At 40.9% G+C, this 219,541-nt stretch overlaps 6 protein-coding genes across 56 annotated transcripts in view; 3 read left to right on the top strand and 3 right to left on the bottom strand.

Moving 5' to 3' along the window:
- The first annotated feature begins 2,120 nt into the window (after positions 1-2,120).
- Positions 2,121-147,464, top strand: ptprdb (protein tyrosine phosphatase receptor type Db). Of its 34 annotated transcripts, none has more exons than XM_051385232.1 (46): positions 2,121-2,236; positions 2,416-2,530; positions 27,871-27,896; positions 45,520-45,595; positions 46,841-46,886; positions 83,696-83,845; positions 95,232-95,377; positions 97,779-97,920; positions 103,684-103,872; positions 105,191-105,199; positions 107,285-107,302; positions 108,968-109,078; positions 110,181-110,192; positions 110,716-110,985; positions 111,547-111,656; positions 112,114-112,311; positions 112,672-112,797; positions 112,950-113,097; positions 113,231-113,376; positions 113,629-113,770; positions 114,669-114,971; positions 116,156-116,349; positions 117,108-117,134; positions 117,768-117,885; positions 118,226-118,813; positions 119,232-119,326; positions 119,864-120,120; positions 121,366-121,459; positions 123,200-123,424; positions 123,511-123,671; positions 124,790-124,801; positions 125,370-125,482; positions 125,583-125,624; positions 126,189-126,286; positions 128,356-128,479; positions 130,422-130,597; positions 132,771-132,794; positions 134,501-134,620; positions 135,479-135,633; positions 137,313-137,598; positions 141,053-141,231; positions 141,389-141,515; positions 142,411-142,536; positions 142,635-142,789; positions 143,817-143,952; positions 144,069-147,464. In XM_051385232.1, exons 6-46 carry the CDS (start codon positions 83,761-83,763, stop codon positions 144,135-144,137), a joined length of 5,856 nt encoding a protein of 1,951 aa, XP_051241192.1. In that variant the 5' UTR covers positions 2,121-2,236; positions 2,416-2,530; positions 27,871-27,896; positions 45,520-45,595; positions 46,841-46,886; positions 83,696-83,760; the 3' UTR covers positions 144,138-147,464. The 34 variants fall into 34 exon arrangements, with proteins under 34 accessions (XP_051241192.1, XP_051241189.1, XP_051241193.1 ...); XM_051385229.1 differs by having other exon boundaries at positions 113,626-113,770; XM_051385230.1 differs by having other exon boundaries at positions 2,123-2,263; positions 113,626-113,770.
- Positions 147,465-150,792: 3,328 nt separating this feature from the next.
- Positions 150,793-180,199, bottom strand: kdm4c (lysine (K)-specific demethylase 4C). 9 transcript variants are annotated; one of them, XM_051384461.1, is made up of 22 exons: positions 180,000-180,190; positions 177,939-178,105; positions 177,349-177,524; positions 176,320-176,434; positions 174,393-174,586; positions 171,719-171,768; positions 170,542-170,645; positions 170,133-170,270; positions 169,475-169,668; positions 168,812-169,041; positions 166,578-168,658; positions 166,353-166,464; positions 164,965-165,146; positions 163,850-164,093; positions 161,962-162,038; positions 161,308-161,363; positions 161,055-161,163; positions 155,318-155,512; positions 154,399-154,566; positions 153,359-153,478; positions 152,047-152,139; positions 150,793-151,903 (listed from the first exon to the last, which is right to left on the bottom strand). In XM_051384461.1, exons 2-22 carry the CDS (start codon positions 178,080-178,082, stop codon positions 151,736-151,738), a joined length of 4,950 nt encoding a protein of 1,649 aa, XP_051240421.1. In that variant the 5' UTR covers positions 178,083-178,105; positions 180,000-180,190; the 3' UTR covers positions 150,793-151,735. The 9 variants fall into 9 exon arrangements, with proteins under 9 accessions (XP_051240421.1, XP_051240420.1, XP_051240424.1 ...); XM_051384460.1 differs by having other exon boundaries at positions 154,399-154,569; positions 180,000-180,189; XM_051384464.1 differs by having other exon boundaries at positions 152,062-152,139; positions 154,399-154,569; positions 180,000-180,189.
- Positions 180,200-181,673: 1,474 nt separating this feature from the next.
- Positions 181,674-198,777, top strand: ecpas (Ecm29 proteasome adaptor and scaffold). The gene is made up of 49 exons (XM_051384173.1): positions 181,674-181,760; positions 182,535-182,665; positions 183,364-183,480; positions 183,584-183,702; positions 183,897-184,046; positions 184,153-184,330; positions 184,535-184,674; positions 185,292-185,370; positions 185,464-185,583; positions 185,709-185,794; positions 185,910-185,985; positions 186,076-186,125; positions 186,227-186,293; positions 186,390-186,512; positions 186,632-186,735; positions 186,822-186,945; positions 187,061-187,141; positions 187,228-187,444; positions 187,770-187,861; positions 188,343-188,477; positions 188,585-188,756; positions 188,919-189,091; positions 189,260-189,361; positions 189,619-189,742; positions 189,887-190,032; positions 190,272-190,326; positions 190,431-190,545; positions 190,675-190,743; positions 190,879-190,996; positions 191,112-191,279; positions 191,371-191,450; positions 192,013-192,118; positions 192,614-192,661; positions 193,559-193,677; positions 193,823-193,973; positions 194,085-194,150; positions 194,324-194,413; positions 194,578-194,644; positions 194,731-194,822; positions 194,925-194,991; positions 195,087-195,284; positions 195,397-195,608; positions 195,690-195,733; positions 195,841-196,033; positions 196,167-196,314; positions 196,842-196,947; positions 197,061-197,149; positions 197,235-197,306; positions 197,653-198,777. The coding sequence occupies exons 1-49, from the start codon at positions 181,739-181,741 to the stop codon at positions 197,790-197,792; spliced, it is 5,541 nt and encodes a 1,846-aa protein (XP_051240133.1). The 5' UTR covers positions 181,674-181,738; the 3' UTR covers positions 197,793-198,777.
- Positions 198,778-199,469: 692 nt separating this feature from the next.
- On the bottom strand, positions 199,470-208,614 carry smc2 (structural maintenance of chromosomes 2). The gene is made up of 25 exons (XM_051384174.1): positions 208,293-208,614; positions 207,902-208,051; positions 207,676-207,798; positions 207,488-207,526; positions 207,275-207,385; positions 207,096-207,140; positions 206,720-206,953; positions 206,243-206,392; positions 205,917-206,150; positions 205,616-205,775; positions 205,368-205,485; positions 204,368-204,506; positions 204,115-204,234; positions 203,804-204,008; positions 203,300-203,435; positions 203,026-203,150; positions 202,619-202,812; positions 202,354-202,497; positions 202,115-202,189; positions 201,746-201,865; positions 201,431-201,631; positions 201,223-201,339; positions 200,550-200,710; positions 200,086-200,233; positions 199,470-199,910 (listed from the first exon to the last, which is right to left on the bottom strand). The coding sequence occupies exons 1-25, from the start codon at positions 208,458-208,460 to the stop codon at positions 199,725-199,727; spliced, it is 3,603 nt and encodes a 1,200-aa protein (XP_051240134.1). The 5' UTR covers positions 208,461-208,614; the 3' UTR covers positions 199,470-199,724.
- A 594-nt stretch (positions 208,615-209,208) lies between these two features.
- On the bottom strand, positions 209,209-217,565 carry exoc1l (exocyst complex component 1 like). 5 transcript variants are annotated; one of them, XM_051383971.1, is made up of 5 exons: positions 217,519-217,532; positions 215,784-215,898; positions 210,915-211,037; positions 210,421-210,590; positions 209,209-209,790 (listed from the first exon to the last, which is right to left on the bottom strand). In XM_051383971.1, exons 3-5 carry the CDS (start codon positions 211,033-211,035, stop codon positions 209,521-209,523), a joined length of 561 nt encoding a protein of 186 aa, XP_051239931.1. In that variant the 5' UTR covers positions 211,036-211,037; positions 215,784-215,898; positions 217,519-217,532; the 3' UTR covers positions 209,209-209,520. The 5 variants fall into 5 exon arrangements, with proteins under 5 accessions (XP_051239931.1, XP_051239929.1, XP_051239933.1 ...); XM_051383969.1 differs by lacking the exon at positions 217,519-217,532 and adding an exon at positions 217,236-217,324; XM_051383973.1 differs by lacking the exon at positions 215,784-215,898 and having other exon boundaries at positions 217,519-217,565.
- Positions 216,635-219,541, top strand: part of LOC127354208 (circadian locomoter output cycles protein kaput) — a 17,759-nt gene continuing 14,852 nt past the window's right edge. For 3 of the 6 annotated variants that reach the window (XM_051383968.1, XM_051383967.1, XM_051383963.1), the window contains exons 1-2: positions 216,654-216,806; positions 219,242-219,333. The gene's annotated coding sequence lies outside the window, so the exon portion shown is untranslated. Of the gene's footprint in view, positions 216,807-216,859; positions 217,384-217,516; positions 217,720-219,241; positions 219,334-219,541 lie in introns of those variants that run through there. The other 3 variants (XM_051383965.1, XM_051383964.1, XM_051383966.1) reach the window with 3 other exon arrangements.

The following is a 219,541-nucleotide window of genomic DNA, read 5'->3' as shown; positions in this document are numbered from 1 at the left end:
CCACATACATGTACATACGGATACACAGTTACACAAGTACAAAGCTGACGCACACACACACACACACACACACACACACACACACACACACACATTTCATCCCACATGCTCTGTAAATAGAGAGCAGGATGTTGCAGACATTTGGGTGCATGAACAAACAAGAGATGCTCCTAGAAAGAGAGAGAGAGAGAAGGGAAGGAGGGACGGATGAGAGAGAGGGGTAGAGAGACAGAGAGGATGAAGACAGAGTGAGGGAGAGGAAAGGAGAGCTAGGGGTAGGTGGACAGATGAAGTGGTGACTCAGGAATGAGATATGAAAAGAAAAGATTCAGCACTTGGAATTATTCTCTTCCTCCTCCTTCTTTCTCCTCTCTCATTCTCTCTGTGGACAGGAAACGTAGCATGAGACGGACACGGATCTCATTGTGAACTTTGCCCTTCCTCTACTCACTCCATCCATCTGTTCTTCTCTTTCTCTCTCTCTCTCTTTTTCTCTCTTTCTGTCCTTTCCTTCCTCTCTTTCCTCTCGCTCCTTTTCTTTGTGTCCTCCTTCAGGAGAGTGTCCAGAAGTCTGTCACTCTTACCTTGAGAGCAGCAGCAGCAGCAGCAGCAGCAGCAGCCACCAAGCTGTCAAGATTGTGGTTAATAAAAGAGAGGATATTCAGGAAATGGGACACAAAAAAAGTGAAATAATCCTAGTAAAATCAAACACTACAGTGGTTGGCACTGTTGCCACACACCTAAAAAAAAAAAATTTCTTTGAAAATGAAACATTACACCTACACAATCTTTTGTAGCTTTCATCTCCTGTTATCATTATTGTATTTCTGTAATGATGCTGTAATATCTGAGCAGAGTTCAAAGGTCTATTTGTGCCCAGTTAAGATGAAGTGAAGCCTGTGTGTCACCTGTGTGATTTAACCTTTTATGAAAATGTCAAGACATCCTACATATAAATGTAGACTGCAGTGCGAGTTCTGCCATAAAGGCTTCTCCTCACTGTATGAAAGCTTTGTTTGTGTAATTTGTTGAATTTATATACTGATATACTGTGTTTGACATATGGATGTAGTATCATGTTTGTTTGCTTGCTTTGCTTATTGTTTTCCCCAGTGGAAATTGTGTAGCCGAGGTGGTAAGCCTCCCAGATGTCGACTCATCTTGTCTCATAATCAATTTAGTCAGTAGATGATGGCCTAAACAATAGCCACGCATGGCACTGGCTGTGTGAAACACTGCCTCTGTTCTCTTTCTAAACAGGTTAAGGCTTTATTTCATAAATACTGACTAATTTTTAAGATGTTTGTAGGGGCTGTTTATTTTACAGTGTCTTTAAAATGGAACATTGTGATTCTGTATTCCTCTCTGTAAAAGGAGACAAAAAAAAATCAGCTGCTTTAAATTCAGCAAAACAGGGGAGGAATCTTGCATTTGTGGTTTTCACCAAATTAACGTGCGGGTTATAAATACTGCGAGTGCTGCAAATCTCTTGAGATGCCTCCACCACCTGAGGTAAGTCTGGCTGTGAGCCAAAAAGTCCCAGGTCATCTCTTGAAAGCATCTTTGAGGAGGCTACTGTACATTGAAGAGCATGAAAGCAGGGAGATGCAGTTTGAAGTTTATCATCCTGTCTCTCCCGCTCTCTCACATTTTTTTTCAAATTAAAATTATCTTTCGCTTGGTGACGTAATTAAGTAGCTAACAATATTATATTTATAAATAATATTTCTCTCTCTCTCTCTCTCTCTCTCTCTCTCTCTCTCTCTCTGTGTGTGTGTGTGGCAGGATCCACAGTCTTTCCTTGTGTCTTCTAGCCTCAGGGCAAGGCATGTTGACTGTACCACAATCATATTGTATTGTAACCCTAAACATGCACCTCAGGTGCCTTTGAGTGCCTGTAGAGTTGGGAAGGATTTATCAAGACTGATGCGTTCACGTGTTATATTGTCTTGTAATTATCCCTTGACCTAGTTGAATAACTTTTAAGTGGTGGTTTTGTTTAATTCAATTCTCTGAATCTGTCTCTCACCGCTGCACCTCTGATCTCTCTCTGTCTCTCTCTCTCTCTCTCTCTCTCTCTCTCTCTCCCTCTCCCTCTCTCTCTCTCCTCCGGAGCTTATCTCGGTGCGCATCGTCAGCATCAGTTTGAAGTCAAATCTGACAGCCGCTGCCTTGCCCGGTCCTTTTTTTTTCTGTCTCTCCCGCTCTCTGGTGGTCATCCCGTCTCGTTTAAGAGGTACAGACCCGGATTAGTCAGCTAAACGTGTGTAATTATTGATGTACTTTTTTGGGTGGGTGGGTGGGTGGCTGAGAAAGGGGGGTGGGGGGTTGACCTCGATTGCCGCCCGGGATGAGAGAGTCTGTAGCCTGGCGTGCTTTCCTTTCTATGTGGTCTTACCTTTTTCCTCTTTACAGTTCAGTCGGGACTGTGGGAGCGCGCGTCTGATCGCTGTCTTCAACTTGGGGTGAAGAAAGACAGAGGAAACTCCTCGGGATTCTCCGTACACCGAGCTCTGATCCGGATATTCTGGTGAGCACACTTTGGCCAAAATTGTTGCTTTATTTATTTATTTATTTAGTTTTACACCCTTTGCATTCTCCGGCAAACATTTGCAAGTGCTCTTTTCTGATTTGTTGTGCTGATTTAGGAACGGGCGCGTCTGAATATCCCTTGCACTTTTATCCTCTTTGAAATTATTGCCATGAAACACTGAAAGAAGCATTTCGATTGCTTGCTTTCAGGAGCTCGAAAAGACAGCGTGGCAGCATTAGCTTTCACATTTAAAAAAAAAAAATTTTACCCCATGGCAGCGAAGTTCTCGCTTATTATGCATGGGAATTAAACGTGGCCATTTGTGACAATTATCAGTCAGTATTCCTATCACGGAGGGAGAAGAGAGAGTAAAATACAGCCGGCGAGAGTGAAGGAGTGGGGGAGAGATTAGGTGAGAGGAGTGAGGAGTGCGAGAAGAAAGAAACATTTGAGGGATCCCTCAGGGAAGCGCTGCTTGCCTCCTTTTATGAGAGGGCTTTTATTAGTCTTTTATTTCTCTACAATGATGACATTGTCTGATATTGTTCTAAAGCCTCTACTTAATATGCTATTGTTGTCAGTGCCATTACTCCCCTTTATATATATGGATATAAATATATATATGTATAGTGACATCCTACAGTACTGCTGGCTGTGCTGTAGGCAGAAATCTATGGGGCCATTTGCTGCTTTTATTGTCCTGTTTATCAATTAAGCTTGTCTATAATGGAGATATCACACTTCCTCCAACATAAAACATTACTCTCCCACACACCATCCGTTAGCATCTCACCTCCCACATAGCCACACTTGCTGTCCACAGCCGATTATCTGGTTATGTGCCACCATTTGCACTAATAGAGAGTCCCACTTAATGTAATGACAACTCGATCTGTCAGCCCATGCACAACAGAGGGCCGCTTAAAGGCTCATAAGCGGTGTCATCAAGGGCAGATTGAGAAGCCGTAAGAGACACACAGGACATGACAAAGTGCCTGTGGAGGTTGTTTGAGTAGTTTGTGATGTGTTTTATTGTCCATGTACAGTAAAGGGCCGTTATTGTGAAGCATGTACCCAGGAATGTGTGTGTCTAAGTGACTGTGCGTGTGTGTGTCAGCTCTGCTCAGTCATGTGTATGCAAGGAAAGAATAAGTGAGCAAAAAGAAAAGAGGGACAGAGAGAGGGAGAGAGAGAGATTATGCTAACACAAAGTATTGGAGGAAGAGGAAAACCCATGTAAGCAGTTTTTCTTTTAGCTTATATATTTATATATTTAGCTGTCAGGGCCCTCACTGATACACAGTACAGTAGGTTCTTCTGGCTTTGACATGCTTGTCACAAGTGTGTGGTTTATATGAAAGAAGGCCACTGCTTATTTTAGCATAGCTGTACAACAGCAAGACAAACAAGAGGAGGCTAAGAAAATAGAGGATTGACCGAACAAGACCACCGACTTAAATGCAAGTGAAGGGGGCTTATAACGCAGATAACTTGAGAGGAGATTGCTGGACAGCAGTTGAGGGTTAACTGCCATGTCTCTCTGCTCAGTTATTTGCAGCTAAAAGCTAAGGTGAGAGTGCAGAAAGAAAGAAATGATCAAATTATGCGCTACCCCAGTGGGTGATGTTTAATAATCAGAATTTATTTTGTGTTTCTAGCTAAAGGTAAAAAGTAAAAACATATCATCCCTCCTCAATGTAGCTCCAGTACTCTCTTAAGATGAGTGTCAGTCTGGGATTCACACAAATGATTCAGTAGAGATTTTTAACCTCATCGTAGACACAGCCGGGCAATCATGCAATGAACCAATCATTTAAACCCTGGCGACCCCCATCAGTTTCTTGTCAGGTGAAAATGAGATGATGTATTCTCAGATGATGTGCTGACATGGCGTCGCTGATGGCAGTCAAGATGATGACAGTGTTCTGGTTTAATGATAGTTACAATGCCAATCTTTTGATTATCCCTGATAACTGATAATAAAGTAGGTAGTTAGGTGCATTACATCATGGTGTTCCAGTGCTGCAGTTACGCCAGAACAAGATCAAAAGGACTTGATTTCCCAGAATGCTCTTCACTCTAAGAGTTGTGTGACTTACATGGGAGCATAGGCAAACACCGGGTTAAAGGGCTTTTACAAGAAGCATGCAAGTCATCTTTGGACAGCATGAAAGAATGGATCTACTTGTATTTGTTGTTAAGATGGTGGGCTGGCAGCATCATCACAGTCTTAAGAACATGACAGTCCGTGCAAAATGGTAGCGGCACACAAAGCCAATCCTGATTTTTCCATGTGACAGATTGTGTTTGTGTTTTCTTTTTCTTTCCTCCGGTTGTTGTCTGTTCTATCAGATGCACACTTACTAAATCACATATAACAGGCACATACTAACTCAAATGTACTTATGCACATTATCTAATTTTTAACATGGACTAACATGACAAACAAAGCGTTCGGCACTTTTTCAAAAATAACCAAAACACATTGATGCGGGGCTGCAGTCTCACTTGCCTACACACTTAGGTAAAACCTTATTGTGTCTTGGACGTTTCCACCCATTCTTTCATACAGTACGTGGCCTTGGGCTTAAAAATATCTTGAGTACAAACACACAGGCGCGCACACAGTTTTAGCAGGGACAGCCCTGGTGTGTTGGCACAAAACCAGAGAGCTGGTGATAACGAGGTTGAAGTTAGTTAGGATTTTAGCTGCGCCTCAACCTCCTAACACCCTTTCTAAATCTGATTCATCCCAAAATGAGATGTTTTTCCAAGAGAGGGAGATGAAAACACTCTCTCTCCCTCTCTCTTTCTCTCTCCCTCCCTTCTTCCCTTGCCAAATACAGTTGAGCCCCCCCCCCTCTATTACTCCCATACTCTCACACACTATCTGTTTCACACCCCGTTCCTCCCTCCCGTTCTCTCACATCTCTCTCTTCTCTCCTCCCCTGGCACCTCGATGTGTTTCTCTTTAATTGAGATGCATTTCAATGTGGTGCAAATTAGCTTTCTACAGCTCCAGTCTAAACTTGCAACCTGTGTGTGAGTGTGTGTGCCCATGCATGTATGTGTGCATGTGTAATCTATATGTGCGTGTGTGTGTGTGTGAAAACAATTCCCACAGTTGAAAACGCTACCTTTTGTTTTCTCCAACGCGTCTTCTGGTGCCTCTTCTCTCCCACAAACTTACATTTTTAGTTCAGCATTAATATGTTCACTGGTTTGGACTCCTCTAGTTTGTGTCTCTCTTGGCTGGAGGAATTTACTTGGCCCTCTCTCTTTGGATTTGAATTCTGATCTGTGCCTCTGAGAGATGACAGTGCATGGCAGCTCATTAGGGAGAGGGCCGGAAATCAGGAGGGTCAGTGGGGTTTATAGAGAGATGTTTCAGTTATGCAATGCTTGTCTTCCTCAGCTGATCTGACCTGGTGCTGCTTTGCTAAAGGGAAATGCAGGCTGGTGATATTCTGTACACTGTGCAGGGTAAGGGCACAAGTGCAGGGGCACTACCAGAGGACTGGAAAGTACAGTTAAGTGCTTCTCTTAACGTGTTCTTTAGTTGACTGCTAAAGTATTAAAATCACGTTTACAAGAAAATCATTGCCAATTATCAAGTTTTCTCTTCTTTTGACAACCGAAGGGCTCTGAGGAAAAATCTAATAAACAAAACAAGACCATTTCTGTTCTATACAGAGGATCTTCAGTTCACTCTTTCTGACCTTTCTCTAATCTTTGCTCTTAACTTGTGAAATACCAGTTGTTTTAACTTTTCAGGCCCCTAAAAATTCTTCAAAGAAAACAATCTAAGATGATTATTACTAGGTTGAAGTTCCCACATGTGTAACCTGTGATACGGGGTTGCAAGTATATATAAATAGTGTATCTTTAGAGATGTTGACAAATACTGAATTAGAAGATGGAGTTACATTTGAAAGTGTGAAATTATTTCACATAGTGGCAGATACACTTCTCCAAACAAATATCTAGATGATAAATAAAGTCGAATATCTTTAAGCAGGTTTTTCCAAGTGGTCTCTGCTGTGCGCATGTCTCTGTGTGTATGCGTGTGCACGAGCAGTGTATGAGTGTGAACATGCCATGGTACACTTTGCACCCCACTGTGTGTGTGCGTGTGTATGCACACATGTATGTGAGAGAGCGAGAGGAGTCGTTAGGGAGAGTGATGCTGACAGTGGGGTGACCTTGGGGCTCCCAGTCTTCCTCCTGTCGATGAAGGGGATGACTTAGTGCCTCCCTCCCCACCCATGATGGCTCATTTATTATCATTAGGCACACAGTCAAAAGATGCTGCTCAGGCCCTCAAAACAGAGTCGTACATCTGTGGTTATGTGTGCTTGTCTGTGCATGTGTGTGAGTAGAGTGAGAGACAACAAGACAGAGACAGAAAAGAAAGTATTTTCTTTTACAATAAGTGCTGCACATCTGAGCATATGTGTCTGTCAGTCTGTGTTTGTCACAGGTGAACCTGCCTTTGTGTAAGCCTCTGAAGGTGTGTTTATCCATATCTTGACAGAAGACGCGCTGCCTGTCGGTCCACATCTGTCTGTGGGATGCGCCTCTCTGTCTGCTTACCATGCAGTATAAATAACGGTTCATGCCATAACCCTAACCTTACGTCACCTCAGCCAGCCAGTGAGCAACATCAGTGGTATATGGGTACATCAGGGCGCCCTCTGTGCTATCGTTTCTCAGCGTGATGGATGGAGACTTCTGCGAGCCAGTCAATACCCAATCTGAGCCCCACTGTCCTGATTTAAGATACAGCAGCACCCAGGTGACACACTCAGAAGCACGCCACTTTAATCACTCTGAGCATCAACTCTACACTGCCAAGATTGGTGTGTGGGTGGGTTATAGTGTGTGTGTGTGTGTGTGTGTGTGTGTGTGTGTGTGTGTGTGTGTGTGTGTGTGTGTGTGTGTGTGTGTGTGTTTTTGTGTTTTGTGTTTAGGTGTGTGTGTGTGTGTGTGTGTGTGTGTGTGTGTGTGTGTGTGTGTGTGTGTTTGTATTAGTATCTCACTCAGTCAAGCACTACTGTAATCACACAGCGATCGGCAAGTGCCTGCGCTTCTGACAGAGTTAACATTTCTTTAGAATGGAGAGGGAGTAACATAAATAACGTTTACAAGGGAGGATTTATGCTTTGTGTGGCCTGAGTGGTAACAGAAAACATACATGAAGAAGGAAGGTAGTAATATATAATATATATAATATAAATAATAAAATGTGTATGAAGCCTCATGTAAACTGAAAGTTCTCGTCTCTCCCACAAAACATGTTGGTTTTTTTTTAACTGCTTTGCCAAATGGAGGAAACGTAATTTCTGTGCCAAAGTTTTTCTAATCCGTGCAGTGTGACATTTTATATTAAATGACAGAAAGAAGGCCGGGGTGGATGATTGGGCATAGAAAGCACACTGGATTTTAAGACCAGAGAGTGGGATTTGTGTCCCATGTCCCACATGTTGTTATGTTTAGTCTGCTAGGCCATTTGATGATGGTTAGGGAATGATTGTGGTTAATTGTGGTATTTTTTAAATTTTTTTTTAATCAGTGCAATCCATCTTAAGTCAGCTTCAAGTCATCTTTTACTTTTTATACATTTAACAAAACCTTTAAAACAAATACTAACCTAAAACTTGTGTTTTACCTGCCAGGAACAGATGTACAGGGGGAATACATGAAATACATTTTACAGAAACATTCATTATGAACATTTTCCTTTAGCAGTTCTTTTGCTAAAAAACATAGTTCATGCAGCATTAGTTTTACAAACATATTTGCTAATGCAAATCAGTTGCATCTGAATGTAATTTTTTGTCAGACATGGTTGCATCTCCTGGGCAAACATGTCAAATAGGCAATAATTGTGCCTTATGCCCAGGGTGGAAAAGTGAGGATAATTAAAAAGGTGGGCAACCTATATTCAGAATCCTCAATGTGAACCATCTCCCTGCTGTTTCAGTTTATGAGTGTATCATGCTGGAGAAAACGCTTCAGTACTTGGGGTAATCAACAGAAGATTGTGTTTGTATGAGTGAGCGGTTGGATATCGCTACTTTATCAGAGAGTAATCTGTTTGCATTGGTTCAAATTGTTCCCTCCTGACATGTCATCATTCACATACATGCACGACACATACTTATTGTGTACACAAAAACACACTTGCACACGCACCCACATACTTCCACAGCCCCTCCCCTCCAGCCCCTCCGCTTTGGCTGTTAGTCTAATTTATGAGGTGCCGTTAATTTGGCCTAAACGCTCGTTGCGAGACCTCCCTCCTCTCTCATCCCTTCATCTCTGCATCCCTCCTTCTCATCCTCCCTCTCATCAGTCACTCAGCAGAGTAAATCAGAGGGGTGGTATTGCACAGCAGGCAATACATAGACTGGACACCTTGACTAATATACCGCTGTCCTTCTCCCTCCTTCCCCCTCTCCCTGTCTATCTAACTCTCTCTGCTCCCCCCTCTCCCCATCTCTCTTGCCCACCGTCTAAATCAAATTTGGCTCCTCTCCTCTGTTCCTCTTTTAGTTTTGCCTCTTCCTCATTTATATCTAGACTTCTTTTACCTCTGCTGTGCACTTTCTCTCCACCCCCAACCCCCCACTGTCTCCATACTTCTGTCCCACACCTCTCTTCCTCTGCTCTCCTTCTTCACTCCCTTACCTCAACTCGCCCCTCCTTGCCTCCTCCCCCCTTCTCCTGTTCTCATGTTAGGTATAAATTTAGAACAGAAAGCATGAGGGGATGCTTAATGTGTGTGTGTGTGTGTGTGTGTGTGTGTGTGTGTGTGTGTGTGTGTGTGTGTGTGTGTGTGTGTGTGAGTGAGAGAGAGAGTGAGAGAGAGAGAGAGAGAGAGAGAGAGAGAGAGAAAGAGAAACTACATGAAAGCTTCTCAGAGTCCCCATACAGCTCTCAGATGGGGCTGATTAAAAACCTAAAGCCTCAGTTTTCATCCACATTTAGGATTCACATAAAATCCGATATAGTACACACGCTCACACACACACTCAGTTATAAACACATACTCGTGCACACATGCATTAACACACACACACACACACACACACACACACACACACACACGTTTACCCCCTCATTATCTCATCTGTTATTTCTCTCTATTGCTCCCTACTTCTGTTCACTCTCTCTCTTAATCATAAACACACAATAGTGACTGTAAGGTGATTCTTTCCGATACACTGGAAGTGAACAGAAAACAGCATTGGGCATCCGAGATTCCCTCATCGCTTTACGCCACATTGTTCTCTCTAATTCCATATATGGCACACACTTGGGAGTAACCCTGCGCTGTACTCACCGTGCTGGACTGTCCAGCACACCTATACATCACTGTCCATCTCTCCAGCTCTCTCTGTGTCTCTTTTCCATCTCTCACCCCCCTCTCAATCGCTCTGGGTTTCATGTCTATTTATTTTCCTTCTTTTCCTTCTCATTTCTCATTTTTCACAGCTCTCTCATGCACACCCATCTCCCAGCCCCATCTTTGTCCTTTCTCCGCTCTCCTCTTCAAATTCCCACAGCACAAAGGGCTTAGCTACTTCTCAATAAATGTAACAACATCTAGCCTCCTGTCCTCATGCTATACCCATCTCTACCTCTTCCCTCCCTCCTCTTTCTGTCACTTGTGCCTCTCTCTTGTGCCAATGGGTTCCTTACTAGTGCACACTTACAGTCACAAGATAAAGCATGCTACCTCTGCCTTATCCCATGGAGTATTATATAAAGCCACTATGGTTATCATTAACCAAGAACACCTTAAAACACTCACTCTATATAAAGATGAGACCTTCTTTGGAGCAAAAAATTGACTTAATTAGAATAGAATAGAATATAACCAGCCACAAATGGGATTTTTAAGGATGATACCAATTTGAGAGTATATATATTGCTAATATCAATGTATTAGATAAATAAGTAACATGTTGACATAACCTACTTATTTTTTTACTGTTTACCTAACAATGACAATGTAATACACATTTATTGCAGTGGTGTGCAGGTTGACGCTATAAAAGATGTAACAGTAGCAGACAATTGTAGGGAATTAAAAGATTTGGCATCAAAACAAGACATCATTAAATACAGTAAAATGTAAAACAATTAAAGTGTTAAAGTACATTCAGGCTGCTCTCAATGAAAAAGAAGCACAGCATAGGTGGTGGTGTTGGAATAAGATTATGGTATAATTAACTAACTAACATTAACCATAATTCTAATTTTTTGTTATATTGCTTAGAAAAACACATTGCTGAATGAAATTGTAAATATAATACTGTAGCTTTGATTTAAAACACCAGGACAACTAAACCTGAATTATGTAAAAATTAGGGCTGCAAAAATTAACCAATTATTACTCTTCTACCATTTCAATGACTTTGTATTGCTGGTTGGACAAAACAAAACAGTTAAAGACATCATCTTGGATGCTGGGAAACTGTCATTGACATTTTATAGATTGGTTATTCATTAATTGAGAAAATAATTGGCAGATTAATTGATAGTTGCAGCCCTAAAAAAGCAAGGGTTACATATACACTAAAACATAACCAAGAAAAAATTCTAATGAACTGTGTTTTTGCATATCTGATATAGCCATGATGTGGCTTTATAGTAATAACATAGCAACAAAAATAAAATAAGACAGAATAGAATAGTAGTTTTGGAGGCTTTATACTGTATATAGATCTGAAAAAGTAACCTGTGACTTTCAGTGGGAGCTCTTTATTGTTAGATATATATATTGCATACTCACCCATACAACTGACTTGCGGAATTTAATTCACGAGTAAATACATTCAGGTCATGTTCTTTGGGATCAGCAGTATAAATCAGGAGTTATCAGCTTCTGGCAGTGCTGGAAGCCAGCTCACACACTCAGGTAAGTGCAGGATGATAAATTATTATTATATAAAAAAGATATTTAGCTCTTGATCGTAACTTGATTTTTGTGGATCACTGGACACATTGATTATTTCACAATTGAAAAGCATTCAACACATTATATACACCTTATAGACTTGTTAATATATGGATTTACGCTTTGTGAAAAGCACATCCTTTATTTAACAACTCCCCACCCACCCGGGTTCAACACTTTCAACTTAAATAATAATGAAATTCAATGACAGACATGGAACTCGCAAATCAAGTATGAATTGGGTGCATTTTCTTGTGTGAATCCATTATGTGGCTGTATCCCTGTGAGATCTCTGGGAGGCAGGCCAAGTGTCTCTGGCTGAGCCATCTCCATTCGCTGTGTGTCTGTTCAGTCAGCCACACAGAAGACAGATAGAACCACCAGTCTGCTCACCCCTCCAGTCGCACCAATGTAATCAGACCTCAGCAGCCATAAACCACCGGCTATGGACACTCTGCCCAGCCCGCTGTCACACACACACATACACAAACACACCCACACACTGAAACACAATCCCAAGTACACAGATACAGACAAATTAATGCAAGTGTAGACTCATGCACAAGCTACTGATTTACGTGCACGAGGGTAGACACAAGCTGCAAAAACACAAATATGAAAAATAGCGCTGTTGCTTTGGCTCACACATGCACAGATATCTGTACACGTTGACACATATATGCAGACACACGGAGCTTAAAGAGTTCTTAAGGGTGGTCCTCCATAAGTTAAGGCTTTCTTCCCAAGGAGCCTGGCCCAACATGTCCCACTCTGCTGGGGCAGAAAGGATGTCTTCTGGCCCAGAGGGAATCTTCATCATGTTACTCATGCTGCCACCATTATGTGTGAGTGTGTGTGTGTGTGTGTGTGTGTCTGTGTGTGTGTGAGTGTGTGTGTGTGTGTGTGTGTGTGTGTGTGCATAGATGGACTACGGTCTACTTTGTGTGTGTGTGTGTGTGTGAGTTATGTGAAAGCTTGTGTCTTTATCTCCCTCCCTCACTGTCTCTTCCCTTCCATCACTCTTTTAGCACCTCCATCAGTGTCTGTTTCACCCCTCACCACCGCCTGCGTCTCAGGCCATTTTGTGTCTGTTTGTCTTTTTGTTATCGTGTATCTTTTGTTCTCCTCCTCGACAAACTAACACTCAATGTTTCCCGTCTCCCTGTCTTTCTTCAGACTCTCTCTCTCCAGCTTTGTGATGTGAACGATGGTGGATGACTGTGCTTTAGGAGATTTACTGCTGGATCCCGTCTCTGTCAGGTGTGGAGACGAAAGGAAAGCGATGAAGGGGTGGGGGGGAAGCAGATGGAAGATAGAGCAGTACACAGGAAGATGACGAAGAGAGAGGGGGAGGAAATGGAATCAGAGGATGAGGGCAAAGAAAGGGATGAGGAAGAGAAGAGTATGCAGGGTAGCATAGAATGAGATAGAATAAGAAAAATGTGAACAGAGTATAGAAGAGAAAGATAGGCTTCACAATGTTTTTTAAAACGGTCTCTGAATATAGTTTGACAGAATGGCTCTATGCTCGGTTATTACACAGCCTTCCTTCTCTCTTACTTTCCCTCCTTTGCTCAGTTTCTCACCTAAACAACAACCAAACATACAAGGAAACACAAACTCACCGTTACAGACACAAACAAATGAATTAATGCCAGCCATTCACACAAACCAGAAATCAATTTAAAAAATCAGTTTAAAACCAGCTCTCTAGCTCTTTTAAGGGTTAAGCGCAGTAGGCCTTGTGAGAGGTTAGGGTTAAAGGGTCATTGTGAGTGTGTTTAACCCACTAATAGACCATTCACACAACTTAATGGCCCCCAAGTGGAGACACACATACATTTTCGAAGACCTGGCTGTCTGCCTTAGAACATAGCAGAACATATATTCACAGATGCACACAAACACACATTACTCTTACTATGCTTGTGAGGACCACACATTTATTGCTGTTTAAATTCTAACATTATAATACACCTTATACACTGATCAGCCATAACATTATGACCACCGACAGGTGGAGTGAATAACTGTAATTGACATTGATTATCTGGTTATCATGTCACCTGTCATTGGGTGGGATATATTAGGCAGCAAGTGAACATTTTTTCCTCAAGTTGATGTGTTAGAAGCATGAAAAATGGGCAGCGAGGATTTGAGTGACTTTGACAAGAGCCAAATTGTGATGGCATCTCCAAAACTGTATCTCTTGTGGGGTGTTCCTATCAAGTGGTCCAAGGAAGGAAAAGTGGTGAAGCAGCAACAGGGTCATGGGTGGCCAAGGCTCACTGATGTGGGGAGTAAAGGCTGGCCCATGTGTTCTGATCAAACAGACAAGCTACTGTAGCTCAAACTGCTGAAAAAGCTAATGCTAGTTCTGATAGAAAGGTGTCAGAACACACAGTGCATCGCAGTTTGCTGTGTATGGGGCTGCATAACATTATGACCACCAGGGTGCCCAGGTGGTCATAATGTTATGGCTGATCGGTTTATACTCAACAGTGAGAGGACTTTTGAGGGGTTTGGTCCATTTGATCTATTTACTCTAATGGAACCAAATTATTAAAAAACTGAATCATCCACATGTAATTTGTACTGTACATCACATTGAATTTCATGATTCACTTTCACTCTGGGATACACTACTGTATGTGAAGTCATTGTAGGTGTAGATAACTAGCCTTAACATTACTAGCACACATTATTAGAAGTCAGGCATGTATTTATTCATCCACTGTACAGTGGATGGTTACATGGTCAACTAAACTAACTAACTAAAAATTTACTTGATAGTATCTGGTAGTATCTCAAATACAAATTCCACAGTAAATGCTCCACAGTAATTCAATGAAACATCCTGTAATTATACTTTCAGTTGTTGTTTCAGGTACAGATTTAAGTGCATGAATGTCTATTAGCTGTGTTATCAAGGAACTGCTTAGAAAGCGCAAAACACTCCTTATCTTGCAAGGGCAAAAATAGCCCTTCATCAAAACAACACAGGGGGCTGCACTGGTGTGGGCGTGTGGCTACAGGTACTGGTGAGAAGATGAGATACAAACCAAGAAGTCCAGATTGGAGCCCTTCATATTACAAGACACTGCACAGCAGTTTATTCTCCTTTGAGGAAGGATTTCACAAATCTTATCACATCAGCAGTAATTGCTCCTTCATCTAGATGCTTCTGAGACAGTAGAATTAGCACATTGTTACATAGCAGAAGGCTGTAGATTTACCGACCATACAGAAAAACACTTACATTAACCACAGAACCGAATCATTGATCCATAAGAAACATAGAGATGACTTAAGTGCCTGCATCTGTGGTAGTACTTGTCTTTTGCAAAGTGAGTTTTAAAGTATTAAAATGTGATCACACCAGGTTGCATTTATTGTCAGGCTTGTGCACTCCATGACTGGTGGTCAGGTTCACACTATGTTAGTCTGTCAGTGACAGCAATGCTGGCAGCGATGTCGGCACAATCTGGACACCTCATGTCATCAAAACATGGCTCATCTTCAGAATGATGCTGCTTACAATTAACACTATTTTCCAATAAAGAGTATGAGAATGATAAATTTACCACACTTTAAAAATTAAATATTACTCACATTAAGTCCGACCCCAAGCCTGACATCTTCATCAGATAAAGCTGAATCCAGCACAGTTCTTAAGACAAGAACAAACTGTCTACCTCTATTGGCTTTTAAAAGTTAATTTGCATTTTGACATTGACAAGGTCTAATGTGTAGGATATAGTGGCATCTAGCGGTGTATTTGCAGTTCATAACTCTCACACTCCTACCTAGTGCCAGTGTTTGGTTTATCTCTTCTGGGCTACTGTAGAAACATGGTGGTTCAACATGGTGGACTCCATAGAAGCCGACCTGCAGAGTCTGTAGATATAAACCGCTCATTCTAAGGTACCAAATACACAACAGTTTTCATTTTAAGGTGATTTTACACTGATTAAAACATAGTTATGCATATTTTATTCCCTTTTTGCCAGTATATCTTACTGAATGTTACAAGCTGGACCTTTTAAACGATTTGATTTTATTTCATTGTACTGTGTCCCCACTGCAATAAACAGCATACATGTATTTCACAAGTAAATAAAAAATGGCATGGCTTCCAATGACTCACGTTTTAACACAGAGATGATCAACACACACACAACATGGTAAACGTGTGTGCATGCATGAATGACTGCATTATGTGCTTAGCAGAAAACTTGAAAAAAAACACAAAAAGGGAGATTCGTTGAGAGAGAGAGCAGAACCAGAAATGGTTTGAGGCACCCATCTGTCAGAAAAAGAGAAGAGACGGGCTCAGAGACAGACAGAGACGGGGGGGGGTGACAAACTGCAAACAGCATGTGGATGTACAGACACGGGCTGTGAGACAGACAAAAAAAGATGGGGGGGGGGCGACAGAGACAGGGAGGAAACAGAGACAGGAAGAGGGAGTGAAAGACAGGCAGCCTGAGAGAATGACAGAGTGCAGTCCTGTGAGGGAGAGTGTGTGGGTGAATGTGAGAGCAGCGCTAGCTAACTCGTCTGTCAATCTGAATCTCTGATTGACACCTTGGGGTCCAGTGCTCCTCTCTTAGCCCGCTGGTTCTTCCTGTCAGGATGTAGGGCATGGGGTCACACACACGCGCTCACATAACACACACCCAAACATACATGTGAGCTTTGTCACACACGCACACATCCTTAAATGATAGAAAATATGATGTAATTGTGCATGGTTTCTCTTTGTAGCTGTCTACTTAAACACACACACGCACACACTAACAGCAGACACACACATGCAGACGGGGTCTAGCAGAGGTGAGGTCTCCCGTGGGTTCCACTCTTGCTGACTGGACCTTAACCTTTGACATATGACCTTTGACCCTTACACTGTCAGCAATATATCTTTTCACTGGACCCATCTTTCTCATCAGATTGTTTGTGTGTGTCTGGATGTATGTGTATATTTATATTAGAGGTGGAATGGTTCACAAAATTTACGGTTGGGATCTTGCTTTTCATTTATTTGGCAAAAAAATAAAAAGTTAACAACTATTTGCGTTAAATAACCAGTGGGTAGGATTTAGTGCCTCTGTGGAAGAGGACCCGCTCACTCTTTAGCTAAAAATGGTTCATTCTAAGGTAAAAAAAACAGAACAATTTATATTTTGAGGTGATTATACACTAATTAAAACATACATCTGAATATTATATTCCATTTCTGCCAATAGATCCTCCAAAATGTTACACAGTGGACATTTAACAAAATTCTGGCTAATAACATAAAGAACATAAAGACTTCACACACACACACATCATTGTCATAACTTAATTAAAATAATAGATTTTTAAGTTAGTGCAAACAAAAAATGCTGCTTTGTTATTTTTATATTTCAAAAATTGGCATAATTTTGCCTGATGAAGGTCTAGGACTGAAACATTGTTAATAAATGTTTGTATTGCAAGTTGGACAGTGTGTGGGAATTTATCTTTTCTATTTTTGGATACTCAACGCACTCCTACGCACCTGCTTCATGAAGTAGATGTGCATAATGATTGTGTCTATATAAAAATGATTAATAATCATATGCTGAAATCCGCCATCCTTCACAATTGCCCCAGTAGTTTCAACTAGGAGATGAGCGGCGAGTTTGCTACGTGCTACGAGCTTTTGTCGCCTTAACGTACAAAATAAACTCACCGAATGTCAAGAAAGGAAAAGAAAAACATCTTTTTTCCTCATTAAAGAAAAAAATATATAACCGCAAAGTTTCTCTCTTATACGGAACTAAGACCTTGTTTAACAATCTTAAAACACAAGTTGCCAAACCACTGTTCCAGCAATCACCAACTCTGGTGCATAACCATCTCTACGCCCTGTCGCTGCCTTTCTGATGCCCAACCTCCGTTGCTCCTCTACCCGTTCACGACTCTCCTGTCCCAGCCCGAGTTTTTGTTTATAATCTCTGCGAATCACCTTGTGACTGTTTTACCTGTTGTTAAACTAGTTGAAATAAGCCCTTAATACACTGCAGTTAGAGTGAAAATACACTAGCTCTACAGCTGTTTTTCCTCTCACTCGTTCTTTGGCTCAGTGTGTGTATTGCGCCACTGAGCGACTGTGACTAAGTGGCTCTCATTCTTCAGAGGCAGACCATTAAATTAGCAAAATAAAATGAAAATAATCAGCCCAAAAAAAAAAAAAAACTATATTCATCCAGTCGCCCTACCCTACTGTAAATCCTCCCAGTTCTTTAGTTATGGATTGTGCCTTGTCTGAATCTGTTTGAACACTGCGGGGAGAAGGAGTTGCTCTTTCCTCTCACCTCTTGGTGCTGTGAATGGACACACCGGGGTGATGTGGACACAGTATTACCGCTGGTATAAGCCACACGTGATGCACAGTATTTGCTCACAGTCGCTATTTTATCTACCGCTTTTTTTCCATCATTGTTGTTGGTAACATCTGTAATGCTTCCATACAGTGTGCTCCCCCAGGCGATAGCCAAGGCATGATGTTTTCAGGTTGTCTGTCTGTCCATCCCATTCTTTTGAATGTGATATCTCAGGAACGCCTGGAAGATATTTCTTTAAACTTTTCACAAATGTCCCCTTGGACTCAAAGATGAACTTATTAGAATTTGGTGGTCAAAGGTCAAGCTCAGTGTGACATCACAAAACAGTTTTTTTTGCTAAAACTCAAGAACTGATTTCACAATTAGTTGGACAATGAATTGGTGACACTTTTGAAAGGTTGAGGGTCACTGTGAGTTCAAAATTACCTTGACAAATATTTGGCCATAACTCCAAAAATCCAAAAGGTCAAAGGTCCACTTCACTGTGATATCATAATGTTCTAGAAAAACACTTTTGCAGCTGTTATTCAACACCATAACTCAGGAACAGAAGGAGGGATTCTGACCATATTTCACAGTTGGTCGGACACTGAATTGGAAACACTTTTGACTTAAAAATCAACGGTCATTGCGACCGACTAGATTTTTAGCCGAACACACAATGAGTCAAAAAATAACTACACAGTCCTGACTTTCATCTTTCCATCTCATCCTTTCTGCCATTCACTTCCTACCACATTCTGAATTTTAAGTGTCTGATTCTCTGTATATTATACATGTATTTTTTTCTAAATATCTTTTTAACAGAAACAAACACACAGTCCATGGTGCAAAACCATACATCAGTGGGTCCCAACCTTTTTCCTTAAGGGACCTCTTTTCTATCATTGAGTAAATTGACGACCCCTGACCAAGTTAAATATTTAATTTCATATTATATTCAATACATAACAATAACAGTACATAACAACTGATAAACTGTACAATTAACCTAAATAGTGAACACAATAGCTGCAGGAAGTCTGTGTAAAATGAGCAATTTGGACCCCCGGGTTTGGAACCAGTTAATTCTGCAATTGCTGTATATTTGAAACTCATTCTTCATGTCCTTGCAGGAACACTGTAGGTGACTTTTTTTTGTATATGTCTTTGTCACAGTGTGAAAGTCAATTGAAAACTTTCTTTTATGCATGCATAAAAACATCTATTGAAAGACGTGATCAAACCAAAGGGCAAATTTGTGCATATAATGAGAGATGGAATTTTTTTGCATAATGTACTGCTATAAATTTCAAAAAGAATTTATATTCATGATTACTTTAACAATGTTAAATGTGAGTTTGAATAAGCTCTGAAGATGTTTTCTTTTAAAACCTGATCTTGGATACATTTTACCATTAATATTGACCTTCCCAAAATTCAACAACAAAAGATTGTCCCAAATTCAGCTTTGATGACAGTTGAAATTATACATATTACACTTTTTTTTCCAATGCAGCTTAACACCTGCAGCGGTGTGAACATGACTGATCTTGCCAAGCAGATTTCATTAACGGAAGGAGATGTTGTGTGTTCCTACATCACATGTTATATCGGTGTAGCTCTCATTTCTTTTAAAAATATCACATGTACATGCACACACACATTCACACTAATGAGAGGAAGTGTCCATCTGGCGGTCTGTATGTGTGTGTGTGTGTGTGTGTGTATTAAGTTTGTATGTGAGTGCATGTGTGTGCACCAGTAGGGGTTTGTGACTAATGGGGTCATTATTGATGCTGAGTCAGGATTACCGCTGATTGCAGTGGTTGGATACCGACCTAACGAGTGCAGAAATACACACACACACCGCATATGCATGCACATACATGTATATACACACGCTCTGTTTCTCTCTCTTTCTTTTTCTCTCTCCCTCACGCACACACACACACACACACACACACACACACACACACACACACACACACACACACATTTTCATTTCTTTCAGGCTCTCGTAGGTACACTTATGCACATAAACCTTCCACCTCAGCTAATAAACTTACTCACCCAGACATCTCTCTCTCAACCTCTCTAGACCAGCTCTTGCACACACACACACACACACACACACACACACACACACACACACACACACACACACACACTAGACTCTGTGCTCTATATAACCAGACAGGTGTCAGGTGTTGGGTTGAGTAACCAGCCACCTCCTTATTGTTGACAGTGCTACAAATTATCTTCACACAGATACACATGTACACACATAAGGAGTACACACACTAGTAGATACATTCACATTAACATACAGTATACAGTGCACATTCACAAGAGAGACGTATTAGTTTGCAAACAGCTGTGAAACAAATCTAAGACACTGGCTCAAACTATGATACACGTACCACAAGTGGTATGCAAGCTCCCTCTAGTGGTACGCGGAGGATTCTCTGCAATATTTTTAAACATCGAAGTAAATTAATTAAAAGACATAAAATACTATAAATATACTACAAAATTTGGAATGAAAACACGTACATTATAAGACCGTTATAATTTTAAATAAGTTATGTATTTCCTGTAATATTTTGTTCATTATCAGCCTGTTACGTAGTCACGTTGATGCACGTAGCGTGCACATACGTCCATTATTAGTTACGAGGTAAAATGTGATGGCAAGATACTGTAGTAAGGTAAAGGTAAAATTAATGGTTCAAAAACACTGCAATCATGGCTCCAAATGGGAACTATTAGAAAGAAAACCGTGGATCAGCTTGTACCGCTTTTCCACCAAATTAGCTCTAGTTCTTAAACTGGTTCCATTCAGGATTCAACAAGAGTTAATAAATAATAATCTTAATAGGAATAAACTCGCCCTCTGCGTGAATCGTCTGTAGCTGAATAGGGTCGGCCTACGCTAGTGTATTTTAACGTCGGTCGTAATGGTCGTACATGGAGAGCCTAATATTTTCTGAGGTTGTACGCGTTTGAGAAACACTTCTAAATGTCTAAGAAATACAGTAGGTGTAAAAGACATGACAAAGACGTGGGGTAGGAAAATGTGAACGAGAATAAAACAGGTAAACTGTGATTACTCTAGCATCATCAGGTTAAAGTCTGTGCATCAAAATATCTCAACATCTAGATCGACTAGCACATACCTCTACGGACATTCATGGTTACCAGATGATGTCTTCTAACGCCTAGTCCCCAGTGTCAGCAATAGGTTGACGTTTGTACTTCGCAGTAGGCCTGGGGCATTATGCTGCCAATTCAATACAATCCCGATACTTGGGGTTGTTGATATGTATTGTGATTCTCATTTAGCTTTCTTAACACTTTTTGACTGACTTTTGCTGTTCCTGCTCATCAAGCTAGTGCTATAAGCATAATAAATAGAACTGAAAACAGAAATTCATATACAGCATATATATATATATGCACTCTCAGAGTAGCAGATTGAGTTAGCCATGTGACGTTGGCAGCTATTAGTTTGTTTCCATAGAGAACAGGAATTAACTCCCTGTAGGTATGAGCACACAAGTTTTTTATGTTAAGTATGTAAAGTAAATTGGATCATTTGTTAAGATAATATTACAGCGGCCGTGATGCAAATTTCCCTGTTAATGGTAATTCACATTATGTGTTAGCATCAAGTTAACAGACTAAGTGCTAGATATGTATATATTAAAATCGATGCAGGAATCAAAAACTCATTTAGTTTAATAGATTTTTGTGGTCAATCTGTGGGGTCCGCAGTGTGTATTTGTGTGTAAAGTATGGGTTTGTGCCTGTCTGTCCTCTCAAACACAGACTAAATGATCACCCTGCCTCAGCATCATGAATAAACAAGCATTAACATCATGATCAGTCCCAACATTCAACGCTTCAATTAGACATTTGCCTCTGTGTTTGTGCACACATGTGGTTGCACCTGGTGTGTGTGTCACCTCATTAAGTCCCTCCAAGGGGGTTGCCCTCTCCAACACATCAGTATCTTCTTGATCCCTGAACAGATTAATTTAACTATTCGTAGTTCAATATGTTTTAGAGTAAAGCATGTGATGGAATAATGGTAAAGACTGGAGCAGCATGTGAGTGTTTGTAATTATAAAATGCTCAGCTCTGGCAGTGTTATAATATGACTTTTTGTTTATTCAGCTGTGCACCATCTTTTGTGTGTGTGTCTGTTAGTGCATTTCCTGTTGTTTGAATGTGCTTCCAGGAGTGATACTCTTTAGCGCATGAATTACACACTCAGAAATGTTTATCCTCAATGACAACTCAGCAGCGTAGCCCCAGGTTTTAATCAAAGCATGAGTGGTATGTCGCATGTGTGTATGCCTGTGTGTGTGTGTGTGTGTGTGTACGTGCGTGCGTGCGTGCGTGTTTCCAGCTTTATGTGTGATGTGACACTTTTCATTGTTCCTGAAAGCCACTGTAGTTTCTAAATCAAGTCTTTTATGAGGTTCTGCTGCTCTGGGCAGACCATTAACATTTCATGTCACCCTGGCTCAGTCTCTGTCTTACTCCTATGGGCATTAAGCAGAAATTCCCTCTTTGAATAATCCCTGCCACAGTCTGAGAAAGCAAACCACAGTGACCAGGCTTTGTTTATTGCAGTTTTTTTGAGGTTTTTTTTTTATTATTATTTAAAAAGTTTAAAAAGTTGACAAACAGCTGTTAACCTTGACCCTGAGCCCAACCCTGTGCACATAAACTTTGCATTATAATTTAAAACTTAATTTCTGACAAAGTGATTTTCATAATGCCTGTGGAGGAACAGGTTTTTTAAAATCAGAGTAGAGCCGTAAGGGGAAATTTCTCTCTTAAGTTTCATCATCACGCCAGACTTTATTGTCTCTTTCTCTCACTATGTCCTCACTCTCTTAACATTCACCACTCACTTGTCAGCTCTGAAATGCAGCTTGCCTTAAGTATCGGGATTCGGCGTGTAAGCTCATCTCATTATCCCCGTTTGTGTGTGGATGCGTGTGTGTGTGTGCGCGCTTCATGTATGAGTGCATAACTGACTGTGAGAGTGTGAGTGAGTGATGGGTGTGTAAGCCCCCCTCTCTTGCGCTCTGTTTGAAATAAAGCGACAGATAATCGCAGGGCTCTGGCGAAGCGAGCTCATCTGAGCGCCAATCGATAAGGGTGCCATAGCTTCAAAGCAACCCTTCAAAGAGGAGAGAAATAGCCATATGCTCTACGTGCTCTGTTGTGTGTGCGTGCGTGCGTGCGTGCGTGCGTGCGTGCGTGCGTGCAAGTGTGTATGAGAGACAGAGGGAGGCCGATAGAGCCAGAGCAAATATGTGTGTGGAGAGAGAGAGAGAGAGAGAGAGAGAGAGAGAGAGAGAGATATTGGGAGTGAGAGAACAAAAGGAGGAGAGAGACAGAGTCAGGGAGTCTCTTTCTGTGCAGATGAAAACTGTTTTCATTTGGTAGCAAACATTATCATATCACAGTTGACATGTGAAGTGCTTGTGATGCAACTGATGTCGCTATTTAAATTGGACAAAATCATTGTTTCGTTATCTGGTAATCTCCTGATATTATGGTTCTGTCATCTTTTATTCAGCAAACCGGCAGCAGCTGTGGCCTTTGTTGAGAAAATGGGCTGGGAGGAGAGACAAACACACACACTCTGCCTCACGCACACATGCACTGAGATACAGTTTAAAGACCGGGAGATGCGCGTGTGTGTGTGAGTGAAGCAGAGAATAAACTATACAGTGTACCGAGAGACTGTGGGAACTGGATGCATGCAGGAAGGAAGAGTGCAAGGACGAGAGAATGACAGAGTGAGAAAGGGAGAAGGAGGTGTGCAAAGATGTGTTTGTATGTGAGACTAAAAGGGGGAAAGAGGGAGAGAGATCCCCTAGCCATGCTGTCTTTAGCAGTGCCATCTCACCTTCCTCAAAGTGAAAATGAGAATATATTTTTGACTCGTCGGTGTTAAAAAAAAAAAAAATTGTCTGGAAGTTTGTGCGCAAGTCTGTTGGTGAGTGTGATGGAATATGTGTTTTTTCTCTCTGCACAGCAAACATGTGTAATTGTGCGTCTGCGTGTGCATGTTGAGAGAGGAGTGTGTATACTAGTGTGTTTGTGTGTCAGCATATCTAATTAGCTGAGACAAGCAGGTGTAAAACAGTAATTAATGACACAACTGACTGACTTCATTATCTCCACATGAGCTTCTTGTGCTGGCTGAACAAACACACACACATGCAAACATACTTTACATTCGGAAAACGTTACAACATGAGTCTGTATGTATCTGTGTGTGTGTGCGTGAGGATGAGATGGAGTGTGTTTTACATGCTTTACTACAAAATAGTAGAGCAGTGGCGTGTAGAGTAAGTGGACACAATCATCACACACGTCGCTGTTCGGCCACTCAAACACTCATTTAGTTTGCAAATGGACTCATTACTAATGAATCACAAGCTGCTTTAGAGCAGGCTGAGCACACAGTAATGGTTTGGCCATCCTCCAGAATACAGACACTACAACATTCACACACACACACACACACACACACACACACACACACACACACACACACACTCACATTGACAGAGATTGAGAGCGAGTGTCCAAAAGCCCCAATTACCTTCACATCCAATGTAAGAGAACAAGCTAGAAAGCTAATTACAAGTCCCACACATGTAGATGGGAAGCACACTCACACACACACACACACACACACACACACACACATAGCAGATGCTATGTCACCAAGAAATAGCTTTTTTTGTTTTTGCGATTGTTAGTGTTTACAACAAGCTCGTTATGGGAAATATGGCTGTGTCGTGGTATTATTACCATAAGTCATGATTACAACCTCTGAGCCCAACGATCCTTATTGAATCATCAATAAGACTGTGTAATTGAGTAATTCCAGTTTTAGCCAGATTGATTTACACTTCAGTACTCTGCTAGGCTTGAATGAGATCAAATGATATTAGATGCCTTCAAGTGTACCATGTTGTCATTCAGTAAGTAGAATAAATATGTTTTTTATTTATCGTTCAAGTACTATCAATCTTTTTCTCCTGGTGGTTTGCCAAGACATAAATACTGCTGATGCTCTCTCTCATTCTCTGGTGAGTGAGTGAGATGGTACTGATTGGACACAGTAATTGGACTTAATGAATATGTCAACAGCCTGCTTCTTTCTCTCTCCATTAAACACAACTGGATTAGATTTACTGTGCTTACTCCAACAACTTAAAGACTCCATCAGTAGGCTACTTTCCACACACACGCACCCACACACACACAAACACACATACACACAGAGATTGGCTTAGCTCAGTAGATCAATGGCCTCTTGGTCAATGTCTCCTTCGGGAGGGCCATCTATCTGCTCCTCACTAATGAAACAGTCTGATCACTGTGTGTGTGTGTGTGTGTGTGTGTGTGTGTGTGTGTGTGTGTGTGTGTGTGTGTGTGGGTGTGGGTTTGAATGTGGGTTTGAATGTGTTTGTGCATTCATGGGTGTCAGATTGTCTCTATAGTGTTTGTTTATGGTGTCATGTTGTTTGTTCTTAGGTTAATTACAGACTGTAGCATTTTGTGTAAGCAACGTCTACACCATAAGTGTATTTCTAATGTTCCCTTTGTAAAATCTTAAAGAATAATTACCTTGACAAGTCTCATTATATAATAACATGTCAATAATACTGAAAAAATACATGAATCTTCAACTTCTATTAAAAGATTCTCACATAAATACAAACACCTCCACAATAGTGGTGACACAGATAGTCTGTTGAATTTGGCTGCCACTTTTTAAAAACACTCTAATTCTAACACATTGTTTTCAGTCAGCACCTTTTTTCAGATACATTTCACCAAAGTGTCTTTATACTCAGACCAAATTGTCTTTGAAGGGTGAAAAAGTTGCTGCTGTTCTCTGTTTTATGTCTCTCTGGTGTCGAAAAATGTTTTCTTATCAAAGCCCCATGATAAAAATACCAATTCCAAATGAAGTGTGCACAGACAATGAGAGGGCAACAACCCAAAAATGGTCACGCAATGCGATAAATGAACTCCTATCTTCCCCTGCAATTGTTTTTTAAATTTAAGTTATAGAAGTCTTGTGTGTCCTGGTGGCCTGATGGTTGAGACGTACACGTAACCACAACGTCCCCAGTTCAGTGCAGGCCATGGACCATTATTGCATGCCTTATCCCACTCTTTGACTGGCCATGTTTCTTCTCTGTATCTCTACTGTCACAATTCAATAAAGGCACAATGCCAGATAAATAAATAAATTCTCTCTTCGGCTGCAAAATTGGCCAAAAAATATTCAAAGCCATAAACTTTTCCTTCTTTCCGTAGATAAGTCTCTCTACAGCGACCTTGTGGAACTACATTGCAGAACATGATGGTACTGCAATGTACCATCATGTGCTCCTAATGAGCTACAGTTTTGAGTCTTTAATACAACTTTTTATATGTTCAAGTTTTCTTTGAGTAAAATAACAAAATGGTACCCTCATTCTATTTTGGTGACCTTTTCAGAAACCAAGTAGAGAGAGCTGCAGCTAATTTGTGTCACAAGAACACATTGTTATTCAAGTGAGTTCAACCTTTACAATATGTCTGAAAACATTTAAGGTAACATCAACTTGTTATTTTTTTTAATTTTTTTTAATTAGGAAGCACTTGGATTCATTTGTAATGTGTAAAGGGTCGGGGGATGCATGATCAAAACTAGTTTGCAGGACGTTGTCTGACCACATCAGAAATCAAATGTGTTAATAGTTGAACCACCACACTGGAAGGCGGCATGAAAAGCCTGCCATTATGGACCTCCCCTGTCTAAAGTGATATAATTTAATGGGGACAACTGTACACATTTTCAGACCGTCTCTACTGAAAGACATTCATAGTGCTGCATTCATTTCTGTCAAAAAGTGACAGAAATAGTTGCATATAGAGAGCTCGAAAGAGAAGTTCAAAGCCTGGCTCTTTTCTAACCTCCACACAGCTGGCCAATTGTGGCTTAGAAAGGTAAAATGTGTGACAAAACAGCATTATAATGCTAAGTACTGTAGTGCTGCAGAGGTGTCCTGACCTACAAATCTTGTTCTCTAAATCGTGTTTGGTACAGACCCCAACAAATCTCTCCAGTTTATTTCTGTGAAAATGAAAATTGTATTGCAAAAATGATCATTCCTGCTAATTCTGAATCATATTGCAATCACGATATCTGTCAAAATAATTGCACTTTACCAAATCATAGTCTTCAGACAGAGTGTGTCTGTTGGCTTGTCAGACTTGGAAAGTTACAGAGATGGTCAGACAGTCCCTAGTCCCCCAGATCCAACGTTGGAAAGATGTGGGGGTTTCCAAAGCTAGTGAACCATCCGACAAGCAGTTCTGACGGAGTATACTGGCAGCTTAAAGTTGTTTGCATCGTCTCTTTCCAAGGCCACATGCATTGCAGCCAGGAGAGTGTAGCAGTGTGAAGTACAGTAGGTCAGTGGTTGGCAAGGGAAGACGGAGATGAACAACACCCAAGAAACCAGTATTAGCTCCCCACTTTTCTGCTCTGCTATACTAGGGTCTGGTGAAGTCCGGAGCTGCAGAGGAAAGGGAGAAGGTGAATAAATATTATACAAGTTTCAGAGATTCAGCAAATCCATGAGGGCTATTTCTAGATTTTTTTCTTTCTGTTTATTTAAAGTTTTCTCCTAAACAGCCCCCTCAAACGCCAATTTAAGGACAGCCTCTTTTATGATTTATTTTAATGATGCGACTGTCAAATGGTATTCAGTGCAGCAGAACCTGTCTCACTTTACACTGTAGATCGACTAAAGCACTTTAAAATCTGTCTAGTTCTACCTCACACAATCTCCTGTGAAGTGTCTTGGAAAGTTGCTCTGCAACTGCACCCTATGGTAATCTAATTTCAACCTTTCTTCTCTCTTTCCCTCTTGTTCCTCCCTCTCTCCCCTCTCCCCTTTTTTTGCTCCTTCTCTTTGCAGTTTGACGTGTTGAAGTGCTTCTTAAGGTAAGAGAGTCTCATTTTGTGTTTTTCTTCTCTTGTACTTTCTTCCTCTGATTTTCAACCCATAAAACACAGCATGCCATCAGCACTTGGCACAGTGTGTGTATCACGAAACAATCTGCGTCCTCAAAATTTATTTGGCTCAGGATCTTGCTCACTGAAACACAATAGCATTGTGTTAAGATAACAAAGAGACATACTGGGTAACACTCCCACTGCACTCCCCTGGTAAAGCCATGATCAGAAATGCACAGAACTGAATCAGTGGCCAGTAGGGCACTTTATATAGGCAATTGTAATACATTTACATCATTCCATTAGTTAGTAAATAGTTTAAATCAATAAGATATATCATAATGTGTAATAATTCTACCCAGTACACACAAAGAGTAATAATACCCGGTAAATTCTCTTCCACGGTGTCTTGCAACTGTATCTTCCTGTCACAAGCAGTTAGTCATAACCGGGTCTGTGTGCAAAAAAAAACAACCTACCTTATAGTTTTAAAAAGCAAGGCCACTGTTATTGTTTATTTATGGATTACTGGTTTCAGCTTTAGTATATCTCAAACTTATTACTTTCAGGCTGGGAAGCTCTGTAATAATATCAGCAGACTCACAATACTTTCAAAAGAAAATTAAATGTGCTCCAGTGCCATACAACTGGGCCTGACCTTGTGGTTAGGCACACAGGATGTGTGTGTGATATCTGCAACCCAGTGTACAGTGTGAGCATGGGTAAAGCATGTGGTGTGCAGGCTGTGTTTTTGTTTTTTCTATATCAGTTGAAAATCTTATATCTGCCCATGTCTTTTGATTATAAATGATTTCATGTTAGAGCTCAGTGCTGAATATACGGAGCCCCTAAAGGGACATGAAAAAAAAAAAAAAAGAAACGTTTCTAGTGCGCACTAGATAGTACTAGATAGTATCTAGTGCTCACAAGATAGTATCTAGTGCGCACTAGAAACGTTTCATTTATTATTATATTTTTCCCCATGTCCCTTTAGGGGCTCCGTATGAATATATCTATACCCCCTAATTTGTATAATTTTCTTTAAATATAGCTAAACTGTAATTCAAGATTACTGTTCATGTTCTCTTCATATGATTATAGTTTTACTAAATAAAGAAAAATGTAATATTGTAATACAGACTTTTGTTAATAGAATTTCTAATAAAAGAAATTATGTTACATTACCACATTTTTTATTTGAAAGCCTATACACATCCATTATACATGGAGCCCAAAAACTGATGAAATGTTTCAAAATAAGTTAAATAATTCAACTAAAAGGTCCAGGGTGTGGAATTTAGTGGTATCTAACTGCGTAGTTGCAGATTGCAACTCCCTTGCTTCATCCTCCCTTTCCAAGTGCAAAGGAGAAACTATGGTGGCTGCGAAATGCACAAAAAATGCGAACACCATCTGGAGCCAGTCTTTCATTTGTCCCTTCTGGGCTACTGTTGAAACATAGCTCTGTTTAGATATAAAAAGGCTTATTTTCAGTTAATATATAATATTCCATTTCTGCCAATACATCCTTAATGTTACACACTGGACCTTTAAATACAAAGTTTTTTCTTTAATCTCCAATTGGTAAAAAGGTTTATTTTGGAGGTGAAGGGAAAAAAAGTTTTGTAATCTTTTTTTATGACAAGAATAAACTTTATTTCCTCCTCCATTTTAATTATTTAACTCAGTGTTTTTTCATTGATGCACCTCTTTGAACATTTTTTTAAATTTCTGGTTGAAAAAATTTCTATAAAGAGAAAAAACACTATTAAGAAAAATACTAAATTGCTGCATTTCAAATGTTTAGAATCCATGACTACATTCATGTAAACAAATGCAACTTTCATCATGCAGTACAACTGAGACGGCATTGTAGTTGCATTGAACTGGGTCTTTTTAATAAGTTGTACTTACACTTTAGTGAGAAACATGGGCTTGTGCTTTGTGAGGATTTACTATAGTTGAAAGTGTATGGCAGTTAGCAATTGCATTGAAAATATGGAATATTAAATGTGGTTTATTGAATTTATACTATAATTATTTTAGGAATCATGCATTATTGATATTTTTTAAATTAACAAGTAAAAAAAATGTCATGTACCCCCACCAGTATATTCCAAAGTACACCTAGGTGTACACGTACCCCCATTTGAGAAATACTGATTTAACTGACAATATTTTGTATTAATGATTCAGTTATATTGTTGGGTTGTCTAAAAGCTTTTACTACATGTTGTCAGTTGGTGTCAGATGTTTTCACTTAATGTGCCTGATCAGACTGCTTCTGTGGACTGAGTGGACGTAGGAAAACACACTGTGCTTGATTGAAACTTCCGTCACACTGTTAGCTTTGCTGCAGCTGCAAGGGTGGGATAATTTACATGTTTCTTATTCTTATTAGTACATGTAGTTTTCACGACCTCACATAATCCCCAACATAGCTCTGCCCATCTTCAAACTCAGAGGAGGTCTGATCGGCCAGAATAAGTGAAAACACCTTCTCCACTATTTCTGACTTTGGAGATTCCCAGACCCAAAGACACTAAGAATGAAAGGCTGAAAGCAACTATATACTGCATCTATGTATTACAGATGAGTAGCGGCATGCCTTGAAAATAAATGAGAGTAACCGATGCAGTAGGAGGAGGTATCAAAAAACGTGCCTCAAGTCGAAAAGCTCAGCGTTGGCTTGACTTGGCGTAAAACGCCGGCAGTAGCATTAATGTTCTTCTTTGCTCATAAAGTGGATGTAATAGAAATCCCACTATTATTGTAGATGGATATGATTGGTCAATATTGGTATAGATTTGATTGGTATGATACCATTTCCTCATTGATTACGTCCCTTTACAGATCACTTACAAGAAACATCTGACACCATAAGGTTCTTTTCTAATAAGTTAAGAGCTATTTAAATACAGATATAGAAAACAAACAAGACAGAAGTGCATTGATACAATAAATAAATAAAAGCATAACAACAACAGCAAATGCCGAACAATATACTTATGCAAATAATTTGCTCCCGGGTGTCTGCCTTCCCTGCTTGAAATAAATATTGACCTGCTGTGTTGTTAGATGGAGGCGATTGTTCCTATTGGTGCCAAACAGAATTCTTTGCAGGTACTTTCTAGGTTATATGATGTCAACAACATAGATATATGTAATTATATGCTGCAGTTGCAGCCATTACAATTCCCAGACCAATTGTAATGATTGATTATAATGACTTTGTTGAATCTTACAGGCCAATATGGGAATTGCTAGAAATAACACCCCACTACAAATGAATGTGACTGTGTCTGTTTACTTTAAAACAAATCAATTCAGTGGGGTTGAATACCGCATGTAAAAGGCATAACCACTAACAATTTTGGTCAGTGGTTTTGACCAGTTTGGATTTATGGAGAATGCACAAATGTGTCATGTAATGTCAGAAATGTGCTCATGAAATGAATTTGTTACTGCTGAAGTTCATGCAGATAAATACTGGGAATACTGATGAAAAATTATAATTGAAGTGTCTTCATTTAATTCTGAGGGGTGGTGTAAAACTTTAAGCAGCCAGTTAGACAGTTTCATCAATAGCACGGGTTAAAAACTCCCAATGAGCACTCAGGTCGATCTATTGGCAAGTCGTTTCCCATCAAGCATTTCACTTCTTCAGCGGTGAAGAGAAACTGCACGTGTCTTTGTCTCGCGAGATTTCCAAGTCTCACACAGTCAAGCATTCAGAGCACTAACAGCAATTGAAATTGCACAGGTCTGCGTCAGACTAGCTCATCTCAAACAAGCCAATTACAGGGATGTCTCGTTTTTCTGCATTAGTAATAAAAGATGCTGTAATCAAATAAAATATGCTATGATCACATAAATAAAACATAAAAAGAAGCTGTAATCACATACAATTTCACACATATTTAAATCAACCAAACAAGAATTTTGCTATAGAACAAACAACAACATTTGGCTCAAAGAAGTTGTAAAACTTTTTACAGTGCATTTGAGTATGAAATAGTGCCACATATCAATATTGAGAAAATGCTGTGATGCTGTAATTATTGCTGGATTCTGTCCACCTTCCTCAGAACTGAGGAGGGATGCCAATCCTCCAAAGAAGTTAAGAGATGAAAAGCCCCATAATTGTAGCTACAAGGTTTTTACCAAACACAGATGCCATGTTAGTGTGCCCTTTAGTATTTGTTTGCTTTGGTGCCCAAGGTTGTGCGTCAGATTTTAAAATTTCTGTGTGCGTGCGCATGAGGGCATGTGCCTACATCTTAGAGTCTGTTTGTGTGTATCTGGTTCCCAGTGTTTGGAGTGGGCTCTGTTGGGACTGTGTGTAGAGCCTCATTAGTGGCTAAGGTTTGGCCAGACCGCTGCTACTGGAGACTCACTCAGGGGCACAAAGTCATATGTTACTCTACTGCTGCCCCATCTGCCACATTGGCCCTCACTTGAGAGTCTGAGTTTTGTTTCTTTTTCTGTGCAATTGCATCTTTGTAAGCAGTGGTGGAAGGTAACTAAATGAATGTATTCAAGCACTTGTACCTTGAACAGGCAGATACAGATATTCATATTATTTAAGATACCTTAACTGCCTCCATGAGCTGCGTGTGACAGCCACTGCTAACACCGGGGAGGCGTGCCTGACAGTTTGACAACCTGTCTTGTAGAATAAACGACCTGGTATATAAAGCAGTTACAATTAGCTCCACCTAACCAACTGGAACATTTAACAACTGCAGCAAAAATAATGATAAGGATTACATTCTGCTTTGCATTCTGACTTTTTTGCATTTTGTTGCTACTATTCCGTTCTTTTACTTAAATGACTAAAATAAGTTTTTAACTGGTTACGAAGCTGAAGATTTAATACTGATGCCTCTATGTGACCTACATAAATTAACATGGCCATCAGCGAGAACATTGGATTAACATTATCATTATGTCAGATTTGGTCTGATTTCCCATTGAAATCAATGAAACAAGGGGGTGGAAACAATACCACTTTTTTCCACAGGGGCCCCCAAAATCAACACAAGAAATGAAAGTGCCTTGTAGCTGCTTTAAGTAACATTGGAACGGATGATTTTTACTTATGATGGATTGATTAATTGTATATTGTTGCTATGTTTACTTGAAGTATTCCTCCACTCCATTTTGAACAACAATCATGCTTCTATGTGCATTCATGTGTGTTTATGGTGTGAAAATTTTGCCGCCAGTCAGTCAGTCTAGTTAGGTCAATTACATTGCTCCAGATGATAGGTAAAAATTAGCCGAGCGATGATTCTGGATGTCACCTGACTAAACTGTTTTTGTGGGCTAAATCAATTAATTAATCATTCATGGCTTGTCAGTTACATAGTTAAATATAGATAGACATGGATTAAACAGAATGACCCCTGCATGAACTGGTTCAGTGAACAATGTCACTGTGTGTGTACAACAGCTCTAAACAACTTAAGTTGTGTAACGTGTTCGTGACAAAAACCTGTTTAAAGCCTTAGCTTTAATAACTCCGCTCAGCAGGAGAAAGGTTAATTATCACATCCTGTTACAGACAGATAGGACACCTCCTCCTGTCAAGCACACACACACATACGCTCTGAACCACACAAACACGGAAACCATCAAACAAAACTGTGTGTGCTGGTATCTGTCATATAAAGGTGTAATCTAGCATCTGTTTGTCCTCATTTCCCTCATCACTCGATTGAGGCCTTCATTTGTTTTCCCTCTACTCACTTCCTCCTGCCTCCCTCCTCCTCTCACACCACCCATAATCACAATGTGACAGGACTGATGCCACAAAATTCATTCATGAAGTTGTTCATCATGAAGAAACGGATGAAGTCCCTCTTGGATCACGTTTCTTCACTTTGATACAATGTGTGAATTGGGCAGGTTTACCACATCTCTTGAAAATGGGGTGCAATTCAAAAATGAAATGACAGATGAGTGGACAGAGGTGTTCAGTGGGTGTGAAGCAGTGAACCACAGAAAATGATTGCTGTTGTGTTCTCTGGAAGATGCCAAACAACTGAGAGCAACAAATATTAAGCTGACAACTGAAAAGGGACCACAAAATGGTAGTGGAATTTCTTTTCTTCTAAAAATGGACAACTCCACTCGAGGTCATGAACCCTTTTACAATATTCTCTTCTTCTTAATCTCTCTCCTCGTCCCATCTTCTCCTTTTACTCCCAGTCTTCTTCTCTTTCTTTTTCTTCTCATCCCCCTATTTTTGCACACATTCACCCTCATCCTTCTCTTTCCTCTCTCCATCCTCATTTCATTGCCAGTCTAGACAGCTTCAGCAGGAGGTGTTGAGGCTGGGAGAGGTGGAAAAATAGGGTGAGCAGAAGGGAGGGAGCAAGGGAGGAAAGGAGCCAAGGGGATAAGGAAGACTGAGTGAGAAGAGAGAGGGATTAATAGATCAAGCGTAGAGGCATATGATGAAAGTTTAGAAGAGTATGGAGAGGAAAGGAAAGGAAATTAAAGGAAAGGAGGGGGGCGGGTCAGGTTAAGGTAGGATTGGAGAGGAGAGGACGGAGGGGGAAGATATGGGGAAAGCAGAGATCTGAGTAAATCAGGTAGGAGCTATGCGGAGGGAAGAGGTGCGGAAGAGGCTATTTTAATGCAGGGTAGAAATCAGGTGCAGGAAGTGCCAAAGAAAGAAGGAAGGGGAGGCGACGGGTGGTGTGGTGAGGTAAAGAGAAAAGAGAGTGAGTGTGAGTGTGTGTGTGTGTGTGTGTGGGGTGGGGGGCGCAGCTAAGAGGCTTGGGGGGAGGAGAAGGGGAAAAAGTCCCAAGAAATGGCGGGGGGTAAGTGAGAAAAAGGAGGGAGCACAAGGATAGATGGATGGATGGATGGATGGAGTATGTGTAGGGGAGAGGACAGGAACAGTGTTGTTGTGCTTTTTACGGGAGGACACCGGCTGCAAGGAAGTGAGGCGGGTAATAAGGCCATAGCTCATTCCTGTGGAGCAGCCTCTATCCTATTAGTGACTACCTCTCACTGGATGACTTATATGCACCTCGTTTTTCACCAACACTATGACAGCAGATGCTTGGGAAGAAACAAACACACGTGTGCGCACACACACATAAATGCACGTACATACAGCCGCAGGAGCGATGACAGGAGAAATCTGCTCTTCCTTCCTGATGTGAGGAGAGGATACCATCAGTGCAGAAAAACCAACAGCTTACAACAAAGTGTCAGATTGTATAATTATCTTGGAAACAAATGAAAAAAATGTTTTTCGAGCTATTCTGCTTTTTGAGAGCCTGCTCCATTCCCACTGCTAGCCTTACTGTTTTTTTGTTTTGTTTGACTGTTTTAAATGTGGCCAATATAAGATTCCAACAGGTCACGGTCCTGAACTAACCAGCATGTGCAAGAAAACAATAACAAAGACATCACACACACACACACACACACACACCATGTTGTTGCACAGAAGTAATCATGGAAGCCAGTGAAGTCAGCGTTTATAGTTGATGTGCACTGGGGGCCAGTGAATATGAGAGCCGATAACAAGGACGGAGATGAGGAGAATGAGAGCCAAAATCTTTTATTATGGACTTTTTTCTTCTGTACACAGGTGTGTGTGTGTGTGTGTGTGTGTGTGTGTGTGTGTGGATACAGCACAGATGGGTTAAGATACAACCCCTCAAGTTTTGCTTTGCTTTATCACTCCAAATACTTATGAGGTGTAAAGGCCCGGACACACCAACCCGATTATCGGCCATCGGACGTCGTCGGACAGTCTGGCGAGGTCGGTGACTCGAGTCAGTTCGGTGTGTCCCGTGCCGTCGTCAGTCGGCGTCGGCATTCATTCTGGCCAATTCGACATGTAGAATCGTCCAGTGGCTGTCGGCCTCAATGACCAATCTGATTGGTGGAGTGCTAGCCCTTGACTAGCGAATCACGAGACAACCGGAAGTGACAATGGTAAACATACTACGCCAACGGTACACATGCTTTGTTGCACCAGCTATATCTTAGCAGGGTGCAAGCATGGTACCTTTAAACATGGTACATTTTTATACCTTCTTTTCTGAACTTCTAAAAGAACATTTATGTAACCCTAGTGACAAGAATGTACCTTTATACCCTGATACAGAAATGTTTTATTCAGGGAAGGTTCACTGAGAGGATGGAACATCCTGATCACAATCACACTGTTACACATTCATACCTGGAAGCTGCCCAGTAAAAGCACAGTGGTTGGAGTAACGGGCCTTGCTCAAGGACACCCAAGTGTAGCTTCTTCACTTTCCCCAAACAGATTTATAAAGGAAGCACAAGGAACGATGCCAGGCAGAACTTCGGTTTCATTTGAATTTTCCGGCGGAGCTGTTACATTGGCTTCCAGCTTAAGAGAGAGGAAAACAAAACAGTGGAAATTAAGACAATACCACGAGCCAAGAGCCGCAAAGTTCCTCCACCCAAGTCAAACTCACAATATTGCTGTGTATATATATATATATATAAGCTCTTTTTAAACGTATTTTAGTCTGTGTGAACTAAACTTTGAGCTTGAAGACTCAACACTAGATGCAGCAACTGTCAAATCCGTGTAGCTGTACGATACGATGGTTTGTAAGTATGATATGATGGTTGTGCGCCTCCAAACCGCAAGTATACCCCTAGGAAAAGTGAAGGAAAAACAGAGAGCAGAAGTTGGGATTCAGGTATTTGCCAGATTTACAAAAGGGGACAAATAAGAAAGTCTGGTACATTCTCCCTGGGTGACAAATGAGTATACTTCTGTTACTGTAACTTTAGCTTGTGCCCCTGCTATATTTTTAGTGTGGTTATTACATCCAATAATACAAAATGTATTCTCGTATCATGTCCATTTAATAATTATGTGTGCTGCTTTTATATTGTATTGTTTGTGAGCCTATATGTGATTATTGGGCGTGTGCCTAGAGTATGTGGCAGAGACCTCTGATTTAAGGTCTGAGGTGAGTCCTAGGGCCTGGACATAAAAGTCACATGAATTTATTATGATTCTTCACACTGAGGTTGCAGTGTAAAAAACAACCTGTATCTTATTTAGGACCACATATATGAATGTGGTTCAAATCAGAATTGAGACGATCAGATTCCATTGTGCTGTCCTAACCATTATGAAGAAAACTGATCGGAGTCACATATGAGCAAAAAAAGACAGATTTAGGATACTTGCAGGGATGCCTGCAGTGTGAACCTCACTGCACATATTACAAACAAAAAAGTAATCACATTACTTTGCTTTATACTCAACCGCATAACTGTTTCGTTAAATTACTTTCATTACTCAGCCCAGATCCTTCAAAGGTGCCTTTAAACAATTCCAAAGCCATCAGAGTCTCTGCATTTAACTTGTAAGTGTTTGTAACTTTTGTATGCATTTACTGAGCATCAAGAGCTAGCTAAATGTTAGCCTCCAGCTCAGAGCAAAACCAGGTGATTCTTAAATGTAGGTTTACCACTGGTTATTGTCAGCAAGACAGAACACACAACATGAAACTAGTTGACTCTTGTAAGACCACGTTCAGACTACAGGCAAAAGTGGCCAAAATCTGATTTAGTGTGAACACTAAAATCTTGCCCAGATCGGATTTTTTCAAATCAGATTTAGACCACTTCCATATGTGGTCCTGAATCAGACCCAGGTCTGATTTTTTTCAATGCTGCCGCAGTGTAAACGACAAAGGCGATTTGATGCGACTTTACGTCAATCTACATCGACATTTGTCACAATTATGCGCCGGTGAGTTAATAATAAGTTAATAATAAGTAATTTGCAGCCATAACCCCACAAAAGGCCAAAATAGCCAATTTGGCTCTCTTTCTCTTCATTCTTCTCCTCCTCAGCACCTGCTCATTAATGTTACGGCTGCCATTACACAAACATTTTGAAATAAAAGCGAAAATGCTGACTTTCTCCATAACCTCCCTAACTTTAGTGCAACAGCGTGCTGCGTCTGATGTTATTGTTATTGTTCTTTTGCGCATGCGGGTCAGTTCGAAACCGCAAACAGTTCACACTGGAATCTCATATAAGCCACATTTTAAAAGGTAATGTGAACAGCCAAAAATTGGATCTGAGCAAAAAATCTGAATTGAGCATTAAGACTTGCAGTGTGAACGTGGTCTTTGATGCCATCTGCCCCCAAACAGTTCCAGCCCCTCCACCTTGAAATATTGGGAATAACGAATCGTTACTTTTTACTTTCGTTTCAGTGGTGAACTTTGATTGCCTGAGGGGCAGGGGCAAAAACATTTTTTGAAACAGTTCCTGCATCTTGCTTTGTTCAGTTAAGGGCACCCTACAGAGGGCCACTTCAACCTCTCATATTACTGCCAGTCATGAGTTGACTTAAGTCCAAGATTGCTTATATTCCGAAGCACCTCTGGAAACACTTCAAACATGGAAGCAGATCCCCTGTTCAGCTAACAATCTTGTACACTTATACTGGGTGTCTGAGTGCTGTATAATCAGTCGCCCCAGGGAATTTTGTAATTGCAAGATATTTAACAAAATCCCCTGCTATCTTGCAAGGGTTTGCAATTTGGACCAGTCCCCACACTCTTGCTTCATAAACCCTCCCAAATCCTTTTAATTTGAACTGAAACAGTGCCATTGTGTCATAACAATCAAATAAATTAAGTCTGGTGAGCGTTTTAAAACAATTTCAAACAGCACTTAAAGTGAAATGGGGAAAAGAGAGTTGAACTAATTGTTTTACAGTTTTGCAGAAAAGCCACCAGGAAATAATTTTAGTTAAAAACTCAGAGAGGATTGGTACAAAAAAAATCTAATTGTCTTGATACCACACACATAAATACACACACACACACACACATGCAGTTAAAACATCTTTTCAATCCCGTCTTGTCCTTTAAAGTGAAAGTTCATTTGTGTTATTGTAATTTACCATCTCCATGGTGACATTTTCTCCCGAGAATGAAGACTGACCCCGTCAGACTCCTCACCCGATGGAGTCCATGCAAACCCAAGGACTAATGGTTTGGAGAAAGGGGATATAAGAATCTATTCCAATAATTTTAGCCATTTTAATTAAATTTATGCATATTCTTCCCTGTGAAGAATTTGGGGCAGCTGTATCAGCAAGAGGAGGGAGAAAAAGAGAGAGAGAAAATGGGTCACTTTGGCAGAGGGACTGAGAGGCTTCATTAGGAAACCCGTTGCAGTCGCTCTGTGGCCATTCTAATTCTGCTCCAGCATTCCCATTCTGCACTCGTGGGATTCCAATATCGGCCTAACATTTGTGACCTCGTCAAAAGCAAGAAATAAGCAGGTGTCAGGTCGTGCTGGTCTCACCCACCGCCACCTCAGTGACATTCTGCCACCTTTTCCTATTTATTCTGCCTAAATTAACACTCCGTCTCGGAGAGAAAAATGTCAGGTGTTACTTATCCAGAACTTTGCAGGTTCTTAGTGAGAAAAGCTGCACGCATTGTCTTTGCCAGTGAAATAATTAGGATGATAGCGCTGAGACAATATGATGTTAACTGTGCAAGGGAATTAGATGTACTGTGTAATTTTGCCGTTCAAAGATGATAGCTGAGCAGATGGAACAGGGCAAAACTCTGTCAGAGTATCTCCACTTTAGAAGCATTTCCTGTCTTTTATATCTCATTTGCTATAATTCTCCTTATCTCCTTCTCTCTTCTTCACCCCATAACACTGGTTCATTTTTCTTGTTTCCCCTCTGTGTTGTAGACACTTTCTTTCACTTAATTCGCTCTCTCAGTCATTCATTCTCTTGGCCCCGAGCACAGTAGCGTCTAATATGTCTTTAAAAGTAGGACACCACTGAGTAATTTGTTGCACCTACCAAATGATAATTCAGAATTGTCACCATATATCCATAACTGCAGGGCCACCCCAAGCACACAATAGCATCTGCTGCTCCGGAGAATAGTCATTGTGATTTTCTCGTCATTGTGGTGTTAAATAGAATTATAAAATATAGGATTATTTCACAAAGACGTGACACCGTTTCACAGCGGGGATGTTTGTGCCCTTTGTGTAAGCTGCGTCATTACACTGCCATTACATGGAATTTGCTGTTGTAGATTGCTTACAGCCACTTTCTGATGTAGATTTTCTTCCTACCAGTGGGCATGAACAGAAGAGCTTTCTTAAATTTCAGCCCCTTTCTCTGTACTGTTGTGGAGAAGTACCAGCAGTTTCAAGGGGTTTAGCTTCTTAAGAAGTAGAAGGGAATGGAAAATTACGTGTATAATAATGTACAGTTATCAATGTGATTTACTTAAAGCCCTTAAAAGTCAAGGGGCATTCCAAGAATTTTACACACAAATCAGTTTATTACTAAATACTACTTAGCCTGAAACTGCAATGCAGGGTAAAAACTTTGTCACATCTGAGAAAATAATCGAAGCAATATCATCAGGGTTATCTCTTCTTGGACTGAGCAATTACAGATTTTAAACACCTGGGTAACAAACTGGGGGTGCAGAGTTGGACAAAGGAAGGTTATAGGCATCTGGAGGTTCTAACAAAAAGATGTCATCTAGTTGCATAATTGGCAGGGGTTAACTTGGGCAGGCACAAATAGGCCTAAGCTCTACTGTGTCATCTGGGGACGCTGAACTTCCCACATATTAAACAATGTATATATTCAATCTATATATTTTTACAATTCTCTCTTTCTTAGTAATTCAAACAAAAACTTAACGCAGTTGATATGGTGAACATGTTAGCAAACAGTTGCCCATTAACCCAGGGTTTGAGTCCCGAGTCGAATCAGTGTCTAAATTAAGCAACATTAGGGAGATAAATAAATAAATAATAGCCTGTTAAAATGGGTGAACTTTCCTTGAAAGAGAGAGAGAGAGAGAGCAACTTCATTGTTCATTACACGGTCCAACACACACAACTGCACAACTTGCAACAAGTAGAGTGCAACAACCTGCAAAAAGCCCTTTGATATTGCTATAAAGATTCATTAGCCTGAAAAATATCAACTGAGACCAATTACTCAAGGGGACGCAATTCTGCATGATAGAAATAATGGTTGTTGATAATGGATTCGCGACCCCCACAGATATATGATTTTACTGCTTTCGGGGAGCTCAGACCCCCTCTTATGTGAGCTCAGCTCCCACTGGCTCCCACGTAACTCGAACCCTGTTTTTAACCATCTAGCAGAGAGCTTAGCATTCATTCATTTGGAGTCATGTTCCTAGTCATGTTCGGTGTTGACTCTCCATTTAGCTGTGTTTTGGTCTCCACGCTGTGTTCACCAGCTGCTAACGTTGTGCCATGGGTTTATATAGTCTTTTCCTGAAAACAGCTGCTGTCGGAAACAAAGTTGATGAAGTCAAGAGTGTTTTTTGGCTGAACCAAATCAGTTAAGTTGCAGGTGTTAAAACCAAAACAATGAGCATAGCATACCATACCATGGTACGTAGAGCTGAGGGGAACAGCAGTTTGGTGTTTCTCTGTGGGTTTGTCACAAGCGACACCTTAAACTGTCACAGTTTTTACATTGTTAATATAATGTGTTGTGTAGTGCTGCTTTAAATTCTGTATTGTGAAATGTGCTATATTTTAATTCACAGTTTAAAAGCCTTATACTGTTAAAAGCCTTGTGCCAACAAGAAACTCTTAATTCCAACCTCTTAACCCTAATTTACCCTACAGTACAGTCAAGACGAAGTGAAAGGACGAATATAATATTGAATATTTTTCTGGATAGATGTCTGTTCAAGAATGGCATAAGATTTAAAACCAACTCTTTGGTTCAACTCCCAAGAAATTCTGTTGCATTTGGTATGTTAAATCAAGACATGAAGGCACACTGGAGCATTGTAATCTGACTCGACTTAAAATGCCAGATTTAGCTATACTTATCCTACTTTAGATTTTAAGAGGAGCTAATTTTTTATGTAGTTTAGGATTAAAGTGTGACTTGAATTTCTATCGTGTGTGTGCCTCTTCTCTGTATCCCTGCTATATTTCTGTCTTATGTACAGGTTGTTGGATGAGTACACAGAGACCATAACTGCTGTTCAATAATCCTCATTCCACTTTAGGACTTATTTTGTTTCGAGAGGTTCGAGAGCAGCAGGTCACTTTTGATACACAGGCATTGGTGCATCATGTATCATCTCAAAATGCCTAATCATGCTTGCAGGGGCAGATTAGATGCATATTCCTTTGTGAAAACTCTCAAACGCCAGACACACAAACATACACAAGTTGTAAACAAGTTCAAGTTGTTTACTCAAAACTGTGTCATGCCGCTCTGAGGGTCCCTGTTGCCAACTTGACCTGCAATAACCTCCTTAACATTCTGGGCAAACTTTGATCTGTGTTGCATACACACCTCGAAAGAGTAAACATGTTTACAAAGTTGAATTTGCTGCTGAAATATATTTTCTCTATAAAATTACACTTCTGATAAGCGTATGATCTTGAAACTAGGGTTGGGCCAACGGATGATGCCATTGTTCATTGACTATGGCTGACACTCATGAAAGTATCAAAGTAACCTGCAAACAGCAAGCCATTCAATTTAGCAACCATGGCCCGGGAATCTGGATGAAGCAATTCGTTTGGTTAGCAAGCCAGCTAAGGCTAGCCAACCAAAACCACAGTCCCATAATATTTCACATGCTTTGCAGAAATGTTAGGTTCGTCTTTGGACTTTCCGTTGTGGTGGGTGTCAGTCGTTTGCAGGCCCTCAGGAGCATGCATTAACATTGCGTTCAGAATCCTCTACATAGAAACCAGACTACAGGACTTTAAAGGCAACGAGAAAGGTTTCATTTTGTAAGTTATGTTACAACCCAACAAATTGGCAACAAAAAGCAATTCATACATTCAATAATAATACATAAAATACTTCAAATTTTTACAAATGGCACCTTTAAAGATCCCATGCTACCCTTATACCAGTGGGCTGCGTATGGGCTCAAATGTGCAAAAAAAAAAAAAAAAAAAGAGAGAAAATAATATCTAACATAAATACATATAAAAAGTATAAAAGAAGTAAGTAATTAAATTATATTTTCTTTATAGGAGTAGCCCATGAGACGACTCCTGTGTACACTGCCATGTGTCCCTACCCCAATTAAAACATCTCACACTTCCACTGTAAAAAGAGCAGCTTGAGGATGGTTGTGTCTAGAGATAACATTTGTAGGTAACCATGTCAGTGTTATGCATGGCCGAATTGTGGCACTACATACAAGTAGGGCTTAAGAGATGGCCATCTGATACGGGCTCTGATGCCCACTCTGCATACCCTGCTTACACACTTGCCTTGATGTTGAGTCCAGTTGACAGAAGCCTAAGACGAGTGTTTCACACATGCTGAGTGAAGCCAAACCAAAGTAAACCGAGTTCCACTGAGCTGCCCTGGTTAGGGTTAGACATCAAAAAATTATCTGGGCCATTGCTGTGCGGGTCAGTGCAGAAATAGTTTGGTTCATGGAGTGAAAAGGGTATGTGAAAGCACTTTAGTGACCTAAATAATATGCAGCTTTGCTCGTGAATCATTTCCGCCACCAGCAGAAACCTTTAAGGTGATGTCCAGGTGTAGAAACAAAAGTAGTATTCCCTTCAAATTACCGTACTATCAAAATTTCAACTCTCACTGAATAGTCACTTCAGCCATCAAAGGCTGCTCTGAAGGGTTCCCACGGGAGTCCTTACAGAGATGCAAAGCAACTAAAAGGGTTTGCAGAAAGACTTTCACCATGGGTGCCTCTTTATCAAAGAAAAATCTGGGAGAAAACTACAGTATTGTGGTGTCCACCGAAAACAAGATACACATAACTTGTCCTAGCTCATTGTGCAAGACCTGTAAACTGAAATTGCTTTCGCCAACATGAGCTTTCCAAATGATCTAGTTTCCAAACTCTTCCTCTCCCGCACAAGGCTCGCTGAGGCTTTAATTACTTCTGCTGGGCCAGCACAGGTGAAGCACATTCTCACTAACAAGGTGGTTTCCAACCAGGGAGCACTGAAACACCAACAGGAAAACAACACGATGGAGAGAAAAACTGGTGCCCACAATAGAGGGTAACTGATGCTTATAATAATCCTCCACCCAACTGATTTCACCAGCCATTGTCAGATCGTTACAGAAGAAACATGTTGCAAGAGTATTGGAAAACAGGGAGGAATGTGTCTTTTACTGAAAATAAAGTGTGAACTAGTTTTCACACCAATGGCACATACGTTTGTCACAGTGCACATATATGCAGGATTAAAATCTATCTTGTGTCAGAGACAGATAATCAGAGCACAGATCCTTCAAATGGTTTATGATTACATCATGTGAGATGTAACCATTATGACCTGAAAACACAAGTGTTTAGAGGTCACAAAACGCAACAATAATGACATATGTCCTAGTTTTCATTTGCAGTTACACCACTCTCGATCTTTACATCATCGAATCCTGCAGTTAATGTATGCTGCCATCATCGTCTCTGCCCTTATTTAGTAAGTCGGTCAGCAGCACAAACACAGCAGTGGTGTAACAGCACAGACTGGTGGTGACTATTTGTTATGGCACCTTGCTCCAGTTGCCAAGACAGAATCACTCTAACCATCTTAATATTGTCAACAGTATATGTGCTGTAGTCTCATGTTATTCTTGCTGTAAAATATCACGCCTGCCATGCCGGAAATTTGTCTCAGCCTGTTGCAAAGTGTGTGTCTCTAAATGAGGACAATAATCAGAATAACGTTAAATCTGCTCAGATTGGATATTTACAATAAAAAAGTTCAAAATGGCTCTACTGCAGTGGCTGATTCATGGTGCTAGTGCAGGAGGTTATTTGTCTAAGGCCTCAAAGTTCAATAGAGGATGGATTTCATAACAAAAATAACTGTGCAACTGCCCATGATCCTTTGAGACCCATCCTGATTTCACTCCACCAGCAAAGTGATTTCTATTTTGCTACGAGTTGGTGTGCTCTGCTGCACTCCATAGATGGTAGAAGGATTCTGGATAGGGTCACTGCAGTCGCAAAATATGGAAGAGTAACATCTTGATGTGTGTGTGTGTGTGTGTGTGTGTGTGTGTGTGTGTGTGTGTGTTTGTGTGAGCGGGTGTATGGTCTCTCTTCGCTTACATTTCACATGCCTCTATGCCAGTATTCGCACATGTGTCCTAATACAACCCCTTTGATCTGTCAGAGTGTGTACTTATCATACTGTGGTGCTGTATGCTTTTCCCACTCTGTCTTTTTAGCCCCTCATCCCCTCGCAGCCTGTATAGCTTGTAAGTAGCTGGCATGGGAGCCTTAAAAGCCTTAAAAGCCCCCATGTATAAGAGTTGAGCCTGTCCATTTGACCTGATGGAACAATTATTGCACATTAATTGTGTTAATGTCATAGCATTAAATCTGGAAGCTTCCATCTAAATACGATGACATAGACACACCAATACAAACACGAGGATAGTCAGTTGAAAGCCAGAGATGGCTTTAAGAGTGTTGAGTTCTGAAAGGCTAAGGCTCTGTTCCTAATCCCTTTCCTACTTTTCCTCCCACCCCCTCCTTCCCCCTTTTGGTTTCTCTCTGTATCTCTTCTCTCTTGCAGGAGAATTCTGGGGAGATTTCTTACTCTTTCATTCCTCAAGGATGAAGCAGCACAGTGGACCTCTGTACTGAGACAGGTAAGGACTGAATATCAAGATGACCTTCAAACAGACATGCTTACACATAAACCTCCTTCCCTCATTGTCAAAAGCAGATTTGTTCTGGGCCCGATTTGTGTATGATTTATGTTGCTAAAAGGCTGTGCCATGCCCACTGAGAAAGACTCAGAGAGGGAGAAGAAAAAGTGGGAAAGGGTGGGATCTCGCTTTTGAGAAAGAGAGCAAAGGAAGCATAGAGATTCATCCTGTGGGACAGAAAGAGCGAGTGAAGACACTGTCGACAGGATGAAAGTTTAACCAAACATCAGCTCCCTGCAGGAGTGGCAAATCTGCTGCCGTCGCAGTGGACAGACTGTAGGAAAGACATGCAAAGAGACAGACCGGCAGACAAGATAAGACAGAGCAGCGATCCCCAGCTGTTTTTAAAACGCTGCCTCTGATGCATTATTGAATATGCAGCTCTCCAACGCATCGCTGAGCTTTCCTCTCATGTTAGCGCTCAAGTTCGCATAGCGTCACCATTCTAAATATAAAACATTCGCTCACCCCTCTTCGGTTTGTTGAAAGATGCAGAGGCTGCACGTAGGCTGTGTGTGTTGCTCTGAGTGGCACTTTTCCTTCTCTGAGGCTGGCTGGAGTTTGAGATGAGTTTGTGTGTGTATGACTCATTTTGGAAGCAAGCCCCAGCAAACTTCAAAAAACATAAATAGATTTCATCAACTCTTTGAAAGTATTGTTAGATGAGTATACTGAGTCAAGCAGAGCGTTTCAATGGGAGTACATTGAAGGAAGTGAGATGTTATCGAGGGGATTGATTTTGAATCAGACAGCATGTGGAACACTGTGGGTCTGAGACTATCTAGTGCAGTAATAACTTAGTTTGCACAACTCAAATACCCCTTCTTTTTTCTATTTTTTTTTTTTTTACAGTTTATTAAGTTTGATTTGGGTAGAAGTTGTAAGGTCAGCGGCCTAAGACTTTGTGTAGATGGAGTACCGGGTCTGGTCCACAGGTGGCAGCAGAGCAACATACCCAGCAGGCATGTTTCTGTAGCAGACTCCATCGGCCCAGTTTATCAGAAAATCCCTGTATAGGCCTCCCTTCATTTATCTCTCTGTCTCATCCAAGACAAGTTTTCAAGCAAATGATACTTCCAGGCCAAGAAAAAAACTGTGTGAAAACCAATCAATGTGGCTTTTTGTTCATAGATCAAGTGTGACGGCTCAAACTCACATGAAAAATCTTGTCTCGTTCTATTTCAGCTCCCACTTTTAAAACTTCATGTTCCAGGATGAACCATGAGCAAAGGTAAGAAACGTGTCTTAGACTTGACCTTATTTTAGCATGTGTGGGTATGTGTGTGTCAATGAACATATGCCTGTGAGCGTGTGTACAGATGCATCATTTCCTATCTGTGTGTGAGGAAGCATGGACACCTGGGTCCAAGTGCTGCTGGGGCTATGTGCAGTCACATGAATGTCTGAGGGTGTGTGTCTCTGTTTTCTGACAGATGTTGTAACGACATGATTAGCCCTCTGGCTGCCAGTAGCTCTGTGTGAGGTTGCTATAGTGACTGTGGGTTGAGTGCTGGGGAGGCCAGAGAGGAATATGAGGGTGCCGAGGATGAGGAGAGGGGGTGGCATAGGAAATGAAGTGCCTGGTGCCTCTGGCCTCTTGTGTGTGTGTGTGTGTGTGTGTGTGTGTGTGTGTGTGTGTGTGTGTGTGTGTGTGTGTGTGTGTGTTTGTGTGTGTTTCTGTTTCCGTGTGCATGAGTGGGTGTGTTTTGTGTGACGCTTATGTCTGTTTGTTTTTGTATTTCTACAAAGAGTACAGCATTGAAGAGACACTCATCTGTGTAATTGGGAATTTGATCAAGATAATTCACTCAAACACACTGTCAATCATGTACACACTCAGACACACACACACACATACACACAGGTTCAGTCTGCGTAGGAGCGACGGAGACGGGGATCCTGTGATGGCAGGAGCGTGGGCTGAGGGTAACCTGCTCAGCCTAACAGGCCGACACCATGAGTGGGTCGCACTTCGTATCACTTATCACTTAAATTGCCACGTCAATGGAGCTGTTGTGCAAACTGGTACAAGCAAGAGAAATGCTCTCTGCCTTTGTGAGGACCAACACTGTAAAATTGTGTGTGAAGCACCATGCAGCTTTAAGAACAAGACTCCAGCTCAGGTTTCTGATAATTTTTTTTGTCTCAGTTCTAAAGAAGTACTTATCAGCCCCAGGGTCAAGACCCCTGCTAGGGTTTGCTTTTCTTTTATGAAGTACTAGTTTTTTCATCCTGAAACTTCTAAAATGTTAAATGAAAAAAACTGAGAAAAGAAAACTTACCTTACTGCGTACATCTGAGATATGACTTGCATCTTTGTTTTAAGGGGTCACAAGCCACGCCGCATGTAGCCAAGGTTGAGAACTTTGGATGAATCTTTGGGCTTGTTTGTGTTGTTCAACTTTTTGTCCAGTACCTCAACTCAGGAAATCTGTCAATACAGTGTTTTTACAGAGTGCTTATTCTGTGCTCTCTTTTTCCCAAACTTAAAATCTGTATACCTGCTGTGGAACTACACGAATATGTGTTATGTTAGACAACATTAGCCCAGGGATTGCTGTGACAATAAACACTAAGTTGGCGACCCACTCTGACTAAGTGAATATAACGGATGATGAAAACACAGAATTTTATCATGACACTCATGAAGATGATGATGTTCAACGTGGATTGTATGTGGATCTCATGCCCAATCCATTTAGTTTATATCAGCACAGATACAACCCCATACATGCCTAATCATCTACCTGTCTACCGCCTCGAGACCTGTAACCAGTGCTGTCGTCAAGACTACCTTTGTCGAGTCCAAGACAAGTCCAGGACCAGCACTAGTTAGTAGGGACTTGGTCAAGACCAAGTCCAAATGAGAGAGAGAAAATAAAGCTTTTGTCATTGCCAATGAGATGAGCTTTGGCAGCCAGGCACATGATTGCAAGTGATTACCAGTGGTGGTTACCAGGTGGTCAGTGTCAGTGCCAGTTTTAGATGGATTTTGATTTTGCAGCATGCTTCATCAATGGTTTTGTTCTGAAGGCGGAAGTTACTACAGAAAAACACATGTTAATATATATATATATATATATATATATATATATATATATATATATATATATATTTCTGAGACAAGTCCATGTGCAGATAGTTCTATGTTTTGTCATCTATTGGTTTGGAAGTAATTGGTCTTTTAAAACCTGACAAAACTTTATTTATATTAAAATATGAATGTAATAAAAAATATATTTATATTGTACTTTAGGACATTTTTTGCTCAGTAAAATCATCTTCCTTCTTCTTTTGCTAACATCAGTTTCAATATTAGAGAGAAAAAAGCATGAAAAAATGCTAATGTTAAATGTTAATGCAAATATGAAAACGACAGGATTATTAAAGAAATATGTGACAAGGTAGGTACATTAAAATGTTAATATTTTAATCACTGAGGTGAAAAACATCCCGTCAGAATTAGTTGATGTGTCACCAGGGGGCCACCTTAAGTGAACCGATCTTGTTTTGCGTAACAATTTAAAGCAACTCTGAGGCTCCGCTGCCACATCGTCCTCATGCTAGTCTCCTGTATCGCTAGAATGGGCAGCCTGCTTTGTGTAATAGTCATGGTGAGAGATATAATGTGCTGTACCGTACGGGGCTGGCTTCACACAGGGATTACACCTAGATGATTCTTCAATAGAGAATTTAGACTCGGGTAGCCGAGCTTAATCCGTGCCGGTGGAAGCGGACCACAGTGCTGTAGAGCCATGGCCAGATATGACAGAGAACAGAGGGCAGCCAGATTAGTTCATACTAGGAAGAGGGTTGAGCTTGAAGCTGCCTGACAGAGCGTCTCTTGACAGCTCCTCCCAAATCTCTCTACTCTCTCTAATGCAGTTTGAGGGAAACATTGTTCGCCTTTCAGTCTTTTTGATGGTCTCTTTCTTTCTCCCGCTCTGCCCCTGTCTCTATGTGTGAGGTGAGAGTGAGACATAGGGAGTAAGAGTGTGTGTGTGTGTGTGTGTGTGTGTGTGTGTGTTATCGCTTCATTAGCTTGTAGATTTCTGGGTCATTCGTAGCCTTGTTCCCACTGTCTCAGATGCTGTAATTACCCTCACATGAGTCACATCTGATAATTAGGATGGTCCGAGCAGGACTCAGCCCCACACAGACACACACACACACTGTTCATGCTTACACGTGACACACATGCACATATACACACACACATCAGTCATTAGTGGAAAGCTTAACGTGCAGTACAGTGCTAATGGGATTATCATTGCTGAGGGTCCCACTCATCAACCTCTTACTCCTCGCTCTATTCATCATCAAGCACCATTCTTAAGCACTTAGGAGAACCTGTCATTTTCTACATGATCTCTTTCTTTCTTTCTTTCTTTCTTTCTTTCTTTCTTTCTTTCTTTCTTTAATCTCATACCTTCCTTTCTCCTTTCATACTTTTACAGTGAATACGCTCTATTGGCATGACCAAATCTAAGAATGGACTCAACAGGGTGCTGTTGTGGCCAAGGGGGTTTATGGCACTGGCCGTGTAATTCTGAAGTCCCTGTTTGAAGTCCGGCAGGGGACCTCTGTTGCATGTCTCTTTCCCCTCATTTCCTGTCTGTCTCTACTGTCTACTTTCAAGTAAAGGCATAAGAAAGCAGACTCTATTATAGTGGTTCACAAACTGCTTAGCTGGTGACCCCTTAAAATGAAGGAATGTATTCGTACAACCCTTCATCATGAATTGCGTCTTTCAACCATAGTATTTTGGGTTGGTTTTTTTCTTTTCTTTATTTGAATATTTTGGTGGCCTGAAGATGTACGATGATCAAGCAGTTCTCAAGACAAAATTAACACAATTTTGTGTAGGAGAATTTTTTCCCCCTGCTTTCCTGCTGTATCCTTCTAGTCACTTGTGCCCCTTCTTTTTTATCTCGTGTCCACAGCTCTATGTTAATAAAAAACAGCCAAATTTAAACTAATTATAGGATTAACATTCTTCACCGCAAATAGCATGCTGTAGGAGGAATATTTAGAGAACTGCAACAAAAGAAAATTGAGACAAATAGGTTTAGTTCAAAGGGGGATTTCACCCATGTTTCTCATATAATGCCCTTTTCTGTTGTTAATTCTAGACTTACAGCTACCCAGCCATCATTAAAGTGAGAAACCAGACTTTCAACCCTGCATTGTAATAAAGATATGACAAAGAAAAAGAAAAAAATGGGGGGAATGTATCTTTGATTTGTTGTTCTGCTCTTTATGCTTTAGTTGCACTGACATAATCACCTCTCTCCATCTCAGCTACTCTCGGCCCTCTCTCCTATCATCAGTGCACCCATTTCATCAGCTCATTTAAAAGTAATATTACCCATAACAATTCAATTTTCACTGTGTTTATTCTGTTGACTGAGATGGTAATGGAGATATTGACAGTGTAGTGCAGAGTGATTCTGTCCAGGCCATTGTGTTGAGTGGTTCGATGGAGAGAAGTGGATGACTAGAGGGCTATCTATGGTATTACATATAGTGTGGAAGGCGTGGGAAAGAGAGGCCCTCTGAAAGCCAGAAGCTTAAAAAACATGCCTCGAGTACATAGACATAAAGGGACAACTCACACAAACACACACACACACACACACACACACACACACACACACACACACACACACACATGGATACACATACAGGCAGTGGATTAGGATGGGGATTATGGAAGCATAGCTGTAAAACAGGCAGAGACAGATCTGTGTTATACTTTATAAACACACTCAATGTGTATTAGGAATGTACAGTAAGATGGAGGTATTCTGAGGTGGATGGTTTGAAGGCTTAGGTTCATGCATCATGACTGAGCACTATTCAAGCCTAAATAGGAAGACAGTTCAATAGGGACGCAAAGAAGCTTTAGCAATCAATTATTGAACTAGAATGGCAGGAACTGAAAGCTACAGAGATTTCATGTCGGGGTCATAAAGAATTTTACAATGTTCATGAATTAAAATTTTCAAAACATTTCAACCTTCAGAGTGAACTACAATGAGGTGTACACTTGTGAGTTTCAAATATTGGTCTTATATCCAGTATCTAATCTACCACAACTACAATAAAAGACAACCATGACATTTTGCCAAGCAACAGGTCGCAATATCTTAACCTCTGGCACCTTTTTAATAAATGGTGAGCCACATGAGTTTGTGGAGAACTTCACTTTTAGACAGCTTTAGACCCTAACCCTAACCCTAACCCCAGAAACACAAAGTGTCACAAGTGCCACCCCACTCAGAGGCTGTGCTGGGCACCCTTTTAAATTTAGAGTGAGGATATTGGTATCATATGAAACTAGATGACCTAACCCATCCATTGCTACCATGTCATGCTAGTTATGTCGGGAAAGGGGCTAGATGACGTTCCAAAGCTAGGTTAAATTTTGGCAATGGAAAAACTTCCCATTTCCGAAGTGATCTGTTGACCTGAATGAAAATGAGTTGTATGGGTACCCACAAATCTCCCCTTTGCAGACATGCCCACTTTGCCTAGGGTATTTGAATAATTCTACATACTGGCGTCCCTAAACAAGATGACTGTAAAGCTGAGACACATACTTCACGCCACCCCTTGTATAAGTCAGTGCCTCCCCAGTCAAAAATGTCAGTAAACACATTCTCTCTACCAATAGTGGCATCTAGCCATAACCACATATTTGTAGTTTAATGTGCTGAGGATTTGAGGTTTCTGAACATGTTTCTCCTATGAAACTTCAATCGCTAGCCCAATATAATGAAAGTGGATGAAATGTCATTAACTACATTTGAAATCAAATAACTTCTCATTCTTGTGTCCCGGTTACTTGTTTACTCATTTCTTTGCTAGAAAATAGTTTAAATGAAACCGGGAGCTCTGTGCGTAATCCTCAGAAGCCAGGACATTGTTTCTTCAGTAATTTGTTGTTGAGTCTTTCAAAAGTAATTTTCTAATGCTTTGAGCACCACATACAAAATCCCATTCATCTGCATTGTGTCGGGTGGCAACAGAATGGATTGGCCATTCAAAACCTGGATAAATTATGAAGTGACCCTTTTAACATCAAATTATTTCACTAAATAACACCACACAAGCTATTTAAAATGAGTGGACAGATCACTTAAAAGTCTGATCGAACTTTGAAATGCCAGGTTGATAAAATGTGACATTTTGAGTTTGCAGGGATTGTGACTGGGGTGAAACTTAAACTGAACTGTCAAATCAATGCATTGCTTCATGTGATGAATTGACCGCCATCACTGCTCCCTCTTCATTAGTCACTGTTCAATCTCTGCTTGGCAAAAAAAAAAAATATTTTATACCACTGAAAAATAGTTTAATTTCCACCTCTAATTGTTACAGTAGCTTTTCTGCCATCGCCATGGTCAGATAAGCATCCATAATGGCAGGACTTTCTAACTAACCGTAAACCATATCATAAAAGCTGAATGCGGTGAACACACACACACACACACACACACACACACACACACACACACACACGCACCCACATTATGAGAAAATGAGAGGGAATGGTTCACCTCTCCACCACCCGCCTTGTTAATTTGAACAAATTGCCCAGTCGTTGAAAGCAATGCACTGTTGTGAATCGGAGCGGATGTTGCTGTGTATGTGCTCTGCTCTCTGTCCTCAGAGATAAAAATGCAAAGCAATACTGTCATACCAGGCGTTGTCATATAATGTTTCTAAATCAGGCCACACACTGGTCACAGCTTGGCCACACGCTGCTCATACATGATGAAGCACTCGTCAATCTTCGGCCCTGCTGTATTAGGCATGTCTTGGTCACCCGACATCTGTCATCAGCACGCTGCTCACTGGAGGTCCGTGGCTCCTCGTGATCCCATCCTCTCCACAACCGTCAAATATAATCATTTCTGCCTGGCCTTCTCAAACCCCCCTCCCTCCTGACCCCCCCTCTCCTCTTTTACATTTCTCCTCTCTTCTTTCAGTATGCTGAAATATATAACCAGCAATTTGCCAATCTCTCCCACTATGACACACACGTACGTACACACATGCACACACTGACACATGCAGAGGCATCCAGACCGCAAGAGCTGCTGTGGTGTATAATGACAGATAATTGGCTATTGTGGGTTCGCCCTCGGCAGCAGGAACCAATCACAGTGACAGCCACTTCTCCATGACCCGTGTGTGTTCGCGTGAGTGTGTGTGTGTGTGTGTGTGTTTGTGATTGTGTGTGTGTGTTTGTGTGTGCAAGGGTGAGTATCTGAATGTGTGTGATGCACTGATTGTATTTTATTTTGCTGTCTGCCTTTGTTGCTCTGTGTATAGAAGTAATTGCTAGTCAAGCGTGTAGCATACAGTATGTAACTGACAGCTCTCTTTGTAGTTTATATTACTGTCATTGTTGCACTTATGAAAACATAAATACGCTATTGAACTATGCATTTCTGTGTGTGTGCACAGAGAATATCCACTGCTGTCCAACATTTTACTGAATCATAATGTGTGTAAAAAATATTTATGCAATCTCTACACAGATGCAAAGACATTTTAGACTTGTGCGCAGGTATAACCTCAATAAAACGTCCTTATTTTCCACAAATTACCACTCAGCGCTTCTCATTTTACATTCTTGGGGTTTATGCACCCGCCTCGAGGATCCACAGCCCCATACAATGCAGCCTTGCTGTTCATCACTAATGTGATAGCTGCTTAGCTTGTCATTCGTCACTCATTTTGATGCAGTCAGCAGCCCTGGTTAATGGTCTGTCCGCTTGCAATTTGTACAGAACCTGTTGACTCCAGCTGCTCCGAAGTGATCAGAATATATATATATACATATATATATATATATATGTATATATATATATCATTTTATTTTATATTTTATTTATTTTTCTGGAAAATGATCCTGAAGTATGAATTGTTGACATATGAACATCCTTTGAGAATGTCTCCCTCTTGCTTATACACACTCTCTTTGCTTTCATTCTTTCCCTTTATCATTCACTCATTTATTCCTCACTCCTGTATTCTGTCTTTCTTTCTCTGCCACTTCCTCTTCTCTCACTGCCCCCCCCCCCCCCATCTCTCTCCCCCTGTTTGCACCGATTCTCATTTCCGCTCTTTCAATAGTAGGGAGTACTCATCCAACCCATGCACACAGACTAAATGAGATCCTGTGTGTGCGTGTGATGCGTGCGTGCAGCTTTGACTCTGTAAATATGATATTTTCCGTATTGCTAATACATGCTACCATACAAAATGTGCGTGTTTGCGTGCGTGTGTAGAGGAGGGGCTGTGTACTTCATCATATCAGCCAGCTCAATATTCCCAAATGCAATTTCCTAGATGTGAAAAGAGCAGGCTGGATGTTCATCATTCTATACTCCCTTCTTAGTGTTCAATAAAAGCTTCTTTAGGACTGCTAGGTTGCTCGCTCTCGGCTTCTTTCTTTTTTTCTTTCTGTCACTCCCTCATTTTCACCCTTTCTGACTGTGCATATAAACACACATGCAAGCACACACACCCCTGCCTTTTGTGGAACACAGTGTATCTGTCTCATGTGCATGATTAAAGTGCATATCACAGCATGTTCCCTGAGTGTTTCTTTGTAATGCTGCTTAACATTCTGAGGCTATAACGTATAATTCAGCCTAGCTGAGCTCATCTGTATTGTGTTTGTGAAAATCAATTCTAGCAATAGAGATTTTTACAGTTATATGTAGATAGAAACACGTTTCAGCTCTGCCTCTGGTAAATTGATCATTTTGCAGTTTCAAAAGCTCCGAATTACCTTTTTCTCCACAGCTCAGCCAGAGGAGGATTCTTTTTGTCAGGGCCAAATCAACATGTTTACAGCAGGAGTCAAAAAGATTCAATCGGTGCCTTTTAACACCTGAATGGCAAAGAAGTCATAAAATGAAGGTTTGGTGTGTAGCGAATTGGGACATAACATTTTTTTTGTCATCCTTGTTTATCCTTAGTGTAATCCAGATATTTTATTATAGATATAGCTTTCATGTCGGTATGACAAACCAACCAGCAGCCTCTCCCCTTATATCCCTCCGACTACGCTCTCCTTGTTAGCTGCATTAGTGTCTCCCTCTATGAAATCATGGTTGTAATTGTCCAGGTGCAACCAGGGAAGGTGCCACCTCAAATACCAGCCAAGCCACTAATGGTGAGCAGCCCACTGCAGCCTCACATGTCTGGGTAGAAAACAAATGACTGGAGAACTGGCAAACTGGCAAGTCAGTGCGTAAAGGAGGGATGGGATAATGATGTGTTGTGTGTGTGTGTGTGTGTGTGTGTGTGTGTGTGTGTGTGTGTGTGTAATACATCTATGTGTATATGTGTGTGCAGTCAAAGACATGTACGTAGTCACATTTCCATAAAAGAAAGGATGAGTGTGTATCATAAAATTATAAATCTTTGAAACTGGAGGACTGTTTTTTGTGTATATCTGTGTATGTTGGCGAGGTCAAGTGTCAGTGGGAGGGTGGGGGAGTCAAGTGTATGTGTGGGGCATTAATCATTAAGCATCAGTGATTAAGGTGTGTGTGTGTGTGTCTATTCAAGTGGGTGGCACTGTGGCTCTCTATGATGCTGAGATTAGAGGCAATTATTGAAATGTCATGGCTTTAATGGGCCGCTGCTCTGCACCTCTCTCATAAGTCATGAGTTGAACTTTCAAGGTGATGAAACAAGGATCCAAGTGCTGAGTCTTTCTGTGTTTTTGAATTTTTTTTACTTATCATATTGTTATTCTGCACTTGGTACCCCTCTTACTTTTTTACACAGTAGAATTTAGCAGCCTGACATTCCATGCATACGGCTGCTGATTATATTCTTGATTAATCAATTAATTATTTGGTCTATAAAATGTCACAAAACAGTAAAAAATGCTCATCATATTTTCCAAACCCCAAGTTAACCTGAAAGTATATTTTACTATCATAGGGTTAAGGTTAGCTCTAAGTTATATATAAGTTATAAAAAGCAGCAAATATTTACATTTGAGAGGCTACAATCAGTTAACTTTTGGCATTTTTGCCTCAAAAAGTTATTCAACAAAATTGTTTCTGAGTAATTTTATGTTGATCCTTTAATTGATTAATGTTTCCGTCTCCTTGGAGAGATCATTTGAAAGTTAGTAAGTTGTATAAGCCACCATTGCCTAAAAATGCTGGAGATGTGGCGTATATTGCATGGGATCGAAGTGAATCGTTTTGGATTGATCTTAAACCCCACAGTCTCTGACACCTTTTTGTACACAAAGATAAATGATTTTTCAGTCGACTATACTGTAATAGGTTCCACTTATTTAAGTTATTGCTAAAACTACTTGATTTTTATTTATTTGTTTTTTGTGACTTGAGGGGACTGTACGGCAAAACAAAAAGAACATAAACGGTTGTAAGAATAACTTCCCCTTTTCTACAGATGAAAAAAGCAAGTAAGCAAAAAATTGTTGTCAAAAAAAGGATTCTCACAATAACGCTTGAGTATCACTCTAAAATGAAAGTTGGAAACTTTGAATGAAATTTTATATATTGTAGGTGCTCTCTTCTCTTTGAATAGTACTGAAATCTGTTTTATGGATAAATAGCACAGCGATAGCATTTGCAGTGATTGAATAAACATTAAGTCAGTGTGATTAAATGTAAAGTACAAAAACTCAAACTCTCTCTCTTTCTGTAATGACTATTGCGGCCAGTTGGCCAGTTTGTAAACATATACACCTAACTCATGGGAGACATCATTGACTAGTCTAAGACAGGTGTAAGTAATAAAAGTAATGATGATTGCTTTCCATGTACAGTGGGTGTTCCAGTTTTAGGACTCTAGCATTGTGCCGACTCACTGGCACACTGGCACATCAAAATGGAATGGAGCCATCATTAATGTAATTGGTTGGACTTGTGTTTTTCCTGTTATAATGGGTCAGAATATCTGCTGTAGGACAGGACATTTTGACAGTAGATACAATAGATACAATTTATCCAATACCTAATCAGTCCACTGTTCCAGCGAGTTTTGCCTGTTTGGCAGATACACAAGCCCTTATTGTACAGTTGTGTTCACCCACCCCTCTAGTGTCACCATCAGGCCAAAGTGTAAGTCACAAGTTACCTAAATTCTAATTTTTTTAGTTGTTCGTAATGAGAAAAGCTGAGAATTTTCTTAGGTCATAATGTTAAATTAAAGTTAGTTGTTGAGCATCATTTTGATCCACTCTTCAATATATTGTTATGTCTGAGGAAGCATCTTTGACATTCTTTCATTGTGGCATCTCAGTAGGATTTTCACTACTCTATTCAATGATCATGACTTGATGATGTTGACTTTGGTTAAATTTTGCTTTAGTTACACTTTTGCATTTTAAAGGTGCAAAATTGATTCCAGTTTGTACCATTCTGTAAAATTGTATGCCAAAAGGGTTAAAAATCAATTAAATGGTGGACATATTTTATATTCCTCTTATCAGTCTCACTTATCCTATTTTTAGAACATTTGAGCATTCACATATTGCTGGCACTGTGATATGTAGAGCATAGGACTTACTATCTCCGGATCACAGGATTAAAACCATAAGTGAACAGGACATTTTCTATGAAAAGCATGTACTCTAAATTGATTTAAAAAAAATGTCCCATGCTACAGCATATAACAGCCTGGAGTATTTTATTAAGCCTACTTGCTATGCTAACCCTGTTGCAAACGATATCTCCAATAAAGCAGAGACGCTGTTAAAACTTGTCACTTTCCCAAATTTGTGTCTTGATGCAGGCTTAGAGAACAGGGTTGTGTTGAGCTGGTTCAGTGACTGTAGATACAGAGTGCAGAGGAAAGGCAGAGTTCATGCATGACTTAAAAAACATTGAAAACTGATAAATTAGTTGGTTGACAGTATGCGCTGTATGCCTGCAGGGAGTGTGTGTGCCCGGGTGAACATGTGAGTGGACAGTCGTGTGTTTTCACACACAGAAAAGCATCCATGCATACAAACGCACTGAATATTGAACCCATATATCCATACATATTTATCAGTGGATCACTTGAATATTTCATCAAGAGCTGTTAGATACTGCTGCTCATCTGTGTTGACAGTGAGAGGGTGCCAGGGTGTGAGGCAACAAAACAAGAGAAACAACATCATATGCATCGCAATTTGCAACATAGGACGTATTTATTGGAGGTGTACAAACTCTACGTTGTCTTTGCAGCTCAGAGCATATGCATTGTGCTGTGTGATGCCATAAGCCCATCAAATACAGCTTTAGATTTAATTTTAGCCAGAGAAGTTATCTCGATAGTGAACCCTTATCTTTGTGTGTGTGTGTGTGTGTGTGTGTGTGTGTGTGTGTGTGTGTGTGTGAACCCAATTGTGTATGTATGGGCATACACACCTGTCTCTGGTGTGTGTGAGGGCTTACATCTGTGTGCATGGGCGAATCTAGGGGGGTGGCAGCTGCCTACTCTAAAAAAAATGCCTTGCCACCCCAGAGTCATAGCTGTCAACAAATTAATTTAGATTAATTTGAAAAATGAAGAAATAAAATGTCTAAGCAAATATTTTATATGTGTTGTGACTGTTTGCCATTAATTCAGCATATATTTCTGCCATCCCTTAAAATCTCCATGCCAACGTCTTGCCACCCCATGAATATTTCTCTGGATCCACCCCTGTCTGTATGTGTGTGTGTGTGTGTGTGTGTGTGTGTGTGTGTGTGTGTGTGTGTGTGTGTGTCCCTGCCTGAGGTTGTGTTTTCTTGTACCCACTGAGCTGAGGAGTTTCTGCAACAAAAGCACGTTTACGCTCCTCCATCTCATTTACATTGCGCTGATGGGAATCTGCTGCACCACTGATTGTGTTTGGTGTTCTAGGTCAGCACACCCAGATAAGACTGTGTGCAGAGGTGTGTGTGTGTGTGTGTGTATGTGTGCGTGTGTGTGGTGCAAGCATGTGCTCAAAGTTTGAAAATTGGTGTTAAGGTCTCCCCTCTCTTTCTGACTTTGTGTCTCTTTGTCAGCACACAGACATGCCACTCTTTAAAGGTTTTTACACACAAATACATTTTACATATAGAACACATCATATCTGCAGCAGCTCACAGCACAACTGTCTTCATTCAGTCAGTAATGCATTTGATATTAAAAGATAAGTACCTTCATTGGACCGTTTGTTACATTCTGATGAATCTACAAGATAGATTTCAACATTCAGTAATGGATGAAATTTCAACAGAACTCATGAAGTATAACCATACTCGGCCTGTACTACAAATACACATACACAAAGCTAAATCACTCAGATGCATAGTGGCATAATCACACTGTGCGCTCTAAGCAGTCCCATCTGGGAGGATTTTTGATTTGATTTTATCATACAACTGTCTGCACTGTAGTTGACGCAGTGGGACGAGAGAGACTTTCAGATTAAACCTTGTCCTTACATCTATTTCGCAAAACTTTCTTTCTTGTGGACCCTTTAACAATTACTTCCTTTTTTCTGTTCCTCCTGATCACAATCTGGAAATTGCTAAATAACATGAAATGTCCAGGCAATATCCGAGTTTATCAAAGAAGCTGCTCCACGCTGGAGATAAGATCGACTCCCACTTGTCTCCTCCGCGGATAAACCGTGCCTGTGATTGCCCCTTTTTCTAATCTCCAAAACCCAACATTTTCCCAGAGAGCCTTTTAGCCTATTGGAAGAAAAAAAACTCAATTGAGATTTAATCTGGAATTGAGTTGATGTTTCCCCCAAAAAATATATATTTCCCCTGGAGTGAGTCATTAGTTAACTTTTTTCTTATTCCTTTCCTCATTGCGCTTGTGTCCAGAATATTATTTAAACAAATAATGTCTTATTAACTATTAATTTTATATTAAAAACTGAATACAGCATGTGACCAAATGGCTTAAGGTTGACATTATATGTCTTCCCCTCCCCGCTCCGTCTACCGGGACGATTTCATCTCTTGCCGGGCGAGGGAGTGATGACAAAGGAAACCGGGGCCTTTTTTTCCCCCGGTGACTCCGGATCGCTGCACACTACATTATTGACTTCCCCGGAATAACGTCGCAGGGATTACGCGCGGCGTCTACAGCTTTAAATCTACCCCAACTTCACTCCAGCCACCATACCGGGAGGGGGTGAGGGGGTTTAACAGCTACCTTACAGAGGAGTCGTGTACTCACCGGGTAGAGGAAATTATTGGAGCGAGAGAGAGTGCGATTGAGAGAGAGAGCCATAGAGAGAGAGAGAGAGAGAGAGAGGAGAGAGGGAGGGAAACAGACGCACGGTGCTGGATTATTTGGGCAGAGCGGCTGCAGCCACGGTGGATGTTACACAGACAAGACGACGGAAAACGGAGAGCTTGAATCTATTCAGACTGCGAGTTTTTCCAACGACGGCGCCGGGCAGGATGCTGATATGGTGAGCGCATCTCTTGTTTTCTCTACGTGTAGTTTGTGTTATTGTGAAACACGCACGACAGAGCGTTAACTTCTTATGACAATGCGCCCCCCCCATCTCCCCGTGCATCTGTGCTTATCCGTTCAGATGTATAGTGTGTGTATCGGTGTGTATCAGACACATATGATTTGACAGCCAACGTCTGCCTTATCTTTCCACCCCAGCATGAACTGTTAGTTGTTTTATTGGTGTTTCAGGTGATCCTTGGCTTTGAATTCGCAGCAGTGGGGGAAATCAATGTGATATTTCTCTCTAATTTTGGGAATTGTGTCTGTGGCAGTCAATAGTGAGTTCATATTGATCTGAATTTAGCCTCATCAATGGTTTATTATTTATATCTGACATGTCTTCATGAGGTTATTTGTACAGGAGCTGACAGCACAATATGATTGTCAACCCAACAGTGGTCTTGTTCTTTATTTCCAATGGTGCCACGGTCATATTAATATACAGTATACAGTTTGTGCTGGTTATGATAACATTGCATCCTTGTCAAATGTTCTGTGAGATTATTACAGTTCTTTTCGCTACAGGGTGTCTCTTGAAATGAGTTTTTTTTCATGCTGATGAGAGATTAAGGAGGCTGTAAACCGCTTGGTTTTCACTGGGGTGGGTGCCTGCCTGGGGTTTGGTGCTCCCCCTAAAAACATGCTCAGAGGTATTTTCTCACGACTGAACCGATACCACTGGCACAAAGCAGCCTGGATGGACATTTGATGGTGTGTGCAGACACAAAGCAATGGGATTTGTTAATTGCAGTCAGTCAGTTCAACCTGTGTTGAGTGGGCTGTCTGAATTTATGCAAAACTGCATGAACATTTTAGACTCAAATAGGCCACAGTGGATTATATGGGTGAATTTTTGTCTGTGGATTCCACTTCAGCAGCCTGCATCCAATCCATTTGGGCACATTTTAAGGAGGTTATTGGAAATAGACATTTTTGCTTCTAGTTGAGTTCAATGAAGCACAGTACGCCCAATTTAGTAACCAACCTGATCTGCTTTCACCTGTGAGATCGTATGATTGCATACAGCTTCTATCTGACAGCTTTGCTGCAATTTTGATACATGACATTTATTTTTCTCTGCGTGCCTCTGCCACAACTCAATGACTGTAATGTGCTTTAATGTGCTGATGGCTGCGTGTGTGTGTGTATGTGTGTTAGGCAGTAGTCAGCAGTCTTGCTCAAACACTGTCTATGGCAGCATTACAGACCTCACTAGCTTACAAATCAATCATGCAAGTACTTTTACAGCAATTAGGTTTGAGTATGTGAGAAAGAGACACGTATATAGAGTGAGAGAGGAACCATTACGCCTTTGCCTAATCTTACACATACAGTTTATGGAGACAATTTTTTCTGCTAACTGCCTTATTCCATATTAAGTGTTGCTATGGAAAAGCTGTACAGACAGGAGCCATATGTCATGCTTTGTTTCCAGAATGGGACATCTACATGGTATTGACTTTATTAATCCAATTGATTGGTGCTTTTTCTTGGTGAACTGTGTGAGTATATATTTTAGAGGCACTGATAGAGAAGGAATCTTCTAAAATAACAATGCACGATGTTTAGGAAATTAGAATTTAATGTAAAAATGTGTCTAGATTTTAGAAAGCTCATCAAGAACTACTTCTGGTGCACTCTATTTGGGCACATTAGGCAAGTGGACTTTAACCTGTTTTATGACCATAGCCAGCTACTCTCAGGTCAGAGGTGCCTTGTCACATGCCAATCTATGGATGAACAAGTGCTTTACCCCAGCTGATCTTCCACTGTGTTTGTGTGCTGTGTGCATGTGTGTGTGCGTGTACGTGCATGCCACTGCAGCTGTTCCTCCTCTTAGAGAGATTAAGTTTCACAAGATGTGATGGATGCCAGTGTCTGCAGAGCCAGCTGTGTGTGTGTGTGTGTGTGTGTGTGTGTGTGTGTGTGTGTGTGTGTGTGTGCATGTTTTTGTATTACAAGTTTGTCAGCGCATTTCTGCATTTCTGTGTGCCAGCGCATGTATGGATGTATGTTGTAAATGTCCATGTCTTTGCCCTGAGGGTTGGGTGAGGTTAAGGGAGGTGATGTTAAGGTCAGAGATGTTATGAGTTGGGTTGGTAATTATAGTGACTGTGCCTTTGGTTCCCACAGACCAGGCCAGTGCAGTCTAAACCAGGAAGACATGAGCACGTCAACAGAGCCGGATCGCTGCTTGGGTCAACTTGTCCTGCTGCAAAACAAAGAACTCGGCCAAGAAAAAAAAACACAAGATTATACAGAGCAGAAAAGATTGTTTAAAAAGCTCTTTTGTTGCCTTTTACTCCGAAGTTTAGCTTATCTCTTGCAGAGGAGCGAGAAAATGAGCGTACCCACCTTTTTTTATCGTTCGCTGTGGCAATTGCAATTATAAGGCTACTTCTCAAGAATCAAACTGCATATGTAAAAGAGGCTATTTTGAGACAGCCTTGTGGTGAAAACAGGCTGTAACAGTCAGAGTGGGCAGGCAGGAGGCTCCTGCTTCAGCTACAGTTAGCCAGCATCCAGCTGCGTTGCTGCTTGCAAAAGTGATGGGATGTGGAGCTGAGAGGAGTGGAGGAGGTGGACGAGCAGCTGAGAGGAGTGAAGGAGGCACAGTGATGCTATTGATTTACCTGGCAGTCGGAGGGGACAGCTTCCAATCTATCTCAGCTCTCCCTATCATCTGTCCGTCGGTTCACTCGTGTCTCAGCCTTCCTGTCTTTTTCTCTGTCTGACTCCCAGATTGCCCCCTGCTCTTACTTTCCCACACTTCTCCAACATCTGAGCCTAATTGATAGTATGTACTTCTGTCACCTCTGTGTTTCATTTGTTTGTTCCCTGTTTGATCTGTTTGTCCATGTTATGCCTCATTATCGCTTTTTTCTTTGTTGGTCGCTCCCTTTTTTTATTTCCTTTTGTCACTCGTCCCTTTCTTGCTGTCTTTCTGTTTTCATCCATCCGTCCCACAATCACACCCACATACAGGCTGTGAATTTGTAATTAATAGCAAAGATGTCTTCACCTGTGGAGAGGAGCATATGGTGAGATATTAAAAATTTAACTTAAGACTTTCCTTATTTCATCTGTTCTCCATTCAGGCAGGTTTGTTCTCTCTGTTTGTCTCTTCTCCTGTAGCTCTCATGTTTTTGCCTCCTTTGCTCTCTTGCTCTGTCTCTCCTCTTCTCAGTACAAACTAGCTTTCCGTTCTTTTTATTTGAATCAAAGTATTGTAGTGGCAGTACATAGCAAGCAAACATTTTTTTGCTCAGGGACATTTTTAGCAGTGTTTCGCTCACTACTCCATAACAGAGACGCACTGGCATCAGATTCCCATATTTATTACATGTGCTGTGTATGCCTGGTGGACAAAAATAGAGGAAAGAGAGATTCAGAGTGAGAGATAAATAGAGAGACAATGATAGAGACAAAGTTTGTGGTTTAGGCGATCCCTTCACAGCCCCCCCTCATGTTCCAATCAGAGGGAGACACTCTGAAGGAGCCAGGCAAAACCACAACAATGCCATTTTTCCAACCAAAGTTACACAGACAACCCGACACGCAATCTGAGCCAAGCATGTTCAGCCCTCCACAGTCGAGGCTGAAGTGTTTCCCTCCTCTTCCTGCTTACCCTCGGCCTCTTCCTCACATTTATGGCTTTGTCTTCTCTTCCCCCCGTCCTTCTTTTCAATTATTGTCTTCTCCCTGACTCTGTCTCACCCGTGCTATGCTCCCTCTTCCCCTGTCTTCTATCCTCGTGGCACGCATGATGGTTTGACATAGCGAACTGGTGCCAGACCACAAAACCTTATTTTCCCTCTGCAGCTCTTTCTCCTCTCCTTCTCTCTTTTTCTCCTTCTATCTGTCTCTCCTCCCGCTCCTCGCCTCCCCACCCCTCCTTACTACTATACAGTTTAATCTGCAGCGGGGGCTTAGTGGCACGGCTGCAGGACTTCCACATCACTTCTTTTCTCTCTGCCAGAGGATTTGCTGCTGTTTACAGCCGTTCTCCTATGGCCCTCTCTGTCCTAGGTCCTCTGTCCTCTGTCATTTTCTAAAGATATTTATGTGTTTATATAATTTCTATAACAATTTATTCATTTTGATTTCCTTTAGTTTTGGCCTTTGCCCTTTCCTCTTATATCCACTCTTGTCTTCTCCAACCTTTCTCTATACAGTGGCGCCAGTGTGACATGTGTTTGCATTACATCTTATTATTCCCTCCTGTAATCACTGTCCCACACAGTGACACAGCTGTAAAACTCAGTTGATGTCTGTGAAATTGCTGTTATGGGTTGCTTTTTTTCTTCTACAGATCTAAAGATAGAGCTCTCAGCCAGTGTTTGCTCCAATTTTTGAAGTGACAGAATATGTATTATTCACTTAAATTGGCCGTCATCCAAATGTTTGTTTTTTGTTCTTCTTTCTTTTTTTGCTTTTGGCGCTACGTGGTCACTGCTGTGGTATTTTCCCAGCGATCACATGTCAGTCAAACATTGTGGGCAGTTCTTCAAAAAACCTTCCGTAGGTGTCGCTCATTTCTTTATTCAATTGTGGTAACTATCACTGCTCATACTAACTCTTCTCACCATTTTTTGCTGCTCCGGGAGAAAGATGTAGCACTACATGTGCCAGAAGATTTTCTCTTTTTTTTTCCTGGAAAGAGCTAACCACCTCCAGGTGTTAAGAACAATAAATGTAAAAGCCTTTTATGTGAACACAGTATATTATGTTATATCAATCAGCAACGGAGTAGCAAAACAGACATTTATATGAACATTTTTCATGGATTAATACCTCGGGCCAAAGCAAGGAATTTTCCAGTCCATTATAAGAGTCGAGAGTGTTTGCTCTATATCCTCTGTGGGAGTCTTTACCTCCGCTGTCCCTGCCATGGCAGAGCTTCAGTCCTTGGCTCAGTCTCACAACCTCTCCATTCACAGACGACAGGGCCAAGCAGCAACTGGACGCCTCAAAATGGCTCCCACCAATCATCCGCCGCACATTAATTCTATTAGTCTCTGTCTTAGCTCCTAATTTCTCTGCCTGTCCAGGATTAGCCCTCACCACTGCTTGTCTATAGATTTGTAATTAATGACTTTGATTGTCTTTTTTTGTTTGTTATTGCCAATTGAATCAGGATAAGACTGTTGAGCTGAGCTTTCTCTTTTGTCCCTTCGTTTATCCTTCATCCGGTTGTTGTTCATTTCCCCTGTCCTTCTCTCTGGGGGGCTGAGAGTCCAACACAAATCCCATTTCTTGTCGTTCGTGTTCAGGAATTATGTTCTGCCTCCCCATTTCCCTCAGACTCCCTAAGGCACCTGGGATTAAATGATGTGTGATGTTTGTGTGTGTGTGTGTGTGTGTGTGTGTGTGTGTGTGTGTGTGTGTGTGTGTGTGTGTGTGTGTGTGTGTGTGTGTGTGTCCCTGCACGCAAAAGTGTGCATGTGTGAATGTGTGTGCAGTTTTTCTCAGCCTTTACTGTTAGTCTTGATTGTGTAAGGGCTTTCTGTGTGTAACGATCACAGTAAAGATTGACCTCTGATGAGTTGTAAAGCTTTACAGGGATCGAGTATCGCCCCTGTGTGTGTATGTGTGTGTGTGTGTGTGCGTGTGCGCGCATGTGCAAGAGGATGAATAATCTCTTTACAAGCACCAAACATTTGAAATTACTAGACATGCTCTGTCCTCAGAAGACAGGATGCCACAGGCTTGAATGCAAATTTACAGACCGGACCTGAAATACCCTGCTGTATCTGGTGGATTTAGTATAATGTGTTTGATTCATTTGATTATGACTACATGTGTCAGTAGGTGTATGGCAGTGACGTTATATGTATTGATATTCAACGTAGAGCAGGCCTGCACATGTTTATGTCTCTTGGAACACGTGTAATTGTAAACCTCGCTCACCCTTGTGGGGAAACTTGGTTTCAATGTGATATGGTGTCACAGTCAGTGAACACAATACAACATAATATGGACACTAATATCATAAAACATGCCATTGCATTAGATAAAAACATACCAATAGACAGTCTTTGCATAATTACACTGTGCCCATCATTCAGCCTGTAAACATGCACCATGAAGCCATTTCCTCTCCTCTCTAATGTATCCCAATCCCCTTACTCAGCGATTCCCCAACTACTCCATTCCTGGACGGCCTTTAGACACAGGAAGTGCCTTAGCAGGTCTCTCAATATTGCAATATTAAATTAGACCCGTCATTTAATACATCCCCTGGCGTAGAGATTGGCATCGTTTTCCCTTTGCATCCTCTGAATCTCCCGGCCAAAGCAAAGAGACACCTAACCAACTGCCGGCGTCCCCCGTGCCTTTCATAAGAAGCTCCTGTAATAGGTTTATTGAAAATAACAAGGTTCTCTTCTAAAGTTACAGACAGGGCTCTGCTTCTGTCTCGGCTTGGACGTCAATAAACTGTAGAGTATTTTTCAATGGAGCAGTCTTTTATCTTCTCACCAAGGTACGTATACGGTGTATAACTTAACACTGAGGATTGTGTTTTTCTGTGTCCTCCTTGTAATTCATTAATGGAAATCATGAACAGTTTCTACCTAAGAGAAGTACAGAAGTAGCAAACTGAAACACATTATACATGAATGAAAAAAGAAGTGCTGCAGAGATTAAAAAAATTGGTTGGTTCATGAAGGCACAAAACAAATTCCTCTACATACAACTCTAACTCTTTGTGTTGCTGTTCAAACCCTGCAAACACTAGAACATTTAATAATATATGTATGTTAACAAATTCTTGCTTTTATGCGATACATTAAGGAGACAGAGAGAGATTATTAAGCAGCCTCTGGTCATCAAATAAGTTAATTATATAAATTTAATTGGCCCTCAGTTGTTGTAGCAATGTACTTTTTTTCACAAATGACACACAGTGACACTTCAGTCAGGTTCAGAATTCAGTCACAGCACAGATTGATCCCCTTGCCTTCTACACAGCTCCGTCACCTCCTGACCCCAAAACTGTCTGTTCTCCCCAGTGACTGTGTGCATGTCCGTGTGCACGAGGGTGGTTGTTTGAGTGTGTGGGTGTGTGTGTAGGCATCTGTCTTGTCTCCCTTTTTCACAGAAAGGCAGACATAATAGGCCAGTGTCAAAACCGTGACACACACATATATATGTGTGCGGAGTTAAAGGCACTAAAACGCAGGATTATAATGTAATCTGACATTTCTTGGCTGATATGCTGATTCACCGATTAGAAACCAGTCTGCCATGCCAGCAGCATATTTTTGTGTGTGTGTGTGTGTGAGAGAGAGAGAAAGACATAATGATAGATAATATGTTTATGTGTGTGTGTGTGTGGGGGGGGGGATTTATTTGCAGGCGAGCTTAACGTATGCCGCCTGCTAGACCACATGAAAGACAACAATCATCCGAATGAGAATTGCAAAGCGACATCTCTCTGATTGGAATTCAACAAACAGTCACCCTTCGTATTGGCTTCAACTCACACACAGGCGACGCACACTCGCTCACTCTCTCTCTCACACACACAAACATAAGTGAGGCAGTTTATGATAAGCTTGCTTACCCCAAATGGACTGCCCAATTCATGCATGCGCACACAAGTACACACAACCACACAAGCAGCATACATTAAGCTTGCTCAACAAATTGGCTGCCCAGCGCGCACACACATAGACACACACACGCTGCAACACAGTGATATTTTTTCCTGTTGTGGCGTGTGCTCATTGTAAGCAGCCTAGCCGTGCCGCTCTGCTCTCCTCATAGACTATTTAGCTGCTTCTCTGCTGTGCTGGGTGGCAGCCAGTAAAATGGTGGCGCTCATTGTGGAAGGCTGCTGGCTGCCATTGATTTGGCCCAGCAGGCCTCTGAGGATACACACTGTTGCCCTGCCAGCTAGGCCCGGGGAAGGGGGACTGTGGTGTGTGTACGCCAGATATAAAAAGAGAAGGGACTGTAAAGTGCATTTATTGGTGTGCACAGTGGTGCAGCGCGAGGACAGCTCTCTCTCGATGAGATCCCGCTTGCCAGCACCGTCTGCACAAACTATATATTCCGAACAGTTTAAACCCCTTTGGGAAAACTCTAGGAAGGTCCAGAGTGATCAATTAGCCGTAATGCTTTTGATGTGATTTGTTGTGTTTACCCAAAGAGGGAAGAGATGGGGGAAAACATCTCATTCAAGAAAAGTGCTCTTTTCTGGAATACTCATCCATATTTCGCTGTCATCTCTTGTCCCTTTTCCTCCTTTTTTTTTCTTCCTACACTTCAATTCCTCAGACAAGCTTTGAAAAACAAACAAAGGGAAGCTAGCATCAGACTATAAATAATGCAGACACACAGATTGGGGTCAAATGCTTTGGATTCCACTACACATACGTACGCCTGAATAGGAACTCATGCAGACACACACACACACACACACACACACACACACACAGATTCACGTTATACACTGTGCACTGTGTTTGTATGGGCGAGGGGTGGGGGGGGGTTCCTATTTATTCCCTAGTGAGCTATCAGTGTGATAATTAAGTGCACATACACACTCATTACACACTGTGATATATACAGCCAAGCACACACTGACTCTCACGTGCACACTTCCTACTGTATGTATACACACAGGCTGTTTACTGCCTTGATGTCCCTCGATGACAAAGCGTGACAAACAAGTCTGTTCAGAACACATTTTGGTCTTGCGTCCTCCCCCCTCCTCTCCTCTCCGCTCTCCTTTTCATAACTCCGACAAGGGCAACTCAGTCATCCTCTCCATCCACAGCTCCTATCCATCAGCACACTGCCATAACCTGCCGCTGCTCTGTGATAGATTGCATTTCATGTGTTGATGTATTGGCCTATCAGACTTTGAGGAAGTGACAGATTAGATCATTATGTCCCTTTATGATTATGAGTTTTGTTTTTTGTTTTTTCATATATGTTAGTGTTTATAAGACACAAGTTTGTGTTGCATTATATAAGAAGCATTTTTTCATTTGCTACTTCCAAGTAGGGCCAAAAGGAGGAAAGTGGATGAATTGGGTCTTGAAGAGAAGTGGGAAATCATAAAACAGCATTTGTTTGGAAGAAAAGCCTTTAAAGGAGACAGATTTGTATGCTCTTACAGTGTATGCTCTTTGTATGCTATTACAATTGCTCCACAAACTGCTTTCAGAATAGAGCAATTGGTATGTGTGGTATCCTAAAGTGGATTTATCAAGTGCGTTAGGTCTCTTTGCTTCTTAAGGACTGACACTGAGACCTGATATTTCTTATTGATTTTATAAAAACCAAAAAAATATGAGAAATGTAAGCTACATCGTCATTTGCTGACCTCATTCGGAGGGCATATTTTATAGCTACAATATATTTGATTGGAAAAAAGGCAGGGCGTGCTGAAATGTTGATTGTAATATATAATATAAAGACTGCATCCGAGTTGCGAATGTGGGATCTTCTCTTCTTTGATGTCTACCTGTCTGTGAGCCAGCACCTCAGTAGAATCGGTGCTTCCTACAGTCCTTCATTGTTTATAGGTGAGCATCTTTTTCCACTGTGCATGACACAGAGCATTATATTTACCAACTTGAATAGAGCGATATTGCTTTAATGAACCTAGTGAACTGTAGTCACACTGAATTGCTAATCCAGTCAAGAGAAAATTATGCAATAGACTTGCATTGCTTTAATTAAATCATTCATTTATGCATTATATATGTGCATTATATATGCTTCCCTACTAATCTCCATGTAACAGATTACATTGATGTGATGGTCTTGGTATATGAGGCTTTAAATTGTCTACATTAAGGTGTATTTCAGTCTCCTACATCTCTGTTGCTTTGGAAATGTATTTTGAACCTATATGCCCATGAGCAGCACATCAAACAGCTGACTCTGTTGCCTCGAGGTCCCGCATTCTAAAATATCTGAATGCAGCTGCTGCATGTTATGAACTTTTTCCTCATCTCTAACCTGGAACAAAAAAAAAGATGCACTGACACCGAAAGTGCAACCAATGTCAGAGTATCATATTATATGCTCAGAATCAGCGCTTCATCATTATTGGATGCGACTTTAAAACATAAGCCCTTTTTTCTTAACCTTACCCTGAAATCAATTCCACAAGTGATGGTTCAAGCAGTAAGAAGCGATGACGCTGTTGTCTGACCTTCTGTGGAAATTGTTTATGCAATGGAGAGTATTTACAGTACATGTGCGGTGCTTTAGTGCTGGTCTCATTCAGCCTATAGGCTTCTCCCTGACCTCTGACTCCTAAATCCCCTTCAATGGCGCAGTGTCATGATTGATGATGTCATTAGGAGCATCAGTGACACATAGAAACGAGGACACGCTTTGATAGACAGCGGCCTCTTCGCATCCATCTTTCTCTAGCATGTGTGCCGTGTGTCCATTCATCAAACATGAAGCTGCGAAGTACCATGCAACATTACTGTCAGTTTTCATCATCATAGAAGCAGTGTTAGTATTCCTCTGATTACCAACTAAGAACATGGGTTTACTGCATGTCGGTGTGCACTGCATGTCACATCATCAGCGTGTGTGTGTGTGAGAGAAAGCTCCCCATGGTACCCCCTTCTCCTCCTCAGTATTCTCTCCATGGCCCCTAGTCTCTTCTACTAAGGCAAGCTCTGCATTGCTGTCACTAGCCATTATAACGTATACAGCACCATACAGAGCTTCTCTCCTCTGTGGCCTACAGATCAAACACACACTCCAAGGGAAAACATGCATATATGGCCCATACTGTATGCATGCACAGCATCATACCTCGTGCACTATTCTGGCTCTCTGGCTCTTACTCAAGTTCACTTTTCATCTTGCAGTTTTCTCATACTCTCAATCACTGACTGATTTAATGAATGTAGGTGGCATCTATCCTCTCATCTTCTTCTCCACCAGAAAACGAATAAGCAAATTTTCCGTTGCTTTAAGTAACAGCTCTGAATACCTCTTTCACCAGTGCTCTCTCTCTGAAAAATGTCCTCCTTTCCTTTTCTCTTTCACTTTCTCCGAAAAAAACGACTATCGGCCGTCGGACGTCGTCAGACAGTCGGGCGAGGTCGGTGACTCCAGTCGGTTTGGTGTGTCCCGTGCCGTCGTCAGTCGGCGTTGGCGTCGTCGTTCATTTCGGCCAATTCGACATGTAGCGTCGGCCTCAATGACCAATCTGATTGGTGGAGTGCTAGCCCTTGACTAGCGAATCAGTGAGTGCACGAGAAAACCGGAAGTGACAATGGTAAACATACTACGCCAACGCCAGTATCTTGTTATTATTAGCCATCGTATTTTCCGTTCAGAGAGTAATTACAATAACGATCCTTCTTGACTACTATCAACACTCTCTGATTAAAACAATGACTGACAACAGCATGCACTGTGTTTACTAGGTCTAGAGTGATCCGTCATTTCCGGTTTTAATTATTTTTGGGCGACAACACAGATTAGCGCCGCTTGCTGTTGTGGGGATGTATTACGCCTCGCGCACGCGCAGAACGTACGCTCCAGTCGGGGTCGGTTTGGTGTGTTCGGAGGCACGTTTTGACCGACTCGGGGAGATGGGAGCCGACTGATCAGGCCGACTGCTTTTCTGCCGACGGTCAGCTGTCGGGTTGGTGTGTTCCGGCCTTAACATGCATCACTGATTTATGAAAGACATATTTTTTTTGTCGTTAACTAATTCAAATGTGTTTAACGCTACAATAATCAAATTAGCGACACTGTTGTTATATAACATGGATATATAATATGGATCCAGTTGATGGAGCATTAATAGTAGCAACCAGAACTATTGGGGGGGGCTGTTTGGGAAATCATGTCAGTCTCTCTGTCGCTTGTGCTAGCCTGTCCCTTTGCCTGTTGCCTGTCTCTCTCTCCGTCTTATTTTTACACACACGTCTTCTAACTACACTTACACACACACACACACACACACACACACACACACACACAAACACAAACACACTGCAGGTCCAAACTTCCTTCCTCAATGACATCATTGAGTTGTGGTGCCCCCAGCGGCAGCAAGCTCAGGAAGGGTGGAAGCGCTGGCCCTGGTGTTCGGATGTCTGATTTGATTCACCCTGACAACCAAGGACCATTTGGGAGCCCTGTAACCACGGCAACTCCCATCACAACATTCTGGGTGGTTGGTCGACGGGGCCAGTAAGGGCCGGTGTTCCTTGCATCCATTTTTAATGGCCAGTGTACTTAGTCGTTCTTCCTGGGCCTGTCTCCCTGCGGTCCCATCTCCAAGAAGGAGAGGCAGCCGCACTTGGTGGAAAAAGCCCCCATTACATATTTATTGTCCCCAGTCTTAATTACTGAGCCAGAGGGGATGTGGGTTTTGCTTTCTCTCTCTTTCTCCTGTCTCTCTTTTAACTCAGTGGGATGAGATCTTCTCTTTCTCTCTGTCTCTTTTTTCTCTCCTTCCCTCCAGTTGTCAGACCTCCCTCCTTTTAAGCTATGCATCTTCAGATCCTTATAAAGTAACCACTAATGGAAACTATGAGATTTTGTGTACACTGTATTCTCAGCAGCATGCGCTTAAAACCAGAGGAACTGGAATATGTAACATGTATGCAACGTTGTAAGAGTGTGTTACAGCTCTGGTCAAATTAGTTTGTGATCCTTTGCATGTTTTTAGCATCTATTTCTCTGATCATATAGACATCTATTGAAGCATGCCCCTTTGGGGAAACTGAGCTGTACTTCTTCCCAACTTTAAATTGGCAGCACCATATGCAAGATATAATCTAGTTTCAGGCACATGTTGCGCTCCTAATTATAATAGTTATGGTTGATTATAGAGTTGGCAGTACACCATCCTGCTGTATGTTGCCATGCACAGCAAGACACAGCACATTCATTTAAAAATCCATGTATAGTGTTTATGCCTTTTGCATTTCCCTGCATGTTATTTTAAGTCATTCTCATGTACTCCCACTCCTCTGCTGGCCAAAATCAATCAGAGAAAAAAGGTTTTGTAACCCCATCCTTCTCTCTCAGCTGTTGTAACATGACATTGGAGAAGATTGATCAAGAAATGTATTTTTGGACTAAGTTGTCCATCGCCTCCCCTTTGACCTTCAAGGTGGTGTTATTGTTATTCTTTATGCTTTAGTTTACTTCAAATTCCTTCCGTCTTTATTTCTGTGGGGCTATAATTGTTTCTTACTTTTCCAGATATTGATGGATTTTGATCTTCCTCAGGGTTTTCTCTGTGCTTGTATCTGAGTAGATGAAAAGGAAAGATGAGGTTTTTGTTTTATTTTATCCAGTCCACATGAAATCACCTTGATGGAGGCATGGAGGAATTATTATTTTTCTTTCACAATAGGAAGGCCATCTCTTAACTTGTGGTGCAGCCGTGGAATTCAGTGAATGCATGAAGCAGGTTCATGAACTGCTGCGTTGTTCCTCCTCTGCTGCGTTGTTCCTCCTCCTCTGCCTCAGGAAAAAAAACGGGAGGTCCACTCAGTAATTGCATGGCTTTGGGTGTATTGCTGTTTCTGTGAATGGTTGCATGCTTGCCTCGTGCTAAAGACTACAGGTAAATGCACTCTTAACAGTGCAAAGAGTGGGAGGTAAAGGGTTCCACTGTCTATTCCACACTGAAGCACTACCATCTATTGAACACCCAGTTTAGATAGTGGGTATAATAGAAGAGGCTGTGGAAGATGGGTTATAACTGGAGCACCTTGTGGATAAAAGGTCCAGTTGTTGAAGGGTTTGCCTGCTTCTGGTCTAGAGGAAATCCATATTTTATTTGACGTGAGAGCCGCTCAAGGCCTGTAAATTATTACTGCTTTATTCTGCCTGCTGCTGAGGTCACCCAGCCAGCTAGCCAACTAGATTGGTAGACGTTGTGTGTGTGTGTGTGTGTGTGTGTGTGTGCGTGCCTGTGTCAGCGCACATATTTTTCCCAGATGTGTGTCCAGCCCCGGTGCCCTACAGTAGTATGTGTAGCATGTCACAGGGCCACAGCAGTCACACCGTGACCATACTGCAGGCTCATCCATCCATAGATCTTTCCTTCCCTTCATCCATCCAAGTACTAAAACACATTACAGAGATGACTGCCTCCGATGTGCCACTTCCCCCCCCAGCAGTAAAAGGCTCTCTACTGTACAGTTAATGCCACTGGAGGCAGCGCGTATCATGGTCACAATGAGAAACACACACACATGCACAATAATACCAGAAGTATAAAAGTTGAGTTACTGTAGATAAGTGCAGGTTTTATGTACTGGTATTTTACTCAAATGTTTCCGTTTTATAGAGTGTTCTCGCTGAACTACGGCGCAGAGACAGTATTGTAGTCTTTATTTCTGTAGGTACCTGTAGGCAGATTCCGATTTTACTTGCAAAGCATAAAATAAGCTCATGAAATATGATGTATTTCCATATAAAGTGCCCAACAGTCAGACATAAAGTAGAGTCACTTGGACCACTCAGAAACATAATAATATTCAAAGCAGCAAATTATCACTTTTTAAGAAGCTGGAACCAGCAGATATGTGACATTTTTGTTTGATTGACTTAAACGATTGATTGTAAAAATAGTTTCTGTTGATATACTAATCTGCTCTTCAACTCATCGTTTCAGCTCTACAGTAAAATTTCACAGTAAAACTATATCAGTGAGAGACTCATGTTTAAGTATTTTGCTACTTTTGCTACTTTGCTACTTAAAATAGGTCACATCAGAGCTCAAGTTACACATGGAACACACTTGACCACATTACTTCACTTTCTCCTTCCTCTCACCCTGTCTTTCTTACTGTATCATTCACTTCTCTCTCTTTTAACCTTCTTGCCCCTTTGCTGGTGCTCATCTCTCATCTTCCTCTCACTTCCTTCCTTCCTCCATCCCTCCCTCTGCAGTCCTGCTGCTATCTTTACGACCCTCTCACTAATGCACCGCTCAATTAGCCTTCGATGAGGTTTCCACTAAAGGCTGGGTAAATAGGTAATTACATGTTGTCATCCCCCCACCTCTTGCTAATCCACTCAACTTCACTCCACTCCTCTCTGTCTACCCCGCTCTCTCCCTCTTGCTCTCTCAATATCATGGATGGCTGCCAGAGATGGTCCAATAGAGGCCCAGCGTGGGCCTGTTAGTCACAGCTGGCTTAACCCTTCGATTGGCCACATTCAGCACTCTGCTTAGTGCACAGTTTTCACCGTTTTCAGCCTGCACTTCGGCTCTGTTATTTGGGATGCTTTATCGTCAGGATGGGAAGACTGGAACCACCCACTGGCTAAATGCTGATGAAATCCTGCCTGCTAATAGAGACGTTAAACAGGTCCAGGTGTTTTTGAGCACTTCAGCTACTTTGTCAGAGAGCGTCAGTCAGAGAAGTGCAATGAATGGTGACAGGTGGGAAGAAGTAGTGGGAGGGATTTGTGCTTTTTGTGTGACTGACAATCAGAGAGCGTAGGCACTGTGGCTCTCAGGCTCTGACGGCTATTGATGCGTTCAAATTGCCTGCCTCAAGGTAACAGTTCACCGGCGATCTGTGAAGCTTGTGGGATGTATTATTTTGCTTGTGTCTGAGGATGAGGCCAAGAAAGGAATCAATTATTCCTCAGCTTTACTGCTGCTGAAATAAATTGATGCAAATGCATTGTCTTTGGGTTGTCCTCATCTGTTACATCAACAATAACAATGTTTACCGTGTTGTATAAATGTGTATTCAACATCATCCGTCCAGGCAGGCTCACAGATTCTGCCTTTGTCAAGGTCTGCCCATTATTCAACAATGTCGTAACAATGTGGATTTTCATCTTTCATGTGTTGGGACCAGTGCAAGAAGCTGCTGAAAAGGACAAGGCTACTTTTTGGGAGAACCAGCTGGAAAGCTTTTATTCAAACATCAAGGAAATAGAAAAGAGAAAAAGACTAATTCCTTCAAAGTGAACTTTGAAACCAAAATAAAACATTTATTCTGCTGGACTCACAATCTAAATTAAAATGACTACACCTTGTCTATATTATTTTTAAAAAATGAATTTCCTATGTTGGATACAAAGGAATGTAATAACTCCTAAAAATAGGATATTTGATTGACATCCCAGTCCTCCATATTTCAGAGAGAAACGAGATATCGGCAAGACCATAACTCACACAGCCAAAGAGTGAGAAAGTACAAAAGAGAAATAATAGTTTGTTTGGGCCTTTGGAGATAGGAAGAATGACGGCGAAGCAGAAAGTGAGAGAAATAGTTTGGTGAGGAAAAAAAAGGGGGGGGGTCAGGCTGAAGGAAGGAATAAATGAAGGTAGAAAAGAAGGGAGGGAGGATAGAGTGTTTGGGGAACCAGAGGAAGTGATAAGTTGAGTACAGCCAGACAGCCTAAATCCTCATCTCAATCAATCACATTTTCCCTTCCTCTCCTCTCAGTTTGTCTTATTGATTTCTTGTTTCTGCCAGTGTCCTGAAAGCCCAACTCAAATGACTACTCAGAGTTTTTGGGGCTCCATCTCCCAGTGAAAACTGCTACTTGGTCATTTATCTCACAGCTATATAAGAAAAGTAAAGGGATCGCAAGGGGCTTATCCAGCCAATGATGTAGCTGTCCATTCTCCTATGAATTCCTTTCATATAAACTACTACTTTACATTTATCCGTGGGAGGAACTAGTGCCAATTCAGGAAATAGAGTTGCATTAATCAGAGCCCTTTTAAGTCTTTCTGGGCAAGTCACAAGTCTTCATAAGCAAATTTCAAGTCAAGATGCCAACCTTTTACATCACTGAACATTTTAATTGGTTGAGGTGTAGGAAGTATTTGCCTGAACCACTAGGTGCAGCATGTCATGCGCTTCTTCATATTAACATTAATATAAAACCATGACCACACTAATCAAGGTGTAGCTGACCAACCTTAAAGGCTGAAACAAGCAAGAGCGTTGTCCAGAGATGTTCTGCAGTGTGCACCTCAGCTCCTCTGCAAGCCTCTGTGACCTACAGTTACCCATACCACCCATCTCTTTGTAGGTTCACAGAGACTATCATGTGTAGCTTTGCAGAAGCATTATTCTGGCTCAACAGGGATCTTCACAATACTTAACCTGTGATGATCAGATCATATGAAAGCTACTGGAAAACAAAACCAGCAATGACAGGAGAAACTTCATTCATCCTCCTGACTGATTTAGGCCAATCCAAAATTGCTGCATATAAATTTATAGAAAATACAGCTGATTTACTGTATAAGTAATGCCTTTGTGCATGTTTAATGTGTTCACAAGTCCATATGAACTCTTGTGGTATTCACAACCTTGTAAGTGGAAATTTTCTGAAAGCTTTGAGTTCACGGGTTTGTGTACACAACTTCAGTGTTGTAACCACAAGCTCACGAGTTCCATTTGAAGGCAGCATGATGTACAATATGTACCTCTCTCCATCTACACGATATGAGCGTCTGACTGGCGTTTACAAAAATGAAAGAGGTGGTTCATTGAAGCATTCTCTCTTTGTCTCCTGCCCAACACACATGCCTACTTAAGAACAGTATACACACATTGGTCGTTCTTGGGTGCTAAAAGCAGGTGAGTCACCCGTGTGCAGAGGCAATTAAAATCTCTGTCACATTGTGATGTCACCAGCTGCCTTTCCCACAGACATTAACTCTGAGTTGTGTGCCTTTAAAGATCAACGGTTCTCTCGAAAATATGCTCAGGGGTTACTTCTGGAGTCTATGTGCGACGGGGGAAATGACAGATCACTGGTTATCAGTGTATGTGTACACACATGCTCAGTAGTCATATACTGTACATCAAACAAACACTGTCCCTTCAAGCCATTTACAGCCATGTTTTGTTTGTTGTGCTGTGAGAGAGACTGTTATATTTTGCTGGCACTTTTGCAAATCATATATCCACACTGCTTCATACTGTGTGAGTGACACAGCGGTACGTTTTTTGGTAGCTCAAATAGATTAAAAAGCTAAAAAAAAAAAAGAGTCATTTGTAGGCTAGTAGTAGGACACAAGGACTACACACCTCTGTATTAACTCCGTTTCGCTTTCTGAACTCATGTGGTGATATGCATACACGTTACCGTGGTTACCACATGACCTTGTACAGACAGCTTATACATATCACTTCCTTGACAGTTCAAAGACAGAAGATGGATTTAATAGTAGTTTTTCTTTTAAATTCATGCTAACATAACATATCTGGTCCATTTTGCTTTCACACAGTCACACAGTGACAGTTTATTGAGAGCTATCACACCAGCCCAAATGCACTGACCCAAACTGGTAAAACGGCTAAAACCGAACCAGGTTCAGGTTAGGCGTGACAGCTCCCTGGGACCATCAAAATATGACAGTACACAGATGTTCTTGACTTGAAAACCTTATCCTTAATGAAACAGGAGGACACAAACTGTTTTTTCCACTCAGCTTATCTTGTTTTTTTGTGCTGCACTATGATGCAACAAATACAAATTGTCCCTTCATTGACATTTCTGTCAGTCTGCCACTGTTTCAACAGGGCAAATAGAATAAGTTAATTAGTATGTCTAATTGCATTTGGTGGCTCAGCTTTGGGAATATCAAATCAAATTAGGATACTCAGTGTTCTTTTTCCATGGCACACGGTTTGCCTTAAGCTATGCTTTTTAGGATCTGTCTTTTGTCTTTGTCTCTATCTTTCTTAACGTCCCTTCCAGCTGTACTACGCCTTCGCTTTGTAGTCTAGCCTCCTCTCATCGTCCACCCACACTTTCTTTTTCTTTTCTCTCCATTTTTGGATCTCGTTCATTTTTTCCCCCATCTTACAATTTCTTCAGCTCCATCTCTTAATAAACAGTTTTTTCTCTTAATGATAATAAAAATCTAAAATAAAATAAATATAAGTTGTTAATCCAATAAACAGCCAGTTAATGCTATAAAAACTTATTGTTGCCTGTTGATGATGTACCGTCAGTTTTAAACATTATGGGATATTTAAACCCATTTTTTAATTAAAATATCAGTGTTATTTACCATTAAGAGGGACATCATGTTACATTTTGACAACTTAGCCCAGCAGCTATAGCACTTTATTTAAAACCCTTTTTATTCAACATTTAAAAAACACTATATCAACATTTAATTTAATTTTTTAAAATGATATTATTTGTTTGGGCTTTTATTGCCTTTAATCAATAGTGACAGCTGAAGAGTGACAGGAAAGAGAGGGGGAGAGACATGCAGCAAAGGGCCACAGGTTGGAATCAAGCCCAAGCCACTGCAGTAAGGACTCAACCTTTGTACATGGGGCACATGCTCAACCAGGTGAGCTAATAATAATGAATGGTTATATGTATTATACCACACTATGTAAGGTATAATTATGTGTAAATGGATGTCCTTGCAAAGAACTTTAACCTATAACTGGATGCTGATATATAAAAAGATAATAAATGACAATCTAATATAAAACAGTTGTAGTAATATAAATATGTCTTCATAACAGAAGTTATAATTGTTGTGCTGTAAATTAATAAACATTTAAAATGTCCTCATATCTGCTTTTAACTGCAGAATATGATTATATACTACTTATAGATGATAAATAGGGGGTTAAAGTAAAGTGTTTTCAGACATTATTGGTTATTGGTTAAAAATAGTTTTAACCTTATATTCCAACTTTTCTGTCTCTATAACTTCTTCCTCTTCCTCCTCATCTTCTTCTCCCCATGTGTCTTTCCTGTAAAAAAAAAAAAAAACATAAGCCATTCTGTCACTCTTTGAGTCAGTCTTTGTTCTGTCAGAAGTTATCCCATAGATAAGTGTGACTGATCGCTGCAGGCCCAGCCAGACATGCAGTGTATAATTGAGTGATAGGGACTAATGCAAGTGAATGGCTTAGAGCCGTCTGTGATCCACAGCAGCGGCAGAGGCTCAGGCACCAAGGGAGGCTTTCTGTTAGGCCCTCGGTAATACTAGCAACAACAGCCACCCAGATTACAATCCGGTGACTACCTGACTCTGTGTGTGTGTGTGTGTGTGTGTGGCTCAGGTTATCTTCCTTTTGTCTTCTTTCCATCCCGTCTCTCTTTTCTTCTCTGTTTTTCGTAGCTCTGTTTACCACTCTACTTTCATTTCTCCTCCCTCTGCACACCTTTTCCCATCTCTCTTTCTCTCTCCCTTTTCATCTGTCTCCCTCCCTCCCTCCCTCCCTCTCTCTCCCTGTTATCTTAGCTCTTTAATTAACGTGACATGCTGTGAAGTGAGATACTAAATAATGCAGGCTTTTCCAGTGACATTGAATCAGCCAGAGTGATTAGTGGCCACACACACACACACACACACACACACACACACACACACACACACACACACACAAACAAACACACACCAAGACAGATTTGGCCTTTTTTTTAATTTACCTTTTAATATCTGTATTCATTTTTCAACTAAAATGTGGCCTAATTAGACAAATATGCACATGAATGCACTATTGAGGATAGACTACCAGTATGACTTTTAATTCGCATTAGTATTAAGGTTACACTAGAATATATAGGAGTCGTAACAGAAGTATTGTTTTCTGAAACTAGCACAAATATGGGTCAGTTCAGTTAACAAATGATAACTTGTGAAATACAATTAAAGTCACATTTACACTCTGAACAAACAAAAAGAAAAATAATGAAAACTAAACGTCAGAAATTCATAATTTTCCAGAAAATCAAAAATAAACGATGATAATGGTCCACTGTAAACAAACATTTAAAACAAAAAACTAAATACAAATAAAACAAAAAACTGTAGGGTAGGCACACAAGGTACCTGCATGTTATGCTTTTTCACACTGTATTACCAAGCCACAATATCTACTGTAGTTGTGTAAATCACAGTGCAGAGGACTTAATTTGTGCAGGGAGAGATCTAGGTTATCCCAAAGCAATTGTTTCAGACCAAACCAAGTGGAAAATCCACTGTGGGTTTAGTTTGCTGCCTTGGCTGCAGGGATGCTGAGAGCTCTGGGTTCCAGCGTTCTTACCCCTGCCCCCCTTGTCTTTTTTTAATCAGATGGCTTGTTCAGGAGTGGAAGGGATTAAGACTGCCGCTGCCGCTGCTGATGACTCTGTCCAGTTTGGGAAAACCCACAAACACATGCATGTACGCACGGCACAGGAACACACAGCTGCAAGCATGCACAAACACACACACACTTAAATAAAAGCAGTTTGGCACAGGCAGTCAGTGGTGATATACATATGCACATACTGATGCAGCAATATACACTATGCATGGGTTAGCCCATATGCATGCACATGCAGTACAGGCCTGTACATTCATTCAAGCAAAAATGCACATTGCAGAGCTAAACATCGTCTCTCTCTCTCTCTCTCTCTCTCTCTCTCTCTCTCTCTCTCTCTCTCTCTGTCTCTCTCTCTCAGCTCACTTTCAGTGTCTCTCACTCAACACTGTCAGTTTGTGGACAGCAGCAGTGATCTGCCACGTCTCATTGTGTCATGTGATTTGAGCTGTGAGATTTCTGACACACAGACTGACGCCTGTCTCTTCTAATGCCAGACACCCACACCAGGCGCTACAGATGGCAGAGGGACATGCAAACAGACAGACAGAGGGACAGAGAGAGTGAAAAGGCAAAAAGTCTGACTGATGGAAGAAAGAAGAAAGAAGGATGCTGTGAGAGAGTAGTAGAACCCAAGATGAATGAGAAGGGAGGGGAGTCAAAGAGAAAGGAAACACAAGTATTTAGGACACTAAAAACTGCAACAAAAGTAAAAGGGAGGAAAAGACTAGTGGGAGAGATATAGAGATTCGAGTGGAAGGAAGCGAGCTAAGGATGAGAGGACAGAGACATTGAGCTGTATGTTGACCCAACACTGTGTGCAACATAGCCAGCAGATAACACCAGTCAGCCTCCTCCCACTTTAATCTCCCCATCGTCCATCAATCCCCCGCTCTATCCTCCCACCCCTCCACCTTAAAGCTATTCATTCCTTTTCATCAATCTGGCATCATTGCGTTTTTTTTGACGTACATTTGTAAGAAAATCCGTTATTGACGTGCAGCCTGCTATGTAGATTGTATAAATATAAAAACTGAAGCAGAAAAATTGAGGCCGTTGCTTTCTTGCGAGATTTAAAAAAAAAAAGAGAGAGAGAGAACTTTAGAAGCCGACTGATGTTTTAATGCTAAATGTTTGCCATAAGTTGAAATTCATCTGCTACTTTGTGAACTCTCTCACACGCACGCACAGACACGCACGCACCAAAACACACCTCCGGCGATCAGTGTATGGTCCTAATGAAGCGAGAAGAGGAGAGGCAGCTGCATAACTGGAGTGTAAGGCCTAGAGGGAACTCACACACTTCAAGTCTTTTGTGTGTGTGTGTGTGTGTGTGTGTGTGTGTGTGTGTGTGTGTGTGTGTGTGTGTGTATTGGTGTGTGCAGACTATATAATATCTGAAACGCTTTTAATTTGGACTTTGGAACAGGCCTAATGATTGCATTTTCTTTTTTGCTTCTGTTTCTCTCTCCAGGTTGTGAGGGCCTGTTTCTATCGTCCTGTCATTCAGTGAGGCAGTGAGCTCACGGTGGATACAGCATGCATGTGTCGACATATCCCATGATGCACTCTGCCAATCCAGGCCTGCTCCTCCTTAGTTTCCTGTTCCTCGCGGATGCCGACTGTGAGTCTTTTTCAATATACTTATATTCTCAGCCACACGCACCTACTGACAGATGCAAAAAGGGAAACAGTCAAATTTATATGAACAGTAGATATCTTTTGAATACACATGCTGTGTATATACACAAGCGCACGCAGGGTCGGAATGACCTGATTTTCTCTTACAAACCACGTCACTCCTGATATCACATCCCTACTGTATGTGTGTGTGTGAGTGTGTCTGTTTATCTGTCTGTGTGCGAGAGTGTACGAGTGTGTGTTGGTGTTGCGGAGCAGGTTTGATATGAGGCCAGCTGTTTTTGTCCATCCCAGTATTACTTGGCATGGATACACAAACCACATATGGCATATCAGATAATTTCCCCACTGCTTGTGTGATTGTGTTCATACTGTGTGTGTGTGTGTGTGTGTGTGTGTGTGTGTGTGTGTGTGTGTGTGTGTGTGTGTGTGTGTGTGTGTGTGTGTGTGTGTGATCCCTGTGACTGGTCCGATGTATTTCTCAGTGTGAGTTTACATGCACATTAGCATTCTGGTTATGAGGCATATTCTGGTTTTAATTATGGCTGCAGCGACTGATTATTTTTTTTATTGATTAATCTGTGGATTATTTTTTGATTGATTGTTTGGTCTATAAATATCTGAAAAGAATAAAAAAAGGTCCATCACCATTTTTCATTTCTTGTTCTGTCCAAATGTCCTTTTTGAAAACAAAAGATATTCAGTTTAGTGTCATATAAGGCTAAGAAAAATGGAACTTGGAGGCTGGAAACATAACAGAATAGTTTAATTTCAAGTGACTTATGTGACTAATTGATTAATTGACTAGTTGTTTCAGCCTCAGTTTTCCTCATAGTTTGGATACAATGTTGACATGGAACATAAAGTTCATCTTTCTGTGTATGGATTTAATTTAAAAAGTTTATTTCTGCAATTTTCTTCTGTATTGATTGCCTTCATTCACTTTTGTGTCTGGCTTCTGGGCACATCTTATCACCCATTTTAATGGAAGACAGCAGTAACAAAGAAAAAAGAAAATCAGTTCATCATCAATTAAACCAATGCCAGACTTTGTGTTTTCATGATGTAAACCATTACTACATTGTTAATCATGTATTTTTTTATTTATTTTTGTGGCTAACTACCACATGACTCAAGATGACACATCATAGCAGATGATGTTCAGAAACTTGAATACATTGTTTACATGCAAAATGTTCTTTTGTAACCGCACAGCTACCACATTCAGCTTTCTCAAAGCCTATATAAGAGCTTATCCAGATGTGATTTTTCGAAAACCTGATCATTACTGGGATGGATAAACATACTTAGCAAGACTGTCTGTCTGTGTAAGATAAAGTCTTGGCTAGGCATGACTTCTTTATCAATTTGTCAAGTTGACGATTAGCAGTGAGGCTTTGAGACTCATAACAGTGGTGATGAAACTGCCTGATTTGGGCTGAGACTTAAGATAAAAGATATGAAGACAGAAGGGGGTGTGTGGGAGGACTAAGAGATGGGATGGACTGAAAGGGAATAATGAAAGAGAAAGAGGAGGTGGTCATTCAAGCTTATCATGCAGTCTGTTAAACATCTGGGAGTTAGAGACATCAGTGATACTTGTGTCTTGCAGAATTTTGATTTGCATATTTGTTTTAAAAACCCTTGTTCCATAAATGTAAATAAGTTATGGTAAAAAAAAACAAAAAACGTGCAGCATGTACAGCAGAGTCTGTTGTTGGAAGGAAAATGCAGCGTAGCTCCAAGCCTGTGGTTGTACGATGCTGAACATATAACAACGGAACCCTGTAACACACACACACACACACACACACACACACACACACACACACACACACACAGTGTATGAGCACACAAGTATAGGCTTGAGGCAGCCATTCCCATCCTGCAGTGTTTTAAAAGTACACTGTAACACAGAGCCCTGTAAAAGCACACACATCCACAAACCACTCTTGTTTTCCTTTCAGCCTCCTGCCCTCTTGTCCCCTGTGTAAGTTCCAGGGTCAGCCAGTAAAGGCCCAGTCATCCATCAAAACGATGATGCTCCCAGCTTTCCTCTATGACGGCTGGGGAGGAGCACAGATGCAACAAGGGTGGAAAATTCATACTTTATCTCCTCTGTCTATATTTTTCTTTTTCTCCTGCCCTCGTCTCATTCGCTGTGACTTTTTCCATTGCTCTTTTCCTGCTCACTCTCTGCCTCTTCTTGGCACATCCATATAATCTGGTGAGAAAGGAGGGACAGTGGGCTTGGGGGGGGAAAGGGAGGAAAGGCTGTTCTTTTCTCTTTTTATCTCATTGTGTATGACGTACAGTGCCTCTTTTAATATCAACAGTGGGGACTCAGAGAGTTGAACGTTGAGAATTCAAGCAGAGGCTGCTGGGACACTGACATCTTTGGTGCTTGTCTCGTGCCTGCATGTTTTGAAATGTTAAACACACTCTGAAATATTTCTTTCATTTGTGGTTATCTTCACCAAATGAGTGTAATACATTTAAAGCTTAATAGGGTTTGTATAAAATAGATGGGCCACCCCTCTATGCCTGGACAGTGGCATCATTTTTGTTATCAAACTTTAGAAACACCATCTACACAGATGCTCAGTTACACCCATATACACACAACTGGACTCAGGGTATTAAGATGCAATCAGATGGAACAGCATCCCATGTGCATACAGTAGTTGGAAACCTTGCATGACATAGCACCATATGTGCATTCTGCACACAACCGCTGGTGTAACAATGCAAGCAGCGAGTTGAGCTTTGCGTGTGTTAATGGTTCTTTTTTAAATTCACATCTCCCTCTTTTTTCTCTCTCTCTCTTTCCCTCGCTCTCTCTCTCTCACTCTCTCTCGCCACCATTTTTGTTTCTCAGTGTATTTGTGTGCGCGTGCGTGCATATGACATCTATCTGGTGGATTAAGAGTAATGCCCTGATCCTATCGCAAACTAGGCCACTGCTCCATGTACGCAGTGAGATGCCCCGTGTGAGAAACTGCATCCCTCTGCATGTCATTCAGGGCGACGACAGGAAACAATGCAAAAACAGGGTTTCTTTCTGCTGACCCACGTTTCCCCCAAAACCAACAAGCTGTCGTCCTTCCCTTTGCACCTTGGATGTAACAATAAGAAATTCCAGCTGAAATAAACCTGGTTTAGGATTCTGCCTAGGGAGGCTCTTGGTAATGTGAAACTCTTTAGCTTTAGTTTACATGACATCATGTATGTGTTTGTAAAATAATTTCCAGTTTCTTTTTTATCCACAAAGCTTGATATAAAAAAAACGACAGGGGCACCAATAAAAACTCTTCTCCTGGGTTACTGAAAATACTACATTTTCATACATATTAGGCCTGAGTAAAACACAGAACTTGCTCATGTGCTGACTGATTAACCTGTCAACATTTGACCATATTGCCAGCACTCGCATGGCCTCAAGGTTGACTGGAATCTGAAAGGTGGGTTAGGTCAGTCTCCCATAATGCAACGCTATATTTTGCCTACTTTGGGAGCCCTTGAGCGAGGCATTGCACACCAAGTGCTTAGGGAAGAGCCTTCTTTGGTTACCGGCAAGTATTTCATTCAGCTTTCCCTCAGGTTCTGAGTTCAAGGGTCTAAGTTGCTATAAAAAGCAGTGTGTTCTACCACAACACAGGTCAGCCTCGTTTTTGGGGGGATGTGTGGGAGGTTGTGAATTAGCTTTTTCATTTCCAAAAAAACCTAATTTCACTATAGTTTTGTTGAAATGTGCAATGAACCCAGTAACAAGCCTCACACATGCACACAAAGCTACACATAAAGTATGACATCTTTTTCGTATTTGATGCATTTGATATACTTTGAATAGATTCCATACTTTCTAAGGATACAGTAGATGGTGTAGTATGCTCTACAGATTCTCAGGCAAATTTGGTATGTGTGATTTTGGGATATACACATTAAACTCCAGCGAGTGAACAGAAGAAGGCAGAGAAGCTGTAATACATTACATGTTTATCGTATCTGTGAGTTTAAGTCTGTCAGTGAGGGTTTGTATTTAGTGGCGCAAGCATATGTGAGTCCATGTGAGTATGTTTGTAGTTGTCTGTTTTATATGTTTATGTATGCAAGCATGTGTAGTGCTTAGAGTAGACAAGAGATTAGATTGCGATAAGTATCTAGTTTCGTGCGAGCTTCATGGCTCCTTGTTGCTGATGGATGAGGATTGCAGGATTCACTGGCATGAGATGAAGGCGATGTCACAGAGGTTAAAGGTTTCGGCCCTGGGGATTAGTTAAGGGTGTGTAGCAGAATCAAGCAGTTATTTTCTTAGACCGATTGTGTTTCTTTTTCTGTGATTGATTAGTATTGCCTGACTTACTGAAATTGCAAAGAAAAGGCAATATCTGGGTTGACATTATAGCCCATAACCACTGTACAAAATGTCAAAATGTCAACATCTGCTCTTGGCAGTTTAGACCATGATAGAGGCACTGGGTGATCTCTCATGTGGACTGGGAAGTGATTATCAAATGACCAAAAGGCCTCCAGTGTTATATTGGTCAGTGTGTTGGTCAAGTCTCAGGAGATCATTTTGGTATTTTTATTCTATCAAAAACTGTTTATCCTGACAGCTTTTACATGTCTGGACCACAATTAACAGATACTTACTCACTTACTATATTTAGTCATGTCATGTCCAGAGGAATACTTCAACATTTTGGGAAATATGCTTATTCGTCCCAGCCATCTGCCACAGAGTGTTTTTACACTATATATTACTTCTAATATAAGGATTAAACAAATGAGATATAACATGTGTGCTTTAGAGCTACAGGAGAAGACCTAAAGACAATATGGCAATGTTAAGACTGCAAGCCTTAGAGCTCAAGTTTGATTTATTTCTCAGATCCTTTGATTTTGTTTGTTTGGCTATTTACGTTTGTTGTTAAATATGGCCTATATCAGTTTCCAGTGTGAAGAGTTCACAGTCCTGAAGTGACCCCGCATGATGAATGTTGATCTCACATGTCAAGGTCACATTGCAAAAAGAAATCAGGCCTTCATCTGATTTGGACCACATATTAAAGTGGCCAGAATCAGAAATGAATAGTCTATTTTTACCCTGATGGTGTACAGCTTTTATTTAAAAAAAAAGGAGTGGGCAGAGGATTAAATTTTCAGGGTCCAGCCAGGAAATGTCATCAAATTTCATGCTGAAAAAAAATTAATTACAATTTTTGTCTGCTAATAAACTGCTCATTCTTTATCCTTAAGACATTGGGAGGGTTAACATGGTTAGACGGTGTTTTATTTAGACTAGGAGAAAGGAAATCTGCTGTGACACAACAGAAAAGTCGAGAGTGATGTTGAGTAATGCATACAAGAAATAAGCATAACTCTAATAGCACTGAAATTGTCCTTTAATTTCCTTATTCTTAATTAATAGGCCCACTTATCAACAAAACTAATTTCAGTCATTATCTTAATAATTCATGCTTTATTTTCTGAAATAATTTGTTGTATTGTATTAAAATTCAGCTCTAGTGATGAATGATGCTCATCCGGAATATGACATAAAAAAATAAAAAGCCTAATTTTAATGCTTGACGACCTCTTTCCATCAACTCCAGTCTCAAATATCTCTCCATAGAAGGTGACAGAAATGGGTCACATCACAAACATTTTCAGAAGTCATATACACACAAAATTAAAACGCCAATCACAGTTAGGATATGTTATAATTTTAACTGTTTAGTGCCAGTTCTGGCTTTAGGAGTAGCCTACTGTTAATATTCTGGATATAAGGCACACAATATACCCTCAATTGTAGTACAGTGACCCTTTGGACTCAATAACTTCTCTATTGTAATCTATTAAAGTCAATCCGGACAGACTCAGAGAAGTCCACATTGACGAGAAAGGGAATGAAGCAGTTCTGCTGCTGAAGCGTCTCACTGTGCTGCGTCGCAGGCACACAGCAGTGAGGCTATTAGCAGCTAGCATAGCTGTGCGCCCATCCAGGAGTAACAGGATGTGACCAGCGTTAGCTCAGCGTTAGCTTAGCAGGTGCACCCGTCTGTGAAGAGGCCCAGATAGCATCATCTTAGCTCTAACTTAGCTGAGCAGTGGTCCGTGAGTAATGCGCTGAGAAAACCCTCTGTTCATCTTCATGGGAAGCCAGCTCTGACCCAGTAAAGTTGTGTACCCAGTGGGTATCCCATGTGATTCTAATGACCTGTGTATAAAAGAAGACCCTATTTGATTAATTCCTCCCCTTGTGTTTCTAACAAATTAACCCTGATTAACTCGGCACTAGCCAGACCCTAGGGCAGCTATGGTGGGTAAGTGGCATGCTAATTGGACATGCATGGCTATTGGCAGTAGAAGTGCATTTTATCCTTTGTTACTGCATCACAATATTGTTTAAAGGGATGCTTGGTGATGTCAGCTTGAAGTCGTTAAAAAAAACTGCAAATATATATGCATAAATGGAGTGACAAAGTGCAAGTCACAAGCACGCAATTTTATATGAGAAGATAACAGTGTGTGAAATAAATAATCTAATACTCCAGATTGGGTTGCGACAGTGTTCAGATAGATGGACACTCTGTGAAACTTAAATAACATGTTATCTTTAATGTGAAGTTACATCAAAAGTTATGGCACTTAATTGTGTATAATTAAATTTTCTTTGTTGAATTGACCCGTTTTACCAAATGTTTTCCAATTATCACTTCTGTGTGTTGCAGAAGGATGATAGCTGTCTCTCTATGTTTATTGGCCCCAGCAATCCAATTGCATTTCCAGGACGAAAGCAAGCAGCTGATCATTTGCTCTTAATATGTCGGTTTGATGTTAATGTGTTTTAAGTTATGGTTCTGGCCAGCTGCCCACCCACTCTTGAGGCTGACTATCATGGCCCTGGCTCAGGCCCCGATATTGGCCTCGTTCCTCAACTTGTCTGACAAGCCTGCCTCAGTTCTCATTTGGAGAGTCATCAGCTAACCGCCCACCACCACATACAGCACTATGCAGCTGGATCTTTCCCTGGCAAGGACTGTAAATTGCTCATTACATGCCTAACTGTCGACATGAGCTCACACACAAACATACACCTGGAAGTGTGAGGTGCAGGCACAGATACTTGGCAAGTTGTTCCAACACCCAGGGCAGCCTTTTCAGATGTGATCAAAACTTTCAACAAACAGACATGAATACTCACAAAAGCTATTCCTGCTCACGACCACATGTCCACAAAGACTTAGAAACACCCAGTATCATCTATGAACGTGTCCAAAGGGGATGCACCTGAGATCTCTCTGCTCAGGAAGTTCAATAACAATTTATCCTCTTCCTCCTCTGAGGGATGATCCATTATTCAACCTGCAAGCAGAAATCATTCAGCTCAAACACTGACACACACACACACACACACACACACACAGGATTAGCAACTGCTAACGTCGAAGTTTCCTAATCTGCTCCTTTTAACTCACACCATACTAAAGCATTCTATATTCTTATCTGTGGTTTTTTTTTTTACTTTCTTGGTAATCCACCATCTTTTCCAATTTGTAACTTTGATTGCTGTAGTATCAGACAGAGTGGGTCCATTTCATGCTGCTGAGTCCATTGCTTTTTGTTGATTTGCTTTGTTTGGAAAGACCTGTCTGTTTTATGCTTTTTCGCATCAGATCAGCTAAGTGATTAAGGGCACCCAAGATGAGGCACGTAAATTGCAATATTTTGCAGAGTTTGGAAAAGATCTGTGAGAGTTTAGTTTTATCGTATGGATCCCTATGATAAAACATGTTTCACTTATTGTGAGTTGCTAAACAACACATATTTTGAGCGTAATAAAAAAGTATTTGAGCTCCTTATTTATCAGACTTTTAAAGCTCAAAATGTGGATCTTTTGTGGTTAGTTCCATCTGTTTTTCCTCCCAAATATGTACTTTCAATTCTTAAATTTATACAATTTCCCAATCTTAATACACTATATTCGTAAATCATACTCCCTGAAGGTTTATGCCAGCATCTGTTCTTACAAACTCGATCTTTCTCGCTGTGTCCCTCTAGGTTAAGACAACATCTGCCAGCCTGTGTCCCTGTAGTCTCCTACATAGTGTCATTAGCTTCATTTAGTCTTGTTGTTTGGCTTTTCTGCTACTCCAGTGAACCTCCATCACCCCATTACGAGGTTCACTTAAGGATAGCAGCGCCTGCCATCAGTCCATTTTTACCTGTATATCAGATGACATATTAGCAATGTATGTATGTATGAAAGAGTCAAAACTAATGATGTGGTAACATTTTTATTTTAAGAAGAGGATCTTTAACCCTGAAAATCAAAGTTCATGACACGTCTTCAGCCATGACTCGAAAGTGGTCCGGAGAGGGGAGCTGACTTTGTAATCCCTGCCATCTGTTGAGTAGATCAGATTCCACTGTATGGCGACCCATATGTAGGCCACCCTCCACCCCCCCCCCCCCACACACACACACACACACACACACACACACACACCAAGAGGGGGAAGATTGGCACTGTCTAATTCCATCTAAATCTCTCTCCGCGGACCCGCTCAGTAGTTTCCCCTCACTTCCATCTTAGGTCATATTGAGGGAAAAGAGGAAGGCTGTGAGGAACGACATGAGCAAGCATCTAGGCCTGTGACTACTGCAGAGAACAAGTTCTTGTTTGAATATTTCAAGTCCATCTTCTTTTTTAATATTTATATCCTTGAAATAATAAACCTGCATATCAAACCTCCCCTCCCCTAAAAGTACTACAAATATTGAAGTTCCCTTTTGAGCTTAAGCCGGCACCCCGTTCCTTGACCCAGATGTCAATGCGTAATCCTACCAAAAAAACCCTGATGATCTTGGCAAAAGACAGAACTGTTGAGAGCAAGGAGGAGTAATGAGGACTGGAAAAGGAGGTGAACAGGATGGAGGATGGATTTGGGAGGCAAAGCAGTGGAGTGAGGGGAGGCAGAAGAGAATAAGGATGAGAGCCGATAAAGAGAGGGGAGGAGAGGAATAAGGGAGAAGAGGAATTGCAAGAGCTGAGTTGGGAGAAGTGTGGAGCATACGGTTGCTCTCTCCCCCCCCTCCTCATTAAGTCAGTCAATGTGACAGGAAGACTTATGTAACACCCCAGAGATGGAGGGAGGAGATGGAGAAAGAGTAACAAGGAGGAGGATGAAAGAGGGAGCAAGGAGAGCAGCTGTGAAGGGAGGGGGGAGAAGTGATGCAAAGAAAGAGGAACGAGTAGAGAGATAAGGGGGCCAAATATGAGAAATAGTGAACATAAGACAATTAAACGTGAGATATATGAAGAGAGGGATCGGGGCTAGAAAGATGAAGAGAAGGGGGAAAGATAAAAAAGGAATTGAAAGATCTACCGTGCCTTTTAGTATGGCTCTGCTGGCTTTACACTTTTCATTTGTTTTGTGGGGGAGAGATTAGCAAGAGGATTAAGAGAACGATTCTCCCGCTCCTCATTCTTTCTGTTTCCATCTCTCTCTTTCGCTCTCTCTTTCCAATGGGCATACACACATTTGCTCACTCACTCATCACACACACGTACAGTATAATGACATGCATGCAGAAACTGTGCGCATGCAATGATGCACTTTACATATCACAGCCATTATTTTTATTCGTAAGTGATTCTGTTAATCTGCCTGTGATTTAACGATAAGTTAGGTTCGTAAAGTGTTGTATAGTGAAAAATGACCATCATAGTTTCCCAAGTACCCAACAGAACATCTTCAGATAGCTTGTTTTGTTCAGTCCATGGTCGCAAAGTCCAAAATATTTAATTTACAATAAAGAAAATCTGCAAATTCTCAAACCGTTTTAATAGATTGTTTATCAGAACTGCTGTCAGTAATTGTCAATCAGCTAAAGCACGCTCTCACATACATATATATGTGCACAGTTTACATGCGTGTATACATAACGTACGTAAACAGGCATATGCAAGGATGAAAGTAAGCAAAGAAATGCACACACACACACACACACACACACACACACACACACACACACACACACACACACACACTGTTCTATTCAGTCGTTGAGGTAGATTTGGCCGTGAGCCAGTGAGGTGTAGAGGTGATTGGGCAGCTTGGGGCTCTCAGACCATGTTTGCTAGTACATCTGGCTCGTTCTCTCTTGCTCTCACTTTCTTTATCTCACCCTCTCTGTCTCTCTCCCTCTCTCTCCTGTATCCACCTCCTGTGCCCATCTTCCTCTCTCCCTCCACTTATGCTGTTCATGCTTTCTCTTCCTTGCCCATTCTGCTTTCCATCTGTCTCTCTCACTCGTTCCCTTTATCTCACTCGCTCTTCTGTTCAGCTATCCCCTCTCTTTCAACACACACACACTCTCTCTCTCTGTCTCTCTTTTTCTCTCCTTCTCTGAAAAGCTTAGCTTTTCTCCCTCTCTCCCTCCCTCCTTTTAAACAGCAAAAAGCAATTTCTCTCCCTTTGTCAGGGCGGTTGGCGGTAAGCCCTTAAGTAGGGATTTTCTGGTTTGGCTGGAATGCCATTAGGCGAGCTGGCAGTGACGTGCCGTGACTGACGTGCCGAATCTTTTTGATGTCGTGATGTCACAATCCAGCGGAGGCTGTGGTTATGATATTGTTGGCGTCCCCGGAATGAGGGGCTTTAGTGGTCATGTCAGGAGTAAGTCTTCATAAATCCTTTATGGCACAGAAATATTAAGCTTCTTTGGTGGTACAGGGACAGAGGGAAAAACATAGTGGAACGCACACACGTGTACTGAAAAAAAGCCGCGCTCACAGACACAAAGCCACCCACATGCACGACTACACTGAAAGACAGATATAAGTGCATGTGTACTCCAAGAATTGGTTCACACTGTAACACACACACAAAACCAGGCATTGTTTAACAATGTTCTGATTCATTTTAATTTGGATTTGTGACACCATTCTTCTGACCGTTCAGGATTGTGCCTCCTCTTTTTCACTTAAACTGCACACACACACAAACACACACACACACACACACACACACACACACACACACACATCTGGAATTCCCCTTTCACACTCTGGTTTTAGTACAACAGAGGTCTCTCACTGTTACAGATGTGTGAATGACAGATAAACGTTGCTATTAAGTGGAGATCTGCCACTAAAGTGCATTTAGAAAAACACAATAACTCACTGAAAAAAATATATGAGTGAATGCTTATCAGTATAGTATAAATAGCAATATGAATGGTATTAAGAGCGTTTTATAACTGTCCATCAAAACATCTCAAGTACTTAATGACATGTACACACACATAAAGCCACATTTGGAATTTGAACTTGTATTAACTTTTGGATACATCTTTCCATACAGCACCCCCCAGATTTACACGAACCCCAGAAGACCAAACAGGAGTCCAGGGGGGAGTGGCCTCCTTCGTGTGCCAGGCCACGGGGGATCCACAGCCCAAGATTGTCTGGAACAAGAAAGGCAAAAAAGTCAGCAACCAGAGATTTGAGGTATGATGCTGAGATACTAATGAAGGAAGTGTGGCTGTGTCTTTTTTTATGATAGCACTGATTTCTTCTCATGTTGAAATGCTGTAAACTCAAATGGGAATGGGTTAGCATCCCACAAGCAGAGCCACAGCAGAGGTTTATTGGCTGTGTGGACCAGCTGTGTAAACCAGTGGTTTCTGAAAAAAAACAGGATGACTGTTGTCATTGGTGTCGGTTATTGTTGTTTTCCTGTTATTATTTTCTTTATTTACTTTCTCACAGCAGACATTTTTGACTTGTCAACACAGGTGTTACACATAATAATAATAATAATAACAGCTGTAGAGCTGTCACAGCTAGTGCATTAATGATTGGTCTATCAACAGAAAATGAATTAATTTAATTAAATTAATAATTTCTATCGTATGTGGTAGTAAAGATCTTTGGGACTGTTGGTGAAACAAACAAGACATTTAAAGACCAAGACACTTTGGGTTCTTGGTAATGTTTAACAGTTTTCTGACATTTTATACCTAAACAATTAATCAGTTAATTGAGAAAATAATATTTGAAGCTTTAAATGGCTGGCTTACATTTAGCCAGTTTCAGAGCTCTTGCTGTTGATGAGTCACTCAAATTGCCTTAATGGACCAGAGCCATCATTAATGGTGTTAGATACAGCTGTGCTTTTCCCTTGATGAGTGCCCACTGTGAGAAAGGTATATTGTTGGTACTGTATTTATTGGAATAAAAGCTGACATTTATTATTTCTTTTATTAGGTTTATTTGACAGGGACTACATATAGTAAACACACATTTCAATACTTGAGATTTGATGCATTATACGGAGATATAGCTAAAAGCTATTTTTCAACCCCAGTCCACGGGGACAGTCAGTAATGACTGCTGTGTTTTGTTTTAAGGGGTTCATCAATATATAAAATAGACAGCTTTATTCTTAGAATACATGGACACCATCTATTGCCAGTTTGTATATAAAATACAGTAGAAGATTAGATCAGTTTACCTGCTTCTCTTCATTTGTACTCCTACTGCTCCACCTCTTTCATATGTCAGATGATGCCTTGGGCTACAGTATATGAAATTTTTATATGATCACCCTTATTAGTTTCCTGAAGGCTCTAACCTTTGATTTATTTCCCCACCTCACACGTCACTCTTAGATGAAGATGTTGAACCAGCCTCTCTCCTCTGCTTTCAGTGTCACCCTGAGCTCAGGGTGCTTTTCCACTTTAATAAGTCGAGTTTCCTCCCAGCTTTAAGTTCATCTTGCTGTCTTCCTATTTGTGATTAAATCACTCGGGGAGATATTTTATTTTTAATCCACCGTATATAAACTCAGACTACTCTCTGTATATTTCTCTTTTCTGTCCTATCGGTCAGGAGTTGTTGTGGGATTTCGTTTTATTGGATTTCACCGGAAACCTTCTCAGAATTTAGAATCCAGATCTATTACATGCATGTATTAAGCTTATGCAAGAGTATTTGAAATGTACAATCCAATATTTCTGAAAAATCTGAAGTTGTTACATATCCTTAATATGAAAAGGACATGAGAGATAATGATGACAATAGTAATTGTACCTGTCCCTTCTCTCCATCTTTAAATGCAGACAAAAGTTACAGTGGACTCCTCGTGATTGATCCTAAACTCTCCATGCTCTGTCCCCTCCGGGTCCCTCAATAAATTACAAAAACTACAAAAAGGCCTTTTAAAAAAGATTTGTCTCTGAAAATGACTGTTTATCATTGGGCTGCAAACAATGTTGAAGGTAAAATTAAAACCAAACAGCAACACCAGTCAGGGTCCAGTGCTTCAGCTGAACATTTAAACAAGCCTACCGCTACTGTATCTGTAGCACAGTGCAATATCTTAAAGCTTGATGAATTTAGATTTCTATTTAAACAGTAACTGATTTTTTGGCCACTTGGGAGTTAGGTGTAAACTCAACACTGACCTATGATTATCTTATAACTGAAAAAGTTGTCTGTGTAAGCATCCAGCAGACACAGAGCAACATCAGCTTTCTTTTGAAGCTGTGTTTGTGCACACCAGATTAATATACGTTCAATATTCGGTCTCTTTTAGCTCTATCTTTGGTCTACACCTATAAAATATCTGGCTCTTTAGCTGCTGAATGCTCCACTGTCATCAACTGCAGTGTGTACAGTGCATTTTTAGAGCTTTTAAATTTATAAAAAAACTGCTGTGGCCACAAATGCTGATGATGAGTGTGACTAAAAACAGAGAAGTTCCAGGCAGTAAAACCAAAACAGTGAGCTAGAAGATGTTATAAAGCTCCACAGAGCTGAGGGGGGGACTGCAATTGGGTTCTTCACTACAAGTGACACTTTACATATTTTTGATCAAAGCCGCTTTAACATCATTCCCCTGCAACAGGTAATAGAATTTGACGACGGGTCCGGCTCGGTCCTGAGGATCCAGCCACTGAGGACCCCGAGAGACGAGGCTATTTACGAATGTCACGCCTCCAACTCTGCAGGAGAGATCACTGCCTCCACTAGACTAAGTGTGCTACGAGGTAAGTGTGAACTCTCATGTTTCTATTCATCTCTCCAATAATTGCTTTTTAATTTTGTCTTAGTTTTTTTTTTAAAATAAAGTCTTCATACATAAATGTGTGTTCTGTGTATCACCTGAATGTGACGGTAACTGAGAAAGCAAACACACATTATTGTTTCTTATGTAAGAACACACCTGTAATTTAATGTTTGCATCCAGAAGCTATACTGTATATACAGGTATAGCTAAGTTAATTTAACATAGACTGACCTCCTCATAAAATTCTGATGGTAAGGTAGAAGGTCTTTAGTTTAAGCTCATAACTGTAGGTGGGGATGTTAGGACTGGCTAAGGTATAATCAAGCTAAAATCGAGTTTTACACATCGTTGAGTTAAATGTGATCTTTGTTTTGATCGATGACCTTGTAACTTAAAAACTGTTTATGCAGAAGAATTTGAGACTTGGAGGTATGTGTCATCGGATGTAGGTTTATATGAAAGTATAAGCCTGGGTTCACTGCGGTAGACGGTTTTGTTAGTGTTAGCATGAGTCCATTAATGCAGATAGTGATGTTACTGTTAGTGGAGTCCATTAGGAGAACATTATGTACCGGTAGTTTGAAGCTCAAGAGTGTCTTAGTGAGTGAAGCTGCTCGAGTGTGGATAATCACATCGCCTGCCTTTACAGTACATGCTCATGGGGAAAGGACGTGCAGCCTATTGTTCTACCATCTCATCTCTCTCTCTCTTTGCCTCTCTCTTGTGTCTCTCTGAGGTACTAACAGTCTGCAGTTCTTCTCGTCTGTCTGTGTTTTTTTCATCTCCCCAAGTTCACTCCCTTGTACTTTCTCTCAGTCTTTTTATACACTTTCCTCCTTTTCTCTCCTTCTCTCTCTCTCTATGTCTCTCCATACACTCTTAGGTCCACTACACAGCAACCTCTAAATTATTCACACCAGAACACTCTTTGCATCTTCTGTGCTGTTCCGCTCCATCCACCCAGAATTTTTCCCATCTCACATGGTTGTCTTTGTTCATATGTGTGTGTGTGTGTGTGTGTTCCTGTGTGAGTGCATGCAGGCATGCTCAGTTGCGCGTGTACATCTGTATGCTCTTGCTTATGTGTCTCTGCATCTATTTTTGATTTTTTCTGCCTCCCTTGATGGAAGCTATCTGCTCGTGTCTAATCTTTAGTTTTATCAAGAACATAACCACTCATGCATGCACACACAGGGGCAAACACACTCTCACACACACACACACAAATGTATCCTCAATCTACGACAGTCAGTCTTTATGTAGTGATTAGCCTCTTTCTACTCCTCTGAGGAGTCATTGTGTTGTGGATGAATAAGAGGCCACCTGGGAGCAGCTAATAGCCCCTGATAGACTGTCAGTCCAAATGTCAGTTACAAAGTACACACACACATGTGCATACCAACGCAAACACACACACACAGGTTCACCAAGACACACGCACACACACAGTCTTGTCAGTCATGTCTCCTTGTCTCCCCTGGCTCTGTAACGACACAGCTCCAGTGACTGACTGACTGACTAACTGTCTGACAGGAGGGATCCAGTGTTAAGGTCAGCCGGCTTAATTACTGAGGATTAAAACCAAGCTAATTGAAATCTTGGCTTCCAGTAAATGCCTGTGATTGGCAATGGCTGAAATAATAATGAACTTGAGAGCAATTATATGCTTTAGGATCCAGTGTATAGTCAGATACTGTATAATTCATGTTTTCGTAAAAGTTGAGCATGTGTCTGTTTGAATTCACCCGTATGAGTCTCAGACAAAGTACTTTGGTCCAAAAACTGAAGTCGTAAATTGGTTAGATGACGTTTGAACTTACATTTGCATGGGCAACTCTGTTATTCTACAACTTAGGTCTGCCACTAGAGTGCTTGCTAAGATGAAACTATCAAGTCTGATGGGGAAAGAAACACGAGTGGTCAGATGATCAGACAGGTTGTAAACAACCCAGCAGTTTAGTTTCTAGGCCACTTTGTCTGTAGGCAAAACTGAAAGTGAGTGCAGCAGCGATGTTGGTAGTCTAATTTTAAGATAAACTAATATACACAATTCTAAAATCTATTGCAACCCCGTGGTTAGGGGTACGTCACATTTTATCTACCTTCATATACTAACAATGTGGTTGTGACATAAGATTGTGCACAGTGCAAAACAACTTAGAATAAGGTGATGCAGAAACTAAACAAACTGGCCCCACAAAACCTTTAAAAAATGTACCGTGTAGGAATCAGAAAGTATTGCAGTAGTACGGGGCTGTTTTGCATTCGATTGCAATATATTACATAGGTGTTAATTTTATTTCATTTATCACTTACAGTGTTTATGCCCTGAGTTAGTTATGAATGACAGAAACAGGTTTGTTTGCAGGTGCAGATAGTACACTTGGGCCTCTGATACAGCAGCCAGCTCATGCTTTAGTTCCCATGATTGTAGGACCAGACTTGATTTGCACTCGTCCAGATTTGCAGATGACAAACCCAGTGAGCGATGTGTGTGGATTTCATTTTGGGTCTTATATAAAGAGGACAGTGTTCGCACAGCAGTTCCCATGATTGTGAGACCGGGCTTTTCTATGAGCTGTGAAATTATCTGGATCTCTCACAGTGGAAACGCTGGAGTGGGAGCACATCCAAATGAAACAGTGGTATGTGTGGAAGGCTCCGTCAACAAGGGAGTGTAGGGTTACGCATCTGGTCTGACCTCAGGGGGTTCTTAACTGTTCAGCAGCACGCGCATACACACACACACACACACACACACACACACACACACACACACACACACACACACACACACACACTAACACTAACACACACTCTGGAGCAGCTTTGTCCCAAACACACTTTGGTGTTACTTACACCTGTCCCCATGATGGATGGTGGAGAGCCGGTTATGTGCATGTGTTAATGCGTGTGTGCGTATGTGCATCAGCCTGTTCAATCAGCCCTCAAACACTTTCACTTGTATCCCTTCACACCTTGTCAGCTTTAAATTAAAGAAGCTTGTGTTTTGTTTTTGTCTGCACAAGAAGGCGTTTATATGTATGTGTGTGTGTGTGTGTGTGTGTGTGTGTGTGTGTGTGTGTATGTTCTCGCCTAGTATGTGCGCATACCTGTGCTTTAGGTTGCCTACGTTTGCAGGTTCTTGCACACGCCTCTACCGACACACATCTGCAACACAAGGGTTTTTTTTGCACGCATGAGTGGTTGTAGAAGAGGGGCAGAGAGAGATGTCTCAGAGAGTAGCATTCGAAATGTGCGTCCTCAATGTTCAGTGTCCCACCCCAGGTAGATGAAATAGAATGCATTATTCCTGCCTACGAGGGGCTGGCTTTGAAGTAAGCGTTTGCATAATGAAAGCGGAGAGAATCAGGATTGTTATGCTGTATGGGTCCCTTGTGCTCTCTCTCCCTTTCTGTCTGTCTTTCCCTTGCTCTCTCCCGTGTTCTCTCTCTCTGTTTTTCTTTCTGTCACCCTTTCTTTGTCTCACTGTATTCCATTCCTTGCTACTCTTTCTCTTTTTTTTTGCACTCTTGCCCTCTTTCACCACCCGCCCACACACAAGACACACTTGTACACACAAACACCTTCTCATCTTGTTCCCTTGGTTTATTATGTCCATGTTTCCATTTGTCGGGCGTTGTGATTGATTGAAACCGGAGCTGTTAAAAGGCCACACACGCACTCGCGAAGCTAGTGTCCCACGACCCGCCGGCTATGGTTCGATGGGCTAGTACCAGAATTAGCATCTCCTTGGCGAGGTTCAGCGCTAGGATTTCCCGTTAATGAGGCTCTGTGTGGTTGAGAGGGATAAAGTCACAAGGGATTCTGGGTAAAAAAATAAAAAAAAAATGGGGGGAAAATGAAAATAGACTGCCTTCTAGATCAAATACAACGCAAACACATGCAGGAACACACACTCCTTGCTCATCCGTCTTTTTTCACCATGCCTATCTTTATCCACTTTATTATGGATGACTCATGAATCTGACATTTTACCTCGCAGTTTTCAAAGTGCAGCCTTGAACAAAGTTAAGAATTTGTTTTTAAAAACGGATTTGCACTGAACCTTCTTGATTCCAAGGGTGAATACAGTATCTTTTCAGTTTGAGTTCAGGCGTCTTTGATCCCCAACCTCCTCCAAGCTTTGTCCCCTCCTCTCCCGTAAATCTCCCACTTTGGCTGAATGAAGTTGGCCTACTGCCTTTGATTTCCTTTATCGCAGTGGAATGACTCCTCATGTTTGATTTAATTGCCTCGGATGTCTATGAATTCACATGTGATTTGCCATCCCAAATGGGGTGCGAGTCCCAGTGGATGTGTCTTTATTGGACTTGCCAATTTGATTCATGCAAAGGGAGCGAGGGTTGCGTGCAATAGACTGAGCTGGACGAAAAGTATAGCTCAACTGCTACTGATTCCCAGCAGAATAGAGAGCATTTGATTTCCAATTGATTCTTATTCAAAGAGTGGTTGCTTAAAGCTTTAGTGAGATAGTTTGTCAGGTGAAATGAAATGTTACTTATTCTATTTGACCTCAGTATTGGATTCTTCAAAAATCTTGCCCCCAGGCTCGAGTCTGATGCGAAACATATTTTGACTCTAAATTGACTACAAATTTGACTTTTGCATTTGACCTGCCAGTTTTCCTTAAAACCTTTACCCATTGGACTCAATCTGCTTGGTGTCAATTCAGGGTTTACCTCTTCAAGTCTGAGGCATCATATTTTGTCTTATATTGAAACACAGTCTGTGTGCTTTATAGTGGGTATCAAATGCATGACTCAAAGGCAGACAAGATGAATTAATGGAATACATTTTGGGCCTTTCATTTGCTTTCTTGTACAAGAGTTAGCTACGAAATTGATACCACTCTCATACGTGGCTGCCACTTAGCTTAGCTTAGCATAGCAGGAAACAGGAGGAAACAGCTAACACCTCTAAAGCTCACAAATTAACACGTTATATCTCATTTTCTTTACACAAACCAAAGTGACGACAGTGTGAATGAATGAGTTGTAACAAGATACCCACAGTTACTGTAATAAAAAGAATATCTCCACCAAGCATGCATTGCATTCAACATAAAAGTATTCACTTAAATGAATGAGAGCTTTTACAAGGCTTTTATCACAGAGTTGGCTGAATACTAATTAGAAAATGGGGGGAAAAGAACTTTCCGCCTTGTTCTAATAAATTGAATTAAATGTCATTTGGTTTCTGCTGTTATATCAGTCACTGCTTGTTGAGCTTATTAAACTCACTGCTACACTGGAATATAGCCTTAATTTTCATTGGGGGGAAAAACACTATACAAGCCACCCAAAGCCAATCAAATAAGTATACAATTAACAAATGGTAACACTAATAATAATGCAAGTCATATTAACAACTGGTTTAAATCATGAGAAGGTGAAGTTGTTCAGACATTTTCATGTACCAGGCTTTGTGTAAAATTCCTCTGAGGATGAAGCTGAGGGGGTACTTCTGCAGTTACATACACTCTACTGTAACAGTGTCCACTTTTATATATTGAATAGTGTTTAAAAAACATCCCGTTTAAAATCAAATTAACACAGTTGAAACACAACAGGTGATATAGATGAAGGTGTATTGTATTGTATTGATTGGACCGTGGGGGGTACGTCAGACAAAAAAGGTTGGGAACCACCGCACTATGCTATCAATGTTAAGATGTGAGTATGGTCCACCTCTGTTTGACTTGTGTATTTGATTTTTCCAGAGGACCAGCTGCCCTCTGGGTTCCCCACCATAGACATGGGTCCCCAGCTGAAAGTGGTTGAGCGTTCTCGGACCGCCACCATGCTCTGTGCTGCTAGCGGCAACCCTGACCCAGAAATTACCTGGTTCAAGGATTTCCTGCCGGTCAACACGTCCAACAACAACGGACGAATCAAGCAGCTCCGCTCAGGTAACCAATCCTTTTATCCCTCCAATTCCTTCCCTCCCTCCTCAATCCCAGCTTTTATTTCCACCTGAAGGTTTCTTTCCCTCCCACTTTGCTTTTAGCCCTTTTTCAATATCCAGACCCTCTTATGCTCTCTCCCTGCCCCCACCCCCACCCAATTTTTTATTTTCTGTTCCTACAAAGTTTCTGTTATTCTTGCCCTCGTTCACCCCTTTTCTTATTGCTACTCCTCCTTCCGTGGTTACTGGCTGTGTTTCTCAGCTGCCCCTTCTCTGCTGCTGCTGTGGTATGAGTTGACTGTGTGTGCGGTTGCCAACTTTTCTAAACTCTTCAAGGCAAAAAATGAACTCCCAACTTTTCTTCGCTTTTCTCCAAACACTCGGAGGTCTTCCTGTGCAAACCATCATCACGAAGGGTTGAATTTTTCTCTTTATGAAACATTATGAAATATCTGTAACAACACGCATCAGTGTGAATGTCTAGTCATATCTCAACAAATTTGTCTGACTGACAGAATTTGCAGGGTAAACCCAGATGATGATGGCATGTACTGAGGAACTGGCCTCTTTAAGATGGCTCACTGCTGTGACTAAACAATCAAATAACCTTTTTTTTCCTCTTTTTTCATGGAAAGTGTGTCTTGCGTGGGTGTGAAATATGACTCACAGACATTGTATCCATGTTAACTGATAAATTACATTCACAGAATTGCTTAAATTCAAAGACAAATTACTTAAAAAACACACAGACCAAATTCTGTTCCACTCAATCCATCTCAATCAGCTTTTCAATAGCCACAGTAGTGTGTAAAATCCCAACTTGTCGAGCAAAATCCCCTCCCTCCTTAGTCCTCCTTCTGTTTCCAGGGACCAAGTCTGGGCCCAAAATCCCTTTCTTGTGATTGGACACCCAACTCTCTGGCTTCTTTATGGATAACAACCTCTTTGCTTCTGTCCCTGTTTTTTTTAAGTCTCTGGCTCAATCCCCCAGCGCCCTGCTCAGACTCCCTTTTTGACCTTTATTTTACGAAAGCAATTACAAATTAAAATGATTTACAAAATTGTTACAACTAAAAATGTCAGATATTTGGTATGTTTGCCTTGCTTCTTCTATTCAATGATTATAAAAAATAGTTAGATCTTTACAATTCCTTTAAGTACAAAGTTAGATCAATATCCATGACTCTGTTTTTCTGGATTTCCAGTACTTTTTCAAGGTGTTTCTACCAATTCAACTCCTGTAACCTCCTGTGTAACCAATGGTCCGATTGTAATGCCATGTCTATGCTGTTTCTTTTCTCTTTGTATCTTTTTAACCACAGAGTCCTTTGGTAAGTGCTTCTGTTCCGAGGCCCACACCCTCACAGTCCACTTTCTACATTCTGTTCACTAATGTTGCTACTGTTGCTGCTGCTGCTGCTCACCTTTTACAATGTTAAGGTGTTATTAAAATGCATGGCATGCATTTTACTAACAGTCACACACACAAAGATAATATGAAGCACAGATGAACACACAGACACGCTTACAAGAAGTCAGTAGGCACCCATACATCATTTTGGTTTCTAAAGATGCTACAAACTGGATACACACACACACATAGACATGAATACACTTGAACAAACACATATCTCTGTCACCCTAGAGGTAGCTGGCCTCACCCTCACCTGTGCACCTGCAGCCTTTCCACACCCAAAGAATTACAACAACTTTCTCCTCACACTCACCTATTTACTTTCCCACTCCTTCACTTATTAAATTATTCTTTCCCTCACACACTCACTCACTCACTCTGTCATTCACTCACCCACTTACTCTCTCCGCTCTGCTGTATAGAATTACCAGTCAATAAGCCATCAACTCTAGATGGCTGTTAGGTAGGCCTCTGGTGGAGCCACTGTAAGGAAATCAATGGCGACCAGGTTTCAGACATGTTCATGTTGACTGTTCAGTGTAGTATGTGCATATTAAACCAGGATTCTACTGCTTAGAAGTAATACACTGGTCATAGACACATGCAGTTTTTAACATCACTATAATAGAGTCAGAGAAGAAAAACCCACCCTTCAATACTTTATAACTGTCATATAAATCACAATCAATCATTTCTTTGTTTACATTAACTCTAGTGAGTGATTACTTTGGTTTTCCCAGAATGCTTTGTGAAACCTTCTAGAGAATATGCCTGTGCAGGCATGTGTGTGATCACAGTAGCTCCGACGTTTTCCTGTGAGACTTAGAAGTAAGACTTGCTCCACTTTACAGCTAAAATGATTCAATTCAATTATTTGATTAATCAAATGACACAAAATTAATTAGCAATTTTTTTTCTTTATCCATTAATTATTTAAATTCTACAGTCTCTGGTTCCAGCTTCTCAAATATGGTTTGGTTGCTTTTTCTCAGTTTTTATCTCAGTGAACTGAATATCTAAGACAAGGCAACAGACTGTTTTTCTAACATTTTATAGGCCAAATGATTCATTTATTTATCAAGAAATACTCAGCAGATCAGTCAGTTATGAAAATAATTGTTTTTTGCAGCCCTGAACCTCTTACAACATTTCTCGTGGTTGCATTGCATTCTGGTCTGTTGAGGCCCCTGCTGTCTCTTTTTTATACACAAGACTTTTTACAGATTGTTGATGGTCGGTTTAAGATTTTGAGTCTACAAACACACCATCACTCTTTGATTCTGAGGGGCCGAGACATGAACTTGACATTTACTGCTGATGTTTTATATTGTGGAAAAATGTCCCTGCTGTCAGACTCAGTTGTAGTGGCACTGGAAGGATTTGGACTTGTTGTCTTATTGTCTATATTTTGCCAGTTTAGAAAGAGAAACAACAAAAAAAATCAATATGAGTTTATGTACTGGAGGGTGGATTTTTCCTTTAGGAACAGATAAAATATACTTACACGCCATCTTTTAGCAGGATTACACCTGGTTTTTGATCCAAGTGGTGGATAAAGTGCAGATTGAGATTCAGGGCAGTTAAGTGTACTTAGAGTACCGGTCCACCTCTTAGAGACCCAGCCGAGTGCAGTGGAGACACTACCCCACTCCTACAGCCACATCTGCCCCTGCTGCAAGTCAATGAAGTCGAATCAATAACCCATCTCCTTATAGCTCTGTCACAGTCTGTCACTTTATCTATCTAGTATCTGTCTTTCTCTTCTCAGGCTTATTCTGTCTTTGTTTATTCTGTCTTCTTTCTTTTATGCCTCTCTCTTCCTCTTACTCTCTAAGGATCTATATTTTGAGTCTTTTCATTCTAATTTGATTCTTCTCCTTTCCAAGTTACCTCCCCCCCACCCCCCCAAGTCCCTCCCTCCCTTATCCCCTTCTCCTCCTGTGGTACTAACATTTTCTTCTTCTTCTCCTTCTCTAATCTCGTGCATTCATTGCCCACTCAGGTGGCACGCCCATACGAGGTAAGACTGCTGGGAGGACCAACATGACACAGTGGCCTGATTCCTTTTCAACCGCTGGTTCCTACTTGTCTCACAGATCTGAAAAAGCAGCTCTGGGTGGATTAATCAATGTGGGTGTAGTCCAAAAGGACTCAGGACTCTGCCATATTGGTAATACTCATCCAGCTGCTTCAGATCTGCAGTAGGTGCAAGAGGAGGGAATTGGAATCGAGCAAACAATTCATATACTATGACTTTTAATCACCTCTCTCATCCTCTCTTCATCCTTTCATTTTTCCATCTTAGCCTCAACATTCACTCTATAACAGAAATCCATCGCTTCCTTCCTCACCATATTGTGATCTCTCTTTTGTATCCGTCAGTTTAACATCATTTAGCTTCTTACATCTACTTTGATTTCAGTCTAAAGCATGATGTGTTTACAATTTGTATTTATTTCTTCGTTGAGGTGACAAAGCATACTATCACCTTTTACCTCTGTTTATTTGCTTTTTTAAATTTTTTTAAGACCGGATTTTTATTTTCTTTTTCTATTTTTGGGGGGCGGGAGAGGGGGGGGTCTTGACTTAAGCTTGACCTAGCCTCTCCTCCTACCTTGTCTATATTTGCCCAATCAAACGTCTCAGTTTTGTTTTCCCTCCCAGCTGTTATTCGCTCAGCCTGAAAAGTCCAGATGGCAAAGACTCAGACACACTTGCAGACGTTAGAGTGCTCACACACACATATACACACAAACGTGCACACACACACACACACACACACACACACATTTCTTCATGGTTTTTTACCATTACTTTCTCCTTTCTCTCTCATTACCGATAAAAAGCCCCAAACAACCACTTTTTTGATAAAGTTTTTATGGGCGCTTTTTTGCCTTACCACACCATCTTGAAAGAACCTCTAGTTGACTTTTTTGACAGTTTTTCTGTTTTCAGGGAGCGAGAAAGCGCCGGTCCCTTCCCAAAGGCTTTGCGTATGTCGTTCCTTTTTTTAATCTGTTGACCTTGATGGAGGTCGGTTGATGTCTTTACCTCCTTATTGGGTGTGTTTTTAAAATGACATCACACTCCTGATCCCATTGGTGGATCCGAAAGGGTTGGGGATATCTCATTGCCGTGGCAATATCTTTGTAACATTTTAACTGCATCTTAATTTTCAGCCAAGAATTTTCAAAATACTGGATTTGTGACTGGATTTCTCCACGTTTTGGTTGCTTGGTTTATTTGTTTCTGCCTTGCATGAAGACTACATTCTCCGTTTTTGTAGACTTTGTGTCAGTGTTTTGTTTTTGGGTTTTTTTTGTTTTTGTTTTCTACCCATTTCTAAATCAGGAAGCTGACCCTTGTTTTGGGCAGATTCTTGCTGACAGTGGTAGAAACTTTCTAATTTCTCCCAATAGATTTGGCTCCTTTTTTATTCCTGTGTTCTTCACACAGAGTTCAGCTTGTTTTTGCTGAAAACTCCCTCAGACTCATTTCCCCCTTTATGCAGCTCTTACCATTTCTGTGTTGTGTTTATTCCTACGTATTTATGGACTATACCCAATTATCTGATGTCTTCTGCTTTTGTATAATTGCTCTTTTTTCCTCACTATCTTTCTGTGACTCTCTCTCTCTCTCTTCTCTCTATCTTCTACTCCTTCTCTCCATCCCTCCATCCATCCAGGTGCCCTCCAGATAGAGATGAGCGAGGAGTCAGACCAGGGGAAGTATGAGTGTGTTGCCACCAACAGCGATGGGACACGCTATTCCACCCCAGCCAATCTCTATGTCAGAGGTAAGAGGGGGATAAAAAATCAACCTGTCCTGTGAGAACCAATTAGAGCACTTAGTTTTAAGAATCACATTGATAATGGATGTGCAGAGTGGGACATCTATTCCTACAAAACATTCACAAGTTTTTTTACGCAGAAATCATCTACTAGTAATGTGCGTTTATCTGTTAATGTGATATGATGCTATTAAACCCGCTGTGTTTTATAATTCTTTACTGTAATGCCATAAAACAGGATGGTTTTAAAATGAGAGCTCCTTTACATCAGTTAAGGCGGGACTGAATGTTTCACTCAGGCTATTAATCTCTCTGCCCTCCCTTCTTAGCCTTTAGACCTTAGAGAAAAACCAAATCATTGTCTGGTTAAGACTTGTGTTCCTCCCCAACTCTGACAGGCATCTCACCTCCTCAGGCGCCTCTCTTCTCCTTCAACACACACAAACAGATAGAGATTCACACACGCATACCCACTAAATGTTTGAATCTTGGAGACATTTTTATTCCTGTGGCCTTTTGCTCAGTTGTCTGCCCGCCAAAAAAGAGAAAAAAATAAATAAGTAGAGGCTTTAAACAGCGTAGCATGCTTTTCTGACTCCAACTTTGCTCCAAGGGATTCGAAACAAACACACACATACGACTGAATGCGCACACTTAAACACACATCTGTGTCCTACACTAAACTGTATATATAAACACACGTGCGCACACACACACAGACACACACGAACAGCGCAGAGTCAGTGATGTGCGTCTAACAGTGCTTGCAGGGCCAGTAAAATCTTGCAGTGCTGCTCAGTGAGTGTTTGACAGGCGGTCTATGGAGACAGCCGGCAGTGGAGGCTGCCTTAAACAGGAAGGCTTTCAGCAACACACTGGCCATCTATGGCCTCTGTTTTCTCTCTTTGCTCTCCTCGTTTCTTTCTTCCTTTTTTCTCTTTGGCTTTGCCTCTGTCTGTTGCCACCTTGCCACGCTCTTTTATCTAACTTGTTTTCTCTCTGTGTCTCCTGTCTCTTCTCTGGTATTTTTTTTCCTCTCTTTTCTACCCCCACCCCCGCCCCCCCATCTGCCTCCTCCCGCCGTGCTCTGTCCTACCTCCCTCTGCAGAGCTGCGAGAAGGTTGGTACAGTAACGTCTGTGTGTGGCTCTTTTGGGTCTCTCCCGAGTATTTTCTTTTCTTCCATTAAACTGCCATTTGTGTTTGTGTGTCTCGGCTGTTTTATGTGAGGCACTGAAGGTTTAAACCTGCCTTTACAGTTTACTCCTTTGAGATATACTGTACCCTGCATTTGTCTTTTCTCTTTTTTTCCCCCTGTGAGTGCATGTGTGTTTGCTGTGAGTTTTTTTTTTGTGTGTTTCAGTTCATAAAATATTAAATGGAGCACACCTAAAAACACCATGAATAAAACATTTTGATATCACATGCGTCCTAGTGGTGATGTACCAGACTGTCTGAATGCTTGCGGTCTACTTTGAATGCCATAAAACTTCATCTCATAGCACATTGAAACAACCAAAAACATAATCAGTGTATAGACCCTGGGTGTTATCCACTGTTCTGTACTTTACTGAACAACACAGTCATGAATTACTAATCACCTCTCTTCTCCTGCCTTCCTGCTTTCATTGCTATCTCGTCCAGTGCGTCGTGTCCCTCCTCGTTTCTCCATCCCCCCAGCGGACAGCGAGATAATGCCAGGGGGAAATGTCAACATCACCTGTGTGGCAGTGGGCTCCCCCATGCCATACGTGAAGTGGATGCTAGGAGCAGAGGACCTGACGCCCGAGGATGACATGCCCATCGGCCGCAACGTCCTAGAACTGACTGATGTACGGCAGTCCAATAACTATACATGTGTCGCCATGTCAACGCTTGGTGTGATTGAGGCGGTGGCACAGATCATTGTAAAAGGTGGGTTTATCAGCGTGTCTATGAGGAGGCTTATGGCTGAGGAAAAGACAGTGTGTGATTAAAAGAGGAAGTGATGGTTTGACCTTGCCGCCTGTGAGTCATTTTTAAGAGGACAAAACCACAGTGTAGCCTTCTTCTCTCCGGGAATGAGCAAGATTTACATCACAAAAGCAATGTAAATTCAGAGTAGCAAACAAAGTAACTCCCTCAGCTCAGTTTTTTATATATGCAGAACATATTTATATTAACATTAATGTATTATATTAATTATATATACATATATTCAGAATGTTCAGAATTCAGAAGAGGAAAGAAGGACAGTTGTTATTTATTACTGTATGTGAAAATAACATTAAGTCTGTATTCAAACATGTCAGTAGAGAGGAGTTTTACAGGTGTTGAAACAGTCTTTGAATTAATTACAACCTATCAACAACAACAATAACAAATTGCTGATCAGATTATTTCCTTAATTGTAAAGGGATAGTGTGTAAGATCTCTCTCTCTCTCTCTCTCTCTCTCTCTCTCTCTCTCTCTCTCTCTCTCCTCTCTCTCTCTCAGCTCTGCCGAAGGCTCCTGGCACCCCTGTGGTGACGGAAAGAACTGCAACAAGCATTACACTCACCTGGGATTCTGGCAACCCCGAGCCCGTCTCCTACTATATTATACAGGTGTGTAACAGACTCAGAAGCTTCACTGGATGCTCTCACAGGTTTTTTGAGACACAGAACTTAAGCAGCACTACATTTTTATATGAACATAAACTGTTATTAACATCCTAAGTCAGTAAGTAGGGCTGCAAAAAAAAAAGTTCCTCGTCTCTCCTGATAGTGATAAAAATCTCCAAACTGCTCCAAATTAAATCTGGTGTCTTATGAGTATATCTGCCCACAAGTAGTAATGAATTGAAATGTTAAGAATGAAATACAAATTGCTGCACTGAAGACATGACAGAATACTTACACAAAGCAGGACACCTAAATTAGATATTCTGTATTCATTCTGTATGTTTTGGCATAAATCTTATGGTTGGTTAATAGAAGCAAGGTGTTAGTTGTATCACAAGACTTCTATGTATTGATATATATACTTTTGTAGCTTTAAATCATTGTATTCTTCCTCTACCAGCACCGTGCCAAAGGGTCAGAAGACCCCTATAAAGAGATTGATGGCATCGCTACAACGCGCTACAGTGTGGGCGGCCTCAGCCCGTACTCCCACTATGACTTTCGGGTGGCCGCTGTTAACACGATTGGCCAGGGCCCCTCCAGCGAGGTCGTGGAGGCACGCACAGCCGAGCAGGCCCCCTCCTCGCCTCCTCGACAGGTCAGGGTTTGACAAGACAATGCATGAAATGTCATTTTTACAGCGATATTGCATCCATCATTTGGAAGTAAAAATGTGATATTCAAGGATGCAATTCTGATCCTGTATGAAAAACAATTTGATTTTAATGCTTAGCTGCACTTTCAATCTATTATTACTGTTTCTCTTAGAATAACTACACCTCAAGCTTGGTAGTTATGTAGCACAGGTTCTGTCTCACATTAAAGTGTGTGACATAAATATTGCTTTCAGCCTTTAGTTCACAAAGAACTAACCCAACTTTTTCTACTAAACTTGTGAAATTACAGTACATTTTATCCCAACGCAGTGTTACCAAAGTTCATCCTATTTGCCCTGCAGGTCAGAGGTCGTATGCTGAGCACCACAACAGCAATCATCCACTGGGATGAACCAGAGGAACCTAATGGACAGGTGGTGGGCTACAGAGTGTACTACACCTCAGACAACACACTGCCAGTCAACCAGGTGTGTGTAACTGTGTGTGCTTGGTTTCATTTTGTAGTTACTTTTATTAATCACAGATGACTGTTAACTTGTCTGCATGTGTCTAATACATGAGTGGGCATCTGTGTGTCTATTTGCATTCATGCATTGTGTTCTGTGCTTGTGTTGTGCAGTGGGAGAAGCAGATGGTGCGCAGCGCCAACTTCATAACCATCCAGGGGTTGACTCCTAACAAGACTTATTATATCAGAGTATTGGCCTTCACCTCTGTGGGAGACGGACCCCTGTCCCAGGACCTGCAGATTATAGCAAAGACTGGAGGTAAGAGACGGGGGGCAGGAGAGGAATGTCGTGTACATGCTTGTGGGCACGTATTTCACAGATATACCTTGTTAATGAATAAAATAATATCTTAACTTTGTTTTGCTAATCCTGTTTTTCCTCAACTCTGCAGTACCATCCCAACCTTCTGAATTTAAGGGTGAGGCCAAGTCTGAGACCAGTATCCTGTTGTCCTGGGTGGCCCCACCCCAGGGTGGTCCCGACAACCAGATCACAGGATATGAACTGGTCTACCGACGGGCTGACGACACAGAGGAGGTAAGGATTTTGGTTTATAGATATTAACTACTTTATTTGGTTAAATTATTTTATCTTATCTTGTTAAATTTGTGTTTTTTATTTTATCAGATATTATAATATTCTGTTTGCCAGACTAATTAATTCACATTAAAAGTGATTTCTATATAAGTCTTTTAAGGGATGTTCTTTTTGAACACTTTTCTTTTGTTTTGTTTTTCTCACAACCTTCCAATCTTCCACTGTCTCGTTGTCTTCATGTCCTTTCAGAAGAAAGTGAGCTTTGAGCCTACTACCTCCTACCTGTTGAAGAACCTCAAGCCTTTCTCCACCTACACCTTCCAGTTGGCTGCCAGGAGCAAGCATGGAATTGGGGCGTATACCAACGAAGTATCCATCGACACGCCACAAACGCGTAGGTCCAACCAGAAATACTGCTGTGTGTGAACGCGTGTGAGTGTGTTTGAGAGAGAGAGAGGTTTCTATTTTGACAATGCAAAAATGAAAACTGACACAAAAACCGAACCATGAAGTGGAAATGAATCTGACCATCATAATTTGTATGTGACTAACAGTATTTGATAAGACATTTGACAGTTGTTGCTTTTTTGCATTGTCAAAAAGGGGCCATCATGAATCCAGACCATAACTGACCTCAGATTTGGTATTTCAACAAATCATTATCATCATCATTAAATAGCTAGTTTACAATTCTCAGAATTTAACTCCACGAATGGTATTTTCAGCATATATAGCACAAAACAACTTATGAATAATAGAAAAGAAACATTACTTAATTTGTTGGCTACCAATCTGAGGTCTGTAAGAGAATCAGTTAAAAACAAGGTAAGAAGCCAGAGGTTTGTAGATAGCGATGAACTCCATCTTGGATCACAGAGGCTTGGGTAGGCTGTAAGGACAAGTAAGTTATGGGCAGGTATGTTTGTGTGTTGAAGCTCTAGTCAGTGTTTTTGTGTTGCATCTCTTTTAAGTCATTCACTCGTTTTCATTTATCGAACATTTCTACCAAACAGAAGTTTACGCCCATCATTCAGTATCTTTGTTCAGCCATCTTGCTTTCTAGTCACAGGATCATTTTTCGTAAAAGCTTCTGTTCTCCAGTGTTTTGTTTTCATTTTATGTTTCTTTGTCTTTTGTTCTCTGTCTCTCGTCTGCTCAATTTCATCCCCATTCCTTCACGGCAAACCTCACTTCCTCACCTCTCCACCCACCAATAACAACTCGCACCACACGACCAAATAACATTTACCCAAACAACCCCTACTGTGCTTCCTCAAAAACTGGCCAATCAGTTCCTTCAGCACCTCCCCAGGACATCACATGCACCAGTCCCAGTTCTACCAGCATCCTGGTAAGTTGGGCTCCACCTCCTCTGGAGTTTCAGAATGGCGTCATTACGGGATACTCCATCCAGTATTCCACAACTGAGGGCAACAAGAGGACTAAAAGAATAGATGGAATTCTTCCGGAAAGTTCTCCGTATCTCCTGGAAAATCTAGAGAAATGGACTGAGTATGGCATAACGATACGGGCGCAGACGGAGGCTGGGGATGGACCTGAAAGTTTACAGCTGCTTATCCGCACCGAGGAAGATGGTATGTTCCCAAACAAACCCCCTGCCTGTATTAGGATGGTCCATCCCACTAACAATGGCTACCTCACTAACATAGCAGTAATGTGCTCAAAGCACCCTAAACTAACAAGTTTCTTCCACTGGCCAGTAACAGCATTTTGTCTATCCTTGAGCTGCAATCTAAACGGATGATGATGCATTTAAGAACCACTGTCAGACCCTCCAGTTTTGAAAAAAAACCTCTCCTTTATTCCTACTACCAGAAACCTCCGGAAATCTCCTCCTGCTATACTCCCTCACCACTGCTTTCTCTTGTAAACAGCAACCCTTTTTTCTTAAGAAGCCATTTTTATCCTCTTTTTTACCAGCATCTTTTTTCCGCACTTTCCCCTTCTTCTAAAATCCCCCATTTTCTTTATTTTTTGTTTTTTGGGAAAAGGGATGGTTGGGATTTCCCACTATATTCCTCTCTAACAGAACCAAAACAAACCCTTTGGCTGTAGCTGTACCTTGGCCTTCCCACACCTTGGCTTCTCTCACTGCCCTTCCAACTCCTCTCCAGTACTTCATTTGCATATGTTCAAGCTAACTTTCAGCAACGTATTTCATTGTGACTAGAGTCATTTGTAATATTATCAGCAATATTTTTGATATTAATGCTTAACATCCCATACATTTTTCTGACTTCAGCTTTCTTTGGAGTACTTATGCGTGGGCCAGATAGCAAGAGGTGGCTGGAGTGGGTTTTTTTCCCTTTCAGTATTATACTGTATATATTTTTTTGTAGTTTTTGGCAGTACGAGAGAGGTTTTTCTTGATAACAGTATTTTCTCTTTGACGGCTTGCCACTGTTTATCTGCCCATGGCAACAAATCCTTTTCTATCTGCCATTCTTATCTTTCTCTGCATTTGCTTCTTATCCTCCACTGCTTTTTTCCTCCATGTTTTTCCTCAAGCACTCTCATTTTTTACTATTTTGACTTTTTCCCAGACATCAGAGCAGTTTTAGACTTTTTGGAGTTGTATTTTTGGGGTTGTATTTTTACATTTTTTCAGCTTTTGGGTGTGTTTTTTTATCTGCCCCTGAAACCAATATATTTTTGATTAGATAAAAAACTTGTTTCACTAAAGTGAAGGCCTTAACTTGAGAGGTTTGAGTGCCCATCATCTGTGACCCTTGACCTCTATCCCAAAATGCATTTTTAGTTCCAAGTGGTCCTCCGCGAGGGGTGGAGGCAGAGACTGTGAACGCCTCGGCCGTTAGGGTGAAATGGCGAGCACCAGCGCCAGAACGGCAGCATGGTCAGATCCGGGGCTACCAAGTCCACTATGTGAGGATGAACTACGGAGAACCTCAGGGTCAGCCCTTCATCAAGGACATCCTCATAGAGGACTCTCAGGTAACACTAACATATACTCTCTAACACTTTGTGATCAAGTGAACTGTCAGGAACTATTTTATGAATGGCTAATAAAAGCACCATTGCTATAATACAATAATATTTATTGTAAATTATTACATAAAGTTCATAGTTTCACTAAAGCCATGAAGAAATAATGATCTCCCCCAACACATCCATTTATCTGAATATATTCTATAAGCAAGAGCATTTGATGATCTGTTACTGTCAATAAGATAAACATTTTGCCAGATTTTGTTTTCCTATTCGTCGTCTGTTCTACTGCACAATCCAGAAATCTGTTACAGCGTCTGTATCAACTTCCTCTGTGACACCTGACTGTATTAAGAATATTTACGAATGATCCCAATTCTTGCAGGATGTTAGATGAGAAGATCCAATAGCACTCTCCCGTTAAGTATAAGCTACAGTCAAGAGATGGTTAGCTTAGCTTAGCATAAAGATTGGAAAAGGCAGACATTGGTCCAGTCCAAGTGGTATCTATCTTCTCATCTAACTCAAGTAAAAACAAACAACTAAGAATATTTCCCATTATGTCAAACTATTACTTTGAAATAAATAGAATATGGCCTTCACGTGATACATATATATATTATTTTTTTAACATTATTAAATTTCAGATAAATAATAGACCTAAATGTATTTTTATCTGCCAATTACTGCATATCTGCATTACTGCATATCATATTAAAAACAGAATTTTCTCTCCCTTTTCTCTTTACTGTTCCAACGTTCAGTGGGAATATGATGACTCAGCTGAATATGTGAGTAAACCCTGCTTTAATCCTATTATTTAATAGTAATAACAACAAAGAGCAGAGAGTAGATGAGTCATACTTATGAGATTGTAGCTTTAAAATCTCCTAAGACCAGAGCGAGGGCTTAAAACCCAGCACGAGGTCCCTTTTTCATTCCTGCATTCTGTGTTCTCCAGGATTTCTAATAAAGGACTCTGGGGAAAACACATAGATAACTGATGGTGTGAGTCATTTGAGGGTATTGACAAAATATTATGATTATTTATGCCTTCGGCAGGCCAAGAAATTAAGAAAATATTGTGTTATAAGTGTTTAGATGGAGGCAAATCTAAATGAGTTTTGATTGTCTGCATAGTTAAATGACATTTTGTGTTGAGATAATGTGATAAAGTTGTTTTGAATTCCGAGTTTTGTTGAGAATACGTATCCTGGCTGGAGAAAAGTATTGTTGGTGTAGAAAAGAGCTGAGTAACTATCTGTACTGGTACACTGTCAGACAAAAAACAAAGAATTGTATCTTTGGTCACTCTGGTACCTTTGTGACTGACTTTGACCCAGTTGTTCTTATTAAATTAAAGCCCTGCTCATTGTCCTGAGGGCACACATAAGTAGCTAACAGTGTATTTTATTGTTGTGCAGGAGGTGGTTCTTGGAGACCTGATGGCAGACACTTCCTACTCTGTATCAGTGGGGGCTTACACCGCCAAGGGTGATGGTGCTCGCAGCAAACCGGTTACTGTCTGCTCTGCCCTGCCATGTAAGTGTGCACACAGACAGAAAAGGCACAGAGCTACAAAAGCAAACACAAGCACACATAACTGGTAATGATCTTTGAGACTAAAGCATCGCTAATGATCATTAGAGACCATTAAATCATTGAATTGGTTTATGTCTCAGTCTGTCACACCTTGCTTTGCGAGCAAGAAGCCATCATTTGGTACCATATTAATCATATTTTGCAGTTTTGCTGGAGGCAATGAATAATGTGCTTTGCAATTATCCTCTAATTATCTTTTCATCATTCTCTCTCTCTCTCTCTCTCTCTGTCTCTCTGTCTCCCTCTTTCTATCTTGCTTTCCCCATTTTCCTCTTTCTAGTGCCTGAGAAGCCCAAACTGATGGTGAGTGCCACTGATTCAGGTACTGCTCTGCTTCAGTGGTACCCATTGCCAAACCCACCCACCCCGCTTCTGGGGTACCGCCTCACCTTCGGCCGCATCGACGTCCTTCCCTTTACGGTGGTGGAGTTCCCCACCAAAGAGAACCGCTACACCGCCCAAGACATCCACAAGGGAGCTAACTATGTGTTCAGACTCTCTGCCCGTAACAAAATGGGCTATGGGGAGGAGGCTGTAAAGGAGATGACTACTCCAGAAGACGCCCCAAGTGGATACCCAGAAAATGTTTTCTTAGAAGAAGCTTCTGCCACCTCCCTCCGGGTGGCGTGGAAATCAGTCCCACTTATTGAGCAAAATGGGAAAATTGTGAAGTACTCAGTGCTGTACAAGGATATAAACAGTCGAGGGAACGCCTCAGAAGTTGTTGTGCCCACTCCAGGGTCCAGCGCATTGTTGGAGGGTCTGAATGCTGATACTATGTATGATGTCAGGTTGTGCGCGTTCACAGCTGTCGGCCCTGGGCCGTACGGTCCCAGTGTCCAGTTTAGGACGCAGCGGCTAGACCAAGGTAGGACTCACACTCACCTCCTAACAACCCATCCTCATCGCTCAGGATGCAACATACGCTTCCTAACCGCACATTTGTGCATATATGGTGCACACCAAGTCCCGCATGCACACAAACACTCAGACACACAACATCTGGTGACAACATCCTAAGTGTCCTTTTTCGTTGTCTTGTCACTGTAGTCTTAGACCCACCGTCCTATTCCCAAAGCAAGGTAAGAGTCTTGGGTCTTGGTCGAGTATCCCTGTCCAGTCACACTCACTGTGTGTTGATCAGAGCAGATATCTAGCTTGAGACTCATACTATAGAATGATACACAGGTAAGGATATTATTTTGTTTCTGTAGAGAAATAAATGGGGCCGGAATAATATTCAAGTTTATTTGTTGTTTTTTTTTTGTGTTTTTTTTGTGCCTTAGTTTTTGCCACCAACTTCAGAGTAAAGGCTGCCATGAAGAACTCTGTCCTGCTGTCCTGGGAGATCCGAGACAAAAACCCTGCCCAGCCATTTACGGTAAGTAATTATAAATTTAAAAGTAGTTAAATAAAAATCCTATTTTAAAAAGACCAGGTCTCAATTGATGTAAAACCAAATAAAAGCAGGATGCAAATAAAGGATGGGGAAAAGGGGGGGAATAGTTTTCTGTTCTACAGTGACTGTAAATTCAGCATCATGTATTATATTATTTCCGACAATTCATTCATTGCCCGTTGCTGTTAATTAATTTCAACACTTCCTGTTTGATAATTAATAAAGCCTTGCAGTCATATAATGCCTCTTGAGCTGCTGGAAGGCTTTTAATGTAAAACAGATAGAGGAAGTGCATGCAACAGCAAAGACAACAGGCGAAAACATTGCACTAAATGAAAATCAAAAATACTAATAAATTTAAAGTAATTAAAATTAAAATATAATATCCTCTGTGAAATAAATTCCTGGTTCTTTGTGTTGAGGCAAATAAAGGCATTGGGCACTACTTGAGAACTTACAATATGTGCTGCGTTGTGTGTTTTACCGTATCATATGCAATTGAACACGTCCTGTGTCCAGATCCTGTATGGAAAGGGCCAGTCTGTGGAAGTGGACGGGAAGCAGACCCAGAAGCTGATCACTGGCTTGGAGCCAGACACCCAGTACTCCTTTCTGCTCACCAACCGGGCCAACAGCGCCGGAGGTCTACAGCACCGCGTCACCGCCACCACCGCCCCAGATATCCTTAAAACCAAACCGTTTGTGGTGGGAAAGACCAATGCAGACGGCATGGTGACTGTGCAGCTACCAACTGTGCAGACCACAGCCAAAGTCAGGTAGTGATCATGGATGAGTAAAGCAGAGTGTGAGTGAAGGATTGGGTTTCATGTAATGGCTAGATATGAGTATTTCTAACAGTAACCTGTGCAGAATTTGTTCCAATTAGGTTGTTTTCAAATGAATTGTTCTACAGACCCTGTGAGGTAATTCTCCTTCTTCCTCTTGCTGCTGCTTTTCATTTATTGGTCTATCAGGAGGGATTTCTCTGACTTGGCAGCGAAGCAAGTCTGAGAACTCCCACAACAGGCCAAATGAAAGCACGAAGGTGATAATCTCATCTGCTTTAAGTGTAAACAGTCATTCAGCGTTAAAGCACGTCCTAAATCACTCCACAGCTACTCCTATGTTTTCACAGTCATTTTACTATAGTTTACCCCTGTCACATTAGAACACGTTTGGGTTTTTTTGAGTCCCAAAGAGCATTTAGCTCTTTCTCTGACTACCAAACACAAGAGTCTTTCCAATTTTAGTTCCCTGTGAACTGAAAAAGCGCCAGATTTAAGCACATATCATTTTCTCACATTTGACATAACCTACTTTCTATTATATCACTCAGCATAGTAGTGTATGCTCAAGTGGAAGCATGGAGCGCTGGAGTGAGTCATCTATTGAGGACCCATAGATGATTTCGGTGTCTGTGCCCTCATCGTTTATGGTCTGACTGCTTCTGAAAAATTCCCCTTCTCCAGTGAAATGTGTTTTTGTTTCACACGTGGCTTCAGACATTGCCCTCTGTTCCGAAAACAACCACGCTGGTTACATTTGCCGGGTCACAGCTGCTGCTGCAACAGTATACTCTATTTATCATACATTACTCCATAAAGTAGAACACTAAAGGAATAGTTTGACATTTTAGAAAATATCATTATTAACTTTTCAGAGTTAGATGATAAGATCAATACCACCTGTGGGTGGCGCCTGGTTAGCTCAGTCGGTAGAGCTGGTGACCCATGTACTGAGGCTGAGTCCTTGCAGCCCAGGGTTCGAATCCAACCTGTGGCCCTTTGCTGGGTGTCATCCCCACTCTCTCTACCCCAATTTCCTGTCTATCTTCGGCTGTCCCTATCAAATAAAGGTAATAAAAAGGCCACAAAAAAAAAACACCACCTGTATGTGGTAAATATGAAGCTGCCACCAGCTGCTGGTTAGCTTAGCAGTTCTCATTTTTCTCCAGGGACTGAAATATTTAAAAAATGATTTATAGTTTATAGTAGCTTAACTCAATGCATGCTGTGTTCCAGGGGTTACTACGTGGTGGTGGTGCCGCTGAAGAAGCAGAGAGCAGGGAAGTTCCTGAACCCCTGGGAGGAGCCAGACCAGATGAACTTGGATGAGGTGAGACATTGATGATTGATTATACCAATAAATAGCTTAATATATAATATCTAATATAATATATAGCCCTAATTAAGAGCTTATTGTAATGTAATCTAATGTAATCATCTAATGGTGATGGTCAAGGTGATGGCCATGATCACTGTTGAATATTTCACAGTGGGGTTGTGTCCTTTTTTATGATGATGATGAGCATTGTAGTTGATGATAGCATTATTATGTCTCTTCTCAGTTATTCAGATAAATAACCCATAATGTAAGAACCAGTAGACAGGTGTACCAGATCTTTTTTTAAGCTTTAAATATATCCAAAACTGAAGAAATGATAATCTCACCAAAACACATAGACAGGTGCGCCGCGATAGCTCACCTGTTAGAGCTGGCACCCCCATGTACCAAGGATGAGTCTTTGCTGCAGCAACCATAGGTTCGACTCTGACCTATGGACCTTTGCTGTGTGTCATCCCCTTTCTCTCTCCGCCCTTTGCTGTCACTCTACAAGCTGTCACTACCGATTAACGGCAATAAAAGCCCCCAAAAAATAAAAAAAAATAAAAAAAAAAAACTCATAGGCAGTCTTCCAACAAATACAAATACTGTGATGACAGATTGAGATTTAGTGAAAATACAATGTCATTGTGAAAAAGGGTCAGCAGCGCCTGAACTTGCCTACCTAAACTAAAAAAGCATATAAGATTATCAAGGACCCCACACACGTCCTCTATAACTACTTTAAGCTAATGCCATCAGGAATGGCTTTTAGATTGCCTGTATTTCAAACAAAGGAAGTTTGCTTTTATTCCAGAAGCCATTAGACTTATGAACAGCCACCGTATAAAAAACTCATCTGGATGTCATCATGTTACAGCTATGGACCGGCCACTGCTATTAATCCTTGTGTATTTCAACTCTTTATAATATTGTCATATTTGAGTTTTTTGATAGTTTTTATGTGTACTTCTGTTTGCATAATTGCTCGCTTCAAATTGACCCTTGATGGATAATGTATTTTGTATTGAACTGAATTTTCAAGTCACAGAAACAAAGAATAGTGCTGAGTCTACTGCCAGTGTTTTTTCACCTCTGTGGTATCGGACAGCCTATTTGTATCTTATTATGTGAAGGTAGACGACCTGGCCATCCATTGTCTGTTCGGTCCAAACAATACTTTCACATAACATTTCCCATCTAATTCCACTTCCTGCCTAATTCTAAAGACTTTATCACCTCATTACTCTGTTCTGAAAGCACATTCATGTGTGTGAGATTAGTTTCAATAGAGTTTTTTATGGTTTCCACTGTGAATGTGGTAGCAGTTCAGTTGATGATGAAGACATTTGTGCTTAGGTGATAATGCTCTATACAGCTCATTGTTCCTCCACTGATGAGGGTTTTTGTGTAGAGTAAAACTGCCCAAACTGCCCTTCTTTTCCAAGGCTTTTTATCAGGAAGGAGGAATACAATCTACAAATATTCAGAACATCTCTTTTTTTAGGAAAATATGTTACAATAGCAGAAAGATGACAACATTTCTTTTACTGTATCAGAGAAATTAAACTGAGTTGCACTGTGACCTCTGATGTTACACTGTTAGATGAACTTCATGCCTGTTATTCTCCCCATTTTCTATCATTTCTAATCTTTTCTGTCAAACTCTTGTAGCGTTGTTTCAATACTTTATCACCTCCCTCTCCTCTGTTTAACTCCTGTTTACACATCCTCTGTTTACTTCCCTTTCAGCTCCTGAAAGAGATCAACAGGACCAGTGTCAGTCGTGCCCTCCGCATCCGCAGACAAGCTGGCCAATCAGATCCCAGGGCCTACGTCACTGCTCACTTTAAGACCCTCCCCATGGAGTTCACGTTGGGTGACGGACGAAACTATGGTGACTTCCGCAACCGTCCTCTGCAGAACGGACAGGAATATGTTTTCTTTGTGCTTGCGCTGCTAGACCTCTCGGAAAATGTGAGTAGAAACACAAACACAGAGTTCAACCATCTCAATAAAGTTTTGTCTAACTTATCTCAGCTAATTTGTGTCTCTTCCTTCAGACTATGTACGCCACTAGCCCTTATTCTGATCCCGTGACCTCATCGGATGTGGATCCTCAGCCAATTGTCGATGAGGAGGAGGGTCTCTTGTGGGTGGTGGGGCCCGTGCTGGCAGTCATCTTCATCGTCTGCATTGTCATCGCCATTCTCCTCTTCAAGAGGTAAGGGCAGCATGATGGATCCAGTAAAAATGGTTTAATAAAGTATTGGATGAGTGAGAGAAAGAGGAATGAAATTAAAAAGAGACAAGGTGAAAGATTAAGAGTTTTGGTGAATATAAGATAAAGAAAAGTAATTACTAAGGCAGTTACAAAGGGCAACAGATACTCTATAGGGATTCACTTGTTTTCATTTCTAATTTGGCTTGTTGCTCCTCTGTGTTTTGATTGTGGCCCCCTCTCAGACGAAATTATCTACCTATCTTCCTGTTTGCAATGTACATTAAAAGTTAAAAGGAACATCTTTTTTTCTATAATTTCAAAGCGGATTTATGGATTTTGAGATAATTATATTATAAAGAAGTTTAAGTCCACACTAGACCAGATCTGACCATACATGTGTCACATCTTTGTGTTCAGATTTGATTGTCTTAGTTATTCTTCTGACTTCAAGGAGTATGAATTTTAACACAAATTTTGGCAATCGGGCACTAAGCGTCTGAAAAAGTATGTTAATTGTCTTTCACCTCATGCAGTATCTTTTTCCTCATGTATGTTTTCTGTAATCTCTTCTTAAAATCTATATACAGGGAGCAAAGCTAACATAACAGATAGGGGAAGATAACATTATCAGACATTAGCATTATTCATGATAATCTGTTCTTCTGGCTAGAGATTTGTGAATGCACATGAATAATTGCTGCAACGGATGTAGCATTGCAAAATGATTAACCTTGATGGTAATAATGTAAAGTTCATAATCCCTGGAGTGTAACCTGTTAATGTCCCAATTGTGTCTGAGTTTCAACCTATTTCTACTATGTTATTATATAGTAGATGTCACAGTTAGAGGATGTGGTGAGAGATAATGTGTATGTGCAGCATTCATGAGGGGAAGAGTTTTTGTCTTTTAGATTTACATTCACTGATTGTCTTTATGTCTATACAGGGTGCTATTTAACATATTATCTAACATCGTAATAAGAAACTGATTAGTTTTAATGAGAGGGACAGAACAATGAGTTCAGCATTGCTTTAGTCCCTGATGTTTGTCGATTGAACACTAATGTTATTCATCCTTGTCTGTTCTTTTATCTGCTCTTCTCTCTGTTTGGATCCAGCAAACCTGACAGGTAAACAAACACCACCTATTACCATTTCCTCTGTCCTACAGGGTTATTTTCCTTGCAAACCCTTTCCAAAGAATGCTTTAGATAATAGATCCCATCAGACTCAGGATTACCCTGGTGTTTCTTTGATCATTGCATAGTAACAGCACACTGGATAAATTGTGCACCGGAAGTTGTACAATTTAACCAGGGCATTGGATAAAGATATAAGTCATGCAATCAACTGCACTGCATGAGTTCATGTCAATGATTTTCAATAAAAGAAGCAAAGAAAATCTGAGAAAATAAGTCACTTTTAACTGCAGTCTCCCAGTCATTAACATATAAAAAGCTGCAACACTAAACCAGCAGTCAACCAAAGCTCTGGTAGAACTTGAAACAGACATTTCATGAAAATTACAGATATGCCTGTAAATGTCCAAGGAGCAATTTCATGAGGCTTACTGTGGCCCATTTATTTAAACACAAATCCCTAAAATTGAGGTTATGCATAACCATAATAATGCAGTAAAAGGTCCAGTTCATCAGGTTGAGGTGCATGTAAATGCTGTGTGTTGATCTGTTATTCCAGGAAAAGGGCTGAGGCAGAAGGCAGGAAGGGCAGTTTTCCCTGCAGCAAAGCCATGTCGTCCCACCACCCCACTGATCCTGTGGAGCTCCGCAGAATCAACTTCCAGACTCCAGGTAAACTAGACACACCAGCACACACCTGTAGTTTCATGTGTGTTTTACGAAGTATTAGTTGTGTTTATAAGATTAACCGTGCTGTTGTTTCCCTTTTCAGCCTACCGTGTATCAGTGTACCGCGGTTATCGACGTTTGTCAAGTTAGTTGGTCTTAGTCTGCCATAGATCTTCCTTCTTACCAAATTAATTTTCCTTTTTTCTTTCTTTCTTTCTTTCTTTCTTTCTTTCTTTCTTTCTTTCTATCTTTCTGTTCTTTCTGTTCTTTTCTTCTTTCTTTCTCATTTTCATGCTAACTAACCTTCCATCCCATATAGGATGATGCTGCTTGAATTGACAACATTTCATCGAAACGCCTCTGGAATACTTCTTTAAAAATCCTCCCAAAAATATTTCATGCTAAATTTTTAACCGCCTGTGTCATATTCTTTTTTTATCTTTACCAGCAGTGTGCATATACTCTGAGGACATGTTACTGTGCCTCAGTAACTTTCACAACACGCACATTGTTCTTTCTTTCTGCCTGGAGAGAAAATGGTCACTTAACAAAAAAAAAAAAACATTTCCATTTGCTTCCTCCACTGACTGCGGACAGAACACTAAACAACACCTCCTCTGAGAATCCTTCCTCTTAACATTTTCGTCCAAAAGAGTTTAGTTGGTACATGTATCGAAATGGCCTCCTTTTCTGTTTCTGTGCTCGGCAGGCATGGCAAGTCACCCGCCCGTCCCCATCTCTGAGCTGGCAGATCACATTGAGCGCCTCAAGGCAAACGACAATCTCAAGTTCTCTCAAGAGTACGAGGTAGGAATGCTGATTATCTGTCCCTGAAAATCTTTAACTTGGGAAATTCATCTGGTTTTGATGCAGTCACACACATATTTATCGTTGACTCATCATTTTTATTTATTTTTTTGCTCCGTTTCAATTTCAATGGTGAGCGCCGTAGATTCAGCCTCACATCGTCTCTACAGTGAAGTTGCATTTTGATTTGTCTTCATAGAACGATACAAGATAAAGCACATTTTCCTCTCTCTACTGTCTTGTTGTTATCTATACAAATATAAGGGGTGGGAAATTGAAATTGCAAGCTCAAAGAGAGTTTGCTTACAGCCAGATGGTTATCAAGCCCTCATTTCTACGCTCTGGTGGAGAAAGAGGCGAAACAGAGATAGAAATAAAGAGGCAGCGACAGAATCACCAAGAGATACAGGAAGCAAGTGTTAAAAAAATAAAACGCTCCTTGATTAGTTTCTTCCAACTTGCAGCACAGTTAATGTGAAACCCCAAAAAAGGGCATCTACTTGGAGATAACAATGTGCCTGAACTTGGTGTGCTGAACTGTGGCACTAAATGAGGAAAAAATAAGACACATCAGTAGAAATATTTCCCAACATGCTGGCTTTGTTGCAAATAGTGCTAGCATTACAATGAGCTCCACAGAGAGCTATTAAAGGGGTAAAAATGTTTTCTTTTCCCTGCGAAAAAAAAAAAATCAGTTTAGACCGACGGCCTCTGGGTGAAGAAGGAGACATAAGGCTCTAATTGGCTACCACAAGAGAGAGACAAATTGTGTGCGACAGAGACGCGTATATAGAGGAAGACAAGGACACATTATGCAAAGAGCAGGAAAACAGAGTAAGGATGTTTTAGGGAGAAAAGCGTTGGGAGAGAGGATAAAGGAGGGTGGAAGAGACAGCGAGAGAGAAGCCATATGTAATTGTGGTATGAGTTGGAACCACTCTGTTGAGCCTCACATTCTCTCTGCATGACTGTGTGCTTTGTTCGGTACTGAACCCTTAACGAGGGAACGAGAGAGATGGATAGAGGAGGGATTGAGGGAGAGAGAGAGAGGCCAGAAATGATTGCGGTGTAATAATCAGACACACATGATGTTGGGCAGCAATCTCAAACACACAAACACACACACACACACACACACACACATGCACTCATCCAGTACCACTCCTGTCCGTTTTTTCCCCAAACCAAACCATAATTATGTGTCGTAAAATATTCAGAATTGCTAAATTGCTCTGGCTCTCTCCTCTTCGTCCCTCTCCATTGACAGCCCCATAATGACCTCATGTCTGCCTCTCCCAGCTAACAGCAGTGGTTACACTGTAATTACCCTCCAGGAACTTAATGTGTTGGTCTAACACAACCATCCTTTCTCTCCCAGAGGAATTTATTGTGCTTTTATCATCTTTCTCTGGTAGCTAGTTTTTTTTTTTTTTTTTTTTGTGGAAAGCGGAAAGTCCCAACATCACTGTTGTTGCTTGAAATGGGATATTATATTTGCCGACATTCCAGTCCAAGTTCAATAATTCTGTTAATTTTCAATTTGTACTTTCTAATGGTGTGGTTTTCCTGCAGCAACACTGGACAATGCTTGTAAGCTCAAATTCATAGAACTGTCCAGTCTTGGTGCTGATGCTTTTAGCGTATGCATCATATTATTAGAGAATCAAGTTTGAAAGGGGTACACAATTATTACTTCTCAGTAAGTTTGCAGTAAGAGTGAGCTCTGATTGATCAATACTACCATTTTAGTAACATTCCATGCAAAAAAGAGAATTTTTCCTTACTGCAATGAATGGCCTCAATCATACATGCTGTGACCATTTGTCAGAATATATTGTTACTGACATACCACATGCTGGTATGACCATTTGAAAGCCAGTAATTAAACTTAAGTTTTAAAACCAAAGCATTAAAACCGAAAGTTTTTTTAAAATAACTTATTAAGCATGCAAACACTGTCCAAAACAGACTGAATTTAGAAAAATGGATAACCCGGCAAGTCTGTCTTTGTTGTTTGTTTTCTGCTGATGTTTTTTCTTTGTTCTGATCTTGTCTTTTGCATCTGGTAGTCCGTCGACCCCGGTCAGCAGTTCACATGGGAGAACTCCAACCTAGAGGTCAACAAACCAAAGAACCGCTATGCTAACGTCATTGCCTATGATCACTCCAGGGTTATACTCTCCAGCATTGAGGGTAAGACACGCCGCCAGTGTGTTTGCATGTGTCTCTGAGCTCTTATACTTCTTAAACTGTGTTTGTGAGCACTCACTTGAGATTGACATTTCCTTTTTTAGGAAGTGAGGGCATTTTGATCACTTTCTAACTTCTTTTAAGGGCTGATTTAAATGTTTATGGAGATCTATTAGGCTTATACTTTATTTATAACCTATTTACCGATATATTTTCATGGTGTGCTCCTTTTTAAATGGTCTAAAATGAAAAGAAAAAAATCGTCTCAGTCCTGTTCTCAGTGTGCGTTTTGAAGCGTACTCACTCACCTCAGCTGGGAAAGACCTGAGGCAGAGAAACTGGCAGATCCAATGTGGAGAGAGGGAGGCAGTGGGAGGCCAAGCCCAAACAGATGAGCCTTATCTGGGCAGAGCATGTGTGAGCAGCTCTTCCACCCCCGCCTGTCCTGGAGCCCTGGCTGTCTGTCTTTCTTTCAGCTTAGAAAACACATATACTCTTGAGCATGTCCAAACACACAAGAGCACACACACACACACACACACACACACACACACACACACACACACACACACACACACACACACACACACTCTATTATAGATTTAAAACACATGCCCAGGATGTGCACAAGCACAGATATGCACTTTTGCTCCCAGTCTCCTCCGCACATGCTCATGAACGCACACTCTCTGCCAAGCCAGTGTAGCCACCAAGTGACTGGAAGTGTGTGTGTGTGTGTATGTGTGTGTGTGTGTGTGTGTGTTTTATCTGCAGTGTGCTTCTGCTGTAGTCCCTTCCTATAAAATTGTAGCACATCAAAGCATTTAGGCAAGCTGTCTTTTAAAGACTGAGGTTGATAAACATATGTTCGAAGCCGTCTGTCCCCATCCCATTTAAAATAAGTTGTATAAACACTCTGTACTCCCCTGTCATTTAAACGTGTGTGTGTGTGTGTGTGTGTGTGTGTGTGTGTGTGTGTGTGTGTGTGTGTGTGTGTGTGTGTGTGTGTGTGTGTGTGTGTGTGTGTGTGTAATGGTGGCTTGGGGTTTTACGAGTGTATGGGACTGAGTGGTGTTCATAAAATAAGCTGCAAGAAGAGAATCAGCTGCGGGACTTTCTTCCTGTCGGGATTCTACTGTTTGCTCATTGACTTCCATCTTTTCAAATGTAAACTGCTATCAGACGACTCAAAAGGAGTTTTGTGTCCCACTTCGGCAGAATCGGGTCACGGCTGAATGCACGCGTACGCGGCTGTGTGTATGTCTCTGTGTGTGTGCTTTGGTGTTTCGCTGTACGTGTGCATGTTTGAGCTATGACTCAGTGATTTTTGGGATTATGGTATTAGGCCCCAGATGAGCAGGACTGATCCTAAATCAAACACACACAGACGGTCTCTCACATCACACGCACACACGCATACACACAATCCCTTCCAGGACAAGCAGTGTCAGCCGAGTCTTACACAGAGACGGCCTTACAGTCATATTGCCATTCAAAGCGACACATCCAGAGTATACTCAGATTAGGCCCATGATCGTCTTAGCATGTATTATAAAACAAGACGGCTGAACAATCCAACACCAAAGGACGCTTGGCCCTGTGAAAACATTAATCTTCCTGCCATGACCTCAGATGATCCGTATCCTTTATTACTGGGACATAAACCTGCTTTCATGCTTTCAGAAGACTTTAAATAATCCATATAGATTATTTCACTGTGAATCAGAATAAGAATCAGGTTCATCTGCAAAGATAGATAGATTGCATAGACATGTACGCAGAGTATTTCAGCATCTGTTTGATCTATTTCACCCACCTGTTCCCCTCTGTTTATTCTCCCCTTTCTCTCCCACCTCGACCCGTCACAATTCATTCCCATCCTCACCTTGCTCACATCTCTTCCCATTTTCTTCACCCAAATTCCCCTTTTTTCTTTATCATGCAGGTGTCCCAGGCAGTGACTATATCAACGCTAACTATGTTGATGGCTACCGCCGTCAGAATGCCTATATCGCCACTCAGGGATCCCTCCCTGAGACTTTCGGGGAGTTCTGGAGGATGGTCTGGGAGCAGCACACAGCCAACATTGTCATGATGACCAAGCTGGAAGAGAAGTCACGGGTAAGAAAAAGACAATGGAATAACATGAGGGTATGGGACCAGCAAGGGCAGGGTAGCGCAGGGCTAAGCCAACACAATAATGATGCCCAAAAGTAGGGACGGAAAAAGAATCCTTCCAGATGAGGAAGGAATAGGATGAGACAGGTCACTTTGGGAAGGGGCAAATATCAGGATGTCAGGATACAATATTACGTAGCCTTTTGAGTCAAAAAGCTGCAATAGGACATTGGATGGTAGGCAGTAGAGTACATAAGTGTATACAATAGTAGATTAGTATAGGGATCTGTAAGACATGATGGACTGCAGAGGTACTGTAGAGCAGGACAGCACAGAACACAAGACATCGCGGAATAAATGGTGTGGGGTATCATATCACCATATCAAATGCTACGGAAGAGTTCAGTAACATAAGGTAGCAAAAAAGTAAGATAGGGTAAGGTATACAGTACATGTAGTAGTGTAGGGTCAAGTAGCGTAAAAAAGGTAGGGCATGCAGGGTAAACAACTTTCTCCAGCCAAACATGTGCCACTACCACTAACAGTGGCTACATAGCTAAGTGGTAGTTGAAACAAGTGTAACAAGCCCATTAAAGGTGGGGTTAGCGATTTCAGGTAATGCAATTTTTAACCAATAGACTTTCTTTTTAAATTTGGCAAATATCTCCTCACGATCCGGTAACACAAAACACACAACCCTGGCTCTGTAAATGGGAAACAAAGTGGATCAGACTAACACAACACAACACTTGTTATTCCAGCCAGGATTTGTGTGTCAGGTAGCGTTTTTCCCTTGCCCATAGACATTCAGCTTTTTTTCTAGTTTTTTTCTAGGAGCTGTTGTGCTTGCTCTGGAAAACTGTTTGAATGTTAGCTACAGTTTGCTAACCCACAACAACGCTAACATTAATTATATTACTTGCCGTGTCATTGTGCACGCTATATCATAGTATTTGTCATGGTTTTGGATTTATCCAGAATGGCTTACCCCACCTTTAATGTCATCCCAAGAAAACAGCTGGGTTTTTTTGTGCAAAGTGAAACAAAAACATATTTTTACAGATTTTATTGTCACCAACAAATATTTTACAATAAACACAGAAAACCCAAGAAGTACTACAAACACTTCTACAATCTTTCCCCCTGCGTTAAGAGTGTGGCAGACCTGTATTTCCTATGTCTGTGCCACTGTACATTACAAAGCAAGTGACTTAGGTGATCCACATGCTGTACAAGGCAGTGCATTATTTCTTTGGTTCACTAAAGCCAGCGTGCTTTTCAAATGTTTTTTGGGGGAATTCTGGGTAGCTCAGCAGCTCTCAGAAGAACAGGAGTCAAATGTAGTGTAAAGTGCAACCAGATGACCCAGTGCCAGCACAGAAACCTCCTCACCTCTCCCAGATAGGATGAGGAGGTGTCAGGTTGAGCCTGATTAAAAATGGAAGGAGAGAGGTGAGTAGGGCACGATAATTTTTGAAGGTTAAATTACAGTGAAATAAGAAGAATAAATTACCGTTCGGTTAGAAGGGAATAAGCGTAGGATTGGATATGGTTGGTTTGACAGGAGGTACAAAACAGACCAGGAAAGGGCAGGAGGTCCATTTTTGAACATGTGGAAGGAAAGAAGAGTCCAGATGGATTCAACAGAGCAGGGCAGACAAGGAGAGTACATAAGAGTAAGAGCCAGGACACGTCATGTAGTACAAAAATAGTTCATAGAATAAACCGAAAAGCAGCTGACATCATTATAGTGACCAAGCTAAAATTGTTGTGGCTAAATGGATGCACAAGGTGGCATGTAGTTGATCAGAATAGAATAGAATACAGTAGAATATAATAGAGTTGATTGGTGAGCATTACAAGTACAGCTAAAGTGGGGGTAGGTAATGAATTAGAAAATGATTTAGCTTCAAGGCATTTTGCTGTTGTTAACAGAATATGCGCTTGAGTAAAGATTCAATGTAATGAGAATGTCATGTTAGAATAAAATGAACAAGAATGGCTTGAGGTATGAATCATGATTAAGTGCTAACCAATTATGTCCAGAGCCCTGTTCAGAAAATTATCCTTTCCTCTCATCTGTGCTTCTTTTCCTATTAACCTGTGTCTTGTGTTAAAACTCTGTTTCCTTTTCAACTTTTTCCAACTGTCTCTGTTGTGTCTGTTTGACCCTCAGATGCCCTCTTATTTCTTCTCTAAGGCAAGACCTCTCTTTCTCTCCTTTGCTAATCCCTTTTAAAATGCAACCTCACCTCACATGGTTTTCTCCTTACCTTTTTTTTCTATATTCAGTGCCCTTTTTTCTGCTGTTTCCTCCCTTTTTTTCCTGTGTAATAGCGAGTGCATTGAGTGAGAATGCAGAATTGTTGTCAGCTCACCACAAAGCACTATGGGTTTTATTCTAACCACTGCAGTTCAGTAACAGTGCACATTAGTGTCTACAGTTTGCATGATCACACCCACAACTGTTTTTGTTTTTTCCTGTCTAGTGGCTATGCAGTAAAGGATGTAGCCATTAAAGAAAGACAATTTTGTACATGTTGAAGTTGTATGAAAAAAATCTGTACTGAGTGAAGGACTGCAGATCACCTAATTGTAATCAGCCTTCTGCTACTGTCTCGTAAACATGATGAATCTGTTGTGTAGTGATTCAGTGTTTGGCTTTAAGTTCTCTTAATTCAATAAAGTAGTCACAACATTATGCAATAATGAAAACATTCAATCTGAATGTACTTAGCTGTTTATTCTTAGCCTACAACCTCCATATCTACTGTTTGAGGGAGTAGTGGGTTGCTTGTTGGAGAAAATGATTTAATCTCATTTAACACCTCTCAACATTACCCCATTTATGTTTATGCATTAACAACACAGATGATCACAGATGGCCACACTGTGGGAATCTTGCCAGTATCCTTCCTTTTAGCGCCAATTAAACCACACAAGAGCAGAGCACAGTCATGCTGTTAGTCCATATATCAATGGATAATATAGTCTTCACACCAGGCATTTACTGCGATCCTGTTTAGTCTTTGGCAGTGGTCTGGCCCCCCTACGTGGACGACCATTCCTGTCCCCACAGTGTCTCAAGGTCTGGTGGGAAAACAACAGTTGAAAAGCTGTAATTACAGCCTGAACGTCCCAGGCCAAAACGCATAATCCCCAGTCTGGAGCAGTGGAATGCAGAGCGAGTTGAGCTGAGCTCCCTGCTGTCTTTGATGTGAGGACTGGAGGGATCAGCACATAACGTTTGGTTTGGCCTGATTCTGCCAAGGCCCTCCTCCCCTCTTCCCCCTCCTCTGGGATTTTTTTCCTCCTCTCTCGTTTGTGGTCTCTGAGGCTGAGCTGAAGAACTACAAATATGACCGTCTTCTACAGGGGAATTCTAGGTGTTTTGATGGTTAGGGATTCTGGGATTTGATGTGCGGGGTGTAGTTTTGCAGGTATTTGTGAGGTTGGAGTGTATGCCGATGTAGGTGGCTCTGTGGTGGGTCTTTGCGAGAGCCCACCAACCTATGGTAACGTCATGCCATACCATTTTCTTGTATTTGAAACAACTTATGCAGGATCACACCCTAGAAAGCAGACATCTCTCTCTGCCCCCTGTCCCTCTCTCTCTCCCTCTCTCTCTCTCTGTCTCTCTCTGTCACTCTTCACCCCACACACTTACTAAAACCCTTCTCACACGCTGGGTTCCCGCTATATGCACATTTTTTCCAAACATTACTGTCTGAACTCTGCAAACTCTCTCACTAAACTGCTTCAAGACTCCCCTTCTTTTTTTTGCCTCTGTACACGTGCACTTGCATCCAAGTCAGCTCTCTCTTCCTCTCTTCTTTCACTAAAATGTGCACGGACATATATGAACCGCTCTGCATCTGTCACAGCATCTTCCCTCGTCCCTTGTAGGTGAAGTGTGATCAGTACTGGCCAACACGGGGCACAGAGACGTACGGCCTCATCCAGGTCACTCTGCTGGACACAGTGGAGCTGGCCACCTACTCTGTCAGGACCTTCGCTCTTTACAAGGTAACGTGATGTGCAGTGGATTGTAATGGGGTCATGTGTGTTTTGATCTGTTGAAATATTTATTACATGCTAGTTTGTGTGTTTCTGAGGCCATGTCACAGTTTGTACATGAATATACAGTTTCCTGTATGTGTGAATCAACATGACGAACAACCTCATGAGAATTTTTTTTTCCTTCATTCATAAACTAAGTGACATGTTCCTTTATTACCATTAACACCAATTTTTTGAGTCAATCCTACATACACCCTCCTGCTACTGTAAATACTCATTGGGACACCAAAAGTATATTAATATAAATAACCCCTCAAAATGAATGCATTCCTGTTTTAGTAAGCCTCCTTTTCAAATGAAATAAAACTGTATTTGTAACACATTGTGGGTTTTAGTATTTTAGGATTATAACCAGCTTGATTGATGAATTAAACTGGTCTTTCAGGTCTGTATTCTATTCTATTTTTATGAATAAAGAAACAGTCTGGTGCCACAGAGCAAAATTCTACACAACAGGGGCTGCATAGGTTTTGGTTGACAAAAACATTTCCAATAGACTCAATATACTAGATCATAAAGAGGGACATGTAGGCTCTTCTTAGCTATCTTGTTCAAATAACAGAATCCAGTCTCCATCAAGCATATCTCAAGAAATTGAGACTCCCCAAGGTCTTCTAATCTTTACGACAAGACAGTCTGGAACCACTCTCATGTCAAAGAGTGGATAAAGGTTGCAATGACCCTGTCGGGTAATCCAATGGAAGACGTAACCATTATTCAGCAGTTTACACATAGATTTCATATACATTTTGGTACATTTATACCACATTTACCTTTAACACTCTTCTCTGTCTGCTTGTCCAGAGCGGCTCCAATGAGAAGCGTGAGGTTCGTCACTTCCAGTTCACGGCCTGGCCAGACCACGGGGTGCCTGAACACCCCACCCCCTTCCTGGCTTTCCTACGCAGGGTCAAGGCCTGCAACCCTCCGGATGCTGGACCCATGGTTGTCCATTGCAGGTGTGTGTGTGTGTGTGTGTGTTTGTCAGTGCTTCATCCATATTTTTTTTATTCTTTTAGTTTTTTTAATGTACCAAACTAATTCCTAAAATCACCATGGACGACAATCCAGTGGTCCCTGACCAAAAAGAAAACAAATCTGGTCCTTGACTGGGTGTGTGTGTGTGTGTGTGTGTGTGTAACACTTATGTGTTATTTTGGGTTTTACTTGGCATCATGATTTTCAAAAGCCTGGGAGTCTGTGAAAATCAACACGAGTCCAAGAGCACTTGTATAAAATCATTCATAGGTCCTGAACTGAAATGAGATTGACCTGCCATTATGCAAACCCCAAACCATCCTCACTGGCTTAGACACCCACATTCCTTTCGTAACAACCTCCATCATCTCTAAGGTTTAACAACAACAGCAGCCACCATGCTGACCTTATTTTCCATAAGTAGCTTTCAGTGTTAACCATTTACCGTTTAAACTGGTGGTAGATCTGAGTTCATAAGTTTATATTCAAATGAGCTGCTGTCTGAGCAGCAGGAGGCTCATGCGTTGGTTGGAGGAAGATTCTGGAAACTTGTCATTAAAGTCTTGGCACAATGTTGGGCGCCCAAGCTGGAATGCAGCTGCTATTTGCTCTTACGAGGGAGTGAAGGAAAGAAGAAGATATAGGGTAGCGGAGGGAATATGGAGCAGAAGCTCTCGGGAGGAAGAATTAGTGAGGTATAGATGTGGAAGAGAGAGAGGGAAGGGGAGAAAAGGGGATTGAGAGATGATTGAGAGGGACAGTTAGCGAGGTACTGGGAGTTAGAGGAGGAGATACGTGCTGAATGAGAGAAGGTGAGGTCAAATCCAGGACGCGGTGAATGGAAATGATGAATTAAAGAAAAGGAAAGGTGGAGAGAAAATGGACTCTAAAAAAAACGTACAAATGTGAGAGTGAAAAAGTGCTGGGGCTGGCTGGTGTGAGAGGGTTGGAAGGGTACTTAGAGAGAAGATAAAGAGGCAGGGAGATGAGGGCGAGAGGGGGGTGAAAAGGTTGGCAGGAGAGGAGCTCTTCCTAATCTTCCGTAGCAGTCAGATGGAGTATCTAACAGGATTATCAGTCAAATTTAATTATCTCGGCAAGACTCCATCATAATGTGCCTTAACACATCAACCAGCCTCTGTATCAAACAATGGACCGAATCTCATTCCACCTGAACCACATGCACACGTTACTGTGCAAGCACACATACACACTGATATTAATTTAACCATATAAAGAGGTTTTTATTCACTCGCAGAAACTTGCTTGGTCAGGGTGTTTCACCATTTAGGTACTAGCGCAGCAAAAATGTGAAGTGTTTGGGTGGGCAGCTAAATGTATTATATTTCTGGATTGTATGTCGATAGGAGAGGATATCTTCCTAATGCCAGTCAGACGGTGATGCTGACTCATCGCTGATGTCAATTTCTACGTCCTTTGTTGGAAATATTGCTGGCTGGCATCTTTGTGATACTTAGTTGATTTAGGCACAGTATGTTAGAGCTTTTGCAATATGCAACAGGGGCCAGATTTGTACCAGGTTTGAAGAAACAGCACACACTCAGGAAAATTATTTGTTCAACAGTCCATACCCCAGGTTAGGTTGAGAAACTCACATCACGGTCTGTCTCCCCTTTTTTCTCCTCTCGTTTTGGCTCAGTGCTGGAGTGGGCCGCACTGGCTGCTTTATCGTGATCGACGCCATGGTGGAGCGAATCAAGCACGAGAAGACCATTGACATCTACGGCCATGTCACGCTGATGCGCTCCCAGAGGAACTACATGGTCCAGACGGAGGACCAGTACATCTTTATTCATGATGCACTGCTGGAGGCTGTGACCTGCGGGAACACAGAGGTCCCCGCGAGGAACCTTTACTCCTACATTCAGAGGCTGACGCAGATTGAACCGGGAGAGAATGTCACCGGCATGGAGCTGGAGTTCAAGGTGAGGACTGATCAGCACGTCCCTGAAGGTTGTGAAATTAGGTCAGACTGATTTATGATGGTTCATAAAACCGATTTATGATGATAATGAGACACTTCACTGGTCTCTGCAAGGGTGAGTTATCTTTTTCTTGCCCATTGCTACACAGAAGGCCAGACATCAGGGTCGGACACACAATAGCATCCCTGAACTTGGTACTGTAGAAATTCAGTGCCTCCTCTCACTTCAGCAGGACACATCGGTGTAAAGATGGTCCAGCTTTTTCTTCAACATGTGGTCACTTTGTTTCTTATATAAGACATCAAAGGCTTGGAGCCAGAGATTAAGGTGAGGCTGGATCTTCCATCAAGGTGTAGAGGTCTCAAGATTGTCACTGTGTAGAAGTATTCTCAAAGCAATAGTTTGACATTGTGGGAAAAGTGCAGAGTTATACAAGAAGATCTATACCACTGCCCTGTCTGTCTATTCAATATGAAGGTGGTGCCAGGAGACGGATGGCAGAAAGACTGGAAAGAGTTGGAAACAGCTAGCCTGGCTCTGTCCAAAGTTAACAAAATCCACCTTCCAGCACCTCTTAAGTTCACTAATTAAAATGTTATATCTCCTTTGTTTCATTTGTACAAAAACATAAGTGTAAAAGTGACAAGTTGTGGTTTTACCAGGATTATGTGACTATTTCTTGGCTGACCGCAGTGACATCTTTGGGTCTTGTCATGGCCAAGAAATAGTCCTGCACATTAGCCTACATGTTAATTAGTGAGCTTTGGATGTGCTGGTAGACAAAGTTATTTTGTTTTACAGAGCCAGTTCTTTCCCTGTTTCCATCCTTATGGCTGCTAGCACCAACTTCATATTGAACTCTCTGCTAGAGGGAGTATAAGGGTATTACCCCCAATGCTGAATTCTTCCTTAAATATGTGTTTTACGTCATGTAGTGAGTTTTCCATGAAGTGTTTGATGTCTAATGGTGCGAGTACAGTTAAAGAACAAAAGAACACAGAGAAATGAGGTTGGTTAAGGGTCCCAGAATTGTACTTCCCAAACTCATAAAATCACAACTGCATCATAGTCAATTAAATTGAATTAAAAAAAACCTTCCAAGAGCAACACATCTTTGCCACACTAATACACAGTGCCATCATAAGCAATGAAATTGCGTGTCATGTCTGTGTAATGTCTAGAATCCACCTCGTCAAACAACAACAATGTTCACAAAATAATCTCATCTCAAAGTCCATTTAAAATCTGTTCTGGAGCTTTCGAGGGTAGCACGTGGTCTACATCAGCAGATGAAGTTTGCTCATTTATCACGTTAACTGTAGATGGTGAAACCTTCCACTTCTCCTCCATGTTAACTAAAGCTGAGGTTCAAAGTTGAGATTCAAATTAAATGTATGACCTTGGAAACAGTAGTCAAACAGTTACACCGACAGATGTATTTATTAGCTGCTGAAGATGTTAATAGGAATCCTCTCTAACAAAGCTTGAGAACAACCTTCTTCACAAGGACATACAGTATGTATGAACCTTGAATTCCTGACCTTTATAGTCACTGAGAATCTTTCCCAGGGCTGTTAGCGGTTCCTCCACTGAGGGTTTCATATACTCAGGATGGATGGTTGGATTTGAAGGGGATTATGGGATTGCTCCTTTTGAATCCAAGGTAAGAGTGTTCTACTGAGGGTTTTAGAAAGCATCATAGTTTTTGAAGTTTGATGGGCATACTCAGAAAGACCAAATAATGTAGGCCAGAAAGTAGCAGTTCATAATAAAACCCTCGGAAAAAAAGGTCACATGGGCGATTTCAAACATTTATGGAGCCGATCAGAATTCAAAGTGAGAACTCCGGACATAGGCTTCAGTATACAAGCAAGAAAAGTGAGCATATAAGGGATTCAGAGTGTTATTGAGAAGTCTCATTTTCACTTCATTCTAGTTGTTTTTATTTTGTTTACTGTGATATTTACCTCTTCCCAAACAAGTTTTCAACAGACCCTGTCTGGTTTGGCTAGGTGAAAAGAGAATCAGTTTTAGCCATACAGGTATATATTGAAAGCAGGTGGCTTAAATTGTCCCTGGAATGGTTTATGTCTGCTCAGACGCTCAGAGGGCAAAGTAAACACAAAGCCACTCTAAGCAATCTCCTTCATCCTTTGCTCTGGCATTCCTGTCCTAATGGCAGCGGTCTCCTCAGAATGACAATGAACCGAGCGCTCACTGAATTGTTTGCTCAGCCTTATATTGATGTAAAACATATGCCAGGGTTGTCCCAGTCACCAGATTTCATCTCACTCCAACACTTACGGGACGGCACTTTCCACCTTCATCGACAAAACACCCAAAAGGATGGAATTTCTCACGGAGGAGCAGCGTCGCATCCCTCAAATGAAAACACAGAAAGTTGAAGTGTGCGTGTGAGAAAAGAAAGAAATGAAGCTGTACTGGCAGCTTTTGGTAATCCAACACCCTATTGAGAAAGTTTTTGTTCCCTTTCACAGAGGGTTTACTGGTTGAGTTTTAGGAGGTTGCCAACAGGCCATGATTTTATCCAAGCTTAACACATGGTGCAAATAATAGCATGTATCAAAGCAACAAAAAATGTTGTATGCGCCAGACTTTATTGATAAGACCGAGTCAAATTCAAACCAAATGACGCAAAGAATTACTATTGTTGGCACTGGAAACTGGTTTCAGACTACCCAAATGAACTGGTGAACTTGTGGTTAGTGTGGGATTTTCCAGCTTAGTCTGTCTGTATGAAAACAAGGTACTCGCTGTTTCTCCCACAGCGCTCCGGTAGCCACCGATGGTCGAGGCTCAGTTCATGAGACCCCATTGTTTCCCCTCTTGAGTCTGCGGTTTCCCTCTGCCTATTCTCTGTTGTTCTGTCTTTCGCTTTAAGCCATGTCATCCAATGGTCGAGTATGCTAGAGAAAGTGTACACGTCTGCCTGTCTGGATGTATCCATATGAATGTGTGTGTTCCAAGGTTGGGTGTTTTTTTTCACTGGATCAACTGTGGTTCACATATGTGCGTTGAGACAGTGTGGGGCCTTGTGGTTTCCTGCCCCCCGACTCTTGATTTTCTTCTTCCTCCTCTCGTTCATCTTATTATATTCCCTCTCCCATTCCCGACCGCTGCCCTCGTTCCCCTATATCATCACCCCTCCTTTGTTTATTCAATTGAAGATGTCTGACTAAATATCCTCAGGCTGCCGAGTCAAGCTGATTTTCTAATTTCAGTTGTCCAGTATGCCAGAGGAAAACCAAGGCTTGTGCTAAATACATTTGAATGAGGTCGCTGAATTTGTCTGAACTTACTCTCTATTTTTTTTGCCATCTTCCTTCCTTCCCCTGTATTTACTTTGTGTTTTGTCTACTCTTACCAGCACTACCATTTAGGCCCATTTACGGATCTGTAAATGTTTTGTTATAAAATATTGATTTCTTTCTAGCGTCTGGCCAGTGCCAAGGCCCACACATCACGATTTGTGAGTGCCAACCTGCCATGCAACAAGTTCAAGAACCGACTGGTGAACATCATGCCCTACGAGACCACGCGCGTGTGTCTGCAACCAATCAGAGGAGTGGAGGGCTCTGACTATATCAACGCCAGCTTCATTGACGGTTACAGGTCAGAAAAACTTTTTGCCATTTAGTTGAAGGTTTAGTCCTTTCAGTTACTGTATGCAGATTCAAAGGTCTTAACAGAGAATGTCAAATCATTTGAAGTAGAACCAATAAAGAGGGTGCATGTGTTCACCATTTGATTTGTGTATTTGTGTTTGTAGGCAGCAGAAGGCCTACATAGCAACCCAAGGCCCACTGGCTGAAACCACAGAGGACTACTGGAGGATGCTGTGGGAACACAACTCCACCATAGTTGTCATGCTAACCAAACTGAGAGAAATGGGACGGGTATGGATTCAAATAAACACACACACAAACTAATGTAATCAAGTGCACTGTGGAGGGAACATGTTAGCATGGAGTGGCTCTATGGGGAAGCAAACCTCTAATTCTACTGGCATCAGAGCCGCTGAAAGATGGACTCTGTACTGTTATTTTTAAACCTGACAAACCATGTGCCAAACATTACTAAAATATTATGGTATTAAAGTGTGTAAAGGCTCTGAAGAAAAATTAAGACAAAGAGACAATAACATTATTTGAAACCTGCACTAAGCAGCTTTTTAAAGATTGACAAGGTTTCAATGCAACCATATACTGTAACATACAATATCACACAATGTACTATACTTAGCATTATTTTCAGTTAATCTTTCAAAAATCTATACTGAAGAACTGTTTGAACTGCGCCATGATCTGCAGTCTTTCTACATGTTTTGCTCATTCTTCTCTTGATTTTCTATTAGCAAAAGCAAATTAGGAGCTGTCCTCACCAGGAGATGACCCTGTTGATAAGTGTAATAAACCGTGTCCTATTGAAGCAGGCAGTAGCTGCAAGACTTTTATTATGCTGGGTAACAAAAACTCTGAGTTATATAACGAGAGACTTTGGTTAAGTATCTGTAAAAAATGAAAATGATGAGTCTGAACTATTAAAAACAGTATATGAAGATTTAAAAATCCAAGCAACAGAGTAACAGATTGAGAAAGAGGAGGATACTGGTGTGAGTTATGTTCATAATCTCATGAACGTCATATCTCATCTGGAGCAAGACTATCTTCAAGTGAATAATGAATTTCAGAGGTCAGGCAGACATATTCATGACAAAGTAGCCAGAAATCGTTCTTCTTACAGACGTGATGTAAAGCTCTGAACAGAAGCCTCTGTGTTGTCGTCTTGCAGGAGAAGTGTCACCAGTACTGGCCTGCAGAGCGCTCAGCCAGGTACCAGTACTTTGTGGTGGATCCCATGGCTGAGTACAACATGCCCCAGTACATCCTCCGAGAGTTCAAAGTCACTGATGCCAGGGTGAGTCCTGAGTATGTGTGAGTGTGTATCATTTGTACTGAATTAGGATTATTTCTGTAATGAAAGATAATTAAAAAAAAAACGTTCTCTTCCTCCAGGACGGCCAATCGCGGACAGTTCGTCAGTTCCAGTTCACTGATTGGCCAGAGCAAGGAGTGCCAAAGTCAGGGGAAGGATTCATTGATTTCATTGGCCAGGTGCACAAAACTAAAGAACAGTTTGGCCAGGATGGGCCAATTACCGTGCACTGCAGGTAAGATCTATTCCTCCCACCAGCACCTCAATATGTTTATACATTTTGATCATTGTGACAAATTTAAGAAAAATCTAAATAAATGAGTGGAGACAAAGATCTCTAACGTCTTGAATTCTCCAGCATGATCATTAATACAAATCAATCATTTTTTTTAACATTGGTGTTTAGCCCCCTAGTACAGCTCAGCGACTTGATGCTAGTGGTGGCCCAACACCTTACCAAGAAACTTTTTGTCAGTTTTTCACTTGAATCTGTACACGTGATCGCTGGGTCCCCTTAAACAAGTGTTTATAATTTAGATGTACCATCGGCATATGCACCCTCAGGTGATTTTTCTGCCAGTAAACATTTTTGCATATATAATATTTTATTATTATATTACTTTTTGTAGCTGGAAAAAGAAAGAAAATGTTTGCACTCAAAGCAAACTTCAGTTGAAAGTCTATCATACAAACATCAAAATAACCATCTACAATGGTCACAGAGAACACAAAGATAACAGTGGGACTAGTGTGGCTATGCAGGTAGTTTCTGGTCCTCCTTGGTGGTTTGATTCCTCTTCCTGCAGATGTCAAGGTGTCACTGAGCAAGACACTGAACCCCATTTGATCCCAATAATTAGGCCAGCGCCTTGCAAGGCAGCTCACCGTATTTGGTGTGTGAAATGAGAGGCAAATTGGAGAGTTAGGAGACTGAGTCTGAGGGTGATGAGTCAGTGATCTTTACCTATTAACCTAAAGGTCACTGCCCTACTTATGAGGCAATACTAGCATGCGTTCACCTCTCTGTTAAAGATTTCAAACTTATATTTTTCCTGCTTATACATTAATAATACCTACGGGGTCTGATCTTTGCCACATGTGAGCAAAAAATCTGAACTAGGTCACTCCTACTAGCACAGCCAGCAGGACGAACTTCTCTATATGACTGTCAACACGGCACTTCCGTTTATTATACATGACTACAGATGCTGCTGTTCTAAATATATCTAGCTCTAACTATGTTTCCACCTGTCCACCAACAGTGCGGGAGTAGGGAGGACTGGTGTGTTCATCACCCTCAGCATCGTGCTGGAGAGGATGAGGTACGAGGGAGTGGTGGACATCTTCCAGACTGTCAAGATGCTGCGCACCCAGAGACCTGCCACCGTTCAGACAGAGGTGAGCTTTCCCACTGTTATTATTCTGTCTCCCTTCTTGTGCATGCTGTCTGTCTCTAACACTCTCTTTCATTGTTTTCTCTTTCACTGACTTATTATTCTTCTGCCTCCCCTCAGGACCAGTACCAGTTCTGCTACCGGGCCAGTCTGGAGTACCTGGGAAGCTTTGATCACTATGCAACATAAACCCAGTGGCCATCTCTCATGCCACATCCCACCTAGTGCACTTTTCTTGGGGCACATGCGGCCTGAATTAATGCACTAGGCTGCGATGTGTCTTTGAAGATTCTTTTGCCACCACATGCAGAGTGAAGGGGGACCATCGGCTTATCCCGTATCCAGAAACAGCACCTCTAACTGAGCCATAGCAACCTGCTTGACAAGGGTGTTTCCTTTCACCCTTAGCCCAAACACACCCATTGGTCAGTCTGAAGAAGCAACTTCAACCACTGTTCCAATCAGAATACTTGATCAGATATTGATTTTTATTCGTTTCAGTGCTTTTGTGAGCACCCAGATTGCTTTACATTGTTTGGGTGTGGAACTCTCACCTCGTCCACCACCAGTGTAGCATCACCAACCTAAATACAGGACCCGGCTACAGTCTTTAGCTGTCACAGGAAATTTTGATTTTTCTATTTTGAGGACTGTCTAGAAGGAGTCTACAAATCCATCTTATGGAAGCCTCGTGGATTGAAAGAACTGGGACTTTTGAGCACCAGAGAATTGCCAACAGGAGACTGAAAAAGCACAGAGCACACAGTATTAAAGAGACAAAGAACACACATCCCAAAAAAAAAGACACCAAGAAGTGTTTTCTTTTTTTCTGTTTTGTTTTGGAAACAGACTCTCGTTTCCTGGGAATGAAAAAGAAGATATTTCTACCATACAGTAATAAAAACCACCAGTTCAACCTTATGCTTCACGGTTTAAGATAACTGAAATTTGAGAGGTTTAAAATGCATACCACAAAGTAAAAACATTCATTTAGTTTTTTAGAAAAATATAGATATGTATCTTGTTTTTTAAAAACTGGGTATTCCTTGTGGCACGATTTGTTTTTTGTTTTTACAGATTTATGACTTTGTCCCCACTGACCATACAAAGTTGTTGTTTTTTTTTTTCTTTTTCTGTGTAATCCAATGAGCTGTAGCGATTTTTTAAAAAGTGATACGGTACTGTTTTAAAGTGTACAATCAAATCTAGTGTGGAAAATATTCACGACTCTACGAGAAACACCACCATTGAGTGTCACTCTTCTGTATTCTCTACCCACACACACACGTTTCGCATGCACACAAGACTCTCTCAACTTCATTTCTATCTGGCCTGTACCGTCAGAGAGGACGGTCATTTTCGATTCCCCCACGGGCCCCACAGAGGTAAAGTATTCACCCTGCTGCTACCAGAAAGAATAATCTTGCCAAGTTGTTCTATGTGCAGGTTGAGAGAAAGCCAGATAAAATACTGCAGAGAGTATGCACAGAAAGCAAAATATAGAAAAAAAACAACTATTTATGTGTCCAAATAAGCTTCACAAAGATTTCTCAAGCAGGGAGCGAGAAAGGGATGTAGAAAACGGGGTGGGATGGGATGGGGGGAGGTCGGGAAAAAGAACAATTTTCTCACTGGAATGCTCACCTATGACTTTTCTCTCTGTCTGATTCAGTGTGCAATAAGTAGATGTATTATATATTTTTGTGTCAAGTCACTAACTGCAGTTATATGCCATTATGACAACGATGATATTGATGATGGTGCATCATTTTCCAGACACAAGGATGTTACGCTCGATATGGTTCTCGCCACCGTTTAATGTGTCCAAACAGAGGAACGAGACTCTGAAACTTTTTAGGAAGTCGATCTTTTATCACGTCACAGCTCCAGTAGATGATGTCATCCTTCTGTGTGTCACGACAACCAACGAATGATCAAACTCATATTTCCAACAGCATCTAATAAGTATTTTGATTTTAGATTTCTAGTGCCTTATATTACACGCCTATTTTGATAAAGTTACTTTAAAGGGTTTTTTGTGTATTTTATGTATGTATGCTTGTATGTGTGTGAACTGAATGTCTGTGTATATGATTTTGTTACGTTACAGTATGTGAAAGTATCTTGTAGATTCTGTTTTTTGGCTGTGAAATTTTGTATGGAAGGCTCTGTGTAGGCTGGATAGTTTACTCATCACTTTTCAACTCAGCAACATTATAATCATATCGCTTTTAATCAAAAAGAAAAAACTTATCTTACATGAGGACTCAACTACAGACAAAAAAAAGAAGTGGTTTAAAATAGGTTGTAAGCAGGATGGTCTGATCATTTTGGACAGAAGAAAGTTTGTATGTCGACAGATTTCCATCTTTTCTTCCTGGGACACTTGCACAAGCTTTGTGTATATACTCTTTCATTCAGACTTCAGTTTGCCTGCCATAAAATGTTGGCCACATTAGCAACTTTGGCACCGACTGTGAGCTGGCTCAGACAAGTCATACTTACTCAGCTATGTAGAAATCTATATAAAGCTGAACAGCAGTGGCTATCTTTGTCAGTTTGGACAAAAAGCAAGATAACAAAACATACGGATACGCTCATCGTGTCCCACTTGAAACTCCTCACGTAAAAATCTGATAAAATCTGGTCGTCTGTGTTCTTCATTCTGATGTCTACAGTTATATTTTATTTTATTTTTAACGACAAAGGCTGAAAGAAGTTCAGGTGCTACGTCTCCAACAACACAGAACCTACAATATAAATTTTTTTTGTATCTCCATTAACGCTTGACCATATAAGGGATCATTGACAGTATTCCACCATCTTACAGTAACCCTGTTGTCGTTTTTTGTATGCATGGTACCACTTTTGAGATGCCCCTTTGGTCGTACCTGTTATGGGAAGACTTGCACTTTCTCTCTTTGTACTATGCACTAATACTAGTATCCTATTATCTCCGATAAGCCCCTCCCCCTCCCCCCAAAAGGAGTTTTACTTGAACTCAGTAAAGACGGACCCTTCAATGCTCACATGGTTGTGTATATGTAAATAACACAAAACACAGAGAGTAATTGAAATGCATAAATAAATGATTTAGAGTGAATACAAATCTATCAGATATACAGAGTGATATAATAAAAGGATGCACCTGAAATCACAGTTTATGGCACAGCAGTTTGTGCAATACATCACATTGTGGATTTGTTGTACCACAAAGAGAAGTTTCACAAAAAAAGTGTTCTATTTTACCCCCAATGTATCATGTAGATGGATAAAACTGGAGTTTATAAATTGTATAAAAACGAAAATATGGTGTGTTACTTGGATCAGTTACCTCCAATTGGTCTGTAAATGTAAACTTTTTTTGTTATGTTTTCTGCTCCGGGTCAACAAGTGCTTTTTATTTTCTTACATTGGTTCTCGGAGCGTGTGAAAACCGAAAAACAGGTCTGTAAGGTTTTCTGTTCTCTGTCGACACAAGTTTCATTTGTTACAAATAAACTCAAGTGAAATGATTGCTACTGCTGTTGTTTTGTATGCCAGTACACTTTAAACAACATGGTTTGAATAATGAAGATTAAGGAATACAGGATTTTTAAAAATCAATGCCACAAAGTAACTGCAACACCAACCAATTGAGATTATGGATATAAACAGCAGCTTGTAATGTCGATTTTAGTGATTTAGCCATCTTTACCTTGGTGGTAAGAGATCTGTTTAAAAGTTAATTAAGATTTTCATGTTTGTAATACTACATAAACCATCACAACAATCCCTAGGATAGATAAAAGCCCTAGGAGGCCTTTCCAGTGGAAAAAAAACATGGTAAAATGCACTCTAGGGTGCTAATCCTAACCCTGACAAAGCTGTTTTCACTATAAATGCATCACAACTTGTGCTGTCACAAAGCTGAAAAGAGGGCTGTTTTCCTAAGCACTTTTTAGTGCTATGTGGTTCTCATAGGACAGCAATGCCGCTTACATGATGATCTTGCAGAATATGATGCACAGCTGCAGATTAAACTACCCAACAGCAAACAAAGTAGTTCAAATTAGCTCAACCTTAAACATCCACAGCGGTAAAATACAACATACACATCAATGCACCAATTAATCCAAAAACATATGTATTGATAAAACACTGACAGAGAACATTTTTCTTCTTTAACTTTTGCATCACTAAGCCTAAATACAGCTCATGGCCCCTTCCTCCACCTGACCTAGATTGCTTCCTGTGTGGGTGGAGCCTCTGTGAGCAATATCTCACCTATAATAAATCCTTTCTGATGAAAGCAGCAAACAGGCCTCATGGGGAGGAACCTCAGGAGTTTGTGTGGACTAATGATCTGGAAGTCTGGTCTAAAAATGAAATTATGTTCTTTGGTAGCTTTGTGGTTTGTTAGTGGCTGTACATGTGCAGTGTTAGTAGTTTACACTTGTTTAAAGTGAGATAAAATGGCTTTCTTCTGTCTGTTTTCACAGAATCGATTCAAACTGTTCCTCATCATAAGAATGGCATTAAACCCCCGGAGAGGAAGGACAATGTAGAGCTGAACGTGATAAGCTGAGGTTAGATGTCCTAAAATGACAAATGTAAAAATAGACAAGCATTTTATAGTGAGCCCTCAGGCCATCATTTACATTTGTACCCCTCAGTGTGTGAAAAGCAACATTATCTCTATTTGTCTGTAATTTTATTCCGGCATCATCCAGACATATTTCAGCAACTTTTTGGCTGTGTAATGAGTGTTCCAGCCTCACAGGGCTTCTTGCATTGCTTTTAGTCTTGTTAAATCCACACTGGGAAACGGATTGGGCGGCAGTCTGCAGTGAGTGGAGAGTTACGGCTGAAAGGGCCGCTCATTCATGTCTGACTTGTTATTCTAAAGGCACCGCAAATTATCTTCCAACGTCTCTACCAGGCTGTAGAGAGACCGTCTTGCTTCTGGGCTTCTAGCTGATCAGTCTTGTTCCCGTCGCAGCCTCTGAAACTCGCATGCACTTGCATTTGTCATGAGCTGTGTCATCAGCTCAATTCCCATCACCACAAGAGTTCCTATATTAGACTCACTTGGTCTGTTAGAGCCATAAGCTCCTGCATTTGGCTTTCTGGCCCAAATGTTTTTTTATCATGGTCCCATAGCAATGTGGCAATGTCACACATGTGATTAACTGTCATCTTTAACAAATTGAGGTAAAGGGAATGGCTTAGGGGAGCAAAGCTTAAGATATGCAAGGTTGTGTGAATGGACTTTCAGTCTTCAACAATTTATTGTTGAGTCAAATCATCCAAATGGGAACTTTCCAAATGGAGTTTTTACTCTTCACTGTCTGATAGGTGATAGAATATCTGCTGGGTAATGCACAACACAAGGAGACTTGTGATACAAACAGTTTATTGGAACAGGCCTCCAGTGTACAACATTGAATATTTACCAAGGATGCTTTCCACAGTTTTGAGGAAGATACTTTGAAGCTTTGTAAGCTACGTTTATTCTTTTTTTTTTTTTTTCCATTGAAAGATGTTTAACTACAGCAAAGCTACCCTAGGGAGAAATCTAGTTTGGTTAACTAAAGCTACATAAAAAAAGTAGTTCAAACTACTTTGTAATAAATGATGTACATGTGATACAAGACTTATTTAGACTTAGACTTAAAATATAATACAAAAAGTCACATGCCAGCAAAAAATGCCATTCAATTGAGTTTACAGCAAAAACATTTGTTTACTACATACATTACAATTGGTGGTTCATCGTCAAAATCTTTAATCTTCTAAATTCAATATAGCCTTATATGACACCTACTTGTTTTAAAACTGGGTAGCTTAATCCATAATAATGTACGATCATTTATTAGATGATTTTTATTTTGTATAAAAAAATTTTCATCTGCAAAGTATCACAGAAATGTAGTGGAGTACAAAGTAAAATATTTGCCCCTGAATTGTAGTACAGTAGAATTATAAAGAAGCATAAAATGGAAATACTCAAAGTAAAAGTACCTGAAAACAACTCAGTACTTGTAAATGTACCACCACTGCTCTCCAACACTGCTTGTACAGTATGACCATGCTAAACATACCAGTTGAAAGTAATGCAGTTGTTTAAGTATATACAGTAAGTGTTTGTCATTTTCATAAATGATGACTTGTGTTCTTGCTTTGGCCTCAGAATCATAAAGAGCCCTCTGAAGCAAGCTGCGATGTGGTTTCCATGGGAGTACTTAGCTTTTCGGAGCCTCGCCACGGCCACTTAAGATACCTCCTGGATGTTCACTTCCTGCCAGGCTCCTCCTCCGGACCTGCACGAAGAAAAGAGCTGGGTCTGCTGGGAACGCTGTGCTCCGGTTCCTTCAGCATGAGGCCACCGTCATCTGAACATCCTGGTCAGGCGGTTCATTGTGAGAGTTATTGAACACCATCTGTACAACAACGCAGATCTTCACTAACCTTGGAAATATCTTTTAACCTTGCTGTTCAACAGTAGCTATTGATTCTATTTATTCAAACGCTAAAACTCTTAAATAGTCACATCTTTTAGAAATCATGTCTTTACAACTAAAGGACCCAACTTAAAAACGTTTTCATGGTAAATATAAGTGCAATTGCTATTTATCTATATCACTCTCTTAACAGGATCTCCCATATGTGTAAATGAGCACTAGTTAAAATGCCACTTTCCTTCATGATAATCAAACATTACAGTGTAGTGTATATTTGAATAAACTGACCATATAAATTGGCTTCAAATGTTGTGTTACCCAAATTTAAGGGATTCAAGTATTACATAAACCATCTTCCAACTGCATTCTTACAAAACAAATCACTTAAAAAAAAAATACAATTTAATAAAAACAAATATGTAATTTTTTATTGTTTACCTTACAGCAGTTAGCAATAGTTTAACTATAGCAAGCCAAAAATAAATACAAATTTTAAATAATTTCAACAATGTGTTTCATTCAACAGAGCAACAGTAGCATTTCACGTTAACGGGGCACAGAGTCTAAAACACACAGGCATGGCTTCCTGTCTAAATCTTTAACCTCAGGAACTGATTAACATGTGATAATTGCTTTTTTTAAATTCAGAAGTGATTTTTTTTTCAGTGTTAAATTACACAGAGAGAGGAAGCCATCATAGTGTAACTAGACTCAGCCCAGCAGAAGCAGTTAGGAGACAATGTTTAACATGCGGGGAGAAACATTAAGACATGAGGAAAAATACTACAAGCAAAAGTGCATAAATATTCAAAATTAAAATAGGAAATAACAGACACCCCCCCCCAAAAAAAAGCTACCAGAGTCAAGCTATTTAGAAAAATCTCACCTGTGAATTTTTCATGTACAAAGAAAAAAAGTTGTTTGTTTCAAAAAAGGGTGATTGTGACAAATGTAAGTCACGTTTATTTTCCCTGATGGATGTGAAAGCACGAGGCAACTGAGGCACAGAGCCCTCTGTTAACCCTTTCTATTGAGTCCAGCTGTCCAATCAGAATTCTTCTCCAGCTTGTCACAACATCCAATCACCAATCACTGATGTGTTAATGTACAAGCGCACCTAGGTTAACATCCATCTAACCCAAAAATCACCCATTCCCTTACGTCGTTTCCTCCGATCTACTCACAGAGACGGTGAGTGGGCGATAGTTAAGATGGAAGTAGATCCAAAGAACTCACACACACGCGTACTCACACATACACACTCACACTCGCACAAACAACCTCCCCTTTATTATCCACTGTTAACGCAGTGCATTCATTTGTCATTGATCCTTCTCCATGACTTCATTTCCCTTTGTGGCTGCGTGGCTCCCATGTGCTTTTGGCAGTTGTACGGAGGCCTGGCAGGGCCACATAGTCTTTTTGGAAGCGCGAGTTGGGTGTTCTCTGACGTTTCCTCTCCCCCTGCGTGGTAAAAAAGGCGTCTTGGAAACGCATGCTTGAGGCCGTGGACTAGAAAACGAGACATGAGGAGAACGCACATGAGTAAATGAGAAAACGGTCCATGCGGCAACAGAAGTTTTTACTTTCATGCCATTAAAGTATCGAGTTTATGGTTTAAAGTTTATCTGTTGCCCAGTAAGTCTAATACTTACAAGTCTACGTTTCACCTTTTTAGGCAGGTCTTCATCTAAAGTATAGACATCTTCTCTTTTTGCCAGCACCTGAGACCCATCCTCAAACTCCACCTGAGATGACAAGAAAATATACAGCAGTTATCTATACAGCTGACTTTATATAACACATTTTTATAACATATTATATTTACTATATATTATATAAGTGCTTTGCCTCTTTTTCAGCCATGCACACAAACTTAAAAAGGTATTATTTCCACTTGGTACTTTTCCAAATCTGAAGTTTAATCTATATAATTATTTGCAGTATTTAGGTCCTAAAAAGACTCTAGAATGGAACATCAGTCAAAGATAAAGCAGTGATATTTTTGATAAATACGTAAAACACAATAACCAATTTCATCATAATTTCTTTCAAGTTATAAAAAAACTGTTTCTCTCGATGGATCAACATTTTTCAAGTCTAAATTATGAAACAAAACATAAAATAGAAAAATGCCTTTTTCATGTTACCTCTGCTCTCAAAAACAAATGTTTTCTGCTAAATAAATTCAAGTTTTTGATCGCCACGAACATCTTCAAATAAAACACAGCCTGAAAGTATTTCATACCTAAACACGCCTTGACAATGGAAAGTTCTTGTTCAGCCGTTTTTTGTTTTTTTTTAATCTGACCTATCTTAAACCGAGTGTGTGCGTCACAGATGCATTTGTGCATAACTAATGGTTGACGCCCAGCTCAACTAAATAAAGCTTTAAGTGGAAACCGCATGACTCTTAGCTTAGTGAATATTTCAGTGAGTTTGAATAATGCAGATTGTCACCTCCTTCTCATCCTCCTCGCTCTCGCCATCTCTCTTTTCTCTACCCATCTGCTTCCACTCTGAGTCTGAATAGCTTTTGCTTCCTATATATCTATCTTTTCATCCTCCCATCATCTTCTATCTCATCTCCACCTCCACACACCCCCCACTTTAGTCACCATGACTTCAGCACCTCTCTCAATCTCTGTCTCAAGTGTCCTCTTTCTTTTTCTCTCCCTCCACCTCTCCACACAGACCTGGGGACCTTAACGTCAGAGCAGTCACGATGATTCTGATGTTGAGGTAGTTCAACAAGTTTACTGCTGTCTCACTTTGACCAACAGCTGAGTTAATTCAATATTCACACGAAAAGGATTAAATCTGCAAAACTGGGTCATACATCTCTCTCTCTCGTAAATTTACCATATATGATGATGTCTATAGAACAGTGTGTGTGTGTGTGTGTGTGTGTGTGTGTGTGTGTGTGTGTGTGTGTGTGTGTGTGTGTGTGTGTGTGTGTGTGTGTACCTGGTACATGTAGGAGACGTTGGATCCCAGGTATTTGGCATTATAGAACAGCCCATCAGGCCATTTTACCTGAACAGCTTCTCCAACTTCAGGAGGACCCAAGTTTACACAGTCTCTGCTCTAAAAATAGAGAGAGAATAATGGTTGATCCAGGTAAGTTGTAAAAAATAAAATAGTCATTCAGAGTGAGTGGTTTGATGTTGAAAAGAGCTCTTTTCATTTTTATGAGGCTCATGTCATGGTTAGACTTGATTCTGACTTATAGCTTGCTATTGTATGGAGTGGGGCACTTTGATAAGATTACCAGCCAACAACATGAATTAAGATATGAAATGACTAATGACCAAAAATTAGTAATCTCATCTATTTCATGTGTCTATTTTATTTTCTACCTTGTTTCATTCATTGATTTGGTGTAATACATAACAATGAGAATAGGTTCCAGATCATCGTTTTGAATCTGTGTTATTGACTAAGAATTGAAGTGGTGTATAATTTGCTGTACATATAAATAAGACTAGGTCAATAAGACTGAGATTTAGGATTGGATTCAAATTAGTGCAATGTCCTCACTCGTACAGTAGTAATAGTGTGTGCTGCAGCTACTTCTCTTTAACAGTGTTAAGCTCACTGAGACTTATCTATTACCATAATCACTTGAACAAATCCATGAATTTTAAATGATCAGGAACGGTCATGTCAGTGATTATTTGCCGCTTCCATGACAACTCAGCAGACCTATAATATGCTATTTTAATATGAATGGCCTTTTCAAAAATCATGGTAATTGCAGGTTTATAGGGAGAGAAATTATTCAAAATACTCTTGATTGTCATTAGTTTTGCACATACACACCTTAAAGTGAGATCTTAAAACAAGCTTATTAGGTACATTTCTCATGCAATGGCCATTTGAGAACCAATAATCTTCCATTGAAAAAAGGAAGCTGCTTTCAAAATGAGAGGTTTTAATATCTGATATGACCTTGTACAGCTGGGAGGTGACCTCTCGAGCGTGTCTGTAATTAAACATATTCTCACCACAATATCCTCGGGGTAAGTATCGTTGGAGAAGGAGCCGTCATCAAACATGACCTCGTAGAACATCTGGGAGGTGATCTGGGTGACCTTTGAGCTGTAGTAGCGCAGGTTCTTGTGTTTGGAGATCACCGTCTGGCCCAGTGAGATGGAGGCTTGGCACGCTCGCTGCTTCTAGTGTATAGACACAGAGCAAAGAGAAACAATTATACTACTGTATGACAATCAATACAGAATCTTTTCAAACCGAAACTTCTATGATACTACCTCATTACTAAATTATTCATTTATTTTATTTTATTACTTTTTTGTTACTTTTAGTTTGCATTTTAAAAGATATGTTTACCCAAATAAAAAAAAAAACACCAAAACATTTTTTTACTTGCATCAAGCAGCATCTAGCCATGCAGATAGTTTTGGTTTTATTTGTTTAATTAATTTGTTTTGGGAAATTTCTGTTATTTCTGCCACCGCTTCATCTACCAAAAAAATAGCCACTATGAGCACGGCTAGATACCACCAAAGGTAATTCTGGCAAAATCATAGCAAATAATACTATTATAATACTACTATTTCAGTCTTTTTGTCTTGCATTCCAAGCATGAACAATACATTGTATATCAATATCTTTTCTGAAAAGAATTCTATCAATATGCATATTTGTATTCCTACACTAAACCACCACTACACCTTTAACTCTACTTAGTTATATGGCCAACATTCATACGCCCATTTCTATTGCACTGTGTGAGAGTAACACCAATTACGTTTCTACACTGGAATCAATTATCCCTATTAATCTCTTACAAATAACATAAAATGTTCATAGTTGTCTAAAAGTGCAAACACATTGCCATGTCCATTGTTACTGTGCACAACCTGGTTCATAACAGCTCTCGGAAACACCTGTCCTACAACTTACAGCTGACGAACTCCGTGATTGGTGTCTATGGCAGGTGATTGACACGACATATGGCCAATCATCAGGCTCCATGATTACACCAGCAGCATGGGCACAGGTCACATGAAAGGAGGTGGGACACCGGCCACATGAGCACTGGATACAAGCACCTGCCTGCCGCTTCCCCGCGCAGCGCTTACGACAATAGATGCACCTCTGTAAACACAGACCAGAGCAAATCGTCAACACTGACTGATGGATCCAAATTCTTTAAAAAGGAGAAGGCTGGATTTATCCTCTGTTTTGTGTCCTAGCAATCAGCCCTAAGTCAATTCTTTAGTACCGAAGACATAACATTTTTTTAAAGGCTAAACAATTTCCTTAAACTGCTTGGCATGGTAGTTTATACAAACATTGCATAAACAGGAGTAAATGGTACATTTCTTGAGGACTATTCTCAGCTGTTAATCAAAGGACCAATGTGTCGGATTTAGAGGCATCTCTTGGTATACTTCACTTCAACCTCCTCTTCCAAGTGCAATGGAGAAACTACAGTGGCTGCAAAATGAGTTAAAGAGGCTGAAGGCCCTATCTAGAGCCAGTGTTTGGTTTGTCCGTTCTGGGTTACTATAGAAACATGGCAGTTCAACACGGTGGCCTCCATGGAAGGCAACCTGTGGAGTATGTGTAGATATAAACGGCTCCTTCTAAGGTAACAAAAACATGATTCCTATATTCATGTGATTATACACTAATGAAAACATAACTATGAATTATATTCCATTACTGCCAATAGACCCCACTAAATGTTACACACTGGACCTTTGATACACATCTGGTTCTCTAGTGAATATTTACAGCAGCAGGTCAGTGTATGTGGGATTGAAATAAGATTAACCTATGCCCATGTTCAGCATAACGAAGGAGCATGTCACTCATTTCAGCAGTGTGACTTATATATAAATATATGTCTTTTTAATAGTTTTTGTACAAAATTGAGGACTACAGCACAGACTTTGTTGTGGCTACACAGACAATACTTGTTAATATGATCAATTAATTGTTTTTCAACAAAAATAAAGGATATCGCCAGCCTTATCTTTTATAATACTACAATCATTGTACATAGGTCTAGTATTATAAAGTACCCTAAACGGATTAGTGGTATGCAAACAACAAGGATGGACATTTCAAGTTTACCAAATGTCCCTAAAAGGTCATAAATGTCCTAAACTTTTTGCACCTTACCAAGTCTCATACCACCAAGTTGGTCAGAGGACATTTTCTAAACAATATGATGGACCAATAGAACAGCCAGTCCTTGTTGGCCAATTCCAAAGAATTATTTTTCTGAGATTGACAATCACACAGTATTAAGTAGTAGTAGATTAAATCTGTTTTGATTAATTATTAAATTAGTTTTTAACGCAGCAAAAGAGGAAAACATAAAAATACTGCTTCCACTGATAAAAAGCGTCATTTCTGTTCAGATGCAAAGTTGTTCATAGTAAATGATGAATAGTACATCCATACACAGAACTGAAGCAGCACATACAGTATGCAGGGATGTAGAATACAGAGTGTTTACATACATTATGGCCAGAATGAGAATATAATTCAGTTTAACAAAAGGTTTTAACAAAAATCAAAACTTATTAAGTAAAGAGACCTTCTGTCATATCTTCTCCTTCCGTCCCATCTTTCCTGTCACTTTCCATTGCAAACTACATTAAGTAAATTGCCACTGAGTGTCTTTATTGCAGTAAAGGAAGCCTGACCTTCCCCAAAAATGTAGCCTTTGGAACGGGGTAAAAGAAATGAGTAATTTAAAATCTGTATTTCCACTTGAGAGACTTTGAATATGGGCTCAACAAAAACAGCAGTGAATTAAAGACAAAAGACCACTAAGTGAATCATCGCTCGGTTGTGCCATGAACCTCTAACATCACTTAAAACCACCATGTGCTCCAAATAATCATATCTGTGAAATTCCCTCGATCCACTGTTATTGGATACGGTATTGTAAACAAAACGTAGATTCGAGAGAGTAAATGAGGAGAGGGAGAGAGACCCCAGTTGTTATTTAACTGCTACAATACCAGGAAACCCTCAAATAAGACCATTCAAATGACATCATTTGAGGTTTCCACAACAAACCAATGCTGCAATGTCTATGTTGTGGTATTTTTTCCCCCAGTTTGAGGTCTGTGACCGGTACACAACTGCACATTGGAGGCCATAATACACATATGCGTCTTACGCACAAACACTGCCATGCATCCATGCACAAACACACTCACACCTACATTTTTTAAGACTATCCCTCGGTTTTCTGCACCAAACAGCCCATCTACTCCATTTCCTCTGCTGTGGCATCTCACCCCTCTCCTCCTCTCCCACAAATCCTCAGCTTTTCTACTAAAGGGAAAGAATGACGACATTCTCCCATTATAACCCTACTTGCTCCCCATTCCTCTTTCACCCCTTTCGCCTGCCTCCCATCTCACTCCATTTCCTCCACTCTCCTCCTAATAAAACACCCATCTAGCTCTCCTTTTCCGCTTCGCTTCCCTGCCCCTTCTTCCTCTCTCTTGCGGCACAGCTTCACATCACTTCAAAAGGTAATTTATTCATTAATCTAATTCCTGGGAATCCATTATGAAATATCCATACATGTTGACGGATAATTTGCCTATATATAGATAAACTCCTCAGTGCATGTGCATAAGCGGTAACTGTGCTCAATGAGAATTAGCTGATTTGAAAATGAATTTTAGCCTATAAAAAGGGTCTAATGACTTATTGTCATATGTGTCACATTAGTATCTTATCGTCAAGAACATTTTGTGTCTAAACAACATATGTGGGAGTATGGAGATACTGTTTTAAGTCCCTGGAACATATAATGGGAAATACTCATTGCCCCAGGATGAATAACACAGCATTCGATGGGTGGATAAGAGGATGATGCTGTGCGAATACAAAACTTTTTCTATAGTCCTTATAAAGCTACGCCTCTGAAATAAATGCCCTCTGTTCATTCCTTTGAAAAATCAATAGCTGATCTAATTAGTTAACCTAGACAGTGTTAATTAAATTTAACCTCGACAGCGGCCCTGGCTTCTCCTTTACAATTATCAGCTTAGCCTACTTAATTCAGATATCAGTTCAGGATCAGGAGGTATTGTGTATAGAGACTCTCACAGAAGTCCTCTTTTCTTCTTGCAAGGTAACCCAAAAGGCAATGTGAATGCTTAATTTAAATGGGTGATGAAATTCTGTAACTTTATCCCTTTTTTATTTTAAATTAATGAAGCCTCTATTTTTGAACTGAGGGACTTTAACTCAGCGCTTTTCATAGTGACTAACTTGGCCTACATTCCATAAAGCTTTTTCCCATACCTCCTCCATTATGGACAGCAGTGTGCTGATGAACTGGCCTGACTGTCTCATCCACTTATTGAGGCCAGCATGACAAAATTCTGATTGACACACCCCATGTGTTTAGAGGGAGGTGTGTGTGTGTAAAAATGAGCATTAATGTACATTTATTGGTGGGAAAAAAACTGTGTGTGAGAAGAACAAGTATTGTTAATATGTCAATATGTCAGTTTTATGTTTTAATATGTGTGAGTTTGTGTGTGTGTGTGTGTGTGTGTGTGTGTGTCTAACCCACTTTTCCCCATGCCTGTGCCTTTCTCTGGGGTGTATTTGGGTGCCTGTGTTGAGCCATGCGTGAAGAACATTCCCACAGTAAATTATGAATGTGTGGGGTGCCTGTGTGCGTGATTGTAAATTATGAATGTACTGGGCTGCTGCAGGGGCAATGGGTCCAATGCAAGCTTCAGAACACGTGGCTCGCGGAGTCAACATACAAATGATGAAGAGGACAAAGGAGAAAGGTATACCATCCATAATGTTACTCGATCTAAATGTCAATTAAGATGAAATCTGTCATCATAAGACCTTTTTTTTTTATTACTACAGCATGTGTGAAGGGAAGCATGCTGTGCTGTTTTTCATATTTTTACCTTCATTTAGGCCTCAAAGAGGTTGCTTAACAGAGGCCCATCCGTTTTATCATCAACCGAAGCATGGGTCCAATCAAAAAGTGCTTGTGTCAGCGCGTTAATAAGCAGAAAGTAAAGATTTTGTGTCATCATGTAGTGTGAGTAAAATTATTGCGGTCTTAGATATATCATCAGATCAGATACATCTTCTAAAGAGAAGGAACTGTATATACTTACACATAATTATCAAAGAATGTGCTTTGAGCTGCTTTGCTAGAGAACTGTGTAATCTGTGGCGTTGGCTAAAAAGTTGGCACCGTGACAAACTTAACAGCATTTAAAGCTTAAAGGAAGTAAGTATGGTTTTCTCAAAAAAATTATTTAGATCATTATAACATCTGAAACATTTTGGCCGTCATCACGGTCATGTTAGAGGCTTTTTATTATGAGCGTCCTGTCCTTTTCAGTTTGGACTACAATTTTCATTTGTTCAGATTTTGGCCCGTGGATATGGAGACCAACTTTGTGGTTTGAGCTTTCATATCCAAATAAGCTTAATTTCAATGTGGTGTGAGTAGATATGAACCATATCCTTGTAAATACTCTGCGGGTAATGTCACTGTGTCAACAACATTAGTGTCCTGTTCAGTGGTATCCAACTATTTTCTGGGTAGGCACTCATGTAGGAACCGAAATTGGTTGGTTTCATTATGGTGGAGTATGTTACAATGTTAAAGCCTCTATACACTCAGTTGCCAGTTTATTAGGGACACCTAGCTAAATTAAACTTCATAGTATTGCTTTATCCTGGGAGGTATTTCTAATCTCGAACAGAATAACTGTCCACCTTATTTTCATCAATGAAGGCTGGGATTATATTATTATTTTATTTGATAGCTGAAAGAAAAGTGAGAACAGGAAATGAGGGGCATGCAACATAGGCCGGGTTGGCGGCTTAACCCCTCGGCCACCACTTATCAACAAGAGTTGACGAAATACTAGAAAGAACTTTTAGTACAACGTAATGGAGTTTTAACAAAAACTGAACATTATAACGTTCATGAAGGTAGGTAGTAATCTACTACTTAGGGAGTTCAGACCCATGCCCCGATCAATCATACGTTTCTTAAAAAGTTGAGGTAATTTACATGACTTATTGCTGAAACAATAATGTAAACAGGGAATGGACAGGCAGTATTCATCTCTGTTATGCATCTTGTGTTAGGATGTACCTCTCCAACACTTTGCTGCAGGCACCATGATTGCTCAGCAGAATGCAGGGAGCTAACTATAGTGGCAACATGTCAGGTCTGCTGAGACATACTCCAGCTCTCTCATTAAGCACACACGTACACACACGTACACACACACACGTACACACGTACACACACGTCACACACGCGCACACGCACACACGCACGCACACACACACACACACACACACACACACACACACACACACACACACACACAGACAGACAGACAGACAGACAGACAGACAGACAGACAGACAGACAGACAGACAGACAGACAACCACACATGTATAAACAAACCCCCGCACAAAGACATCCCTACACACACAAACCCCCACTCTCACCCACCAGTGGTTAATTATCTAGCTTTGATTGCGGGCATGTTCGTCTCACATTGTTAATTAGAACTGTGAACACTTCATTAATTAGACCGAGCCAGTCCTCAAGGACCTGGGGAATTCCAGCACTGACTCTGTGTGTGTATGTCTCCTCACCAGTTTATACCGCTGCATAGGGATCCTACTGGTGTCAATGGGACTCCTCTTGGCTTCATCGCTGAACCTTGCCTCTGGTAGCGCTACGGCACACATCACATGGGCCCATCTACACACACACACACACACACACACACGCACAAACAAATGAATACATTATGATGATTAAGACACACAGACAACAAATTCATCTGAGCTCTGGAGATCAGAGATGAGTATGCAGAGATAATTGCAGAACAAAAGCCTGTCTCACTTGTCGTTTTGGGTTTTCTTCAGAGCTCCACCTCTGAGGTTACAGAGACAACATTCCTGAGAAAACATAAAGAGACACAAGTGAGAGAAAAATAATTATAGAAGATCATTTTCTTCCATTCGGCACTATCCTTACACATTCTTACATATAACACCTGCATAACACCTGCATTGTGTATGGCACTAGATCAAGTCTCAGCTATGGTCATATTTCTTTGCATGGACCTATAATAAATTTACTGATGACACTGGTGTTGCCATATGGAATGCATCACCTGAACTTTCAAAACTTTTATTTTGGTTAGCAGAACATAATGGAAGAGATGGGGTGTTAAACATAAAATAAATGTATACCTGTAAACGCTTGCACAGTAAGGCATTAGTCATATTCAAGCCTTTGTTAAGGTAATATTTGAAAACACCTGCATACTGGCTCCAAACCACAATTGTTTTTTAGAGGAATAAGACTTCCAGTCAGATCTTCGTCAGGTCAACAATCCAACTAAGATCGTTGTAAAATGTTGTCCTTTCGAATACATTTGTAGTTTGGAGTCACTGTAAGTGTTGCTCTTTTTTATCAGTGCTGTTATCCAATAGCCTTACACTTACACTTAATTTGTACAATGACATCACACAAGAAGAAAAATTGTCTTACTGCTGTAAAGCTTCCTTCCATACAGCGATCACATGACCACTGTTCACTGACGTCATCTGCAGCAACACCGTAGCAACCTAAAGGAGGAAGTGATTGATGGAAATTAGGCGTAAAGATACAACTCCGTGTAAAACTTCAAATCTTCACACTCACTCAAAATACTGCTAAAACGCTTTACTATAACCTGGTGGCATGGTATCAATGAACCATTCCCAGAACCCAGACTTGACAGCAAATGGTAAGTCTATCATCAGTTACAAAGAACAGAATAAAATGCCACGTCCACATTGTTTCCACAGATTTTCAGCCGAGCGATGGTATTGTTCCGTGCAGAAATGCACAGTACTGCAGAGTAAGTGGAAATGGAGAGCTCTATGGCATGTGTGTGTGTGTGTGTGTGTGTGTGTGTAAAGGAATGGTTGTGGTTGAACAAGAAATGCAGACAACATGGGACGAAGATGTACATCTACACGTTTTTGTTTATAAAATGTATGCTTGTGTCTAAAGAGCGCTTTGTACGACAGCCAGATTTGCACTGGCGTGACAGTATGCTTGCGTTTCAGACACTTGCAGTTGGACCTTTGTAACCCAGAGGACATGCCTGACAGACACAGCAAAACGTAGTATGGAAAAACAACAGCCAGTTTGTGTAAATATTGTTGTTTTGTTTAGTTTTAGTCTGTGCCCTTGGTGTGGCTGTGTTTTATAAAAAAAATAAATGCTGGTGGCCTGGAAAAGAAAAAAGAATTTGATTTTAAAAAGGAAGACAAATGTGATCGTTTCAACTATGACAGCTGGTTAAAATCTGTGGGCTAGAGGTTTTAGACACATAAGCTGGGGGGGATTTTTATTTGTAAGAAACACTTAAAGTCTGTATATGTGTGCATGTCTCTGCTCTTTTCCCCCACTATCCATCACCAAACCAGACATCAATTCTAAGCTCACCTCTCTTTCCTTTCTCAAGTTCAAATAACAGTAGAGAGGGAAAGCAACATCAACTTATACTCATTGTTGGGTCTTGAAACCAAACTTGTGGCTTTTTCATCAGTGTCAAATTACATAAACTTCTACTTCTACTCCCACACTACCAAACACACAAAGTAGTACTAGGGCATACAGTGTACACTGGTTAAGCACACACAGGACATACATAACACTCCTAGACCCTCCAGAGTAAAAAAAAAAAAATCCTGAGTTGGGATCAACACTAGTGGCAGGAGAGTATGAGGGATTGAAACTGGCTTAAGGAGAAGCAATGTCATTTTAAAAGGTGTTATTTGGGACTGTGTGAGACTTCAAAAAAGTGTGTGTGTTTGTGTGCGTGCACATCTGTAGGAGACTGGCTGAAAGCTTAAGATATTGGTAAAATGTTTATGGATTGAAAAAGTGATCCAGGGCTGTTAAAGTACATGAGTAGGGGGGATTGAGATAAAGCGCAGTGTATCGCTGTGTCTGTGAGTCCAATGGAACAGAAAGACTCCAGGGTTGTTTTTTTTTTAAGAGTGTGTGTGAGGGCTTGTTGCACTGGCTTGAGGCTTTTGGACAGGAAGTCCGTGTGGTGAAGACGGAGGATTCACCCTCATTCGGCTGACGAGGGAAATAAAATACTCCAAACCACATGGGGGGGAAGGGGGGGCAGAGAGGGGGTGGAACATTGAAGCAGAGTGAGGACGTAAACCCACTGACCCTCTTACAATGACATCAGCGAGACAAGCACAACATGTAGAAACAAACAATGTGTAGCTTGGTGAGGTAGGTGGTAAACAGACGCTATGAAGTAGCAGAAACTAGTAACTTCACTTACAACCCCAGTGTCTACCTTAGGAGGCACCACGCTTTCTCACACACACTCACACGTACACGCTACTTTCCCCTTGTGCGTACATACTTGCATGTACTTGCAGGCAACAGCCCTGGCAGTAGAGCAGATGGGAGGTTCCATCTTCCTGCAGCAGAGGGTTAGTGGGAGTCGGGGGGCAGTTCTGCTCCCGGAAAGAAAAGCAGATCTCTGGGACCAGGGGCTTGGTCCTTCTCAGACCTCTACAGGGACGTGTGGGGCCTTCCATTGGAGATGAAGATTTGGAGGTGTCCTTAGCTACGACAGATGTATTGTCCTCTGCTTTGTCTTCAGCCTAAAACAACAATTTGTGTGATTTTGTAATAAGACAATAACAAGCTGCAGGGAAAACCATGTGACCTTCATCACCAGCATCACCAGCAGTATTATTTTCAATATTAGTAATATGTTCTGGTAATTGTTTAGCTCCGATTAAAACAGACAGTTACTAACTATTTAAGCATTTCTTTCTGAATATCAATGAGGTTATGCTTTCATAATAAGAAAGGGCAGTGTACGCACATGTAGCTCTCTGCTGTAGACATTAAATCAGTTTGGCTATAAAAAGGAAGGCCAGTAAAGACAGAATCACCACTGGCATGGAATTACAACAGCCCATTTGATGAGTTTGAGGGGTCTTTACTTTTTCCATCATTGTATTAGTTGACTGATGTTGCAGGTTAGCAAATCATTTTCTTCATTTGTCACACTGCATTGAGCTGATGAAACTCAGTAAAAAATTTGAGATTCATTTTATAAGTTCAAAGCATCTCTCTGAACTGGACCTAAATAAAGGAAAGACCTGTGAGTTAGCCGAAGAACAGCGGGTAATTGTGGCTGTAAGTATTACTAGGGTGGAGAGTGAAAAAAGAATGGACATGTGCACTCCAGACCTGACCCGCGCAGGTAAAGATTAAATCACCCCACAGAAATAAATCCTGCGCGATTGTGGCTTAAGGGAGCGAGAGCAAATAATCCAACTGTATGTGATCTGCTAGTATTGATTCCATCTTCAGCTCGGTGGCTAGGAGATACAGTTGTATCTTAAAGTGTGTTTATGTTCAAGTCAGCAATACATATAGGCACTAATGAAACTGTAATGCATTTTCGATAAAAGCATCCAACAAATGACATTGGTTATATATTTGGGTTAAACTCCCTTTTACCTGATAATAGGGCATGAAGAGTGTGCACACAGCACAATATGGCTGCATGGTGGCTGCATGAGCATTGTACTCCCTCTCTGCTGTGAAGCAGCTCTTCCTGTTCTGCCACAGGTAGACGAGGGGCTTCGCCCACACTTCCATTTCTTGCTCCTCCTCCTCTGCCAGGTTTGCTTCAGGGGGCTCTAAGTGGAAACATAACAAAGCCTTACAACCTTGCAATCACTTACCTATTCAACAGCTGCCTCTTTTACTATGGCCCAAAAAAACAATGATTTGTGCAATACATAATGGAAACCTCTTTCTTTGGTAGTTTGTTAATTAAGCCTATTCTGAATCTCAAACAATTGTGCAATCTGAATATCATTCTCACGGTTGACTTCAGCAGTGTTAATACAGTTTCTGCTAAGCCAGATGTAATACATCCACTGTGGTGACAATTTCCTCCAATGACTTGAAAAACATTTGAATAGGAACCTGTCTGTTTATAAAATTACCCAAAATGATTAAGAGCCCTCATCATCATAAAATAGGCCTCTCACAGCCATGGTCGTTTCACGGTCATTTCTTACTCAGGGATAAACAACTAAAATGGCTGCTGAATTATTCATCCTTTTTCACAACCATGGAGATGATGAATGTGACTGTGTGTCTACATGTGCATTAGTAGTTGTTAATTGAGTGTCCTTCCTCCCACACTGTTAAAACCATGAAAACAAATAGAGTACATATATCACTAGGTCATTTTAGTGTGGTAGGCCTGAGAGTTAGATCTGTTTGGTTAATGTGTGCATTGACGTCAGAGGAATAATTTGGGGGGATATAAAATGTGAAAAATGAGGAGGGGAAGTGGGGACCGCAGAGCGGAATGGTTCAATGGTTATAAAAAGCCAAGCTGTGGGAGTAACACAAAAGTTACCTGACATCACTAAATACTTAAAAGTTAGTCGCTAATGATATTACGACAACAAAGTCAATTCATACATTCTTGCTAGCCACACAACATTTTAACAAAGAAAATGTTTTTACGAATGCCGAAAATAGGGTTTTGGTTTATAAGCCAAAATAAATGAGTTACGGCAACTGTATTCCGGTTCACTGAAATGCAACCAGCAGAAGTCAAAGGATCATGGTTTCTGGCCTGGTGCCACCCACAATGCAGCACTAACCACAACAGGAAATGTCCCTGGGATTTTATTGAAATAAGCCTGGTTCTTGGCTTACAGTATGTGCATGTGTCACAGTCTGAATGTTGGGAGTCCTTTTATGGCTAAACCTTCACGATACCTTTCAATGAACTGTGTTAACTCTGTGTGTGTGTGTGTGTGTGTGTGTGTGTGTGTGTGTGTGTGTGTGTGTGTGTGTGTGTGTGTGTGTGTGTGTGCGCCCACCATCATCACTGGCAGCCTGCTGTTTCACAGCAGTGGGTACAGCCCTTGCAGTAGGTTTTCTGAGTGGGTGACGCCAGCTCTTAGTGGTCCTCTTCACTGACAGCGCAGGGTACTGGCAGCGGGAAAATGCATCATTGAAAGGCATTAGAGTGTTAACAATCTGTATTTGTATAGAGCTTGAGCAAAAGACTGAATGTGTATAATTGTGAGTAAAATAACACTCACAGCACAAACCTCCCCAGGTTCCAGGTCTGATTCATAACACTTGTAGTTACTTGTATCATTTTCCTCCTCCTCTTCTTCCTCCTCATCAGATGAGTCACTACTGCTCTCTCCCCTGGCACTACTTTGCTGCTCCACCTCTTCGCCATCAGATCCCCCTTCTTCCATATCAGACACACCATCCTGTTCACCTCCTCCCATTGCAAGAGGTGAAACAGCAGTGTCTGAGTGTAGACTCTCCTCTGCCTCCCTTTGTCTCCCAAGCTCCCTGCACAAGGAAAGGGCTTCAGACCCGTCCGATTCCCCTCTGTGGAGCTCATAGTCTCCGCAAAGCCCCAGGGGCTCAACAGCACCGACTGAAACTAGCGAGGTGGGCTCGAGCTGGGCCCAGGTGAGAGGCCCACCTTCCTCTTCCTGGTTCTCTGACTCGCGGAGGTCTTGTTCTGGGTCCTCTAGGTCTGTGACCTCTTTGCACTGAGGTTCAGTCCACATGGTGTAAGGTAGTGGGTCATGGGTGAAGTCAGAAGGGAGTTCTGGGTTCAGACTCTGGATTAGTACTGCAGGACTCTGGGAATTTAAGTTTTTCCAGATGCTGCTGGAGAAAGGTTTGGGCTCCATGTACTGGGAAGTACAATGTGAAGGGGAGTATGTAGTGTGGTGGTGGAGTTGTAATGCTGAGTGACTGTCACTTTGTGTGCATAGGGGAGGGGAAGGGGCTGGGGGAATATTGTTTGAGGTACCAGTTAAAAGAAAACCAGCACTGCTCAGACTCAATGCACTGTCTCTTTGAGCTGGTTCCTTTGAGTATTCTTTACATACCAACTCTGCTAAGCTGTACTGCTGATCTGTTTGAGGTGCAGTGCTCGAAACTAGCTGGAGAGTGGAAACATCACTCTCTCCAGTAGGAACATCTTCCAGCTTTGTACGATCATTTTCTGCCGCAATTTCTGGCGTTATTAGCATTTTGTGGACACCAACAGATGTTATTTTGTGCATAGCATTGGCAGTTAAATGAGCCACGTTTCCTTTTAAACCAGACACTGCTGTCCCTTCACAATTATAAGGAGAATCTAAATGCCAGTTGTTGGCATGTTCCACAGTAAGAGGTTCTTTTGACATCATTAAGTCAGTTTCTCCCTCTTCCTGTTTGGCTTCATGTGAGGCCGGAGAGCCAGTTGGCGTCTCCCGTTGAAGCACAGGTGCGATCTGGTGACTGCACAATGTAGCTTTTGGGACGTCAATTATCCCATCATGAGCTGGGGTGAGGGAGGGCATCTCTTGGGTCAGTACAGGTGGCAAAGGGCAGATTCCAACCTTATCTGCTGGCTCCGGAGTGAGTCGTGGCATGTCTAATGCATTCCTCTGTAGCAGAGGAGGGAAAAGAGTTTCCTCAGTGCTGCTTTTTTCTAAACTGCAATTGTGTCCTGAAGGGGAGAGGGGGTCACATGATGTGTAACTATCCCCCTCTACTGGCTCAGTTTTTAGACTATAAAGTGCTTCTGTGGTGGAGTGTAGTGGATTGATATGTTTTGGATCAACAACTGTGTCCATTTTTTCTGCTTTAACAGTGTTCTTAGTGTATTTCTCAGCACCTGTGTCCATGCTGCTGTCAGTGTTTGGTGTTAGGCTTAAAGTGTCTTCTCTGCATGAGGAACCAGATGTCTGAGCTTTAGAGTCAGGGGGACACAAGCTCATCTCGGTGTCAGCAGAAGTGCTTGCTGTGTGGGAGGATGAGCCGAGTTTGTTGTCCTCCAGGGGAGAGACCCTGATAGAGCAGTCCTGAGAAGTTGAGAGGTCTTGTGGTTCAGAAGAGCAACACCGTGACTCATTATTTCCAGGATGCATTTGGGTAGCCTCCGGCCATTGTCTGAGTCCTTCAAGAGTCCTGCCTGTGACCCCTGACCCTGAGAGGTGTTGAGGGTCGACATGAGTGTCTGTCTTTGCCTTTAGGTCATTCTTTACCGATGAAGCAGGGAAGGGAAACGGGCTGCAGTGAGAGTTATGGGATGACTCCTTATTGGAAAATCCCAAACTATTACTCTCTACGCGGTTTACCTTGACCACACACATCTGTCTGCAAGGACCTGTTGAGGATAAAAGTATGGAAATCTACCATCAAGTAAACAAGGACTGTAAAAATATTTTGAAATAAAAATATATGAAAATAGGCACTACTTTAGATCAAAGTGATATCCAAAGTCTCAAATACCTTCCAGTGCCACCAGTCAGTCTCTTACCAGAAAGCTGAACTGAGTTCTGATTCTGGTTGTGCTTTGACTCAGCTTCCTTTTTCTTCTCTTTCTCCTCTTCCCTGCAGGTTGTCCCCGCCACAGACCTCCGCACCTTGGGCCCAGACGGACCCCCCAGACCTTTCCTCTTGCTGCTGCTCAGTGCCGAGCCGCCATCCAGACCAACAGGCTCCTCTGTGGTTCTGAGGCGCTTGGAGCGCATACGAGAGTGGCTGCTGCTGTAGAAAGGGAGAGAGATCAAAGAAGATTGAAACTCAAACACCCCACGATTAACACTGAAAAGCAATGAGAGCAAGTAAGGGCATTTGGCTTTTGCAGCTGCCAAGTATTTCTGGACACATACATTAGGTCACTAGCCAATGCACCAAGGCCACCATCACAGGCACTAAGTCTTAGGGTCAATATCACAATCTGATGCATCTCCAAAAGTTGCATGTTTCTAAATAAATGTTCTTTTGCCCAGACTAAATTTAATTAGCTTGTCTTTATCAACATCAGTGAAGACTGTGTTTATATCAAATGTATAGTATATTATAAATACTTTTAGCTCCACTCCTACTCCAGATTAAAGTCTGTTACACAGAGTACTATTCTCTGTAACAGTATGGCATGGAAAACAGAAGAAACATTGTCGGAGTATGAATACAGTACCCTTTATTAGTAGGTCTGGTCTTGCGCCGTCTCTGCAACCAGCTCTGCAGCTCTGGTGTTGAACTGGGAGTGGCATGTGTGTGGTCAATAGGTGCAGAATCTTTGCCTAGCATCCAGTTAGGGTACCGGTCAGGTTGAAAGCGTTTAACAAAGGGTTCCATGGATATCTTTACCATGTCCCTGCTACATGTGCACTAGAGGAAAGAAAAGGGAGGAGGACAAATGTTATCTCTGCTTTAGAAAAAACATAAGGAGGCCTTGCAGTGTTCACTTTTTAGTCTAAAATCACAGTCTAGTCAGTTCAGTTTAATACTGTATGAGTCATAAAAGTTCAAAATGAGTAATTAATTAATTATTAATTAATTAATTAATTAATGCATACAGTTGCTATATTATAATAATGAGTACTCCTCACCACCAGAGGGCATCAACAACTAGTGTTTCTACCTGTAAGCTACGTCTAATGTCTTAGTAGATAGGAGGATTTGTTACAGACGACCCGCATTAGTGTACGTATTAACTGTGCTTTGCTACAGTGGTTAGTTGATAAATAATTATTTGATGAATGGACTGAACTGTCTTGGGTCACCGTATAGTCAGGTGATGTTAGATCATAAACCAGAAAAACAGTTTTTAGGACAATTGAACTGAATGTTACCTGTGTGGCTACTTTGCCATAGTCTATCCAGCGCACAGTGGCAAAGTTGGTGGACTCTGCACAGTTGAAGCCATGATTGAAACCAGCATGGTAGCCATAAGGGAAGGTGATCATGAACTCCCCAGCTTCCTGAGTAATCTAGGGAAGGAGAAAGACACAAGGGGAGAGGTGACTTTATAAGAATAGATGAGCAACAAAACATGGTACTGGAAACTTTCTTTTTTTTAAGTAAAAGAAATTAAATGAGGGAAAGAAAACAAGCCAATGCACATTTTTGTAATGAGTCAAAACAAACACTACTAATTTCAGTTGCAAGAAAAGCTGTTTTCAGAAAGTTGGTAAATAAAAGGAGTGTAAGTGGCAAGAAGAGGAGGACTGAGTAATTTTTTCAAAGGGGCTGAGAGCCTACCTTATCAAAGGGAATGCCATACTTCTTCAGTATGGAAGGGGAGATTAGAGTCATCTTGTGACGAAGAAAAGCCTCACACCCCTTGAAGCTATTGGGAAAGAAACCTGGCCACACACACACACACACACGGGCGCACACACACACACGCGCACACACACACACACACACACACACACACACACACACACACACACACACACACACACACACACACACACACACACACACACACACACACAGAGTATAAGCCAACCACATTAAATAAATAAAAAACTCACTAAAAAGCTACGCTAATTTCTTCTGGTTGTAACATTTTCAACCTTTATAGACCACAGTGATATTTTTATTTACCTTTGGGCTGCAACTTACAATTATAATGATAATAATACTGATATAATAATGAATTATTAAATAAATGTATATAATGTCTAAAAATATGGCAAATTTGACCATAGCACACAACTAAGTCTTCAAATTGCTTATTATGTCTGACAAGACAAGAAAAGAAAAAAAAGGAACTCAGATAACTACAATGCTGTGTGAAACACAGAAAAGCAGCAAATTAGTAACCAGGAAAAGTCTAGTACTTGTTTTAACAATTTAAAAACAGTCAAAGATAAAAAAAAATTGTCAATCAGTTAATTCATTAATAAAGCTTTCTTGCAGATTTCCTCATCATTTTACATTTGTTTGGATGGATGACTGCAACACCTAGGCATATCTTTCACAGTCTACTGTGAAATTTGTGGTTAAGCTCACCCTTTTTTGCTTTTTACTTATCAGTGAGATAATCAGCATTGCAAGCTCCAATCTAATAACACTGGGAATACTAAATGTAAATGTAATCATATGCATTACAGTTTATTTAGTTTATTAATGCCTTACAGTATGGATTCCTAAAATGGTTTGTCAGTACATGAAGCATCTTTGCCCAGTTTGTGTCTCTACTAATAGCAGTTTTTGTATGTTTGTTCCGAGCTCATTAGCATTCTGCATCTTTAGCTGTGCCATTACCTCTAGTGCCTTCTCATTGCTGAGTTTAATTTATGTTCTGTACTTTGTTGTTTAATGCAGACCTGCTTCTGTATGCTGCAGCCATTATTTAATAATTATTTAATTACCTCTTCCACCTCCATTTACATGGAGAATACAGAGACAATATACATTATTTTATTACCTGTAGCCAGACGCTCCAGTCTCTTCCCATGCTCGGGGGGGATGGCGTACCTGTTAAGAGACAACAGATAGATATGGAGCACACTGAATTATTTTTGACTGGATGGGAAATTCTGAACATGTATTGTTCATTATGCCTACACTGTATCATACACTGACAGGTTGTAGACAAGTTTTCAAGAGGAGCCTTTTACTATTTCAAGACTGCCATCAAGTGGTGGAATGCAAGAAGGCTGATGAACCTTTTTCGAGCACTGCACTTTTGATAAGAAAATCAAATGTATAACACATAGTTATTCCTTATGGTAAATGTATATTCACATTTACTTTAAAAACCTCTAAAACCTGCTACTAGCTTTTCTAGGCAAATGCGTTAATCAGAATGTGATTGTAATATTGTATATCAAAATATGGAGTTCTGTCTCTGATAGGGACAAAATAACCATCACTGATTGGTGTTAAGACTCTTATTATAAGAAAATCTTATTTTGACCTTATTCTGCACTTTCTTGTGCCACACTGCTGACGCAATCTGAATTTAAACTATTCCCAAAGTTCCCGGTGAGAAACCTAGGCAGCGTGACAGAATTCCCTCAAGGTTTGACTAGGCATTCCATTTGACTAGCACCATCCGCCCTCGGGTCTGTGGCATTTCTATCATCGTATCACCTGTCAGCTTAACAGAGCAGTGAGAGACAGGGTGAGAGGGAGAGGCAACCTCAGGTAGAGGTGACACAGGGAGTTGGAGGGGATCGAGAAGAGGGGAGCGAGGTGCATCTTTAAGCCGCTCCCCTCCAGGGACGAGATGTCAAAATAGCAGTAAGATGAAAGAGTGTATGTCAGTGTGTGTGTGTGTGCTAGATGATAAGGGTATGCATGTGTGTGGGTACTTGCCGCATTAGACTGCTCTTTGTGAATGTGTCGGGTGTGTGTGTGTCTGTATTCCTCTGTATGTGTGTGTCACTGTCTGGCTGTGACACTGATCCCTGTGGGGTTGCAGGGCTCACTGCTCTAATGAGCAGAACTCCCTCCAGGGCAAGAGGAAGAGAGAAATGGAACAAGCCAAGCTGACAAAGAAATAAAAAGCAAACTCCATTTTGATCTACCTGCATTCGTCACCTCTTCTTTCACTTTATCGTTTTAACCTGAACCTTAAAACCAGCCCCTCTTCTATCAAAGAATGTATGCTTTAACAAATACTAATTAGTCTTTTGCATGACATATTCTACGATCACGTTACCATGTAACCCTGAAAATCTGCCATCTGCCAGTGACTAAATCAACAAGTTATGTGTACTATATGTTACATTATTGATTGATGCTGGCCTTAGTCTATAGTGTTAATTACAACAGAACTTAATTTTCTGGAGAAAATCCAGTAATTCTTTCTTCCACACACCCCAAAATCCCTGTTCTCTGAGATATCACACCCCCTAACTAAGAGGCAATGTTACCCCCCCGCGACACTCACATAACCCCTATCCCGAGTCCTATGAATACAGAAAGTGTTATTAATGTATCATCGAGTTGAGGTTTGCAAAACATGCATGCAACTAGTTTGTTAATCAGTGTTAAATGTACAGAAACAATGCATAGTATATGGTTGACTGGTTAACTATTCAGTTTTGCCTTGCTCCGCTGTAAAAAAAAAACAATGAAAACTTTGAAAAAAATCAAACCACGTGCCATATCCCTTTGAGAATAAGCTTCATACACACTCCCTCCCTGGATGCTCCACATGTTGTACCTTTTCTATTCTCACTAGTAATTTGACTCTCCAAAGTATATCACTTATTGCAGTTAACCCCCTCCTCCTCAGTGTGCAAACAAGCACTATGGGGAACAAAGCCCGAGGGCTGTATGCAGCAGAATGGCAGTGTTAATCAAATTAAAGCTATTACATTGTATATAATTCACCATTTAAATCCACTTTAATCAAAATCTGATTGTACAGTGCTAAAGATGGATTTTTCTGCCCTGGTGCAAATATGTATATGTGTTTATAAATAGGTCATCCTCAAATGTTTTCAACATGTACTATACTGTATTTCCTTAACCTTAAATGGGAAAGCTTTTACATAAATACATACCACATACAGAAACACAGAGGCAGCTGAATTTTGCTAACGATAGGCAAAATAGTCTACTATCACTCTAGCTGCCTGTGCACTGCCTTTACTACACTTTATTTGATATAATTTGACTTGACTACTGCCATTTAAAACTGCTGCTCTGTTGTGAAAGTCAGAACTTTAAAAAGGTTAAACAGTTAGGATAAGAGACGCATTAAGGCTTACTTTCATTTTGGTCCCCAAAAAAATGCCACAGGGATGGGACATCCATTAAGTCCAATTAACTTGCATGAGTTGCAGTGCTTATAGCAATGAAGGGTATTCAACAGGCATCATTAGCACCCCCAGAAAAGAGAGTGGATGTGAAGATAAAAGTAAGGCTTTAATGGCAGAACTAGTGCCGTCCAACTGGTACAACAAATGGTTTTATGAAGATTATACTGTTGATTTTCACTGTAACAGAGGTGTTGATTCAACATTATCAGATTTTTTTCAGGCTATCTTTTCTATTACTAATGTGCTAGATTGCATTATGTTGCACCACAATTGTTGATTCCTTGTGTGTTTACCCCCTCCCTGTACCTATTGTTCTCACACACTAACCAGGACTTGGGCTCTCCAAAGTGGAGGTAGTTGATGCTGTACAGGTCCATATCTTCAGTGTGCCAGGAGAAGGTGGTCTTCCACATGCCAAAGTATAGATATGGAGTATTAACCCCCTGGATGGATACACCACAGTCCTCCTCGATAACATCCAAGATAGAGTTCAGGTGGCCAATGTTCCATTCTTCCACATCCTAGGAGATTATAAACAATAGTTAGATTAGGTTTGGGGATGATCAAAATCAATCTTGCAGATTAGTAATCCGTCTGACATTTTTAAATCCAATCAGTATCAGCTATATCAAGTATGATTTAACTGACTGTGCTCCAGGTTGGCCAGGTATCAAACCTCCCCTATTTATGATTATTTAACTTGTTCAGAGGGCTGTACTACGAAGCTTCAGGAGTAACTCAGTGACGTCAGGTGTAACCTTCAGGTTGACTCGTACTACAAACAGTTTTACCCAAGGTATGTTGTCACGTCAATTTACTCTCCATGTCTAAACTGCCCCGAGCATGTTATCTTTGTTGACTCCATGTTACCCTATAAACCACCTCTCTTTTGCCCACAGTCTGTGGAGAGTAATGGATTGGAAGACTTTGGTGCACGGATTGTGAGAGGCTCGCTGCAGAGGGCGAGGGTGTTCAGAGACCATCAGAATCCTCAACTTTAACCTGATGATGTTCTCTACAAAGATATTGATTCTCATCTGTGGGAATTCAGTATCTATGCCAGTTTCTAGGGCCAGAATGTATTCCTTATGTTCCCATTTAATCGTTATAAAGATCAAAGAGACTTTTTATGCAGCCAAAGTAATTTACAATATAGAAACACTTTTTAATATACATAGACTAGGTCTATATAGAGATACTTTATTTACAGAGGAACTCAGAGGGTGATTGGTCCAACTGACCACATTTATTCTAACAGTAGCATTAAATTCACATTCACCTTCAGCTTCGGTGCTTTAGGGAGTAGATTTTAATTCAGGGCTTAAAGTTCTCAGGCACCATGCCTGCTTTCAGGCAAAGAGCAGTTTTAAATTCATATAATACTTAATTCAGTTGTACACATTTCCTCCTGGATAGCTTTTCAGGATCCCTTTCTTTCTTTAAACCCTGTTATTTATTAATTTATGATAATTTTTGATTTTTTGTTAATTTGCCAGTTTAATCTTGGAGATTTACCGCTGTCGTATTCAATCATATCGCAAATAAAAGAGGAGTCCATAAGAGAAAAATTTGAGAACCGCTGCCAACAAGCCTCCCTGTCTTTGTTGGGCCCTCCTACAGTGAGATTAGTCAGTTAACTTTTTTAAACTCCTCATATCCTGATGTTATCATTGTACATTATTCTGGAAACAAACATGGAGCATGAACCATTATGAAAAAACTATTCCTGGGCTGCCGAACACACCCCTTTTATGCAAACACAGACAACCTCAGATTAAGTTGACACCGACTCAACTAACTAACATTTAATCACCATCAAAGTACAGTTTAACACCAGTGTAGGCAATCAGAGTTTGCCAACCCGGACCTTCCTTTATAACCCCGACTTAAATCTGAGTAGGTTAATCTCCCTTCATAGTACAGCCCTCTAGTGGCGTGTTGCTTTCAGTCCATTCATTCTTAGTGTCCCCACATTGGATTTGTTAACTTGAAATGACTTATAATAGGGTTGGGGACAAAAAACAAAAGTGAGCTTTATTTACATTGCAAAAATCCAGCCTAAAGCCACATTGCAAGATTCAGCTGAAATAAGTTTATGTTATGTCAAAGTGTTTTCCACCATTACTTCTCCTAATGGCAAAACCAATTAAGAAAACTGATTTAATAACAGGTAACGAAAATGTACACAAATGCATTGAAAAGGGGGAACACAAAGAGAGAGAAACAAAACACATGAGGAATAAAAGCCATCTACCTCATCATATAGGCTGCCACTGACATCAGCACCATATATGGGTGAGACAAAGGTGAGGTTCTTCCAATATTTCCTCTCAAGATCTTCATAGTTCAGGTAGCGAGGTGTACAGTACCTGTGGAGGACACAGACATTACATTTGGTACTGTTAAATGGATCACTCTTGTACCTTTAAACCACACATTTAACTCCAGGTCAAATGTGTGTTTATGAGAACTGTAGCTCTGGAAACACACAAATCAATAGTTACCTTCCCCTTTACCAATGTCTCACTATGTCGATATATTTATAAAAAGTCAGTACATGAAGCAAAAATCTAATCTTCGCATGTAACTGACAACTTGTTCATCTCACAGTATGGGGTTGTTTTGCATGATTATGTGACGTTCCCTATATCTCGAGATCCTGTCGTACGGCTGCAGGGAGAAACTGTGATTAGTGTGGCCCTAATCATTTCTAAGAGTTTGCTGTTCATTCATCCTGTTTTCTCAGTACAGAGTTCATGCAGTATATCATCCTTACTTGCTAATGCAACTTTAATCAACTTATGCAAGTATATATGTTTTTTAATCATTGGTCACATGATGGATATAAAACATAACATATCTTCAGTAGGTTTTTATCTTATTTAGGCCAGCAGTGGAGGACAGTGGAGGATATAATACCGGCAACACTTGCAATACAACATATAGACATAATCGGCTATGTCAGAAACACACTATCCAGAATGATAAATGAACATCAAACATATACACATATACTGATGCTGTTGGTAAGTATCTCTCTATTTCTATCAGCTAGTTTAACAGGTAACCAATCATCTTCTGGAGGTTATTGTGTATTCTCAAAATATATTTAATATTGGTCAATTGTGTAATATATATGCCATGTACACTGTGGACAGAAAAAGTTAGACTTTTAATCTGGCAGCACTAGAATGTATTCTATGTGTGAGTGTAAGCGCGTGTCCTCCCCCCTAATTTAAACAATAAGGCACTGAAAGCAATTAAATAACTCTATAATACTCACATGTCACTGTTAGCTAATCGCCTGAATTCCTGCACATTAAGAGGCTTCTTTTGGATGTTGTACTGAGTGAAGAGCCCCGATTGGCCAGCCACCATCTGCTGGATTGGAGCATCAATCATCAGATCATCTATGTCGTCATAGGTACGACGGGGCTTCCAGCCTTTAGGGGGTATCACCTGTGGGACAAACAGAGGAGGGAATGATTGCTGTTGAACATAAAACAAGAACAGAGTTACCTTGTACGAATAGATCACTCTAATCAACAGTAGCTAACCCACCAAAAGTAAAGCAAAAGGGCCATTAGCTGATTAGCTTGTATGTATTTTAACATGACACACTATATGTCTGAATGTCTCTCCCTGTCTTTCTTCTTTCCTGACTGACTAAAACTGCCTTCAGTCCAAGATGATGTACAAACAACCTATGTCATCAAACTATACGCCTATGAGAGAGGACAATTGGACACACCAACCTAGTGGACACAATGAAGTCTATCACACTGATCCATCACATGGTTTTAGATTTCACTGATCTAGACAAGCAATGGTGAACTTCAAGCTTTGTTCAAGTTGATATTGAAAACTGCCTACCTTAGCCAGGCCTGCGCGGTGTGCACCCTGAGACTCCATATAAACCAGGTACTGGTTGAAGTCCTTGAACTCTTCCATGGTGGGCCTGAAGGTCATAATCTTGCAGGTGGGGTTTGCAGGGGTGAACACCTCTGCTCCCGCCATCCTGCCGCCTCACCAGATACAACCTGGGGGGAAAAAACAACATCAACTCTATGACTGGCTTTTAAATTGTAATGGTGACAGATACTGGGTCTGGTAAAAAAAAAAAAAAAAACATTGATTACTTTGTGGGGGGAGGTATGTGGAATGGAAGAAGAACTATTGGCAAGAATTTCCACACATGGTTTAACAAAATTTTAAAACCAATAAGAGCATCGGCAAACTGGAGAATCTGCTGTCTATTCAATGCTGAATAAATGTTGTAGATACTGTTATAGATACAGTGCCTGTACGGATGGAAACATACTTGAAAAGTAATTAATTTTTGTTTGTTTAAATAGTAATAAATTAATCTAGTGTAGTCTAGTCTGTTATTTTTGGTTGTTAGAGTGTGTTTATGGCAGCAATAAAGCAAAGCTAATAACAAGATCAGTTAAAAACATTAGGCCTATACCCATTTCACACTTATCTCCAGCATTTTCTTACTACGTTTAATCAGTTATTTCCACTTTTCTGCACCTGTTGCAGAATCATGCTAATTCTAATAATTCCCTATTAGTGTAAGTGTTAATTAATCAGGGAAGTGTATTTATTTTCTCTGTGTCTAATACCTTGGTACACGTTTTATACTGACCACGACAAAATCCGTGCCGCTGTATGTGATTGACGGGGACTGGACTAGGAGGCAGGCAACTTCACCACTAGATGGAGGTAGAGATTCAACAAATGTCGGTTTGATCCTTTGATCCTTGCTGATGCCAACAACCCTTTTCAGATTTTTGTCCCATCCACCCATCCCACTCCCAACTCTGACTTCACTGTGCATTCAGACAAAGGATCATATTGCCCTGAAAGAAGCTGCTGTGGGTATTGAACGTTACATATGTTCATACCGCTACTTCACTGCAAACCACATTACAATGGCGTGCGACCTGATTATATAACAGGCAATTGCAGGCTGAAACAAGTTTTTAAAAACAAAAACAAAAAACCAGCTAGAGTATTTAGACACAATGTGACTTACTCTTTGTTCATTTATTAAAACTATCATTTCAAAACGTGGATACCCTTAACCGGGCATTTTCGGCCTTTTATTTCCCTAAACAACCCCATTAAAGATCCCGAGAGCAAATAAATCTCGGCTGAATAGCAGTTTTGCTTTTAATACTGCATGAGCGTCTGTAGCTTGGCAGATCTTTGTTGTCTGCCGAACCAGCTAACTAGCCAACTAGCCTACGTTTTGTTATGATGCAAAGTAATGGCTGAACAGTTAGCGCAGCTTGCTAGCTCAGCAGACTAGCTCACTTATATTTAGATAGTAAACCCATTGAGCTCTCTTTGACTTGAATGTGATAATGTGTTGGACCCGACTTGAAGGCACTTGGTTGGGGGACAGTGTTTGCAGTTGGGACAAGGAAAGCATAGCTAACCGTTGAGCTAACCGTTGAGCTAACCGAGCTAGCACATTAGCCAACTTCTGAACGCAGGAGTCAGCGGGGTTTAAATGTCCCTCGCAAGGTGGCTGCAGATAAGTTAGGCCCGTAGCGTTAGCCACTTCGCTCTGTGACTTTGAGTGGCACAAATGACCATGTACGATAGGTGTACCACACATACACTGTGTGTCGATATCGAACAAGTTTAGCAGTGCGCACGCAAACAGTGACAAAGCACACAGCGCGAGGTGCCCATCGGCATGAGCCCGTGCCAACTTATGTGGTTGGCAGCGCTAACGGTTAGCTGTTAGCTGTTAACGGTTAGCTGTTAGCTGTTAGCTGTTGATAGCTCGGCTAATCCTGCACAGCAGTCACGAAATACACACCGCTTTCTCGCAAACTGGTAGGCTGCTAGCTACTAGCACGCATTTCCGCCGGTACGGCGTTATCACATGTCGTTTTCACTAAAGTATAAACAGTAATTTACCTCGATTTTGGAAAGACGGGTTGGTGTTGTTGTTTATCCCCTTCCTTGTTCGTCCAGCTGATTCACATGACAGCTGCTGCCGCTGCTTCGTGCTTTGAGGACGGGCCGCGTTCCAGATCGCTTCTACTCCAGCTCTACGGTGTGTCGGTGTGTCGGTGTGCTAACAGGACACCACTGTGCGGACAGGCAGAGCGGGGCGTGGTACATCCGTACACTGTGAGATCTACGAGCCAGGCGGAGCGTCGGTGAACGGGAACGCAGCCAGTGTTGGTCGAGAGTGCACCTGTATCTTTCAGCATGTTAACTGTGTTTAATGCACAGGTACATGTCAGATGTTTTATGTGTTGTCTTTGTTTTACAGATGAAATGTCAAATAAACTATTGAAACTACATGTTTGAGATGTTACTTAAAGCACCATGAATATTGACTGACAAAAGGTACTAATAAGGTACATTTTATGAATTGCAATTAATTACTTTATTAATAATAAGTTAATAAAAACTTCCTAATCCTTTACAGACCACTTATGATATTCTGGGTTGCCAGTTTGAGAACTGGCATTGGTGTTTATCCTACTCCGACATGACACTTGCTTTCTCTTCTTAGCTCTGGTTCATCAAACCTCATTGATTTGTTTAGATAATGTAATGTTCGGTTTCAACAATTTTGCTAAAACTATTCAAAAGAAATATGATTATTTCATATTAACATGGGTAAAATACCATATCTGCGGATCTAACTATGACAATTCAAAACCCCTTGGGCCCAGGTGGCTCAGAAGTCTTTGTGAGTCAGCATGAACCAGAAAATGAAGCTGCTAAATGGAATTCAGCCATCATTACCCAGGCTACACTTGAGAGCTTTTTTTTAAACTATATAATAACTTATATATAGATAAGATAATATATAGTTCCACTGTATATACATTAGTGTTTATGCATGATGAATATAATCAAGCACCATAGGGAAAACAATATATAATAACAATATAAGTAAATATTATATTCATATGCACATCTGACATACCAGAATCCACATGAATACAGCAGCATAGTATTAAACTGAGATATATATATATATATATATATATATATATATATATATATATATATATATAAGGATAGCCTGGTGTATACTATGGTATAGCCTCTATTTCTCAGCAACCACATTCTGACTTTTGCTATTTAATCCTGCTTGAATTTTAGTACTGTACAGTTCACATATATATGATTTTTTTCTGCTAAGTTACTGCTATATATATATATATATATATATTTGTTCTGTGCAATGATTTAGTTTTACACCATGCCTCTACCTCCTGCTGTAACCTGTGAAACCTTCCATATCAATCACATCTGAATAAAAGCTGTATATAACTGTATATAATGTACATACAACTCTTACTTTTTTTATTCTATTCTACTTTTTATTTGTGTAATGTGTACTTTTCTTATCTGTTGTGTTGTATCTGGAGCTGCTGTAGCAGGTGAATTTCCCCAGGGTGGGATCAATAAAGTCTATCTTATGTTATTATTGCATAAGTATCAATGCCTTTAAGCAAGCTTAATCACAATTGTCCTGCAGACAATCTGCGGCTATATTTCTGTGTACAATATAAATATGTAATTGACGTTATCGCCGGTGAAGTGCAGCAGTGTGGTGAGCTGCTGAGGAGGGGCTCTGCTGGGTGCAGTGACACTCAGTAAACTGGGAGGGTCGCTGATGACTTTCTGCAAACATGGCTGCCCAGGATGAACTCAGTAAGTTTCTCTCTGCGTTATTTGTGATTATTATCTCCTAAAAAAGACGTGTTACTGCCTATCAAATGCACACTGAACAACAGGCCTGCTTCTGTCTAACGATTAGGATGTTTTTAAGCGACCGTAAAGCTTTGCTTGTGTTAAAAAAAAATAAAAAAAACTGGAGCAGGAACGATAGCTAGCTGCTCAGCTATATTGCTAGCTAGAATGCTAACGTCAGGAGGCCGTTTGCCCAGTCATGGTCAAAATGAAACTATCACGCAGGCTATTAATATGACTTCATTAATCAAACTTTTGAGGTGCAGATTTACAACCTGAGTGTTTGGGGCATTTAGGATTAATTGCGCATGGTGTCACTAGTCGTGAAAAGATGGTGGTATGGCAGACAAATGATGAAATGCGTTGTTAGGCTGTCAGTTGGTGAAGCTAACCGGTTGGTGAGCCATGCCGAGAGAAAGAAGGCAGGGCTGGGTGATGGTTGCACCAACACAGCCTCTGACCGGACCAGCTTATTAAACTGGACCAATATGGACCACTCTGTGTCTGTTCTTTTTATCGTTTGTGTATGTTTATTCCCTCTGTATGAAACTGAAGGTCGCACAAGCTAGATTTAGCATGTAGTTACCCAATGGGTTGAATGGAAAGCAGTTGATTGTTGGCTTTAAACAGGCCCTGTGTTTAGTGTTTGTTTGTTGGGATAGGACAAATACCACCTAGAAAATTAGACATTAAAGTTGATCAAGGTGTTAAATGTGTATTTTTTTTTTTTCACAGATCAACTGGAACGTGTGTTCCTTCGCCTGGGCCATGCAGAAACAGATGAACAGCTACAGGACATTATCTCCAAGTTCCTACCCCCTGTGCTCCTCAAACTCTCCAGCGTTCAGGAGGGTGTGCGAAAGAAAGTGAGAAGGGTGTTTCCTATTTCTGTGCCTAAAGAGATTATGACTCTCGAAGCTGCGCTCTGTAGCAGTGGTTCTCAACCTTTTTGGTGTCGAGGATCCCAAAATCGATTCAGGCCATGAATCCGTATTCGAAAAGATGTGGTCTCAGGGATCCGATTTAGTTATTCCATAACTGTCTATTGACATAATAACAGCAGAGAGTGTGAAACCAATGAACAGAACAGTCTCTTATACGTTCTCTCATTTGGCTAACCATTAGCCAATGAAATAATGAATAATAATTAAAATATTCCCCATGTCTCTGGGGACCGTCCCCAAGGACCCCTGGTTAATAAAGTCATTAATTGCAATTCACAAAATGTACCATATTAGTTTTTTATAGCTTTTATCAGTCAATATTCATGGTGCTTTAAGGAACAACTCAAACATGTAGTTTAAAGGACCCCTGCTCTATAGCATAAAATTGTGTGTCAATAAATTGCAGTCTAATGCCATCATAACCTCGCCACCAAATATTAGCTTCTTCTTACCAACACCTCAGATAAACCCATTCAACTTCTATTATGTAGCTGCGGATTCACAATGCAAATAAGCCTATAAGGAGCTTGGATCCTGCTTCTTTGGCTTGTGAGTGTTGATTTATGCATTTGTTTCATCTTAGCAACCCTCCAAATTACTTTCTGTGCCTCCTCTGCTAGGTCATGGAGTTGTTGGTCCACCTGAACAAGAGGATAAAAAGCAGACCTAAGATTCAGCTACCAGTGGAAACTTTGCTGGTGCAGTACCAAGACCCTGCAGCTGCTTCCTTTGTTACAGTAAGAATCACATTTTATAATGTTTGTCTTGTGAAGTTTAGTTTAAGTAATGGTCTGTGCCTTGAGACAGGTGTGGTGATTGTTTAACTTATGTACTTTGTAGAATTTCACCATCATCTACATCAAAATGGGCTACCCACGTCTGGAGGTGGGAAAACAGTGTGAGCTGGCCCCCACCCTTCTCACTGCCATGGAAGGCAAGCCACAGCCACAGCAGGACAGGTGAGGGGACAGATACACTGACACACACACAAAGAAATATGTTTTTTATATATATATATATTCAAAATTTCTGTTTGAGTGACACACCTAAACAATGAAACACAGATACTGCTTCAGCCCTCTTTAAGTGGGACTGACCCTATCTATTCCTTGTTGGTTTGTGATTTAACTTCTCTCTCTCTTTCTTCTCTTAGCCTGATGCACCTGCTGATCCCTACTCTTTACCATATGAAGTATCCTGCAGACACCTCCAAGAATGCTTGTCCATTTAACCTAACTGAGAGGCCAAAGACAGTGCAGCTCCTGCTGGAGTTTATGTTAGATGTTTTACTGATGCCTTATGGGTGAGTTCCTGCTGTGTGGTTTGGGTTGTTGTATGACCAAGGGTAAAGATTGGCCCAACTCCAGTGAACTTGGTAAGTTAGTTGCTAACTTGTCCTGTCTCTCTAGGTTTGTGCTGAACGAATCCCCGACTCGCCCTGCTCCTTCCTCCTCCCAGGGAAGTTCTGCAGAGGGGACAGTGGCTGCAGGTGGCCAGGGTCTCCCCCAGCCTCCCCCGGGGATGAGTGTCTATGCTGCCAAGAGGGTGATTGGAGAGGCCCAGTGGAGCGCTGAGCAGCTAGAGCAGGTACAATAACTGAAGCTGGAGGAAGAGTACTGGCTCTATTTATGTCACTTTGTGTAGGTCTGTGTATACATTCGCCTCAATCCAGAAACTTAAGCTTATGTGTGTGCGTGTTTTGAGCATTTATGTGCATGGTGGTGTACATTGTGTTGCGTTTGTCTTGAGTATCAGCTAATGAGTGCTTCATTGTGTGTTTGGTTTCTGAAGTGTAAGCTGGGCATAGTGAAGTTCATCGAGGCAAAGCAAGTCCCAGAGGTGGAGACCGTGGTGCACCTGGTGGTGGCATCGAGTGACACCCGACACAGTGTGGCCACTGCAGCTGATCTGGAGCTGAAGAGCAAACAGAGGTAGGTGAAGGAGCTTGAATCATCTCTGGTTCATATGACTTTTACAAATTATCAAGTCGTCCACTTAGTGATCTGTCCTCTAACTCACTAAATTACACAGTGATAGGAATGTAACCATACACTCAACTCATGATTCGATACAATTCACAATACTGGGTTCACATACAATCTTTTTAAAACAAAATGAGATTATAATTATGACTGGAAAAAGATTTTCTCAGACAAATCTACAAAATACATTTTCTTTATCAAATTACAGAATCCATTTTTATTTCTGAGGTAGGGTATAAACTGTGCTAAACAATGTATATTTCCTTTTGTGAAGTGAAACTGAAGTGTCATTTTTCATATCACCGATTTGAATCTTCACATATTAGTATTGTGGTTTTACTGTCTTGGGATATGTATTTACATTCCTACACAGTGAGTTAATACGTTATTAGCTACAGTTGTCAAAGCCTGTTAAATTCATCTCTCAATGATTAATTCTTGTCCGATAACATTTTCTTCAGGCTATGAACATTTAAAAGATAGACAGGCTTGCATCTGTATCTATTATAAAGAAAAGCTGACAAACAAACTTTCATTCACATCATTGGTCATGTATTATCTTTCAGCATCATCGACTGGAACAATCCTCTAATTATCAACAAGATGTACAAGGTGTATCTGGGGGATGTTCCTCTTAAAACAAAGGTCTGTAAACTGAACATTTCATTTTCAATCACAACCTGTTTTTAAAAAAAAAATTTAAAAAAGTATATAATACTGTTTTTGCATGTGCTTTAGGGTGGCAATATGAAGCAAGAGCTGAAACACGAGCCAGTGAGCACAAGAGTTAAACTGAAGATCCTGCCACATCTTCTGCGGTCACGTCTAGCCGCAGAGTGCTTTCCAGCTAATATCCAGGTAGGCTCTTTGTCCAAGGCACAGTGTTGCAGACACATGTTAACAGTAAGATGGTGGAAGGCTAAATGATTTTTAAGGAACTGCTCCATTGTGTGGTACAAACATTCCTTCCCTTTTCTCCGTAGGTTGTCTATGATGGTCTGTTTGGAGCAAACACCAACAACAAACTGCTGTCTCTCACCTTGCAGTTTGTCCATCACATCTGCATGGTGTAAGAAAAGTGCCCTTTCTTCTTTGTCTCTATAAAACCATGTTTAATTTCTTTTGGGTGATTATTTGCATTTTGCGTTCAAAAAGTTATATTTAGGCTTTTTTATATTTTCCAGATGTCCTGACACTAATAAACCTTTGGGACTAATGCTGCTTAATGGTCTTACCAAGCTCATCAATGAATACAAGGAGGTAAAACTACAAATGCAGCACACCTTTAAACTGAAATTATACACAGTTTAATGTGATTTATACCTACTAAACAATCATTTGTCCCTGCAGGATCCTAAGTTGCTATGTGTTGCCTACTCTGCTGTTGGAAAGCTGTCAAGGTATAATAAAACAATTACTTTTTTTCCCCCATAAACATGGCCAGCTTTGTGTGGGATTGTATAAATAAAACATATTTTACTTTTTATATTCTTTCCTCAAGCCGCATGCCACAGCTGTTCACAAAGGATATTGCACTCGTACAGCAGTTTTTTGAGTCCATGTGTAAGGTAGGTGAAAGAGCTCTCAAAGATCTGACATTTTTGGGAGAGCACAGTGGTCTATCTGATATTGATATTTCCAAAATTCTGTGTCATCATCTTTAGGAGGAACCTGATGTTCGTCTTGCCATCCAGGAAGCTTTGTCTATGATGGTTGGAGCTTATGCCAACCTACAGGGGGCACTGCTGAACCTGATGGAAGCCCTTGTGGCTGCATACATTGGAAAGGTGAGTGTAGAAGTGCAAAATAGGTATTTGGTTCGTAAAGAAAAAAAACCTAAATGTAGAATCATTTAGTAAGGTGAAATGAGGCAAATCAAGCACTTATGATTTTCTTTTTTGTGCAGCCGGAGGTGCAAGTTCGCCAGGTGGCCATGAAGTTTGCCAGCACAGTGTTTGCTCCTGATCACGTGCCATCAAGATACTTGCTGCTATTGGCAGCTGGAGACCCGTAAGTCCCAAAACACAGAAAACTGCACACAAAGACAGAAAAATGACGGTGCGGAACATAAAATAAACTGGCTTCCTGTGTATTAGGAGGGAGGAGGTGTCTGCGGAGGCCCAGAGGGTGCTGAGAGCTTTTCCTACCAAGATCTCTGAGAAGGAGGGACCAAAGCCAATGCCATCCTTTCCTGACATGGTGGCCTATGTCCAGGAGAAGGTGAGGCTCTATGCAAATTTGTCGTCGCCTTAGAAGCAATACATCCAGATTACAAGGTTTCCATTATTGTTAAAAGAAATAATGAATATCTTATATTTTCTTGTCATTATATCAGGCGGCTCAGAGGATCAAGACTCCAGCTAAGTACATTGTTGGAACTTCTACTATTCCTTTCAACCCATCTGCATTTGGGGAGGTAAATATTAATTGGTGATCAGCCTGGGACATCTTTGGGGGGTGTAAGTTGAGTTGTTTTTTGAGTTCTTTGTCCCGTTTTCCCAGATTGTGCTCTACCTGAGGATGTGTTTAGCCTACAGCGCTGGGGCCACGCCCATGTCCATACGTCTGCCCGACATGCAGGATGATGCACCAGCCATTGGCCACTATGTCCACACACTGCTGTCATCTGAGCATCAACCTCCAGTGTCAAAGGGTTCCGAAGCAAACCCTGTTCATGTCTACATGGACCTGCTGCAGCAGCTGCTGTCTGCTGTAGGGGGTAAGAGAAGTTAACCAGCTCTATGTTTAGGGCTATTATATTCTATGTGATCAAGACAGGTCTCCATTGTTGTTACGGGCTTCTTAAAACATTTGAGATGATTTTTAAGTATTACATGTAGCTTTTATTAATCACATCGTCTAAGGTTAAGTTCAATGCAATGATACAGAGTCTTGGTTTTATTGGTTATTGAACTTATTATAAGTAATGGATTTAGTTATATTGTTTATATTTTTATCTCAATGATGTGATATTGTAAAACACACAGGAACAGTCATGACGGTCATGGTTGGAAACATGTTGTTTATCATGAATCTCTCAACAGGAATCCCAGTTATGTACTGTCTACTGGAGATGGTGTCTGTCTGCCCAGAGAAACTGGCTCCCAGATTTGTTGATAAAATTGATTGGATCAAAGTGAGTATTTAAGTTATATGCATATTTATATGTTGGGGGCTGTGGCTCAGGAGGTAGAGTTTGTCCACTAATCAGAAGGTTGGCAGATTGATCCCTGGCCCCTCCCGCTGCATGTCGAAGTGTCCTTGAGCATATACTGAACTCCAAACCCCAAATTGCCCCTGATGCTGTGCATCAATGTATGAATGTGTATTAGTTTCTGTTTTGGCATCACTGTATGAATGTGTGAATGTGGCAGTGTAGCTTAAAGTGCTTTGAGTAGTTCAAAGACTAAAAAGGCTCTATGCAAGTACAGTCCATATTTAGATGTAGGATGGAGGCATTTGACATTTATTGTTCATTAGTGAGACAACTATCAGCACCACTTAACAATTAGTCCCATCATTTAGCTGTCCTGTGATAATGTAAAACCATGAGCCTAATTCACATTCACTATTGTCAGTGCAATCATCCGTAATAGATTTTATTCTCTCTTCCACAGAGTCTGATGAACACAAATAAGGAGGACATGAGGGAGCTTGCAGCCCAGTTGTATGCGTTGGTGATTTCCACCATGACTGGCAACGAGCTGCAGATGGCTGTGCACAACCTGGTCAAAATCACCAAAGACAATCATGTATGCCACTTTGTCTCTATTTATGGAGCACTTGATAGTTTTTATTATATTTCAAAATGTGCATTTTTACCTTACCGTAAATATTTGTTTGTTTTGTTGAGCCACAGAGTCCTGAGACTCAGCATGGCGCCATCTTGGCTCTTGGCTATATGGTGGGAAGGTACATGAGTAGGAAGAAGGCTGTCACCTCCAGGGACTCTACGCGTGACATGGGGCAGCCAATGAACATCACCTCCGAAGGAGATGATGAACTTGTTGCCATGGCCACCAAGACGATTGGTATGTAATTATTTTGCAACAATTCCTTGCAGTTTAGGCTTCAATTGTTAAATTTCCTTTTAATGTTTGTCAAAATTTGATCTGCCATTTAACTTTTTGTCACCACTATATTATTCACTCTGCAGTATACTGGTTCATACACTTGTTTGTGTATCCATCCAGGTTCCTTCCTGGACAGCAGTAGTGCACTGCTGGCTGTAGCAGCGTGCACCGCTCTGGGAGAAATTGGGCGGAACGGCACCCTGCTTATCCCCGCAGAGGGAGAGGGCTTCACCAAACTGTCAACCGTGGAAAACCTGCTGGCTCGTATCCCCTCTGGCAAGGAAAGCACAAAGGTAACCTGGGACTTCACAAACGAAGTGGTTGCTGACAAGTTAATTCATGGTGCACACTGTGTCCGTACTATATTCATACTGTATGATACATCCAATCTTCAGCTAAAAGATTTGTGACTCATGCCATCTTTATCTCAATGGTCTTGTTTGTCCATGTACGGGTTCCAGATGAAGGAGCGATCAATCCAGACCTTGGGTTACCTACCTGTGGGAGATGGAGACTTCCCTCATCAGAAGAAGCTGCTGCAGGGCCTAATGGACTCTGTAGAGGTATGAAACTGACTGACAGTAGCATAAACAATGGCAATGCAGGGCTTCACAAAGACAACAACAAAAACAGTTACAACTTAAAGATTATTTGGCGGTGTTAATAGTTGTAGGCTATGTTTTCTGAAACCTTCAAGTGAGATTTTTTGCAGTTACAAATTCCACTGTATGATCTTCATTCCTTGACAGGGTACCCCTATGAATCGGTAGGGCTCATTAGTGGAAACATATCTCATATGTTTCCCCTTCTCTCCCTCAAGGCCAAGCAGGTGGAGCTGCAGTTTACAGTTGGAGAGGCTATAACCAGTGCTGCAATAGGCACCAGCTCTGGAGCTGCCAGAGATCCATGGACCTGCACCGAGGACCAGTACAGCCCGCCACACAGTAAGTACTTTGTCTTGATCCCCGTCACTTGCATCATGAAAGTATGTTGTACAATGAGATGCATTCTGATGAATGCTAGGTAAAAAAAAAACATCTATGTTTTGCCCCTTAACAACAGTTCCACTCTCTTTTTTTCCATGTTAGATATGAAAAACAATGACGTAGTTCTGTGGGTCCTCAAATCCATCCTGTCCAAGTATATACCCAGCCAGAACCCCCATGTCCGACAGGCAGCCTGCATATGGCTGCTTTCCCTGGTCAAGAAACTTAGTCAACACAAGGAAATCACGGTGGGTGTATTGTACAATGATGTACTTCTGAATGTAAACATAAGTGGGTGCCACAGTTCAAAGGAGGAACTCTAATATGGGAGTAAAGAAGATTTTGTTTTTTTGCTGTCACAAAAGATGCTTTTCTTTCTCTCATGAGAAAGAGAATCAGTTTTATTTAGTTTAAGACTTTGGTATGCAAACTCCTTTTATTGTTGTGTTGTAATTCACATATATATTTTTTGCCTTTACTCCCACAGTCCCATTTGAAGGAGATTCAGGTGGCGTTCATCTCTGTTCTCTCAGACCCTGATGGTAAGAAGAGATCTGCTCATTACTTAAACCAACCAGTAAAATGTGCAACAAAATAAAAAATTCCAGTTCTTCATCCATCCCTCTTTTTCTCTTCTTCCATCTAGAGTTGAGTCAGGATGTAGCGTCTAAAGGCCTGGGACTTGTGTATGAGATGGGAGGAGAGGGTGACCAACAGAAACTGGTGTCCACCCTGGTGGAAACACTCATGACTGGCAAAAGGTGAGTGGGTGGTTGAGTAAAACAGGAAGCAAACGAGAGAATTACAGGAGATTGTAGTGCCCTTTCTGTAGGAGGTGAGAAATAACTTCGGAAAAAAATTTATCAGTTCTTATTTATCATTGCAAACAGAGTAAAACATGCTGTTTCAGAAGATACAGAGGTATTCCAGGGAGAAGGTCTGGGTAAAACACCTGATGGGTAAGTCATATATCAGCACTACTTGACCTTTTTTCTGTATGTAATGTATTTAAAATGCTCAAAATGTCTATTTCTTTGGGCTCTGTGTGCACAAATTGACCTACTTCTCCCTCTTGCATCGATGGCTCCCGGCAGTCACGGCCTGACCACATACAAGGAGCTCTGCTCATTGGCCAGCGACCTGAACCAACCAGATCTGGTCTACAAGTTCATGAACTTGGCGAATCATCATGCCATGTGGAACTCCCGCAAGGTATCGTGCTCACGCACCATACTCTCGATCCTCTTTCCTGTCCATCACGTGCCAATTTTCCTGCTATTTGGGGTTGTCTCACCCTTCCTTCCACCTTTTCTCTCCTCCTTTTCAGGGAGCAGCTTTTGGTTTCCACATGATCGCAGCCAAGGCCGGTGAGCAGCTGGCTCCATTCCTGCCCCAGCTCGTGCCTCGTCTGTACCGCTACCAGTTTGACCCCAACCTTAACATTCGCCAGGCCATGACCAGCATCTGGGATGCCTTAGTCACTGATAAGACCCTGGTAGGGGTTGAATCTTGTGCATGTGCAAAAATACATACTCATGAATGTGGAAACAAATGGATGTGAGCATGTTTGTTCTCATGTGTTTCAGGTGGATAAGTATCTTCAGGAGATCCTGCAGGATGTCATTTCCAACTTGACCAGTAACACCTGGAGAGTGCGTGAGTCCAGGTACAATAAAAACATTTTGTTAATGTTAAGACCACCCTTATCCACTCTTCTACTTTTATTTACTTATTTAGCTTGAGTTGATTTTGTGAGAACGTTAAATGCTCCATTCATCCAATTCAATTGGAACTTATTTTTTATTACATGTGAAGGTAAAAAAATTGATGTTCAGTTGCAGTCCAGTTGTCCTTGGTTGGAGGTTTTGCTGCAGCTATTTCTGTTAAATGACTTTCTTGCTCAAGTATTCATATAATGATCTTGTGCCATACATTTATCTGAGATTATTTCCAGGTATAATGCGACAAAACAGCAATACATTTCTATTCCAAATCTCTCTTAGGGTTTTTTGCCTTTGCCATCTATACCTTTCTCCTCTGGCCTCAGGAACACTGTAATGGCCCTGGCCATTGTAATTATAGTAACTGCTGTAATTACAGTAACCATTGTGATCATTATAATTATAGTAATCTAGCAATTCAGTTTATTTTCTGTTACACTCTCAAGCCTACGCTGTAATGCAGAAATCCGGAGAAAAAATGTCTTGATGAATTGATTTTCCTTCCAGCTGCCTGGCTCTGAATGACCTGATTCGTGGCCGCCAAGCTGATGACCTCATTGATCACCTGGCAGAAATATGGGAGACACTCTTCAGAGTCCTTGATGACATCAAGGTGAGCAGGAAATGATCACAATCAGAGTTGCTTTAATTCACCAAGAACAACAGATGGAATTTGTTAATAGTTCTGTTGCATTGCAAACTAGGTGACTAATTATATAAGGATATTGTCAATGTCATACACACTAGGGATGGGCATTTTAAGTCATTTCACCCAAGTAAAATTGCAGGTGGGTTCACTGTTAACTGGTTTTTCAATGCACAAGTTTAATGTTGCATGTCTTGCACTGCATTTGCATTTCTGTCTACTTTTTCAAAATACTTCTACTGTAACCTTAGGCAAGTGATGTGTGACTAAAAGCGGAGAATGTTATCTGTGTGCAGATATGAATACGAGTATTCAATTCCTCGAGCATATACTCATTTCCAAAGTCATTTAGTACTGATGCAGGCCCATCCCTAACACACACAGCAGAATACCTAAGCACATTTCAGGTAGGTATTCAGTTTTGAATTGTTTCTTTATTGATTTTGTCATTTTGGATTTCAGGAATCTGTGAGGAAAGCTGCAGACCTGACACTGAAGACGCTCAGTAAGGTAAAGTTTGTCAGAATATCAACCTGTGTGTGTGTTCATACTTTGCACATGACGTCACAACTAGTAGCTGGCGGGCAAGAACATCGTTCTCCGGCAACGAAACCCAGTAAACTAATCAAGGATCTTGCCAGGACGTCGCCAGTTTTCTATCTATCTATCTATCTATCGATATCTAGATATCTAGATATGATGAGAAGAATACATGTTACAGTACACACGTTACTGTTGTACTGCGTCTACTTACTTACTTACAGTTACTTTGCATACATAACGTTACTATCGTACAGTTATTACTACTACCTTAACGTTACAACCTAACAGATTGCTAACAGGATTAAAGGCATTTCGCTGCTCTAGCTGCTCTTGTCTGTTGTCTGATGCTATGTGGAGTGGATAAGCAGGTAGGCTACAATGTTTGACATCCTGTTAGCCATATATGATACAGCATAGTTGGCATAAGGTTTTTTTTAGACTAACGTTACTTATCAAGCTGTCATTCGCCGGCAGGCAGGGTGTACATATTCAGATGAAGACTTCATCACACGACGGAACAGATGTCACTTTGTGTATAGCTACAAACATTCAAACATTAGCAAACGTTAGCGGGTAACGTTAGCTAGCTAACTAGTAACACTCACGTTTGCTTTGATTATGAAGATATTCCTGTTTTTCACCTCCCATACGACAGCGTTGTTAACCCATCCACTCTTGAAAAAAGATAGCTATCTGTACTTTTGTAGGCTTTCATTTTTTGTCCGGTGTAAGGTGACGGATATATGTAAATATATATGTTTCTTGCCCGCCAGGTAACCATGGTAATCACGTGACTGCAAAGTATGAAAAACTTGTTTTTGTGTACACGTGCATATCCAAGTGTCTCTCTCTCTCTCTATCCAGGTGTGTACTCGTATGTGCGAGTCTACAGGCTCTGCAGCCCAGAGAACTGTGGCGGTGATGTTACCAACCCTGTTGGAAAAAGGCATCGTTAGCAATGTATCAGAGGTCCGCGCACTAAGGTAACCTCTCCCTCTATAAATAAATGTGGTCTTGGTTTTGGCTTTTTGTTTATCTTTCAGTCACCACATTACCAGGTTGTAATTTTGTGCCACAGAATCGTCTGCCTTCTCTCTCAACCCATCCATTTTATTTATTCCCTACCAGTATCCAGACCCTGGTGAAGATTAGTAAGACAGCCGGTGCCAGATTAAAGCCTCATGCTTCCCGGTTGATCCCAGCCCTGCTGGAGGCCCTCAGCACCCTGGAGCCTCAGGTCCTCAACTACCTCAGTCTCAGAGCCACAGAGCAGGAAAAGGTAATCTCAGCCTTCAGCTGCATCTTCACTTAACTAGTCTGGTTACCAAAGCCTGTTTTATTATGTTAGAGTCCACATGAGTCATGAGTTCTGTTCTTTCTGCTTCTATAGAGTGCCATGGATGCTGCCAGGCTGAGTGCTGCCAAGTCCTCTCCAATGATGGAGACCATTAACATGGTAAGGAAAAGGTTGTATTTGCTGTTGAATTTCATTCCATCTTTTCATTGAGGTTATTCAGCCCAGTTTGTAGGTGTCACAGGAAAGAATATCAGGTTTCTACTTGACAAAACATGATAACAGGCCAATGAAATCTGTTTAGTAAGGACTGTCTTGTGTCTCCCTGTGCTCAGTGTCTGCAGCACCTCGATGTTTCTGTGCTGGGCGAGCTGGTTCCCAGACTCTGTGAGCTGCTCAAGAGTGGAGTAGGCTTGGGCACCAAGGTAGACACACTTCTGTATTTCTAACAGAGTTGGTAAATGGTTGATGCTTTGATTGTCTTTTAAATACACCTGTTTCTCATGTGTTGGCCCTTGTTCCCCTCGTGTTTGTAGAGCTGTAGTGTATCAAGTCAGCCTATTTATGTTTGTCTATTTTCTCTGCGCAGGGTGGCTGTGCTAGTGTAATTGTTTCACTCACAGTGCAGTGCCCCCAGGACCTCACCCCATACTCAGGTAAAGCACAAGTTTGCTCATCCATTCCTTCAATGTATTTACTATTTTGAAGAAAGTGAACTAATGTCAAAGATACTTGTTCCCAGGTAAACTGATGAGTGCCCTGTTGAGTGGTATCCATGACAGAAGCACCGTAGTACAGAAACAATTTGCCTTTGCTTTGGGACACCTAGTCAGGGTAAGCACTACGTCTGTTAAGCAGTTGATTACATGAATCACAGCATAGGGGTTCCTCAGTGACTCAGTAAGCATGGGTTGTTGTACTTGTTTTTCCCATCAGACAGCAAAAGACAGCAGTGTCGAGAAACTACTACTGAAGCTCAACAGCTGGTACCTGGAGAAAGAAGGTAAGACAGCAGAAAATACATTTTCCCTAAAAAATACAAGCATTTTGTATTTGCAATAAACCAAACAAGTCTCACACAAACTCTCTTACTCGCAGAACTCGTGTACAAGTCGTCATGTGCGCTGACTGTGCACGCCATCAGCCACTACAGTCCTGATGTGCTGAAGGGCCATGCAGGAGTGGCTCTGCCGCTGGCCTTCCTGGGTATGCATCAGGCGGCAGGTCCTGATGAGGAGAAAGGGGAGAGCCACGATGCCACGCTGTGGGCTGAGGTGTGGCAGGAGAACGTCCCAGGTGAGAAATACTCATACAGTGTGTGCTTACCGTATAGCATTTTGGAATATAAAACATGGTCTAATCATAACATCTCTGTGTATTTCGTCACTGCTCATTGCTGTGATTCTAGGAAGCTTTGGAGGCATCAGACTCTACATGACAGAGCTGATCGCTATCACGCAGAAGGCACTGCAGTCCCAGTCCTGGAAGATGAAGGCTCAGGGTGCAGCTGCCATGGCAACCGTTGCCAAGGAACAGACGGGCTCATTGGTGGCACCACACCTTGGCATGGTGCTAACAGCTTTAATGCATGGACTGTCTGGACGCACATGGGCTGGCAAGGTAACGACTGATTATACGACAGCAGAGCAAAACCATAAGAAAGAAATTATATTTATACTTTTTTAAATTTTTTGGTTTCAGGAGGAGCTGTTGAAAGCCATTGGATCAGTAGTCTCCAAATGCAGGTGAGACTCCTTGCAGAACCCCCCCCCTTAAACGGCAGTGTTATTTGAAGGACACTCATTTACAAGTTCTTATATTTTATTGCTTCCATTCTTTCTTTGACTTTTAGCACCGAGCTGCAGAAGCCTTGCGCAGGCCAACCCACCATCTCTGAGGTGCTGGAGGTTGTGTTGAAGGAATGTCGTAAGGAGAGTCTGGTGTACAAAATGGCGGCTCTGCGCTGTGTTGGAGACGTGCTTCAAAGCAGCCAGGAGGACCGTTTCAGGGACATGGCTGAGATCCTTTTACCTCTGATCAAGAAGGTTCAACTACATCTAATCATTTCATATCGCCTAATTGTTATTAACCTGTGTGTGTATATATGTTTAGTTTTAGTAGTTAAAGTTAAGTTATTGTTTTTAACTGTGCTACATCTGTCTTCTTGATTCCCATCAGAGCTGCCCAGAGAGTGGTGCTGCGTCACCGAGGTCACTGGAGGATGATGATGATAGAGATGTGAAGGAGAAAGAGCTGCAGACAGAAGCTCTGCTCTGTGCTTTTGAGACTCTTGGAAAGGCTTGGCCCAGAAACCCACAGACTCAGGGTAGGTTACAGCTTGTCCTCAGAACAGACACAACTGGACCACTGCTCAGAGAGAACAAGTTCAGAGAACTGGTTCAGGGAAATTAATAAACCCTAAACCACATTTAACATTTCTAAGCTGTACACTTTGACATATTGTACATTGTGTGCGGTGAAAAATATTAATACTGGACACCAACATTCCCACAATAATATAATGCAGCATAGAAATCTTTTCAGAATTGTAGGCCCCGCCCCTTAAAATCAGATTTTCACTAATCACAGAGAAACTTTCCACTTTCAGAAGATGATTGTGAAATAAAACATCCTTCTAGTATCAATATCATTCTGCACAGTGAAGCTCAAACATCCAACTGTGGGACCAAGAAGAAAAAACACACTTTAGAGTTGAGGGGGACTTTAATAAGCAACTACAATATATGGGGCTTAAGCTCAGTGGCAGAACTGATACTGCTCTCAGTAATGTAGGCTAAACTGAGATGTGGCCCTTGTATGAAGTAATGTTTTAAATATTGTGTTTGTCTGTAGCTTGTTTCCAGGTGGAGGTGTGCAATCTGATGTGTGAGAAGCTCAAGCTCAGCACCTGGAAAGTCCAGCTCGGTGTTCTTCAGTCCATGAAGGCATACTTCAAAGGGTAAGGTCCAAACAAAGAATAGCTATACTAAAAAGGGTTTCTCAAATTAACCCTGAATTAATCAAGCTGATCAAAGTGTTTTGACTGAATACATGAGGTGTTTTTCTCTGTAGGTTATTGCTGCTAGAGAAAGGCAATAAAGACTTGAACGTGTTGTCGCAGATCCTCACAGAGACCTGTGCTGCTCTCACTTACCCTTTAGGTAAGCACCTCACATTTTCAGTGGACTTAAATTGTCTCAACAGGCCTCCATTTCATCATCATATTTGTGTTGCTTTTCTTTCCAGAAAACAAAAGTTACTCCTCCGTGAGGACAGAGGCCTTGTCAGTTGTGGATCTGATCGTAAAGAGAACTGGAGGCAAGTATTTATTGCTACTAAGACTGTTAAAGTATATTGTTCTTGATTTGTAACTGACATTGCCATCAGCATGTGCTGCATATTTGAAATCCAACCATAGATATTTAATATCATCCACTTCAAAGAATGAATTCCAATACAAAGCCACTGTCTTTAATGTTTTAGTTTATGGCTGATATTAGAGACTTGTTAAGGATTACTGTCCTGTATTATGCTAATTATTTTCAGCTTCACATTTCTCACAGACTGGGCCCTTGAATACACAAAAAGCATATATACTGTTTGTATCATAGATAATTTATCCAGGTGTCACTGAAATATTCTTGTGCATGTGTGATTTGAACAGAGAGTGAACAGTGGGACTGTGTGTCTGTGAAGAGCCGGGAGCAGCTTCAGCGCTCACTGTCAACGCTGCAGTCCGACAGCAGACCTGATCTGAGGGATAAGGCTCAGGAGCTGCGCAGACACATACAGAGCCAACCCTGAGCGCACGAGCGCACACACACACACACACACACACACACACACACACACACACACACACACACACACACACACACACACACACACACACACACACACACACACACACACACACACACACACACACACACACACACACACACACACACACACACACACACACACACACACACACACACACACACACACACACAGTCAAAACAACAAAATAGAGCATCAACTTCATTCTACTTCTTTATCTGTAAAACAAAACACATCGCACACTCCTGTATGACCACTTTGACGCAGTTATCTTCTCATAAACATATTCACAAATCTCTCAAATAATTGCATCATTTATCACATATTACCTGTGAGCTTTTAAGCTGCCTTTGTGCGAGGGACTGCTCCACTCAAGCTGACAGACTGATGACAAGGCTTGACTTTGAAGCTTGAAGAGACTACAATAACAACTTGCTCTGAGTGTAAACTCACAGTGACAAGTGGTGAGGGGCAAGGCTATTATTGTAATGTGTCAAGTTTAATTTGGTTCATTTAAATGGACAGTAAGATAATGATAATAAATACTATATAAACCAATGTGTTGGGTTTGTGGATGCTGTATACCTATAGCCCCAAAATGGGGACTTTTACTACTGTTGTGGGTTTGCCTACTCATTAAATATCAGAACAGCAGCAGGTTGTACACCTTAGCAGATCGTTCCTCATTCCAAGTTGCTTTATTCAGGGGGTGTGGACACTTCCTCACTCTTTTACCACTGCTAATGAGTAGTGGTGAAAGAGCTGTGGCATTGGAGAGATGTGTCTCTCTCAGTCCTTTTTAAATGGTGTTATTTCTCCTGTTTGCAAGGTGAATGAGCAAGACAACGGCCAATTTTGTGAAGTCTTGAGAATAAATAAAAATAAACCTGCTGTTAAGTTCAGAGTGATACTATTGTTGTTTGAATTTGTCCCTGATGAAATAAAAATACATTGACAATTTGGAAAAGTGATTTTCTTTTGTCTTTACATAGAATGATGGTTATACAATTACATTGTTAAATCAAAGCAACTAATGTATGAGGGGTTGAAGAGGCCATTGTTACTGTATCCTTTTAAATTAAATCAAACATGTATACAAATCAGCTGCATTAAGTTCATTAGTTATTTTTCTTACTGGTTCCTGTAACAACCAGTCAGATGTTGTAGTGTATTTCAGAGGGGAAAATGGCAGCTCAACATTAACTTAAGCTTTATGTTTCAACATTATAGCATATGCAATAATCTTGTATACTTTAAGTACTTAAACAATGTTATATAGTGAGTGCCAGTTTGGCAAGAAACAATTTGGGTGTTATTTGTTTGCAAAACAGTATGAAATAACCTTTAGTTATTCAAAATGCTAACAAATGCACTTTAGGTTGTTTGAAATGTATTCCATTGCAAGATTGCAATAATTTGCCACTAAACAATACAACCAAATAGCTTGTGTTGGCTCACTGGCCTAAATATCAACTGCTACTAAAATCTGACACTGTAGGTTTTACAGTAAATTACAGTGAGTCTTCCAGTGCCCTTCATGGTACCACTAGGGGGCACCAACATTGTACATATTCAATTCTATACGTTGGATTTTAGTTCTTGTAATTTGTAAAGTAGTTTCAAATACATACGGCAATGGAAAAAAACAAATGAGTCGGATTTTTATATTTGACCTGTTTTATTTACTAAAAATATGGACAAATTTGCTGCATATAAAACTGATTATGTGTAGCAGGAGAGCATGAACATAGACAAGAAAAGAGACAGGATAACTCAGATTATAGATTATGAAGTGCAAAGACGTCGAACAAAGGAAATAAAGTAAATAAAGTATACACAATTCACCAGTTATTGACAGATACAGATGTTATGTTAAATGATGTGGTTTCCAGAGCAAATTTAAAATGCAACTGTTCAGCCGATGAGCTGTTTGGTCCTCTTGTCTTTTTGACGAGCCTTTTCTGGGCCTTTCTGTGGGGGGTTAGCGTCGCTCTGGCTGAGCGCAGTCCGCGTCACTGTGGACATGCCGTCGACAAACTTCGTCTTGAACAGGACATTGGCGTTGGTGAACATGCCATCCTTGAGGGACACCACCACAAACTGCAGGGGAGAGAATTTAAAAAGGTAACTTGAGTTCATGTTTTGCTCTGATAACATGAGAGAATGTGGAGAATGTGAGAAGTTGTGGTAAAAATCTTTAATGAGTGGCTCTTCTGCACAACTATTTAAGGCTTAGTCACGGTAATAGAGAGTGTGCATGTGTGTTTCAACATACCTGGGAGTGTCTAAAATGTGTGCGCAGCATCTGTCCAATGTTCTGTGTGTGCGAGAGATCCAGGGCAGCATCCACCTCGTCTAAGATGTAGATGGGAGCGGGTTTGAACAGCAGCATGGCCAGGATGAGAGACAAGGCCACCAGTGATCTGAAAACACAGACACAAAGCTCAATAAAAGGTAAATGACTTAATTGTCATCCATGGAAACATGACACTTATTCTACTCTTTAAACCTAATAAAAGGAGTTTTAATTGTGATTAATTAATTTTTAATTTAATACTGATCCCTCTATATTCGTTACATAAGTACACGAGACCATCAGGGAGAAGATTTGCTGTCTATATAGTTATTAATGCTCGCCACCTGGTCACATTCCCCTTGAAATCAATGAAAGGAGGCGGTAGAAACACTACTGCTTTTGCCAGAATCATCAGAAAAATGTAAATAAGTGCTTTTGCCAACCTCTGCCCACCGCTGAGCTCAGTGAGGTTCTCCTTCCAGGTGTTTCCCAAGGCCACCTTGAACTCAAGGCCCTCCAAGACACCGCCGCCCTGGGGAGGAGCCAACTTAGCAGTGGCCCCAGGCAGCAGAGTGGAGAAAATAGAGCCAAAGTCCTTGTTGACCTGCAGAGAGGAAGGGAAATATAACAGCCTGAATAAAAGAAACTACAGTGACGTCTATGGGAATAAATGATTTAACAGTGAGTGAGAGTGTATTGACGGATTCTGACACTGGTGAGTTTGTAATGCTGTTGTTGATTGATTGGTTTCACTCCCATAGATAAAGTACAAGAATAAACATAGGGAAGAGTCAAGATGTAGAAAGGCATTAGAGATCGGATGAGGCAAGAGAGGAGACAATTATATCTATCTATATCAATAAATGGTTTTTGACTCATCAAGCAAATTAAATATTAAAGACACATTTACACTCAGCCTCATTGCTATAAATGGGGTGGACAAAATAATAAAAAAACACCCGTCACTATTTATTGCATGAACTTAAATTAGATTGCATTAGTGTGAGCGATATCTAATAAACTCGCGACTGAGTGTATACTATCTCTGTGTATACAGTCCTGTTGGCCAAAGGGACAAATGTAAATGTAGAAAAAAAAAGTAGAAAAAGAGTAGACCTTCCGCCATGCCAAGTTGAGAGCTTCGTTCTTCTTCTGGTCCAGCTCCTCGATGGTCTGCAAGATTTTTGCTTTGTCGTTCTCCACGATCCTCTTCTTCTTCATCAGGTCATTGTACTGCAAGAGAGAAGATAATTGTGCAGGGTTGATTTAAACATTCAAAGCTTTAACTGAATCTCCAAAACCCTTTCTGTGTCTCAGTCCTCACCCTTTCTTCTGCCTCGTTCAACATGTTCATGGCCCTCTTGTTGACGTTTCTCTCCAGCTTGGTGGTGGTCTCCTCCAGCTTCTTCAGCCGTTGACCAGCCTCGCGGGGGTTGTTGGTCTTAAAGTCATACGAAGTGTTGGGCTGGCCGAAGAACTGACGCTCCGAGTGGATCCAGTCGTGTTCCTCCAGCATCCGAGACACCTGGGAGAGAGAAAATTTTTTTTACTTTCAGGTACCACATAGATCATGGAAACTCTGTAGAGGACTGACTGACACAAGATAAGCGAGTGTGTATGTGTGTATGTGTGAAAGTACCTTGTCAGCAGCTTCCTGGCTGTCTTTGCGGTGCTTACTAATGTTGTGTTCCAGTTCCTTGATCTTCAGCTGGACTTCATTGTTCTGCTCCCTTATTTTATTGGCCTCTGTGCTCTTCCCCTAGAATATTCAATTGGATAAAAATGATCAAACAAATAGGTCCAAGTGGTAAAATTAGTCAACAATAGACAGAAAAGTGAGTTAGACAAATCTAAGCGTGTAATAAAATGAGGCACTATGTTCCACTTCAACTACATTTATTTTATAATCTGTTGTGTTACTTTAACCTCAATCCCTCTAGCACCTAGCACCCTAAGCTTCTCAGATAGGGATTTAAAACCAAAGCATTAAGTGCAAAATTGTATTCACCTTGAGCTCTTTGTCTTGAGCCATAATCACTTCCTTCTGTTTGGCGAGCTCGTCCTGAGCTTTACGCACCGCCTCCTGCACAGCAAGAGAGAGAGGATGAGTTATGGTAAAAGAGGGAAGGCAAAGGACACAAATACAAGAGCAGAGCGTCAAACATATCGGCTTTGTGTTCAGATGCATTATTCACATCATTCAGACATGACAATTCTATATGTACACCTTCAAAATGGCACAAATACCTTGTTCTGTGATACAGTGCAAGCCATGCTGTCTATCTGCTCCTGGATGGCTGCCATTGCTTCATCTACAGCCTGAATCTGCTGCTCATAGCCAGCCTGCTCTCTCCGCAGCTCCTCCAGCTCCAGGGCCACGGCCTCAGACTCCTGCGTACATGTGCAAGAAAAGAAACACATTTGATCAATTGAACCGACACAGATCAGCGGATTATGGCTGAAAAGGAATATGGATTCAGTACAATGTGATACAAATGTATGGTCTGTATACCTGCTGCTTCTGCTTCAGCTTCTTATTGAAAGTATCAGCTTTGGCCTTGGCTACATTGAGTTTCTGCTGGGCGGCTTTCAGCTCCTTCTCCCTCTCTGCCTCAGCGTTCTTCATCTTGTTCTCCAGCACCTTGTACTTTTCTTCAGCCCGTTTCTGCACCTCCTTGGTGACCCTCAAAGTCTCCTCACTCTCCTCTGGTTAAACAACACCCCACAGTCAGCAAAACAACACAACAAAGAAAGCAGGATCAGTGAATTATTTCAACTGCAATTGTCTTTCAGATCTATAAATATGTAGGTGCTGGTGGAATCACATATCTAATGTCTGTTTGTACACAGTATGCATAAACTGTCTAGTGAATTCAATTGTTTTAAATAATGCGTTTGTGCTAATTTTAGCATTCTGACCAATGGCCTTGCGCAGCCTCTCCAGCTCCTCTTGCTGCTGGTGGAAGGAGCTCTGCTGCAGCTTGGCCTGTAGAATCTGTTCCTCCTCCACCTTAAGCTCATACTGCTGCTTCAGCTGCCGGTACCTGGAGGGAGAAAATGTGGTAATTCTTAAATTATAACGAAAAGATTTCTGAGGCCAATTTCTAAATGACCTCAAACATAGAGTAGTTTGGGCATTTCTGTACCACAATTTAACGATACTGACAACTGTCAAAAACAAATATCTGCGTACTTCTCTGCGGTTCCCCTAAGGCCGGCCAGTTGTCGTTCAGTATCCTGAAGCTGGGCCTCCTTGTCATTTAAGTTGTCCCGAACCCCCTTCAATTCCTGCAAGCTGGCTAGAATTGATGCTGACTGGGAGCGAGCACCTGGAAGAGAAAAGCAGGAAAAATTTTTTTGTTTAATTGGAAGTCCATTGCATTGTACGACTAGCAGGAGTTTTTAAATGCTTGGTGTGACACACACACACACACACACACACACACACACACACACACACACACACACACACACACACACACACACACACACACACACACACACACACACACACACACACACACACACACACACACACACACACACACACACACACACACACACACACACACACACACACACACACACACACACACACACACACACACACACACACACACACGTGTTTGTTTTTGTTTTCTTTCTCCCTAAATGCAGAGGACTCAGTGGCGTACACATAATAATAATTAATTCTCACCTCCACTCAAAGTTCCCTGAGGGTCAAAGATGTCCCCTCCAAGAGTGACAGTCTTGGTCATCACCTGCTTATCAAAAGCCACTTTTTTGGCATTGTCCAGGGTGTCACACACCAGTGTGGAGCCGAAGACGTACTCCATGGCCTTACGCAGGTCAGATTCATAGCCGACCAGGGACAGAGCTGTGTGAACGTTGTCCTTTCCAACCTGACAGAAGAGGGAGAGAAGACAGAGAGTAGACAGGACAAAGTGAGGCAGAGATGGGAAGCTGTCAAATAATTTGAGGATTGAAACCAGTATTAAGATCTCTCACCAGGCTCTTGGCAGTGTTGACCACTCTGTCGTTGAGTGTCTTGGCAGAGATCTTGTTGAGGGGAATGATGGTGTATCTCCGCTGCAGCTCTCCTTTCTCCAACAGTTTTTTACCAGTCACCTGTTCAAAGACAAAAATCACATCACCAACTCTGGTAACACGATCCTGGTAACTGGTCTGCAAATAAGAACATAAAGACACCAAAACATGATTGCGTTAAAATAACATGCACACTGCCCACTAACACACCTACCTCTGTGTCAACTATGATATTATAGAGCCGTCCTCCTGCAACAACCTCCAGTCCTGTTGCGTAGGAGACGTCACGGACTGTGATCAGGTTAGCTAACAGCCCCTTCACCTTGCTGCGGTCCCATCCTCGCTCCGGGTCCCTATAAGACAGCAGAAAACACATATAACACTTGCTGTGTTTGCTGCTGAAGCTCTGGTCAAAGCCCAAGCCAACATAATGAGACAGGAAGTTGAAATTTAATAGGCAGGTCCATTGGAAATCTTTTCCTTATTACAAATTAAAAGGGATAGGTTAGGGTATACTTGTGGTTTCAGGCTGCAAGTGGATAATTCAGGCAAACTGGTTTGAAAAAAATCTATTCAATAGCCACCCCAGAAAGGTCTACTCAGATCAGTTAAGACCGATGCACCATTGCACCCATACAGGGGGTTTCACTCTTTCACCTTCAGTCCGTTTAGACTAATTAGACCTCAGGACTGAGTGGCATGCGTTACTACTCCAAGGAGACGAATACAAGCTTAGATTTTATAATTTTTTTAATACATTAGCAAGAACCTGAAGGATCTATTTATGTGTACAGCACAAAAAAACTGTTAAAACACATAACAAAATAAGCAGTGAATCATTCTAATTGTTTGATCATCGTATTCACATGACTAATTATTTGATGTATTTTCCAAAGCATTATAGTGATCCGCATGTTATATTGTTATATACGGATATAGGGTTTTGTTTTAAAACATCACAGTAGCCGACTTTGTGAGTATCAATTCTAATCTAGTTATCAAAAATGAAAATGAAATTTACAGTAGCTCCACCCTACTTAAGTCTGGGAAGAGCTATACTAATTGAATTTAAAAATTCAAAATATATGAATTAATCCTTTTGAGAGACAATTTTGCCCCCATTTTGTTCAGGTGCATAACAAAAGTAGGAACATCTAGACTCGAAACATACTGACAGTTAAAGAGATGAGCAAATTAATGAGGCAGATACTTACTTGTAGTCGAAGCGCAGGTTGGGGAAGCGAGACATGAGACGTTCATAGGTCTCTTTAAGTTGAGTGACCTCTCTGGACAGCTGCCTTCTTTTGTCCAGCAGACTCTCCTCCTTCCCATCTGCAAAGACACACATACAGACCCCAAGTGTTATTCCAAAATGATAATAACATAAGGAATGGGAGGCTAGCATGAGTATAAGAGGCTGTCTGCATCTGCTCACACACACGCACACACATACACACACTACCTTCATAGTTGAGCTTTGCGAGCTCAGCCTGTAGTTTTTCCCTGCTGCTTCTGACAGCCTGCAGGGTGTCTTGATCTTTCTTGTAACCACTGTCCATCTTTTTCACCTCTGCCTGTTTGGTCTTCAGCTCAGCCTGGGCATGCTTCAGGGTCATCTGGGCCTGGACAGACAGAAGGACAGAGACAAGATAGATGAACAATCTTTGAAAGGACAGAAACAGTATTTTTTTTTTCTTTTTAGACCTAAAAAACCAAACCTGGAACATCACACCCCATCACATATGTTTAAATCGCTTCCTCACCTGCTTGGCCTCAGTATCTGCCTTGCTCATGTCATTTTTGCAGGTCATCATCTGCCCAGCCAGTGTGGCCTCCTCTCCATCCTCATTTGTTGAAAGGCCTGCAGACACAGCCCTAAAATGCTGCTCAGCTGCCTCAAGGGCTGCGCTGTCCTGCTGTCCCTCCTCCTGCAGAGCCTGAAGCTGCTCTGTCAGCTTAGAAACCTCCTTTTCTTTTACCACAAGCATTTTCTTGTCCTGAAGATGAAGGAAATCAACAGCTGTGATCAAATTGTCCTGTATGTGAATTTGATTTGTTAAAAGGTTAGCAACATGTATTGTCTTGTTACCTCTTCCATACTCTTCACAAGCTCCTTCCTCTTCTTGGTTTCATCTTTGACATTCTGTTTTTTCAGGTCAAATGCACTCTGAGCTTTGGCGTCAACTCGTTGCACATCAGCGAGAGCCTCCTCCAGGGATTTTAATACTCCATTCACCTCCTACAGATGAGATAACATAAGAAAAACAAAGCAATGTTTTGATATTTCTTTTCCTTGATCTAGTTTGATAAAACCATACAAGACATTGAACTCTGATGGGTTTCAAATAATTTTGAACACGTCTTTTGAAGCGAAGTGAACCATAAAGTTACAAATAGATCAAATCATTCTCGAATAGCAGCCATGGATCTTTTCCAAGAAAAATTGTTAAAGGCAAATAAAAAAGCAAACTGTTGCATAAGAGCTCATGAACTGAATAAAAGTGGGCTCCACTAAAGTAAAAAAAAAAAAACCCCAATCTTATCTCTTCCCCGTCTTCCAGTGTACCTGGTCTTTTTTCTTCTGCAGCTCCTGAATTTGGGCCGAGAGCTCCTGGACTTTGCTCTCGTTCTCGGCCATGCTAGCTTGCATCTTGGCGATGTTATCCTGCATCACCTTCAGGTTCTCGGCAGATTTCACCTTGGTTTCCTCCGCACACACAAACAGCCAGGCCACATACAGCCGTGACAAATGCTGGATTTCACGCATGAGCTTCTGGTACTCCAAGTATGATGATCGTTCCTGGAGAGGGAGGAAGTTTTAGGGGGAAAAAAGCCAGATAATGACAAAAAAATATAACATATAATGGAAATGTATCATTCTTGCTGTCACACTTCAGCCACAGCAGGAAATTTTAAAGGTTTTGATTTTGCAGTGAACCTACCTCTTGCAGTTTATGCATGGTTGGAGTAATCTCCTCATCCAAAATCTTAAAAAGTAAACAAAGAGAAACAGTTCAAACATTTTAAAATCAGTTGCAGTTGTATTTACAGCACCTCCTCATAACACAATGAATACAGACACAAAGAAATTCAAAGAAATGAGTTTAGGTGTCTAACTTACTGTCTGAATCTCCTTCAGCTTGGCCTCCTTCTTCTCAATGGTTTTCTGAGCGCTGATCTTTTTACATTCATACATCCTGGTTCCTGCTGCCTCCTCAATCATGGCCAGGATCTGAAAGAAAAGAGGTGTTCATTGGAAGACCTGAAAAGGGCAGGAACATGTGAAGGAAAAGGTACTGATGGTGAGTTGGTGGACAGTGTGTGTATGTTTTACCTCTGGTGGCTTCATGTTTAGAACTTTGGTGATCCTCCCCTAAAATAATGAAAACATCACGTCATATAAAATACTGTAGAGGGCAAAAACCTACACACACACACACACACACACACCACACACACACACACACACACACACACACACACACACACACACACACACACTGCTGCAGACACAAGACTGACCTGCATGATGAGAAAATGTGGGTTGTTGACATTGAGGCCAACGGAGCAGAACAAGTCCTGCACCCTGGTGTTGTTGGCATTGACTCCATTGATGAGGTACTTGTTCCTGCCACCAATTACCACCTTAAAAGGAAGAAAGCATAGCATATATAACCCAGTTTTAGTACAAGCATTGATTGCACACAATAGCCTCGTACACTAAGTATAGAGCCTTCAAATTTCCAACCTGTCTGGTGACGGTGATCTCATCGTGGGTCTCAAACCCCAGAGGACTCTGGCTTTTGTTGGAGTTGTCAAAGGTAATAGACACAGTGGCCTTGGTGATACCACCCTGTCCATTTTTGTAAACCAAGTCCTGGAGGTTGGAGGCTCGCACCTTGCAAGTGAAAATGAAATAAATAGATACACGTTTCAAGAATGTTTTGTTGAGCGTTAGATAGCGTTAAGATGCTTCCACTTTACTGTTTTATCTAGTTAGCTAACTCAGCTACTAACGTTACCTCTACCACACCAAACTCTGCTACATGATTGGCTTAATTTAAGGCAAAAATAACAAGCTAACTTGACCTAACTTTTATCAGACAACTTAATGACTTCAAAGCAGTTAACACACTTACATGGGTGAGGTTGGAAATGCCCAAAAGGAAACATATCGAGTCCAAAATATTGGACTTGCCGCTGCCGTTGAGTCCTGTGATGGCGTTGAACAGCGGGTCGAAGCCGTTGATCTCCGTCCTCTGTGCGTAGGACTTGAATCCTTCTATAATAATAGATTTAATGTGCATCTTTACGCGGTCCTCTCTCCGCTGACTCCGGAGGCAAGGTTTGTGGCGTCTGGATACCAAATCGGTAACTTATAAAAGATGAAGCACTAGGTTAGAAGCCCAGTGTTTACGACAGACAACAGCGACACTCGTTCTTCTCTCTTCTAACTTGAATTTTGGCGGCAGGTATGGAGCCGCTGTAGTCCGTGCCCTCTGTGCCGGGGGGAAATTTAAAGTAACTTAACACGATGTGGGCAAACATTAAATATATGTATCAATAAATAACCATTGCTGTTTTGAAATTTGAATACAAACTCCAAAGAACCCAGTTTCATATACATTTAGATGTATGTTTATTTATTGTCGTCAGGCACATCTTAAGGCTACTTAAATAGTAATAGTAAAAGTAACGGTGTTTTGGCGCCACCTGTAGGTAGAGACCTGAACTACACGTGGATAGATACTGTAGTTTCTCATCAGACCTCCACAGTGGGATATTACAGCTAATACAAATATATAAATGATAATAACATGTGGCCTACCGTATTTAGAGACAGATACAAAAACATTTTTTTTAATTACTTGCATTTTTCATAATTATGGTTATTCTTCTAACTGATGATTTATTATTATATATTATTATTATTATTCTCTATCAATTTCAATTTCTATATGAAGACCTGAATGCATAATGTTTGATAATCAAATTTAAAAAGTGAAATTAAACTCCAGATTCTACTTTTAAGAAGGCTGTAGGCAGAAAAGACAATAAATGTGTAGTTGTTTTATTTGTTCTCCATTTGAAATTCACGAATTCACATTTAAACAATAGCATACAGAATAGAATACATAATTAAAAGATCAGAAAGTAGATTAAATGGTTAACAAATAACAAGCTGCTTTAAACTTGTGCTTGCCATGAAGATTAGCAAAAGACATTTCATGGTGAATCATTTTTAGTGTAACAGAAGCCACAAGCCAACATTCTCCACACGCCGCTGACTCAACGCAAGTTATATAAAGTAAACCTGCAACAGTTTTCTGATATACACACACTCTTCACAATCAATGTGTCATTCCATTATGCATCCAGAGGCACAGGACACATGGACAGACAAACCAAATTGAATGCATAGAAGCATATCTGCGATAGAACAACACAGTCTCCTCTATTGGAGTAAAAGGAGGTGGGCTTGATGTAGGCCCAGTCAAAGTTCCGCAGGTTCAGTGACCTCTGACAGTGCTGGTCGCTGAGAGCAACCAGGGCACGCACTATAGAGTATTTGGCTGAGCAGCTGGTGGCTGTCACTGCACGCACCTTATCAAAGTGCAGCAGGAAACAGGGGTCATCCTGGAGCCAGAGGACACACAGACACAGAATGAGATAGCATTACTTATTAAAAAAACTAAACAAATCTCTTGTGTGTAACCCCTTTTAAAATCAGAGCTTGTGCCAGTGGTTCAACCTAATGGCCACTCAACTGATCAAAATTAATTCTAAACCGGATAAGAAGCCATCAAAGCGGTGCCAGATATATGAGCATCGGGCTGCTCCCCAACTAAGAAAACCACGAATTAAGATTCATTTGTCAAACCCAGATAATTGAGGTGGTTGTGTACAGCAAATATGTATAGGTATTGCTCTTCTCTTCCTTATGCATAGTACTATTTATTTAGATATTCCTTCTTAAATCCACATGTGGCACCATTACATTAACATATAGCACTGGACAATTTCCATGATTTACAATGTGAAATTACAGTTTCATTACATTGTTTCAAAGCTTTTATTATTATTAACTAATTTTAATTATGTAATTAATTAGCTATAAACAGTGAAAGTGTTATTAATTGTTATGTTGTGTTATGTTATTATTAACACTTTTAGTCATTAGAATACTATTTCATCCTTTCTATAGAAAACTATAGGAAATAATGCAATAATAAGCTATGGAAACTGCAGTTAAATTTAGTTAATTACCACATCAGGGTCTCGTCCATCAACAAGAGTCAGGTCTTGCAGGGACCAGGTCTCCATCCTCCTGTAGCACTCCTGTATGCTGGAGCGTTTGGTGTGGGACTTCTTGGATCCAGACGCCTGAGATGCCTGACATCCCACTATACTTAACTGCACCACTTTGTTTTTTGCAACTGCAGAAAAAGGGGAAATAACAAGTGTAAGCATACGTGTGCAATGCAGACAGCAGATAGCAGACATTTTCCCTCTGCAGTAAAAGTAAAACCTTGAGTCATTTCAAGCCTCATAGACTTTACATGGCCGGTTTCATACAAGGTCATGTTCAACACATTTCCAAAATAATATTCTATACAACTTGTAAAGATAAATTCCAATATCAAGATTAGAAATGCTGTATAAAATGAAATAAAAAATCTTGAATAACTGAGCAGATTTAACCCATAAAACCTGCTTTCAAAAATGTTTTGAAATATCTAATTAACAAGAAAGTTGTTTACCTGAGACACAGAGGAAATGTCTTCCTTGTGCGGGCTCTTCAATCTCAATAAACTCCACCAGTCTCTGTTTTTCAGGTCGGAATAAAACTCTCTGCATCTCCTCCCTCAGAAGAGACGACATCACTGAAGAAGAGGAAGAGGAGAAGAATTTAGATCGTATGGTGGGAAAAAGCTTTAAAAAAAAAAAAGATCAAAAAACAGTTAAACGAGATAACGAGAGAGTCACAAACAAGAGATAAGAAAATCCAGAAGAGAAAAAGGTGAGAAAAAAATAATGAGGCTTGTGACACTAGACAACACTGAGACCTAGCAGTGGTGGGGAGGGAGGTGGTGATGTTTCCTCTGGTCAGAACCCGTGAAAGTATGTGGTTGTGTGTGAAATGAGCCCTTACTCTACCCCCCCACCACACACACACACACACACACACACACACACACACACACACACACACACACACACACACACACACACACTGCAGCGGTCAGGTTTGATGATCGATGTTAAATCTTTCATTTAAGTAATGCCTTCATACCAACTTGCTCAGGATTGCCCAGGGATTTGAAGAAAGGGAGCAATTAAAGGCCAGTCTCTTCATCATTTTACCCTTTTATTGTTTCAATTAAGATCCATTATGATGCTGATGCAAGTTTCCCGCAAATATGGATTTCTCTCTTGGATTTGTGCTTACTTCATGAGCGTGTCTCACCCAAAGCATACATTACTTTACAGTAGTTGTACTGTATGTGGTTATATGTTCCCTCACAGTCTCTTTCTCTCGTTCTTTCCGTGGTCTTTCTGTCTCCACTCACTCACAGATAGATGTATATATGTATAATGTGGCACGGTGCCCGTTTTTTGTCTGTGATTAAACGGTTGTTGTGTGGGAAAAGGATGTCCCACAGCACTCTGCATGGTTTCCATTACCCGGTAATAATTCAATCTCAGAGAACAGGTACAAGTGGGGTGAGGGCACTTAAATGGAGGGATTTTCACAAGCACAGAAAGGATGCTACACTTCTTTAGTGACTGTGGCTCCATAAGACAATACTGATGAGCAGGAAGAACATAATATTACACTTTTGAGCAAGTTCCAGGTCGTGAGAGGCGGATCAAAACAGCACGGGAGGACTTTTCCATGAGCAAACTGCCCCAGAATGAACCAGCAAAGCTCTGATTTGATTTGTTGGCAGGAAAGAGTGTGGCTCCATTGGATTTGTCACATTTGTGAAAACATAGATGGGTCGTTGCACAGTTAAGTGCTTTACTACTGTTGTTGTTGTTGTTGTTGATGGTTTTTGTGGGTGTTCACTTGAAAGGCTTTTTGCCTCTGAGATGGAAAGATGAGCGGATGGGCAGGAAGTAGGAAGGAAAGGAAACATACAAGTGTTGAATCTTATGAATAACACATGAGGTTTGTTGTACTTACTTATCATAAACATTAACCCCAGTATGTCCACCATGTGCATTGACAGGATTCTCATTTGTACAATAATTAACCCAAAAGACCCAACCCAAGCACAGGATGGTAGTTTTTGTATATTTGTTGGAAGGGCACAAAAATAAAGGCAACGATTTCCCATTTATATTCAATGGAAATGCTACATCAATGTGTTTATATCTGTATTTGTAAGAAAATATGCTTGTAATTTTTTTGTGAGCATTCCCATTAACCTTGACTTTGCAGTTTATGGAAACATGCAGGTGAGGAGCTATGAAAACCAACAGGATTTATGCATAACAACTATAATACTTTATAAGACAACAGGGGAGGGGTTTGGTAAGAGAGGGATGCATGACTAAAGAGGATTAGGAGGAGGTGTGTAGAGTTCAGGAGTAAAGTCAGAGCACCTGGCAGCAAGGATGAGGAGAAGATCTGTGTAACACTGGAAGGAAGGATGAAGTTTGGGAAGAAAGAAAGTAAAAAAGAAAAGGCAGAGAAATACAAAAAAGTAATCAAGAAACAGGAAAGAAGGGAAGATGTGAAGGTTGCAGAGGAATAAGAGTCGGAAAATATAACAATGGAAAAAAAATTGAGGCAAAGAACGAAGAAAAGAAAAGAAACAACCGAGGATCTGAAGAGAGAAGACGAGAACAGAGGAGGTGAATGTGAAAAAGCAGTTTGTTGAGATGAATTAAGGAATGAATAACACTGATTATGCAGGAACGGCTGCTGAGGGAAGGAAAGATCAGAAAGGAGAGAAAATAACAGATAGGAAAGAGGGGGGGAGAATCCTTGAGAAGCAGATAATGGCTAATCCGAACAAAGCATTAAAGAACTGAAAATGATGACAGAGAAAAAAAGAGGAAAAGCGAGGGGGCAAACTGAGTTCACAGAGAGGAAGGAGACTGAAGAAAGGAATAAGAGACAGAGAGAAATTATCCGAAGGTGCGGAGGTATAATGAGTCCACGCAGAAGGAATGAATTAATGAGGTTGGCAGTGTTATGCATTAAGAAATCTACAATAGAGTTAATGCAGTTTAATGCACACGCCCAAGGCTGGAACACTGTTTTCATTAAACAAATAGATTATAGATTTCACAATATGTACGTTTTATGTTATACCTAATGTTCACAGGTTGAAAAAGGTTTTAAGTTTGCATTGTTTATTTAGATTTGCACCTCACCGGTTGATATTTATGGTCACTACAGTTAACCCGTTTACATTTTTGGCATTGTGTACATTTTGATTTGCACTCTCTCATACTTTGTGCTTCAACTGCTGCACAACAATAAAGTTCTACCTTATCTTATCTTTAATTGCTACGGTCAGTTGAACTCTTGAACTGTTATGCTTTGCGGTGATTCAGCATTTTGTCCGTTTGTGACTGTTATGACCTTGAAAAGTTGTATTTTTTTGTTAGCATTTTAGGCAGTGGTGGAAGAAAGTATTCAAATCACTGACTTAATTAAAAAGTAGTGATACCACATTAGAAATACTCAATTACAAGTAATAGTCCTGCATTCAAAATTTCACTGAAGTAAAAGTATAAAAGTGTTATCATTATGCTACTGCACCATTATTCTTGATGCATTAACATGTAAACGGTACTGTAATGTTACAGCTTTACTTGAGGTGAAGCTAATTTCAAATGCTTTATATAATTTTGGGTAGCTAAACCTATAAACACAGCATTGTCTTTTATATACTGATACTTGATCTGAAAAGTAACTTGCAGTGAAGTATAAAGTAGCATAAAAATGAAAATACTCAATTAAAATACAAGTTCCTCAAAATTGTACTTTAGTAAATATACTTAATTACATTCCACCACTGATTTTAGGTATAAATAGGTATTTGTGACTGATGTTATGATGCATTGTATAATAATGTATCACATAACTGAATTGTTTGCTTGTATGGTGACGCCATTTTTATTATTTTTATTATATTGTTTTTGATGGTATCACATCATGACTAACTGTACTCTGTGATTCTCACCCTTGGCTTTGGTTAGATAGTCGGACTTTGACGACAGAGGACGGAGGTGAAAGACCAATGTTTCATGCAGTCAGCTCAGGGAGTTTATCAGGGAGGTAACCTTTATGTTAGAAGAGGGCAGGTAGTTTAGCTGGATGCAATAAATTACTTTTTCTTTCGCTTTGTTAGAGCTGATAATTCCCCTCACAACACTGATATAGGAGGATGAATGACACAGCCAAAAACCTGTCTACTGATGTAGGACAGGCAACAGTTGAGCTATTGTTTTGATTTTAGTTTTAAAATCAGGATTTAAGAAAAACTTTAGTAGTTATCTATCTGCTTCTATCTATTTTTAATCTTGAGTAATATAGGTGTACAGGCCAGAACTGTGGGTTTGGATATTACTAGTGTCAGTGCCAGCCCGTTGCATAGGCAGTATAGGCAAATGCTAAGGGTGCCGTCCATCTAGAGGGCACCACGATGGGGGAAGAAAAAAAAAAAGGTGCAACTTTCAATATTTTTATACTAAAACTAGTTGGTGCTACTATTTCTTAGTATAAAAAAAAAACACATTAATTTTACTGCATAGCAAAGCCTATTAAATAATAATAAGACTTTATTAAGCCCCCCGCCCCCCCTCCTCTACCTGCTCTCTGAGAGATGGTTGAGTTTTCTGACGTCACCCCAGAAACCATTAACAACGTCAAAAAGACCAAAACTTTCCGGTGCCCAGGGAAAGAAAAGAAGAGGAGGAAAAACGCGACAAAGACAGAGGTACAGTAAAGATAATGTGATGAAATGATTTGTCTGTTGCAGAACAATACCAGTCAGTTCATGTTATGGAGGGGCCTAACAGCTGTTATGGAAAAAAGTAATACTCCCACCTTATATTTCTCAGGGACATTTGTAAAGATTAGATCTATTCAGCAGCTGTTTACATTTGTCTACATTTTTATTTGTATTTATTATTGGTTAGCTAATGTTTGCTCTGCTTGTAACAGTCAAATGCTATTCTTTTCACACACCTTTATATATTAGAGTTGTAAGCCTTGTTGTTTGTTGTGTTACAGTTCAGGATTGTCTAAAGTGTGTTTATAGTGTTACACTTTACATTCATGTTAAAGTGCACATCATTAATGTTAATACATTCCCATATGTTATATTATACTGCAGTTTACTGCTTCTTTGCATTCTGCTAATCAGCATTTCACTGTAATGACAATAAGATTAAATCTAATCTAATTTGCATATCAGAAGAAATTGCACTGTATATCATTAATGTACAGTACAGTGAAAGTAATGCATCTCTTAGGTTTTTCATTTTTATTATTTAATTTTATTCTTGGAATCATTTCTTTTATTATTAGACTGTAACACCCAACTCTTCCTGTTACAGTGGCTGCTGCTGAAAGAAGCTTCTCCAAGCTCAGACTCATTAAACCTTACCTGAGATCTACTATGATGCAAGAACTCAGTGGACTTTCCATCATAAGCATCAATCATGTGGTCTCAAATCATTTGTCGTATGATGATGTTGTAGATGACTTTGCTGCAAGAAAGACTAGGAGAGTACAACTGTAGTAGGTGATGTGAGGATGACAAGGTGACACTTGTATATATTATTTGATGTTATGTCAGTGGAAATATAGTAAATGTCACAGTCGTCTGAATAAAATATGAACATCATGCCTCATAAATAATTATTCTAGTGTCAAAGTACACTATAATATGAATTTAGGGGGACCTCGACACTGTATAGGTGCAACGTCACGGTCAGTCGAGCTTCTGATTGGATGTCGATAAAAGGGGAAACCCCTTGCCATCAGCCAGGGCCATCCCTACCCTGCTCTGCACCGTCCTGGCGACCGTCCAATGTCACATTCACCGTGACATCAACTGTTAAACCGCAAATAACACGGTGGTGGTAAAAAAACAAAAACCCAAAAAACCAATGCACATTAATGTAAGTGCGAAAACACTTAAATATGGGTGCGATTTAACATTTTACAACAAGTATCGTGCCAAGACTTTAATAAAATACGAATTAACTAGACATTATCCGGTGTAGCATCCGCTTTAAATGCATTCATTTACGAGTGAGCAACGCAGAGCCGATACACTGTCCAGTTAATATCTTATCATATCCAAAAACTAGGTGGCACTGAGAGGACTAGTCCGGCTGGAAAAGCCACAAAAACAGGCGGAATCATCCCCCTGCTCCTCACCACCCCCCTGCTCCTCACCACCCCCCCTCTCTGAAGATCACTCAGCGATCGCCACCGTTTCTCGCTGCTACTGTACTTGCAAAATAGTGCGCCCTACTCTCTCCATTGCGCATGACTCTACGTCGTAATATGAAGTAGGCCTCCTGTTTTTCTCCCCAACCCCGGAGTCCTCCTGGCCCCCACCGCCTCGATGCAACGTTCAAGTAAGCAAAAACACGGAGGCTGCTTTCGATTACTCGGGAAGGTAAAGTGGGTTTGTTGTTGTTGTTTTTTTTTTTTTTCTTCAATGCATATCCAAACGCTGGCGGTAGCCGTTGTTTGATTGTGAAATACCACGACCGTTGGTGGTCGTTAAACGGTGTTTCTTTTTTTTTTTTTTTTTCTTCCTCTTCTTCTTCTTCTTTTTTTTTTTTTAAAGCGTGCGGAAGCGGTCGGACTGCAGAGGAGACTTCGGGCTTGTTTCCGCACGCTTCAGGGAGAGCAAGGCCCAGTGACCCACATTCAGAGCAGCACCAGTGTCTATGTGTACGAGTGGGCGAGCGTGTGCGCGTATCCCTGTCAGTGTGTGTATGTGTGTGTATGTGTATGTGTATGTGTGTATGTGTGTGTATGTGTATGTGTATGTGTGTGTGTGTGTGTGTGTGTGTGTGTGTGTGTGTGTGTGTGTACATACATCTGCCGCGAAAATGTTTCCACCATTGCTGCTTTTAGACGTTTCTCCGCGACCGACATTTGTGTGTTTGTGGGATTTCGCGAGGATCTTGCCCCGCGCGGACGCTTAGGCTCCTGTAGTTTCCTCGCGCTGTGTGAGGGGACCAAGGGTAATATTTTTAGAGATTATTTTGTCTTCAATGTCAGTTGTTGCGTGACAGCTTGAGGCTTCGGCAGCAGCCTGCCACGGTCGGAGAGCTACATATTCCCTCTTGTTTATTCAGAGAACGTGAAAATGCTTTTACCTGCCGTAAGTGTGTCATTCAGTATCGGTGAGTGTAGCGACAGGATGTGGGGCAGTAAGAGCTTTAAAATCTCTCAGTTAAATGGGCAGGTTTTTTTTTTTTTTTTTTTCTCCTCGGTAGCAAGCTTAGTTAGCCTGCTAGCTATAGCTATACGGGTTGCTCACTTACGGGTTGTATAACGAACACCTGTGGCATTAAAAGGTATATTAAATATGTTACTGTGTGCTATCTGTTCGCTAATGTCTATTTTGGTCGAGTGCAGTACACGGTGTCCACTCGGCCGTGTGGCTAGTATGAGTGTTTATTCATTGTCACTGGTGTACAGTAAGCAGGATCGCCCCATGAAGCTCAGTCTAACGAGGCTTCACTTACTGGCCATCAGCTATACGTGACTGTAAGTCAGGCTAGTGCTTCCCTAAGGAGACCAGGCAGAAATGTGTGACCTGCAGGGACCACTATGGAGTCCTTTTAACCAAATGCCTGAATCTCACTATTATCGCCCCCTAAAATTAGTGCAATAAGATAGTATAGCAGGGTGGTAATGTTATCTATAGGTTTTACTGTACCCACTCTGACCCTCCAGTCTACTGTCATATCTTGCACCAAAATCCTCTGAGATGGGGTTCATAGGGACACGTTGTGGTCCAGGTTGTGGTATATTGTAGGGCTGCACTGTCGAGATATTATCAAAATCACAATATGACCCAGTGCAATATGCAGATAGCAGAAGCTGCAGTGTTTTCGATGAAGGTGATTTATGTGAGAAAACAGCATTATAATGAGGTATGGCCTGGCCTACAAATCCTGTTCTCCAGATTTGTAAAAACATATTTGTTTTTTTATGGTACAGACCCCAAAAAAATGTCACAGCATCATGATTTTAAATTAAATTTGTGATGCAAAAATGGTCATTCCCACACTAATCGTGAATCAAATCGCTCTTGTTGCTATTCTGTCAAAATAATCACAATTTAATGTTTTTACCATATAGCGCAGTCCTAGTATCTTGTGTGATTGGTGTCGTATTGGCTTGACTGGCTTTATTGTTAAATTATTCACAAAAATAATCTAAATAATAATTTTTCAAGCAAGAATTCCAACATTTCCTAGTTACAGATTCACAACCTTTATCTTGTGTGATGGCAATATGAATATTTAAGCATTTTGAAGACGTCACCATTGGAGAAAACAATCGGCCAATCAATAAATGATGAAAAGAATGAAGCTGAAATGATTAGTCTATTAATCTTGAATTAGTCTATTTAATCAGCAACTATTTTGATAATTGATTAGTGCAATATAATAATTAAGTGGATTTTTACCTGCAAAAAATCTGCACATTAACAGCTTCTCAACTGTGAGAATATTCTGCTTTTCTGTGTTTTATGTCACTGTAAACTGACTGTTGGCCTGACCCCATCTTGACCTTAAGTTTCGGGAAATTGTGACTGTGAATTGTTTCCAAAATTTTGTGACATTTAATAGACCGAACGATTGATCAGTTCATCAAAAAACAAACTAGCAGATTAACAGATTATGAAAATAATCTTTAGTTGCAGGCCTAAAAACAAACAATTATTAAACACTTTGTTAGTTGGTTTTGACTTGCAGCAACCAACATATTTACATTCTTTGTCGGGCTCTGGGATTTGCATGCATGGTAAATAGTGAACACAGGCCCTATGGTATGTTTGTAAATTAGTGTGGATTATTTATGCTGCAGGTGAGGTGTGGCTCACACGAAGATTTGTCAGTGCCTGGAAGGATAGGATCTGAAACAGCTAGTTTTGCCTGCAAGAGGAGACAATCCAGAAAGTAAGTTTAAAAAATACTTAATCACCACTTTTTTTCATAACTGGGTCATGGTGCCCCAAAAGAGTTTTTGAAATACTAATAATGTATGTATAATAATGGATTTATTCCACGTTTTCCTTACAGCACTGATGTACGTTATTTTCTCTTTAAACTCTTTATAGTGAAATACCTAGAATTCCAGGACATATCAATAGTCTGAACTAAGCTA

This window comes from Dicentrarchus labrax, unplaced genomic scaffold, assembly GCF_905237075.1.
Source record: "Dicentrarchus labrax unplaced genomic scaffold, dlabrax2021, whole genome shotgun sequence".
In the NCBI taxonomy this organism is placed as follows: domain Eukaryota; kingdom Metazoa; phylum Chordata; class Actinopteri; family Moronidae; genus Dicentrarchus; species Dicentrarchus labrax.
Note: the sequence above shows the minus strand (reverse complement) of the source record. Positions and strands in the feature narration are given on the sequence as shown.

Excerpts from the sequence above, each read along its gene's own strand:
- ecpas (XM_051384173.1), top strand. The coding sequence starts at position 181,739 with ATGGCTGCCCAGGATGAACTCA. Across the intron at positions 190,546-190,674 it reads ACACTCATGACTGGCAAAAG|AGTAAAACATGCTGTTTCAG; the intron begins GTGAGTGGGTGG and ends CATTGCAAACAG. Across the intron at positions 194,823-194,924 it reads CTTTGGGACACCTAGTCAGG|ACAGCAAAAGACAGCAGTGT; the intron begins GTAAGCACTACG and ends TTTTCCCATCAG.
- exoc1l (XM_051383973.1), bottom strand. The coding sequence starts at position 211,035 with ATGTCGTCTCTTCTGAGGGAGGAGATGCAGAGAGTTTTATTCCGACCT. Across the intron at positions 210,591-210,914 it reads ACATTTCCTCTGTGTCTCAG|TTGCAAAAAACAAAGTGGTG; the intron begins GTAAACAACTTT and ends CTTTTTCTGCAG. Across the intron at positions 209,791-210,420 it reads ATGGACGAGACCCTGATGTG|GATGACCCCTGTTTCCTGCT; the intron begins GTAATTAACTAA and ends CTCTGGCTCCAG.
- kdm4c (XM_051384460.1), bottom strand. The coding sequence starts at position 178,082 with ATGGCGGGAGCAGAGGTGTTCACCCCTGCAAACCCCACCTGCAAGATT. Across the intron at positions 169,669-170,132 it reads ATGGCAAAGTAGCCACACAG|TGCACATGTAGCAGGGACAT; the intron begins GTAACATTCAGT and ends TCTTTCCTCTAG. Across the intron at positions 164,094-164,964 it reads TCTTCATGCCCTATTATCAG|GCTGAAGACAAAGCAGAGGA; the intron begins GTAAAAGGGAGT and ends TTGTTGTTTTAG.
- ptprdb (XM_051385229.1), top strand. The coding sequence starts at position 83,761 with ATGCATGTGTCGACATATCCCATGATGCACTCTGCCAATCCAGGCCTG. Across the intron at positions 83,846-95,231 it reads GTTCCTCGCGGATGCCGACT|CACCCCCCAGATTTACACGA; the intron begins GTGAGTCTTTTT and ends CTTTCCATACAG. Across the intron at positions 137,599-141,052 it reads GCATGGAGCTGGAGTTCAAG|CGTCTGGCCAGTGCCAAGGC; the intron begins GTGAGGACTGAT and ends ATTTCTTTCTAG.
- smc2 (XM_051384174.1), bottom strand. The coding sequence starts at position 208,460 with ATGCACATTAAATCTATTATTATAGAAGGATTCAAGTCCTACGCACAG. Across the intron at positions 208,052-208,292 it reads GCATTTCCAACCTCACCCAT|GTGCGAGCCTCCAACCTCCA; the intron begins GTAAGTGTGTTA and ends TTCACTTGCAAG. Across the intron at positions 205,776-205,916 it reads CAGATACTGAGGCCAAGCAG|GCCCAGATGACCCTGAAGCA; the intron begins GTGAGGAAGCGA and ends CTGTCTGTCCAG.